Source organism: Syngnathus scovelli, chromosome 2, assembly GCF_024217435.2.
Source record: "Syngnathus scovelli strain Florida chromosome 2, RoL_Ssco_1.2, whole genome shotgun sequence".
NCBI lineage: Eukaryota > Metazoa > Chordata > Actinopteri > Syngnathiformes > Syngnathidae > Syngnathus > Syngnathus scovelli.
Window position 1 is genome coordinate 27,863,858 of NC_090848.1, and position 288,358 is coordinate 28,152,215.

Below are 288,358 nucleotides of genomic sequence, written 5' to 3' on the forward strand. Positions count from 1 at the left end.
TGATCTTGAATCTTAATACAGTGGCAGAGTATGCACCAGACAAGACGCTGGTGGTGACAGACACACTGTCCAGGAGTCCGACAAGCGGCAAACCAGAGAGTGACACAGAAGCTGATGTTTGCTGCTACATAAATGCCATCTTGGAGGCACTCCCGGCGTCAAAGAATAAGATGGAGGAGATAAGGGAGGCCACATAGTCCGACACTGGTCTGCAAGCAGTGGCGAGGCTGGTGAGAGATGGATGGCCAGACCACATTGGCCAGATACCCATCGCTGCGAGAGATTATTACAGCAACAGGGCAGAGCTCTCGGTAAGCGATCGGAAGTCGCACAGTTCAAAAGTCAAAGTCAAAAGTCAAAGTCAGCTTTATTGTCAATTTCTCCACATGCCAAAGACACACAAAGAAACTGAAATTTCGTTCCCCCCTATCCCACGGTGACAAGACATGGCTCACAACAGACAAACAAGTAACAAGTATAACAAAAGCGTGCTGAATAAATAATGAATAAATAACACAACAATAAATAAATAAATAAGAGGAGCAGAAAAAAAAATGAGCAAGTGCGCGTACAGCAGACATTCCCGAAAATAGCGCAACAGTGCCACACGCTACGCAGAAGGGGGTAGCGAGTTCAGGGCCCTAACGGCCTGGGGAAAGAAGCTGTTGGCAAGTCTGGTGGTGCGGGAGCGCAGGCTCCTGTACCTCTTCCCAGAGGGCAGAAGGTCAAACAAAGAGTGAGCCGGGTGACTCACATCTCTGGCAATCGAGGTTGCTTTGCGGGCGAGATGGGAGGTGTAAATGTCCTTCAGGGAGGGGAGCGAAGCACCAATAATCTTACCAGCCGTATTCACTATGCGCTGCAGGGCCTTCAAGTTCTGTTCAGTGCAGTTACCACCCCAGACAGCGATGCAACTGGTGATGACGCTCTCAATAGTGCCACGGTAGAATGTAGACAGGACTGCCTGAGGAGCACATGCACGCCTGAGCTTCCGCAGGAAGTACAGGCGGCGCTGAGCTTTCTTTGCCAGTGACGAGGTGTTTGCGGACCAGGAGAGGTCCTCACTGATGTGCACCCCCAGGAACTTGGTGCAGCTCACCCTCTCCACCACAGCACCATCGATGATCAGCGGCAGGTGTGTTGTGTGACCCTTCCGGAAGTCAACAATGATTTCCTTGGTCTTATTAACGTTCAGCAGGAGGTTGTTGTCCCTGCACCACGTGGTCAGAAGGTCAACCTCCGACCTGTACCGAGTCTCGTCGCCCTTTGTGATGAGACCCACCAGAGTCGTGTCGTCAGCAAACTTCACTATGCGGTTGTCGCTGTAGGTCGCAGTGCAGTCATGCGTCAGCAGGGTGAAGAGTAATGGACTGAGCACGCAGCCCTGGGGGGCCCCCGTGCTCAGCGTGATGCTGGCGGAGATTTTGTCGCCAACTCGCACCACCTGAGGCCTCTGACAGAGGAAGTCCAGTATCCAGTTGCAGAGGGAGGTACTGAGGCCCAGCTCGTCGAGTTTGCAGATGAGTCGCTGCGGCACAATGGTGTTGAAGGCAGAGCTGAAGTCCACAAACAGCAACCTCACATATGAGTCCTTTCTCTCCAGATGGGTGAGGGCCGAGTGGAGGGCAGAGCAGATGGCATCCTCAGAGGACCGCTTGGCACGGTACGCAAACTGGAAAGGGTCAATAGTGGGGGGGAGAACGGACTTGATGTGCTCCATGACCAGCCGCTCAAAGCACTTCATGATGATGGGCGTCAGTGCCACAGGGCGGTAGTCATTGAAGCAGGACGGTGCAGGTTTCTTCGGCACAGGAACGATGGTGGCAGCCTTGAAACACGAGGGGACGATGGCCTGCTGCAGGGAAACGTTAAAGATGTCCGTGAAGACACCCGACAGCTCCCCAGCGCAGTCCTTCAGCGCTCGACCCGGGATGTTGTCAGGGCCCGCCGCCTTACGGGTGTCAATAGCGGCAAGCGCCCTCCTCACACCGTCGGCAGAGAGGCGCAGGGGCTGCTCGTGTGGGGGGAGAGTGGTCTTCAGCGGGCAAGTGCTGTTCTGGGCGTCGAAGCGAGCAAAGAAGCGGTTCAGATCGTTCAGCAGACGGACGTCGCCCTCACAGCTCCTCGGCGCGGGCTTGTAGTCCGTGATGGTCTGAATGCCCCGCCAAAGGCTACGTGCGTCCTTGCTGTCCTTGAAGTGGGTGGAGACCTTGCACGAGAACGCCTTCTTCGCTTCTTTGATGCCTCGGGACAGGTCGGCCCTCGCTGTCCTCAAGCCAGCCTCATCCCCCGCTCTGAAAGCCTTGTCTCTGGCCCTCAACAGTCTGAGGACAGCCCCCGTCAGCCACGGCTTCCAGTTCGCGCGAGTGACGACGGATTTCGAGCAAGTCACATCATCGATGCACTTCGTGATGTAAGAGGTAACAGAGTCAGTATACTCCTCTATGTCCGTCCAATCGTTGTAGGTGGCTGCCTGCTTAAACAAGTCCCAGTCAGTGGTGTCGAAGCAGTCACGAAGTGCATCGAAGGCACCCTCAGGCCACACTCGAACCTGCCTCCGAACCGGCCTGGATGCCTTTACCAATTGTCTGTATGCGGGCAAAAGCAAAACGGTGAGATGGTCAGAAAGCCCCAGATGGGGGAGGGGGGTGGCTTTGAAAGCTCCCTTTTGCGCCGAGTAGACTAGGTCCAGGAAGCTGTCGCCACGTGTCGGAAAAGGAACATGCTGGTGAAGCCTCGGGAAAACAGACTTCAGGTTGGCATGATTGAAGTCTCCAGCGAAGATGGTGAAACCGTCAGGGTGCGCTGTTTGCTGTTCACTGACAGCCTGGTACAGTTCACCAAGCGCCGCGATCCTGTCTCCTTCGATGTTGGAAGGCGGGATGTATACCGCGACTAGCAGAATCGCGGTAAATTCCCTCGGCAGATAATCCTCCTGAGATGCGTGAGGAGATTCTGGACAAGATTCATGAGGGACACCAGGGCCTCACAAAATGCAGAGAGCGTGCACAAGGATCGGTGTGGTGGCCGGGGCCGTCCACCGATCTGAAAGAGAAGTTCGAGAGATGTGGGTTTTGCTTGGAAAATAAGAGGGCACAAAGGAAAGAACCACTCAATCCAACACCTCTACTTGACAGACCCTGGCAGAGATTAGGGATGGATTTGTGCGAGCAAAAAGGAAAAAAATATCTTGTAGTTTCGGATTACTATTCCCGTTACCTGGAGATACTAGAACTATCGGCAGCTACAGCAGATCAAGTTGTTGCGAAGCTAAAAGCAACTTTTGCATGATACGGAATTTCTGAAATAGTATGATCAGATAACGGACTGAAGTTAGCATGCGAGACTTTCAGAATATTCAGTGAGGAGTATGATTTTGAACATCTCACTTCAAACCCGCTGTGAGTGTCAGTTTCAGTTTAGTTTAAATTTCAAAGGTTAGCTGTTGTATAGTTCTTGTCACACGCTTATCTTAAAACACTGTGTACAGCTGTTGCTCATACCCTTTTGAAGATGGAGGTAGAATGTCCAAAATGGAAGCAAGCAGGCATATAGGCAGAGGAAGAGAGGCAATGGCAGGCAGGCAAGGGTGGTAGGCCAGGCAAGGGAAGGGGGGAGAGGGAATGGCAGGCAGGCAAGCAGGTGGCACACGTTTCAGTGCTTCCCGTAGCTCCTTTTCAGCAGAGATCGAATTAGTTCCATTGTCTGGCCTTAATTCTTTTACTCTGCCTCTTCTGGCTATGAAGCGCCTAAACGCATTCACGCAAGAATCTGTATCCATTGAGTGTGCTACTTCCAAATGGACTGCTCTAATAGTCAGGCAACTAAATAGCACACCGCTTTGCCATGCCACACCTTCTTCTCACCTCTATTGGTCCAAAGTAATCCACTCCAACATGTGAGAATAGATGGAGGTCAGGAGTCAAACAATCAATTGACAGATCGGCCATCTTTTGTTCACCTGCACGTGCAAATGTTCACAATTTCCCTTGAAAGAGAATTTGCACAAGGAATCCAATATTTTTGGGTCCAGTCTGAAGATGGAGCTTTTCCGGTTGACATTCCTTCCATTGTGCAAGCATGCCATCTCCTGTGGAATTCCTTGATTTTGGCAGAACTTAACAATGGCTTCTTCTGCCTCTTTCAGGTCTTGAACAGAGAGTGTCTTAGGGCCAGCCATGTCTGCCTTTAAGGCCCCCTTTCTTTTGAGAAAACATTGAGTGAGCAAACTCTTCAGCTTCAGGAACCAGGCAACGGCTCTTCTGAGCTTATTCCAAGTGGAGACGTAATTCAGTAGCACACGAGTTGGATCATGTTGACTGGCTAAAGAGGCTTGTACTTGAACTTCTCTCCTCAACTCTGAGTCATCTGGAGGAATAGCAAGGTCGACAGGTAAGTTGGGCCAGTGTTGGGGTAAGTCTTTCAGGAATTTGGGACCGTTGATCCAGTTGTTGCTTTTCAGAAATTCTGCAGTGTTCAATCCGCGTGACGGACAGTCTGCTGGGTTAAATTTTCCAGGAATGTGTTTGCCCCTCTGTGAGTCGTCACCGTACCGTGGTGGAGGGGTTTGCGTGTCCCAATGATCCTAGGAGCCATGTTGTCTGGGGCTTCATGCCCCTGGTAGGGTCACACATGGCAAAAGGGTCCTAGGTGAGGGGCCAGACAATGCACGGCTCAGAAGACCCCTTACGATGAATAAAATATATGGAGCTAGTTTTCTCTCGCCCGGACGCGGGTCACCGGGGCCCCCCTCTGGAGCCAGGCCTGGAGGTGGGGCTCAAAGGCGAGCGCCTGGTGGTCGGGCCTTTGCCCATGGGGCCTGGCCGGACACAGCCCAAAAGGAAACGTGGGTCCCCCTTTCCATGGGCTCACCACCTGTGGGAGGAACCAAAGGGGTTGGGTGCATTGTGAGCTGGGCGGCGACCAAAGGCAGGGACCTTGGCGGTCCAATCCCCGGCTGCAGAAGCTGGCTCTTGGGACATGGAATGTCACCTCTCTGGCTGGAAAGGAGCCCGAGCTGTTGTGCGAGGCAGAAAAGTTCCGACTAGATATAGTCGGACTTGCCTCCACACACAGTTTGGGTTCCGATACAAGCCCTCTCGAGAGGGGCTGGACTCTCTTCCACTCTGGAATTGCCCACGGTGAGAGGCGTCGAGCAGGTGTGGGTATACTTATTGCCCCCCAGCTGGACGCCTGCACATTGGGGTTCACCCCGGCGAATGAGAGGGTCGCTTCCCTCTGCCTTCGGGTGGGGGGACGGGTCATCAAAGTCAAAGTCAGCTTTATTGTCAATTTCTCCACATGCCAAAGACACACAAAGAAACCGAAATTTCGTTCCCCCCTATCCCACGGTGACAAGACATGGCTCACAACAGACAAACAAGTAAACAAGTATAACAAAAGCGTGCTGAATAAATAATGAATAAATAACACAACAATAAATAAATGAATAAATAAGAGGAGCAGAAAAAAAGGAGCAAGTGCGCGTACAGCAGACATTCCCGAAAATAGCGCAACAGTGCCGCACGCTACGCAGAAGGGGGTAGCGAGTTCAGGGCCCTAACAGCCTGGAGAAAGAAGCTGTTGGCGAGTATGGTGGTGCGGGAGCGCAGGCTCCTGTACCTCTTCCCAGAGGGCAGAAGGTCAAACAAAGAGTGAGCCGGGTGACTCACATCTCTGGCAATCGAGGTTGCCTTGCGGGCGAGATGGGAGGTGTAAATGTCCTTCAGGGAGGGGAGCGAAGCACCAATAATCTTACCAGCCGTATTCACTATGCGCTGCAGGGCCTTCAAGTTCTGTTCAGTGCAGTTACCACCCCAGACAGCGATGCAACTGGTGATGACGCTCTCAATAGTGCCACGGTAGAATGTAGACAGGACTGCCTGAGGAGCACATGCACGCCTGAGCTTCCGCAGGAAGTACAAGTGGCACTGAGCTTTCTTTGCCAGTGACGAGGTGTTTGCGGACCAGGAGAGGTCCTCACTGATGTGCACCCCCAGGAACTTGATGCAGCTCACCTTCTCCACCACAGCACCGTCGATGATCAGCGGCAGGTGTGTTGTGTGACCCTTCCGGAAGTCAACAATGATTTCCTTGGTCTTATTGACGTTCAGCAGGAGGTTGTTGTCCCTGCACCACGTGGTCAGAAGGTCAACTTCCGACCTGTACCGAGTCTCGTCGCCCTTTGTGATGAGACCCACCAGAGTCGTGTCGTCAGCAAACTTCACTATGCGGTTGTCGCTGTAGGTCGCAGTGCAGTCATGCGCCAGCAGGGTGAAGAGCAATGGACTGAGCACGCAGCCCTGGGGGGCCCCCGTGCTCAGCGTGATGCTGGCGGAGATTTTGTCGCCAACACGCACCATCTGAGGCCTCTGACAGAGGAAGTCCAGTATCCAGTTGCAGAGGGAGGTACTGAGGCCCAGGTCGTCGAGTTTGCAGATGAGTCGCTGCGGCACAATGGTGTTGAAGGCAGAGCTGAAGTCCACAAACAGCAACCTCACATATGAGTCCTTTCTCTCCAGGTGGGTGAGGGCCGAGTGGAGGGCAGAGCAGATGGCATCCTCAGAGGACCGCTTGGCACGGTACGCAAACTGGAAAGGGTCAATGGTGGGGGGGAGAATGGACTTGATGTGCTCCATGACCAGCCGCTCAAAGCACTTCATGATGATGGGCGTCAGTGCTACAGGGCTGTAGTCATTGAAGCAGGACGGTGCAGGTTTCTTCGGCACAGGAACGATGGTGGCAGCCTTGAAACACGAGGGGACGATGGCCTGCTGCAGGGAAACGTTAAAGATGTCCGTGAAGACACCCGACAGCTCCCCAGCGCAGTCCTTCAGCGCTCGACCCGGGATGTTGTCAGGGCCCGCCGCCTTACGGGTGTCAATAGCGGCAAGCACCCTCCTCACACCGTCGGCAGAGAGGCGCAGGGGCTGCTCGTGTGTGTGTGTGGGGGGGGGTTCTGGGCGTCGAAGCGAACAAAGAAGCGGTTCAAATCGTTCAGCAGACGGACGTCGCCCTCACAGCTCCTCGGCGCGGGCTTGTAGTCCGTGATGGTCTGAATGCCCCGCCAAAGGCTACGTGCGTCCTTGCTGTCCTTGAAGTGGGTGGAGACCTTGCACTAGAATGCCTTCTTCGCTTCTTTGATGCCTCGGGACAGGTCGGCCCTCGCTGTCCTCAAGCCAGCCTCATTCCCCGCTCTGAAAGCCTTGTCCCTGGCCCTCAAGAGTCTGAGGACAGCCCCCGTCAGCCACGGCTTCCAGTTCGCGCAAGTGACGACGGATTTCGAGCAAGTCACATCATCGATGCACTTCGTGATGTAAGAGGTAACAGAGTCAGTATACTCCTCTATGTCCGTCCAATCGTTGTAGGTGGCTGCCTGCTTAAACAAGTCCCAGTCAGTGGTGTCGAAGCAGTCACGAAGTGCATCGGAGGCACCCTCAGGCCACACTCGAACCTGCCTCCGAACCGGCCTGGATGCCTTTACCAATTGTCTGTATGCGGGCAAAAGCAAAACGGCGAGATGGTCAGAAAGCCCCAGATGGGGGAGGGGGGTGGCTTTGAAAGCTCCCTTTTGCGCCGAGTAGACTAGGTCCAGGAAGCTGTCTCCACGTGTCGGAAAAGGAACATGCTGGTGAAGCCTCGGGAAAACAGACTTCAGGTTGGCATGATTGAAGTCTCCAGCGAAGATGGTGAAACCGTCAGGGTGCGCTGTTTGCTGTTCACTGACAGCCTGGTACAGTTCACCAAGCGCCGCGTTCCTGTCTCCTTCGATGTTGGAAGGCGGGATGTATACCGCGACTAGCAGAATCGCGGTAAATTCCCTCGGCAGATAAAAAGGTCGGCACTTAATGATCACAAACTCCACAAGCGGCGAGCAGTGCTTACATACCACCACAGAGTCCCGGCACCATTCTTCTCGGATGTAGACGCATTGTTAGGTTCAAAATCAGCAAAAGGATCAGCAGACAAAACCAGTGAGGCAGAATATTGAGTCTTTTCTCGCGAGGAGTGCATTCAGACTTACAGCAATCCGACTACACTAAAAATCTGTTTTACACTCCTCGCTCTTTTTATTTGGAATGCCCTACCCACAGTGTGAGACGATTAGCCCTTAAGGGGGGGGGGGGGAAGAGATTGTGGCTTCGTCTCGTAAGAAAAGAAACAAAAAGTAACGCACAAAGTGTTAAAGTACTCACCAAATGACTCTCTAATGCTCATGTTTTTGGATCTCCTCAGAGTCAACACCCTGAGCTTCCGGTTGGTGTCTTGGAAATTGGCTTCTGCTAGCTTTCGTGTCAACCCTGGATCTTGGCACCAGGATCAGGCACTATTACCAGACTTTGCTCACCTTCCGTACTTAGGTTGGGTCTGCGGAGATCACCTTTTTACAATAAGATAAATGCAGAAAACAAATAAATGCAGAAAAAACAATATTCTTTCCCTTCACATTTATGTAATTGGATATAAACCATATGTATTGTCTGAAGCGGATACAATGGAGTCGGGAACTTTCCTCTCTGAGGTCTTAAATTGCCTCGTGAAAAAGCTGCAAAACATTAATGAGTTATTGTAAGTCCAAGACAAAAGCCATGGTACGCAAGTTGGAATGCGGACGGTTTCTGGTGTACAAACAACATGATCAAAAGGGGATTTTGTGTTGCGCTTATGCCTAGCAATTTTTCCCCATGAGCCATATTGATTAGAATCAGCGTTGGTAGTTGCCCGAGAGAAGAATGTTCGAGGCTCATGGTACTCCATCCCTCCAAATAAAATAACCCCCGAAAAAAAATACAATGGTAACACAAACCAGCAAAAGCAACCAAAAACACATGGCAGACTTTGCGCAGGCCACAGCCGGATTAAAGTACTCACCAAATGACTCTCTAATGCTCATGTTTTTGGATCTCCTCAGAGTCAACACCCTGAGCTTCGGGTTGGTGTCTTGGAAATTGGCTTCTGCTAGCTTTCGTGTCAACCCTGGATCTTGGCACCAGGATCAGGCACTATTACCAGACTTTGCTCACCTTCCGTACTTAGGTTGGGTCTGCGGAGATCACCTTTTTACAATAAGATAAATGCAGAAAACAAATAAATGCAGAAAAAACAATATTCTTTCCCTTCACATTTATGTAATTGGATATAAACCATATGTATTGTCTGAAGCGGATACAATGGAGTCGGGAACTTTCCTCTCTGAGGTCTTAAATTGCCTCGTGAAAAAGCTGCAAAACCGTATGTCGTATAAATAGCTTCAACTTGTTTCACCATACCCCCCGTCGAGACATGGGTGACCCCATGACTCGAAATAGCAGCCCATTTGAACAAGTTACGAGGCAAGACAGGTTTGCCCAAAGGTCGCACAAAAAGACCATCAGTGTTTTTAGTTGCACCCCATTTTTCCCAAGAGAGTCGTTCCTGGGAGGGGCTCTGAGACTGCATGTCAAGCAACACATCAGGGGAGATGTGTGACATCGAATCATGATCAGTGAGAGACGAGAGGACATGGAGCAGGCCTTCTGCAGCGGCCTTAGCGGATTTGTGAGCAAAAGCATTACCAAGAGAAACAGGATCAGATCTTGCAGTGTGAGCAGCACATTTGCAAACCGCCACCTTTAAAGGTAGCTGGACAGCGTCCAAAAGTTGAGTTAGTAATGTGGAATGGGTCATCAGTCCAGATAGTGACGGACTTGTTTGCAAACAATTTGCAGGCCCCAGTCAAAGCAATGAGCTCAGCGGCCTGTGCTGACATATAGGATGGCAGTTTAGTAGCCTCCAAGACTTCGTCGGCAGTAACAATGGCATACCTAGTAAGGGTCACACCAGATTCATTTTTCTTAGAAGACCCATCAACAAAACCCACATGACCATCTGGCAGAGGCGTATCTTCCAAATCAGGCCGAGCCTTTGCAATCTGTTAGGCAGCATTGACACAATCATGGAATCCGCCGTCGTCAGGAAGGGGAATGAGAGTGGCAGGATTGAGTGTTGTGCATCTTTCAACGGTCAGATGCAGCTGAGACAGCAACGTAGCCATGCAAGAAAGATGACGTGCAGGCGACAGAAAAGTCACTCACTCACTCACTCACTCACTCACTCACTCGCTCACTCACTCACTCACTCACTCACTCACTCACTCACTCACTCACTCACTCACTCACTCACTCACTCACTCACTCACTCACTCACTCACTCACTCACTCAATCAATCAATCAATCACACGGGTGTTAACTAATTTGTAAGTATATTGCAAGCAATTCCTAATCCTACTTTACCTTTGTATAAGGCACAGGTGTCAAATTGTGCTTCATATTCATGTCATTACTCGAATTGCAAATTATCTTCCCTCTTAATAATGTTGTAAGTTTAAATATTAGACCAGTTTGTATTTGTCTGATTTGAAAGCGAGTTACTCGTCAGCTTGTTTTGCAACTCCCACAATATGAGGCGCTCACACATCTACTCGGGTATGACAGTCATACCGGCCCTCCAAAGGAAGCCATGACTACACCGCGGCCCTTGAACAAATGAGTTTGACACCCCTGGCACAAGGGATAGCCTTCTCATTGATCAATCGCGTATCTTAAATCATGCTTTTCCTCCTTTGAAGCGACTATGTACTTCAAACCCAAACGGCACCATTTTATAGGGAAAAAATTGTCGAATTTATTCGTTGTCGACATAATACTGGTCGCAGATTTGCATGTAGAGCATTTTTGAGTTGTTGATCATAGACATCAGTTGAACACTCTTTCTGGTCTGTGTCTAAAGTCTTCAAACAACTTATCTTGTTTTTGTTTAGTTCGGCCAATGTCTGTGTAATTTGCTCTACGTTGGAATTTTATTTTTATCCTGCCCAATAGTTGGTCAATTTGTATTTGTAATGGCACCCTGTTATATTCCAATGGACGGCCCTGGAGATCAAAATGACTCCAGGTGCCTTTAACGCTTGCCCAATGTTTGGTTAAGGATGCCATGAAAACCTGTTGTACTTCATCACCTCTCAAATTATAGGAAGCAATGAGTTGTTTAATTTGGGGTACAAAGACGGAAAGGATGGTTCGCTTTGCCGTGCCACAACATCTGTCTTTGTAATTTGATCATTTTTCTCATCTTCATTCATCACATTCTTAGCTGCGATTCTTAAGCGAGCTCGCGCTGACACTGTGTCATCATCTTCCTGTCTGTGCAACAGCAAGTTCTTTTTTATCTTTTCTTCGTCTTCCTTATCTTTCAATTTTCCTCTCATCTGGGAAAATGAGAATGTAATTTTGCTTTTTAATTTTTAATTTTAAGTCTTGCAAAATTGCTATATCCTTACTGCACCGAGATAAACTGTTAAACATATCTTTAAACAAAAACAATCTATGCTCCTGCAGAGACTCTTCAAAATGGGACCCAAATGTCAGATTACAAATCAAACCTCCTCCTTCACTCTCACATTTTTTGATAGAACAGTCTACTTAGCTAGACACTGTCATATCATACTAAATAATGGCCTGCAAATTAAATATAATGTTGTTGCTGTGGTCCCTCAAAACATGTGACTAGAATTTGGACAATTACTAACCCCCATCAATTGATAAATTATCTCCTCACTAAAGTCCTAGCCTGTTAACCTATCTGCATCAAGAAGACATTTGCAATGCAGGGGATTAGAGAATAATAATAACACCATTGATTTCTAATCATTAACCTAATTTTATCCAGTTCTACAATGTATGTTTTCTCTTACTCTCACATTTTTATGAGGGTTGGGCACTCTCCTCGTCGGATGAGTTTCTGCCCACAACCGTCATATTATTCTATAATTTCAAATTTTTACATTTAACAATGCAAATCTGATAAACCATTGTCTAGCACACCGTTTTCGTGCACCAATTTAGCGTAATTCCAACCTTTATAACGAACTGATACACAAAGACAAACATACACAGAAACAAACACACGGGCCCACAACATAGACATGACAATCTTCGCAGCTGATAACAAGGGTGGGGGGAGCAACTGAAGTGCGGAGAGCCTCGCCACCGCCACGTCGCATAATGCAACCACCTCTGTCCAAAATATGCATTTGTCAAGATATTTTATATTTTCGGTGTCGACCCCATGCATTTTAATTCATGTCGGGGTAGCGGCTTTTGTTTGCTATTTGATTTTCCCATGGTTTATTTCTCTAAATTTCGGAGTTGGCAATTCGAATGGCACCTACAGTGTCCTAAAGCCAATTTAATTCACAGGACAGTGGTAAAATATTCAGTGGTAAGTCTCCTTTCCTCTGCTTCCACACAAAGCCACTGTCTACAATCCTGTTTTATATAAAGGAGAGCTCAAATGAGATCGCTCTCAGTCAAACCATACACACACACACACAATGCGCACTCTTATCGTCTCACAGGCAAGCAGGGGAGTCCGCCCTCCCGTGGATTTTAACAAACTCTTTAACCTTCCTATTGTGTAAGAAAAAAACTTATTTTTGCCTTATTCTTAAAGTAGATATAAAACCTATCTTTTCATGGATAAAGAAGCCAAACCAGCTAAACAAGAGTTAAGAAAAACACCACAGATGGCAGCAGAAAGCTAACACATTAGGAAGGTTAAGTTAGGAGGCCCCACGACACCTCAGCGGAATTTAACTGCTCCAAATTACCTGTACTTCTTTGGAAAACAGATGGGTCCGCTCTCCCATGGAATTTAACTGACTTATCAGTCAGGGGACTCCATCATCCCAGCGGAATTTACTGTTTCTAATTGCACTTGATAGGGTCTAGAATTGTCAAGATTTTAAGTGACCTCTTGTCACTGCACTTTCATTACTTTCAACAGAATCAAGATTTGTACTCACAGTCTGCTGGGCCTTCTCCTCGGATGATCTCGTCAACCTCTCCGGCGTCCAGCTGACTGGGTTATAAAAGGGTTTCCTCTATATGCCTTGGCCAAGGACTTGTCCTGGGTCGAAAAGTCAGCTGGAATCCCGAAATAGGTCTATTGAGACCACGGAACGAGCCCCCAAAAATCTGTTAGGTTCAAAATCAGCAAAAGGATCAGCAGACAAAACCAGTGAGGCAGAATATTGAGTCTTTTCTCGCGAGGAGTGCATTCAGACTTACAGCAATCCGACTACACTAAAAATCTGTTTTACACTCCTCGCTCTTTTTATTTGGAATGCCCTACCCACAGTGTGAGACGATTAGCCCTTAAGGGGGTGGGGGGGTGGGGTGGGAGTGGGGGGGGGGAAGAGATTGTGGCTTCGTCTCGTAAGAAAAGAAACAAAAAGTAACGCACAAGTGTTGCGTGCAGATATGGCTATATCAGCAAAACAGTTTAAGCAATATTCCGAGAGATAAAAAGAGAAAGTGACGTTCTTTAAGGAAGATCAGAAGGTTCATGACGCATCGTTTGACGTGTTGTTTTCACGATCTGTTCTGGTGGACGCTGAGCTGTCAGCAGCATCTTGTTTGACACAACCGTCATCTCGCCCCTGACCCAGCCGTAATCCTTCTGTTCCGTTGTACAAGATAAGAATAAGCAAGGCAAAGCAGCAAGCATACTGAACAGTAACATTATGAATAAGTACTCATTAGAGAACGCATGATAACATATATATACAATTTTTCTAACACGCATATTCCACCTCCTCGCGACTTTCCCCCTTGTACAATGGCACGGTCCGCCCGATAGCACGCTAGCCGCTCCAGATGCACTGCAGAGTCCGGAATGTTGTCACTCAACCAGGTCTCGGTGAACACGAGCACACAGCAGTTCCGCACCGTCCGGTTCGTAGACCTCAGCAGGCGAACGTAATCCATTTTGTTGTCCAGCGATCGAACATTCGCCAGAAGAATGGAGGGCACCGCCGGTCGCGCTGGGTTGGCCGCCAGCCTGGCCCGGACGCCTCCGCGCTTGCCCCTCTTCTGCCTCCACGCACACCGTTTCCGACGGCTCCCAACCGGGGGAGGAATAGCGGGTGAGGTCAGCGACGTTTCAGGACGTAGCAGTCCGAGCGCCTTTAATGTCGACACTTCAAAGTCCAGAACGCCGCAAAACCCACTTCTGCCGATGTCAAGCAGAACCTGCCTGCTGTACTTGTAGCACGGACGAGACGAACACACAAGACTGTCGGACGAACACTCATTAGACGAACAAATCACCGTACTGACGGGACAGAGAGTGGCCGCTGCGTGTGCATGCGCCACCATCTTGAGAAAAGGACTGTTGTTTGTGTCTATGCACCAGACGGCAGCTTAGAGTACCCACCCTTCTTGGAGTTCCTGGAGGAAGTGCTGGAGAGCGCTCCTTCTGGGGACTCCATTGTTCTACTGGGTGGCTTCAATGCTCACGTGGGCAATAACAGTGAGACTTGGAAGGGTGTGATTGGGAGGAACGAACCACCCGATCTGAACCAGAGCGGTGTTCTATTATTGGAATTCTGTGCTCGACACACCTTTTCAATAATGAACACCATGTTCAAGCATAAGGGTGTCCATGTGTGCACTTGGCACCTGGACACCCTAGGCTGCAGTTCGATGATCAACTTTGTAGTCGTGTCATTGGATTTGCGGTCGCATGTTCTGGACACTCGGGTGAAGAGAGGGGCGGAGCTGTCAACTGATCACCACAAGGTGGTGGGTTGGCTCCGATGGTGAGAGAAGATGCCGGTCCGACCTGGCAGACCCAAACGCTCTGTGAGGATCTGCTAGGAATGTCTGGCACAATCCCCTGTCAGGAAGAGCTTCAACTCCCACCTCCAGGAGAGCTTTTCCCACGTCCCGGGGGAGGCGGGGAACATTGAGTCCAAGTGGACCATGTTCCGCCCCTCCATTGTTGAGGCAGCCGACCAGAGCTGTGGCCGTCAGGTCATTGGTGCTTGTCGTGGCGGCAATCCCCGAACCCGTTGGTGGACACCGGCGGTAAGGGATGCCGTCAAGTTGAAGAAGGAGTCCTATCGGGCCATTTTGGCCTGCGGGACTCCGGAGGCAGCTGAGAGGTATCGGATGGCCAAGCGGAACGCGGCTTCGGCGGTTGCTGAGGCAAAAACCCGGGCGTGGGAGGAGTCTGGCGAGGCCATGGACAATGACTTCCGGACAGCTTCGAGGAAATTCTGGTCCACCATCCGGCGTCTCAGGAGGGGGAAGCAGTGCACCGTCAACACTGTTTACAGTGGAGATGGCGTGCTGCTGACCTCGACTTGGGACGTCGTGAGTCGGTGGGGAGAATACTTCGAAGACCTCCTCAATTCCACCGACACGCCTTCCATTGTGGAAGCAGGGCCTGGAGACTCTGAGGCGGACTCTCCAATCTCTGGGGTCGAAGTCACTGAGGTAGTTAAAAAACTCGTCGGTGGCAAGGCCCCGGGGTGGGAGTTAAAAAACTCCTCGGTGGCAAGGCCCCGGGGGTGGATGAGATCCACCCGGAGTTCTTAAAGGCTCTGGATGTTATGGGGCTGTCATGGCTGACACGCCTCTACAGCATTGCGTGGACATCGGGGACGGTGCCTCTGGATTGGCAGACTGGGGTGGTGGTTTCCCTCTTTAAGAAGGGGGACCGGAGGGTGTGTTCCAATTAAAGGGGAATCACACTCCTCAGCCTCCCTGGTAAGGTCTATTCACGGTCGCTGGAGAGGAGGGTCCATCGGGAGATCGAACCTCGGATTCAGGAGGAGGAGTGTGGCTTTCGTCCTGGCCGTGGAATAGTGGACCAGCTCTATACCCTCGGCTGGATCCTCGAGGGGGCATGGGAGTTCGCTCAACCAGTCCACATGTGTTTTGTGGACTTGGAGAAGGTGTTCGACCGTTTCCCTCGGGAGGTTCTGTGGAGGGTGCTTCGGGAGTACGGGGTGCCGAGCCAACTGATAAGGGCGGTTCGGTCCCTTTATCACCGATGCCAGAGTTTGGTCAGCATTTCCGGCAGTAAATCGGATTCGTTCCCAGTGAAGGTTGGACTCCGCCAAGGCTGCTCTTTGTCACCGATTCTGTTCATAATTTTGATGGACAGAATTTCTACGCGCAGCCGAGGCGTTGAGGGTGTCCGGTTTGGAGACCTCAGCATCGCGTCTCTGCATTTTGCAGACGACGTGGCGCTGTTGGCTTCTTCAAGCTGTGATCTCCAGCTCTCACTGGAGCGTTTTGCAGCCGAGTGTGACGCGGTCGGGATGAAGGTCATCACTTCCAAATCCGAGTCCATGGTCCTCGGTCGGAAAAGGGTGGAATGCTCTCTCCGAATCGGGGATGAGATCCTGCCCCAAATGGAGGAGTTCAAGTATCTTGGGGTCTTGTTCACGAGTGAGGGGAGGATGGAGCACGAGATCGACAGGCGGATCGGTGCAGCGTCGACAGTAATGCGGACTCTGTACCGGTCCATCGTGGTAAAAAGAGAGCTGAGCCAAAAGGCAAAGCTCTCAATTTACTGGTCGATTTACACTCCTACCCTCACCGATAGACCCATAGCTCGTGACCGAAAGAACGAGATCCCCGATACAAGCGGCCGAAATGAGTTTCCTCCGCAGGATGTCCGGGCTGTCTCTTAGAGATAGGGTGAGAAGCTCGGTCATCCGGGAGAGACTCGGAGTAGAGTCACTGCTCCTCCACGTTGAGAGGAGCCAGATGAGGTGGCTCGGGCATCTCATCAAGGTTGCCTCCTGGATGCCTCCCTGCTGAGGTGTTCCGGGCATGTGGATGACCCAGGACGCGCTGGAGAGACTGTGTCACAGCTGGCCTGGGAACGTCTTGGGATCCCCCGGGATGAGCTGGATGAAGTGGCTGGGGAGAGGGAAGTCTGGGAGTCCCTCCTAAAGCTGCTGCCCCCACAACAGGACCCCGGATAAGCGGAAGAAGATGGATGGATGGATGGATGGATGGATGGATGGATGGATGGATGGATGGATGGATGGATGGATGGATGGATGGATGGATGGATGGAATGTTTCCACTGTGATACATAGGACATGCTTCTGATTGCATTTACATGATTCTCAACGAATGTGTGAAATCGTCTATTGTCATTCTTTATGTACTTCAACACAGTCGTACTGTCTGTCCAAAACATGGATGGTTCCAGGTCCATTTTCATTTCATCTGCGAGCATCTGTTCTATACGAACAGATTAGGCAACGGACAAGCTGAGAGAGCGGTTCAGACGGCTAAGAGAATCCTAAAGCAGGAGGACCCCGTGCTAGCGCTTCTCAACTTCAGAGCTACACCCACGTCAACCACAGGTGTGAGTCCGGCAGAGCTCCTGATGGGCAGAAAGAGCTGCACTAGGCTCACAACTCTGGAAGGCAACCTGAAGCCCAGATGGCCCAACTTATCCATTGTCCGACGGAAGGATACGGTGGAGAAGGAGCAGCAGAGATATTATTTCAACCGCAGACACGGTGTGCGGGCGCTACCCATCCTGCAGCCCGGCAGCAGGTTGCTCATGTGATTGGATTCTGAAAAACAGTGGACTTGTCAAGCTGTGGTGCAGAAGGAGAGCTCCATGCCCCGTTCATATGAGGTCCAAACACCATCGGGAGGGGTGAAAAGACGGAACCGAAGACATCTGCAGGCCCTTCCTCCAGAGAGTGGGGCTCCCGCGGCAGCGCGACAGGAGCCTACCCCGCATGCAGCAATAGTTAACGGAGAGTCGGAATCGAGACAGTCGAGCTCACCGGCTTTAGATGGAATGACCGTAACTAGATCGGGTAGAGTCAGTAGGCCAGCGGAACGGCTAAATCTATAGATAGAATTTGAGCTGCGTCTTAGTTAAAAAGAGAATATTTTGGGGATATTAAACCATATGTTAAGTAAAGGAAGATAATTAATTTAAGTTATTGTTGTAAACACTCTTTTGAGTAGGCACTACTTTAAATAGGGGGAGGTGTTATGGATGTATATTTGTTTAGTAGTGTTGTACAGTTGTTGCACCGTTATTGAGTGTGACGTAGCGGGAGGGTCACGGGAACCGGAAGGCAAGAGACGCGCTGAGATAGACACACGTTCATAGAGAGCTTGAGGCTGGAATAAAGTACCCCGTGTTAAACACAAAGAGTCTTCCCTCCTTTCATGACAGTGTCCACCTTTCTTTTCCTTGGGCCACTCATTTTAATGGAAGGACTCCAGGGGAAGGTTTGTGGGTGGCTTTAACATAAAACTGTATCTGAAAGCTCAGCGCGCGAATTACGAGAATGCTGACGTCACAGCCCACACTCGAAATTCGGCACTGATAGAAATGGAGCGCGGACTGCGCCGGGTCCGTAGTACTGAGTATGTACACGGTAGTGATGGGTCGATGAGGCGTCGCGAAGCGTTTCGACACATTGCCAAACTGTATTGATACTGTGTCGATACTGTCACTGAGTGCTGACACTTGCTGGACCTTAAACATACTACAGGCAACCTCGTTTACAGACTCAACTGACACTGATTTGATGACCCAGTATATACATTAATTAATTTAAGTAATTATATTTTATATTGTATTCTTTCAAAGTCCGGCGGCTCGGTGGGGCACTGGGTAGCACGTCCGCCTCACAGTTAGGAGGGTGCGGGTTCGATTCCACCTCCGGCCCTCCCTGTGTGGAGTTTGCATGTTCTCCCCGGGCCCGCGTGGGTTTTCTCCGGGCACTCCGGTTTCCTCCCACATTCCAAAAACATGCTTGGTAGGCCGATTGAAGACTCCAAATTGTCCCTAGGTGTGAGTGTGAGTGCGATCTGTCTCTGTGTGCCCTGCGATTGGCTGGCAACCAGTTCAGGGTGTCCCCCACCTACTGCCCGATGACGGCTGGGATAGGCTCCAGCACGCCCGCGACCCCCGTGGGGACTAAGCGGTTCAGAAAATGGATGGATGGATGGATGGATTCTTTCAAAGTCAAAGTCTGCTTTATTGTCAATTTCCTACTATCCCACGGTGGAGACAAGACATACTACACCCAATTGGTCCACAGACAAACAAAACATTCAAGTAAACAATACAAAAAGTAAAGATACGAAGGCACATACAATTAATAAATAAGAGCAACTTGGTTGAAATGGTGCAATTGTGCATACAGCAGACAGTCAGTATAATAGCGCAAAAGTACAAGTGGAGTAGTGCAAGTGGAGTAGTGCAAGGCAGCCATCGTGGCCCAAAAGGCCAGGATGTTATCCAGCCGAGGTTGGAGGGGGGAGAGAGTTCAGGATCCTAACAGCCTGGTGCATGAAGCTGTTGGTGAGTCTGGTGGTGCGGGAGCGCAGGCTTCTGTACCTCTTCCCAGAGGGCAGTTGATCAAACAAACTGTGAGCGGGGTGACTCACATCACTCACAATTGTAGTCGCCTTGCGGGTGAGGTGGGCGATGTAAACGTCCTTCAGGGAGGGGAGTACAGCACCAATAATCCTTCCAGCTGTGTTCACTATGCGTTGTAGGGCTTTCCTGCTGTATTCAGTGCAGCTTCCACCCCACACAGCTATACAGCTGGAGAGGATGCTCTCAATGATGCCTCGGTAGAATCTGGTCATGATGGCTGGTGGAGCACTTGCTCACCTGAGTTTCCGCAGGAAGTACAGGCGGCGCTGAGCTTTCTTCGCCAGTGATGCAGTGTTGGTGGTCGAGGAGAGGTCTTCACTGATGTGCACTCCCAGGAATCCGGTGCTGCTCACTCTCTCCACCACAGCACCATCGATGGTCAATGGCAGGTGTTGGGTGTGAGCCTTCCGGAAGTCAACAACAATCTCCTTGGTCTTGCTGACGTTCAGCAGGAGGTTGTTGTCCCTGCACCACGTGGTCAGAAGGTCGACCTCCAACCTGTATTGAGTCTCGTCGCCCTTGGTGATGAGACCCACCAGAGTCGTGTCGTCAGGAAATTTCACTATGCGGTTGTTGCTGTAGGTTGCAGTGCAGTCATGCGTCAGCAGGGTGAAGAGCAGCGGACTGAGCACGCAGCCTTGGGGGGCCCCTTGTGTTCAGCGTGATGCTGCTTGAGATATTGTTATTGTTAGATATTGTATAAATTCACATATTCATTTAAATTTAAAATATCTTTTTGTTTTTTAGTTACAGTCAATCAATTATGTGAACATGACACACAAATGAAGAATGCTCCAAGCCTTGATGATTCATATGCAAATGAGTTAGGGGTCATAACATTTTATGACCTTTTTATGACTTGTTATGGTATCATAAATCACCCCCTTTTGGATTGGGGAGGGGTTGGGGGCATCAAGATGGCGCCAGTCGTGATGGCGCCATCTTTGACTGTCGCCATTTTGGATTGCTGGCGCCATTTTTAGATGTGGATAGTATGTATGGGCATGTATTTTTATGAATCAAAACAGATGCAGCATCTGAGCTAGCTTTGCTACCAGCCAGTATGTGTGGCCGTTTTGTTGAGAAGGCGAAGGGGAGGGGTGTTTGTGTCAGTGTGGGGGGTCGTGAGAGTCTCAGCATGTTCCCAAAGTTATCTGAAAGAGAGTCGCATGTAATTTGACAAACAATAGTTTAGCCAAAGTTACCTGAAAGAGAGTCGCATGTAATTTGACAAACAATAGTTTAGAGGATCAAGGGGGTTTTGTTGAGAAAATCATTGAAGTGTCGTCAGCATGGTCCCAAAGTTATCTGAAAGAGAAAAAATCAAGGTGTTGTCGCATGTAATTTGACAAACAATAGTGGAGTCGGCATTATTGGTGCCAAAGATATCTGATGAGGTAGAGCCTGCTGGAATCGTTTAATTTTGGAGGGAGATAGATGAAGGCCTCTGTTTTTATGAAAGTTGTTAAGTTTAAAACATATCCTGATTTAAAAAAACAAAAAAAATCACGTGATACACAGAGGTGTGTTTTGAGAGAAGGGCTGGACCTGTTGTTGGTATATTACAGTATTGTGCTGCTAGTTCACAGAAAAGAGCTAAGCTAAAGCTGTGGTGTTAAACTGCAAACCTGAAGCTCAAATCATGATAGCAGAAACGCCAGTCAGTATCCATCTTTGCCGTAAAGGTCCTGATGGCTTGTTAGATGCCCCTAGGAAGAAACAAATGTATCTAAAGCGTATGCAACAGAGGCCTACAGAAAAACTTGAGCGGAGCTGGCATCTAACACCGGAGACTCTATGGGGATTTAAATTTTTTTACGAGACTGGTGAGTTGTCTTTCTTTATGAGAAATCGAGAGAGCTCTGGATCAAACAACAACAACAGCAATATGCGTATGGTACGTTGAACTCAAATGACTGGGGTGTTTTAAATCAACTCCTGCCTGAGGTTTTGACTGAATTTCTCAATGAATACGGGTTAGAAGGTGAGCTGAATGTAACTTGGATTTCAAGAATCACAGCCAGCGGAAGATGTTTTTTCCGGCTTAAAGTTTCTCCTCAAACTGTTGATGGGACAGAAGATGGAGAACTAATTGATCTAATGTATCTAACGCTAGAAGTGTTTAATAGCGAATGTGGAGTTTTCCAGACAATACTGAATATACCATTGACAGCGTGGTATGAAAGGATGCAAGCATTTGGTGAGAGTATTACGGGACTTTTCATATCAAGCCGTGTCTGGACAAACGTCGTCGGAGTGAAACGTAAACTGACTTTAGATTAACCCTTACTAAAAAATTAACTTTAAACTACCCCCTGGCCCTCCTCAGCACAATAGCCTACGCTCCTCCTTGCCCCCCTCTTTTTCTCACCTGCAGTCACAGAAAGGTGGGGTTATAGTCATTAGCATAACTATCTAAAATGTATAAGAGTGGACTTGCAGACGCCTCTTTCACACACACACACACACAACAGAGAAAGAAGATGGCTCAAAAAATCCTAGCCAGACGACTTTTACCAAGTTTTGTACCTATGGAACATGGGCCTGGCATCACATTCTGATCCAGCCCTGACAACTCTGATGCCGAGACAGATGATGCGGACACGGCCTTCATAGCGGCACCACGGCCAAGCACGGCGGCTGAAAAACCGGGACCAACGCCAGCGACAGGGGTGGAAAGGTTTGAGATTCTTCCATTGCCTACTCCCGACCCGAGCGAACGCATGTCAGATCTGCCTCGGCGACCTGCAACCCGATTCTCTCTACGGAGCTTTGTCATCAACCTTTGACGTGTTTGAAACCCCTGAAACCTCGGGGTACAACCTAGCAAGCACGATGGAGCAGCAACAGCAGCAGCAACAGCATGAACCGTGGTCCTCGTCACGAGCCATCGAGCTGTTTGACAACGCATGCGCACGCTATCCTGAAAATGGCATGGATTTGCCCTGCTTGTCTGCTGCTGACATAAGAGTCATGCTCAGACAGACAGAGACAGAAGTGCCCGGTGATTTTGAGGAGGCGGACGACACGATCGTTACCAATTACCCCCCGCTGGACCTTGAGTTTGGTATCGTTCCTACGGTGACGTCGACACCTGTGAGAATCAACACACAACAGGACGCAGAATATCATATAACGGTAGAGCCTCTTAAATGGCTGGTGATTGAAGATTACATACGCCTGAAACGGATGGTCGCTCATCTTTTGTATGATGCCTTAATGAAGCATGCGAAAATGACATGTGACGGATGTGCTCTTGACGACCTTAGCCAGATGCATCATACATGTTTGTTTATTGAGGATCGAAGCTTTTATTTCTACGCGAATTATGAAGCAGTGACGGCTGAGTTGTGCAATGCTGACTTCCTCCATACGTTGTCGACAATGCTTTTCTATTTTAAAACCTCAGCATCTCTTATAAACATTCGCAATACTGTTTCTGCCATTCTACACGACCTAGCTCACAAGTGCAAGATCTTTGCGCGGTTCCGTATGATAAAACAAGAAGCTCGTGACACTGTGTTGAGTAACAACGAAGTAGCGCTATTATTTAGAACGTTTGGAAAGACACAATGGGAAATATTGTGAAAAAAATGTGGGCCCAACTGGTGACTATCCTAACAGTGTTTCTAGATATAACCGGGGAGCAGCTAAAGAAGTTTAAAACTCTAATAGGGTCCAAAGTAACATCTTCATTCATGCGTTATGTTAAACCTTAGGAGTTGTAGAAAAAACATTTTTTTACCATTTTTTTTACCATGTTTTTATTTTTACTATGTTTTATACCTGTTTCTGCTTATTAGTAATGTTTTTAAGAACTCGATTTTTTTTCCGTAATAAACTATTGTGACCAGAAAAGCAATTGTTTCTCTGTGTTCATTCAATTAAAAATCACAAGACGTCATACCTGTTTGTTTTATTAACAGCGTCACACTCTGATATCCAGCAGAACTTACCTAACAATGGGTGGCGAGAGATGTCTTCAAAAACTCTATTATTGTGCTAAGAATCCAGCTAGTTTTGGTGGAGAGACGCGCCTACACAGAACAGCGGCTGTTAGCTGTAAAAACACTAACATTAAAAAAGTGAAAGCTTTTTTATCCGATCAAGATGCTTACACTTTACACAAACCAGCCAGAATAACTTTTCCTAGAAATAAAGTTTTTGTTCGAGGTCCTATGAGACAATTCCAAGCAGATTTATGCGATATGCAATCACTAGCACGCTACAACGATGGATATAAATATTTACTAACCGTAATCGATATTTTCTCGAAACGTGCATATGTACGCGTTTTGAAAGCTAAAACAGGTACGCAGGTCACCAAAGCATTTGAAAATATCCTATCAGTTAACGGTTCGCCATTACGCGTTCAAACAGATAAAGGGGCGGAGTTTTTTAACAAACATTTCCAGAAATTAATGGGAAAGTACAATATTACACATTTTGCAACATCTTCCGATACAAAAGCGCAAACCGTTGAACGATTCAACAAAACGTTGAAAACGCGCATGTGGAGGTATTTCACAGCTAAGAACACGCAACGCTACATTGATGTAATTCAGGATTTTATTGTCAGTTATAATGACAGTTTTCACAGTAGTATAAAAATGACACCAAATGCCGTAAACGAGGATAATAAAGATATTGTTTTTACCAACCTGTATACAAACAACCCTTTTCAACGCGGGGACAAGTTCCGATTCACTCCAGGTGAAACTGTGCGGCTTTCAAAGCTGAGAGGGGCTTTTGAGAAAGGTTATTTACAGAGTTATACAGATGAAATATTCAGAATAACAAAACGTCTTCATCGCGTTCCTCCCGTCTATAAAATATCGGACTTGGATGGTATGCCTATAGAAGGCAGCTTTTACGAAGCGGAATTACAAAAAGTAAAAATTAAAAAAAATAAAATTTTTCGCATACAGAAAATTCTTAAGTCACGCACCGTGTCAGGCAAACGCAAATCCCTCGTCCACTGGGTTGGGTGGCCAGCCAAATTCGACAGTTGGGTACCCGCAAAGAATATTAAAAACATTTGACGTTCGATAAAACGGCCATTCTGTGAAAATTACAAGATGGGTGAAGGCCAGAGAGAATTCTACGTAACATCAGCGTCAAATGCTAGTATGCATCTTTTTAGCGAGAACAGCCTCACAGAATTAAAAACCGAACTAGCGCAACATATCGATTTAAAAGGTTCGTGGGAGCTCCGTTTATGTGAGATTTCATACATCAACTCAATTCCTAACGTTCCTGAGAAAAAACAGAATTTCTATCTGAAACAGCCTAAGCTTCCGGTTCATAGAGGGGACGTGTTCCAAGATGAATCAGAAGTGCGGACCATGCTTAAAACGCGAGGTCTATAAAGATCATGAGTTGTTAGCTTTGGACATTCAAACTCTATTAGTAACAAAAAGATTGATGTCCAATTTGATCAACATAAACAGAGGTTCTTGTTTTCGGGCGAAGAAGGGTTGAGAATTATGTTCAAGAGCCCCCTAGCGTACATTGTTGGAATGAACCCTGAACATTGGCTCTCACTCAAGCCGGAAGGCATACACGCACAACATCCTGCCGACAGACGAGCCGGATCATATTTCATGTTCATCTACACTGACGTCATACATCATCATACAGTTGGTGACGCCTACGCTCCAATGCTTAGGACCCTACCTATTGAGGGTAGTTACGGCGACGTTGTAAACAAAACTTTTAATCCTGTTTACTATTTAGATGTGTGCAGAAGCCATATTGAAACCATTTCGGTTTACCTGCGAACAGACCAGAACAATCCGACAGATTTTGAATACGGGAAAGTCATTCTCATTCTGCATTTTAGATCGAAATAATAAAAAATAATGATGACATCAACAACGCATCCCGACCTGTATCGTTTTGTCGATTATTATGAAACACAAGTCGGGGGGTCATTTCAAGGATTTTCTGGTGCCCCAATTCAATATGGGCGTGGTCTGGGGTCTATTTTTGCTAAACTATTCCGCTTCGTGATGCCTATGTTCAAAAACGGGTTCAACTTGGCGAAGCCGCATCTTCAAGCCGCTGCTAAAAACATAGCAACGGATGTAGCAGGGCGCGTCATTCGAAGAATCCACCGGAAACAAGACACCGATCAACAAGGTTCCGGTCTAGCTGTATTGTCACGTGGGAGACTCCATCCTGGTGGGCGGATAAAAAGGAGCGTTAAAAGAAAAAGGCGCTCGACCGGTCAAGAAAAAGCGGAGGAGACGCAAGACAGATATTTTCTCTTAAAAAATAGCCCTTCTACATTTTAAATCAGTCGAGGCAACGCTATCAAGTCTCGATTTGTTTGGCCCGCCCTTGACGCAACTCTCCATAGAAGATAGTTCATATGTCGAATTTCAACCTTTGTCCGCAATTGTGGACCAGGGCCCCATACAATTTTTTATACCCGGGGACGGCTCAAAATATTTAGATTTATCCGACACTTTACTACATCTCCGTTTAAAGGTGACGCGTAGGGATGGGACAAATATTCCACCGCAAGAACAAGTTGGCATCGTGAATTTCCCTATAAACACAATTTTTAGTCAATTAGATATTTCGCTGGGCGGGCGGCTAATCTCACAATCTAGTGCCACACACGCCTACCGGTCCATCATCGAGTTACTGTTAAACTTTTCAAACGATTCTTTGCAGTCACAATTCACAGCAGGAATATTCGCAAAAGACACTAGGGGACGGATGGACTCCATCGCGGTCGAGGGAGCTAAAATTAATCTCGGGTTTTTGCGTCGCGCGCAGCAGATTGCAGGTTCACGTGAATTCCACCTAACGGGACCGCTTCATGGAGATATTTTCTTTTCTGAACGTCATCCATTGAATAATGTGGATCTGTGTCTAAAGTTAACTAGAGCTTCTGATGATTTCTGTCTCATGAGCGCTCCAGACAGCGACTCGTGTCTCAAAATACTAGGAGCATCCCTATTTGTGAAAAAAGTAACAGTCTCACCGGCCGTAGCAATAGGCCATGCCGCCGCTTTACAGAAAGGTAATGCGTTGTATCCGTTAACCAGAATAAATATGAAGACTTTCTCCATTCCTCAAAACTCAAGAATCTGCCATCAGGATAATCTCTTCCTCGGACATATCCCTAAACAAATTGTAATAGCCCTAGTACACCACAACAGTTTAATGGGACGGAGAGATTTAAACCCGTTTAATTTTTTTGCATTACAACATAGAGTACTTGGCTCTTAGTCACGAAGGTCGACAAATACCTGCCAAAGCTTTTCAGCCCAATTTCGAAGCTGGGATATGTACACGTGAATTTCATAATTTATACACAACAACAGGGCGTTTTTTGAAACATCTACCTCTTTGTATCGATCAACAGGATTTTAGTCAAGGCTACTCACTTTTTGTTTTCAATTTAAGTCAGACAGATGATTCTGGGGCTTTAACACCGATAAAAAACGGGGTTTTAAGACTAGATTTGCCTTTCCGTATGCCGCTGCCGCACACAGCAACACTTATTGTATACGCTGCATACAATTCCCTGATTGAGATTAACACTAAGAGGGAAAAGTCAAAGTCAAAGTCAAAGTCTCCTTTATTGTCAATTCCTCCGCATGTCAAGACACACAAAGAGATCGAAATTACGTTTCTCACTATCCCAGGGTGACGAGACAGAGTTCACAACGCACATACAAGTAAACAACATAGGAAAAATAACACAAGAAGTCACCATCAATGAACAATAAGCGTGATAGCACGCTAGCCGCTCCCGATGCACAGCAGAGTCCGGTAAGATGACAGTCAACCAGGCCACTGTGAACACGAGCACACAGCAGGCACGCACTGTCCGGTTCGTGGATCCTATCAGGCGAACGCAACCCATCTTGTCGTCCCGCGAACGAACGTACGCCAGGAGAATGGAAGGCACGGCTGAGCGAGCTGGGTTGGCCGCAAGCCTGGCCCGACGTCTCCGCGGTGGCCCCTCTTCCGCTGCCTCGCAGACCCACTGCCGACGCATCCCAACAATGCTCCAGTCCGAGCTCAGCACGACGTATCACACGAGACGAATACACACAAAACTGCCTGACAAACACTCACAAAATCTTGAACCATATTGATGGACTATTATTATTATTGTTAGAAAAATTGTATATATATGTTATCATGCGTTCTCTAATGAGTACTTATTCATAATGTTACTGCTCAGTATGCTTGCTGCTTTGCCTTGCTTATTCTTATCTTGTGCAACAGAACAGAAGGATTACGGCTGGGTCAGGGGCGAGATGACGGTTGTGTCAAACAAGATACTGCTGACATCTCAGCGTCCACCAGAACAGATTGTGAAAACAACACGTCAAACGATGCGTCATGAACCTTCCGATCTTCCTTAAAGAACGTCACTTTCTCTTTTTATCTCTCGAATATTGTTTAAACTGTTTTGCTGATATAGCCATATCTGCACGCAACACTTTGTGCATTACTTTTTGTTTCTTTTCTTACAAGACGAGGCCCGCAATCTTTTTTCCCCCTTACCCTCAGGGGCTAATCGTCTCACACTGTGGGTAGGGCATTCCAAATAAAAAGAGCGAGGAGTGTAAACAGATATTTACTGTAGTCAGATTGTAGAAAGCAATCTGTATCTCACTCCTCGCGAGAAAACTCAATATTCTGCCTCACTTGTGTTTGTCTGCTGATCCTTTTCTTTTATACAGATATTCAGTTAGCACTTTGAACCTGACAATTATTAACGCTATGAACGGTCGTGAATTGGACTTGATTATGACTCGGATGCAGAGAACCTTATTTGGAGGTGTTTTCCCATCGGATGAGTTAGCTGACGTCAGAGACCCGCCTCCAAAATATTACATTGTCAACACCCATCCAAGACATCTACCCGGAGAGCACTAGCTCGCTTTGACTTTAGAATCGGACGGTTCGGCCACATTCTTTGGGGATTCTTTTGGTCTGCCACCGGATAGTCCATATTACCCGTCAAGTATATACAGATTTTTGAAGAAGCATTCTAAACGGGTCGAATATCAGAATGGCCAGCTGCAACACGAGCTGACAGACACCTGCGGTCAACACTGCGTGTATTATTTAAGCCAGTGTTTCCCAACCTTTTTTCATTCATGGCACACCTTTTCATTGGAAAAAATCTCGCGGCACACCGCCAACAAAAATCTGTTAAGCTCCTATATTAAAATCAGTTATATTACAACGAAACACGTAGAGTCCTATTCCTATATATGTATGGAGAGTCGAATAATTTAATAGAAATAAATACTAAATATTCTTTAAATTGTATTCCTTTTTTTAAATAAAAGTGACAGTTTTTTAAAAAGGTTTTAGACGGTGTAAGAAATAAACTATTTAAAGTGATTGTGATTAAAATAAAAGAATCAACGTGATTTTGTTTACTGTTTTGGACTAGGTCTATAAATATTGCAACAATAAGAACAAAGTCACTTTTAAAGACGCTCTGCTGTTCTGACAGCAGCTGAGTGGCTATCACAGTCGAGAAGTCTCGACTTGACTGCTTATTTTACGTATGTGAAAAATAACCAATCCAGGTTCTCCGGGTTGAACTGCATTCTCTGATTTCCATCGGACCACAAACGCACCACAACCGTCATAGTGTCTGTCACTGTTAGCAAAAGCACACAGCAACACACACATAAACTGAATATGTGCCGATGCAATACAATCATATCGACACAATATGAAATCTCAAGATTCTCCGATTCTCCACACATGCACGATTAGCAAGTGGCTGACCAGGCCTTGCGCGAACTGACCAGTGGTTTGGCGATCCTGTTTACAATGCACTCCGTAATTAATATTGGACAATCCCACGGCACAGCTGAACGTCTCTCACGGCACACCAGTGTGCCGCGGCACAGTGGTTGGGAAACACTGATTTAAGCCAACGTGGGTGGGGGCTCACCTATCATGAGGTGATGACTCATTACAATTCCGATCCTCTCCATAACGACGCCATGGTTAGTGAGTTTGTCAAAAAATGTTGAAGGCCAGACCAGATGTGCGGCGGGCAAACATCATGTTCATTGCATAAATTTAAAAAATGTCATTGTCTGAAACCGTTTTAATGTTTTATAAAAATCTCTTTTATTCAATAAACATTGTTAAAGAGAGTTACAGAGTCATGTGGGTTTTTTTTTCACTAACAACAATAGAGTATCATCTAATAACTAACCCATTTTACTACCGGCGATATCCTCTTTCTTTTTCTTTTATTCATCACGCTTACATCTTCGACATAAGAAACATCCTCATCTTCACCCCTAGCTTATTTTAAACGTTTAAAATCTGCGCGAGCCAAGGAGTTGGAGATGCTTGTTTCCGGTAAATTTAATCGGGCTAGCGTCCGGAGAAATTCACTCCATCCTACCGGTTGCTCGTTGATTTTTTTCCCACTCACACACAAATGTCTCAACAAATCGCTCATATGGGAGCCTTTGACAGTTTTTCCTCTAAAAATAAATTCACTTAACGGCGTCCAGCTTACATCTTCTGCCGACAGTCTTTTCAGCACATAGTTGGCGTTGCGTCGGAAACGTGGACCTATGGCGTCCAAAATATCCTCATAGCGTTCACCTGTCATCTCAATCGTCTTTCTTTCACCCCCCTCATTGGCTTCGTTGCGAATCGTAATTTGCTCTGATTCTTTTTGTTTGACCAACCCCATGTAACGCTGCATTAAGGTTTGATAAATTCATATTGATTTAATTTTTTATTACCCAAAACCTGTTTCATCTCTTCATCCAAAGAATACTCTGCTGTATCACGGATGGTCGGAGCGGGTCGATTCAGCCTCTCGAGCTGATAAGGTGAAATCAGGAATATCTTCTGAGCCGTTTTCAAACTCATTTTATGATTTGTTCATAAAGCCACTAATGACACTTCCGAGAACAGGTGCGAAAGCGGCCAGTAACGGCAATATAAAACCACCTTTCTGAACTAACACAGCTCTTTTCTTCTTCAAAGTATTTTTCTTATTAGCCAAAAAGCGGATATTTTTCTTTTGCTTTTTAAGTCTCTTGTAAAGTTTTGATTTTAAGGGTACATGTCCTTTAAGAAGATTAAGAGCAATCTCACATAATGCTTTCACTAAACTACTGGGACCTCCATCCATCCATCCATCTTCTTCCGCTTATCCGGGGTCGGGTCGCGGGGGCAACAGCTTCAGGAGGGACTCCCAGACTTCCCTCTCCCCAGCCACTTCATCCAGCTCATCCCGGGGGATCCCAAGGCGTTCCCAGGCCAGCTGAGAGACATAGTCTCTCCAGCGCGTCCTGGGTCGTCCCTGGGGTCTCCTACCGGTGGGACATGCCCGGAACACCTCCCCAGGGAGGCGTCCAGGAGGCATCCTGATAAGATGCCCGAGCCACCTCATCTGGCTCCTCTCAACGTGGAGGAGTAGCGACTCTACTCCGAGTCTCTCCCGGATGACCGAGCTTCTCACCCTATCTCTAAGGGAGAGCCCGGACATCCTGCGGAGAAAACTCATTTCGGCCGCTTGTATCCGAGATCTCGTTCTTTCGGTCACGACCCATAGCTCGTGACCATAGGTGAGGGTAGGAGCGTAAATCGACCGGTAAATTGAGAGCTTTGCCTTTTGGCTCAGCTCTCTCTTCACCACAACGGACCGGTACAGGGTCCGCATTACTGCCGACGCTGCACCGATCCGCCTGTCGATCTCACGCTCCATCCTCCCCTCACTCGTGAACAAGACTCCAAGATACTTGAACTCCTCCACTTGGGGCAGGATCTCATCCCCGATCCGGAGAGGGCATTCCACCCTTTTCCGATCGAGGACCATGGACTCGGATTTGGAGGTGCTGACCCTCATCCCGACCGCTTCACACTCGGCTGCGAACCGTTCCAGCGAGAGCTGGAGATCACGGCCTGAAGAAGCCAACAGCACCACGTCATCTGCAAAAAGCAGAGACGCGATGCTGAGGTCCCCAAACCGGACCCCCTCAACGCCTCGGCTGCGCCTAGAAATTCTGTCCATAAAAATTATGAACAGAATCGGTGACAAAGGGCAGCCTTGGCGGAGTCCAACCCTCACTGGGAACGAATCCGACTTACTGCCGGAAATGCGGACCAGACTCTGGCATCGGTGATACAGGGACCGAACCGCCCTTATCAGTTGGCTCGGCACCCCGTACTCCCGAAGCACCCTCCACAGAACCTCCCGAGGGACACGGTCGAACGCCTTCTCCAAGTCCACAAAACACATGTGGACTGGTTGGGCAAACTCCCACGCACCCTCGAGGATCCTGCCGAGGGTGTAGAGCTGGTCCACTGTTCCACGGCCAGGACGAAAGCCACACTGCTCCTCCTGAATCCGAGGTTCGACCTCCCGACGGACCCTCCTCTCCAGCACCCCTGAATAGACCTTACCAGGGAGGCTGAGGAGTGTGATTCCCCTGTAATTGGAACACACCCTCCGGTCCCCCTTCTTAAAGAGGGGAACCACCACCCCAGTCTGCCAATCCAGAGGCACTGTCCCCGATGTCCACGCAACGTTGTAGAGGCGTGTCAGCCATGACAGCCCCACAACATCCAGAGCCTTTAAGAACTCTGGGCGGATCTCATCCACCCCCGGGGCCTTGCCACCGAGGAGTTTTTTAACTACCTCAGTGACTTCGACCCCAGAGATTGGAGAATCCGCCTCAGAGTCTCTAGGCCCTGCTTCCTCAATGGAAGGCGTGTAGGTGGAATTGAGGAGGTCTTCGAAGTATTCTCCCCACCGACTCACGACGTCCCGAGTCGAGGTCAGCAGCACGCCATCCCCACTGTAAACAGTGTTGACGTTGCACTGCTTCCCCCTCCTGAGACGCCGGATGGTGGACCAGAATTTCCTCGAAGCCGTCCGAAAGTCATTCTCCATGGCCTCACCGAACTCCTCCCACGCCCGGGTTTTTGCCTCAGCAACCGCCGAAGCCGCGTTCCGCTTGGCCATCCGGTACCTGTCAGCTGCCTCCGGAGTCCCGCAGGCCAAAACGGCCCGATAGGACTCCTTCTTCAGCTTGACGGCATCCCTTACCGCCGGTGTCCACCAGCGGGTTCGGGGGTTGCCGCCACGACAGGCACCAACGACCTTACGGCCACAGCTCCGGTCGGCCGCCTCAACAATGGAGGCGCGGAACATGGTCCACTCGGACTCAATGTCCCCCGCCTCCCCCGGGACGTGGGAAAAGCTCTGCCGGAGGTGGGAGTTGAAGCTCTTCCTGACAGGAGATTCTGCCAGACGTTCCCAGCAGACCCTCACAGAGCGTTTGGGTCTGCCAGGTCGGACCGGCATCTTCCCCCACCATCGGAGCCAACCCACCACCAGGTGGTGATCAGTTGACAGCTCCGCCCCTCTCTTCACCCGAGTGTCCAAAACATGCGGCCGCAAATCCGATGACACGACTACAAAGTCGATCATCGAACTGCGGCCTAGGGTGTCCTGGTGCCAAGTGCACACATGGACACCCTTATGTTTGAACATGGTGTTCATTATTGAAAATCCGTGTCGAGCACAGAAGTCCAACAATAGAACACCGCTCGGGTTCAGATCAGGGGGGCCGTTCCTCCCAATCACGCCCTTCCAGGTCTCACTGTCATTGCCCACGTGAGCATTGAAGTCACCCAGTAGAACGATAGAGTCCCCAGAAGGAGCGCTCTCCAGCACTTCTTCCAGGGACCCCAAGAAGGGTGGGTACTCTGAGCTGCTGTTTGGTGCATAGACACAAACAACAGTCAGGACCCGTCCCCCCACCCGAAGGCGGAGGGAGGCTACCCTCTCGTTCACCGGGGTGAACCCCAATGTGCAGGCGCCCAGCCGGGGGGCAATAAGTATACCCACACCTGCTCGACGCCTCTCACCGTGGGCAACTCCAGAGTGGAAGAGAGTCCAGCCCCTCTCGAGAGGGCTTGTACCGGAACCCAAACTGTGTGTGGAGGCTAGTCCGACTATATCTAGTCGGAATCTTTCTGCCTCGCACACCAGCTCGGGCTCCTTTCCAGCCAGAGAGGTGACTGGGACCTCTGAGTAGCAAATGCTTACGTTTGGCCGGTTTGGATGTAAACAGAGATTTGAGTAACGGAGCATTTGTTTTTAAAAGCTTCGTCATCGTTTTATTGTTTGGGGATATAAACGACAGGCCACTGGTTATGTAGTACACCTGTACGTAGTCTATATTGTTCTGCGCATGAAGGTCTCAAATCTACCAGTAAATACCCATGCGGCTCTCTTGTAGCATCTTCAAAGCATTCCAGGAAAAACTTCCGGTTGCTGGGAGAAATTTGATTCGCCAGGACATTCACCTGCAGTTTATCGCGGGGGTTTTTGAACAAAATCAAATAATTACTGTTTAAACTAATAGTACGGCTGAATTTGCCCTGATGGAATACATTCTGCGTTAGCATTATAACGCTTAAATTTTTATGATGTCTATATTGGGTGAATATCCGGACCACTTCCGGATTATCCGAAGCTTGAAAGATGATGTCATCCAAAATCAGTAGATGCTGTTGCTGTGGCGGGAACAGCTTCTCGTCATCAAAAGATTCAGGCAGCCCCTTGATAAAAAGAATGTCTTTATTAAGGTTTTTGAGCTCATCGTACATTGGGTGAGATGAAGTATAAACCCAGACAATATTATCAGGTTTTTTTCTCATAACATGTTCAGGATTTTCCAATACATTTTTTACAAAGAAAGTCTTGCCACAACCTGAAGGCCCTGCTACTAGAGATGAAAAAGGAAGTTCTAATCTAGGGTCAAATTCACGTATGGATAGCTAGATAGAAATATCAGTAGCCAAACGGTTCAGTGGTGCCTCGCTCTAGCAGCCTTCTTTTATCGTACACCACACGAAGCCGCTTGGAAAATGACATGTTTCTGAGATGAAACCCTCTCTTATCGCAAAAGATATTATGTTGAGGAGCGTATAGCACAGGTATGGGCAAACTACGGCCCGCGGGCCACATCCGGCCCGCGGGACCGTTTAATCCGGCCCGCCAACCCTAAACAAATTGTATTATTAAACTTTTTTTTTTCGGTCATTTTGCCTGCAATGACTGCGTTTCCCCAGTAGATGGGGAACCACTCGCCTGCGCATTTACTACCGGAAGCCGTGTCAGAAAGTGCGTGTACGTACTCAGTAGTACGGAAATGGCGCACTCGCGCTCTATTTGTAGCAGTGCCAAATTTGGAGCGTTCTTGTAATTTGCGCGCCGAGTTTTCGGATACAGTTTTACGCTAAAGCCACCCACAAACCTTCCCCTGGAATCCTTCCATTAAAATGAGTCGCCCAAGGAAAAGCAAGGTGGACACTGAGTGACGAGTGTTTAAAAAGAGTGGCCAATTTGGCTGGACGTACGCGACGTGACGTTCAGCCACATGAACATCAACATCAAATGAACACTGAAAATGAAGGGGAGGCTTTCAAGTTTGTTGTAAAAAATGCATTTTGAATATGATCTGTACAAATAGCAGGGATTGAAACTAGCGACCATTCTCATTTTCAAACAATGCAGGATGCTCAAGGACATTGATGCACCACCTGTTTGTGACTAATCTTAACCTTTAAAGTTCTTAAGGCTTACTTTAAGGAAGTGTTTTCCGTTTCCTCACTTCTGTTACCAGGTGTTTGTGAGTTAAAACTCTGCTCTGATTTTCAGATACCCCTCACCGTGTTGCCGTTTTGATTGCTTTATTTGGATGTATGCTTTCACCGATTCTTCAAGATGATGGTCAGAATGTTTGCCGTTTGATGTGATCTCATAAGATAAACATACATCTTTCATTAATCTCACCTGCAGGCACTGAAGTGATGGAGACTGTTATTCATAATAACAGTGTCATATTTTATGAGAATCACTGATAGCAGTTTTTTTAGGGATGTTTTTTTTTAATGCTGTTAATAAATGCATTTGTTTTCAAAAAACTTTTTTTGAATATCCATGCTTTACTACCTACTAAAGGCCAAAACCTTTTACGCAATGACCTTTACAGGTCGTTTATATTACTTCACACAAACACTACATCCATCTGCTCCTGGTTCGGCCCCCCGGTCAAAATTTAGAACCCAATTCGGCCCGCAAGTCAAAAAGTTTGCCCACCCCTGGTATAGCACATCTGAGGTTGCACCTGCTGTTAGGGTTTTTCAAATTATCCTTATCGTATGATTATGTTGGAATGCAACCGGTAATAAATAACCTACCTTGTCTCATCCTACACAAGGTCGTAAAACATCCCCTGATATGTTTTGACTAGAGCACAAGGGCTTCCTATTCAGTCTACTCTTACCCCCACTCTTTCTCTTAATAAATATGTCCTTGCAGTTGGGAGAGCCCGACTTCATTCTGGAGCGAGTGAACTCTCCACCTGCAGGTGTCTAAAAGAACTTGCCTGTCTCCCGTGTGGTTCTTGCAAAATAAGTTGGAGTGAGCAAATCTCTAACATTTTGGTGCCGAAACCCGGGACCTCTCATACCCATCATCTGGCTGACGGAGGACGACACGCTGTACACCGTCGACGGGCCAGCGTACACTAGCCGGACCTGGTAAAGAAAGACCTGGGAAGGAAATTCTTCGCTGGGCCAGCATCTTAGGTCTGCCTTCGTCTGACAGAGGTGGATTGACGGGACCCGGCAGTGCAACGAACCAGGGGACAAGTAAGTTAAAGGCCTGAAGTTGTGTGATTGTGTTTGTGAAACGGGTAAAAAACCACAGGTGCACGAGAGATACGGCTTTAGTTTGTCCGAGCTATGAGATACGGCTTTGGTTTGTCCGAGCTATGAGATACGGCTTTGGTTTGTCCGAGCTATGAGATACGGCTTTGGTTTGTCCGAGCCATGAGAAAAATAAAAAGCGCTTGAGTTTGTGTGGTTGAGACTGTGACTGGTAGGATAAATTGACTAAATAGCAGTTCTAGCATTGATCCACGGCAATAATACAGGCTAGTAATTTGTTGAAAGGTCGATTTAAACCTGCATTGAGGATCCTCAAAGAGTCAAAGAAATAAATAAGTAATAATAATAATAATAATAATAATATTTTTGAGAAAAAGAAATTGTATAACCTAAAATTACTAGAATAATATGGGGAATAAAAACGGTAAATCTCTACCTCTTGACGGAGATGAGAAGTACATGGCGAGTAGATTTCTTAATTGTATGCAATATATGCCGAAGTGGAAGAAAAAGTATGGAGTAGAAGGGAAGTTGAGAGTTGAAGTGTGGAAGATAGTAGTTGATGTTTTAGAAGAGAGTCTGGATAAAAAGAAAAATGGACTGAAAAAGAAAAGAAAAGAAAAGAGAGAGAATTGGATTGTGCTAAAATGTGGTTGAAAGCTTCACAAGAGAGAAAAGAACAAATCCAAAAGACAAAAGATAGAAAGATGAAAGGTGATGAGGCTGAGACTATGTTTGTCAGGCCGGAAGACAATGAGGCCACAGTGCGCAGGCGCACTGCCGCGGCCATGGCTCCAGCCGAAACTGAAGGCGCAGCTCAAGCAGAGGAGCAAGAGGGGCCTTCCGCTCGTACGCAAAACTTGTATCCAAGCTTAACAAACCTTCAGCCCCCCCCCCATATAACAGCAAAAGAAGTCAGGGTCACATTATTAGAAGTCCTGTACAAACAAGAAGTTTGACCACTGCTGCTAAATTTTCTCAAAATGTAGACAATGTTGATGTGTGCCCAATGATACAGGTGCCAAACCCTATTGTAGGCGAAGGCCAACCCCCACATACATATGTTTTCCGGCCATGGACTCTGGAAGAGGCAAGAAAAGCAGTTGAAGGCGTTACCCCTGTTGCTGAAGACCCAGATATATGGGCAGAGGACATGGCTGGAATTATACATTCCTATAGACTGAATGGACATGAGGCAGGAGAGGCTGCAATGTCCTCCTTGGGAAAAGACTGGGCAAAGGTTAGAGGAAATTATACAGGTAGAAATAATCAAGGGCCTTTTCCCTATCCCGTTGAGGGGAATCAATTGGGAGGGGAGTATGCAGCACAATGGAATGGTCTTGTGCAAAGAGTGCGAACTATATTTCAAAGACGAGCGAATTATGGTCATTTGGCAGGAATAAAGTGCCCTTCTGCGTAGCGTGCGGCACTGTTGCGCTACTTTCGGGAATGTCTGCTGTACGCGCACTTGCTCCTTTTTTTTCTGCTCCTCCTATTTATTTATTTATTTATTGTTGTTTATTATTGTTGTTGTTGTGTTATTTATTCATTATTTATTCAGCACGCTTTTGTTATACTTGTTTACTTGTTTGTCTGTTGTGAGCCATGTCTTGTCACCGTGGGATAGGGGGGAACGAAATTTCGGTTTCTTTGTGTGTCTTTGGCATGTGGAGAAATTGACAATAAAGCTGACTTTGACTTTGACTTTGACTTTGATAAAACAGAAGCCTGGCGAAGATACTGATGATTTTCGTTTGAGATTTGAAAAAGAATTCAGGGTGCATAGTGGCATCCCATTCAATGATACAGCTGAGAGTGCTTATCAACAACAGCTTAAAAATGCGCTCCTCACTAATTTCCGCCCTGAAATAGGCAACTGGGTGAGGAAACATTTGGTGGAAGTGGATGTTGCAAGTGTGACAACAACTATGCAATGGGCCAGACATGCTGAAAAAGTGATCAAAAAAGGCAAACGTTCTGATGTATTTCATTTAGATAATGATGATGAACTAGATGAAGATACAACAGTCTTCTTCCAAGGGTCCCAGCAAGGCAGAGGAGGAGGTAGAGGCCAACAAGGTCGCAGGCCGCCATATAATTCAAAACCCCCACGAGATTCTGACAACTGTTGGAACTGTGGGAAACGAGGACACTTTGCAAGAGTGTGTCGTTCTGCAAAACAATATCAATCAAAGGGTGCAGGAAGGGGCAGAGGAAAGGCCAAATTCTCAGCATGACTAGATTCCCCCCCTTTGACCTCTGATGCTCCTATAGAGGAAGAAATAGTAGATGTCCATACAGCATGGGACATTCTGAGTGCATTAAAAGAAAAACCATATGTTACTCTAAACATTGGAGGCAGTGATGTCGAGTTTTTGTGTGATACCGGGGCTTGTAAAACCGTGATAAAAGCTAAAGTCCCAAATCTAAAGGCCTCCCAAAATACTATTTGGGTGAAATCTGCTGATGGGCAGATACACAAGGAGAGTATCTCTAATCCAGTTGAAGTGAGAGATAAGGAAACTGGAAGCATGGCTTCAGTTTCGATTGTCCTATCCCCAAAATGTCCCATAAACCTGTTGGGACGAGATCTGATGACTCGGTTGGGAATTGCAATAATTCCAGTAAAGGATGGCATGCGAGCATGTAGAGTGAGAGATGTGGACTCATATGCTGCACAAGCAGGTGAACAGATTTGCTGCTCCTATGCCATCCCTCCTGAACGAAATCCTAAACTCCCAAGCAGATTGCTGAGTGAAGCTCGAAAACAATTGTGTCACGTCTCGTCCCCAACTGCTCCACTATGTGTCTGTTGTCTTGGTTTCTGTCTGTGTGCTCGCCCCTCCCCTCCTGTGTGCCCATGATCAGTGTGATTGTTCCCACCTGCCTCTCGTTATCTGTCGTGTATAAAAGTCCTGTCTGCCCCTCAGTCCCGGTTCGGATTATTGGTTTTGGTATTGGTTGCTGCTGGTTTTGGTTGCTGTCGTGTCGTCTTCATGTCCTTTTGGTTCCTGTCGGTTTTAAGTATGTTTTGGTTGGGAAGTCATGTTGTGTTGTTAAGTCATGTCAGTTTGCCTTTTGAGTTCACCAATAAACCCTGGTCCAAGCCGCACTTCGTCGTCCTGCTCCATGCTCCACCCGACCGTGACAAATTGTCCCAACCTGAATCAGAAATGACTTGTACTTAATTACATGTCACCATGAATATTCTCACTGATCCACAAGATGACTATATTGGAAGTTTTCTCAGCGACACAGAAGTAACTTTAACAATCACTGCTCTGTACACTGATCGCAGGTCATTTGCAGCTGCTCCTGTGCTCTTGCCCGTTCCTCAGAAAGACAGATACAAATTGTCGGTTGTACCCCACATCTCATTGTTTAAACCTCACAGTATAACGTGGGCAGATGTGGGTTCCCGAATTAAACTTGCTGGATCTGAGACTGATTATGAGGACAAAGGTGATGGGTGGAGCTACAGTACCAGTTGTGACGTGTGGAAGCAAACAGTGTGTGAAGTAGCTGTAGGCAGAGCAGGCGCTTGTGCGCTTCCCTGACTAGTTGACATTTGTTTGAATGAAAAGGAGGAGGGGCAATTGGCTGGGCTTCCTGAAAAACTGTGGACCAAGGGCCCATCTGATGTAGGACTTTTACAATCCATTTCCCCAGTACAGATCAAACCAAGATCAGAGTGGCGTCCAAGGCTTAAGCAATATCCTTTAAAACAGGAGGCAATAAATGGGATTGCCCCTGTTATAAATTATCTTTTGACAGGAGGAATCATTAGGGAGTTCTCGGATTCTCCTTGCAACACTCCCATTTTTCCAGTCCAAAAGGCCGACAAAATTAATTGGCGAATGATACAAGATTTACGAGCAGTGAATGATGCAGTGCAAACAAGAGCACCCAATGTGCCTGACCCACACACACTTCTGAACACTTTGAAACCTAATCAGAAGTTTTTCACAGTAATTGATCTCAGCAATGCATTTTTCTCAGTGCCAATTCACCCAGACTCACAGTTTTGGTTCGCTTTTACCTTTAAAGGACAAAGCTATACATACACCAGATTGCCACAAGGATTTGCTGATACTCCAACTATTTTCGTTCAAGCTATTATGGCCTGTTTGGCTGATTTTCAGATGTCAAACAAAAGCCAACTTCTAGTTTATGTAGATGATCTCCTGGTAGCCTCTGAAACTGAAGCTGCTTGCAAGGCAGACTCCTTAGCATTGTTACACTATCTCTACAAAACAGGAAATAAAGTGAGCAAAAATAAGTTACAATGGGTTAGACGGGAAGTGAACTATTTAGGTCACACTTTGTCGGCTTCTGGAAGACAGATACAAAGAACCAGAAAGCAGATTATTTCAGATGCACCGAAACCTGATACAAAAAAAACAAATGATGTCATTTTTGGGGCTCTGCAATTACTGCAGAGCATAGATCCCACATTATGCAGAAAAAACACAACCGCTGCTGGATATTGTGCATGGAATTCCCATGACAATGACAGAAAAAATCATGTGGGCACCAGTAGCGGATGATGCCTTTGTAGTGCTGAAACAGGCTCTGATAGAGACCACGACTCTTATCTTGCCAGACTACAATAAAACCTTTGTGCAAACAGCAGACTGCAGGAATGGTTTTATGACCTCAGTGTTACTGCAGAGTCATGGCAGCAAACTAAAACCAATTGCATTTTATTCAAAAAAACTGGATCCAGTGGCTCTGTCTTTGCCAGACTGTGTCCAAGCAGTATGCGCGGCGACGCTTGCAGTGAGACAATCTGCAGATGTGGTGCTCTTTCACAAAATGGAGCTGCTGGTTCCACATGCTGTAGATGTGTTGCTGCTGCAAAGCAAAATGAACTTTTTGTCACCAGCCAGACATCTGTCCTACACTGCTATACTTCTGTCACAACCACACATCGTGATAAAGAGGTGCACAATCCTTAACCCAGCAACATTGATCCCGTTGCCAGGGGATGGACACCACATAACTGTTTGGATGCTACAGAACATCTACAGCTGCCCATAGAAGATTTAAGTGACACGCCACTTGACAAGGGGGAAAAGTGGTTTGTGGATGGATCATGTTCAAAGGATCCTAAAGGAAACAATCAAAGTGGTTATGCAATTGTGAAATTGCCAAACCAGATTATTGAAGCAGAGAAGCTTCCATACACCAGGTCAGCACAGGCTGCTGAGCTGATTGCTCTAACAAGAGCTTGTCAATTAGCAGAAGATAAGGAAGTCACTGTATACACAGATAGTCAGTATGCGTTTTCTACTCTGTTCTATTTTGCGAAACAATGGGAGCGCAGAGGGATGACAACATCAACCGGTAAGCCGGTTACGCATGCCTCCTTGTTAAAAGAATTGTTGCAGGCCATTCTTTTACCTGCTAAACTAGCTGTGTGTAAATGTGCTGCTCACACCACTGGCAGAGATGAAGTCTCAAATGGAAACAGATTAGCAGACAAAATTGCAAAAGAAGCAGCTGCAGGGAGACATGGCCATGAATTTTTTTTAATGGGTTCAGAGGACACACAACTCATAGATAAGACTGTACTGACAGATATGCAGGGCAATGCTCCAATGGTGGAAAAACGAATGTGGACGACAAAAGGTGCAATAGTGGATACAGATAATATCCACCGCATCAATTGTTAGGGTTTTCAGGTTAGTTTGATCCTATGATTATGTTGGAATGTAGACTGTAATGATTAAATCAATCCTGTCTTGCCCTCACAATGTAATGATTAAATCAATCACGTCTGGCCCTCACAATGTAATAATTAAATCAATCACGTCTGGCCCTCACAATGCAGAGTCTGTTTCCCACAATAGTGTAAAACACCCCCTACTCTGATCTTATCAGAGGCCGGGGGTTCACCAAACCTGTCCACTCCCACCCCCACTCTGTTCTTCCTAATAAATATGCCCTTGCAGGGAGGAGACTTTTAGACTTCATTCGATAATCGCTGTTCAGACAGCGACGAATGGACTCTCCACCTGCAGGTGTCTAAAAGAACTTGCTTGTCTCTTGTTTGGTTCTTGCAAAATAAGTTGGAGTGAGCAAATCTCTAACATCAATGACAAACCTGTTTTACCAAAATCACTTTTTAAGGCAGCAGCGCTTGCGACACATGGGCCTTGCCATGTGTCGACAGGAGGGATGAAGTCCATCATAGATCAACAATTCACTACCTTTGGTTTAGATGCTTACTTAAAAAAATTTTGTAAAGCATGTCCTGTTTGTGTGAAACATAATCCACAAGGAAACATGAGACCTAAGAGAGGCTCATTTCCAAAACCCTCTTAATCATTTCAAAGCATGCATATGGATTTTATTGAACTCACACAAAGTGGACCTCACAAACACTGCCTAGTGATGATTGATGCATTTTCCAAATGGGTGGAAATAGTTCCATCTAACACGCAGATGCCTTAACAGTGGCAAAAGCCATCTGCAAAACCATCATACCAACTCATGGCATCCCCCAAACCATTTACAGTGACAATGGTCCACACTTTGTGAACCAAGTTGTGCAGAACATGGCTGTACACCTTGGAATAACGTTAAAAAACCACTGTGCTTGGCTTCCTTCGAGCGCAGGCCTGGTTGAACGGGCAAACTTTACTATCAAAAGCAGGTTGAAAAAATGCATGGAAACAACAGGCAGACCTTGGCCAGAGTGCCTCGACTTAGTGAAGGTCTATATGAGAATTACTCCCACTTCCGAAGGACTAACACCTTTTGAAATCATACATGTGAGACCATACAGACTACCAGTGTTCCCTGCAGATTTGCAAAAAGCAGATGAAGAACAGACCTTGGCAGATTATCTAATCAGGACGCTCAAACTGAAAGATGTGTCAAATGCAAATTTACTGCCGCCTGATCTCTCCCCCTCACAGGTGGACAACACCATCAATCCAGGAGACTGGGTCTACATCAAGGTCATCAAAAGAAAGAACTGGGCTAGCCCACGGTGGGAGGGACCGTTTCAAGTTTTGCTTGCTACCCCCACGGTGGTTAAGATTTCTCAACGGCCCAGTTGGATTCACCTCAGCCACTGCAAGTTGCAGAGAGTGCTGGACCCCTAATTCGGAGTGGTGGGGAAGGCTAACTACAAAGGAGCCCCATCGTTTAGGGTGAGGCGTCTCAATGTTGGTGAAGAATTCATCGATCCCCACTCCGCTAGGCGAGGGGATGTCCCGGTGTCTCTGCCATCCTAGTAGCAACGGGGCTCCATATGCCAGATGGATCCTCTGCTGCGTTGTGGTTGGAGCGTGCTATGGTCTATTGACTCATCTGAACAGACCAAATGACAATGTTGCCCGTGGAAAACGATGGTCGCATGATGAGAACTTTGAGGACTGGTCATGGGACCCCAGAAACCCATACGAAACCAACACTTGGTACCGGTATGTCAAGTTCACTGTGAGAGCTCACACACAGGAGGGGTGTTATGTGTGTTCGAAACTCCCCCCTTCCTCCACGCAAGTTCGCTTGGAGGCCAGAGCAATGAATGTCACTGAAGCAAAATGTATGGCATCCATGGGAGGAGTTGGATATCAGCACCGTGCTGTCACAGTCAGTGATACCGACCCTTACCGCCCTGGACTTGTTGACGGTGCCTGTGATCAGCTATTCTGGACAAATCTCAATGTGACTGTTAGAGGACGAACAATACCACAAGTGGCCTACACAGAGAGACCAGCTGGAGTGAATTACACATGTTACATCCAAGGTAACAGGACCCACGTCTGCATTAACGACGACTGCTCTCCAGGAGGAAACTGGATGGGAGCTTTGGACATCACCGATGAGTGTCAAGATAAGAGAGCCATTTCAGGTGGTGAGGGCTCTCCAACTAACATGGCTACACCATCGAACGGAACATACTTCATACAGAATGGCTGGTGGCTTTGTGGTCACAAGGTTTATCCGATGCTGCCCGCCAACTGGACAGGAGTGTGTGCACCAGTGTGGGTGACGGACCACACCTACAGGATACAACATCATCAGCTGACAGCAGCACACAACTCTTCTGGACGTCGACGCAGGGCAGTCGCAACCTTCGACCCTCATGACCCTGTCTGGGGTGCAAACGTTCCAGACGACCATAAAGTATGGTCCGTCGGAGACAAAGTTGTCCTTGCGCTCTTTCCTCAGATTGGTGTTGGGAAACTATCGCTCTTCATCGAGACACTGAACTATCGTTTTCAATCCTTTGTGAATCTCTCACTGCAAGTCAACGATGGACAAAATAAAGAGATTCAGGCTATTAGACTGATGGTCTTGCAAAACAGGATGGTTCTGGACTTGTTGACGGCAGCACAAGGTGGTGTGTGCCACATCATTGGGACTTCCTGTTGCACATACATACCAGGAGAAAATGACACCCACATCAACGACGCCAAGAATTCACTGAAGAACTTACAGCAGGCCATGTCTAATGACAAGGTCCCACATCAGTTTGATTTCTTTTCGTGGCTATTCTCTGGCAACTGGTGGCAACTGCTTTTGAAATTGCTGTCTCCTGTGCTTGTTGTGCTGGTGGTGTTGTGCTTGTTTACGTCCTGCGTTATCCCATGTTTGAAGTCTGCTGTGTCGAAGTTTGTGTCCTCTACTGTAGCCCAAGTTCATATACAACTTCTTAGAGATGACGGATGTGATGACGATAATGACACGTGGATTGCGTAGATGCTGTTCTGTTGAGCATGTTTTACAGAAACTTGATGATTTGACCATCGAAAATGCTTCGCAAGTGATGGATACAATGATGTACTGTTATCTGTGTTTTTGTTTTTTATTGATAGCATTCTGGTCGTCTTAGGCAAAGGGACCGTGTAAGAATTTTCCTGCTAATAACATCTGGCCGGCAGGTTTTTCGCTTACACAATAAGTTTGATCTGGGGGTATTAAGGTAATGCCTCTTCTTCACTGGAAAGTGTTGCTATCATTGTTTTTTTTTTTTTTTTTACTATTCTTCTTTCTTCATTATACATATATATGTGTGTGTTTTTTTTTTTTTTGACTTGTCTTTGTTGTTTGCGGTGGCATAATCATATGATAAAACAGGAGGGAGATGTTAGGGTTTTTCAAATTATCCTTATCGTATGATTATTTTGGAATGCAACCGGTAATAAATAACCTACCTTGTCTCATCCTACACAAGGTCGTAAAACATCCCCTGATATGTTTTGACTAGAGCACAAGGGCTTCCTATTCAGTCTACTCTTACCCCCACTCTTTCTCTTAATAAATATGTCCTTGCAGTTGGGAGAGCCAGACTTCATTCTGGAGCGAGTGAACTCTCCACCTGCAGGTGTCTAAAAGAACTTGCCTGTCTCCCGTGTGGTTCTTGCAAAATGCCCACTACTTAATACTTTACTTGGTGTTCTTTTGATAAAAAGTGCCCCCCTTGCAATGTCGTTTTTATTTGTTGTTTTTAACTCTAAGTGATTCAAATCTTTGACTTATCCTTACATGTGTCCTTGTATAGTCTTATCAATAATTCCTCCTAAATTTAAAATCTGCAATCATAATTTAATTTTATCCAATTCTACAATGTATGTTCTCTCTTACTCTCACATTTTTATGAGGGCTGGGCACTCTCCTCGTTGGACGAGTTTCTGACCACAACCCTCAGATTATTCTATCATTTCTAATATTTACATTTAACAATGCAAATCTGATAAACCATTGTTTAGCACACCGTTTCCGTGCACCAATTTAACGCAATTCCATCCTTTATAACGGACTGATACACAAAGACAAACATACACATGAACAAACACACGGGCCCACAACATAGACATGACAATCTTCCCAGCTGATAACAAGGGTGGGGGGGGGGGGGGGGGGGGGGGGGGTCGGAGGCAACTGAAGTGCGGAGAGCCTCGCCACCAATGTAACCCCCCACCTCTGTCCAAAATATGCATTTGTGCCCACCTGACCGTTTGGCCCAAACTTTAGAGCCGCAGCCTTTTGAAAACAAAAATGGTTACAGTTTAACCCCACCACACAATGGGATATAACCTTCATGCTAATTAAATATACATTCTTTATCAAATTCTTGTTAAGCCATTTTTCTGACTCCAACTCTCATGCAAAATCAAAATAAAATCAACAATTTTATACAAATCAACTTATTGTTCTTCATGAACCACAAATCATCACTTCCATCCCATGAACAGCACCACAACTAATCACTCACTTCTTCAGCTGCGCCGCTGTCCCATTTGACAGCCAAGCCTGCTTTCCACACAATATCATCGTAGACACACTTCAACAATTATGTAGCGACCTGGTTAACCCAGTTACCCTTCGCCCTAGACAACAATATAAGTCTCTAAGGTCGCACTATTGAGGTCGCCAGGCATCCGTCCTGCTATATCAGCGATGCCTTCACCATTTTTTTTTCTTTTTTTTTTTTTCACGAGTCCCCGACTCGTATTGGTGGCCTGGCCGATCCAATCCACCCCGACCTTAGGCAACAGTATATGTTCCTAAGTGTCTACTATTGAGGCCACTCAGGTGCCCATATGCTAGTCACTGGCATCCCACAAGTTCCAGCGGTGTGAGCGCCCTTTGCTGATCAGACAAATTCCTCACCACCTTTCTCTTAATTCACCACGACTCGGACATCCCAGATGTCCCTCGCCTTAGACAGCCCTATAATGTTCTAAGGTCACACTATTGGAGTCGCTCGGCATCCGTACTGCTATATCAGCGACACCTTCACCTGTTTTTGTATTTTAAATTTTTTCCACAAATCACTTTTACCAAGTTCCACACAAACACACACTTCTATACAACCACCATTCCTGAACACAGAGCTGAAATTATTAATTTTTGTATTCCGCTTTCACTCCACAATATTGCTGAACTGGGAGAGAGAAAAAAAGTTTCCCCCTTACCTTTTGTGCCGATCGGACTGCAATACTGTTGAGCAAGAGCGGAGAACGAAGAATCCTTTGTGGAGCATGCACTTTCCCTTCTGAAGAAATCACGTCGGATGGTCACCATTTGTTGGATTCTGTCCACAATTTAGGGAGCGCGTTATCTGCGCCTCACGGCAAAAGCCTTTGCCAATCACCTGTTATCCAATTTACTCACTGCGTGCTCGTTTGATTTCTTCAGATTTAGGAAAATGCAAAGACACTGAAGCAGAAATTAGACTTAGACAGATTGGTTGAGTTCAATCACAATTCTTGTTCAAAAAGCTCTGTTTTCAGGAAAGTACAATACAGCGCTGGGCCCTTCAAGAGCGGAAAGTCTCCATTCAGAAAAGGCCAAGTCCAAGGTTGTTAGATCAGTTTTATATTCAGTAGCACATTGTGGGCCGGGATTGATGGGCGATGAGTCTTCGGGGTGGGGCAAGTTCGAAGGAGAGTCTGCTTCCACGGGAGTGGTGCTGGTTATGGGCGATTCGGTGTGTTGGTGGGGGGCTGTTGGTGTGTGTGTGTGTGTGGAGGGGGCTGTTGTCTTCCATCCCGTCTCTCGGCCTTGGCGATCATCTTTGGCCGAGTTCTCGGGTGGCTCCTTCTGGCACCCACTGGTTTTATCTCCACGTGACCTTCCTGTGAACATTCTTCTCCAATCTTGGACATACACTGTCGTACCGCATTCAACCGTATCTTTTCTTTGTTAGGCAAACTATTTCCCTCTGTGCAGAGCGTTCAGTAGTAATCAAAAACTGGCGTCTAGCATTAGTCAAAACATAAGATACAATCAAGTACTATACGGGCAAGACGACTCTGGCCGTGTCCATGATTCAGAGAAAAAACATCAGGCATGCATTCCACAGTTCCTTAAGGGTCATTAAGCTATTTAGGCAATATATCAAAAGTCATTTGTTATTTCAAAGTCCTCAGAAATATATATATCAGATCATAAAGTTATAAAAACCTTTCTCATCACCACTTATCAAAAATGTCTAGTTATGTCTTCTTTATTGATTTGGTGTGTAGGTATAATTATATGCTTCAAATGTTTCTTTTATTTATTTAATATGTGAATATACTTGTCTGCTTATGTACTTTATTCAATGAGGTTTGAGCATATCTTGTCACGCTGTCATGTGTCGTCCGGATCACTTCCTGTTTTATTGTGTAATTTTCCTCTCGTTCCAGTCGGTGTGTCCTTCCCCTGTGCGTCCGGTCACGTGAACCCCTGATTCCAAGTGTGTGCACCAGCGCCAATGACCAACTGTCTTCACCTGTGTTCCCCTCCTGTGTCCATATAACCCGCGTCTTTCCCCGTATCCAGTGCCAGTGCGTCTTGCCTTGTCAGAACACTAGCGATCACGAAACCCTCGAGTTCCACGTAGAAGCCTTGTTTGAGCAACTTTGATCACAAGTTCAAGTTCAAGTTCAAGTTTACTTTATTGTCAAAGATCTCTGTAACAGGGTTACCACAGAAGTTTGAAATTGCGTTTTACCAGTCTCCAATGTGCAGATTAACTAAAAACATGCTGATAAACATGTGCAGTACTATACAATAAAATACTCTCTCTCACATTCACACGCACGCACACACACACACACGGTGTGTAATAAGAGTATTGACAATACAGACCCACACACACACACATACATACACAGCAGCAGAAGTACAATCAGTGGTCATAGAAGTAAAGTGAAAAAGTGTATAACTGTATATAAGGTGCAAGAGTAAAGTGCCAAGTGGCATGGTGACTAGGAATGTTCAAGTGGTTTTCCTCAGTGTGTTCATGAGTCTGATGGCTTGAGGAAAGAAGCTGTTACTCAGTCTGCTTGTGCGGGACCGCAGGTTGCGGTACCGCTTCCCTGATGGTAGAAGGGAGAACAGTCTGTGTGCAGGATGAGTAGTGTCTTTGATGATGTTCATTGCCCTCTTGGTACAGTGTGAAGTGTACAGTTCCTGAATGGCTGGAAGGGGTGACCTGATGATCTTTTCTGCTGTCCTCACCACCCTCTGCAGCGCCTTTTTGTCTGCAGCTAGGCAGCTGCCATGCCAAACAGAGACGCTGCTGGTCAGGATGCTCTCAATAGCACCTCTGTAGAAGGTGGTGAGAGCAGAGGTGGGGAGGTCGGCTCTTCTCATCCGTCTCAGGAAGTGGAGTCGTGCCTGCGCCTTCTTGACCAGCGCAGTGGTGTTGGTAGTCCATGAGAGGTCATCAGTGATGTGCACTCCCAGGAACTTTGTGCTTTTCACAGACTCTACTGCACTGCCGTTGATGATGAGTGGGATGTGTGTTGGTTGTTTCTTTCTGAAGTCCACAGTGATTTCTTTTGTTTTGTTTACGTTGAGAAGCAGATTGTTCCTATCACACCAGGTGATGAGTTGCTGTACCTCCTCTCTGTATGCTGAGTCATCGTTGTCTTTGATGAGGCCCACCACTGTTGTGTCATCTGCAAATTTGATGATGTGATTCGTTTCAAATCTGGCAGAGCAGTCGTGGGTCATCAGCGTGAACAGCAGGGGGGATAGCACACATCCTTGCGGCACCCCGGTGTTTATGACGGTGGTCGCTGAGGAGTTGTTTCCGACTCTGACTGTCTGCGGTCTGTTCGTTAGAAAGTCCAGCAGCCAGTTGCACAGTGGAGTGCTGACGCCTATTGTACTCAGCTTGTTCACCAGATGTTGGGGGATGACTGTGTTGAACGCAGAGCTGAAGTCAATGAACAGCATCCGCGCGTGACTGTTTTTGTTCTCCAGATGAGCCAGGCAGAGGTGGAGTGCTGTTGCTATGGCGTCATCAGTGGAGCGCTTGGGGCGGTAGGCAAATTGGTATGGGTCCAGAGTAGTGGGGAGGGTGGATGTTAAGTGGGTCTTCACCAGTCTCTCAAAGCACTTCATCATGATGGAAGTGAGTGCTATGGGTCTGTAGTCATTCAGTGATGATGCCGGTGACTTCTTGGGTAGTGGTACGATGGTGGTAGCTTTGAAAATTGCTGGTATGATGGCTTGGTTCAGAGAGGTGTTGTAGATGTCTGTGAGGACGTCAGTGAGTGAGTCTGCACAGTCTCTGAGCACGCGCCCGGGTATGTTGTCTGGACCTGCAGCTTTCCTGGGGTTCACCTTGAGTAGGGTCCTCTTCACGTCCGCTGGGTCCAGTTGAAGTGTTGTCCTGTCTGGGTGTACTGGGGTTTTTGTGGGTGTTGTGGTGTTGTTTTCTTCAAACCGGCTGAAGAAGGTGTTGAGAGAGTTGAGGAAGTCTATGTTGTCCTCACACGGTGGGGGGGATGGTTTGTAGTCTGTGACTGACTGGATGCCTTGCCACAGGCGTCTTGGGTCTTTTGTGTCAGTGAAGTGTGAGTTGATTTTTTGACCGTATGCACGCTTGGCTACTCTCACGCCCCGGTGCAAGTTGGCCCTAGCAGTCTTGAGGGCCTCCTTGTCCCCAGACTTGAAAGCAGCGTTGCGTGCCCTCAGGAGCTCACGTACCTCCCTGGTGAACCAGGGTTTTTCGTTTGCTCTCACTGTAATGTCTTTGGTGACGGTTACATCTTCCATGCACTTTGTTATGTATCCAGTTACAGAGTCTGTGTATTCGGTGAGGTTGACGTCCTGGTTGGTGGTGGCCGCCTCCCTGAAGACAGACCAGTCTGTGCGTTCAAAACAGTCCTGTAGAGCTGCTGTGGAGCCCTCTGGCCAGGCCCTGATCTGCTTCACAGTTGGTTTGCTTCTCGTCAACAGAGGTCTGTAGGCTGGAATTAGCATAACAGAGAGATGGTCTGATGAACCCAGGTGGGGGTGGGGAACCGCTCTGAAGGCCTGTCTGATGTTTGTGTAGACCTGGTCAAGTGTGTTTTCTCCCCTTGTTGCAAAGTTCACACACTTGTGGAAGTGTGGCATTACTGTTTTCAATTTGGCCTGGTTGAAATCGCCAGCGATTATGCAGACCAAGTCCGGGTGTGTGTTCTGTAGTGTACTCACAGACTTGTATAGTATGGAGAGTGCGTCCTTTGTGTTAGCGCTGGGGGGGACGTAAACAGCTGTGATGTTGACGGTATTGAATTCACGTGGTAGGTAGAATGGACGGCAGTTGAGGGTTAAAAACTCAATGTTCTCTGAGCAGTGACTTGTAGTAACGACAGCGTTTGTACACCAGTTGTTGTTAATGTAAATGCACACACCACCTCCTCGAGATTTACCCGTGCTGGCGTGGTTTCTGTCCGCGCGGAAAGTTGTAAACCCATCCAGTTTAATGGCGCTGTCCGGAACGTTGTTGTGAAGCCACGTCTCTGTGAGGATGACCGCGTTGCATTCTCTCACCTTTCGTTCTGTAGTTAAGTCCAGCTTGAGATAGTCCATTTTATTTTCCAACGACCGCACGTTTGAAAGGAGAATAGATGGAAGTGCTGTTTTGTGAGGGTTTCTCTTTAGTCGGTGTGTGATGCCGGCTCGGGAACCTCGCCTTCTCCTCCGGCGTGTGCTCAGACTCCACCGCCGCTTCAGCTGCTTCCAGTGTCGGCTGGTGGGGGAGGGGGAGCCCGCTGCCTCGGAGGTTCCTTTGTCTCGGGACATTATTCCAAGACCGCGAAGAGTTTCGCGATCCATGGCAAAGTTAACTCCGGATATATCCTTTGTGCAGTTGTTGCTTCTAAGTCCCAATAGTGTACTTCTGTCGTATGCGATTCTCGGAGACGATTTGGACGGTACATTTAACACAAAACACACATTTTTATCGGGAGCCGGCTTGGCCGCAGCCTCACAGGGCGCCGCCATCTTGAAAAAAAAGATGTTACAGATGTTAACTTGGTTACATCGCTACCTTGTTTTTGTATTTCCCTCGGTTCGAGGCGCTTTGATTTCCCCTTTTTCTCCCTCGGTTCGAGGCGCCTTTGTTTTCCCTTTTTTCCCTCCTAGTGAGGCGTTTTTTGTTCGACTGTCAGTGGAGACAATAAAAGCCTTTTTGGACATTGAACTCTCTGCATTCGAGTCCTCTCCCTGCTCTGCGCCTGACATTACGCACTGGCCAGACATGGACTCGGCAGAGACAGCGCAGCTGCTGGCCCAAGTACGCTCCCAGACTGCGCAACTGGGCCAACAGCAGAAGCAGGTAGACGCTCTGAGTGTTGGCGTTCAGGAACTGGTAAAGAACCAGGAAGGCTTCAGAGAGGCGGTGGCCGCCCAGGTGGATTCGCTGAGTCGTCAGATGCAAGACGTCCTCGCTCTGCTGACCACGGGGCGAGCTGCGACGCCCTGTTCCACAGCGGCGCCCCCTGTGGACCACCCGGCGCCCGCGCCTCTGGCGAGGGGGATCAGACTGGCTTCCCCAGAACGATAGGCAGGTGAACCCGGGCTGAGTCGAGCCTTTATAACGAATTGCGAGATGCAGTTCGAGCGAGCTCCCGGCGACTTCCCAACGGAACGCTCCCGGGTGGCATACACGATCTCCTATTTGACGGGAAGAGCCCGGACGTGGGCGACCGCAGAATGGGCCAGGAATTCCGCTACCTGTCACTCGTTTTCCGGATTCATCGAGGCCCTTCGCATGGTGTTCGATCCAGTTCCCATGGACCGAGAGAAGGCACGAGAGCTGTCCCATATCACCCAGGGTCGAGAGACAGTCAGCGACTACGCGATCCGCTTCCGCACTCTGGCCGCGGAAAGCGGATGGAACTCGACGGCTCTGTACGATGCTTTTCTCCAGGGTCTTTCCGGGACCATCCAGGACCAACTCATTTCCCTTGATCTTCCTGTGGAGCTCGACGCTCTCATCGCGTTGGCCGTCCGAACTGACAACCGACTAAAGGAGTGGAGGAAGCAGCGCGCAAGCCGGGGTGCGATGGTTACTCCTTCCGCATCATTGGGCGGGCGGTCATCCCACGAGACGCACCACCAAAGATCGATCCCAGCCGGGCCACTTGAGGGGACGGAACCCATGCAGCTCGGCCGGGCCAAATTGAGCGAAGAGGAAAGACAGCGTCGACGCCAGGAGGGCAGATGCTACTACTGCGGGGCGCTTGGTCATCTCCTTCTCTCCTGCCCGGAGGGGAGTGCGCTGAGGGTAAGCACATTCTCTGTGGTCCGGCAGAAGAATAGGGTTCTACCCGTCGGGACGCTAACCTGCCAAGGCAAGGAACTCGAGCTCGGGGTGTTGATTGACTCAGGGGCCGACGAGAATCTGATTGACTGGGCTTTTGCTCGCAGCATAGGTGTAAAGACCGAACCCTTGAACACAACCATAAAGGCTAAGGCACTTAACGGACAAGCCCTTTTTGACGTATCTTATATAACCAAACCCCTCTCATTGTCGTTTGGCACTCATCATGAACTAGTAAGACTGCATGAATCCGCTTATCCTCGGTTATCCGTGGCTAAAACACCACAACCCTGCAATAAACTGGGAGTCAGGGGAGATAAAGGGGTGGGCATCCCAGTGCCAAGTATCGTGTGTCAAACCAAACCCTTCGATTGAGTCCACCTGCACTTCTCCCTCGGACCTTGCGTCTCCTGAACCAGATTTCAGAGCTCCAGATCTAAACCAAGTACCCAAATGCTACCATCAACTTGCGGAGGTATTTAGCAAAGCCAAGGCGAGCTCCTTACCACCCCACCGTCCCTACGACTGCGCCATAGACCTATTGTCCGGTGCTTCGATCCCCAAGGGTAGACTTTATTCCCTTTCGGGCCCCGAAAAGAAGGCCTTAAATGACTATATTGACGCGTCACTTAAAGCAGGTCTGATCAGGCCGTCATCATCACCTGCAGGGGCCGGATTTTTCTTTGTGGGGAAGAAAGACGGAACCCTGCGCCCCTGCATAGATTACAGTCCCCTCAACCAGATCACTATAAAGAATCGGTACCCCCTCCCACTCATGTCGGCCGTGTTTGATCAGTTGCAGCAGGCTCGGGTATTCACCAAGTTAGATTTACGTAACGCGTATCACCTCGTGCGCATTCGGGAAGGTGATGAGTGGAAGACGGGCTTCAACACCCCCCGGGGACACTTTGAATACCGGGTAATGCCGTTCGGCCTCACCAATGCCCCCGCGGTCTTCCAAGCCATGATCAATGACGTTCTGAGTGATTTCTTAGACCACTTTGTTTTCGTTTACTTGGATGACATCTTAATTTATTCACCAGATTTGAGGACCCATGAGAGTCATGTTAAGTCGGTCCTGCAACGGCTCCTGGACCATCGACTTTATGTCAAGGCCGAAAAGAGCGAGTTCCATGCAGAAACGATATCGTTCCTTGGCTTCATCATAGCCCCAGGAAAGGTCCAGATAGACCCAGCCAAAGTAAGCGCGGTGACCCAATGGCCGGTACCAGATAGCCGCAAAAGAGTGCAGCAATTTCTAGGATTTGCTAACTTTTATAGACGATTCATACGAGGCTTCAGCGCCACCGCGGCTCCCCTGCACGCTCTCACCTCCCCGACAGTTCCGTTTCGCTGGACGGCGGAGGCTGAAGCCGCCTTCCAGGAGCTGAAGAGGCGGTTCACCACCGCTCCAATTCTTACCTTGCCTGACCCATCTCGTCAGTTCGTGGTGGAGGTTGATGCCTCCAGCCAGGGAATCGGCGCCATCCTGTCTCAGAGATCCCAGGTCGACAACAAGCTCCATCCACGATGATCCACCCCCTAGGGGAAGTCCCGAGAATAGACTGTTTGTTCCGCCCCAACTACGATCCCAAGTGATCCACTGGGCGCACACCTCCCGGCTCACGTGTCACCCGGGCGTGCGAAGAACCCTGCACGTCCTCCAACAAAGATTCTGGTGGCCCTCCATGGGGGCGGACGTCCGGGAGTATGTTGCAGCCTGTTCCATCTGTGCGCGAAGTAAGAACACTCCGGGCCGCCGTGTGGGGTTGCTGCAGCCTCTCTCCATTCCCTCTCGACCATGGGCCGACATCTCTGTGGATTTTGTCACGGGACTGCCGGTGTCTAGCGGTAAGACGACGATACTCACCGTCGTGGATAGGTTCTCCAAGATGGCCCACTTCATTGCCCTGCCCAAATTACCTTCGGCCAAACGTACGGCAGTAGTTCTCATGGACCACGTCTTCAGGATCCATGGATTTCCTCGGGACGTCGTGTCAGATAGGGGCCCCCAGTTCGTGTCCCGCTTTTGGAGGGCCTTCTGCAAGCTTATAGGGGCCACCGTGAGCCTCACTTCGGGCTACCACCCGGAAGCGAACGGCCAAGCAGATCGCATTAACCAACAGCTGGAAACGGGCCTCCGCTGTCTGGTAACCCAGAACCCCTCGTTGTGGAGTCAAAACTTGACCTGGGTAGAGTACGCCCATAACTCCCTTCCCACCACGGCGACCGGGATGTCCCCCTTCATGTGCGTCTTTGGATACCAGCCCCCGCTCTTCTCCGCCTCCGCGGACGGTGGGGGGTGGGCCTGCCTACACAGTTAAGAAGTTGCTGGACGTGCGCCGGAAGGGCCGAGGCTGGCAATTCCTGGTGGACTGGGAGGGTTACGGGCCAGAGGAGCGGCAATGGGTGCCGCGTAGCTATATCCTGGATCCCGGGCTATTAGATGACTTTTATGCGGCTCACCCCGATGCTCCGGGTCCGTCTGGGATCCGGCCCTAGAGGGGGGGGTTATGTCATGCTGTCATGTGACGTCCGGATCACTTCCTGTTTTATTGTGTAATTTTCCTCTCGTTCCAGTCGGTGTGTCCTTCCCCTGTGCGTCCGGTCACGTGAACCCCTGATTCCAAGTGTGTGCACCTGCGCCAATGACCAACTGTCTTCACCTGTGTTCCCCTCCTGTGTCCATATAACCCGCGTCTTTCCCCGTATCCAGTGCCAGTGCGTCTTGCCTTGTCAGAACACTAGCAATCACGAAACCCTCGAGTTCCACGTAGAAGCCTTGTTTGAGCAACTTTGATCACCGATGTTAACTTGGTTACATCGCTACCTTGTTTTTGTATTTCCCTCGGTTCGAGGCGCTTTGATTTCCCCTTTTTCTCCCTCGGTTCGAGGCGTCTTTGTTTTCCCTTTTTCCCTCCTAGTGAGGCGTTTTTTTGTTCGACTGTCAGTGGAGACAATAAAAGCCTTTTTGGACATTGAACTCTCTGCATTCCAGTCCTCTCCCTGCTCTGCGCCTGACATATCTGTTTTTGTAGCGAGGCAGGACTTTTTGTATTTCGACCTCATTCCTTCACTCCAAAATGTCCACTTAAAAACATACTACATACTGACAACAAATTTCAAGTTGCAGGTTAGCAAGCTTATTGTAAAGAGATTTATTTTCCAGGGGGCACTCAGGAGACAATTTTTAGACTTGTGAATTAAAAACAAACAAACAAAAATCCATCATTTTTCTTGAGTCTATTAATCAATCACACCATTAATTTATATATTATGTGTGTGTGTTCTGCTGAGTAGGTAAGGGGCCAGCCTGGGGTCTTGTTTGAGCCTCTGGTCCAGTGCACGATACCTCTGAGCTGCTGATCTCTTGTGCCTGCAAACACCCATTGTGTCATTCATATAGCTTTGTGTGCGTGTGCTTGCGTGCGTGCGTGCGTGAGTGCGTGCGTGCATGCGTGCATGCGTGCATGCCTGTGTGTGCGTGACATACATGCTGAGTCGTTTCTGGGCGATGTGTATCTGAGAGGTGTGCTGGGCGCAGTGGGCTTGATACTCCTTCTCCTCCTGGTGGCTCATGTTCTGCTGGTCCTCCTGATAATGTTCTTGTATTTTCTGTAGCGCCTGTGTTGCCTGCACGCATGCACACACACACAAATATAGCACACAGGTTGACATTTGACTGACTGCCAAAGAAGTTATCATGAATGTCACGGACTTCCTAATAATGTGACCCCCTCATGCCACCAAACTATAAGGTAACGAAAATAAGAAACAGCTATTATTTTGATGTGTCATAGGTTAAGATTGTTTACTTAATTTGGGCCCTTTTTTGTTATTGACGTAAAACATGCAAGTGCTCAATGTCCTTCTTTTGGAAGAGCCTGACCAAAGCCCTTTTTAAAATAACATGAACAGACAGACACACGAACAATTGAAATATTATCTAAAAATGCTAAAGCTGAAAAGAAAAGACATTTTTGGTATTCTTTCTAATGTCAGTTACCTGTTTGTGATGTTCCTGGATAAGTCGTGCCTGTGCGACCATACGCTCCTTAAATTCTGTCAAACAATCATTGTATAAACGCTGTGCGTCATCAGCCCGCACAATTTCGATGTCACATAGTCGGTTGAGAAAGGGAGCCAGGAAGTCATTTTCGTTCTCCTGTAACCACCGCTGTTCCTCTGTTGCCACACGTTCCTAAGCGACACAGACATGCACACACATTAAAATGTAAAATGAAGAGTGGGGAGCTGCAGGCTGTGAGAGGAGCGTTCAACGAAGGAGTACAATGGAGCATTGGCTAATAAGTAATAAGTAAAATGGCTTACCATAACTAAATTTCAGACAACCGTACAATCCTGGTGGATTAAACCCTTGTTGTTGTGCATTACAAACATTAGTGTCTGTGAATCATGCTCCTCGCTGCTGCTTCTTTTTCATCTTCTTTGTCATCTTCTTCTTCTCTCTTCTTTTAAAAGACGAAGAATCACTGACGCCCGAAGTAGCCATAGCAGCTTACGTTTGCTTTCTGTCACGCCTTAGCCCCAGCTGTTCCACTAAGTGTCGGTTGTCTTGGTTTCTGTCTGTGTGCTCACCCCTTCCTGTGTGCCCATGATGAGTTTGATTATTCCCACCTGCCTCTTGTTACCTGTCGTGTATATAAGTCCTGTCTGCCCCTCACTCCCGGTCGGATCATTGTGTGTTCATATCATGATGTCTTTTTGGTTCCTGTTCCGGTCATTGGTAATGTCACCCTGTCTTTTTGTTTCACGTCTTTTTGGTCAGTCTCGTTGTTAGGTTTTGTTAAGTCATGTCAGTTGCTGAGTCTGTATTTTGAGTTCCGCCAATAAACCCTGGTCCAAGCTGCACTTGGTCGTCCTGCTCCATTTCCATCCGTTACTGACAGAATGATCTGACCACTACAGCGACCAGCGCTTGGACCCCTCTCCTCCATCAGATCCTGCTGTGATGCCCAATCCACGACCGCCAATCCGTGCATGTTCCAGCGCCATGGGCTTCGCGGCAGCGTTGGGACTCTGCTGCCGCAACGCTGGACCCGTGGCCACCATCGGACTTTGTTCCGGCGACGCCGGACCCGCGGCCGCCATCGAAGTGCTTCTGGCGCCAGCTGCTTTGCGGCCGCGATCGGACTCTGCTGCCGCGACGCTGGACCCGCGGCCGCCATTGGAGTGCCTCCTGGCGTCATCAGACTCACGGCCGTCATCGGGCTCCACCCCAGCGTCGCAGGACCCGCGGACGTCAGCAGACATACAAGCCAGCTGCGGCGGACCTGCGATCGTCCCTGGCTCCTCTCCCACTACTGTGGTGTGTGATGGCTCTTGCCGCTGCGCGCAGCCCCGCCTTCCGAATGCCGCCGATTGCGGTACGGACTTCCAGAGTTGCCGCCGATTGCGGTACAGGTTCCCCAAGTTGCTGCCGATTGCAGTTTATGTCCCCAAGTACCCGCCCGAGTGCGTTACAGGTTCCCCAAGTACCCGCCCGAGTGCGGTTCAGGTTCCCCCAAGTACCCACGAGTGTGCGGTTCAGGTTCCCCAAGTACCCGCCAGAGTGCGGTTCAGGTTCCCCAAGTACCTGCCAGAGTGCGGTTCAGGTTCCCCAAGTACCCGCCCGAGTGCGGTTCAGGTTCCCCAAGTACCCGCCCGAGTGCGGTTCAGGTTCCCCAAGTACCCGCCCGAGTGTGGTTCAGGTTCCCCAAGTACCCGCCCGAGTGCGGTTCAGGTTCCCCGAGTTGCTGCCGATTGCGGTTCAGGTCCCCAGTGTGTGCTGCGAGTGTGGCCCTGGGCCCCTGAAAGCCGCCGAGTGCGGTTCTGTTCCCCTAGTTGCTGCAGATTGCGGTTCAGGTCCCCAGTGTGTGGCCCTGGGCCCCTGAACGCCGCCGAGCGCAGTTCTGTTCCCCAAGTTGCTGCCGATTGCAGTTTAGGACCCCAGTGTGTGCCGCCGATTGCGGTGTAGGGTGGGGGTGGGGGTGTAACTTGTTGTTAGGTTTTGTTAAGTCATGTCAGTTGCCGAGTCTGTTAGTTTGCGTTCTTCAATAAACCCTGGTCCAAGCTGCACTTGGTCGTCCTGCTCCATTTCCATCCGATCCTGACAGCTTTCAACAATAAGGAACAATAACAATAAGCTTTCAACAAGGACTAAATATATACTATCTATCTATCTATCTATCTATCTATCTATCTATCTATCTATCTATCTATCTATCTATCTATCTATCTATCTATCTATCTAGATATCGTTATATATAGATAGTTATATCTAACGTAAATTAAGTTCTACAACATTTTTATTTCGATCCCCTCCCACCTCATCCAGCGGCCCTGTTTGGCTTGTGACACAACTTTGGCGTTTCTAGCTGCTTCTTCGTGTCGCCGCACCTCCTCCACCACCAAGGTGCTACGCTCAGTTGTAGAAGCCTTCTGCCAGAGAGGTGTCATGGCTCCGAGGCCAAATCCTTCTCTTCCTTGGGTGCAGATGGGTGGATCTGGCCTATGTCACTGCTGTGGCAGGTGTCCACTTCCTTCCAGTTGCTTGGGCAGGAGCGGCACCTCTTAACCATGGGTCCCGGGATTCAGCTAGGGACATGTCCAGCCTAACCTTGGTGCACTTGAAGTCTTCCACCTCTTTTGCTGTATAATCCGACACTGCTGATGCACCTTGGAAGATCAAGCCACTTCCTCACATACGTGTTCACCAGTCTTTCCAAATGATTGGCATGGCTAAGTGAAACCTCGTACATGGCCAAAGGCCACAGCAGTCTGGGTAGCAGCCCATACTGGTAACACCACAACTTCAGCTTCCCTGGCAGTGCAGTGTTGTTAATTTGCTTAAGGCCGTTAGTCAAATCCTGCTCGAGTAGCTGAAGCTGTTGCGTGTCTTTGAGATCTGCGTTATAACACTGACCAAGGCTCTTGATGGGCTTCTCAAGGACTGTTGGAATTGGTTCACCTCTTAAGTGGCCTTCAATGATGGAGATGCTGCGTGATTTGCTTGGTTTGATTTCCATTCTTGCCCAATGGATGTTTTCTTGTAGTTTCTAAAGCAGTCGTCTGGTGCAAGGTTTTGTTGTTGAAATGATGGTCATGTCATCCATGTAGGCTCAAAAACTCAATTTGTCAAGAGAGCAAGCGTCATCTTCCTGAACTCCTTCTTAACCATGAGTGATGCATTGAATCTAAGAAAAAGCTGAGTTGACTAACACCGTTGATTAGGCAGATCTTTATCTGCATGCAGCCTTACCTTGATGGCTCAAGAGGCTTCTGCAATGAAGCATTACAGTGGTCAATTTCAACAAAACGAGTCAACTTCAATGGATCGAAACCAAGTATTTTCACTTATTATTGTCTAAAACACAACCAGACTTTACTGTATATACCAGCAACCACTACACCATACAGCTGCCGCAAATTGAAGGTGTTTTGCAACACTTCTCAGACATGAGACACAATAAATGTTCTCAAGCTATTTCACCACTTTGATTGATATTTATATTGAATTATATTGATATTGTTATAAAATAATATTGTCTTTACCCTGTGAGGTAAATAAACTAAATGAAAGCAAGTCAGTCATTAAATAAGAGATTATTGGGCCTCCAATATGCCATTTGTATGTGCAGAATGCCATGCACAACACTACAACAAACCATTTCCTCTCTGAGATTGCGGGCCTTGGCAGCGCCAGTCGTGGTCCACGGTGAGAAATGAAGAAGAATGTCTGTCTCCTCCTGCTCCCGGCAGACCATAATGTCTTGCACCTGTGCACACATTAGCTACATTACTGCATATCATCACAGCGCCCAGAAACCAGGCAAAATAACCCCCCCTGAGGCAGTAAGCATCCTGTATGATATCAGAACAGTCTGACTGGATGCTATCAAATAAGACTGTATGATTCTCAAAAAGTTCATTCTGGAGGTGGGACAGAGGCATATGGGAGCTTTAAGACCCCCCAACATTGTGAAGATCATCTTTTTTCCCCAAAAAAATGATTTGTTTTAGTTTAGTTTGTATTACTTTAGTATCTTTTTTTCTAGATCAGTCTGATGGTGCCACAGAGATCATCTTGTTTTCTATATAAAACTTCCCCGTTTGCTTTCTTCAGGCAGTTGTTTTTTCCAATAAAGTGCAAAAAATCTCTTACTTCGCTGTCAGTCAACATGGAAGAAGCAATAAACATGCATTTAAAATAAATAGACAAAAGGTAATTCAACACATAAAAACAAGGAAGAACAATCATGCCATATGAATGAAAAATGGGTATGCAAATGGTCAAAATGCAAAAAAGGTGTGTTTTCAAGAGGTCTGAGGTTCACCATTACGGCCAAAACAACACACTCTGGTTGGCTGATTGCCCAGATCTCTAATGCCGTATGAGGCATTCTGAAACCATTCGAACTTTCACAAAGTAACATCACAAAATATCAAACATAAAGCAATGTCACTCACAATGTCACTCACACGTATTTTCAGCAGATAAAGGACGGACACATACCACCATCAAATGAAAACCATGAAGTAGAATTAGGTGCTCCCACCTCTTTCTTAGAACTCATAATTTGGAGCGCTACGTCCTTCTCAGCTTTGACAAGGTCTGAGAGAAGGTCATACAGAGCCAGAGTGTGGAGCGGCTTCTTGGCAGGATCCACCTAAATGAACAAAATACAATGTCACTGTGCTGCACTTGTCCACTGACAAACACACAAGAAAGGGTATGCATACATGGAAGCCAGAAACCATGTCAGGCCTGAAGTCCTCAGCCTTGTGTTGATGGTCACTTGAGTCTCGCGGCTTGATGAAGGTCCTCATGCACGGGACGAAGCGGTGCTCCTCCAGATGATATTTCACCTCGATCCTCCTCTGCGAAGCCACAAACACTCGCTCGGCCACATCGTCGTTGGCATCCTTGTTTGGATTTCTGTGGAAGCGCTCCAACACTTTCTACGCTCACTCGCGCGCGCGCGCGCACGCACGCACACAAACACACACACACACACACACACACACACACACACACACACACACACACACACACACACACACACACACACACACACACACACACACACACACACACACACACACACACACACACACGCAATCCAACAAGATTCAGCAATGAAAACGTATCATAAATTCGGATTCTTGATGGCATTACTGCATCTGTCACACACAGAAAGCTTGTTTTGTACCAATTAATTACATACATGCAAACTTAGGCAAGAGACTCCCAATTTTCAACACTGTCTCCCACCTGCCCCCTGATCTGTCTTTTCTCGCGCTAATCTCCCGATTTTACAGTGAAGTAAGTTTACATTATGGGCAATGTGACGTAACACCGCTCCTCCTTGCTGCGCAGCCAACCAAAGTGTTTCCCTTTGCTGTCAAATGCTAAAATTGATACCAAACTAAATTTTTCTGTCTGCTTGGTGTATTCAAATCGGTACTCATTTTTTTAACTGATAAAAATATATATCCTCTGGAATTATCTGTTCGAGGCTAAATGCTACATTGCGCAAAATATTAACATGAAGCATTGACGTTGTTACTGCAAACTGCTGTTCATTATTCTATTCAGATCTCAGTGTTATTCAGGTCATTGGCAGTTGTGCACTTACTACATGAAACTTACGTACACTTATTGTACTTACATCGTGATATAAAATCAATATGTGGCCCCCTGGCATTGTCGCAGGGACCTGCGCACCCGGACCGAGCCACGGAAATGAAATGCGTACGAACGGGAACGCACACATGATTGGGTGCGAGTGCATTCTCCCCCGTCCCCTCCGAGTATTTAAGTCCTGTCTGCCCCTCACTCCCCATCGGATCATTGTTGTCATCATGTCTTGATGTCTTCACGTCTGTAGTCTTCTTGTCTCACGTCCCGGTCAGTCAGTCCAGTTATTGTTTTGTTAAATTGTGTCAGTTTGCCTTTTGAGTTTGCTCAATAAACCCTGGTCCAAGCTGCATTTGGTCGCCCTGCTCCATCCGTTCCATGACACAACCGACTACTGGTGAGAACTCACTAAAAACTCTACAAACACTACTGCGTGTGCGCAAACAGTGATTGCAAACAACAAAAAGACTATGGATTATTATTTTGTGATTATGAAATATTTTGTTGTGTATGAAGTTAAATTACAGAAGATAAAACAAAGAATGATTTAATTTGGATTAAAAATCTGACACAACCTGGCCTCTTTACTGCAGTCGCAACACTAATATCACCCTTAATACAACAATAACAATACAAACTCAATACATCCATCCATCCATTTTCTCAACCGCTTCGTCCCCACGGGGGTCGCGGGCGTGCTGGAGCCTATCCCAGCCGTCAACGGGCAGTAGGCGGGGGACACCCTGAACCGGTTGCCAGCCAATCGCAGGGCACACAGAGACAAACAACCATCCGCACTCGCACTCACACCAAGGGACAATTTGGAGTGCTCAATCGGCCTACCAAGCATGTTTTTGGGATGTGGGAGGAAACCGGAGTGCCCGGAGAAAACCCACGCGGGCCCGGGGAGAACATGCAAACCCCACACAGGGATGGCCGGAGGTGGAATCGAACCCGCACCCTCCTAACTGTGAGGCGGACGTTGTTAGGGTTTTTCAAATTATCCTTATCGTATGATTATGTTGGAATGCAACCGGTTATAAATAACCTACCTTGTCTCATCCTACACAAGGTCGTAAAACATCCCCTGATATGTTTTGAGTAGAGCACAAGGGCTTCCTATTCAGTCTACTCTTACCCCCACTCTTTCTCTTAATAAATATGCCCTTGCAGTTGGGAGAGTCTCCAGACTTCATTCCTGTAGCGAGTGAACTCTCCACCTGCAGGTGTCTAAAAGAACTTGCTTGTCTCCCGTGTGGTTCTTGCAAAATAATCTGTTGAAGAACAGATTGAGTTCATCCGCCCAATCCTTGTCCCCATCAGCTGGTTTCCAATCAGCCCCTTTACCATGGCCCGAGATGGACTGCAGACACCTCCAGACATCCCTGGCGTTGTTAAGCCCCATCTGCTTCTCCAGCCTCCTCCCGTAGTTCTCCTTCCCCTGCCTGATCTTCAGCCGGAGGTCCTTCTGGATTCTACGCAGCTCCACCACATCACCCGAACCAAAGGCTCTCTTCTTCCCATTAAGCAGAGCCTTTATCTCGGACAACACGCAGCTGTACCTCAAGTTCACGCCTTCCACGCTCCCTCTGACACTCTCTCCCGCCGCAATTCCTGCCTGAAGGAGATAGAGCCATGGGTAAGACAGAACTTCCTGCAGTGAATGGCTCGAAAAGAGAAGCCATTAAAATCGGTACTTCTAACCAACTCTACTCCTCACCCATTACTTCTATTTTATTCTTTGGTCACAGCCAGGGGTCGGCAACCTGCGGCTCTTTAGCCCCCCCGCCTAGCGGCTCCCTGGAACTTTTGCAAAAATGCGTGAAAATGGAAAAACTTGTTGGTTTTTTTTAAATATGGTTTTTAGATGTTAATCATGACACAAACATTCTTATGCTGTAAAAATGTATGTAGTTGTAAATATATCAAAATGCCGAATTTCAGAATGGCGTCAAATAGCTAAATTGCGTCATAGCCTGCGACACAGCACAGGCGAGTTGTTAACAAACAGGGGTGTGAGAGAGTGATGGGCCATGGATTCAAAAGTCAAACAGAGAAAGATTGCTGATGAGAACAGAGGGTTTAAGAACGACCGGACTGAACCATTTGCTTTCATTGCCAATGCCGAAGGATTGCCTGCATGTTTGATTTGCAAATGAGAAGATGTCATATCACAAGAGGAGCAATTTGGAGCAACATTTTCAGCTAAAGTATGCTAAATTTGCTGCCGATCACCCAGTTGGAACTGAAAGGAGAGGTGCCTAAAAACCAGTTTCAAGAAGTGGATGGCATCTCCAAACTCTACTACGGCTGCAAGTTTTGTTGCAGCCTGGGAGATAATAAAGTTCAGAAAACCATTCGCCGATGGTGAGTACATGAAGGATTCATTCATTAAACTACCAGAGTGCCTATTTTCAGACTTCAAAAACAAAACCGAGATCATTCAGAAAATTAAAGACATGCCTCTCCCCCCAAAAACAGTGAAGAAAAGGGCAATTAAAACGGCAAACAATATCAGCAAGGGCAATATATATAAATAAAAAAAAAACTACTCCTCACCCCCCGTGGGTGGTCTCTTTTTCCCTTCAAGCTCGGGTCCTCTACCAGAGGCCTGGGAGCTTGAGGGTTCTACACAGTATCTTTGCTGTTCCTAGTACTGCACTTTTCTGGACTGAGATGTCAAATGTTTTTCCTGGGATCTGTTTCTGTGACTCCTCCAGTTTGGGGGTTACTGCCCCTTAGTGCACCAATGACCACAGGTACCACTGAAGTCTTCACTCTCCAGGTCTTCTCCAGCTCTTCTCTGAGCCCTTGATATTTCTCAAGTTTCTCATGTTCCTTTTTCCTAATCTTACCATCATTTGGGATGGCTATGTCAACCACAACGACTTTCCTCTACTCTTTGTCCACCACCACAATGTCCGGTTGGTTCGCCATTACCATTCTGTCTGTCTGGATCTGGAAGTCCCAGAGGATCTTGGCTTGGTCATTCTCTACCACCTTTGGAGGTGTTTCCCACTTGGATCTTGGGACTTCCAGTCCATACTCTGCACAGATGTTCCTGTACACTATTCCAGCTACTTGGTTATGGCGCTCCATGTATGCTTTACCTGCCAGCATCTTACACCCTGCAGTTATGTGCTGGATTGTCTCAGGACCTTCTTTGCACAATCTGCACCTGGGGTCTTGTCTGGTGTGGTAGATTTGGGCCTCTATTGCTCTGGTGCTCAAGGCCTGTTCTTGTGCAGCCAGGATCAGTGCCTCTGTGCTGTCCTTCAGACCAGCTCTTTCTAGCCATTGGTAGGATTTCTGGATATCAGCCACTTCAGCTATGTTTCGGTGGTACATCCCATGTAGTGGCTTGTCCTCCCATGATGGTCCCTCCAGCACCTCATCTTCCTTTGATGCCCATTGTCTGAGACATTCACTGAGCACGTGATCCGTTGGGGCCTTATCCCTGATGTACTTATGGATCTCGGATGTTTCATCTTGGATAGTGGCTCTCACGCTCGCTAGTCCTCGGCCTCCTTCTTTACGGCTAGTGTACAGTCTCAGGGTGCTGGACTTGGGATGGAACCCTCCATGCATGGTTAGGAGCTTCCGTGTCTTGATATCTGTGGTCTGTATATCCTCCTTTGGCCACCGTATGATTCCTGCAGGGTATCTGATTACTGGTAGGGCGTAGCTGTTAATGGCTAGGGACTTGTTCTTGCCGTTGAGCTGACTTCTTAGGACTTGCCTTACTCGATGGAGGTATTTGGCTGTGGCTGCTTTCCTTGTTTCCTCGTCAAGGTTGCCATTTGCCTGTGGAATTCCAAGGTATTTGTAGCTGTCCTCAATGTCTGCTATTGTTCCTTCTGGGAGTGAGACCCCCTCTGTGTGGATTACCTTTCCTCTTTTAGTCACCATGCGGCCACATTTCTCAAGTCCGAATGACATTCCCATGTCAGAGCTGTAGATCCTGGTAGTGTGGATCAGGCAGTCAATGTCCCGCTCGTTCTTAGCGTACACCTTTATGTCATCCATGTAGAGGAGGTGGCTGATGGTGGCCCTATTCCCGAGTTGGTATCCATAGCCCGTCTTGTTGATTATTTGGCTGAGGGGGTTCAGTCCTATACAGAACAGCATTGGGGACAGAGCGTCTCCTTGGTATATACCACATTTGATGGTCACGTGTGCAAGTGGCTTGCCATTAGCTTCAAGTGTGGTTTTCCACTGTTTCATCGAGTTGGCGATGAAGGTTCTCAGAGTCCCATTGATGTTGTACAGCCTCAAGCATTCAGTGATCCAAGTATGTGGCATTGAGTCATATGCTTTCTTGTAATCAATCCAGGCAGTGCTCAGGTTGGTACGTCTGGTTCTGCAGTCTTGGGCGACTGTTCTATCCACCAGGAGTTGATGTTTTGCTCCTCTGGTATTTTTACCAATCCCTTTCTGAGCAGTGCTCATGTATTGATCCATGTGCCCGCTGATCTTATCTGATATTATGCCCGACATCAGCTTCCATGTTGTGGAGAGGCAGGTGATTGGCCGGTAGTTGAATGGGACTGTATCCTTTGAAGGATCCTTCTGCATCAGGATCGTACGCCCTTGGGTTAGCCATTCAGGGTGAGTCTCATCCCTTAGCAGCTGGTTCATTTGTGCTGCCAGGCACTCATGGAGAGTTGTAAGTTTGAGCCAGTAGCTGTGGATCATGTCAGGGCCTGGTGCTGTCCAGTTTTTCATTCCTGAGACTCTTCTCTGGATGTCTGCCACTGTGATGGTTACTGGGATCTGTTCAGGGTGCTTGCTGTGGTCCTTTCTCAGAGCCACCAGCCACTGTGCATCCTTCTTATGTGATGCCTCCCGCTCCCATATATCCTTCCAGTACTGTTCAGTTTCCAGCCTTGGTGGGTCTGCTCTGCTATTATTCCCCTGCCACTGAGCGTACACTTTCGCTGGTTGTGTTGTGAACAACCTGTTTATTCTTGATTCTCTCTTGTGTACCTCTTTAGGCGGCTGGCCAAGGCTTGGAGTCTTTGGCAGTTTCGAGTGCTTCAGGTATGGCCATCTGGCTGTATTTCTTGGGAACTTGCTTTTTCATTGCACCTTTCTGGGCCTCTGTCATTTGGCTCACTTCTCTCCGTGCTATCTTGATTTTGGCCTCCAGCCTTCTCTTCCATGGTGGGCACTGTTGTGGTCGCATATGGTCATTCTTCTTGTAGCCAAGCATTTCTAGGATCACTGCTGCTGATGTGTATATCATCTCATTGGTTTCAGTGATGGTAGCCGTAGGAATTGTTGTCAGTGCTGCATTCACATCTTCTAGGAGACTTTCTGAGGGTACTTCACTTAGCCTCTGCAGTGTGTATCTAGGTTCCCGAGCATTCATTCTCGCCGTGATCTTGTTCTTCAGGTCAGTTGCTGCCTTGTTCAGCTTGATTGTGCTTATTGGGGTTTCGTACCCAACCTCTGGACTTGTACATGGATTTAACTCGTCTCTGACCTGATGCTCTGGTTGACCTTCGCTATGACATTTGTGTTGTATCTCATCAATCTCGAGCTGTGATAGCAGGTGCCGTATATGGATATTGGAACATTGAGCTACTAGTTGCTTGGCTGACAGTGTTGACTGTGGGTATCGAAGTTGCCATGGTTCCCACATTCTCCGCATGTAACCTCTCTCGCTCGGGTTGCTGGAGTAGTAGGATTCCAACAGATCCTTATTCTCGCATCTCGCCCATTTGTGTCTTGTTCCAGTAGCCCATTTTTCATCAGGGTGTTCTGGTTGCCCAGCACCTGACGCAGACCTTGTTTGTCCGGGCGACGTCTGAGCCGGCATGTCTTTCGTTTCTTGTACTCTCATTATCTCTGAGGTAGGCGGTATCGTTAAAGGACTTGCCTAAGGACCCACACTGACTGTTGGTAAGGTAATCGCTCATTGCTCATATTGTTCCCCTGCCGGGAATCGAACCTGGGTCTCCCGTTTGTAAGTCATGTGACTTACTGATTGAGCTAGTCAGCCGTATATATATATATATATATATATATATATATATATATATATATATATATATATATATATATATATATATATATATATATTATAATATATATATCCATCCATCCATCCATCCATCCATCCATCCATCCATCCATCCATCCATCTTCTTCCGCTTATCCGGGGTCGGGTTGCGGGGGCAGCAGCTTCAGGAGGGACTCCCAGATTTCCCTCTCCCCAGCCACTTCATCCAGCTCATCCCGGGGGATCCCAAGGCGTTCCCAGGCCAGCTGAGAGACATAGTCTCTCCAGCGCGTCCTGGGTCGTCCCCGGGGTCTCCTACTGGTGGGAAATGCCCGGCGTCCAGGAGGCATCCTGATGAGATGCCCGAGCCACCTCATCTGGCTCCTTTCAACGTGGAGGAGTAGCCAGCGGGTTCGGGGATTGCCGCCACGACAAGCACCAACAACCTTACGTCCACAGCTCCGGTCGGCCGCCTCAACAATGGAGGCGCGGAACATGGTCCACTCGGACTCAATGTCCCCCGCCTCCCCCGGGACGGGGGAAAAGCTCTGCCGGAGGTGGGAGTTGAAGCTCTTCCTGACAGGGGATTCTGCCAGACGTTCCCAGCAGACCCTCACAGAGCGTTTGGGTCTGCCAGGTCGGACTTCCCTCACCATCGGAGCAAACCCACCATCAGGTGGTGATCAGTTGACAGCTCCGCCCCTCTCTTCACCCGAGTGTCCAAAACATGCGGCTGCAAATCCGATGACACAACTACAAAGTCGATCATCGAACTGCGGCCTAGGGTGTCCTGGTTACAAGTGCACACATGGACACCCTTATGTTTGAACATGGTGTTCATTATAGAAAATCCGTGTCGAGCACAGGTCCAATAATAAAACACCGCTCGGGTTCAGATCGGGGGGGCCGTTCCTCCCAATCACGCCCTTCCAGGTCTCACTGTCATTGCCCACGTGAGCATTGAAGTCACCCAGTAGGACGATGGAGTCAAGTCAAGTCAAGTTTATTTGTATAGCCCTAAATCACAAACAGTCTCAAAGGGCTTCACATAGCCAAAATTGACAATTATTCTCAAAGCATCCCCTGATCATAAGCTCCCAAAAGGGCAAGGAAAAACTAAAAAAAAACCTACCAGGGGAAAATGAGAAACCTTGAGAAGGGACCACAGATGGAAGGATCCCCCTTTCAGGATCACCAGGTTATAATGGATGCAGAGAGTACACAAGTAATACATAATATGAAAATCAATGAAAAAAAATGGATGTCGGAGGTGTCCTCGATTGTCCTGGCAGTGTCCTCAAGGGGGCCGAGCCGCAGCTCCCCCATCCCGAACTGGTCCCCGAGAATCCAGCCAGCCGCTATCCGCTTTTGAGCCACCTAACCCCCTCCCCAGCCGGGGAGGAGGTGGGCAGAGAGAACAGAACAAACTCCGGCCAAATCAGCCATCACAAGTTAGTTAAAGGCCATCTCATAGAAATGTGTCTTTAAACGTGTCTTAAATGTTTCTACTGAGGTAGTAGTTCTAATATCCATTGGTAGGGCATTCCAAAGCTCTGGAGCCCGAATAGAGAATGCTCTAGACCCTGCAGACATTTTCTTGGCCCTCTCTTGGCTCTTTTGCGAACGAAGGTTACGAGACGGAACATAAGGAACGACTAGGTCGACGAGATATGAAGGCGCTAAGCCATGCAGTGCTTTATAGGTTAGTAGAAGAACCTTGAAGTCACATCTTAAATGGACCAGGAGCCAATGTAATTCGGCTAATATTGGGGTAATGTGATCAAATTTTCTTGACCGTGAGAGCAGCCAACTGTAGACTTTTAATACTGGATTTAGGAAGACCAGAGAATAATACATTACAGTAGTCCAGGCGCGACGTGACGAACGCATGTATAATAGTTTCCGCATCCCCGGTCGAGAGGATAGGACGAATCTTAGCAATATTACGAAGGTGAAAAAACACAATCCTGGTTATATTCTTAATGTGTTTTTGAAAGGAGAGCGTTTGGTCAAATATTACCCCGAGATTAGTTACCGTATCACTCTGAGTGATAGTACGGTTATCTATAGTTATAGTGGTTTCCTTAAATAAATGTTGATAACGAGTAGGACCAATTATCAACATCTCAGTTTTATCCGGGTTAAGACGAAGGAAGTTGAGAGACATCCATTGTTTAATCTCCGCAAGGCACGCCTCGAGATTACAGCAGTCCTGTGGATCTGTCATCGATAACGGCATATATAATTGGGTGTCATCCGCGTAGCATTGAAAACTAATATTATATTTACGTATTATGCCCCCAAGCGGAATCATATAAATATTAAATAAAATCGGTCCGAGTACCGATCCCTGTGGGACACCACAAGTAACATTATAAAGCTCAGAGGACGTATTACCATGGACCACTCGGTGCGTCCTGCCTGATAGATAGGAATTGAACCAGCTTAGTGCTGACCCTGAGATACCAACACAACTTTTAAGACGCCCTAATAAAATATCGAAGTCTACAGTGTCAAAGGCAGCACTAAGATCAAGTAGTAACAATACAGACGACGTATTTGAATCCATAGCTATGAGGAGATCATTAGTCACTTTAGCAAGTGCTGTCTCTGTAGAATGATTGGCTCTAAAACCAGACTGAAAAGAGTCATATCGATTATTATCGACCATGTAATCAATAAGCTGCTGTGCTACTACTTTTTCGAGAAGTTTTGCTATGAATGGGAGGTTTGAAACTGGCCTATAATTACTGAGACAGTCCGGGTCAAGATTTGCTCGCTTAAGTAGTGGTTTAATAATAGCGGTTTTAAAGGCCATTGGCACTATCCCAGAGGAAACAGACAGATTGATTATATTTAAGATGGACGGTCCTAAAATTGGAAATAATTCTTTAAGTAGTTTGGCTGGAAGCGGGTCGAGTAAACATGTTGTTTGTTTAGCCGTACTAACCAATTTTGTAAGCATTTCAAGGGACACGCTTTTAAAATTTGAGAGGGTTATTGCATGATCCCCAGCGCTAGTAACCGGCGGAGCGATTGGCATGGTATTCTTGATCTCGTCCCTAATGGACTCAATCTTTTGAGCAAAAAATTTCATAAACTCGTCAGCTGAGTGGAAGGAGCTATCGGGGGTCGGTTGGCGCAGAGTTAGCTTTGCCACTGTATCAAATAAGTATTTAGGATTATTTTTATTAAGATTAATGACTTGCGAAAAATAACGAGTTTTTGCTAAAATAAGCGCATCTTTATATTTCAGGAGGCTGTCCTTCCATGCCTGATGGAAAACCTCAAGTTTGGTTAAACGCCATCTGCGCTCATGCTTTCTACATAATTGTTTAAACGTACGTGTTTCATCTGTGAACCACGGAGTTGGCCATCTACGGCGAGTTTTCAGACGTAGCGGTGCCACAGAGTCGATGGCTTTTAATAATGTCGCATTGAATTCATTTGTAAGATTATCGATAGAGCCACTGTACGCGGGAAACATGGCGGTTGCCGGCGACAGTAACTCAGATAGCGCAGTTGCAGTCATGGAGTTAAAATTACGGCTGCTATAATTCTGATTGCTCTCTTGTCTTTGACAAGGAACTAAAATTTCAAATTTTATTAAAAAATGATCAGACAGAACAGTAGTGTATGGCAGTACTGTTATATTTGAGGTTGCTAGTCCTCGGGATAATACCAGATCTAAGGTATTTCCATTCTTATGCGTTGCTGCCTGTACAGCTTGCGTAAAACCAAACGTATCGATTAAAGTCAGTGGCTCCGACGGTGAATTCATGTGGATATTGAAATCACCCATGATAACTATATTATCTGCATTTGTCACTAGATCAGCCACAACTTCTGAAAATTCATCCAGGAAGCCAGAGTAAGCCCCGGGTGGGCGGTAAATAACAACAAGATAGAATGACGGTAACGCAGTGGATCGCACAATGAGAACTTCAAATGTTTTAAATACGTGAATTGAGCGAGGCCTAAATCTAAGCTCAGAATTTGAGATGAGGGCGACACCCCCACCCTTTTATCGAGGACGATCCACATGCGAGCTCACAAAATTTGGAGGCGTGGCCTCGTTAAGTGGCAGCAGTTCATTAGGTTTTAACCAGGTCTCGCAAAGACCAAAAACATTTAGATTATGTTCCGTGATAAGGTCATTAACGAGAACTGCTTTCGTATGAAGTGATCTAATATTCATAAAACCGAATTTAAGTGTAATTGGTTGATCAGGGTGCGTATCTATCGAAGGATTTTTAAACGGGATGCGAGTAAAATTGTGTTCTCTAGGCCTAATATCACCTCTCAAAAGTTTATTAGGGCGGTGGGATGAAACGACCGTGGGAATTTGATGATGAGTATTTGTTACACAGGTGAAGTTATCTAAAACAGGCACCGTTTCATCAGCAAGACCGGTCGGGACGGAGTGATTGGATTTGTCTACTACCCCAGTAGAAAGTGTGTTTATGTGTACTGCAGCACTATTTAAACTGTCGCGCTCTAGTCTACACGAGGAGCTATGTGTATGCTGAAAGTCTAGCCTAGCGCGAGTTAACTTTAACTTAACAGACTCCAAACCCAGGTGGTCTAATCACCTGTGCCCTGGCCTGCTCTAAAGTGACCTGTCATGAGTGGCTCAAACAGTAATCTATATTCCTAGAAAGAGTGAAGGCGCCTTCACGGTTAGGGTGAAGGCCGTCCTTCCTCAGCAGGTCGGGGCGGCCCCAGAAGGAGGACCAGTTATCTATAAAATACAGTCCCTGCTTTTTACAGAACCCAGCCATCCATCGATTAAGGGAGACTAATCTACTAAACCTCTCATCAGTGCCTCTCCCAGGCAGGGGGCCAGAGACAAATACTCGATGCCGACTCATCTTTCTGGCAAGATCACAAGTCCTCGCTATGTTTTTCTTTGTGATCTCTGACTGTCTCATCCTAACATCATTGGAGCCGACGTGTATCACTATGTCCGAGTAGCTAGTGTTGTTGGAACTACGCTGTTGACTAGGCCTATTGCGAGTCAGCTCCCTAAGATTAGCTTCTATGTCGGGTGCTCTGCCCCCAGGAATACACATTACCGTGGCTGGATTTTTAAGCGTAATGTTGCGGGTAATGGAGTCGCCTATGACCAAAGTGCGAGGGCCAGCAGACCGAGATGTCTTTGGACGGCTATGCGTCTTACCTGGCTCATCGCGATTAGCAAGCCGCTTGGGGCTAATGCTAACCGGGCTAGCGGGCTGACTACAGCCCGCGTCTGTGTCCGCCGCAACTACTGTTATCGCACTATTCTGCTCTAACTGGCGGACACATCCCTCTAGCAGAGACAACCTCTCTAAGAGAAGGGTGCAGTTGGTGCACGAAGCCGTACATACCTCTTGGTCCGCTGCCATACTTTGTGTCCGAAGAGCGACGATCTGTCAGAACAACCCGGGATATGGGGATTTCTATATCCTCCTGTGACTCACAGCTGCCCCAATCTCATATTTCCTCAGTTTCCAGGCCTGTAGGTACTAGGATGCTCTTCAAACTGGACCTAAGACTGAGGCAGTTCACTCCTCCAACAGCATTTAGCCAGCTAATAATGATTTAACGGACAGGTTTTGACAAAGATAAACAGTAGCCTCAGAAGGAGCGCTCTACAGCACTTCCTCCAGGGACTCCAAGAAGGGTGGGTACTCTGAGCTGCCGTTTGGTGCATAGACACAAACAACAGTCAGGAAGGCGGAGGGAGGCTACCCTCTCGTTCACCGGGGTGAACCCCAATGTGCAGGCGCCCAGCCGGGGGGCAATAAGTATACCCACACCTGCTCGACGCCTCTCACCGTGGGCAACTCCAGAGTGGAAGAGAGTTCAGCCACTCTCGAGAGGGCTTGTACCGGAACCCAAACTGTGCGTGGAGGCAAGTCCGACTATGTCTAGTCGAAACTTTTCTGCCTCGCAAACCAGCTCGGGCTCCTTTCCAGCCAGAGAGGTGACATTCCATGTCCCAAGAGCCAGCTTCTGCAGCCGGGGATCAGACCGCCAAGGTCCCTGCCTTTGTCCGCCGCCCAGCTTACACTGCACCCGACCACTTTGGCCCCTCCCACAGGTGGTGAGCCCATGGGAAGGGGGACCCACGTTTCCTTTTCGGGCTGTGCCCGGTCGGGCCCCATGGGTGAAGGCCTGGCCACCAGATGCTCGCCTTCGAGCCCCGCCTCCAGGCCTGGCTCCAGAGGGGGGCCCCGGTAACCCGCATCCGGGTGAGGGAAAACGCAATCCATTTATATTATTCATCATAAGGGGCTTGTGAGCCGTGCTTTGTCTGGCCCCTCACCTAGGACCCGTTTGCCATGGGTGACCCTACCAGGGGCATGAAGCCCCAGACAACATGGCTCCTAGGATCATAGGGGCACGCAAACCCCTCCACCACGATAAGGTGACGATATATATATATTGGGCTACTGGAACAAGACACAAATGGGCGAGATGCGAGAATAAGGATCTGTTTGAATGCTACTACTCCAGCAACCCGAGCGAGAGGGGTTACATGCGGAGAATGCGGGAACAATGGCAACTTTGATACCCACAGTCGACACTATCGGCCAAGCAACTAGTAGTATATAATATATATATATATACGGCTGACTAGCTCAATCAGTAAGTCACATGACTTACAAAAGGGAGACCCAGGTTCGATTCCCGGCAGGGGAACAATATGAGCAATGAGCGATTACCTTACCAACAGTCAGTGTGGGTCCTTAGGCAAGTCCTTTAACGATACCGCCTACCTCAGAGATAATGAGAGTACAAGAAACGAAAGACATGCCGGCTCAGACGTCGCCCGGACAAACAAGGTCTGCGTCAGGTGCTGGGGAACCAGAACACCCTGATGAAAAATGGGCTACTGGAACAAGACACAAATGGGCGAGATGCGAGAATAAGGATCTGTTGGAATCCTACTACTCCAGCAACCCGAGCGAGAGAGGTTACATGCGGAGAATGTGGGAACCATGGCAACTTCGATACACACAGTCAACACTGTCAGCCAAGCAACTTGTAGCTCAATGTTCCAATATCCATAAACGGCACCTGCTATCACAGCTCGAGATTGATGAGATACAACACAAATGCCATAGCGAAGGTCAACCAGAGCACCAGGTCAGAGACGAGTTAAATCCATGTACAAGTCCAGAGGTTGGGTACGAAACCCCAATAAGCACAATCAAGCTGAACAAGGCAGCAACTGACCTGAAGAACAAGATCACGGCGAGAATGAATGCTCGGGAACCTAGATACACACTGCAGAGGCTAAGTGAAGTACCCTCAGAAAGTCTCCTAGAAGATGTGAATGCAGCACTGACAACAATTCCTACGGCTATCATCACTGAAACCAATGAGATGATATACACATCAGCAGCAGTGATCCTAGAAATGCTTGGCTACAAGAAGAATGACCATATGCGACCACAACAGTGCCCACCATGGAAGAGAAGGCTGGAGGCCAAAATCAAGATAGCACGGAGAGAAGTGAGCCAAATGACAGAGGCCCAGAAAGGTGCAATGAAAAAGCAAGTTCCCAAGAAATACAGCCAGATGGCCATACCTGAAGCACTCGAAACTGCCAAAGACTCCAAGCCTTGGCCAGCCGCCTAAAGAGGTACACAAGAGAGAATCAAGCCAGACGAATAAACAGGTTGTTCACAACACAACCAGTGAAAGTGTACGCTCAGTGGCAGGGGAATAATAGCAGAGCAGACCCACCAAGGCTGGAAACTGAACAGTACTGGAAGGATATATGGGAGCGGGAGGCATCACATAAGAAGGATGCACAGTGGCTGGTGGCTCTGAGAAAGGACCACAGCAAGCACCCTGAACAGATCCCAGTAACCATCACAGTGGCAGACATCCAGAGAAGAGTCTCAGGAATGAAAAACTGGACAGCACCAGGCCCTGACATGATCCACAGCTACTGGCTCAAACTTACAACTCTCCATGAGCGCCTGGCAGCACAAATGAACCAGCTGCTAAGGGATGGGACTCACCCTGAATAGCTAACCCAAGGGCGTACGATCCTGATCCAGAAGGATCCTTCAAAGGGTACAGTCCCATTCAACTACCGGCCAATCACCTGCCTCTCCACAACATGGAAGCTGATGTCGGGCATAATATCAGATAAGATCAGCGGGCACATGGATCAATACATGAGCACTGCTCAGAAAGGGATTGGTAAAAATACCAGAGGAGCAAAACATCAACTCCTGGTGGATAGAACAGTCACCCAAGACTGCAGAACCAGACGTACCAACCTGAGCACTGCCTGGATTGATTACAAGAAAGCATATGACTCAATGCCACATACTTGGATCACTGAATGCTTGAGGCTGTACAACATCAATGGGACTCTGAGAACCTTCATCGCCAACTCGATGAAACAGTGGAAAACCACACTTGAAGCTAATGGCAAGCCACTTGCACACGTGACCATCAAATGTGGTATATACCAAGGAGACGCTCTGTCCCCAATGCTGTTCTGTATAGGACTGAACCCCCTCAGCCAAATAATCAACAAGACGGGCTATGGATACCAACTCGGGAATAGGGCCACCATCAGCCACCTCCTCTACATGGATGACATAAAGCTGTACGCTAAGAACGAGCGGGACATTGACTCCCTGATCCACACTACCAGGATCTACAGCTCTGACATGGGAATGTCATTCGGACTTGAGAAATGTGGCCGCATGGTGACTAAAAGAGGAAAGGTAATCCACACAGAGGGGGTCTCACTCCCAGAAGGAACAATAGCAGACATTGAGGACAGCTACAAATACCTTGGAATTCCACAGGCAAATGGCAACCTTGACGAGGAAACAAGGAAAGCAGCCACAGCCAAATACCTCCATCGAGTAAGGCAAGTCCTAAGAAGTCAGCTCAACGGCAAGAACAAGTCCCTAGCCATTAACAGCTACGCCCTACCAGTAATCAGATACCCTGCAGGAATCATACGGTGGCCAAAGGAGGATATACAGACCACAGATATCAAGACACGGAAGCTCCTAACCATGCATGGAGGGTTCCATCCCAAGTCCAGCACCCTGAGACTGTACACTAGCCGTAAAGAAGGAGGCCGAGGACTAGCGAGCGTGAGAGCCACTATCCAAGATGAAACATCCGAGATCCATAAGTACATCAGGGATAAGGCCCCAACGGATCACGTGCTCAGTGAATGTCTCAGACAATGGGCATCAAAGGAAGATGAGGTGCTGGAGGGACCATCATGGGAGGACAAGCCACTACATGGGATGTACCACCGAAACATAGCTGAAGTGGCTGATATCCAGAAATCCTACCAATGGCTAGAAAGAGCTGGTCTGAAGGACAGCACAGAGGCACTGATCCTGGCTGCACAAGAACAGGCCTTGAGCACCAGAGCAATAGAGGCCCAAATCTACCACACCAGACAAGACCCCAGGTGCAGATTGTGCAAAGAAGGTCCTGAGACAATCCAGCACATAACTGCAGGGTGTAAGATGCTGGCAGGTAAAGCATACATGGAGCGCCATAACCAAGTAGCTGGAATAGTGTACAGGAACATCTGTGCAGAGTATGGACTGGAAGTCCCAAGATCCAAGTGGGAAACACCTCCAAAGGTGGTAGAGAATGACCAAGCCAAGATCCTCTGGGACTTCCAGATCCAGACAGACAGAATGGTAATGGCGAACCAACCGGACATTGTGGTGGTGGACAAAGAGTAGAGGAAAGTCGTTGTGGTTGACATAGCCATCCCAAATGATGGTAAGATTAGGAAAAAGGAACATGAGAAACTTGAGAAATATCAAGGGCTCAGAGAAGAGCTGGAGAAGACCTGGAGAGTGAAGACTTCAGTGGTACCTGTGGTCATTGGAGCACTAGGGGCAAACCCCCAAACTGGAGGAGTGGCTGAAACAGATCCCAGGAAAAACATCTGACATCTCAGTCCAGAAAAGTGCAGTACTAGGAACAGCAAAGAGACTGCGTAGAACCCTCAAGTTCCCAGGCCTCTGGTAGAGGACCCGAGCTTGAAGGGAAAAAGAGACCACCCACGGGGGGTGAGGAAAAAGGTTTATATATATATATATATATATATATATATATATATATATATATATATATATATATATATATATATATACAATAAAATATCAAGGGCATCAATTCAGCTCCAGTTTTATCTTCTTCTTCTGTCGTGTGTCTTCAGATTTGCATCGCCGTTGAGGCGAGTCCATGTCAATCAGGCCTTGTTCGCCATTCGGTGGCCAGTGTTTGGGGCAACTGCTGATTATGTGCTCTACTGTCCGGACTGGGTCCCCAGACTCTTAGGAGTTTTCTATTTTCTCAATGGCCTGTGACGAGTCTTGTGACGTGACCGATGTTGAACAGACAGCTCTGCTATGCAGCGATGCAGGTACGTGAACTTCAATGGGCCGCAACAAAACACAAAACATTAATATTGTAATGGAGGTTCGGCTAAACTTGAAGTAGCAATAGGCCTATCGTACATCACTAGTCACGTGGTGCGTAATTCTCTCCAGGATGCGCTGCAGGGAAAATAAATATTTAATCGTGAATTTTCATTTTGTATTTGTAGCCTCCTTAATTATTTTAATAGTTGGCATGCATACAGCTTATGTATTGACAGTCTATGTTGCTTTTAGATTTTTGCGGCTCCAGACAGGTATGGGTTTTTTTTTTTGGGCCAATATGGCTATTTGAACATTTTGGGTTGCCAACCCCTGGTCACAGCATTCCTCTCTCTTCCTCTGTTACCAACCTTTGTGTCGTTTGACCCCCACCTCTCTTTTGACAATCAAGCCAACCACATTTACAAAACTTCCTTTTGACACCTCCGTAACATTTCCAAACTTCGCTCTTTACTCTTCCGGCTGCAGAGAAGCTTGTCCATGCCTTTGTCTCCTTCAGGTTGGACTACCGTAATGCACTCTTCATCGGAATCCCTGGCAAGAGCATTCAAAAGCTCCAGTATGTCCAAAATAGCGCTGCCGGGGTCCTGATGAGGGTGTGGAAACACAAGCACATCATCCCCATCCTTCACACCCTCCACTGGCTCCCCCTTCACCTCGGTATAGTATACAAGATTCTCCTGCACACCCACCACTGTCTCCACGGTGATGGCCCCACTAACCTCATCACACCACACACCTCTGGCAGAACCCAATCAGGCCAACAGCACTGTCTGCTCCCGCCCAGGACACGACTCAAGATAATGGGGGACCAGACCTTCGAAGCCGCTGCTTCCCGTCTGTGGAACGCCCTCCCAGGCCATCTTAGGGCCCCACAGACAATGGAAGCTTTTAAGAAAGGTCTAAAAACCTATTTATTCCAGAAAGCATACCCTTGCTAGTTTTTAATGATATTTTATCAGTGTTATTACTTTTTTTTAATTGCTTTAATTTTACCTAATTTTACCTGTCCTGTGTTCTGTAGCACTTTGATATTTGCTTTCAAAGTGCAATCTAAATAAAATCCATTATTACTATTATTGATGTATTCTGCCAACCCGTGGAGGAACGCGCCCACCAGGGTACACATCACACCGTGATGCAGTATGCTAGGACGCACTAGGTGGATGTTCAGTGGGTCGCCAGCAGCTGCTTCTTAATATGGTTTTTCCTGAGCACTCTCAGGAAGTGGAGTCACTGTTGTGCTTTCAAGACTACCACTTTGTTGACAGTCCAGTAGAGGACCTCCTCAATTCCACAGAGGAAGCAGAGCCTGTAGAATATGAGGTGAACTCTCTTATCTCTGGGTTTGAAGTCACTGAGGTAAATGTGCTTTGTGGATTTGGAGAAGACGTTCGACCATATCCCTTGGGGAACTCTGTGATGGGTGCTTTGGGAGTACAGGGTACCAAACCCACTGATCAGAGTGGTTCAGTCCCTGTATCACGATGCCAAAGTTTGGTCCGCGTTGTCGGCAGTTAGTTGGATTCATTTCTGTTGGGACAGAATTTCTAGGCGCAAGCCGAGGCCTTGAGGGTGTCCAGTTTGGTGACCGCAATATCGCCTCTGATGTGGTACTGTTGGCTTCTTCAAATCGTGATCTCCGGTTCTCACTGGAGCTGTTGCCAGCCGAATGTGAAGCACCTACAAATCTGAGACCATGGTCCTCAGTCGGAAAAGAGAGGGTCGAATGCCCTCCCTGGGTCGGGGATAAGAATTAGTAGAGTTCAAGTATCTTGAGGTCTTGTTCTCAAGTGAGGGTAGGATGGAGCGGGACATCGACAGCTGCATCAGTGCAGCGTCTGCTGTGATGCAGACTCTGTCCCGTCTGTCGTGGTGAAGGAGCTGAGCCGAAAGGCGAAACCCACAACTTACTGGTCGATCTATGTTCCTACCCTCACATATGGTCATGAGCTATGGGTCATGACCGAATGAACAAGATCCTGGATTCAAGCAGCCAAAATAAGTTTCCTCTGCTGGGTGTCGGGGCTGTCCTTTATACAGGGTCCGGCAAAATGATCTGACACATTTGTAGGTTTAATAAAATGCAAATAAATTAAATGAATAAAAAAGTTTATTTTTTTATTTTCAAAAAGTACATATAATGCCATTTTGTTTTGTTTTGTTTCGTTTCATTTCATTTTCATTTAGTTTTCGAATAATGTTATTTTGTTAAGTTTAAGTTGCTAACATGAATTGGACCGGTGAGCATCGCGCTTTCATTGTGGAAACGTTTATCAAGAACAAATCTATAACTGCAACACGAGTGTCCCGTTTGCGCTTCAGACTTGGTAGACATGATCCTGTACCTGCTCGAAACACGATCTTGTTATGGGTTACTAACTTCAAAGCAAGTGGATCAGCATTGAAACGAAAATCAACCGGCCGACCTCTCACCGCCAGAACTCCAGAAAATGTGGCAGCGGTAAGACCAAAATAACATTATTCGGAAACGAAACGAAAATGAAATGAAACGAAACGGAACGAAACGAAACGAAATGGCATTATATGTACTTTTTGAAAATAAAAAAAAAACTGTTTTGTTTCTTTAATTTATTTGCATTTTATTAAACCTACAAATATGTCAGATCATTTTGCCGGACCCTATAGAAGCTCTGTCCCCTGCAAAGGTGTCGGAGTTGAGCCTTTGCTCCTCTGTGTTGAGAGGAGCCAGACGAAGTGGTTCAGACGTCTAATATAGATGCCTCCTGGATGCCTCCCTGGTGAGGTGTTCCAGGCATGTCCCTTGGTGGGAGGTCCCAGGGTTGACCCAGGACACGCTGGAGAGACTTCCTCTTGGCTGGCTTGGGAATGCCTTGGGATCCACCGGGATGAGTTGGTTGAAGTGGCTGGGGAGAGGGGAATCGGGGCTTCTTTGGAAAAGCTCCAGCCCCCCACGACCTGACTCAGGATAAGCATTGGAAAATTGATGGATAAACGGACGCACAGATGGATTGAGTGGGTGGATGTATGTATGTATGTATGTATGTATGTATGGATGGATGGATGGATGGATGGATGGATGGATGGATGGATGGATGGATGGATGGATGGATGGATGGATGGATGGATGGATGGATGGATGGATGGATGGATGGATGGATGGATGGATGGATGGATGGATGGATGGATGGATGGATGGATGGATGGATGTACGTATGGATGGATGGATGGATGGATGGATGGATGGATGGATGGATGGATGGATGGATGGATGGATGGATGGATGGATGGATGGATGGGATGGATGGATGGATGGATGGATGGATGGATGGATGGATGGATGGATGGATGGATGGATGGATGGATGGATGGATGGATGGATGGATGGATGGATGGATGGATGGATGGACTGCCTTGATGCCCAAATGCGCCTGAGTCTTCCATTCACCCAGTCATTAACTCTCTAACAGTTGGGACTGCCTTGATGCCCAAATGTGCCTGAGTCCTCCGTTCATCCAGTCATTAACTCTCTAACAGTTGATCGACCAGCTAACCAACTCACTCATTGACTGACAAACTGATGACGGCGGGTGCTCTAAATAAAAAAGACATATTACTGTCTACTGCAGGCATGTCAAACTCAGTTTGGCTCTGGGGCCGGATCCAGACTTTCTGTTCTCAGGTGGATCAGTAAAAGAATGTCAACTCCAAATATTTTGCTTTGTTTTTCAGTACTATGCTTTATCATTCAGCCTACATTTGTAGCCTACCCTACATATTATAATCACGGATGACAAGGAATCTTTTCTAAGCACAACGCATTTTTTTCACAAACAATGAAAAAAAATGATTTCATGGTTCACTGGTTTATTTTAACAATGAAGTGAATGCAGTCAAGTGGGAGCTATGAAAAAAATATTCTCGCCTTAATTGTCGTACTGCTTTGAAATAAATAGAAAAAGAAATACAAAATAAAAGTTATAGCAGTGCATGCTTATACTACATCCGATCAAACTACTAGGCTGGGCCTACTGAAGCTGAGAATATACTGCACAATATTAACTGTCTTTAATATGAAACCAGATTAATCTTATTTTTAATGATCTGTATTAATGAGTGCAAACAAATTTTGTGTCATCACACTTTTTTTCTCTTTCACTGCACTCCTGCAGTCTACTTGCTGCTGCTGGCTCCTGAAACTTGGGATCTTTTTGCCTTCACAAGTGTATCAATATTGGGTGTCAAATCCTGAGTAGCAGCACATTTAACAATATCATTCAAGTGTTTATTTGTTAACCTTGAGCGCTGCTTTGTTTTATTATTGTTCATTACGGAGAAAACCTGTTCACAAAGATAAGTAGTCAACATGGATAGAACATTTGCAGCCATGGCTGTTAATTTGGGGTAACCTGGCACGAGATATTGATAAAACGTATCCAATCCCACGGACCCAAATTTATCCTTCATAGCGGAATCGCACTGCAAGTCAATAAACTCGAGTTGAATGTCAGCTGGCATATCAGAAGGCTTCACTGTAAATGGCAAGCGAAAAAAGCCAAATTTGTTCTCAAGTTCACTGAATACCTGAAACCTCTGCTCAAACTCTCGCAGAAAATCTGTTATGTTCTCTTTATATTTTTTCAAATCATTATCGGGACGGTCCGGTGGCTCTGGACGAACAGCTGTGAGACAAGAGAAATGCGCAGAGTAACTTCTGTGAATGCTCAGTCCATTTTTCCTTGAAAACTCTGCACTCCGTGTCCACTTTTTTTTTTTTTTTTTTTTTTGACAGTGCCATTTTGGGAAGGGTGTGTTGACCGATAACTTGTGGTGAATTGTGAAGCAAGATTGACGGTTTGGTTTTAGTACTAACTCGTGTCAATGCTGCTGGACGTGAGCTCTTTTACACATTTACTGCCCTCCCGTGGCCGGAGGGAGCACTTGGTTTGTATTTATTTAAAAAAATCATAACTTTTGATAGAAATGATCTAGAGACTCGCTTCTTTTTTTGACATACTCAGAAATTTATGCCGGGCCGGATTAAATGATCCAATGGGCTGGATCCGGCCCGCGGGCCATATGTTTGACATGCCTGCTCCACTGTATATATTTGCTCTCAGAAGTGATTTACCAGCAAAGGTCGCTCTTCTGGCACTGCTTCCTTTGGCAACTGTACATTGCTATCGAAGATGACTTGTCTGTAGTAGAGGAAGTCCTCACGGCCCTCGAAGCTCTCTGTCATTTCCCCTGGTGTGTCTACACGCCGTACTAGGCCATCCACACGTGCACCACTAAATTCCATGTCATGCTCATTGCCATCTGTTTGAGCTGACGTGAATTTGTGAACTGAAAATAAAGTTAGTAATGGGTTAAAACCTTTGCCAATTGAATGTATTTTAAAGAAAATGTACAAACAATTGTGGAGAAAGAAGAGAGGCAGACTGGGGAGAGCATGAAGAGACTTTTTACTTTTTTTTTTATCTTTTCACACTTTTAGACTACGCTTGGGCATTGTTTAAAGAACGATTCCGTTTTGGATTCTGGGCCCTCATTGTGATTCCAGTTCCAAACGACACTTGATTCTGATTCTTAAAGTGGGCATGGTCAAAAAAAAGTTTGCATTGTTTAAATCAGGCCCTGGGAGTTATCAGGGGTCTCCAAATTACAACCATGTTGTTTTTGTGTGGCCCGCAGCATACACTGAAATGAAAACTTCACATGGTCCATGTCATTTGTCTCCATTTTACAATAGTAATTATTTTCCAAGATTGTTCTCAAGTTTCACTACTTTGTTTTCAAACAATAACCCATTCATCCATCCATTTTCTGTACCGCTTAGTCCCCACGGGGGTCACGGGTGTGCTGGAGCCTATCCCAGCTGTCATCAGGCAGTAGGCAGGGGACGCCCTGAACCGGTTGCCAGCCAATCGCAGGGCACACAGACACAAACAACCATTCGCACTTGCACTCACACCTAGGGACAATTTGGAGTGCTCAATAGGCCTACCAAGCATGTTTTTGGGATGTGGGAGGAAACCGGAGTGCCCGGAGAAAACCCACGCGGGCCCGTGGAGAACATGCGAACTCCACACAGGGAGGGCTGGAGGTGGAATCGAACCCGCACCCTCCTAACTGTGAGGCGGATGTGCTACCCAGTGCTCTACCGCCGCCCATAACCCAATCTTCATTGATATTTTGCTTTATTACCAAACTCACCATTTTTCTCAGTAAATAATTTTTTTCTCAGTAAGTTTATTTCTAAAGGTGGCATTGAAATAACATTTTCATCAAATGTCAGTAACAACTCATGCAACCCACACACACAAACCATAGATGTCTAAGAATTAAGTGTAATAATGTGAAATGGCACAGGGAAATATTACTGAACACATGACTAAAGGGAGGAACAAAAAGGCACAGAAAGCCAAGACACCAGCTAAAATCTCAAAGTAAATAGAAAGTAATCCTGCACCTTAATAATAATGTGCAAATTACCGTATTGGCCCGAGTATAAGACGGTATTTTTTGCATTAAAATAAGACTGAAAAAGTGGGGGTCGTCTTACATTCGGGGTCTAGACATTATATCCATTCACAACGCTAGATGGCGCGAGATATCTTTAAAGCGAATGCTGAACTTAACTCCCCAGGCCAAAGCAAACCCCTGTCACGAAGAAGAACAGTAAAAATGGCGGTAGCACGAAGAAGAAAAATAAAAAATAGCGGTAAGAAAGAAAAGAGAAGAAAATAAGAGAAGAGATAACAGAAAGGTCCCTAGGTGTGAGTGTGAGTGCGATTGGTTGTCTGTCTCTGTGTGCCCTGCGATTGGCTGGCAACCAGTTCAGGGTGTCCCCCGCCTACTGCCCGATGACGGCTGGGATAGGCTCCAGCACGCCCGCGACCCCCGTGGGGACTAAGCGGTTCAGAAAATGCATGGATGGATAACAGAAAATGGAGAAACCTAGCGACAGTCTGGAGAAAAGTGGGTTGAAGATTGATCGGCCAGGTTAACCGGCAGCTGAGAAGTTATGATGCAAACTTCAAGATGATGGTGATAAATGAGGCAGAGTCTCCAAACAATTGCAAAGCAGCAGTGAAATATGGTGTCACAGAGTGTATTGTACGGAGATGGAAAGCTCAAAAAGATCGCCTAAAAAATGGTCACAATCAGAGAAAAAATTTCTGTGGTCCTCAGATAGGCCACTTTTAAGAGTTCGACAGGAGGATGTGCGCGTACGTGGACAGTGACACTGAGCACAGCGAGGCAGAGGATGTTTGTGAGGAGTAATGTTCTGACATGACAGATCTCAGCTGCTCTCACCTTTAAACCAGTTTGCATTATTTTATTGCAATGTTTTTCCTTATTCAGATTTGTTTCAAGACTACAGTTACAGTTAGACTTCACTTTGATGGTCACAGTACAAACCAGATTCGGTTGAAGTTGGGAAATTGTGTAAAATGTAAATAAAAGCAAAATATAATAATTTGAAAATCCTTATCAACCTATATTCAATTGAATACACTACAAAGACAACATATTTAATGCTCAAACTCATACAATTAATTTTATTTTTCAAAGAATAATTAACTTAGAATTGCAGTAGAAGTTGGGAAAGGGCATGTTTATCACTTTGTTACATCACCTTTCCTTTTAATAACACGCAATACGTTTGGAAGAGAGGAGACTAATTCTCTTAGCTTCTCATGTGGAATTCTTTCCCATTCTTTCTTGATGAACCGCTTCACTTATTCAACAGTCTGGGGTCTTCCCTGTCGTATTTTACGGTTCAATTCCACGCTATGCTGAAATTGCTAAGCCACTAACAGGAGTGGCTCATGGACAGCCGTTAGCAGTCAAAAATAGATTCGCGTGGACACCAAAAGTAGAAGAAGGATTGACAAGATTGAAAATGATATTAGTTCAAACAACAAAGGGTGTGATAATGGATAAGGTGTTATTGACGATGTCAATAACAAAACTGTTTTGCCAAAATGACTTTTAAGGCAACGCCTGTTGTGTCACTTATGTGACAACAGGGGGGAGATGAGTTACTAGTTACCTATTAGGTACCTTTGGTTTAGATTCTTGAAAAAAAAAAATTAAGCATGTCCATTACCCTCCCTGAAGGACATTTACACCTCCCATGTCGCCCGCAAGGCAACCTCGATTGCCAGAGATGTGAGTCACCCGGCTCACTCTTTGTTTGACCTTCTGCCCTCTGGGAAGAGGTACAGGAGCCTGCGCTCCCGCACCACCAGACTCGCCAACAGCTTCTTTCTCCAGGCTGTTAGGGCCCTGAACTCGCTACCCCCTTCTACGTAGCGTGCGGCACTGTTGCACTATTTTCGGGAATGTCTGCTGTACGCGCACTTGCTCCTTTTTTTTCTGCTCCTCCTATTTATTTATTTATTTATTTATTTATTGTTGTGTTATTTATTCATTATTTATTCAGCACGCTTTTGTTATACTTGTTTACTTGTTTGTCTGTTGTGAGCCATGTCTTGTCACCGTGGGATAGGGGGGAACGAAATTTCGGTTTCTTTGTGTGTCTTTGGCATGTGGAGAAATTGACAATAAAGCTGACTTTGACTTTGACTTTGACTTTGACTTTGACTGTTTGTGTGAAACATGATCCACATAGGAACCTAAAAGAAACTCTATATGAAAATCACATCCTAGATTCGAATAGTGGAGCCTAACAGGAAATTAATAAATTATAAATTCAGGACAGTTCAGTAATATCTGTAAAGTGAGCATAACACCATTAATACTGAGGTCAAAATAGAGATGATACTAGGCAAAATTTGGAAACTTTATCAGAAATTGAAGGCTCAAATCAGGAAAGGTGGAAAAGTAATAGAGAGAATGGCATAAAATAAAAATTAGGAAAACAAAAGATAGATAGTAGCTTGAAAATAGGAGTAGCTTCTGGAAATTACAGTATAATTGAGAGAAATCACAGTTAAGACTTGCAATTTAAGTTTAGGGTAATCTGTCAATTTAAAATGATTCAAATGAGGTCCACCACAATACATCCGAGCGCTCATGAAGGAAAAGTGCTGTCCTTCTCAAGTAGATTAGATTATTGATATTAGAATTTGAAGTTTGATTAACAGAAGGCACTATGAAATGTATGTCAAATTGGAAGATGATATTTAAGTTTGGTATCCCAGTCTGTCTTTTCAGTATCCATCAGTGACTCTGAAACTCGATCCCGAGACTCCACCGACAGCTGAGAACATCAAGAAAAATGGTGCATGGCTCTAAGGCACCTTTGACCTTTGCAAGAGCAAAGAAGGACTATATTTGTGCTTGGGGGGAGCACAACGCCCTGGAGGAGAACGACATCCTCGGAGGCGAAGTACAAAGAACGAAGGAACTCACAAGATGAGAATGGACTCAGTTGAAAATGGACTCATCCAAGAGTGAGGGATGAGTTGACTCTGAGACTATAACCAAAGATAACAACCTGACAATGAGGTGCGGCGAAAGACACACGAGATCTGAAAGATGCATCAAGCTGCTGAGACGTTATCAAACTTGGTGGAGCTTGGGTCAGAGTGGATGGAAGCTTGCTTGGGCACTGAGTTTGACACAACTGAGGAGTCTTGCTAAAAGATAAATAAATAAATAAGGAACAAATTGTGTAGTGTTACAAAGAAAGGAAAAGTATCATAATCAGAGGATAAATTTGGATAAAACAGATAGGCTAAAATTGCAAGAAATAAGAGTAGAATCACATTTAGCCCATCCACCTTAACAATTAGACATTTAGTCATTGACAGTTTGGAGAAGGGAAAATAGGGCATTAGGATCTACTAGGATGCAGTCAAAAGGTGATTAGATTGTTCAATGGAGGTAATTAATAAAGTAGAAGTTAATCACACCTCACAGGGAAATTCTGGTGTTAAAACAAAAAGTCTGATAAGATCAAGGAATAACAGCCATGAAAACTTTTGACAGTCAAGAATAACACTGCATAAGACTCACACCAAGTGACAGTGAACGCGATGACAAATGTGATAAGACTCGGAAAACAAATGCCTTAACATGGCAAAGTGAAAATAATGTAGTAGAGTAGACTGTTGGAGGAAGACTTTTGAGTATCTCTACCCAGGTGCTCGATCAGAACGATGGATTAGGACAAGATTATTTAAGGACCTGCTGAGGCTGCTTCTTTCCCCATGCTCATCCATGAACATGCTCAGCAGAACAAATGACTGAATTTTTAGGCATTTAATTGGCAATTTTACAGTAAAGGTCCGGTACGAATGTACAAAATATTCACTTGGGAAGAACATCCAGAAATGAAGGGTTTACCGTTAATATTCGCTGATTGCCTGTTCACGTACACATACTAAATTTGTTTGTTGTTGTATGAGTGATAGATGCAAATGGATGGCGCTTGTGTGGTTACGAATATGTGTGTGTGTGTGTGTGTTGAGGGCAGTATGAAAGGCCAAAGTATTTTGTAGTTGGTATGAAAGGGTCACAGTTGAGGGTAAGATTCCTCTCACCTGAGACGGGAACACCCAAGCGTGATGACTAACAGCCGATGGTTAATCAAAGGCACCATGAACAACAAAAATAGTTCATGGAGAAGGCCGAATTCAGCAACACGGATGGACAAGACAGGACTGATATCGAACACTAGGACGATGGACATATGACATGACGAACCTGGACTCACCCGACAAGGTGACAGACTATGTAGATGACAACCATACATCTGGAACTTAAGCTTGCTTGTGGCAAGTGCGAGCTTTGCTTTGTTTCTGTGTGTCACTTGACTTATTGCAGCGTCAACCGCCAGCCGAGGAGCAGATTGCTGGTTGTTTTATAACTTGTATTACTTTTGCAGGCTGTCGATTGCAGTCTTGGAAAGTTTATGTTGAATTCACGTGAAAATGTTAACCCTAACCCTTTTGATTTTTATGATGATTGATGATATTCAGGACGGAATCCTCGGGCACCATGATTCATTGTGTGTCTATTTTCATTTAGTAGATACTCGATGCCTGTGTAGTTTTGTGAGCACAAGTGTCCGTTGTTGGTATTGCCGAGTGTGAGGTGCACAGTCAATTTTCAGGAACTTGGGGATGACGATCCTGGATGACTGCAAGGTTCGACAGGACTGGCTGCAAGACGTGATGATGTGGTAGGACGTTTGCCGTTCCTTTTTAAATGCCTAATGACACATTGGGCGAATGTGTCAAAGGGGGGTGGGGTTACGTTTGAATGAGTAAGTAGATACATATAAAATTTAATTGTGACATTCAATGCTTTTTCGGATTCACTTGTTTTGGAGGCTTTAACAGGACGTGTCAGAATTCAACAGGCAACAGTCACAGGAGAAATCGTGCGAGACTGACAGCACGATGAGAAATAAGGAAGATAATTCATAACTCCTGGGGTGAGTGTTGTTGTTTGCTTGTTTGTTTTAGGTTCACGCGGGCCTCTGGATCATAGGAGTAGATACAGGGACGCTCGGAGGTTCTATTGAACACTCCGATGAGACGACGACCACCAATCATCCCCGTGCCCCGGACAACCCCAAAGGAGAAGAATTGTTTGCTGACGACTGGTTATGGAGATGTCGATTACAAGGGAACTCCTGGACGCTGACCGGGGCCTGGGAAGAGACTCTGAGGACGGTGAAGTGGACATAAAGATCTTGGATGGACAGCAGGCCCTGGGCAGTGATCCCAAAGCAATTCACTACTGAACATTCAGTGGACTGGACTTTGCATCGACAGACACACATATGCAAGGGGGGCAAAACTAAGAGCATTTCAACTTTGCAGTATGCTGTGATATTGTGTCAATATTATGTCCTTCATTACTTTATCAAATGACCACATGCGGCATTATCTTAATTTGTCACATGACTAAAAGGTTGACATCAGCGTCTGCTGTCCAGAATATCATGTTGGCCCAGTGTGAACAAGATGAGTGGGACCGCCTTGCGTAAATCGCCTACCTGTCTATTGTTTCTTGACGATCCAGAACAAAATACATTTCATTATAACGAACATAGCCAAAGCCGGATGAAGGGCTGTAGTTCTGATAAACTCTGGAATGTAAACGTTCATGCTTTTTGATGGTACTATACTATATTGTGTAAGCATATACTCATTTATACAAATATGTAGTTATTAGTTGATGTTTTGTTTTCCCATGAATTCCAATGTTAAACAGGGGGGGATGTTGGAAATAATATACTTTTTATCATTGGATTCTATGTAACTACTTTTGTGTGCAAGATTCTCCGCAGTATGTGACCAATCTGGCCTCGTGAAAATGACTTGGGGGCATATGGCAGTCATTAGCCGCGCTATACAATAAGCCCCACAGTTAGCTAGACATGATCAGATCATGAGATGGTCATGGGATGGCTGAAGCAGACACACTAAAGACTATGCCTTTGTTAAGCTAATGGTCATGAGACGTCCATACTGCTCCGACCATAAGAGTATCTCCTTCGTTCTGTGGTAATGAGATAATAATTATGTCCTTCCTGTTTGGAAACCAACTCGATCATGTACACTCGCCCCTTTGTTTCTCTCTCAATAAATGGCACGGCTAAACTCAGAGCAGACTACGGGTCTCAGCCACACTTGCTGTGTGTCTGGGATGCGTCCTTCTGCGCAGAAGAAAACGCTAAGCCAAAAAGACCTACCGCCTCTGAGATTGATTTCTAATAAATGTTGTCAACCCAACACATATGTTTGTCTCTGTGTCCTTCTTTGTCTAGATCACAGGTGTCAAACTCTGGTAATTATTTTTGGCCCGTGAAGCAATACCAAATGATTATTAGAGCTGGGCCGCCAGTATGTAGCGCACGCACCAATAAAACTACAAATCCCAGAATGCTCTGCTAGTGTTTTAGCGCAAACACCCTCTCCTCTGTTGACCATTGTCATTGCGACCTTATGCTAATACTGATGCCGTTCTTGGATTCCCCTCAAAAAATGGCGAAAAGAAAGGCAGAAAACAGGAACTTTCTGGACAGGTGGGAAGAAGAATATGTTTATATGTGTAAAAGACAAACCTCTTTGTCTTGTATGCAGAGTCAATGTGTCTATAATGGAGTATAACATTCGACGACATTATGAAACGAAACATCATGACAAGTACAATGACCTTGACATGACTCAAAGGCTCCAGAAAGTAGAGGTAATGAAAAGAAGCTTGGTTTCACAACAGACAATGTTCAAAAAAGCCACATCACAAACGGAAGCTGCTATAAAGGCTAGTTTTATTGTGGCGACAGAGATCGCAAAATCAACCCGGTCCTTCAACGAGGGAGAGTTCATGAAAAAGTGCATGATGACCTCGTGTGCCCAGAAAAAAAGCAACGATTTTTAAATGTTAGCCTGAGCAGAAATACAGTAGCTGCTCGCACATGTGATCTTGCCACCAATCTATATGACCACTTGACGGAAAAGGCTAAAGATTTTATTTTATTCTCCCTTGCTGTGGATGAGAGTAGAGACGCAGAGACGTCAGTCTTCATCTGTGGAGTGGACTCAAATCTGCGTATTACTGAGAAACTTTTGGGATTAATATCAATGCATGGAACAACCACAGGAAAGGAAACCTTTGAAGAAGTTTACAAATGTGTAAATGAAATGAAGCTGCCGTTGGATAAACTCGTGAGATTAACGACAGACGGTGCACCAGCGATGTGCGGTCGAAAGAGTGGACTGGTGGCCAGAGTGCGGGAGATGATGCGGGAAGAGAACTGTGCAGGTGAGCTAACTGTTTACCACTGCATTATACATCAATAATCACTGTGTGGCAAAGCCCTAAAGATGGAACATGTTATGAACACAGTAACACGAGTAGTAAATTTCATCAGAGCAAAAGGTCTCAGTCACCGCCAGTTCAAGTCCTTTTTGGAGGAGTGTGGTGCAGAACACGCAGACGTGCCGTATCACACAGAGGTGAGGTGGTTAAGCCGTGGAAAAGGAATGTTTTGAGCTGCATGATGAAATATGTCAGTTTGTGGAAAGCAAAGGGAAAGACACAGCAGAGTTCCGGGATGAAAAGTTTCAGTGTGAGCTAGCCTTTCTGTGTGACATCACGAGCCATCTCAATGCGCTGAACCTGCAGCTTCAGGGTCGAGGGTTTATCATTACAGACATGTACGCTGCAGTGAAGGCTTTCAGAACCAAACTGTGCCTGTGAAAGAATCAGATGCTGCAAGGAAACCTGGGTCATTTTTCCTGCTGCCAAACCCTGAAGATGCAGATTTCTACCACCGCGTTCCCCAGTCAAGCGTTTGCTCAAAAACTCGGCATACTAGGTGATGAGTTTACCCGGCGATTTGCCGACTTTGATGGCCAAAAATGTTGCTTTGAACTGCTCAGTAATTTGTTTGCAGTTGACGTGAAAAACGCACCAACCAACCTCCAAATGGAGCTGATTGAACTCCAGTGTAGTGACACACTTAAGTCCAAGTATGATGCTGTGGGCGCCGCACAGTTTCCACATTTCATCCCTGACACGATGCCTCACCTCTGCACTCAAGTTGCTCAGATGCTCTCCATGTTTGGCAGCACTTATTGAGCAACTATTCTCTTCAATGAAGACGACCAAAACATCTCACAGGAGACGTTTGACTGATGAGCAACTTTGTGCAATCCTGAGGATTTCCTCAGCTCTTGAGCCTGAGCCCAGACATTGATGAACTAATATCTAAGAAGAGATGCCAGGTATCTGGCTTGGACACATCTGAGTAGATCAGTGTGTAGCAAACTGACCTATAAATAAGATTTCTTTATGCACTTTTTCTTGCTACTCCAAGGTATGGACTTGAATGTCTGCACTTTGACAGAGGAATGTTATTTGTTAGTTTATTATTGTTATTTTATTTTTAAATATATTATTAGCCTTTGGGAGAATGTTACTGTTGAAGTTTCACTCAGAAGGCTGCACATAAAAATAGAGGCACATGGTTTTTATTTAAATTTTAATTAAGAAATGGATGTGTTTTTTATTTGAAATTCAATTTTGCATGTTTGCAATATTTAGTTATATATTGAACAAAATTAAGCTTTTCTTGTTCCATACTTGATAAGCAAAACTAATTTGGGTCGATATGAAAAGGTTCATTATTACAGTATTTCCCAACCTTTTTTCATTCACGGCAAACCTTTTCATTGGTAAAAATCTTGAGGCACACCACCAACAAAAATCTGTTAAGTGTTACACTAGCTTCTATATTAAAAGCAGTTATATTACAACGAAAGACGTAAAGTCCTATTCCTATATATGTATGAAGAGTCGAATAATTGAATAAAACTAAATACTAAATACTCTTTTAATTGTATTTCTTTTTTAAATAAAAATGAGTTTTTTAAAAAATGTTTTCGACCAGGGGTCACCAACACGGTGACCGCGGGCACCAGGTCGCCCGTGAGGACAGCATAAGTTGCCCGCAGGACTGTTCTAAAATTAGCTCAAATAGTGGCACTTGTCAATGAGCTGCATCTATTTATTTTACAGTCAAACCTCGGTTTTCCAACGTCCCGGTTCTCGAACGAATCGGAATTCGAACAAAAAATTTGATGTTTTTTTTGCTTCAGTTGTCGAACAAAATTCTGAGGTCAAACCTCGCGAGATGAGCCGGGAGGACCCGAGAAAACCCGACCGTGCGGCCCAGATGCCGACTGACTCCGTTGTTATTGTATTTTCGTTACTTCGAGGATTGTATTAACCCCTAATCATGCCTCCAAAGAAAGCAAGTGGGAGAAGTAAAGCCATCCTAAAACACAAAGACGCTCTTGAAGCAATGCGACAGTGAGCGCCCGGTGCGCTGCGGTTGCGTGATCGGACCAAATTAAGCTCCCTGCGCACTGAGGTCCACTTAAATTTTGGAAAGTATATCAGGACTTTAAAAATATTTTCTAAATTTTAGCGACGGCTCTGTCACAATAATGCGCGGTGGGCGACGCGCTACGGTTGCGCGTTCGGCGGCGCGCTGCAGTTGCGCGACCGGACAAATGTGCGCAAATGAAAAAATGCTTAAAAAAGGCAGGGTTTTTTTCTTAAAACGGATTAAAACATTTTCCATTATTTGTAATGGGAAAAATAGATTCGGAATTCGACCAATTCGCTTCTGGAACGGATTGTGGTCAAACACCAAGGTTTGACTGTATTTTTGCTATTCTTGTGAAAATCACACTTACATGTGAACTGGAAATGACAATAATAACCCAGTGTAAGCCAAATTGAGCAAATTGGCTATTTTAGAAGTGTGTGTCAAACTGGTTGCCCTTTGCCTTAATCGGTACCCAGGAAGTAGCTTTCGGTTTAAGAAAGGTTGGTGAACCCTGTTGTAGATAAATTGAAAGAAAAAGGTTGGAATAAGACTTTTGAATGCATGCTGATGTCACTATTTACTTAATCGTTTGAGTTGTCAAGGCAATTATAATTGCCTTGAAGGGGGGGATTATGAGGTATAGTTTCATATACACATGTATTCAACATTGCGAATAGGTAGTTCAACTTACAACTTAAAGTTCCAGTATAATTAACTGCTAGAACTATTGGCGCCTTGCAAAAAGAGAAGACAGAGTGTCATGCCCTCACCTTGTTTATGGTTGCTTGAAGGTGTTATTGGTTCCTGGCTGGAGATTAAGGTAAACCATTGTGACCATTCGCCTTAAGGGGAACAGGCATTTGCGAGCAGTTAATTTGGATATTCAAGCCGGACCCAAAAAAGAGAGGGTCGCAGGGCAGAAGGGAGAGACTCGAGGAAGTATGCTCGCACAGACAGAGGCGTGCGAACGCAAAGTAACGAGGAGACATCAGTATGAGCAGGAATAAAATATTTTTCTAACTAAGATGCCTGTGTCCTGAGGAGTCATTTTCCCATCACCACCCATCCAGAGACGGACCCACGCCTCTTAGAAAATACACAACAAGAATAAGAATGTGAAGGAGAAGATGACGGAGAAGGAGGAGAAGAAGTAGGATATGGAGATGGAGAGGAAGGAAGAGGAGGAGAATAATAGTGAGTGGGCGGCACTGTGGATCACTTGTTAGCACATCCACCTTGCATTTTAGAGGTGCAGCGTTCAATTACAGCTCCTGCTTTGATCAAATAAGAAGTTATCTAAATCAATGTGTCATTAATTAATTAAAATTTCAATAATTATAGGGAAATACATATCTACATAATTATTCCTCTATTTCTTTAAAATTTTCATGGTACATGTTGCAGTGTGCCACGAATTTATTTTAACTGTCAAACTCTCCCATCAAAGTTTGGTGGGCATGTCCTGATTGTCTGGCCTGCTCATCAAGTCAAGGCAAATCAATTCCAGAATAATGCATTGATGCAGAATGAGACAACCATATCATGCTATAACTGCGAATCAGTGCTTTCACCATTATCCTCACTAGAGCCCAGCAATGGCCCCACAACATTAAGTGTTGACACGTGACACGTTGACCCAGCAGGTGAAAATCCAAAGTCGCGACCCGCACGCTAAACTTGCTTCATCAGTGTGGAGCGCTGCTTGTTCTCAACTTGAGGGCGAAGAAAGACGGTTGAAAACTACTCGGAATTCTCCGCGCACCATGCATGCATTGGCACTCTCCGCTGCACCTGCCGACTGAATCCCTGCACGGGACACCGGGAACTGCTGCACGCCAGGCCGCTCCACCGGCCGCACCCTGGAGTGAGCTCGCCACGAGCCGGTACGCCGCGAGCCGGCACGCCGCGAGCCGGCACATCGCGAGCCGGCACGCCGCGAGCCGGCACGGCTCACGCCGCGAGCCGGCACGCCGCGAGCCGGCCGTTCCGCAGCATGGCAGTTGGGAAGCGGCACTACCAACTTTAGCCAAGCTAATTAGCAGCTAGATGCCTCCCTTCTCCAATGATGACTACTGCAAACTTCTTCAGACAATAACAGTTCTGGAAATGAAAATTCAGTGGCTCGAATTGAACTTGGAGGTAAATGGTCAATATGGAAATGAAACCACTTTACCGATGAACCAAATCAGTGGACAGGAGAAGGCTAACAGTTAGCTACTTAGCACCACCAAGAAACAGGAGGCTGGTGTTCATAGCAGTAAATCAACCAGCAGTCTTCCCTGGAACTCTCTTGGTGTAAAGCCAAAGCATAAAACATATGAAGATAAACCGCTTCCCTCAGACATGGGAAGACGGTTAACAGGCAGAATCCAACACCCAGGGAGTCTTGATGAAACTGAGTGGCCTGCACTGCCATTCATTGCACAGGAGTGTCTCTTCAACCCCAGTAGTGAGAAGAAGACAGCAGTGGACTGTGGCTACTACAAAAAGTAAGAGCAAACCGCCCCAAGACACTGGGATTCTACTAGAGAACAGATTTGCTCCGCTGTCACAAGACCCGTACTCCCCAAAAGAAGGCTCATCTACCAGCACCAGAGAAAGGTATGAAACTAACTCATACAACAAAAGGCTGCAGAAAGAGCTAATCACTGCGCCTCAAACTCTGACAGTGGGTGATGGAGCTGTGAATGAGATAAAACGCTTTTGCAGCAAGAAAAGCACCAAAGTTCTCTGTTTTACCAATGACATGGTGTCTGATGTCGCAGATAAAATTCCGAGGATCACTGCTGAGCATCCGACAGTGAAATCTCTCGTCCTACACACAGGAGGTCTTGATGTTGTCAAGCAACAATCAGAGGTTTTGAAACAGGACTTTGTGGATCTGCTGAACAAAGTTAAAACTCTGAATCCTAAGGTATTCAACAGTGGACCTCTACCAATATTTCGACAAGGAGATGAGAGATTCAGCAGGTTGATGATGCTCAACCGATGGCTCAAAAATGCATGTGCCGCTCAATCTGTGAATTCTATTGACAATTTCAACATTTTTTGGGAACGCATACACCTCTTTAAGGCAAGTCAGGAGTACAGCTGTTGAGCTCCAACATTTTTTATTTTGTGCGTCAGACACCAGCAGACGTGCAAATCCTGCTATCGCCTGAGATAAGGACCAACCCTGAAAGATAGCAGACCCAGAAAGAGGCTACGTCATCATCCTCACCCGAACATGAGGAGTCTACCCAACTCCTACAACCCCACAACCCCTCCAAACTTCAGTTTTATGAGTGAAACTCGAGTGGGAAAGAAAGGGGGTGGAGTTGCCATACTGTTTAATGTCTCCCTCAAATGCAAAAAGATCTTACACGTATATGGTCATTTTAATTTATTTGAATATGTTGCTCTTCAGTTAAATTCCTCTTCCCGGGCAGTTTTCCTGAATATCTACAGGCCACCTATATTCTGTGCAAACATTTTTGATGACTTTTCTGAACTACTGTCTATAATTTACATTGAATTTGACTGTGTTATTATTGTTGGTGATTTTAATATTCATGTGGACAATGCTCAGGACAGAAGCGCTGAACTGTGTTGTGTCCTTGAAAATCATGGATTAATTCAACATGTAACAGAACCAACCCATATCAAAGATCACACTTTGGATTTAATTATCTCTAAAGGTTTAAACATTTCTAAGGTTGAGGTGACTGACTTTGTCTGTGACCATTCCTGTGTGTTCTTTAAAAGCACTTTCTCTGTACATAGAAGTGTTCAAACGGAGGTAATCGCAAAACGGTACATCACTGATGACACTAGAGAAATGTTTATCCAGACTTTCTCTCCAACACCCGCTCTCTCCTGCATTACAGTTAATGAACTTGTGAACAATCTTAACACTTAAGTTACAAATTTTATTGATGCCATTGCACCGGTGAAGGTGATCTCTGGCAAGAAGAAGTCTCCATGGAGAAATGACACCCTGGTTAGAATCGGTAAAAGAAGATGCCGAAAAGCTGAACGCAGGTGGCGAAAAACAAATCTTCATGTTCATTATGGCACCTATAAAGAGAAACTTCACATTTATAATCTGGAATTGAGAAATGCAAGGCAGTCCTTTTTCTCTGACATTATATCCAAAAACAATAATTTACGTGCCCTGTTTGCTACTGTCACCAGGCCGACAAACCATCCTGTGTCAGTAGCCCCTGAACTTCTATCCACTAGGGCCTGCAATGAATTTGCCTCCTTCACTGACAAAATTCAGAAAATTAGAAAAACGGTCACTACCTGCATTCCAGGTACAGGACATGTGTCGGCCCAGTGTGAACCTAAAATCACTTGTGATGGCATGACACAATTTGATCCAATCAACCATAAAAACCTGGAGGACGTAATACAACATCCTCTTCCTGCTGTTTGGATATTCTGCCAACAAGATTTTTGAAAACAGTTTCTACATCCGAGAAAAATGGTGCCGGGACTCTGTGGTGGTATGTAAGCACTGTTCGCCGCTTGTGGAGTTTGTGATCATTAAGTGCCATCCTTTTTATCTGCCGAGGGAATTTACCGCGATTCTGCTAGTCGCGGTATACATCCCGCCTTCCAACATCGAAGGAGACAGGATCGCGGCGCTTGGTGAACTGTACCAGGCTGTCAGTGAACAGCAAACAGCACACCCTGACGGTTTCACCATCTTCGCTGGAGACTTCAATCATGCCAACCTGAAGTCTGTTTTCCCGAGGCTTCACCAGCATGTTCCTTTTCCGACACGTGGAGACAGCTTCCTGGACCTAGTCTACTCGGCGCAAAAGGGAGCTTTCAAAGCCACCCCCCTCCCCCATCTGGGGCTTTCTGACCATCTCACCGTTTTGCTTTTGCCCGCATACAGACAATTGGTAAAGGCATCCAGGCCGGTTCGGAGGCAGGTTCGAGTGTGGACTGAGGGTGCCTCTGATGCACTTCGTGACTGCTTCGACACCACTGACTGGGACTTGTTTAAGCAGGCAGCCACCTACAACGATTGGACGGACATAGAGGAGTATACTGACTCTGTTACCTCTTACATCACGAAGTGCATCGATGATATGACTTGCTCGAAATCCGTCGTCACTCGCGCGAACTGGAAGCCGTGGCTGACGGGGGCTGTCCTCAGACTGTTGAGGGCCAGGGACAAGGCTTTCAGAGCGGGGGATGAGGCTGGCTTGAGGACAGCGAGGGCCGACCTGTCCCGAGGCATCAAAGAAGCGAAGAAGGCGTTCTCGTGCAAGGTCTCCACCCACTTCAAGGACAGCAAGGACGCACGTAGCCTTTGGCGGGGCATTCAGACCATCACGGACTACAAGCCCGCGCCGAGGAGCTGTGAGGGCGACGTCCGTCTGCTAAACGATCTGAACCGCTTCTTTGCTCGCTTCGACGCCCAGAACAGCACTTGCCCGCTGAAGACCACTCCCCCCCCACACGAGCAACCCCTGCGCCTCTCTGCCGACGGTGTGAGGAGGGCGCTTGCCGCTATTGACGCCCGTAAGGCGGCGGGCCCTGACAACATCCCGGGTCGAGCGCTGAAGGACTGCGCTGGGGAGCTGTCGGGTGACTTCACGGACATCTTTAACGTTTCCCTGCAGCAGGCCATCGTCCCCTCGTGTTTCAAAGCTGCCACCATCGTTCCTGTGCCGAAGAAACCTGCTTCAATGACTACCGCCCTGTGGCACTGACGCCCATCATCATGAAGTGCTTTGAGCGGCTGGTCATGGAGCACATCAAGTCCGTTCTCCCCCCCACCATTGACCCTTTCCAGTTTGCGTACCGTGCCAAGCGGTCCTCTGAGGATGCCATCTGCTCTGCCCTCCACTCGGCCCTCACCCACCTGGAGAGAAAGGACTCATATGTGAGGTTGCTGTTTGTGGACTTCAGCTCTGCCTTCAACACCATTGTGCCGCAGTGACTCATCTGCAAACTCGACGAGCTGGGCCTCAGTACCTCCCTCTGCAACTGGATACTAGACTTCCTCTGTCAGAGGCCTCAGGTGGTGCGTGTTGGCGACAAAATCTCCGCCAGCATCACGCTGAGCACGGGGGCCCCCCAGGGCTGCGTGCTAAGTCCATTGCTCTTCACCCTGCTGACGCATGACTGCACTGCGACCTACAGCTGACGACACGACTCTGGTGGGTCTCATCACGAAGGGCGACGAGACTCGGTACAGGTCGGAAGTTGACCTTCTGACCACGTGGTGCAGGGACAACAACCTCCTGCTGAACGTCAATAAGACCAAGGAAATCATTGTTGACTTCCGAAAGGGTCACACAACACACCTGCCGCTGATCATCGACGGTGCTGTGGTGGAGAGGGTGAGCTGCACCAAGTTCCTGGGGGTGCACATCAGTGAGGACCTCTCCTGGTCCGCAAACACCTCGTCACTGGCAAAGAAAGCTCAGCGCCGCCTGTACTTCCTGCGGAAGCTCAGGCGTGCATGTGCTCCTCAGGCAGTCCTGTCTACATTCTACCATGGCACCATTGAGAGCGTCCTCACCAGTTGCATCGCTGTCTGGGGTGGTAACTGCACTGAACAGAACTTGAAGGCCCTGCAGCGCATAGTGAATACGGCTGGTAAGATTATTGGTGCTTCGCTCCCCTCCCTGAAGGACATTTACACCTCCCATCTCGCCCGCAAGGCAACCTCGATTGCCAGAGATGTGACTCACCCGGCTCACTCTTTGTTTGACCTTCTGCCCTCTGGGAAGAGGTACAGGAGCCTGCGCTCCCGCACCACCAGACTCGCCAACAGCTTATTTCTCCAGGCTGTTAGGGCCCTGAACTCGCTACCCCCTTTTGCGTAGCATGCGGCACTGTTGCGCTATTTTCGGGAATGTCTGCTGTACGCGCACTTGCTCCTTTTTTTTCTGCTCCTCTTATTTATTTATTTATTGTTGTGTTATTTATTCATTATTTATTCAGCACGCTTTTGTTATACTTGTTAACTTGTTTGTCTGTTGTGAGCCATGTTAGGGTTTTCCAGGTTATCTTTATCGTAGGATTATGTTGGAATGTAGACTATAATGATTAAATCAATCTTGTCTTGCCCTCACAATGCAGAGTAAGATGAAGTGGTTGCTTCCTCTGCTTGATTGACCGCGATCAAAAGTTGTTCTGTTTCCCACAACAGTGTAAAACACCCCCTGCTCTGATCTTATCAGAGGCCGGGGGTTCACCAAACCTGTCCACTCTCACCCCCACTCTGTTCTTCCTAATAAATATGCCCTTGCAGGGAGGAGACTTTTAGACTTCATTCCTGTAGCGAGTGAACTCTCCACCTGCAGGTGTCTAAAAGAACTTGCCTGTCTCCCGTGTGGTTCTTGCAAAATAAGTTGGAGTGAGCAAATCTCTAACATTTTGGTGCCGAAACCCGGGATCCCTCATACCCATCATCTGGCTGACGGAGGACGACGCGCTGTACACCGTCGACGGGCCAGCGTCCATTAGCCGGACCTGGTAAAGAAAGACCTGGGAAGGAAATTCTTCGCTGGGCCAGCATCTTAGGTCTGCCTTCGTCTGACGGAGGTGGATTGACGGGACCCGGCAGTGCAACGAACCAGGGGACAAGTAAGTTAAAGGCCTGAAGTTGTGTGATTGTGTTGTTGTGAAACGCGTATAAAAAAAAACAAAAAAAAAAAACACAGGTGCACATGAGATACGGCTTTGGTTTGTCCGAGCTATGAGATTCGGCTTTGGTTTGTCCGAGCTATGAGATTCGGCTTTGGTTTGTCCAAGCTATGAGATTCGGCTTTGGTTTGTCCGAGCTATGAGATTCGGCTTTGGTTTGTCCGAGCTATGAGATTCGGCTTTGGTTTGTCCGAGCTATGAGATTCGGCTTTGGTTTGTCCGAGCTATGAGATTCGGCTTTGGTTTGTCCGAGCTATGAGATACGGCTTTGGTTTGTCCGAGCCATGAGAAAAATACAAAGCGCTTGAGTTTGTGTGGTTGGGAGTGTGACTGGTAGGATAAATTGACTAAATAGCAGTTCTAGCATTGATCCACGGCAAAGGCTAGTAAGTTGTTGAAAGGTCAATTTAAACCTGCATTGAGGATCCTCAAAGACATAGTTAAATAAATAAATAAGTAATAATAGTAATAATAATAATAATAATATTTTTGAGAAAAAGAAATTGTATAACCTAAAATTACTAGAATTAAGATGGGAAATAAAAACTGTAAATCTCTACCTCTTGACGGAGATGAGAAGTACATGGCGAGTAGATTTTTTAATTGTATGCAATATATGCCGAAGTGAAAGAAAAAGTATGGAGTAGAAGGGAAGTTGAGAGTTGAAGTGTGGAAGATAGTAGTTGATGTTTTGGAAGAGAGTGTGGACAAAAAGAAAAATGGACTGAAAAAGAAAAGAAAAGAGAGAGAATTGGATTGTGCTAAAATGTGGTTGAAAGCTTCACAAGAGAGAAAAGAACAAATCCAAAAGACAAAAGATAGAAAGATGAAAGGTGATGAGGCTGAGACTATGTTTGTCAGGCCGGAAGACAATGAGGCCGCAGTGCGCAGGCGCACTGCCGCGGCCATGGCTCCAGCCGAAACTGAAGGCGCAGCTCAAGCAGAGGAGCAAGAGGGGCCGTCCGCTCGTACACAAAACTTGTATCCGAGCTTAACAAACCTGCAGCCCCCCCCATATAACAGCAAAAGAAGTCAGGGTCACATTACTAGAAGTCCTGTACAAACAAGAAGTTTGACCACTGCTGCTAGATTTTCTCAAAATTTAGACAAGGTTGATGTGTGCCCAATGATACAGGTGCCAAACCCTAATGTAGGGGAAGGCCAACTCCCACATACATATGTTTTCCGGCCATGGACTTTGGAAGAGGCAAGAAAAGCAGTTGAAGGGGTTACCCCTGTTGCTGAAGACCCAGCTATATGGGCAGAGGACATGGCTGGAATTATACATTCCTATAGACTGAATGGACATGAGGCAGGAGAAGCTGCAATGTCCTCCTTGGGAAAAGACTGGGCAAAGGTTAGAGGGAATTATACAGGTAGAAATAATCAAGGGCCTTTTCCCTATCCCGTTGAAGGAAATCAATTGGGAGGGGAGTATGCAGCACAATGGATTGGTCTTGTGCAAAGAGTGCGAACTATATTTCAAAGACGAGCGAATTATGGTCATTTGGCAGGAATAAAACAGAAGCCTGGCGAAGATACTGATGATTTTCGTTTGAGATTTGAAAAAGAATTCAGGGTGCATAGTGGCATCCCATTCAATGATACAGCTGAGAGTGCTTATCAACAACAGCTTAAAAATGCGCTCCTCACTAATTTCCGCCCTGAAATAGGCAACTGGGTGAGGAAACATTTGGTAGAAGTGGATGTTGCAAGTGTGACAACAACTATGCAATGGGCCAGACATGCTGAAAAAGTGATTAAAAAAGGCAAAAGTTCTGATGTATTTCATCTAGATAATGATGATGATGAACTAGATGAAGATACAACAGTCTTCTTCCAAAGGTCCCAGCAAGGCAGAGGAAGAGGTAGAGGCCAACAAGGTCGCAGGCCGCCATATAATTCAAAACCCCCACGAGATTCTGACAACTGTTGGAACTGTGGGAAACGAGGACACTTTGCACGAGAGTGTCGTTTTGCAAAACAATACCAATCAAAGGGTGGAGGAAGGAGCAGAGGAAAAGCCAAATTTTTAGCATGACAAGCTTCCTCCTCTTTGACCGCTTATGCTCATACAGAGAAAGAAAGAATAGATGCCCATATGACAGCAAAACATGTCATTGTCAGATTATTAGAATTTTTTTTAGATTATTAGAAGTCCTGTCCATCCAAGAAGTATGACAATGCTGTTTGTATGCCCAAATTACAAATGACTAGAGCTCAAATTTGTGTTACACTAAAGTTAAAATATGCAAATCAAGTGGTAAAGAAATGCAACTTGCTTCTAGAAGATAAATAAATAAAATTAGAATGTGCTGTCCTCGTGTGCATGGGAGGGACCAGCTCATGATCGACCACAGGAAATGGCCAGCCTGTGACGAATCATTGGTGCTGGGAACTACCTTTAGCGTGCGAGAGCTGTGCATGTGTGTGCGTATATGTTAAAATGATGAACATTGGCTAAAGTTTTAGTATAAAAAAAAATTTGCTAGACTGCGGTCTATCCAATTTGCACCGCAGAACAGAAATTGTTTTGAAAGATAAAAATGAGAGGAAAAAGAGAGAAATCTGTTTGCGAGCAGAAACTAATCCACACTAGTGCATGTTAAGTGTCGAGCCCACATGAGAAATTCGAAGAAAAAAAAAAATGACAGAACATGCTTTCAGGAATTGGAAGAAGCTAAATTGTGAATTTAAGATTTTGCAATGCTACATTTAATAGGAATAATTGATTGGTTGTGTTATAAGATTATACAAAATTCTAAATGCAAGCTAAATCTGAGAGATTGAGTTCTTCAAATTTAAAAATTTGCCAATTGTTTGTTTTAGTTAAGTTTTTTTTTTGAATTGGTGGATTGTTCTACCAGGAAACCTGAGTTGAAAATGATATATGAATGTTGTGTGGTGAGCTTGGATGAATTGGGACCAATGTGATAGAAAGACTCCTTTTTGGAGACTGTGTGTGAGATGCAAATGAACATTGATGAATGATAGCCTGAATGAAAAGACATTACAGGTTGAATGGTTGAAGTCGTTGGCGACTACTATGGAAAATTAGTAGAGCGACTTTGATGAAAGAGTGATTTTGAGCAGGTTGAATGTTAGAAAGAAACAGGTAGCTTTTGGGTAGATCATTAACTACAAAAAAAAACTGGAGAACCAGTAACACATGTAGAAGATGTGTGAACTGAGAAATTGAGAAGCGTTTTGGAAAGAAAGTCAAATTAAATGATGATGGAATCGTATGTAGTAAAGAACGCATTCTCCCAAAAAATTTGTCAAGGTGTGAGGCATGGGTGTTGCCAAGCCTCAAAAGGAGGGAGTGAGTATGACAGAAGATAGTAATAATCCAACACTTTATGACAATGAATTTGAATACATTTGGTGTTATACTGTGGTAAATTTTTTATTCTGGTGTAGATAGGTTAGCAACACGAGAGATTTAGAGGTTCAAAAGAAAGACAGTTAAAAGAAAACATTTTTGATTTGGACAATTGCAGGCTAACAGGAACATAAGAACGATAAGAACTACGAGAGTTGCAAACAACAGATGAAGAGCAGTCCTTGGCAGATTATATGATCAGGACGCTCAAACTGTGTCAAAGACAAATTTACTGCCGCCTGATCTCTCCCCCTCACAGGTGGACAACACCATCAATCCAGGAGACTGGGTCTACATCAAGGTCATCAAAAGAAAGAACTGGGCCAGCCCGCGGTGGGAGGGACCGTTCCAAGTTTTGCTTGCTGCTCCCACGGCGGTAAAAATTTCTCAACGGCCCAGCTGGATTCACCTCAGCCACTGCAAGTTGCAGAGAGTGCTGGACCCCTAATTCGGAGTGGTGGGGAAGGCTGACCACAAAGGGGCCCCATCGTTTAGGGTGAGGCGTCTCAATGTTGGTGAAGAATTCATCGATCCCCACTCCGCTAGGCGAGGGGATGTCCCGGTGTCTCTGCCATCCTAGTAGCAACGGGGCTCCATATGCCAGATGGATCCTCTGCTGCGTTGTGGTTGGAGCGTGCTATGGTCTATTGACTCATCTGAACAGACCAAATGACAATGTTGCCCGTGGTAAACGATGGTCACATGATGAGAACTTTGAAGACTGGTCATGGGACCCCAGAAACCCATACGAAACCAACACTTGGCACCGGTATGTCAGGTTCACCGTGAGAGCTCACACACAGGAGGCGTGCTATGTGTGTTCGAAACTCCCCCCTTCCTCCACGCAAGTTCGCTTGAAGGCCAGAGCAATGAATGTCACTGAAGCGAAACGTATGGCATCCATGGGAGGAGTTGGATATCAACGCCGAGCAGTCACAATCAGTGATGCCGACCCATCCCACTCTGGACTTGCAGACGGTGCCTATGATGAACACTTCTGGGCAAATCTCAATGTGACTGTTAGAGGATGAACAATACCACAAGTGGCCTACACGGAGAGACCAGCTGGAGTGAATTACACATGTTACATCCAAGGTAACAAGACCCACGTCTGCATTAACGACGACTGCTCTCCAGGAGGAAACTGGATGGGAGCTTTGGACATCACCGATGAGTGTCAAGATAAGAGAGCCATTTCAGGTGGTGAGGGCTCTCCAACCAACATGGCTACACCATCGAACGGAACATACTTCATACAGAATGGCTGGTGGCTTTGTGGTCACAAGGTTTATCCAATGCTGCCCGCCAACTGGACAGGAGTGTGTGCACCAGTGTGGGTGACAGACCACACCTATAGGATACGACATCATCTGCTAACAGGAGCACACAACTCTTCTGGACGTCGACGCAGAGCAGTTGCAACCTTTGACCCTGTCTGGGGTGCGAACGTTCCAGAGGACCATAAAGTATGGTCTGCCGGAGACAAAGTTGTCCTTGCGCTCTTCCCTCAGATTGGGGTTGGGAAACTATCGCTCTTCATCGAGACACTGAACTATCGTTTTCAATCCTTTGTGAATCTCTCGCTGCAAGTCAACGATGGACAAAATAGAGAGATTCAGGCTATTAGACTGATGGTCTTGCAAAACAGGATGGTTCTGGACTTGTTGACGGCAGCACAAGGTGGTGTGTGCCACATCATTGGGACTTCCTGTTGCACATACATACCAGCAGAAAATGACACCCACATAAATGACGCCATGAATTCGCTGAAGAACTTACAGCAGGCCATGTCTAAAAACAAGGTCCCACATCAGTTTGATTTCTTTTCATGGCTATTCTCTGGCAACTGGTGGCAACTGCTGTTGAAATTGCTGTCTCCTGTGCTTGTTGTGCTGGTGGTGTTGTGCTTGTTTACGACCTGCGTTATCCCATGTTTGAAGTCTGCTGTGTCGAAGTTTGTGTCCTCTAATGTAGCCCAAGTTCATAAACAACTTCTTAGAGATGACGGATGTGATGACGATAATGACACGTGGATTGCGTAGATGCTGTTCTGTTGAGCATGTTTTACAGAAACTTGATGATTTGACCATCGAAAATGCTTCGCAAGTGATGGATACAATGATGTACTGTTTCTGTGTTTTTCTTCTTATTTTTTATTATTCATAGCATTCTGGTCGCCTGTGGCAACGGGGCCGTGTAAGAATTTTCCTGCTAATGACATCTGGCCAGCAGGTTTTTCGCTTAAACAATAAGTTTGATCTGGGGTATTGAGGTAATGCCTCATCTTCACTGGAAAGTGTTGCTATCATTGTTTGTTGTTTTTATTTTTACCATTCTACTTTCTTCATTATACGTATATATGTGTTTTTTTTTTCTTCTTGCTTGTCTTTGTTGTTTGGGGTGACATAATCATATGATAAAACAGGAGGGAGATGTTAGGGTTTTCCAGGTTATCTTTATCGTAGGATTATGTTGGAATGTAGACTATAATGATTAAATCAATCTTGTCTTGCCCTCACAATGCAGAGTAAGATGAAGTGGTTGCTTCCTCTGCTTGATTGACCAGCTGCAGGGGAAGCAATCAAAAGTTGTTCTGTTTCCCACAACAGTGTAAAACACCCCCTGCTCTGATCTTATCAGAGGCCGGGGGTTCACCAAACCTGTCCACTCTCACCCCCACTCTGTTCTTCCTAATAAATATGCCCTTGCAGGGAGGAGACTTTTAGACTTCATTCCTGTAGCGAGTGAACTCTCCACCTGCAGGTGTCTAAAAGAACTTGCCTGTCTCCCGTGTGGTTCTTGCAAAATAAGTTGGAGTGAGCAAATCTCTAACAAGCCATGTCTTGTCACCGTGGGATAGGGGGGAACGAAATTTCGGTTTCTTTGTGTGTCTTTGGCATGTGGAGAAATTGACAATAAAGCTGACTTTGACTTTGAAAAAAAAAAATAACTGCATGGCATCAGATCTCCTGCACATTGTAAACACATCACTTGTCACAGGTGTGTTCCCATAGGCCCTGAAAACTGCGGTCATCAAGCCACTCCTAAAAAAGAACAATTTAGACCAGTGGTTCTTAACCTTTTTGGAGGTACCGAACCCCATCAGGTTCACATGTGCATTCACCGAACCCCTCTTAGGGGGGTGGGGGTACCAGTGTGTTCGGCCATCCGCGGATGACGGGGGGGTGCTACCGGTGTGCTCGGCCATCCGCGGACGACGAGGGGGTGCTACCGGTGTGTTCGGCCATCCGTGGACGGGAGTGGGGGGGGGGGGGTGCTACCGGTGTATTCGGCCATCCGCGGACGAAGGGGAGGGGTGCTACCGGTGTATTCGACCATCCGCGGACAGGGGCGCGGGGGCGGGGCATTGACATACCAGCTCTGCTGAAGCCGACCCACCGAACCCCTAGGGTTCGATCGAACCCAGGTTCAGAACCACTGATTTAGACAATTCAGTGATGAATAACTACAGGCTCATATCAAACCTACCGTTCTTAAGCAAAGTAATTAAAAAAGCTGTATTTAAGCAGCTGACTAATTAATTATATGTCACTAAACAACTGTTTTGATGTCTTTCAGTCAGGTTTCCAACCATACCACAGCACTGAGACGGCTCTCGTTAAGGTCTTCAACAATATTCATTTAAACACAGACAGTAGCAAAATTTTAGTCTTAGTATTACTGGATCTCAGTGCGGCATTTGACACAGTTGACCACAATATATTACCAGAGTGTCTGGAAAACTGAGTGGGACTTTCTGGCATAGCACTAAAATGATTTGAATACTACTTCAAGGACAGAGACTACTTTGTGTCTATAGGTAACTACATATCTGAACATACACAAACATAACCTGTGGGGTCCCCAAAGCCTCTACTATTTAACATGTACATGCTACCACTAGCTAATGTTATGGAAGAAAACTAAATATGTTACTATAATTATGCGGATGACACACAAATTTATATCACCATATCACCAGGAGATTATACATACAAACACTGAGTAAATGCATTGAACAAATCAATGACTGGATGTGGCAGAACTTTCTCCAATTAAACAAAGATAAAACTGAAGTAATTGTTTTTGGAGCCAAAGAGGAACGATTAAAAGTCAGCGCTCAGCTTCAATCAAAGATGTTAAAGCCCACAAATCAAGCTAGAAATGTTGGTGTAGTTATGGACTCAGACCTGGATATCAACAGTCACATCAAAACCACCCCTCCGTGAGTTGTCACCTTACCGTGGTGGAGGGGTTTGTGTGTCCCAATGATCCTAGGAGCCATGTTGTCTGGGGCTTCATGCCCCTGGTAGGGTCACCCATGGCAAAAGGGTCCGAGGTGAGGGGCCAGACAAAGCACGGCTCAAAAAGCCCCTTATGAAGAAAAACATATATGGACTCAGATTTCCCTCGCCCGGACGCGGGTCACTGGGGCCCCCCTCTGGAGCCAGGCCTGGAGGTGGGGCTCAAAGGCGAGTGTCTGGTGGCCGGGCCTTCGCCCATGGGGCCTGGCCGGGCACAGCCCGAAAAGGAAACGTGGGTCCCCCTTTCCATGGGCTCACCACCTGTGGGAGGGGCCAAAGGGGTCGGGTGCATTGTGAGCTGGGCAGCGGCCAAAGGCAGGGACCTTGCCGGTCTGATCCCCGGCTACAGAAGCTGGCTCTTGGGACATCGAATGTCACCTCTCTGGCTGGAAAGGAGCCCAAACTGGTGTGCGAAGCAGAAAAGTTCCTCCACACAAAGTTTGGGTTCCAGTACAAGCCCTCTCGAGAGGGGCTGGACTCTCTTCCACTCTGGAGTTGCCCACGGTGAGAGGCGTCGAGAGGGTGTGGGTATACTTATTGCCCCCCAGCTGGGCGCCTGCACATTGGGGTTCACCCCGGTGAACGAGAGGGTAGCCTCCCTCCGCCTTCGGGTGGAGGGACGGGTCCTAACTGTTGTTTGTGTGTATGCACCAAACAGCAGCTCAGAGTACCCACCCTTCTTGGGGTCCCTGGAGGAAGTGCTGGAGAGCGCTACTTCTGGGGACTCCATTGTTCTACTGGGTGACTTCAATGCTCACGTGGGCAATGACAGTGAGACCTGGCAGGGCGTGATTGGGAGGAACGCCCCCCCCCCCCAGATCTGAACCCGAGTGGTGTTCTATTATTGGACTTCTGTGTTCGACATGGATTTTCTACAATGAACACCATCTTCAAACACAAGGGTGTCCATGTGTGCACTTGGCACCAGGACACCCTCGGCCGCAGTTCGATGATCGACTTTGTAGTCGTGTCATCGGATTTGCAGCCGCATGTTTTGAACACTGGGTAAAGAAAGGGGCGGAGCTGTCAACTGATCACCACCTGGTGGTGGGTTGGCTCCGATGGTGGGGAAGATGCCGGTCCGACCTGGCAGACCCAAATGCCCTGTGAGGGTCTGCTGGGAAAGTCTGGCAGAATCCCCTGTCAGGAAGAGCTTCAACTCCCACCTCCGGCAGAGCTTTTCCCACGTCCCGGGGGAGGCGGGGGACATTGAGTCAGAGTGGACCATGTTCCGCGCCTCCATTGTTAAGGCAGCTGACCGGAGCTGAGGCCGTACGGTCGCTTGTGCCTGTCGTGGTGGCAATCCCCAAACCCACTGGTGGTCACCGGAGGTAAGGGATGCCGTCAAGCTGAAGAAGGAGTTCTATCGGGCCGTTTTGGCCGGCGGAACGCCGGAGGCAGCTGACAGGTACCAGATGGCCAAGCGGAACGTGGCTTCGGTGGTTGCTGAGGCAAAAACTCGGGCTTGGGAGGAGTTTGGTGAGGCCATGGAGAATGACTTCCGGACGGCTTCGAGGAAATTCTGGTCCACCATCCGATGTCTCAGGAGGGGGAAGCAGTGCAACGTCAACACTTTACAGTGGGGATGGCGTGCTGCTGACCTCCACTCGGGACGTCGTGAGTCGGTATGGAGAATACTTCGAAGACCTCCTCAATTCCACCTGCACGCCTTCCATTGTGGAAGCAGGGCCTGGAGACTCTGAGGCGGACTCTCCAATCTCTGGGGTTGAAGTCACTGAGGTAGTTAAAAAACTCCTCGGTGGCAAGGCCCCAGGGGTGGATGAGATCCACCCGGAGTTCTTAAAGGCTCTGGATGTTATGGGGCTGTCATGGGTGACACGCCTCTACAACATTGTGTGGACATCGGGGACAGTGCCTCTGAATTGGCAGACTGGGGTGGTGGTTCCCCTCTTTAAGAAGGGGGACCGGAGGGTGTGTTCCAATTACAGGGGAATCACACTCCTCAGCCTCCCTGGTAAGGTCTATTCAGGGGTGCTGGAGAGGAGGGTCCGTCGGGAGGTTGAACCTCGGATTCAGGAGGAGCAGTGTGGCTTTCGTCCTTGCCGTGGAACAGTGGACCAGCTCTACACCCTCGGCAGGATCCTCAAGGGTGCATGGGAGTTCGTCCAACCAGTCCACATGTGTTTTGTGGACTTGGAGAAGGCGTTCGACCGTGTCCCTCGGGAGGTTCTGTGGAGGGTGCTTTGGGAGTACGGGGAGCTGAGCTAACTGATAAGGGCGGTTCGGTCCCTTTATCACCGATGCCAGAGTTTGGTCTGCATTTCCGGCAGTAAGTCGGATTCGTTCCCAGTGAGGGTTGGACTCCGCCAAGGCTGCCCTATGTCACCGATTATGTTCATAATTTTTATGGACAGAATTTTTAGATGCAGCCGAGGTGTTGAGGGGATCCGGTTTTGGGACCTCAGCATCGCGTCTCTGCTTTTTGCAGACGACGTGGTGCTGTTGGCTTCTTCAGGCCGTGATCTCCAGCTCTCACTGGAGCGGTTTGCAGCCGAGAGTGAAGCGGTCGGGATGAGGGTCAGCACCTCCAAATCCGAGTCCATGGTCCTCGATCGGAAAAGGGTGGAATGCCCTCTCCGGATCGGGGATGAGATCCTGCCCCAAGTGGAGGAGTTTAAGTATCTTGGGGTCTTGTTCACGAGTGAGCGGAGGATGGAGCGCGAGATCGACAGGCGGATCGGTGCAGCGTTGGCAGTAATGCAGACTCTGTACCAGTCCATCATGGTAAAGAGAGAGGTGAGCCAAAAGGCAAAGCTCTCGATTTACCGGTCAATTTACGCTCCTACCCTCACCTATGGTCATGAGCTATGGGTCGTGCCCGAAAGAATGAATTCCCGGATACAAGCAGCCGAAATGAGTTTTCTCCGCAGGATGTCCGGGCTCTCCCTTAGATACAGGGTGAGAAACTCAGTCATCGGGGAGAGACTCGGAGTAGAGTCGCTACTCCTCCATGTTGAGAGGAGCCAGATGAGGTGGCTCGGGAATCTCATTAGGATGCCTCCTGGACGCCTCCCTGGGGAGGTATTCCGGGCATATCCCACCGGTAGGACACCCCGGGGATGACCCAGGACGCGCTGGAGAGACTATGTCTCTCAGCTAGCCTGGGAACGCCTTGGGATCCCCCGGGATGAGCTGGATGAAGTGGCTGGGGAGAGGGAAGTCTGGGAGTCCCTCCTAAAGCTGCTGCCCCCGCGACCCAACCCCGGATAAGCGGAAGAAGATGGATGGATGGATGGATGGATGGATGGATGGATGGATGGATGGATGGATGGATGGATGGATGGATGGATGGATGGATGGATGGATGGATGGATGGATGGATGGATGGATGGATGGATGGATGGATGGATGGATGGATGGATGGATGGATGGATGGATGGATGGATGGATGGATGGATGGATGGATGGATGGATGGATGGACATCAAAACCATTACAATGTCAGCCTACTATCACCTGAAGGACATATCATGGATTAAAGGCCTTATGTCTCAGCAAGATTTAGAAAAGCTTGCCCATGCTTTTGTTTTCAGTAGACTTGACTATTGTAACGGGGTTTTTACAGGCCTTTCTAAAAAGTCAGACAGCTGCAGCTGATTCAAAATGCTGCCGCTTGAGTTCTCACTAAAATCAAAAAATAGATCATATCACTCCAGTTTTGCGGTCCTTACACTGGCTTTCTGTCTGCCAAAGAATTAACTTTAAAATACTTTTACTGGTTTATAACGCTCTGAATTGTCTAGGGCAGTGGTCCCCAACATTTTTTGCACCACGGACCGGTTACGTGTCAGAAATATTTTCGCGGACCGGCCTATATATATATATATATATATATATATATATATATATATATATATATATATATATATATAAATAAATAATGTATTTAGATCAATAAATAATACATTTATAATAAATATATAAATACCACGAAATAAAATGATACGACTGGCATAAAAACAAGTATAAAGGACATACATTTATAATATATAAATACCATGAAATAAAATGATACGACTGGCATAAAAACAAGTATAAAGGACCTAAAAATAAAAAAAAAAAAATAAAAACTGACGCTTACGTTGAATTAGTGGGAGCACTGAGCTTGTTTCTGAGAAACGAGCAGGTCCCATCTAGGCGTAATCGGACACAATGACGGCTCGGTACCAAGTGACCGGTGCCCGGTGGTTGGAGACCGCTGGTCTAGGGCAGACATGGGCAAACTATGGCCCACGGGCCACATCCGGCCCACGGGGCCGTTTAATCCGGCCTACCAACCCTTAACAAATTGTATTATTAATCATTTTTTTTGGGTCATTTTCCCTGCAATGACTGCGTTTCACCAGTAGATGGGGAACCGCCTGCGCATTTATTACCGGAAGCCGTGTCAGAAACCTCGGTGCATGTACTCAGTAGTACGGACACGCTGCACTCTGTGCTCTATTTCTATCAGTGCCGAATTGTGGGCTGTGATATCAGCATTGTCGTAATTTGCGTGCTGAGCTTTCACATACAGTTTTACGCTAAAGCCACCCACAAACCTTCCCCTGGAATCCTTCCATTAAAATGAGTGGCTTAAGGAAAAAAAGGCGGACACTGAGTGCCGAGTGTTTAAAAAAAGAGTGTACAATTTCGCTCGACCTATGCGACGTGACGAACATCAACATCAACCCGTCACTGATCTACGTTAACGGACCAACACCTCGGCTCTATCGTAAGAATTGCCACGACAAATTTTACTCCAGACTATGATGAACTAGCAAAAAAAGTGAGACCAACAACACTGTTCTCACTGAAAATGAAAGGGATTTTATCAAGTTTGTTGTAAAAAAAAAAAAAAAAAGCATTTTGAATATATGTTGTACAAATAGCAGGGATTGAAACTAGCGACCATTCTCATTTTCAAACAATGCAGGATGCTCAAGGACATTGATGCACCACCTGTTTGCGACTAATCTTAACTTTTAATAATTGTACTAAGTTCATTTTGTTTTTCCTTTTTTAATTACTTCACTGGTTTCTTTTATATCAAACAAATTGTTTTAGGTTCTTTACCTGACATGTTCCGGCGGTTTCGTCCGCCTTCATCAGAGTGTCACACTTACTGTTCTCAACTGTTAATTTTGTTTGCTGTCATGCCCAACTATTTGACTAGAGGGCAACTATTTAATGAAATTTAATTACCATTATTATAAAAATGCTACTGTAGTAATAATTGGGTGCCTTGCCTCTAAAATACATGAATAAACTTGTCTGTCACTGTTTGAAATCGCACAGTGGTAAAAGATCACATGATGATCGTCATGTGACATCATTGTGTGTGTGCATGCGGGCGTTTGTGCATGCGGGCGTTTGTGCCTGCGTGCATGTGAGACGTAAGAACTTACACAAAAGGTGAAAGTGTCGCCCCGGGGTGAAGCGCTCAGTGGTGATGCCTGTTAATTTATCTAACACTCGTTCCTTCAGGTGGTCGTTTCTGTCCTTGTACCAGTCCTTCACTGTCACCACCTCTGTACCTGCAACACACACACACACGCATTAGACACAAACATGATAGCATCATCATCACATGTGCTCTTTGCGTGTATGCTCACAGTCCATGTCCTTGTAGATGTTCAGTCGCGTCACTAGACCATCCATTCGCAGGTAGGGTGCAAACCTTTCCAGTTCTGCTTTTTTGTAGCGAGTCAATTTCTTGCCTCCTGGCCAACGAGTCTCCAAGTCTGAACACAACACAAAATATTACAACATAATGGCACTTCACTGTGGCACGCCATGATTGACCATTATCACATGAAAATAAAAACAAAACAGGCCTGCACCCAAAAAGCAACTCACTTTAAAGTATTAGAGATGATCTTATTCAGACTTTATTTTGTACTATTTCTCAAATTTCTCCCCACATACCACTGACAGACTGTTAAATATGTCATCTTACAAGATATTGATATAAATAAACCATGCACTCTGTGGGACCAGAAAAACCTTAAGCAATCATTGTCGGCGTGAACAGTGGCAACATTTGTCAGTTAACTTGTCAATCAATCTGTTTTGTGTTTTATTTCCTTGTTGATATCCATGCTCGCTTATGTCAATGTGCCAAGTACTGTGCATGCGTGTAACGTGATTAAAACTTAGCAGATTTTGGACACTCTAGCTTTATTGTAGCGTTCCCTGCTTGACTTCTGAGTAAAATTGGCTGATGAACGTCATGATGGTTAAAGTTCTTGCAAAAGAAAGCCTGTTTTTGACAACTTTGAGAAGTCAACTTCAAATGTGGCGCTCGTGCATGTGAGTGTGGAGGTGTTTCCTAAAAACAAAAGGGAAGGTTGGGGAGGGGGGACCTGCGCATGCACTGTAATAAAAAATGGACGCACCGGTTCCAGTAAGCCTGACTCCCCGATTCCTTGTGATTCGGTCCCTGATGTGTCTGTCTTGTCCGACCTTTTCAGTCAGCAGTTATCCTCCTCAGAATCCTTCTATCTGCAGTCCGTCCACGCCAGTGAGAAGCCCAGTCGAGCACTCCATCCCCTGGCTTGCCATCCGGCCATCGACGCCAGACGAGCTCAGCCTTGCCCGTTCGCCGCTCCAACCCTCCACTGATCCCTTTCCCCTTCACAATAAAATCTGTGTCACGTCCGATTCGATACAGATGTTTTTTGCTTTGTTTGCTTTTTTGCTCTGAGAATTTAAGTAATAGTGTGACGTAGAATGACGATATTGTGGATCTATTCATTATTCACGATACCATTATTGCCAATGCCTATAATGCTAGATAAAACCTGGCCAGTTATTTGTGCTTGGGAGAATGTTGATTTCATTTTCATGTAAGATGGAGCTCCTTTTTTGTTTTTGTTATTCATAAATTAGTCTCCCTTCTGTGTAGAAAATTTATTGGATCTGCAGAGAAAAAAATCTTTGTTCTGTAGAAAGCAATTTGATTTGCTGCAAGCATTGAAAATTACCTAAAATTACCTAAAATGACCTAACATTACTGTTGGATTTATGTGAATATACTTGTCTGCTTATGCACTTTATTTAATGAGGTTTGAGCACATCTGTTTTTGTAGCTAGGCAGGACTTTTTGTATTTTGACCCCATTCTTTCATTACCTAAAATGACAAGTTATATAGCAAATTTGCATTATAATGAAGGCAGAATTGTTTTAATTATTGTTGTCAGTATATAGTTATTTCCTTTCTGTTCAGTCTTTTTTGGGTCATAATCCTATGGCCTAAGTGCTATGCTATGCTATGCTATGCTATGTTATGCTATGCTATGCTATGCTATGCTATGCTATGCTACGCTACGCTATGTTACTTATCTGGCAATGTTTCCACCAGACATGAAAATACCCAGGTAGATAATTCTGCCGAACTGTTTGATGCCATAAAGCAACTCTCCAACAATGTACGTATGTGCTCTGAAACCACAAGTTGCTACACAAGTGCATAATGTGACCCATCCCAGACAGGATCGTGGTCCCCACAGTGATATTCTTAATGATAGTATTCCCAAACGTAGTTAGAACCATCCAGACACTAGTGCCCACAGCAGAGGGAAATACCAATGCTCACCATGCATGGCTCCAGTCCGAGATGCCCGTTCCTATTCACCCACCTATCACCCAGCCGTGGTTCCCATGTTGACAGCTCCTTTAAATTGCAATGCTATCATTGTGACATCATTCCTTGGCGTGCCTGTTGTTGGCAGTTTATTGGTGTGATGGGTCTGCCCAGGGTTTGTTGGCCACTCGCACTCTGGCTTCAATTCAGGTTGGCTTGACTTACGTTAGAATCATGAATTCAACTACCTCAGACTTTCAAGTGGCCTGTGACACAAAACTTGGTGATTTTTATCCCATGGGCCAAGACAGTGACAATGACTACTGCATAGTTGAACCAAATGTAGATGCAGTCACTGCCCAAATTGAATCCACTAAGCAGTTAGTGCCAGATACTAATCTAGAGCAGTGGTCCCTGTTGGAAATAATATACTTTTTATCATTGGATTCTATGTAACTACTTTTGTGTGCAAGATTCTCCGCAGTATGTGACCATCTGGCCTCGTGAAAATGACTTGGGGGCATATGGCCGGCTAATGACTGGAGTCATTAGCCGCGCTATACAATAAGCCCCACAGTTAGCTAGACATGTTCAGATCATGAGATTGTCATGGGATGACTGAAGCAGACAAAGGTCTTATTTAAGTTGAAGTCATGAGTACGGCACAGCGATGTATTCCCAGGGCCACTAAGACTACGTCTTTGTTAAGCTAATGGTCATGAGACGTCCATACTGCCCCGTCCATAAGAGTACCCCCTTTGTTCTGTGGTAATGAGATATAACTATGGAATGTACTTCCTGTCTGGGAACCTACCCGATCATGTACACTTGCCCAATTGTTTCTTTCTCAATAAAAGGCACGGCTAAACTCGAGAAGAGCGCGGATCTCAGCCACACTTGCTGGGTGTGTCTGGGGTGCGTCCTTCTGCGCAGAAGAAAACGCTAAGCCAAAAAGACCTACCGTCTCTGAGATTGATTTCAGATAAATGTTGTCAACCCAACATTTTTGGGGGCTCGTCCGGGATTTCCTGAAAATCTGCTCGCTGATCCGAGGAGTGTTGAAGACGCCAAATCCGTGCACGGCAGGGATCAAAAGACGCCTGAAGAAAGTCCTGGGGAGCGACGTTCATCCACCAGGCCGACGAAGTCCAGTTCAGCACCTCTCGGCGGTGACGATTGACGGAATCTTCAAAAGGAATCTCTCGGAGACTCGGTGAGATCTCTTCGTTGGCCGCGTGGTTGGGGTATTTCAGTCCCCAGAAAAAGGGTGCCCGGGTAAGGGCGGCGGAGTCCTTGTTGTGAATTCCAAATAATAGGAATTCGGTCTACAGATGTACTTGTAGACGTAAATACACCTCGTTGTGTTAAGAAAATTCCGTGGTGTGAATGGTAGCACGTATCACTCGGTATTGTGCTGCATGTAACATAGTGGGAAGAAATAACAAATTTCTGTGGAAGCACAGGCAAGAATTCCTCACCAGTAAACTGGTCGAAGCAGGAATTACCACAGAAGGTCGTTATCCCACTAAAGAAACATTCCAACTTTAGAAATCCCTAGGATTTCTAAAGTTGGACCAAATTGATTAAAATGGGGTGCCGTCAAAGTGTTACTGACAAGGTATCAGGAGAAGAAAAGTATATGTTAAATAAGTTTCCAGACAGTATCGAATGGTTGACAAAATGGAACAAAAAGTATGGTGTGACTGCTCACCTTAAAGTAGATCAGTGGAAAAATGTAGTTGCCAAACTTGAGGCTAGTGTGATTATCAAAAAAGGAAAGAAAAAAGAAGAAAAGGAAAAAGAATTGGGATGTGCAAAGTTATGGTTAAAAGAGGCTGAAAAACGACGCATAGCTGGACTAAAAGCTAGAGAGGACCGAAAAGCACAGCAAAATAAAATGACTGGTACAATTTGTTTTGTCAAACCAGAGGACAATGAAGGACAAGGACGACAAAGACAGAGACAAAATGACGTGGCACCACAAGGACTTGACGGAGTGAATGGAGAAGCAGTTCAAGCACAACCTGAGCATTCCAGTCTATATCCCACGAGGGAATTACAGGCCGCAGCTAGAGCTGAAGCCAGTGTGCCCCCACCCTATTCTCCGGTTTCTCAGCACACTAGACAAAAGACAAGACGAATGACAGTCCAGCCGCAGGCTGTCCCAGACAAAATGACTGAACTAACACGAGACAAATACTCAGACGAGGAAGGTGACGACCCGATAATGGGCAATTATCCCATGATTCAGGTCCCTAATCCAAATGCCGACGGACCAAATAATCAACACATGTACGTGTTTCGACCTTGGTCAAACAGAGAGTGCAGAGAAGCTGTTGAGGGAATCCCTGATCCACAAGAGGATGTAGAATCCTGGATCAGAGACATGGAAGGAGTAATACACTCATATAGATTAAATGGTAGGGAGGCAGGAGAAGCTTTCCAATGCTCCATCCCTCGTTTATGGGGAAGAGTGAGGGGAGATTACACAGGTAGAACTAATCAAGGGGAAGTTTTCCAATACCCAAATGATGGACAATTAAGAGGTCCATATTTGGCTCAATTAAACGCTTTATGGGACCGATGTAGAACAACATTTAGGAGAAGAGCTGATTATGGACGTTTGGCAGGGATAAAACAAAAATTGGGTGAGGATGTTGATGACTTTAGGGTGAGATTTGAAAAAGAATTTAGAGTTCACAGTGGAATTCCCGCAGACGACCAAGACGCAGGCCCCTACCAACAACAATTAAAAAATGCCCTTTTAAATGGAATGGAATCCAAAATCAGTGAATGGATTCGGAAACACAATGTAGAGGTAGACACAGCTAGTGTTTCCACTGTAATGCAATGGGCTAGACATGCTGCTAAAATTGTAAAGAAACCTAAAACTCCAACAGGGTCAGCTGGAGTTTTTTGGGCAGACTCGGACTGCGTGGAAGAATCAGAATTCTTCTATCAGAACCACCTGCCCTATCGAGGCCGAGGTGGACGCAGAGGAAATTTCAGGGGGAGAGGTAGAGGATCAGCATCCAAAAATCCTCCCCGCTGGTCTGGCGACCCCAATGCCTGCTGGCATTGTGGAGAAAAAGGCCACTGGGCCAAAGAATGTCCTAAAAAGAAAAAAGGACCGCGGCCAGAACAGAGCGCATGACTAAATGTTGAAGACAGGCATGATCTCTTGGATGTTTTTACAGCAGTCGAATCATTGAGTCACTTAAAAGAAAAAACATTAATAGAGTTAATTGTTAATGAACAAAAAGTAACCTTTTTGTGTGATTCTGGCGCCTGTACATCAGTTTTAAGACACAAAGTTAAGGGCCTGACCACTGGAAAACAGTCAATTTGGGTCAAAACAGCTAATGGTCAGACATACTTGGAACACATGACCCTACCACTAAAGGTTAAAGATCCAGAAACAGGCAGCGTGATTTCAGCAGTTGTCTATTCACCACACTGTCCTGTAAATCTCCTGGGAAGGGACTTAATGTCAGCCCTGGGCATAGCTGTGTTCCCACTAAAAGATGGGATGACAGCAGCCAGAGTGCCACACCTCTTACTCACAGAGGATGATGAAGCCGTTTACTATTCACTTGATTTCCCACACTCCCTCTGTGACCGAGAAACTGCAGATCTGATCAAATTTGTTTTTTTTTTTTTTTTTCAATGGTTCAAGATGGCGGCGCGTGCACACGCAGCGGCCACTCTCTGTCCCGTTCGGTGTTTTGTGAGTGTTTACTGAGTGTTTGTCCGGCAGTTTTGTGTGTATTCGTCTCGTGTGATACGTCGTGCTACTAGTGCGGCGGGCATGTTCTGCTCAACATCGGCGGAAGTGGGTTTTATGGCGTTCTGGACTTTGGTGCAGAGAGATTAAGGGCGCTCGGACTGCTTCGTCATGGAGCGACGCCGGACTGGCCTGCTCTTCCTCCCCCGGTTGGACTGCGTCCTGAGCTCGGACTGCTCCGTCCTGGAGCATTGTTGGGATGCGTCGGCAGCGGGTCTGCGAGGCAGCGGGAGAGGGGCCAGCGCGGAGACGTCGGGCCAGGCTTGCGGCCAACCCAGCTCGCTCAGCCGTGCCTTCCATTCTCCTGGTGTACGTTCGTTCGCGGGACAAGATGGGTTGCGTTCGCCTGATAGGATCCACGAACCGGACAGTGTGTGCCTGCTGTGTGCTTGTGTTCACAGTGGCCTGGTTGACTGTCATCTTACCGGAGTCTGCCGTGCATCGGGAGCGGCTAGCGTGCTATCACGCTTATTGTTCATTGATGTTGACTTCTTGTGTTATTTTTCCTGTGTTGTTTACTTGTATGTGCGTTGTGAACTCTGTCTTGTCACCCTGGGATAGTGAGAAACGTAATTTCGATCTCTTTGTGTGTCTTGACATGCGGAGGAATTGACAGTAAAGGAGACTTTGACTTTGACTTTGATTTGCAAAAACCACCATTTCTGATTTACAAGATGAAATACAGTACACCAAATTACATGTCACAATGAAAGTTTCACCATGTACAGATAGTGAATATAGTGAGGAGTTCCTAAACCAGCCCTCCGTTCCAGTGTCCATTGACTATATATATTCTGATCACAGATCATTTGCAGGTGCCACAGTAATCTTACCTACAAATCTAAAAAACATGTATAGAGGAGGGTCAATGCCCCACGTGTCACTTTTGAAACCAGAACATATTCAGTGGAAAGACACAGGTCCGAAGCTAAAAATAGCTGTCACAGCAACTGATTAAAAGCCTTGTGAAATGGGATGGGAAGCTCCAAGTTGCGAGTACAGCCCAAGCTGTGACATGTATAGACATAAATTTCGCATGTTATTCACAGCTACCCCAAAAATCCATGCCCTAGAATGACAGACAGCAACAATTGCATTTTCAGAAGAGGATGAAAAAGATTTGAAGAATGTAGATCCTGTTGTGTGGGCCACGGGGCCGACGGATGTTGGTCTGATTACAGCCATTCCACCTGTGAAAATTAAACCGATATCTTCTTACAGACCCAGAGTAAAACAGTATCCTCTGAAGCCTGAAGCTTCTATAGGCATTGAACCAGTCATTAAAGACCTATTAAAAGCAGGAATAATTAGGAAATGTAATGACTCTCCATGTAATACACCTATATTCCCAGTTCAAAAAGCAGAGGCATCAAAGTGGAGAATGATCCAGGATTTGAGAGCTGTAAATGATGCAGTGCAGACCAGAGCACCAAATGTTCCTGATCCGCACACATTACTAAATTTATTACAGCCAAATAGGACTCATTTTACAGTGATTGATTTAAGTAATGCATTTTTCTCTATTCCTGTTGCTGATGATTCTCAATATTGGTTCGCATTCACCTATAAGGGTTAGGGGTACACCTATACTAGATTACCACAAGGTTTTACCGATAGCCCAACCATTTTCACACAGGCTATCATGAACTGTATGGCTGGTTTCACACCTTCATCTGAGAGCCAAGTACTGGTCTACGTTGATGATATTTTAATTGCTTCAGAAACTAAGGAAGCATGCAGACAGGATTCCCTCCGCCTTCTCCAACACCGAGGCCAGACAGGAAATAAAGTCAGCAAACAGAAGTTACAATGGGTAAAACCAGAAGTGAATTATCTTGGTCATACACTCTCAGCAAAGGGAAGAGCAGTACAACAGGGCAGGAAACAAGCTATATTAGACACACCACGACCTGTCACAAAGAAACAACTTATGTCTTTCTTAGGACTATGTAATTACTGCAGAGGATGGGTTCCATTCTATGCTGAAATGGCTCAACCACTGATAGAGGTAGCTCATGGACAGCTATTAACACTCAAAGATAAAATCACATGGACACCAGAAGCAGAAGAAGCATTCACAAAATTGAAAATGGCATTGGTTCAAACAACAAATTTGATCCTACCTGACTACAGCAAAAGGTTTATGCAAACAGTGGACTGTAAAGATGGGTTTATGACATCAGTGCTGACACAACAACACGGTATGAAATGGCTACCAATAGCTTTCTATTCCAAAAGACTTGACCCTGTAGCTAGAGCTTTGCCACCATGTGTTCAGGCTATATGTGCCGCCGCAATGGCAGTAGAATCGTCAGCAGATGTTATCTTGTTCCATCCCACAGACCTGTTTGTACGACATGCTGTTGATGTGTTGCTACTTCAAAGTAAAATGAACATGCTGTCTCCAGCCAGGCATTTGTCCTATGCAGCTCTGTTGCTGTCACAGCCACACATAACCATTAAACGCTGCACTATATTAAATCCAGCTACTTTACTCCCTACATATACCAAATGATGGTATACCTCATAATTGTGTAGAGGAAACTGAACAACTGCAGCTACCCAGAGCAGATCTGTCAGACACACCACTCACCTCAGGTAAAACGTGGTTTGTAGATGGATCTTGCTCAAGAACACCAATAGGAAAAACGCAGACAGGTTATGCTGTAGTGGAAAACCCAGATACAGTGATAGAAGCGGCAACGCTTCCTTCGCATTTCTCAGCCCAAGCAGCTGAAATCATTGCACTGACCAGAGCATGCACTCTAGCAGATGGACAAGACCTGACTGTATACACAGACAGCCAGTATGCGTTTTCAACAGTTTTTTTTTTATTTTGCAAAACAATGGGAAAGGTGTGGAATGATAACTTCAACAGGAAAACAAATAACACATGCACAACTTCTAATCCAGCTCCTCCAGGCAGTAATGTTGCCCACAAAGCTTGCAATTTGCAAATGCGAGCCACACACACGGAGGAAAGACTTGGTATCACTGGGCAATGCTCTAGCAGATAAAACAGCAAAGGAAGCTGCTACAGGCAAGCATGGAACCTCAGATCTATTTCTGAGATTGCCGTCAGATAAGGAGGAACTAATAAATACACAGATTCTGCATGATATGCAACATTTAGCCCCTAAACAGGAACAGAAAATGTGGATAGCTAAAGGTGCACAACTGACAGACAAAGACATATACGTTGTAAATGATAAGCCTGTTCTCCCTAAATCCCTTTTTAAAGCAGCTGCGATTTCGACACATGGAAGTACTCATGTGTCGACAGGAGCTAATATCACAACACTTTACAACATATGGTTTCAATTTGTACTCAAAACTTTTTTGTAGAGCATGTGAAGTATGCATAAGAAATAATCCACAAGGGAACATAAGGCCAAAAAGAGGAAAATTCCTGGAACCAACATACCCGTTTCAAATGTTGCATATGGACTTCATAGAACTAAACAGGTGTGGACTGTACAAATACTGTTTAGTCCTAATCGATTCCTTTTCAAGGTGGACAGAAATAATCCCAGCAAAAAATGCAGATGCTATAACAGTAGCAAAGGCTATCTGCAAGACCATCATTCCCAACTATGGCATCCAAGAGACCATTTACAGCGACAATGGGCCACATTTTGTCAATTCAGTCATTAACAAAATGGCTGAACATTTGCAGATTACATCCATCGAGCGCTGGCCTTGTTGAAAGGACCAATGGAACAATTAAAAATAGACTAACCAAATGCATGGCAGAAACAGGAAGACCATGGCCCGAATGTCTAGATTTGGTAAAACTCTATATGAGGATTACGCCCTGTAGCAAGGGTTTAACCCCTTATGAGATCATTCATGGCAGAGCATACAGGCTCCCTCTGTTCTCACATGATCTAGACATAGCCACGGAAGAGCTAACTTTAGCTGACTACATGATCAAAACCATGCAAATGAAAGAAGTCTCAAATGCAAATTTACTGCCCTCCACTCCTTTATCCCCACAGGATGACTCTGCAAAACCAGGCGACTGGGTCTTCATCAAAGTAATCAAGAGAAAGACGTGGTCTTCACCCCGGTGGGAGGGACCATTCCAAGTCCTACTCGCCACACCCACCGCTGTCAAGATTGCAGAAAGACCCAGCTGGATACATCTCAGCCACTGTAAGCTACAGAGAGTGCTTGGCCCCTAGGCCCCGGTCAGGACGAAGTCTGGCTACAAAGGGGGCGTCAATTATAGTTTGGCATCAGTCTCAAACCGGTGAAGATCTAAGAATCCTGACCATTTAGCTCCCTGGGGGTTCAGGTGGCTCTGTGGAACTGAACGGAAAATGGCACTCAGAGGAGTGCTTGTCTGTGCTGTGGCTGTAGCATGCTTGCCGATGACATGGAGTGTCCAGGGTCCCCAAGGGGAAAGGGGAACTCCCACCCGAATCAAGAGAATGACGACCGAACTGTTGACAAAGTATATAACGATAAACCCAGATATACCACATGCAGACAACATGTGGTACCAGTATGTGTCAATGTTGGCCAAAGCATCCAACCAAACTGAATGTTACGTATGTTCCATAATGCCACGATCAAGTCAACAGCCCGTCCTACATGCCCGACCGATGCCAGAGAAAAATGGATGGTGTTTCGCGTTACTAAGGGCTTTTGGGTTTAATCCCCTCGAAGGACTGAAACAGTCAGGAATTAGCGATGCACAACTGGCCACCCATCCCTGTTACAACATCTCCAGGCCATTCACAATAGTGGCAAAAAGTTCTGTTGTCACACCCGCTCCAGTGACTCTCGAAGTGAGCAAAGCCATCTCACATCCCTTGTGCTTCCGACGAAGACGTGTTGATGGAATAAAGGTGGGAGATACAAAGCGCTGCATCACCACCGCACTTCTAGAAGGTACCAGCGAGACCTCGATGAATACCACAGTAGCAATCAGACAAATCCTAGCAGGAGGCGAAAATCCCCATTCTATCATCGAAGGGGGATGGTGGCTCTGTGGTCGCCGAGGCTATGCAGTCCTTCCCGGACGATGGGATGGCACATGTGCCCCCGTATATGTGCCAGATCACACTGTGTTCCTCAGTCTGACACATTTTCAAGAACATCACCAACGAAAGACCCGTGCAGCTGTGGCTCCCACCTTCCATCCCTACGACAGTGTCTGGGGCTCAGACGTACCAGATGAATACAAGCTTTGGAGCACAGGACAAAAGGTGGCGCTCGCACTCTTTCCACAGGCGGGTGTGGCTAAAACTATTCTCAGAATAGAAACCATGGACTACAGGTTGAAGAGCTTTGCCAATTTTACTCTTGAAGCCCTTACAGGTTACCAGACATAGCTGCAGGCTCTGAGACTAAAGGCACTACAGTCCCGAATGGTTTTGGACCTCCTGACTGCCGAAAAAGGAGGTGTGTGTGAAATAGTTGGTACTTCCTGTTGTACCTACATCCCAGGCGAAAATGACACCCACATCGAATATGCGCTACAAGGACTTCGGAACCTCCGTAACGCTATGTCCCAAGATGAAGCTCCAGCCAAGGATGCCCATCCCTTTTGGTGGCTGTTTTACGGTGATTGGAGGCAAATTCTCTTGAAGGTTGCAATTGTTTTAGTTGCCATACTGTTATTTCTCTGTATTTTTACATCGTGCATCATACCTTGTATTCGTCACGTGATGACTAAAATGTTGACATCAGCGTTTGCTGTCCAGAATATCATGTTGGTCCAGCATGAACAAGATGAGTGGGACCACCTTGCGTAAATCACCTACCTGTCTATTTTTCTTCCTATTGATGATCCAAAAGAAAAAAAGGGAAAAAACATTCCATTATGACGAACTCAGCCAAAGCCGAATGGAGAGCTGTAGTTCCGATAAACTCTAGAATGTAAACTTTCATGCTTTTTGATGGTACTATACTATATTGTGTAAGCATATACTCATTTATGCAGATATGTAGTTATTAGTTGATGTTTTGTTTTCCCATGAATTCCAATGTTAAAACAGGGGGGAATGTTGGAAATAATATACTTTTTATCATTGGATTCTATGTAACTACTTTTGTGTGCAAGATTCTCCGCAGTATGTGACCATCTGGCCTCGTGAAAATGACTTGGGGGCATATGGCCGGCTAATGACTGGAGTCATTAGCCGCGCTATACAATAAGCCCCACAGTTAGCTAGACATGTTCAGATCATGAGATTGTCATGGGATGACTGAAGCAGACAAAGGTCTTATTTAAGTTGAAGTCATGAGTACGGCACAGCGATGTATTCCCAGGGCCACTAAGACTACGTCTTTGTTAAGCTAATGGTCATGAGACGTCCATACTGCCCCGTCCATAAGAGTATCCCCTTTGTTCTGTGGTAATAAGATATAACTATTGAATGTACTTCCTGTCTGGGAACCTACCAGATCATGTACACTTGTGCAATTGTTTCTTTCTCAATAAAAGGCACGGCTAAACTCGAGAAGAGCGCGGATCTCAGCCACACTTGCTGGGTGTGTCTGGGGTGCGTCCTTCTGCGCAGAAGAAAATGCTAAGCCAAAAAGACTTACCATCTCTGAGATTGATTTCAGATAAATGTTGTCAACCCAACAGTCCCCAATCACCGGGCCGCGGACTGGTATCGGTTCATATATATATATATATATATATATATATATATATATATATTTTTTTTTTTTTTTTTTTTTTATCGACGATCAATTTATTCAGGTCAAGACGCTCGTCCCGGTCACGTGACGTGTTTCACCAGTCGAGCCCGCGAAGCAAGCAAAACAGAGATGTTTAGAAAGCTTCTTCAGAAAGGGAAAAAAGCCCTATGAGGCGACAGAAGAAGAAGAGGCTATGACTTCTAAGAAAAGGAAAGCTGCATTTAAAAGAAAATTTCTGCAGTACTACTTAAAATATGGATTTATCGCCACAGGTGATTCTGATGTGCCAAGCCCACTCTGGATAATACAGGGTGTCCCAAAAATATGTATACACATTCTAAATAATTAATAACCAGGTGTTTATTATTACTTCAATTTTCAACATGTAAAAGAATTTACAAACATCCTTCTATCGTTTTGTCACTGCCGGTTGTAAACCGATGTCCGTTCAGGTCCAGACTGCAAAGAAAAGCTAGCTAACGAGGCAATGAAGCCTTCAAAAGTGCTTCGGCACATGGAGACCAAGCATCCTGCATTAAAAGACAAACCTTTAGACATTTTTGAAAGAAAAAAAGTGAACAAGGACAGAAGCAATGACTGAAGTTTCTGAGAAACAAGCTCAGTGCTCCCACTAATTCAACGTAATGGTCAGTTTTATTTTTTTGTGGTTTATATTAGGTTTTATGCCAGTCGTATCATTTTATTTCATCGTATTTATATATTTTTTATAAATGTATTATCTATTTATATATAAATGTATTATTTATTTATATAAAGGCCGGTCCGTGAAAATATTTCTGACATGTAACCGGTCCGTGATGCAAAACAGGTTGGGGACCACTGATCTAGAGGATTCCACTTTAACTACTGATGAATTCTTGAGCTGGATGTCTATGGTTATTCTATCACACATCTGCAATGTAAGCAACATGCAAATGCGATGCCAGCACAGAAAGACTTGACCCAACCAAGTCATGTGTTTAGGTAGCTGTCACTGACAGAGACTGATAGGGACACCAACACTCGGGGCCATTTCTCCCAAGACTCAGAACAGCTGAAGAAACAATAACAAAGCGATGAATGCCTATGTACAGTAATTTCATGGGTAAAAGACAGTAGTAATGTGTAAAGACAAGCTTGGTAAACTGAGGAATTCCTCCCCTGCATTGTGAAAGGAGTCGCATGTTTCCGAACATTACTATTAGACATAGGTTTCTCTGCAAGTAGTCAAAACAAAGCCCTCAGTCTCCTGTGAACCTTCAGTTTGAAAGACCAACTTGCTAAGTTCATAGAACAATCTGGTGGTGAATGGGATAAGTTCCTCCCACAAGTTGAACTTGCGTACAACTTTGGTGTACATGCCAGCACAAGTTTTTCTCCATTCTTTCTTGTGCATGGCAGGGAGTCGAATTTGCCACTGGACATCGTATTGGATTGTATTCTAAGTGTGAGATCGCCTACACCAGGTACACCTGCTGTTTATGCCTCTCACTTGGTGTCTCGTTTGTCAGATGCGTTTGCTGCTCATAACTAGACAGTGAATTGCATGAAAAGTCTCAATACAACAAGAAGGTTGCGTTGCACCCACACAAGCCAGGGGATCTTGATCAAAATGAATAAACTAGCTCCCCAAAAGAAAAGGCTGTTTTTCATTTGAAAGCAGATGGCACAAGATGGAGAGCTTGGTGTGACCTATGAGATCACTGATCCAAGGAAAACACATTCACGGACTTGGATTGTGCATCACGATAGACTCAGAGCTTTCAAAGGTGCGTTGCAATCTATTGAGGGTAGGGATAAGACAATTTCACATGGGCTGGACACTGTTCCATCTCTTTTTCCCCTTACTGCTTTGTCAGGGACTCTACCTTATTGTCTTTCTACACAGGGTTGGACAGTCTAGTGCTGCATCTGCAGCCTCTCCCGTTGCCCATCCTTTTGTGTCTCGCACTGGTCGCAGGATTTGTAGTCTACGGAGGTTCAGGAATTTTGTTACTTGATATGTTCTTGCTAATGGCTCCATGCTGCGTTTTGTTACTGTTTGCATGTTGCTCCGCTACTTTCTTTTTTTACTTTCTCTGACATCGATGCTAATTATCTTCTTTGTCACAAGGCTAATTGCAGATGTTATGCAAGTTGATTCACGCATTATACTTTTATGGTTGTGTTTTATTTGAAAAGTGGACATTACATTTGATAACAGGGGAAGACTGTAACACATGATTTGGAAGCCAATTGGTATTTTGATTTTTGTATATTAATTGTGGGATTACAAATTATTTTGTATTAGTATTATTTTCTAAGATGTAATAATGTACAGATTTATGTTTTATCCTGCTTGCAATTTTTGTTTGTGAATTGCTCTGCTACGCCCTTTTTGTATTGGATAAATAATTATTGGATAAATAAAGATAAACGGAGGGAACGTGAGCGCCCAGTTGTTTGTAAAGAAAGAATAAAGATGCAGCAAATCATACTACTGCTGTCTTGGTAATCTTTCACAAGGAAGGCACCAGAAAGATACTACATCCCTGAGTCCAAATTGCAATCCACCAATTGCCCCTAGGACAAAGTACAACAACATTCCAGGATTACAGTAACAACGGAAATAATGCAAGATTAAATCTTAAAATGGTAAATCAAGATAACCACTATGCCACCACGTGCTGCGAAGGACTTGTTGTTGTTGTTGGCTTCCGTCAGTCTCGAGAGACTATGGATTATGTGCCTTGGTGGTCATTGGTTGCTGGACCTGCAGTTCCTTCTGTGACTGAAGAGTCCAATTCTGGAGCCGCATGCCCTGTTGCAGATGTCACAGCTAAAGTCAGTAGAGTTTCGGGGTAGCTGAGCATCTCTTCTGTGTCTTTGAGCCCTTTTCTCTTCCATTTTCTTCTCTCTGTTCTCTTCCGTTTTCTTGATGACTGATTTGGTAACGGCTTTCCATCCTGAGCGATCTGCGGCCAGTGTCTCAAATTGTGCTGGTGCGATGTTGCCCTCCTTCAAGCTCCGTTTACAAACATCTTTGAAGCGGAGAAGTGGTCTTCCGAGTGGTCTAGAGCCAGAGGCGAGCTCACCATACAAAATGTCTTTGGGAAGTCGACCATCTATGCTTCAAGATGGCGGCGCGTGCACACGCAGCGGCCACTCTCTGTCCCGTTCGGTGTTTTGTGAGTGTTTACTGAGTGTTTGTCTGGCAGTTTTGTGTGTATTCGTCTCGTGTGATACGTCGTGCTACTAGTGTGGCGGGCATGTTCTGCTCAACATCGGCGGAAGTGGGTTTTATGGCGTTCTGGACTTTGGTGCGGAGAGATTGAGGGCGCTCGGACTGCTTCGTCATGGAGCGACGCCGGACTGGCCTGCTCTTCCTCCCCCGGTTGGACTGCGTCCTGAGCTCGGACTGCTCCGTCCTGGAGCAGTGTTGGGATGCATCGGCAGCGGGTCTGCGAGGTAGCGGAAGAGGGGCCAGCGCGGAGACGTCGGGCCAGGCTTGCGGCCAACCCAGCTCGCTCAGCCGTGCCTTCCATTCTCCTGGCGTACGTTCGTTCGCGGGACGACAAGATGTGTTGCGTTCGCCTGATAGGATCCACGAACCGGACAGTGCGTGCCTGCTGTGTGCTCGTGTTCACAGTGGCCTGGTTGACTGTCATCTTACCGGACTCTGCTGTGCATCGGGAGCGGCTAGCGTGCTATCACGCTTATTGTTCATTAATGTTGACTTCTTGTGTTATTTTTCCTGTGTTGTTTACTTGTATGTGCGTTGTGAACTCTGTCTTGTCACCCTGGGATAGTGAGAAACGTAATTTCGATCTCTTTGTGTGTCTTGACATGCGGAGGAATTGACAATAAAGGAAACTTTGACTTTGACTGATCTTGCATACGGGATACATGGCCAATCCACCGCAGACGTCTGTTCGTAAGGATGGCAAACATGCTGGAAATTCCTGCTCTGGTCAAGACCTCTTTGCGAAGGACTACTTCAACTTAAAGGCTTACTAAGGCAGTTTTTGACATTTGGCTGCTTGCTCAACTCCACTGTCTTTTATTTTTAATTAACCCTAACCCTAAATTTATTTTCAAAACAAAGGTTGTCCATTTTGTAATAGTCCAACATACACTGCTCAAAAAAATTAAAGGAACACTTTGAAAACACATCAGATTTCAATGGTGAATTTTTTGGGGGGGATATCTATACTGATATGGACAGTTTAATGTCTCAGGAACAAAAGGATGCCACATCTTTTGATGGGAATAAAAGTTTTCAGCCTACAGAGGGCTCAGTATATAGACACCCCAAAAATCAAAATGAAAAAATGATATGGCAGGCTTGTCTATTTTGCCTAAATTCAATTTCTGCAACTCAAAATTATTTTCAATATCTTGTGTGGCCCCCACGAGCTTGTATGCATGCTTGACAGCGTCGCGGCATGCGCCTAATGAGATGACGGATGGTGTCTTGTGAGATGTCCTCCCAGATCTGTCTAAGGGCATCAGTAAGCTCCTGTAAAGTCTAGGAGCAACCTGGACCGAAACATTATGCCCCAGAGGCGTTCTATCGGGTTTAGATCAGATGATCGTGAGGACCATTCAATTGTGTCAATTCCTTCATCCTCCAGATACTGTCTGCATACTCTTGCCACAATAGGTCAGGCGTTGTTGTGGATCAGGAGGAACCCAGGACCTACTGCACCAGCGTAGGTTCTGACAATGGGTGCAAGGATCTCATCCCGATACCTGATGGCAGTCAGACTGCCGTTCTCTAGCCTGTAGAGGTCTGTTCGTCCCTCCATGGAAATGCCTCCTTGGCTTCTCCAGACCCTTTCACGTCTATCACAGGTGCTCAGGGTAAACCTGCTCTCATCTGTGAACAGCACAGGGTGCCAGTGGCGGACTTGCCAATTCTGGTGTTCTATGGCAAATGCCAATCGAGCTCCTCGGTGCTGAACAATGAGCACAGGGCACGCTACAGGACGTCGTGGCCTGAGGCCACCCTCGTGAAGTCTGTTTCTGACTGTTTGGGCATAGACATTCACACCAGTAGCCTGCTGGAGGTCATTCTGTAGGGCTCAGGCAGTGCTCAACCTGTTCCTCCTTGCACAAAGCAGCAGATATCGGTCCTGCTGATGGAATGAGGACCGTCTACGGCCCTGCCCAGCTCTCCTAGAGTAACTGCCTGTCTCCTGGAATCTCCTCCATGCTCTGGAGATTGTACTGGGAGACATATCAAATCATCTTGCAAGCACGGATGTTCCATCCTGGAGTAGTTCTGTGCAACTTCAGGAGGGTTAAGAAATCGCCTCATGCTCCCAGTCGTGATAATGACTCTAGCTAAAGCCAACACTTGTGGAAAAACAGTTAAAAAAGATCAAGAGGGAGGAACTTGAAATGGCCTCCACCTGCAAAACCAGTCCTGTTTTGGGGATCATCTCGTTGTTGCCCCTCTAGTGCACCTGTTGTTAATTCCATCAACACCAATGCAGCTGGTGGGATAGGGGGGAACGAAATTTCGGTTTCTTTGTGTGTCTTTGGCATGTGGAGAAATTGACAATAAAGCTGACTTTGACTTTGACTGAAACTGATTAACAACACCCTCTGCCACGTACCTGACCAAAACCTTATCAGAAAAGTCTAATTTAATTCATGCAATACCCTGATAAAAAAACTGTTCCTTTAATTTTTTTGAGCAGTGTATTTGTATGTCTCGATCTTGATGTTTTCAGGTGCAGGCAGTAATAAAAAAATAGTTGGTAATGCTTGTGCACCATAGCTCAAACACAAGCCATCGACTAATCGATAACAAACCGATGATCAAATTAATTAATTAATAAGGATTTTGGTAATTGGTTAATAATCCAGAAGTCCAAATCCTCAGAATTTCAGCCTCACCACAGTAAATATTCTCAGGTTTCAAACATCTCTACTTTTTCCAAAATGCTGCAACTTGCCTCCTAACTGGAAGACAAATTAATAAAGTAATGAATTCGTGCATTATATTGTATTGTACTAAGGAAAACAATGATAACTTTTTGGTCCATTTTCTGACATGTTAGGGATCAAAGCACTCACCATATCTTAGTGTGAGCAATTTTATGCACTATTCATTTGAAATAATGACCTGTTTTTAAATAAAGGGATGGAAATAAATCTGATTAATGCATTCACAAAATAATCAACAAATTAATCTATTAATAAAAGAATAATTAACATACTGTATGCAAGACATCATAGGGGATATGCACGTGATGTCACAGACCGGCTGACGGTTTGTTTGGGTGGCAAAAAGCGGCGGATGCTAATAGGGCCAAGGCTGAATTGAACTTTAGAAATACGTGTAGTGGGGCATTTTTTATCATTTTATCGGTGGCTGATCGTGGCAGAGTTGTTACGGTGCAACTTTGACCATGGTGAAGAGTTGCTGTGCCATAGGATGGGCCTATCGCTTCCAAGAAGACGACACCAAGAAGCTGTATCGGTTCCCTGCGGACCAGACCAGAAAGGATAGCTGGGTGGCGGTGCTTCGTCGGGCGGAACATGGCCACAACAGCTCCAAGCTTTGGAAGCCAACTATCCATTCTTACATCTACTCAAATCACTTCGTGAGAAGTACGTAATTTTGTTTTACTGACGTCAACATTCATCTGTGAGGTATACTGGATGTAGTGCTACAAGGTACACATCCACCATCAGAGGACGCTGGCATGAGTACCTCTCATAACATTTGAAATGTACTCTTTATTTTAATATATGCGTTTGTTTTTTACCCTGTGGGCCAAGAGCCTGTAATGAAGTTTATTATTATTGCTCAGATATTCCCTTTTTCTTGCTGCTACTCGGCCATAACCTAAGGTATGCATAATTACACAGCTTCATTACAGTATGTTTGTCCAATTGCTAGTTTCTAATAATTAAATTGTTCACATATCTACAATTATAATATAGTATTATTATGTTATGTACTGCTATGGCTGGCATCTTCTCCGTTTCACTCCACTGGCTGTGACTCAACGAAATGGACATAAACAGCAGTCAGGTAGCGATATCGCTTGTAGGCTCTGAGGTCTTCCTTGGTATATGGACTTGAACAATCTCTCAAATAGTTGTAAATGCCTGGATATGTTACTGGCGGAAAAGTCGCCTTATCAGAGGACCAAACGCTTGCTGTCCCAGCTCAAGTTCAAGTTCAAGTTTACTTTATTGTCAAAAATCCTATGTAACAGGGTTAGCACAGAAGTTTGAAATTGCGTTTGACCAGTCTCCAATGTGCAGTTTAACTAAAAACATTTAAATAAGACATTGACATAAATCTCTTTCTTTCTCACACACACATACACACAACACACAACACACACACACACACAGCTAACTTACTCATACTGAATTTACAATTCTTTCTCTGACATATTCATTCACAACATAAACACAGACAATGCACACTTACACATTGCAGTCATTCAAACACTAACATGCTGATAAAACATGTGCAATACTATACAATAAAGTACTCTCTCTCACATTCACACACACGCACACACACACACACACGGTGTGTAATAAGAGTATTGGCATAATACAGACATAACACACAACCCCCCCCCCGACACACACACACACACACACATACATACACAGCAGCAGAAGTACAATCAGTGGTCATAGAAGTAAAGTGAAAAAGTGTAAATCTGTATATAAGGTGCAAGGGTAAAGTGCCAAGTGGCATGGTGACTTTGGAATGTTCAAGTGGTTTTCCTCAGTGTGTTCATGAGTCTGATGGCTTGAGGAAAGAAGCTGTTACTCAGTCTGCTTGTGCGGGACCGCAGGTTGCGGTACCGCTTCCCTGATGGTAGAAGGGAGAACAGTCTGTGTGCAGGATGAGTAGTGTCTTTGATGATGTTCATTGCCCTCTTGGAACAGTGTGAAGTGTACAGTTCCTGAATGGCTGGAAGGGGTGACCTGATGATCTTTTCTGCTGTCCTCACCACCCTCTGCAGCGCCTTTTTGTCTACAGCTAGGCAGCTGCCATGCCAAACAGAGACGCTGCTGGTCAGGATGCTCTCAATAGCACCTCTGTAGAAGGTGGTGAGTGCAGAGGTGGGGAGGTCGGCTCTTCTCATCCTTCTCAGGAAGTGGAGTCGTGTCTGCGCCTTCTTGACCAGCGCAGTGATGTTGGTAGTCCATGAGAGGTCATCAGTGATGTGCACTCCCAGGAACTTTGTGCTTTTCACAGACTCTACTGCACTGCCGTTGATGATGAGTGGGATGTGTGTTGGTTGTTTCTTTCTGAAGTCCACAGTGCTCCTGCTACGTTTGAGCTGCTGGCGTTCTTACGTACTTGGTTTCCACAGCGGATCAACACAAATGTTATATTTTTTTCAACTTTTCAATTTATCTCTTGCAGCTTTCTTGGTCCAACTGGACGAAATAATCACTCACGACACCCACCCAGGCCGCCATCCTCACGAGTCTAGTGGCAGCGGACAAGGCTTTTTGCCACCCAAACAATAATGGCCGCCCCGATCTGTGACGTTAGTGCATATCCTCTGTTACTATGCAAAAATGAAGACTATAAGTATATACAACAAGAAGTCCCAGACAAATTGGACTATCTCCAGGACCTTGCTAGGCACCATGTACAGGAAGTGAGTGGATGATGACATGGATGAGCTTCTTGGCAAAAGAGCCAATGAGGGATGAGTGGAGTCCGAAAATGTTTTTAAGGTGAAAGGCTGACTTGTTGGAGAATTGATAAGGGATTGGGTTGATGGGTTTCAATTCAGAATCATCCCCATGTTGCTGACTGCTGCACGAAGCACCCTTCATTGTAAATGGAGATATCTCGTGTCATCGTGGTATAAAAGCTAAACACACGTCAAAATTGTCAAACAGTATAATGTGTAAGGGAGAGAGCAGTTGAATCAGGCACTGGGTACCTTGTTGGGAAATGCTGATTGAAGAGACCCAGGATCTTGGCATCTCAAAGACACGGTCCTCCTCTTCTTCTTCGTCCTCCTTCAGACAAAAACGTTCACAATGTCTCTCTGACTCTCCATCTACTTCATGTTATCCTTTGAAAATCTTGTCTCTGTGTTTTGTTGTTTTTGAGTGTCACATTCAGACGTCTGTCTTTGCTCACGCATGCATGCTGAAGGAATTGTACTTTTTTTTTTTTACATTTAAAGGATTTACCTTTATGTTTGCTATACAGTTGCCATTTAAGATAAATAAAAATAACCAAAGTAACAGTGTAGTGGTGTTTGCTATAATCACTTTCATTTAATGCTAAGGGCTGAGGTGTCGGTGAGGGTTTAAAGTGCGAATATGACTGCAGAGTGACTGCAGGTGGTGGGTGCTTGCAAAAGATAGTGTGAGTGAACACACTGCGCCCGACAGACGTAGGAGGATGTGACCGCACAACCGAAAGCAAAATCTTCACCCAGATGGCCCCACGGAGATGAGACAACTTTTTATTTAGCAATGCAGCTGGTCCTTCTCGCAAATCAGCCTCACACACAAATCAGCCATGTCTAGAACAGCCATACACGAATGAGGCACAACCTTTTGCCGAATTTTCCGCACAAGGCGCTTCGGGTTGAAAGGTGCAGACTCAATTGCGGGGGCTTTTCTGTACTTAATCCACACACAGGGCACACCGCATTATTGGCCGCTTGCATACATAACTTACTGTAAACAGAAAAAAAACGTCATGGAAGCAAGACTATGCGTTCGATTGTATGAGTTCAGTTGTAGCTTATTCTAATATTAAACACACAGGGCACACCGCATTATTGGCCGCTTGCATACATAACTTACTGTGAACAGAAAAAAAACGTCATGGAAGCAAGACTGCGTTCGGTTGTATGAGTTCAGTTCTAGCTTATTCTAATATTTAACCATGTACTATACTGTACTCACATTATTGTTGATCGATATTCATACGCAAATCTACCAAAGTCCTCACCTTTGCCATTAAACATGCCAAGTTCCCGCTCGTCATTGTCTGTGTCAAACTCGTCACGTTGCTCTTCAGCAGTAATCCCGGCTTTCCGGAAAGCTTGAATTGTGCCTCGTAAGCATGTCTCTTTGTCGATGCCAATTTAGAGATTTTATTTATTAATGGCGGCGGAGGGACGTACAGTCCTCTGATTGGTTTACCGCCCTGATCAACGTAAAATGTAATGCCTTCTGATTAGTTCATCGGGTCCACATATTATGCCCACATATTGTGTGGTGGCAGCCACAAAACTATATATATATGTAGACACACAACAATATATATATAGATATTGGAATTCAGTCCACACAAAAGGCGCACTTTATTAAAAGGCGCACCTCCAGTTTTTGAGAAAATTAAAGTATTAAGTGAACCTTATGGGGCGAAAAATACGGGACTTGAATTAATGAGCATGGTTTGGAATTTAATTAGATCCAGGGCTTGATTGCCAATATAGGGGACTCTTGTGCAAGTGGAGCTTTCCCTGGTCAAAGTGGTCATAGTGCTAATGTTTACATGCGGTCATAAAATAAAAAGGTTTGTCTTTGAAAAATAAAGTCAAATGTTAAAAAAAGCCTTATTTATTTACTGAATATAGTTTGAGAGGAACTGAGTTAATGATGGGCTATGTATTTATGAATGTAACCATATTTGAAGACAAAATCAATCTTGTATGGGAAAAAGCATTGAAAACAACAATAACCAAAGAATTGCTTGTTAACTGTCAGAGACAGCTGTGTGAGATTACATGATATACGTGATGATGATGATGATGATATACGTGTTCATTTATGAGCCACACACACACACGCATACACACGCATGCATGCACGCACGCACGCACGCGCACACACACACACAAACACACATACATACCCAAGTCATGCCCATCATTTTCATCTCTTTCCTCTTGAGGAGGTTGATGCTCAGTTGTCTTTTACTGGTGACACCAAACAAGATGGGCTCCCACAATTTGATGTCATGCAGGTCATACACCAGCTCCTGAACAAACACACGTGCACACACACTTTTTAATGTAAATGTTAATTTGTGCTGAACACTGGATAAGCCCACACCTCTGTTCAAATTAATTTTTAATGATTTTAGAATACAGTAGAAACCTCTGACTTCAACAGTCTCCAAGTTCTAACAAATCGGAGTTCGAACCAAAAATTCGAAGTTTTTGAACGCCCGAAATCAAACAAAACACTGGACTCTGAACAGCCTTCCGAGCCAGGTCGAGGGTAGCCGACAGCGTCTTCCCGAGGCAACGTTCAGTTCGACTCAACTGCTTAAAGTGCTTAAAACTCCGGAGAAGACATGACCCGCAACAAAAATACTGAAAAGGGTGATGCAACCAGATGTCATCAACAATAGCCCAGTGCCCGCTAGTGGCCAGAAGAAACTTCTACAGTGAATGCAGCACCTCCATTTTCTTCGTTAAGAGCCAAATCGACTTAACTTAAAAACAGCATCATATGCATTTCTTTTGTCCCCCATAATGAGGGGTTGTGAATAAAAGCTTCCTTTCTCCATTAATGTACATCTTGATGTCGGTCTGTCTCTTGTTCATGTCAAACTATCTGCCTAGCATACTGACATGCAATCAACACACCACTCTTCTCCCCAGTGACCACACCTGGACTGACCATAGGGAGAACCGGGAGTATTCCCGAAGCGCCGGCCTAAGTCTCTCTGTTTTTCCAAGATATTTATAGGTCTGCACTACCTCCACACAGACTCCATTCATAGTCACTGGCTCAGTACAAGGTCTGGGCCTCCTGAAATCCACCAGCATTTCCCTGGACTTGGCGGCCCTCTCTTCCACCAAAACACTCAACACGGGGTGTGCACTGATTCCGCTTCTCTACACCTCCAACTACAGACCGGCCCACAACATCTTTGTGAAGTTTGCCGACTACTTGACAGTGTTGGGGTTGATCTCAGGGGGAGGTGAGTCAGCCTACAGGAACGTGGTCCTGCAGCTGTCTGAGTCTGCAGTGCACTAAAACAAAGGAGATCATTCTGGACTTCGGGTGGTCCAAAACACTCCCCTCCCCCTCACCATCAATGGCGACTCAGTAGAGAGAGTTACATCCTCCACCTTCATGGGCACCACCATTTCTGCTGACCTATACTGGTCGGCCAACACCAAGGCTGTCCTCAAGAAGGTGTTTGGTTCAGTGTGTGGGTCGTATGGTACATGTGTCCATGATACCAGACTTTTTCACGGTGGCCTTCAGGTCTTTGGATGTTTGATGTGTTTTTTCAACCATTTGTACCTAACTTCAAAGACTTCAGTCTTGTATTTGCAAATTATCGTACTTCAAAGCAAGCTTAGCACACTCTCCTCGGGCAGTGGTCCAGTGGCCCATCTTTTTTTTCTTTTTTTTTTTTTTTTTTGCACCACAGACCGTTGGAGCAACATGAAGATAACCATTTCATTGGTGGCTCTAGTGAAGCGTTTGGCCATCGTGAAGCGAATATAGACTTGGTACTGGTAGCACCGGAGTCAGTTGAATCAAATCAGACACCCACCACAACGGTGATTCATATGGTCCACAACGCTCTGTGTGGTTCAACTTCAAAATAAAAGCGCAAAATGGAGGACTATTTATGGTTACCAATGCCTCGCTTATCTTATCTCGTTACATTTAGGAAATTAAATGTGTTTCCACAGTCTCAATGGGAGACAAAGCACATAGCTGCCATACTCAACAGGCTCTTACGTGTATGTCATAAATATAAATTGAAGCCCCTTTCTATAGCTATGCCTCTTTCTAAGGTTACACCCCTTTCTTGCAGTCTCCACACAGATTTTTGGTGTGACATATTTAAGTGGTATTCAGTGGTATGGCTTTATGTTTGAACCCAAACTAGAAGATGTACTATTTAGGGTCTCTTTTTTCCAAGTTACAATGTCTCCATGCAGTCTCCAAGTTATGTATGGAATTGTATTTGGAGACAATATTAAGACTGTGGAAGCCAGACACTGTGACCTAGACAGCTGAATTTACTGGCATACTACACCTAGAGAAAGTGCGATACTATGGTATGATCAGAGACTGCAATGGGGGAGGCATACTCACCAAATTGCCAAGGGCTCCAAGCTGCAAGGAGCGCCCAGAATAGTGGTGACATTGGCCCTTTTGTCAATGACAAAATGACTGAACTTTTAGACATGCAACATCAATTCATTGGAGAAAAAAAATAGGGCATTTTTTAACAGCATTAAAAAAATATTTAATAATATCGTTTATATTGTTTCACACAAACACTACATCCATCTGCTCCTGGTTTGGCACCCCGGTCAAAATTTAGAACCCAATTCGGCCCGCAAGTAAAAAAGTTTGCCCACCCCTGGTCTAGAGTAAAATTTGTTGTGGCAATTCCTAAGCTAGAGCCGAGGTGCTGGTCCGTTAGCCTTTGTTGACGTTCATGTGGCTGAACGTCTGCTCACACACATAGGTTGAGTCAAATTGTCCACTCTTTTTTAACACTCGGCACCCAGTGTCCACCTTTCTTTTGCTTGGGCCACTCATTTTAATGGAAGGATTCCAGGGGAGGGCGGCTCGGTGGTGCACTGGTTAGCACGTCCGCCTCACAGTTAGGAGAGTGTGGGTTCGATTCCACCTCCGGCCCTCCCTGTGTGGAGTTTGCATGTTCTCCCCGTGCCCTCATGAATTTGTCCGGGCACTGCGGTTTCCTCCCACATCCCAGAAAACATGTATGGTAGGCTGATTGAGCACTCCAAATTGCCCCGAGGTGTGACGGTGAGTGCGGATGTTTGTTTGTTTCTGTGTGCCCTGCGATTGGCTGGCAACCGGTTCAGGGTGTCCCCTGCCTACTGCCCGATGACGGTTGGGATAAGCTCCAGCACACCCGCGACCCCCTTGGGGACAAAGCGGGACAGAAAATGGATGGATAGATGGATGGATTCCAGAGGAAGGTTTGTGGGTGGCTTTGGCGTAAAACTGTATCTGAAAGCTCAGCGCGCGAATTTCGAGAATGCTGACATCACAGCCCACACATTCATTTATCGCGGCTTCAGTACATCGCGGATTTCTCCCCCCCCCAAAAAAAAATTCCAAAATCCAAAATAAAAATTCTAAATTGAGGAATTATGGCATGAAAACTGCCCGCACGCCAGCAGAAGGCAGGGAGTGCCCACACAATTGCAGTACGTACACTTGTACCTTGTTATAAAAAAAGTTGTTATAATCTTAAGAGTTCTAAAAACATATTTACAGTATTGTACCTTGTTATATTTTTTTTAACAATAATAATAATAATAAAAGAGTTCTAAAAACATATTTACAGTATGTACACTTGTAGCTTGTTATAAAAAAAGTTGTTATAATAATAGAGTTCTAAAAATGTATTTGTGTATACTTTAGCTACATCAACATATGCTACACGCGCGCACGCACGCACGCGCGCGCGCGCGCACACACACAGACACACACACACACACACACACACACACACACACACACACACACACACACACACACACACACACACACACACACACACACACAGCCAACCTCCACAGGGAATATAATTGCTACAGCTTCTCGGTGCTCGGCTACTAGGTCAGTGTATTTTTCCCTCTTTCTTTCAGAGACATCCTCCAGTCCTCCCTCCCAGGGGACAGTTAGCTCTGCCAGGATTGCAGTCTTAACTGCAGGGGACCACAGGATGACTTCTGGCCTCAGAGAGGTGGTGACAATCTCTGGTGGGAACTTGAGCTGCCAATCAAGATCCACCCTTAAGTTCCAGCTGCATCCGGGTGTTAGCAGGGGTGATCTTGTCAGGCAGGGAACAAGGCGGAGGACTCGGATGCAGAGTCTTTCTTTTCTCTGGTTTATTCCAACACACGATGATCAAAAAATACAACTCAAGGCGCCTCTTGCGAGGGAAACACTCGGCAAAAAGTCCAAACAAAAAGCGTCGCACTCGGGCGAGACAAAAAGGGCTAGGGGGAACAAGGCACTAACAAAAGGCGTCGCTCTGTGGCGAGACAAAAAGGGCTATGGGGAACAAGGCACTAACAAAAGGCGTCGCTCTGTGGCGAGACAAAAAGGAGGAATCTTACTGGGTGTTCGGACGTCAAGGAATCGCTGGTGGTCGGGACGAGGCAAGACACACTGGCACAAGACAAGGGGAAGACACGGACTAAATACACACAAAAGGGCTGGGACGCAGGTGCTGACAATTAGCGCCAACCACGCAGGTGCACACAATCGGGATCAGGGAATACAAGACAACCGAAAACAGAGGAAGGAACCACGAACTGAAACGGAAGGGATGACAAAATAAAACAAGAAGTGAAGTTACGACACCGACAAGACAGAATCCGGAAAAATAAACGTGACCGCATGACAGATCTCTTTCTCTGGCTGAAGGTCTGAGCCTCTTGACCAACAAAGTGGATGAATGTGCGTGTCTTGAAAGGAGGGTGTTTGGCTCCATCTATTCTCTGCACTTCAAGGACTTCTACCAGACCATGCCTGTCATGAACAAGTGGAGCAGGGCGACCAAATGCAGCTTGGACCAGGGTTTATTGAAGGGAAGGGAAGTGGGCAAACACAGACACAGGCGGGATAGAGACTCACGAGCAGGACAGGAACACTAGGCGCAGACACAGACGGGAGACAACAGTAGACACCGACGACGAGAAACACTCGGGCAGGGTTTAAATACATCAGATAACAAGAGGGAGCAGGTGACAGACATTACGATAACGAAGGGGTGTGGTGAGGGAAGTTGCCGGCCGAGCGTGCTCTGGCACGGACATAACAATGCCGCCACCTATACAGAAATCCCTCGCTTGATGGTGATTCATTTATCGCGGTTTCAATACATCGCAGATGTTTTTCCACAAAAAACAATCCAAATTTTAAAATAAAAATTCTAAACTGAGGAATTACGGCACGAAAGTTACCCGCACGCCAACAGAAGGCAAGGAGCGCCCACACAATTGCAGTACATACACTTGTACCTTGTTATAAAAAAGTTGGTATAATAATGAGTTCTAAAAACGTATTTACAGTATTGTATCTTGTTATAATTCAACAGTTCTAAAAACATATTTACAGTATGCACACTTGTATCTTGTTATAAAAAAGTTGTTGTAATAAAAGAGTTCTAAAAACATATTTACAGTATGTATACTTTAGCTACATCTACGTGTGTCACACACACACACACACACACACACACACACACACACACACACACACACGCACGCACGCACGCACACACACGCACGCACACACACACACACACGCACGCACGCACACACACGCACACACACAGACGTGTATCATATTTATATTATTTATACATTATTTTCTGTATGTCATTTATACTATTAATATAGTATTTACAGCGGCTCGGTGGGGCACTGGGTAGCACGTCCGTCTCACAGTTGGGAGGGTGCGGGTTCGATTCCACCTCCGGCCCTCCCTGTGTGGGGTTTGCATGTTCTCCCCGGGCCCGCGTGGGTTTTCTCCGGGCACTCCGGTTTCCTCCCACATCCCAAAAACATGCTTGGTAGGCCGATTGAGCACTCCAAATTGTTCCTAGGTGTGAGTGCGAGTGCAAATAGTTGTTTGTCTCTGTGTGCCCTGCGATTGGCTGGCAACCGGTTCAGGGTGATCCCCCGCCTACTGCCCATTGACGGCTGGGATAGGCTCCAGCACACCCGTGACCCGTGAAGATATAGTATTTACATGTTTGAAACTATTATTTAATGTTCTAATGATAACATAAGCATTTACATAGTTTAATATACATTTACTGATACACAAAAATGTATGTATGTTAAAAATGAGAGGGTGACACTACTTCGTGGATTTTCACCTATTGCGGGTAGTCTTGGAACCAATTATCCGCGATAAACAAGGGTTTAATGTGTTGTTTCACTGATTCTTCATGATGACGTACGTATTTGGTCAGAATGTTTGCCGTTTGATGTGATTTCACCTGATAAAATAAACATATTTTATTAAATCTGACCTCCAGGCATTGAAGTGATGGAAACTGTTATTCATAATAATAGTGTCGTATTTAGTAAGAATCACTAATACTAGTTTTTGGGTGAAATATATCTTTTAATACTGTTAATAATTTGTTTTCAAAAAAGGTTTTTTGAATATCCATGGTTTACTACCTACTAAAGGCCAAAACCTTTTATGCAATGACCTTCACATGTCGTTCATATTACTTCACTCAAACACTACAAACAGCTGCTCCTGGTTCGGCCCCCCGGTCAAAATTTAGAACCCAATTCGGCCCGCAAGTCAACATGTTTGCTCACCCCCACTTTAGGCATTCCCCTACCCACAAGGCAGTGAGGCTCGCTCGCAGGTAGTATCACCTGTCACCGTCACTATCACCTGGTAGCAGAGAAGCTCTGAGCTGACTGTCAAAGTCAGCTGGGATAGCTTCTTGTTTAGCCATCATTGTACAAGTGCTACAGAACATGCTTGGAAGGATGAAAACAAACACATTTTATGGCTTTTGCTTGATTGTGGCACTTTTCCAGTGCTTTCCAGTAAAAAAATAATATTCAAAATGATGGAGTCTTGAAAACTATTTTGGACTTTGTAACCCATTCAAAATTATTGAATTGCAGTCATAAAGGTTTTTGACACTCACAGCACAGCCGTCCTTGCAGTCCTGCATGTTGACGTAGTAGTTAAGGTTGTTCCACACACTCTCTACACCCAGAAAATGCTCATACGTGGTGCTGTAGCTTCTTCCTGTCATTGGGTCAACAAAGAAATTGTCCTCGACGCTGCGGCACCCAGCCAACACCAGGACCCAACAGTGAACCCGCAAACCCTGCAGGGGGTCATCAGGTGGCTGCAGAACCTCCTACTTGGGTCAAACATTGTTAGCACACAAGCTAAGTGACACTGAAATCTGTTTTTATTTTACCTCTTGTTTCTTGGCTTTGGCGTCTGTCTCTTCCTGTTTCTTCTTGGCCTGTTGTGTCAAGAAACGACTCTTTGGCTCACGCTGAAATCTCACTGCAGGCTCACTATCAACCGGCAAGTCAGAAGCTGCGGCCTGCACCACACCAACAAGAACTTGTATGATTATGCAAACACTGATTGGCCAACTTTCCTACCTTTTCCTGGGTGTCCAACAAAGGGCACTCTTGCAGTCTTTGGTCGAGCAGACACATCTCTTTGCTAGCGTAGCCACTAACACAGTAAGCGTCATAGTTGGCACCCAGGAGCAGACTGCACAGTACGGAGGCATACTCGAAACATGTTGCTGTCTGACTTCGCAACACTGAAGTGGCAGAGAACAAGAATCTGGGCTGCACAGACACACACAATTTTACAATGAAAGGGTTCAACATCCAGTTTTCCAGGGAAATGTTCTCAACGCGGCTGCTTTTTCCTGATGAGAGGTCTTAACGCTCACACGTTTCACGATGAAAGGGGCTGAACACATATTTTCCTTGCTGAGTTTAACAACCAAACTTCCCAGTCCGAGTTGAAAATCGATACATTAAACTCACGGTGTCGTAGAGGGTCGACGCTACAATAATTAATCGGGCCATACGGTCACAAAGGCATGTGCACATTTGGCAAACATTTGTAAAATGCCAACAGGGAATTTTGAGTAAAATGTTTAGGGAGTTTAGCAAGAGATATTTAAATTATTATTATTATTATTATTTATAATTATTAAATATTTTTAGTGCATAGTTTGATAGGGCCTACCCGAGGAAAGGAGCGGTGAGAGATCAGAGAGAATTTTGACTTGGTTCTTGCAGCATGAAAGTCATCAAGAGTGGGTAGGGGAAACAGTTCCATCTTTTTTGGCAATCTTAACTCTCAATTGCAGTCAAATTTGGTCTCAGCCAGAATGTGATGTATGAACACAGGACTGACTCAATGACCGCTATTGGCGATGTAAAGAACCTTCTCAAAAGCTATTGCGATTGGCCACGCTTCCTCGCCAATTATAGGTCATACATCAATTGCTGGTCCTTTTTCATGATTGAGTTCATGTTAAGGCCGAGATAGACCAAACTACCGTTGGCCAAATGTGACCGATCCCTACCCCCTGTGGTGTTGGACCAACATTTGGCACATCGCAATGGACAAAACGTTTTGTCACAAATGAGGCAGGACAACCAAATGCAACACAGGCTCACACAAAGTTTAAAGAAGACGAGGATGGTAGGACTGCCAGTAGTGTCACGACTCGTCCCTGGACGTCCTACTATGTGTCTATGTTGTCTTGGTTTCTGTCCGTGTCTGTGTATTCACCCCTCCCCTCCTTTGTCTGCCCACAATCAGTGTAATCCCAGTCACCTGCCTGTCGTTACCTGTCGCGTATTTAAGTCCTGTCTGCCTCTCACTCCCGTCGGATTGTTCTCGTCTCTTGTCTCTTTGTCTTTTCTGTTTATTTGTCTCTCAGTTTCAGTTAGTTTAGTCTATGTGTCTGCAAGTCATATCAGGTTGCCCGTTCCTGTTGGTTTGTTCCCGTCATCCTCCCTCCCAACTCCCTTTTCCCTCAATAAACCCTGGTCCAAGCTGCATTTGGTCGCCCTGCTCCATTTCCGCACGTGACAGAACAATCCGACCACTTCAGCGACCAGCGCCTGGACCAACCCTCGCCACCAGCTTCCGTAGACGTGATGCCAGACCCACGTGCGCCATCGGGATCCACCCCAGCCTCGCCGGACCCGCGGCCGTCGCCGGACCTCGTTCCAGCTGCGCCGGACTCGTGGTCGCCGTCGGACCTCGTCCCAGCGGCGCCGGACCCGTGGCCGCCGTCGGACCTCGTCCCAGCGGTGCCAGACCTGTGGCCTCTGTTGGAGTGTGTCCCAGCGCCATCAGGCTCGTGGCTGCCATCGGGCCCCACCCCAGCGTCGCCGGACCCGCGGTGTCGCCGGACTTCTTGCCAGGAGTGCCGAACCCGCAATCATCACCCGACCCCGCTCTCACAGCTGCAACATGCTCGACTCCTCCCATTGCGCGCGGCTCCGTCTTCCTGTATGCCGCCGTGTGTGCGGCTCTGACTCTTGCCACTGCACGCGGCTTGCACTTCCGAGTTTCCGCCGAGCACGGTTCTGTTCCTAAGTTTCCGCCGAGCGCGGTTCTGTTCCCGAGTTTCCGCCGAAGGCGGCTCTGTTCCCGAGTTTCCGCTGAGGGCGGCTCTGTTCCCGAGTTTCCGCCGAGCGGGGTTCTGTTCCCGAGTTTCCACCGAGCGCGGTTCTGTTTCTCCTTTTTTTGCTGCGGCACACGCTTTACAGTTGGACGTTTTCCTTTTTGTTGCTGCCAGCTGGGACTCCGCTACTCAGTTTGACTTCAAAATGTTTACAAAAGTGTTTAAAAATACAAAAAAAGCCTTTAAAAATACAATAAAGTTTTTAAAAATACAATAAAGGTACATAAAAGTCTTGTGTGGCTATTGTAACAATATATTTTCTCTACATCGTGGATTTTCACCCATCGCGGGTGGTCTTGGAACCTATTATTCACGATAAACGAAGGATCACTGTACCAAAGATAGGACTGTGATTTATACTTAACTACTTTTGGTTCAAATTAATGTTATTTCAATGGAGCAGCGTGGAATTAGGTCCCCCCCCAAGACCCCCAGCAACACTTCAACAGTCAGTTGTAAAACACCAGTCCGACATTGCTTGCTCATTTCTCTGTTTTTGCATTATTTTTAATTTTTCCATGAACCTTTCCTGCCAACTCCTTCCATTTTGGTTTGGCAAACTGACTGCAGAGCCACCCCAGAACCGCATCCATCAAAAACGACAATCAGTGAGTGCAAATTATCCGGGTACAAATTATTGGTGCTTAAATTGAGTTACAGGCGTAACTTTTCAAAACAAACCCCCCCCAAAAAATGTCTCCCTTGAGTGTACTGCAGGCAGTAGAATTCCACCACCATTGACTAAATAATTTTATACTTAATTAATTGATAATTTATTACTTAATTATTTTTAACATAATGACCCCCATATTCGCTACAACATTAAAAATGTTGTCCTTCGAGCCAGTTAGCAGCGCTAAAGCATTATGGTCGCCGCAGCAGCTATGGAAAAGACATTCAGCAGTACTAACAAAGAATATTATCACCACCCTCATCTAATGGACTGTTATTCAGTTAACAGGTCGCGGCCTGCAATCATTTATTCCCGCTCCAGCAGCAGACTCAGAAGTACTTTGAAGAGATCCCACAGCGATGTAACATACTCCGGTTCTCATTCAAGGAGACATACAGCCTACTCTGTTGGTCACTACCCACACGATGGACTGCCTCCCATCCAAGCTGCAATTCTGGAAGAAAATGCAAAACAACTTCAATTTATTAATATTCAGAGACAGATGATAGATGTAGAGGCTGAACCACCGAAGCGTCCATAGCCTCGGAAACCCAGCCTTCTGCCACTGCTCACAGTGAGAACATTTTGTTGTTACCTTTTCTCAATAATTGTTTGTTTGTACTTTAAGAACTCTCCCTTATGGAGTACCTTTAGTTTTAACTTTTGCAGCGCCTGTTTCTCCCCCTGTCCATTAGTGCCTTGCTAGACTTTTGTTTTATTTAAATTAAATGATATTTGATCGAACCATAGCCCCACTTCCTTGCTTCCCTGCATTTGGGTCCTCAATCCTGCGCCATGTGACAAGCCATATGTTAAAAGGAATCAACGAAATGAACTCTGAATTATGCTTTAACACCATATAATTAAAGATTCTCATTAGAAGTTAACTTAACCAGCTACAGTACGGCTGCAAATTTTGCAGTTTTCCTTTAAATTGTAGAAATCATTATTAGTTAAATTAATCCCACATTTAGCACTGCTTTTGGGGGCTACACAAGCTGGCTCTTGGGACATGGTGAGAGAGGTGAGAGAGGTGAGAGAGGTGACCTCTGGCAGGAAAGGAGCCCGAGCTGGTGTGCGAGGCAGAAAAGTTCAGACTAGACATAGTCGGACTTGCCTCCACACACAGCTTGGGTTCTGGTACAAGTCCCCTTGAGAAGGACTGGACTCTCTTCCATTCTGGAGTTGCCCACGATGAGAGGCACCGAGCAGGTGTGGGCATACTTATTCCCCCCCAGGTAGGCACCTGCACATTTGGGTTTACCCTGGTGAACGAGAGGGTAGCCTCCCTCCGCCTTCAGATGGGGGGACAGGTCCTGACTGTTGTTTGTATCCATCCATCCATCCATCCATCCATCCATCCATCCATCCATCCATCCATCCATCCATCCATCCATCCATCTTTTTCTGCTTATCCGGGGTCGGGTCGCAGGGGCAGCAGCTTTAGGAGGGACTCCCAGACTTTCCTCTCCCCAGCCACTTCGTCCAGCTCATCCCAGGGGATCCCAAGGCGTTCCCAGGCCAGCGCGTCCTGGGTCGTCCTGCCAGTGGGACATTCCCAGAACACCTCCCCAGGGAGGCGTCCAGGAGGCATCCTGGTGAGATGCCCGAGCCACCTCATCTGGCTCCTCTCAATGTGGAGGAGCAGTGGCTCTACTCCGATTCTCTCCCGGATGACCGAGCTTCTCACCCTTGTAATTTGTATCTATGCACCAAATGGCAGCTCAGAGTACCCACCCTTTTTGGAGTCCTTGGAAAAAGTGCTGGAGAGCCCTCCCTCTGGGCACTCATCATTCTGCCGGGTGACTTCAATGCTCACGTGGGCAATGACAGTGAGACCTGGAAAGGCGTGAATGGGAGGAACGCAAACCCCCCCACCCCCGATCAGAGCTTGAGTGGTGCTCTATTACTGGACTTCTGTGCTCGACATGGATTGTCCATAATGAACACCATGTTCAAGCATAAGGGTGTCCATGTGTGCACCTGACACTAGGACACCCAAGGCCGCAGTTCGATGATCGACTTTGTAGTGGTGTCATCGGATTTTCAGCTTCATGTTTTGGACACTCGGGTGGAGAGAGGGGCGGAGCTGTCAACTGATCACCACCTGGTGGTGGGTTGGCTCCGATGGTGAGGGAAGATGCTAGTCCGACCTGGCAGACCCAAACATACTGTGAGGGTCTGCTGGGAATGTCTGGCAAAATCCCCTGTCAGAAAGAGCTTCAACTCCCACGCCTGGCAGAGCTTTTCCCACATCCCGGGGGAGGCAGGGGACATTGAGTTTGAGTGGACCATGCTCCGTGCCTCCATTGTTGAGGTGGCCGACTGGAGCTGTGGCCGTACGGTGGTCGGTGCCTGTTGTGGCAGCCACCCACGAACCCGCTGGTGGACACCGGCGATAAGGGACGCAGTCAAGCTGAAGGAGACTTATCGGGCCGTTTTGGCCTGTGGGACTCCGGAGGCAGCTGAACAAGTTGCTGAGGCAAAAACCCGGGTGTGGGAGGAGTTCGCGAGGCAATGGAGAATGACCTCAGGACGGCTTCGAGGAAATTCTGGTCCACCATCCGGCGTCCCAGGAGGGGGAACCTCCCGTTGGGAGGTCGAATCTCAGATACAGGAGGAGCAATGTGGTTTTCGGCCAGCCGTGGAACAGTGGACCAGCTCTATATACCCTCGGCAGGATCCTCGAGTTCGCTCAACCAGTCTGCATGTGTTTTGTGGACCTGGAGAATGCCTTCAATCGTGTGCCTCGGGGAGTTCTGTGGAAGGTGCTTCGGGAGTACGGGGTGCCGAACCATTTCGGTCCCTGTATCACCGATGCCAGAGTTTAGTCCGCATTCCCGGCCATAAGACGGATTCATTTCCCGTTGTCACCCATTCTGTTCATAACTTTTATGGACAGAATTTCTAGGCACAACCGAGGCGTTGAGGGTGTCCGGTTTGGTGACCTCAGCATCGCATCACTGGTTTTTGGAGACGATCTGGTGCTGTTGGCTTCTTCAAGCCATGATCTCTAGATCTCGCTGGAGCGGTTCACAGCCAAGTGTGAAGCGGTTGGGCTGAAAGTCAGCACCTCCAAATCTGAGACCACGGTGCTCTATCAGAAACAGGTAGAATGCCCTCTCCGGGTCGGGGATGAGAGCCTGCCCCAAGCGGAGGCATTCAAGTATGTTGGAGTCACGAGCAAGGGCAGAAATGAGCGTGAGATCGACAGGCAGATTGGTGTGGCGTCTGCTGTGATGCGGACTCTGTACCGGTCCGTTGTGGTGAAGATTTTTCGATTTACCGGTCGAGCTACGCTCCTACCCTCACCTGTGGTCACGAGCTATGGGTCATGACCGAAAGAAAAAGATCCCAGATACAAGCGGCCGATATGAGTTTCCCCCGTTGTCCAGGATCTCCCTTAGAAGGGTGAGAAGCTCGGTCATCCGTGAGGGACTCGGAGTCGAGCCACTGCTCCTCCATGTTGAGGGAAGCCAGATAAAGTGGCTTGGGCATCTCATTAGGATACCGCCTGGACGCCTCCCCAGGGAGGTGTTCCGGGCATGTCCCACCGGCTGGAGATGCAGAGGACGACCCAGGACACGCTGGAGAGACTATGTTTCTCGGCTGGCCTGGGAACGCCTTGGGATCCCCAGGGATGAGCTGTACCAAGTGGCTAGGGAGAGGGAAGTCTGTGTTTCCCTCCTAAAGCTGCTGCCCCCTCGATGGATGGATGGATGGATGGATGGATGGATGGATGGATGGATGGATGGATGGATGGATGGATGGATGGATGGATGGATGGATGGATGGATGGATGGATGGATGGATGGATGGATGGATGGATGGATGGATGGATGGATGGATGGATGGATGGATGGATGGATGGATGGATGGATGGATGGATGGATGGATGGATGGATGGATGGATGGATGGATGGATGGATGGATGGATGGATGGATGGATGGATGGATGGATGGATGGATGGATGGATGGATGGATGGATGGATGGATGGATAGATAGATAGATAGATATATGGATGGATGGATGGATGGATGGATGGATGATCCCACATTTAAAAATGCATCTGAAAAGAAAAATGAAGTAGTATTTCAATGAAAAAGTGTTATCTGTCCGTACGAAAACGCGTAATGAAACCGAACCAAAAGCCATGGCGCAAATACAAGGTACAGACCGCACTGTGGGTTATCTATACCAGTGGTCCCCGACCTTTTTAGCACTACCGACCAGATTACTGTCAGACAATATTTTCACAGACTGGTGTTTGATGACATCATAATTTTTGCGAAGAAGTACATACAATCCCATTTCTGCAAAACAGATCAACCACAATCCTTAACGTCATCATACTGTCTTTCCAGCCAATCATATAGCAGAACAACAACAGAAGTGCATTACCACATAAACACCACCATCTCAACTCAGCCTTCAATCCTGAGTTCCATGGGGGGTATAATGTATGCAAACACCACAGTATAATATAATAATAAACGTGAATCCACTGTGTATTCTATGCAACTTTACTTGCAGCATCCTCATAACATTGTGCCAACAACATAACATGATTAATGTTATTACACGTCACCGAGTTGTAAAATAATGAAAGTTATTTATTCTTTCTTTTGCGGCCCGGTACCAAATGATCCATGGATCGGTACCGGTCTGCAGCCCAGGGGTTGCAGACCACTGATCTATACATTGCACGCCTAGTGCTAACCAGTGCTACACTGCGCCGCCTTGATATAAAACAATGCCTAGACTGCAGGGGGGTATAGGGGGCTCTGGAGAGAGATAGTACCTTTGATGGCTGACTGCTGATTCCCTTGGGATTGTCAGGCTCACCGGTTCTCCTCCATCTCCTAATCTCTCACACGTGGCTCCAAGCGCCATACCCCGGTCACTCGCTTCAGCAAGCATGCCAAACCGTGTGAGGGGGTGATGTTAACACAACATCACTGGGCGAATCCCCCTAGCGGGGGCGAACGGCCAAGGCGGAAGAGGATCCAGGAGGAATCCAACGGCTATGTGTTCGGGACCAGGGCGAGCCTCCGAGTGGGAGGACATCGGCTGTGGTCTGGCGTGGAGAGGGATGGGCTCCGCCACGCGACAATGCCCAAGACACACCGCAAGAGAGAACGACAGTTACAAAAAATTCCATACCGGCTCGGTCGTCGCCCGGGTTAAAAAGGACCGCCTCTTCCGTCGAGGGCTGTCAGGGCGGGAGTGGAAAATATGCTACTGATGGATCAAATAAGATCATCCGTGCCAGGACCAACATTGTCATCGGCACATGGAATGTGCGGACCCTCAGGGGTATTGGGAAGTTGGAACAACTGGACCATGAAATGAAACGATACAGATGGAACATCTTAGGTCTATGCGAAGTGCGCTACAAGAATTTTGGAGAAAGAACCACACCAGAGAATCATAAACTCTATTTTAGTGGCAGAGAAGACCGCCATGAACATGGAGTAGGGTTCCTTGTTAACAAAGAGGTCACAGGGGCAGTAATTGCATGCCAACCCATCAACAGCCGGATCATAACCATACGATTGAAATCACTGCCTTTCAACCTCACCATAATACAAGCGTATGCACCAACAACAGACCACCCAGATGAAGAAGTCGAAGACTTTTACCATCAACTACAAAAAGTAATTGACGAAACACCAAAAAAAGACATATTAGTCGTGCAGGGTGACTGGAATGGAAAGATAGGAAAGGATGCCTTCAACGACTGGAAAAGTACATGTGGACCCTACTGTAATGACATCTCAAATGACAGAGGGCTGCGGCTTCTTGAATTTGCCAGCTTGAATGAACTTAAAATCATGAACACTCTGGGGCCACACAAGAAATCAAGAAGAATGACCTGGCTCAGCCCAGGAGGACTTTACCAAAGCCAAATTGACTATATCATGATCCAACAACGCTTCAAATCTAGTGTAAACATCGCAAGGACAAGAACATTCCCAGGAGCAGATATTGGAAGTGACCACAGCCTCGTAATGATAACCTTTTCCCTACGTCTGAAAAAGATCCAGAAAGCTGCGGGCACCAGACTAAAATTCAACCTAGAAAAGCTGAAAGATCCTACCATTTTGGAATCCTTCAAGGCCAACATCGGAGGAAAATTTGCACCACTACTCGCATTGAATGAAGATGTAGATGTAGAATCTTTAACACACTCCTTTACCTCAGCCATCACTGAAACAGCTAGCGACATTATCGGAAAACACCGCCCGAAGAAGAAACCATGGATAACTGACGAAATATTGGAGCTATGTGATAAACGCAGAGAGCTGAGATGGAAAAAGAACACAACAGAGGGCCTGACACAATACAGAAAGACCAACCTACGAGTTAAAAAAGAAATAAACCAAGCGAGAGAAGCGTGGATTGGAGATCAGTGCAAAGATATTGAAGACAGCCTACTCAAAAACAACAGTAAAAAGGCCTTCCAGACAATCAAAGACCTCACCTCCACAAAGCGATCAAGGACCACAATAATACAAGACTCCAAAGGGAATTGCTTAACTGAAGAAGCACAAGTGAGAAAGAGATGGACAGAATACTGCTCCGAACTATACACACATAAAATAAAAGGCAACCCAAAAGTCCTTACTGCCCCTGCAGCAACAAACAATCACAAGGACCCTATACTGCGAGAAGAAATAGTTTCAGCAGTACAGTCACTAAAACCAGGAAAATCACCAGGCGTGGATAACATCACAGCGGAACTGATCAAGGCGGGGGGTGACCCGATCATAGATGCACTTTTACTTATCTGCAACAAAATCTGGACAACAGGCGAGTGGCCAACATCATGGACACAATCACTTATTATCACCCTTCTCAAAAAAGGCAACGTCCAGCTCTGCCAAAACTACCGCACTATCAGCCTCATCAGCCATCCCAGTAAGGTAATGCTAAAAGTTATATTAAGAAGACTAATGCCCCAAGCCGAAAAGATAATAGCAGAAGAACAGGCTGGATTAGACCAGGTCGCAGCACCACAGAACAAATATTCAATCTTCGGATACTGTGCGAAAAGTACCAGCAACACCAACAGGATCTCTACCACGTATTCATCGACTTTAAGAAGGCATTCGACCGCGTGTGGCATGAAGCGCTTTGGGCAACCATGAAACTCTATAACATCAATGAGAATATAATTGCAGTCATTGAGAACTTATACAAGACAGCCACAAGTGCGGTATACCTACAAAACAACATAGGAGAGTGGTTTAGGACAACAATAGGAGTGCGTCAAGGTTGCTTGCTATCCCCCATGCTCTTCAACATCTTCCTTGAAAGAATAATGTCAGAGGCCCTTGAACAACATGAAGGCTCAGTAAGCATTGGAGGCAGAAAGATCACCAATCTCCGCTTTGCGGATGATATTGATGGTCTTGCCGGCGACGAACAAGAACTAGTCGACCTGATCCACCGATTAGAAGAGACAGCCACAGACTATGGCATGGAGATAAGTGCAGAAAAAACAAAACTAATGACCAACAACCCCAACGGATTCACCGGAGACATCAAGATTAACCACCAGACCCTAGAGGTAGTCAACAACTTTAAATACCTAGGTGCTGTGGTCTCAGATGAAGGATCTAAACCTGAAATACTTGCCAGGATTGCCCAAACTACAAATGCAATGACCAAGCTGAAGACCATCTGGAACAACAAAAATATCTCTACCAGCTCGAAGATCAGACTAATGTGCTCCCTAGTAATCTCAATCTTTCTATATGCTTGTGAATCCTGGACCCTAACAGCAGACACTGAAAAGCGAATCAAGGCACTGGAAATGCGATGCTACAGAAGACTCTTTGGAATATCTTACAAAGATCACATCACAAACGAAGAGGTAAAATCACGTGTAAAGAGTGCAATCGGACCATACGTCGACCTACTAACGACAGTCAAAAGGCGGAAACTGGAATGGTACGGCCATGTCACAAGATCAACAGGACTTGCCAAGGAGATCCTGCAAGGCACAGTGAACGGAGGCAGAAAGAGAGGGAGACAGAAAAAGAGATGGGAGGACAACATAAAGGATTGGACAGGCCTAAAAACATACGAGTTATTGAGAACAGCGGAGAACAGAGAGGAATGGAGAAAACTGACTGTCAAATCCTCAGCGGTGCCCCAACGGACAAAGGTCTAAGGGATTGGAAGTGGAAGTGGAAGTGGAAGACTGCAGGAAAATGAATGATCTAGCTTTTTAACTTGTGTGTGCAGACCTTCTGCACGTACAACAACAAACCGTGGTTTAAACCAAACCTCAGGATGCTGCGCAAAGCCAAGGAGGAGGCCTACAGGAGTGGGGACCGGGACCTGCACAGGCAGACCAGGAACACACTGAACCGAGAGATCAGGAAAGCCAAGAGATGCTATGGGGAGAGCCTGGAGAGACACCTCTCTGCCAATCCTGATCCCTCAACAGTGTGGAAAGGCCTGCAGAGCAAAACGGGCTTCAAGAAACCCCCGTCCTGTGGAGAACCCAGGCTTGCAAACCAGCTAAACAAGTTTTACTGCAGGTTTGAACGGTCCACCCACACAACAGAACCTCCTGCATCACAATCAACATACACACCTCCCCCCACACACCCCCTGTTCACACCTCCATTGTCATTATCACCTACTCCAGGGGTCGGGAACCTATGGCTCGCGAGCTAGATATGGCTCTTTTGGTGACTGCGTCTGGCTCGCGGACAAATCTGACATTTGTTTACACAATTGAAGTCATAGTTTTGTTATATAATCAAAGTAAAAAATAGATCTACTGAAATCAAAATGTTAAATTAGCTTTCAAAATATAAAATATGATCACGTTTGCAATCCATCCCATCTGTTTTCTACCGCTGAAATCCACGGTTGCGTCATATCAGCCAATCCCAGCTGCCCTTCGGTGTACAGAAGGGTGACGCCAGGTCGGACAAAAAAAAGCCCGATTTTTATTGGTCAATACGGGGTCGTGAGAGGTAAAATTCTATCTGCTTTATTTAAAATTTCAGCTAGCTAGTTGGTGTGTGCTAGGCAAGTAAGAAAGATGGCGAAGAGAAAAAAAAATGACGATCACCAAACATTTCAGAGTGAGTGGACCAAAGAATTCCCATTTGTGGAGAGAGGAGGCTCTGCTATGTGCCTCATATGCAATGACAAAATTGCATCCATGAAACGCTCCAATATAAAGCGCCACTTTGAGACACGACATGCTACATTTGCAACCAAATACCTAGCTGGGGACAGCAGAAAGAAAGCACGTGAAGAGCTCCAGAGGAAGGTCCAAGCTAGTCAACAGTAACTCCGTGTATGGACCAGACAAGGTGACTTTAATCCAGCTAGTTTTGCTGGCGCATTAACAATTGTGAGGAACGGAAAGCCATTCACTGATGGCGAGTATTTCAACATTTACGCTTGATGTGGCTGTCATGTCTTTCATGTCTTTGTAGTCTGTGATCAGTGTTAAGTTAGAGTAGGTCACGTGACTAGAATCAGGAAGTAAGGGCATGTTTCAGCACAGTGTTTAAAGAGAACGCTGCTTGTTCTATTCTCTCCTGCAGTTCGGCAAATCTACTACCTACATTTTGTGTTATACAACGCATCGTTGGTATGTATCTTTAAGTTATTATGGATCGAATTAGATCTTTTGAGTTCTGAAATTATAGTTTTCTGTGATGTTAGACAATAGGATAAAAGCATGATTGAGATTTCATATCGATTTAATTCATTTGGTTCGTATGACTGATTATACAATGTGGTTTGTATTCTCCCAGTTTCACCCTTTCCCTTGTTATTAAACCTGGAGTCAACCTTCAATCTGGTCTTCATTGTCTTGATGAGTGAAAGTGGTTGAGCTTACTGTCTTCGGATATTCAACATATTTAGAGGGCAGGATAGTGAAACAACGTCTTCATCGCAGAAGGTAACAAAGTTAAACGCCAAACTCAGACTATGGATGGACAAAAAGAATAGTCACTGAAGTCTAGATCTTACAAATCATGTTCTACAAAAGCGTCCTCTGGCAATGCTGCTGCCATGGCCCGCGCCGAAGCCGAGGCAGAAAAAGTACTCCTTTCCTTCACAGATAAAGAAATCATTCTGAAAACGGAAAAGGCACAATTAGAGGCACACATGGAGATGGAAAAGGCACAATTAGTGGCACGCATGGAGAAGCTCTCATTAGAGAAAAATGTGGCAGTGGCTGAGGCCAAAGCAGAGGCTCTAGAAGCAGCGGCTAGCATCAAAGGTAGTGAGCGAGGTAGCAGGACGATTCAACTCGATGAGAATCCCTTTAACCCACTGGAACGGACCAGAGAATATGTCGCTCAGCAGTCCAAGGAGCATTTAGCCGCCGCGCGGGAAGAATACGCTCCTACCGAAACTGACCCGCTAAACATATTATCCAACCCGCCTCCGAAACCTTCTCACTCAGGATGACACTAACCAGCTATACACAGAGCCCCAGCGCCGCCACGTGTACTCTCCCAGGATGAGCCTGTTCAGCTACGTACTCAGCTAACCTTGGCATCACAACCATTTTCTCAAGACGACCCTGGACAGCGATTCACAGGGCCAACAATGGCATGGCACCACATCAACACTCTCACGACGAGGCAAGATGGCTACACGTAGAGTCTGCATCAGAACCTTATCTTCCCCCGCAAGGTGACGATTCATATCTACATTCAAATACCGTGCCAGGTAACTCTATTACAGCTCCATGGCCCATATCAGAGAATGGTCCGGCCGATGCCAACCTCACCTATACCCCAGCGAACAGACTACCATCTCATTGGCCACAACAACATGCCACTATCATATCTCTTATTCCAAGAGATACACAGGGCCATCAAGGCACACACATATACAGCTACACCCAGTTACCGGGGTCCATCACGTCCTACCGTGCCCAACTACGCACCCCAAAGCAACCAGCACGACCAATCAGGTATCAACGACATTGTCAGATATTTCGCCCGTCGGGAGCTGGTCACTACAAGTATGACTCAATTCAACGACAAGCCTGCAAGCTACAGAGTTGGGCAACTGTCCTTTCAAAACGCAGTGAGAGGACTCAATCTCACTCCCAGCGAGGAGATGGATCTACTGGTCAAGTGGCTCGGGAAAGAGTCGGGAGAACATACAAAGCGTATCAGGGATGTCAATGCCAATCACCCCCAATGAGGACTCCAGATGACATGGGACAGACTGGATGCATGCTACGGAGCCCCTGAAGTAGTCGAAGAGGCTCTCTTCCAACGCATCAACAATTTCCCGAAAATCACCAACAAAGACTGTGCAAAGCTCCATGAGCTCAGTGACCTCTTGATGGAATCTTCCAGGCATAAGTCCCCTGGTTCAAAGGGTGCCCTTTAGCCTGCAAGAGAAGTGGCGGACTAATGGATTTAGCTACAAACAACGTTATGGAGGTTTATTCCCCCCCTTTGGAATTTTCGTGGACTTCATCTTCCATCAGGCTAAAATCATGAATGACCCGAGCTTCAAGGCCATTAGCCAAACGGACATTCCTGAACCAAGCAAGAACACGAAAATGCACAGACAAACGGAGATCTCAGTCCACAAGACGGACGTCGGTGCTGCGGAGCGCAGCGCTGGAGCCGAGAGCCCAGATCGCCAGTGCCCTATTCACAAAAAGGCCCACCTGTTAAGGAAATGGCGGGCTTTCCGGGAGAAACCCATAGAGGAGAGGAGAGCGTTCCCGAAAGAGAATCTGCTTTAAATGTTGCACGTCCACTAAGCACATGGCCCAGGACTGCAAGTATACAGCCACATGTATTGAATGCGGGAGTGAGAAACATAACTCTGCACTTCACCCTGGACCAGTATCGCAAACCAAGGAGCCAGCCCCAACTACAGAGCATGGCGGGGAGCTAGCACCTACAGCTCCTTCGGAGGTCACAAACAATTGCACCGATGTCTGCGGTGGCGATCAGAGCAACAGATCATGCTCTAAAATCTGCCTTGTCAGGATCTACCCTGTCAACCATCGTGAGAAAGCGACAAAGGTCTACGCAATCATCGATGAACACAGCAACACATCCTTGGCTCGTTCCGAGTTCTTCGACACCTTCAATGTCCAAGGACCCCCTTCTCCATATTCTCTCCGCACATGCTCTGGAGCAGGGATCACCAACCTTTCTTAAACCGAGAGCTACTTCCTGGGTATTGATTAAGGCAAAGGGCTACCAGTTTGACACACACTTCTCAAATAGCCAATTTGCTCAATTTGGCTTTCACTGTGTTATTATTGTCATTTCCAGTTCACATGTAAGTGTAATTTTAACAAGAATAGCAAAAATACAGTCAAACCTTGGTTTTTAACCACAATCCATTCCAGAAGGCGGTTCGAGAAGCGAATTGGTCGAATTCCGAATCTATTTTCCCATTACAAATAATGGAAAATGTTTTAATCCGTTTCAAGACAAAAAAAATCCCGCCTTTTTTAAGCATTTTTTTCATTTGCGCACATTTGTCTGATCGCGCAACTGCAGCGCACCGCCGAACGCGCAACCGTAGCGCGTCGCCCACCGTGCAACTGCACCGCGCTGGTCGCATTATTGTGACAGAGCCGTCACTGAAATGTAGAAAATATCTTTAAAGTCCTGATGTACTTTCCAAAATTTAAGTGGACCTAAGTACGCAGGGAGCTTAATTTTGTCCGATCGCGCAACTGCAGCGCACCGCTGAACGCGCAACAGTAGCGCGTCGCCGACCGCGCAACTGCACCGCGCTGGTCGCATTATTGTGACAGAGCCGTCCCTAAAATTTAGAAAATATTTTTAAAGTCCTGATGTACTTTCCAAAATTTAAGTGGACCTTAGTGCGCAGGGAGCTTAATTTGGTCCGATCGCGCAACCGCAGCGCACCGGGCGCTCACTGTCGCATTGCTATAAGAGCGTCTTTTCGTTTTAGGATGGCTTTACTTCTCCCACTTGCTTTCTTTGGAGGCATGATTAGGGGTTAATACAATCCTCGAAGTAACGAACATACAATAACAATGGAGTCTGTTGGCATCCAGGCCGCATGGTCGGGTTTTCTCAGGTCCTCCCGGCTCATCTCGCGAGGTTCGACCTCCGAATTTTGTTTGACAACCGAAGCAAAAAAATCTTGAATTTTTTGTTCGAATTCCGATTTGTTCGAGAACCGGGACGTTTGAAAACCGAGGTTTGACTGTAAAATAAATAGATGCAGCTCACTGACAAGTGCCGCTAGTTGAGCTAATTTTAGAACAGTCCTGCGGGCGACTTATGCGGTCCTCACGGACGACCTGGTGCCCGCGGGCACCGTGTTGGTGGCCCCTGCTCTGGGGTGACAGAAACCATGGGGAGAAGAGCTCCGGGCTACCAAATCAAATCCATGGACGGCAAAGTTAGGCTTCTCCTACCAAGTCTGGTAGAATGCAACGACATCCTAAACAACAGATCCAAGATACCAACTCTGAATGCTGCATCCAACCACTCTCACCTGAAATCAATCGCTCATCTCATCCCAGAACTTAAACAGAGCACTCCCATAATGCTTCTCCTTGGGCGAGACATCATCACAGCCCATAAAGTCCGCAACCAGGTGAACGGTGCAAGAGCTGCTCCATTCGCCCAGAAACTCAACCTTGGATGGGTGATCATCGGAAATGTGTGTTTGGGAGGGGTTCACAAGCCTGACACCATAAATGCCCTGTATACCAGGACTACAGAGCAGAAACGCCCCTCCATCTTTGAACCCTGCCCGAACGTCTTTCAGGTGAAAGAGAGGTACAGTCAATTCCAAGGCACCAATCATCCAAAACTACAGTCGACAGAGAAACTTATCTGCAACGGAGAAACCGACCAGCTGGGTTCTACAGTGTTTCAACAAACAAAGGATGATAATAAGGTGGCTCCCTCCACTGACGACCTCTCATTCCTGAACATCATGAAAAGGAAACCAGCGATGAAACAGCATTTCCTCACCTTCATGGAGAAGGTCTTTCGGAACAAACACGCAGAAGTGGCCCCTCCTCTGAAGGAGGACGAAGAGCAGTGGCAGCACGTGTCTCCAGAACTGAATCCTGCAGATATCGCCACGGGGTCCGTTACTGCTGCACGTCTCTCAGACTCCAACTGGCTGTCTGGACACGCGTTCCTGAAGCAGCCCCTTAAGGTCCAGACTGAAGAAGACTCCTTCGACCTGGTGAATCCTTCATCAGATCAAGACATCCGTCCCCTCGTGTCGACTATGAGCACAACCATGTCGAGCAAACAACTCGGGTCCCAGCTCAGTTGGACATCGTTGACCCACGCCATAGCACGCTTGTTGCTTGTTGTTTCCAGAAGAATTCTACAACCGAAGCCAGTGGCTGCAAAGGTTGGCATCACTGCCACGCAACAATCTCAATCGACGAACTCTCTCAGTCAAAAAGAACCATCATCCGGGCAGTTCAAGAGGAGATCTACCCTCACGAGTACACCTGTCTGCGAAAGAAGGAGAAACTTTCTAAAGACAGCCCTCTCAAAACCTTAGATTCCTTCGTCGACGCTGATGGTCTACTGAGGGTCGGAGGTCGTGTCAGAAAAGCGCAGCTCCAGCAAGAGGAGAAAACCCGTCTCATCATGCCTGGCAAACATCACATAGCAACGCTCTTGGTTCGACACCACCATGAGAAGACCAAACATCAGGGACGACTGTTCACTGAGGATGCTGTGTGGGCCGACTGTTCACTGAGGATGCTGTGTGGGCCACCGGTTCCTGGATAATTGGCAGCAAAAGGCGTGTGAGCAGCCTGATCCACGGGCGTGTCACATGTCGCAAACTGCATGGCACCCCCCAAACACAGAACATGGCCGACCTTCCGGCAGACCGCCTCTCTACAGAACCTCCATTCACGAACGTGGGCATCGATCTGTTCGGACCATAGACCGTATCATCACGCCGTACGAGAGGTGGTCTCGCTCACAGTAAGTGGTGGGCAGTGTTATTTACGTGCATGAGTGTACGAGCCGTCCACATCGAAGTCATTGAGTCCTTAGACACCTCTAGCTTCATCAACGCCCTCCGGCGTTTCCTTGCCGTCAGGGGCCCTGTGAAGCTCATCCGTTCCGATCGAGGAACCAACTTTGTCGGCGCTTGTAAGGAGTTGAAGATCCCCTCAAACGTCGACAACGCTGCGGTCGAGAAGTTCCTCCTGGACCAAGGTGTATGGAAGTTCAACGTTCCACACGCCTCTCACATGGGCGGTTCGTGGGAGAGGATTATTGGAGTAGCACGAAAGATCCTGGACTCAATGTTCCTCCAGCTTGGAACTTCGAGACTCAGCCACAAAGCACTCTCCACACTGATGGCGGAGGTTGCTGCGATCATCAACGGCAGACCTCTGATTCCAGTGTCTACTGACCCGGACGATCCTTTCATTCTTACTCCAGCAACCTTCCTCACCCAGAAGGTGAGTGTACCTTCAGCTCCAGTCGGTGACTGGATCAAAGACCTCCACAATTCCCAGTGGCGCCAAGTCCAACATCTGGCCCAAACGTTCTGGGATAGATGGAAGAAACAATACCTCGCATCACTTCAGCCGCGACAGAAGTGGCAGGCTCCCAACCCAGACATCCAGCCTGGGAGCACTGTCCTTCTCAAAGACAATCAGCTCGTGAGAAACGAGTGGCCTCTGGGACCGATTACTCAGGTCTTCCCCAGCAACGATGGCATGGTGCGTAAAGTCGAGGTCAAGGTCTCCAAGACAGGCGGGAAGAAACTGTACCAGCGTCCCATCTCCAAGACGGTCCTCCTTCTTGCCCCTGATAAGAAACAGTAAGAACTGTCGTTCATGTCTTTGTAGTCAGTGATCAGTGCTAAGGTAGAGTAGGTCACATGACTAGAATCAGGAAGTAAGGGCATGTTTCAGCACAGTGTTTAAAGAGAACGCTGCTTGTTCAATTCTCGCCTGCAGTTCAGCAAATCTACTAACTACATGTTGTGGTATTTGTTGGTATGTATCTTTGTTTAAGTTATTATGGATCAAAATAGATCTTTTGAGTTCTGAAATTATAGTTTTCTGTGATGTTAGACGATAGGATAAAAGCATGATTGAGATTTCATATCGATTTAATTCATTTGGTTCGTATGACTGATTATACAATGTGGTTTGTATTCTCCCAGTTTCACCCTTTCCCTTGTTATTAAACCTGGAGTCAACCTTTAACCTGACATTCAGAGTCTTGATGAGTGAAGGTGGTTGAGCTTACTGTCTTCGGATATTCAACATATTCGGAGGGTAGGATAGTGGCTAATGAACTTTTTGACGACTTCACGGATAAAGAAAAGATACTCAAATGGACAAAAGACATGCCTCTGTCAGCAAGAACCGTTCACGATCGGGCCATTATGACTGATGAGAGTCTCAACGCCTGCTCAACCTCACCACATATCAACCGGATTAAAAAGCCATCGGCAAAAGGATGCAGCCCCAGAAGTCTCTTTAATTGTGTTTTTTTTTTTTCTAGGCTTCAATATGAAAATATTATTAAATAGAATACATTAATGCACATTAAAAAAGTCGTTGGTCTTAATTAAAATACATGCATTTAATTGTATTTAGCCTATCGTCTTTTTAAAATGGTATGGCTCTCACGGGAAATTATTTTTTTAAAATGGGCATTTATGGCTCTGTCCGCCAAAAAGGTTCCCGACCCCTGACCACCTCTCTCTCTTTCAGAGCCGCGCCCACACTTCAGATACGTGAGGAGGAGGTGTGTCAGATGTTCCGGAGACAAAAGGTCAGGAATGCACCAGGCCCAGACGGTGTGTCCCCCTCCTGCCTGAGTCTGAGCTGAACAACTGGCACCCACCTTTGCACGGATCTTCAACCGTTCCCTGGAGCTGTATGAGGTGCACTTGTGCTTCAAAAGCTCCACCATCGTACCGGTGGCTAAAAAGCCCACCATCACAGGTTCGAATGATTATAGACCTGTCGCTCTGACATCTGTGGTCATGAAAACCTTTGAGAGGTTAGTAATGAACCACCTGAAGGACATCACGGGCCCCCTACTCGACCCCCTGCAGTTTGTCTACCGGGCAAATAGGTCGGTGGACGATGCGGTCAACATGGGACTGCACTACATCCTGCACCACCTGGACACCCCAGGGACGTACGCCAGGATCCTGTTTGTCCATCTATCCAAGACTTGTACCTGTCCAGGACCAGGAAACGTGCAAGTAACATCTCTACAGACCCTTCTCACATAGGGTCACAGTCTGTTTGAACTACTCCCCTCCGGACGGCGTTACAGAGCTCTGTACGCCAAAACCAGCAGACACAGACACCGCTTCTTTCCCCAGGCTGTCGCATTGATGAACTAACACCACTCATAGAGTCTCAGAGACATCACTGGGCAATAATATCCTGTTCTTGCTACTTAAATGTTGTCAATCACCTGAATGTTGTTAGTCACTTAAATGTTGTACAGAGGCTGAAATCAACCGAAGTCAAATTCCTTGTTTGACATGCACAAACTTGGCCAATAAAGCTGATTCCGATTGTGATTAAAGTGCAAATGTGAACATAAACAGGGGAGTCACTTTTGTTTTCTTAGCATAGAGCAATGGTAGCAGCTTTGAGAGGACCCATGATTCTCACTGGATCTTCAATAACCAATAGTTGGTTTTCCATCCAAAATGGTTTGAATTTCCATGCAATTTTAGTGAAAATATACAAAATTAACATGCAACTTATCCCCGTTTCCATGTGTGATTATTTTAGACTATATGACTATATCTATACATTTATATAGGGATGTTTCGTTCCAAGATCTGGGAAATACAATCTTTTAAATATTGTGAACTATTATAAAGATACCTTGTTCGTATAAAGTTTCCACAAAAAAATCTTGCTGTTCTTTAGCAATTCGACTATATTAGTGGAGTTATTTCGTTTGATCGCTGAACCATTAATGCTAATGTGACATAGTTCTTCTTGGTTCTGCCCAATCAGCGCATCGTTTTTATGGCAATGACGCGGTTTCAGCGCAAACAAAGATGATGTCGCCCTCCATGACGACGTTCTTTGTTGCTTGATTCCGCTCACAATCTAGCGTGTGCATTTGAAATAATGCAGCGAGAACACATTATAACTAAATTAAGGAGGGACACATCCAGGAAGATCACCAAAGTGTGGATAGCGCTGAATGGGAGAGAATGTCCTCCTGCTGACATTTATGAGTGCCAAACTTTTCTCCGCTACCATGGTTCTTCTTACAAGCTCATCACAGACCGTCAGTTGTTTTATGCCAAGCAAAGACTCCTTTAAACGGAAAGATCTACCACCTTTACGTCGGCGTGGTGTTTACATTCATGAGTTGTTAATAGCTCATTCAGTACATCACTCACAAGCTCTCCAGGTGGCTCCAAGGGATTCAGAGACAGGAAGTCAGCCACAAACGAAGCACATCCTTCCCAATTGAGCAGCTCGGGATGGCTTGTCATGGTGGGGCGCAGAGTAGTCGACACAAACTTCTAAAAACACACACGCGCGCACACACACACACACACACACACACACACACACACACACACACACACACACACACACACACACACACGGAGGAATCAGGCAGAGCTACAGATTTACAATCAGGATTATGGGTGGTGTCTGAGAATTGTCGCCATGGTTATGTTAGGGTTGTGGCAGGCTTGAGGACCCAAATCCAGGACGGAAGGTGAATCAAGGCAGGAGTAGAGGGCTGACTGAATAAAATTCATATCCAAAAACTATAGTTCCTCGGGTGAGATCAAAATACAAAATTGAGACAAAAAAAAAATCCAAACTCAAAGCAACAAAGAAACACTGGGAAACAACACTCAACCCTACAAGAAACAACAACTGGACAAATGTATGTTATTTGGAATGCACACACAAGTAGCTAAAGGATGTGGTTGGAAGACACAAGGGGCCTGCCAGGCTGAAGAGAACAGGTGGACACAATAGACAATTAGACAGACATGGAAAATAGTGATGGGCAAAATGAAGCCCTCTGAAACACTGGTATATTGTTTCAGCTAACGCAGGGGTGTCAAACTCTGGTCCGCAGTGTAATTACTATATTTGGCCCACAAAGACAAATTGTGCATCGACTTTGTGACAATACTACAATTGCAAATTATCTTCACTTTTAAAATTTAGAGATTTTTGTAGCAATTCTTATTACCATTCATCTTTTAGAAATTTGAACAGTTTGTACTCATGATATTTCAAAACTAGTTAGTCATCAGTTTGTTGTGTAGCCTATACTATATATAACAGGGGTGTCAAACCTATTTTTGTTGCGGGCCATATTGTAGTTAGGTTTACCTCGTGGGGCTATTAATGGCGTAACCTTGAGACCCAGCAATTTATTTCTGTCCTCTGTAGAAGACGTATGATTTTGGTCCGTATCTCCTACTTTTGTTCAAGTAATGATTGCACACTTTCTGTAAATACTATAAACTTCATTTCACTAACTGAACAACTGATATATTTGCTGATCCGAACAACCAATGGAAATAAGGAAAATCATGAAAATGATCAGGGGTGCCCAAACTTTTCCATACGACTAAACATGCCACAAATGTGAGTTTCACATTTGCCATAACCGTGCTGACATCCTCTCCAAAAGACATGTTGTGAAAAATAAATAAAAGCATGTTTTGACATTTTTCTATTGTAGTAATGTTTCTTTACCCCAAAGAACTATGTGGTGTAAAAAAAAAAAAAAAAAAAAAAAAAAAAAAATTAATACCGTAATTTCCGGTGTACAAGCCGCACCGGTGTATAAGCCGCACCAGCTAAAATTCGGCGATATTTTAGTTTTTCTTACATAAGACGCACCGGACTATAAGCCGCACATGCACACGAGTTATTTTTTACAAAGAAAGACAGTACACAGAAAGCCTTTTTGAAGTTTGAATAACATGCTTTAACATGTCTTTCTAAACATTGCCTGTGACGCAGCAGTAGTACCGCAAAAAAGTAAAAGTAAAAAAAAGAGCTTCATCGTCTTCATCTTCCTCCTGTGCACTGACACCGTCGAAGTCTTCCTCCTCAATTCCCGATTGGAATAGCGTTAGATATCTTTCGCCACACACTTTCTCAGTATCTCTTTCGTCGTCGTTTTTATCCATTTCTTCTAGCATTTTCCATGATGAGGGTCTGTTCATGCTAATCTTATTCATGCACGAAGCTCATTAAACTAGCGAGCGACACGTATAGCTCCAGAGTAGACGGGACCACGAAATAAAGAAAAGGGTGCCGCAACACAAGGGTGTCATCAACATCGACTGCCTTTAGCTTAAAAGCGGCATCATATGCATTTCTTTTGTCCCCCATAATGACAGTTTGTGTATAAAAGCTTCCTTTCAGTAATGTCCGTCTTGATCGCGTTCTGCGTGATGCGCGAAATGTTGTAAACACAAACTAGCACGTCTTCTTCGGCGCATTATCTCTCCTTCGCCTGTCTCGCTCTTGCTTCCTGCTAGAGCGCCCCCTAAGGCTAAGGCTCAGGGTTCAAAGTAACCTTCTGAATAAAATGCATTAAAAGTTCACATTCATTACAACTAGTTTTTGGTGAGCAAAATGTCAGAAGAATTGAATTTAAATGCTGATTGATTGGATTTTAATACAATGCAGATGGTCCAAACAGCGCCACTGCTTTGTGTAATCTCTGAGTCACATGGCAGAGTAAGAGAAAGGGTTTAGAGCACAGGTGTCAAACTCAAGGCCCGGGGGGCAGATACGGCCCGCCACATCATTCTATGTGGCCCACGAAGACAAATTGTGCATCAAATTCGTGTGTCATTACTAGAATTGCAAATTGTCTTCACTTTTAATATCTTTTTAAAAAAATATTTGACCAGTTTTTACTCATCTGATTTGAAAACGAGTTATTTGTCAGTTTGTTTTGTAGCTTTTACTGTATATAATAGTGTTAAGAGTAAAAGTGATCAAGTCATCACAAAAATCACGAAAAAAAAATCTTATATAAGCCGCACCTGACTATAAGCCGCAGTGTTCAAAATTTTGGAAAAAAGTCACGGCTTATACACCGGAAATTACGGTAATAAATTCAAAAAAGTTTTTTTTCCCCTGGGTCTCAGGAGGTTATTATACTTATTATGACATATCGCATACACAACAGAATTCAGTAAAAAAAAGTTTAATAATTTTGTAATTTATTGTGAAAGTGGGGGTTTAACAAAAAAAGTATTGCTACATCTCACTTAAAAGGGAAGAAAATCTAAAGTTTTGGTATCTTAACAAGAAACATTGAGTTGACACATGAGTTGCTTTTGCGGGCCACATAAAATGATGTGATGGGCCTGATCCAGCACCCGGGCCTTGAGTTTGACACCTGTGGTACATAATATGAGACATTCATACATTTATTTGGGTTGAAAGTCATAATGGCCCTCCAAAGGAAACTATGACTACGATACGCCACACTGCATAAATTAGTTTGACACCACTAAGTTGAAGGTTCATTTCTCTTGCATCACGTTAGCGTTCTCCTGTCACCGGCTGTACAGTGGCAAATATAGCAGATGAAATCTTTCATGCTTATAATGAAAGAATGTAACAGTAAGCCAATCAACCTTCGTGAATCAATGAGGCTTCCCACCCAACTGGTTTGCACATAGTTTTAGGTCATCTTGCTGTATTCGCTCTAAGTCATACATGTACAGTGGTACCTCTACTTACGAACTTAATTCATTCCACAAATGGGTTTGTAGTTTGTGAGTAGAAACGTGAAAGCAAATAATGCGTGCCGGATTATCCCAAAAGTCACACTTTTTGCCCTATTACTTTGAGTAAAACAGAAAACAAAAAGCGTTTTATTTTTACCTTTTCAAACCTTTACAGTAATCCCTTGTTTATCGCGGAAGATGAATTCCAGAACCACCCGCAAAAAAACAAAAATCCGCAAAGTAGAAACAGTGTATTACTTAGAAATTTTAATACAGTGTATTACCCTTCCGTGAGTTGTCACCTTATTGTGGTGGAGGGGTTAGCGTGTCCCAATGATCCTAGGAGCCATGTTGTCTGGGGCTTCATGCCCCTGGTACGGTCACCCATGACAAAAGGGTCCTAGGTGAGGGGCCAGACAAAGAACGTCTCAAAAGAACCCCTTATGAAGAAAACAATATATGGACTTAGTTTTCGCTCGCGCGGATGCGGGTCACCGGGGCCCCCCTCTGGAGCCAGGCATGGAGGTGGGGTTCGAAGGCGAGCGTCTGGTGGCCCATGAAGCCCGGCTGGGCACAGGCCGAAAGAAAAGGTGGGTCCCCTTTCCCTTGGGCTCACCACCTGTGGGAGGGGCCAAAGGGGTCGGGTGCTTGGTGAACTGGGCGGCGGGTACCTTGGCGGTCCGATCCCCGGCTGCAGAGGCTGGCTCTTGGGACATGGAATGTCACCTCTCTGGCTGGAATGGACCCCGAGCTGGTGTGCGAGGCAGAAAAGTTCCGACTGGACATAGTCGGACGTGCCTCCACACACAGTTTGGGTTCTGGTACAAGCCCTCATGAGAGGGGCTGGACTCTCTTCCACTCTGGAGTTGCCCACAGTGACAGGCGTCGAGCAGGTGTGAGTATACTTATTTCCCCTCTGGCTGGGCGCCTTCCCATTGGGGTTCACCCCAGTGAACGAGAGGGTAGCCTCCCTCCGCCTTCGGGTGGGGAGAAAGGTCCTGAATGTTGTTTGTGTCTGTGCACCAAATGGCAGCTCAGAGTACCCACCCTTTTTGGAGTCCTTGGAAGAAGTGCTGGAGAGCGCTCCTTCTGGGGACTCCATCGTTCTACTGGGTGACTTCAATGCTCACGTGGGCAATAACAGTGAGACCTGGAAGGGAGTGATTGGGAGGAACGACCCCCCTGTTCTGAACCCGAGCGGTGTTCTATTATTGGACTTCTGTGCTCAATACGGATTGTCAATAATGAACACCGTGTTCAAACATAAGGGTGTCCATGTGTGAACTTGGCACCAGGACACCCTAGGCCGCAGTTCGATGATCGACTTTGTAGTCGTGTCATCGGATCTGCGGCCACATGTTTTGGACACTCGGGTGACGAGAGGGGCAGAGCTGTCAACTGATCACCAACTGGTGGTGAATTGGCTCCGATGGTGGGGGAAGATGCCGGTCCGACCTGGCAGACCAAAACGTACAGTGAGTGTCTGCTTGGAACGACTGCCAGAATCCACTGTCAGGAAGAGCTTCAACTCCCACCTCCGGCAGAGCTTTTCCCATGTCCCGGAGGAGGCGGAGGACATTGAGTCCGAGTGGACCATGTTCCCTGCCTCCATTGTTGAGGCAGCCGACTGGGGCTGTGGCCGTAAGGTGTTTGCTGCCTGTCGTGGAGGCAATCCCCGAACCCGCTGGTGGACACCGGCGGTAAGGGATGCCATCAAGCTGAAGGAGTCCTATTGGGCCGTTTTGGCCTGTGGGACTCTGGTGGCAGCCGACGGGTACCAGATGGCCAAGTGGAACGCAGCTTCGGCAGTTGCTGCCATGGGAGGAGTTTGGCGAGGTCATGGAAAATGACAGTGGAGATGGCGTGCTGCTGAGCTCGACTCGGGACGTCGTGAGTCGGTGGGGAGAATACTTCGAAGACCTCCTCAATTCCACCGACACGCCTTCCATTGTGGAAGCAGTGCCTTGAGATTCTAACGTGGACTCTCCAATCTCTGGGGTCGAAGTCACAGAGGCAGTTAAAAAACTCCTCGGAGGCAAGGCCCCAGGGGTGGATGAGTTTTTAAAGGTTCTGGATGTTGTGGGGCTGTCCTGGCTGACACGCCTCTACAACATTGCGTGGACATCGGGGACGGTGCCTTTGGATTGGCAGACTGGGATGGTGGTTCCCCTCTTAAAGAAAGGGAACCGGAGGGTGTGTTCCAACTACAGAGGAATCACACTCCTCAGTAAGGTCTATTCAGGGGTGCTGGAGAGGGGGGTCCGTCAGGAGGTCGAATTTCGGATTCAGGAGGAGCAGTGTGGTTTTCGTCCTGGCCATGGAACAGTGGACCAGCTCTATACCCTCGGCAGAATTCTCTAGGGTGCGTGGGTGTTCGCTCAACCATTCCACATGTGTTTTGTGGACTTGAAGAAGGCGTTCGACCGTGTCCCTCGGGACGTTCTGTAGAGGGTGCTTCGGGAGTATGGGATGTCGAATCAACTGATAAAGGCGGTTCGGTCCCTGTATCGTCGATGCCAGAGTTTGGTCCCCATTTCCAGCAGTAAATCGGATTTGTTTCCAGTGAGGGTTGGACTCCGCCAAGGCTGCCCTTTGTCACAGATTCTGTTCATAACTTTTATGAACAGAATTTCTAGGCGCAGCCGAGGTGTTGAGGGTGTCCGGTTTGGGGACCTCGGCATTGCATCTCTGCTTTTTGCAGACAACGTGGTGCTGTTGGCTTCTTCAAGCCGTGATCTCCAACTCTCACTGGAGCGGTTCGCAGTTGAATGTGAAGCGGTCAGGATGAGGATCAGCACCTCCAAATCGGAGTCCATGGTCCTCAGTCAGAAAAGGGTGAAATGCCCTCTCCAGATCGGGGATGAGGTCCTGCCCCAAGTGGAGGAGGTTAAGTATCTTAGGGTCTTGTTCACGAGCAAGGGCAGGATGGAGCATGAGATCGACAGGCGGATTGGTGCAGCGTCGGCTGTAATGTGGACTCTGTACCGGTCCGTCGTGGTGAAGAAAGATCTGAGCCAAAAGGCAAAGCTCTCAATTTACCAATCGATCTACGCTACTACCCTCACCTATGGTCACGAGCTATGGGTCGTGACCGAAAGAACAAGATCCCGGATACAAGCGGCCAAAATTTGTTTCCTCCGCAAGGTGTCCGGGCTCTCCCTTAGAGATAGGGTGAGAACTTTGGTCATCCGGGAGTGACTCGGAGTAGAGCCGCTGCTCCTCCACGTTGAGAGGAGCCAGATGAGGTGGCTCGGGCACCTCACCAGGATGCCTCCTGGACGCCTTCCGAGGATGTCCTGTAATAGATAGACCCTGAGGATGTCCCAGGACGCGCAGGAGAGATTATGTCTCTCAGCTGGCCTGAGAACGCCTTGGGATCCCCCAAGATAAGCTGGACGAAATGGCTGGGGAGAGGAAAGTCTGGGAGTCCCTCTAAAGCTGCTGGCCCCGCGACCCGACCCCGGATAAGCGGAAGAAGATGGATGGATAGATGGAATACAGTGTATTAAAAATTTCAATGTGTAGTGTTTCTAGTTGGCCGCAAGGGGGGCATGGGTGTAATGCAAATCAAATAGAAGGGTGGTTTTCCTTACCAAGCAATGCAAAGTGTCCATTTGTAGAAATACCACATTACGTTAACCCGGGGGACATCATACATAGCGAAACCAAAGTGAGTCACGTTGCGTATGAATCTCGTGTTGCATTGTGGTCTAGTACACAATATTAAAGCTTTTTCAAACCTCCCCAATACTTTTACCCTAAGTTAACCTTTCCCATTCCCTTAATAACCACTTTTCTGTGCATTTACAGTAAATTAAAGAACAAACGTGATATTGTCACTCAGATGCCCCCTCCTGCGGTTGAACTCAAGTCACGTCTACAGTAACGCACACTGCTCAGAGGCTCAGCGCTCATGGTCGCTGTCTCGATTCCTGGACGGTCCTCAGTGAAACACATTGCTCAGACGCACACGCTATGAGCACTCATTGTCGCTGTCCTGACTCTTTCTGCACAGTGGTGCATTTTTCCTTCATGCGTGGCTGTGTCACGTCTCTGCTCTTGCCCTGCTGGCCGGTTGACGTGCCCTCTGTGCTAGACCTCGGGGGAGCGCATCGCCCATACGGAATTGCACATGTCAATCGGCGCTGATCGCCACCACCTGTCCCGTGTTACCCGCTGATTAGGACATGTTCGCCGGTCAGTTCTCGCCGTTTCGTCTGCTTTGACAAACGCACGCTTGCCATCTGATTCCCGTTAGCCTGATCCGCTGTGTCGCGCTACGCCTGGCTGGTTATCTACCTTGACACGTGCACGCCTACCACTGGATTCCTGTTTGCCTGATCTGCTGTGTAATGAGATGCCTCCATGACGCAGGATGCGAGCTCGCTGACCGGCTCTTCAGTTGCCTCGTGCACCACCTGCTCTGCTGGCCTCCCTTTTTCCCGTTTCCTCTTTTCACATTTCCTAAATAAACGGTCCGTGTTGCACATGGTTGTCCTGCCTCGTTCATGACAGGCTGGCTGCCGCGCTTCCCGCGCTTGTCTGCAGTGACGCACATTGCAGGCACACCCCGCGCTATCAGTGTGTATTTAAATACAGTTCTCCCATCACTTATAGTAAATCCGCAAAGTTGCGCATTCGCGAAAAGTGAAGCATGAAGTGGCGAGGGATCACTGTATAGCAAAAAATAAATGTCATTTTATTCTTAACCTCGTAACTTTGTTTGGGGAGGGGGGAGCCTGTTCTAATTTTCTACACTTACTAAAAATACCCCAGAGAAGACACAAAAAGTCGAGCTCAATAATTATTGGAGCTGGGGCTCCGGTTCAGAAGTTAAAATTTGATTCAGAAGTGATGCAAAAACATCGTGAGGCACCAGTTCGTATCTCGAAAAGTTCGTAAGTACATGAGTTCATAACAAGACAAGGGAAACATGACAGCTACAAACCTAACATCAATCAACAAAAAAACAGACCATGAGATATTACCTGGACACCACATTCGTTGATGGGGCAGAGCAGCAGAGATTTGCGTTCGGGACACAAAAGGCTATACTGACGCTGGAAGTTGTCAGCAATGGCCAGCAGGCGGACTTCCTCCACGGAATTGCATCTATATGACTCAGGAAGGGGTGGACTAGACCTGTGAGACACTTGCAACTCAAATTACAGGTCACACACACAATCAAATATGTGCTGCATAAACACCATAGTCAGCAAGAATGTTATTGCGTGTGTGTGTGTGTTTGTATTTGTGTGCACGCATGCGTGGCATGACAAAGAGCAGAGACGGTGCCTACACAAGGGAAGGTGGTGCAATACCCCCCCCCCCCACCCCCGTCAGAAGTGGAAACTTCACTGAACAGAACTTGAAGGCCCTGCAGCGCATAGTGAATACGGCTGGTAAGATTATTGGTGCTTCGCTCCCCTCCCTGAAGGACATTTACACCTCCCATCTCGCCCGCAAGGCAACCTCGATTGCCAGAGATGTGAGTCACCCGGCTCACTCTTTGTTTGACCTTCTGCCTTCTGGGAAGAGGTACAGGAGCCTGCGCTCCCGCACCACCAGACTCGCCAACAGCTTCTTTCTCCAGGCTGTTAGGGCCCTGAACTCGCTACCCCCTTCTGCGTAGCGTGCGGCACTGTTGCGCTATTTTCGGGAATGTCTGCTGTACGCGCACTTGCTCCTTTTTTTTCTGCTCCTCTTATTTATTTATTTATTGTTGTGTTATTTATTCATTATTTATTCAGCACGCTTTTGTTATACTTGTTTACTTGTTTGTCTGTTGTGAGCCATGTCTTGTCACCGTGGGATAGGGGGGAACGAAATTTCGGTTTCTTTGTGTGTCTTTGGCATGTGGAGAAATTGACAATAAAGCTGACTTTGACTTTGAAAAAAAAAAAAAAAAAAATTGTTCAAAAGTCACCCATAGAATTTAGTATTTTCCATGAAAATTAACAAGGATTTTCAAGGGTTTTCTTATCATTGTATGTGCCTTCTTATTTTTACATGTTGTATTGTTTACTTGAATGTGTAATATGTCTTGTCACCGTGGGATAGTAGGAAACGCAATTTCGATCTCTTTGTATGTCTTGACGTGAAGAAATTGACAATAAAGCAGATTTTGACTTTGATCATCCATTAGCCTTCTAACACTATTGGCAAACACAATGGCCCATTAGAACACTGGAGGAATGGTTACTGGAAATGGGGCTTAATACACCTATATTGCATTAAAAAACAGATGTTTGCAGCTAGAATAGTCACTTGCCACATTAAAAATGTATACAAAATGTTCCTGATTTGTTTAATGTTAACCTCATTGAAAAAAATATATATATTTTATATAAAAAGTAAGGCTATTTCTAAGTGACCCCAAACTTTTAAACACTAGTATATAGACAAACAACCATTCACACTCACAGGCAATTTGGCGTGGTCAATCGGCCTATTGAACGTGATTTTGGAATGTGAGAGGAAACCCATGCAGGCACAGCTAGAACATGCAAATGACACAGGAAGGCCAAAGCCAGAATCGAACCCACGACCTCTGCACTGCGAGGCGGACATGCTTAACCAGTGCTTCACCGTGCCTCCCACATTTTATTTCATATAGTAAAATTGATAAAATTGGTCAGGCCCTGTTTTGGCCTGGGAGGTGAAAAATCTGTACCTGTACCTGACAGGACGTGAGTGGTCACTTACAGGAAATCACACACAGCCAAGACATCATCAGCTTCTCCCGCCTGCTCAACTTCATTTTCTGCTTGCTCCTCATTACTGGACTCCACCAGTGTCTCCATCACTTCAAAGTGTGTGGTTATGTCTATTGGGGCTTGACTTGTTTTCCCTTCGAGAGCGTCACCAAAATGGCCGCCTTGCCCAAACTCTGTTGACGTTTATCTACATTAGCTGTCTGCCTCGTGAAGCCAAAATATTAGTTTGTAATAGTTCAGAACCTTAACCCAGTGTTTCCCAACCACTGTGCTGTGGCACGCCGTGAGAGATATTCGGCTGTGCCGTGGGAAATTGTCCAATATTAATTACGGAGCACATTGTAAATAGGATTGCCAAACCACTGGTCAGTTAGCGCAAGGCCCGGTCATCTACTTGCTAATCGCGCATGCGTGGCTAACACAAATGCGTGTTGTGTTGGTCGGCACATATTTAGTTTGCTGCTGTGTGCTTTTGATAACAGTGACGCTCTGACGACCGTGGTGCGTTTGCTTACTGATGGAAATCCCAGTATGTAGTTCAACCGGAGAACCTGGATTGTTCATTTTCACCAACATAAAATACACAGTCAAGTCGTGACACCGTGACTGTGATCACCACTCAGCTGCCATGCCAGAATAGCAGTGTCTTTAAACGTGACTTTGTTCCTAATGTTGCAATATTTATAAAGCTACTCTAAAACAGTTAACAAAGTAAAGTTGATTATTTTGGATTTTATTTTAATTTTCTTTAAAAGTGACTTTGTTCCTAATGTTGCAATATTTATAAAGCTACTCTAAAACAGTTTTACTTTGTTAACTGTTTTAGAGTAGCTTTATAAATTTACAAAGTAAAGTTGATTATTTTGGATTTAAATCACAATCACTTTCAATAGTTTATTCCTTACACTGTCTAAAACCTTCTTTTGAATAAACTGTCACTTTTATTTATATATATATATATATATATATATATATATATATATATATATATATATATATATATATATATATATATATATATATATAATAGGACTTTATTTATGTAACATGTTCACAATGTCTCTCGTAATATATCTAATTTTAATATACAGGACTGTCTCAGAAGATTTGAATATTGTGATAAAGTTCTTTATTTTCTGAAATGCAATTAAAAAAAACAAAAATGTCATATATTCTGGATTCATTACAACTCAACTGAGATATTGCAAGCCTTTTATTATTTTAATATTGCTGATTATGGCATAGAGCTTAAGAAAACTCAAATATCCTATCTCAAAATATTAGAATATCATGAAAAAGCATACTAGTAGGGTATTCAACTAATCACTTGAATCATCTAATTAACTCCTGAGCCTTGAAAAATACTCAGCTTGGTTCAGTAAACTAAATCACAAGTATGGGGAAGACTGCTGATCTGACTGCTGTCCAGAGGACCATCACTGACACTCTCCATCAGGAGGGTAAGACACAAAAAGAAATTTCTCAAAGAGCAAGCTGTTCACAGAGTGCAGTTTCAAAACACATCCACAAAAAGTCTGTTGGAAGGGGGAAATGTGGTGGGAAACGCCGCACAACCAAGAGAGATGACCGCAGCCTTAACAGCATTGTGAAGAAGAGTCCCTTCCAGAATTTGGGGGAGCTTCAAAGACAGTGGACTGAAGCTGGAGTCCAGGTATCAAAAGCCACTGTTCACAAACGTGTCCGGTAAATGGGCTACAATAGCCATATTCCCATGGTCAAGCCACTTCTGAACTCAAGACAACGGAAGAAGCGTCTGACTTGGGCTATGGAAAAGAAGCACTGAACAGTTGCAGAGTGGTCCAAAGTCCTCTTTTCAAACGAACGCAAATTTTGTATTTCCTTTGGAAGTCAAGGCACCAGCGTCTGGAGAAAGACTGGAGAGGAGTAAAATCCAAGTTGCTTCAAATCCAGTGTGAAGTTCCCACAGTCAGCGATGGTTTGGGGAGCCATGTCAGCTGCTGGTGTTGGTCCACTGTGTTTCATCAAGTCCAGAGTAAATGCAGCTGTGTACCAAGACATTGAAGGAATGAGGTCGAAATACAAAAAGTCCTGCCTCGCTACAAAAACAGATATGCTCAAACCTCATTGAATAAAGTACATAAGCAGACAAGTATATTCACATATTAAATAAATAAAAGAAACATTTGAAGCATATAATTATACCTACACACCAAATCAATAAAGAAGACATAACTAGACATTTTTGATAAGTGGTGATGAGAAAGGTTTTTATAACTTTATGATCTGATATATATATTTCTGAGGACTTTGAAATAACAAATGACTTTTGATATATTGCCTAAATAGCTTAATGACCCTTAAGGAACTGTGGAATGCATGCCTGATGTTTTTTCTCTGAATCATGGACACGGCCAGAGTCGTCTTGACCGTTCAGTACTTGATTGTATCTTATGTTTTGACTAATGCTAGACGCCAGTTTTTGATTACTACTGAACGCTCTGCACAGAGGGAAATAGTTTGCCTAACAAAGAAAAGATACGGTTGAATGCGGTACGACAGTGTATGTCCAAGATTGGAGAAGAATGTTCACAGGAAGGTCACGTGGAGATAAAACCAGTGGGTGCCAGAAGGAGCCACCCGAGAACTCGGCCAAAGATGATCGCCAAGGCCGAGAGACGGGATGGAAGACAACAGCCCCCTCCACACACACACACACACACACACACACCAACAGCCCCCCACCAACACACCGAGTCGCCCATAACCAGCACCACTCCCATGGAAGCAGACTCTCCTTCGAACTTGCCCCACCCCGAAGACTCATCGCCCATCAATCCCAGCCCACAATGTGCTACTGAATATAAAACTGATCTAACAACCTTGGACTTTGCCTTTTCTGAATGGAGACTTTCCGCTCTTGAAGGGCCCAGCGCTGTATTGTACTTTCCTGAAAACAGAGCTTTTTGAACAATAATTGTGATTGAACTCAACCAATCTGTCTAAGTCTAATTTCTGCTTCAGTGTCTTTGCATTTTCCTAAATCTGAAGAAATCAAACGAGCACGCAGTGAGTAAATTGGATAACAGGTGATTGGCAAAGGCTTTTGCCGTGAGGCGCAGATAACGCGCTCCCTAAATTGTGGACAAAATCCAACAACATTTTAGAGCACTACATGCTTCCGAAAGCTGAAAAGCTCTATGGAGATGATGAGTTCATTTTCCAGCATGATCTGGCACCTGCCCACAGTGCCAAAATCACCAGTAAATGGTGTACTGACCATGGCATTACTGTCCTCAATTGGCCTGCCAATTCCCCTGACCTCAACCTCATAGAGAATTTGTGGGGTATTGTGAAGAAGAAGCTGAAAGACACCAGACCCAACGATGCAAATGAGCTAAAGGCCGCTATTGAAGCATCCTGGGCATCCATAACACCTCAGCAATGCCACAGGCTGATTGCCTCCATGCCACGCCGCATTGATGCAGTAATCCGTGCAAAAGGATTCCCAACCAAATACTGAGTGCATTAAGGGACATTTTCAAATGTTTGATTTTGTTTTGCTGTTGTAAATCTTTTTTTACTTGGTCTGAGGAAATATTCAAATATTTTGAGATAGGAGTTTTGAGTTTTCTTAAGCTGTAAGCCATAATCAGCAATATTAAAGTAATAAAAGGCTTGTAATATTTCAGTTGATTTGTAATGAGTCCAGAATGTATAACATTTTTGTTTTTTTAATTGCATTTCAGAAAATAAAAAACTTTATCACAATATTCAAATTTTCTGGGACAGTCCTGTAGTCCTGGTGTAACACCTAACAGATTTTTGTTGGTAGTGTGCCTCGAGATTTTTTCCAATGAAAAGGTGTGCCGTGGATGAAAGAAGGTTGGGAAACACTGCCTGAACCCGTGCAAAATAATAAAAGAAACAATAGTGCCAGTCAAAATTGACTTTGATATTTTATCTTTATATACATGCAGAATCTAATACTGGCTGTCATTTGACAGGATGCCTCATGATATACAATATTTACACCCCAAAACTGTTCTAAAAACTATTTTTACGGTGATATGACTGGCTGTCAGAACTTTAAAATACTTTATTAAACGCTCCAAAACATACAATTATCTATATTACGATACAACAATTGAAAATGTACACACACACATACATGAACTAAAACTTACCGTCGTGTCTCTTCCTTGATTTGTTTAGCTGCTTTCAATAGACTTTCTTTGTTGACATCGCGTTGCCTGACGACCGCAGTGGGGCACTACGTGACGCAATGCTCTTCTCTTTTTTAAGCTTAATACGTCCTTGCGCTTTCCATTAGCGCCTTTCACACTACGTGCATCAAAGTACCATGAGAGTCCGTGTGTTCTAAGAGGTATAGCGCGCTCCGCTCCTATAATTTTCCAACGCAGCCCATTGGACTGTTTTCATGCCTGACCGGTGATGCACCTCAAGCACCCACCGGCGCTTATTCACGTGCTCTGAATTAGCAAACAAACGGCACGTTTGAAAAACGCTCCAACTTTCATTTCAGTCTGAGGATGAGAACAACAGAGGGAGAGGCAAATGTGTTTGGAAAAATGAGACGAGCATTCCTCGGTGACGCTTTATTTTTAATTGAGAAAATATAAGAATGCCCAGTCTCCAAAACAAGTATAAGAAGGTTTGGTGAAAAATGAAAGGAATGTGCAGGCTCCTAAATAAATATACAGACTTCTGCCTGCCTGCCTGCCTGCCTGCCTGCCTGCCTGCCTGCCTGCCTGCCCCCGCCCGCTCGCCTACCTGCCGTCAGCGACATCCTCCGTGACATGTTGAATGTTTTTGTATTTGTCTATCTGGACGACATTCTGAATTTTTACCCTGCCTGACCCTATCTGAACATATTACCCATGTCCAGTCTGTTCTGCACCGCCTCCAGAAGAACTCCCTCTATGTCAAGGCTGAGAAATGCAAGTTCCATGCCGGCACGGTTTCCTTCCTGGGCTACATTATCGCCAAAGGCTGCATCAGCATGGACCCTGGCAAGGTGGTGGCCGTCACGACCTGGCCCACGCCAGACAGCCGCAAGAAACTGCAACTTTTAGCGCAAGTTCATCCAAGACTACAGTATGGTGGCAGCCTCTCTCACCGCCTTCACCAGTGCCTCCGCTTCATTCATCTGGAACCCTGAGGTGGACAAGGCCTTCTCCACCTTGAAGGTACACTTCACCTCTGCCCCCAATCTCCAGATGCCCGACCCAGAACAACAGTTCGTGGTTGAGGTGGAGGCCTCTGGCGTGGCGGTGGGGGCGGTCCTCTCTCAACGAGCAGTGAGGCACGAGAGACCCCGCCTGTGCGCCTTCTTCTCGGACGCCTGTCTCTTGCTGAAAGGAACTATGACATTAGAATTGGCATTACATTGGGTTGGTGGCATTGGATCGAGGGGACCACCACCCTGGTGTTAACTGATCATAACAACTTGGAGTATCTTTTTCTTTTGTTATCCATAAAAAACAATAGTGACATCCCAGATTGTATACAGCAGCAGCAATACATAGTATGTTGAAGTGTCTGTGATCAGAATTTTGAGAGTAATTGAGAGTCTTTTTCCAGTGTTCGAATGTTCAGGTTTTGAGAGATAATTATTATTATTATTATTTTAAGAGTCTTTGTGAGTCGCGGCCTACAGGAATCCTGGACACAAGAGAATGGGCACAGGACGGCCACCAGACCCCAACATACGATTTAGTATTTTCCATGAAAACTAACATATTTGCACAAGGGTTTTCATGGATTTTCCAATCATTTATTAGCCTTCTAACAAAATAGCAAACGCATTGGACCATTACAATATTGGAGGTATGGTTGCTGACAATGGCCCTTTATGCAACTATGTAGCTATTGCATTAAAAAACAGACGTTTTCAGCTAGAATACTCATTTAAATTCAGGATTCAAGATTCAAAGCATTTATTGTCATGTGTACAAAAGGAAAGCACTTTTTCTTTGTACAATGAAATTCTTTCGCTGTACGTTAAAGTGCCAGACAAGGTAAGGAAGATTAAAAGAAGATTAAAAGAAGAAAAAACACACAATATAAAAAACACAATATATACACAGTATATACAACTACTAAGGTGAGGGATGTGCAATATAGGCTAGTGCAAAAATGGCATTGTGCAACCGTTGAGAGTTATAGTGAATGTACTGTTAAAACGGGAGAATGCAGTGCAAAACAAGTGAGAGTTATAGTGAATGTACTGTTAAACAGGGGAGAAGGCAGTGCAAAACAGTGTAAACAATGTACAGTATAAAGTGCAGATTAGTGACTGAGGTAGTGATCTGGTCAGCTGTTTAAGAGTCGAATGGCCGTGGGGAAGAAAGAGTTCTTGAAACGGGAGGTTTTACATTCTACACTTCTGTACCTCCGGCCTGAGGGGAGAAGTGTGAACAGTCCATGTTGGGGGTGGGTGGGGTCTTTAAGGATGGACGCCGCTCTCCTGTGGACCCTACGGTGGTGGATACTCTCCAGAGAGGGCAGCGGAGTCCGGGTGATTTTCCCTGCCGCCCTCACCACTCTCTGCAGTCGCTTGCGGTCCGCAGCAGTACCGCTGCCATACCACACGGAGATGCAGCTGGTCATGATGCTCTGGATGCAGCAGCTGTAGAAGTTGCTGAGGATCTTGGAGGACATTCCAAACTTCCTCAGCCTCCTCAGGTAATACAGCCGCTGTTGAGCCTTTTTGACCAGTTGTGTGGTGTCAAGCTGTCGAATGAAAAGTGGCTGGTGAGGCCCCTTTTCTTCCTCACGTCCATTATCATCTCCTTCGTTTTGTCCGAGTTGAGGGTGAGGTTGTTTTCTTCACACCATGACACTTAGGCTGTCCACCTCCCTCCTGTAGCCCGCCTCGTCTCCACCAGTGATGCGTCCAATCACTGCGGTGTCGTCTGCGAACTTCAGGATGATGTTGCCTTTGTGGGAGGCAACGCAGTCATGGGTGAACAGGGTGTAGAGGATGGGGCTGAGCGCGCATCCCTGTGGGGTACCAATGTTGGTGATGATACTGGCTGAAGTCCTGTTTCCAATCCTGATAGACTGAGGCCTGCCAGTCAGAAAATCCAGGAACCAGTCACAGAGGTTGGGGTGAAGACCGTGTGGACAGTTTATGGATGAGTTTGTGGGGGATGACCATGTTGAAAGCAGAACTGGAGTCAACAAAGAGCATCCTGACATACGCATCCTTATTTTCAAGGTGGGCGTGACAGTAATGAAGAGCAGCAGCAATGGCGTCTTAGGTGGACCTTTTGGGCCAATAGGCATACTGCAGGGGGTCCGGGGAGTCCGGTATGCTGCTCTGGATGAGAGCCAGCACCGTTCTTCCAAAGCGCTTCATGATGACAATTGTTAGATAAATTGTATATATATGTTATCATGCGTTCCCTAATGAGTACTTATTAATAAAGTCATTGCACAGAATGCTTGCTGTTTCGCCTTGCAGACATCACCCAGTCCACAACAAGTCAAACGATGCTGTCTGGAGCTTCCTGACCTTCTACACCTCTGGGAATCCAAGAAAGCTGTTGATAGCTCAAACTATTTTGTTGATGTCTGCACATGGCATTTCGTCTATGCACTCTTCATGTTTCTCATGGCATCCTGTCTGCGACTTCTAGTTTCACATAGAATCTCGTTTCTTCTCTCATGAGACAAAGCCCACGCTTTCCCCCCCACCTATCAGGGGATAGTCTCACATTGTCTGTAGGGCATTCCTGAATAAAAAGAGTGAGGAGTGTAAACAGACCTTTAGTGTATTTCGGGACTGCTGTAAGTCTGATTGCACTCCTCGCGAGAAAAGACTCAACATTCTGCCTCACTGGTTTTGTCTGCTGATCCTTTTGCTGATTTTGAACCTAAGTGCTACTGGCCTGTAGTCATCCAGATAGGTGGGCGGGCTCTTTTTGGGGAGGGGGACGATGGTTGTGGATTTTAAACAGGTGGGGACGATGCTCTGGCTGAGTGAAAGGTTGAAGATGGAGGTGAGAACATCTGCCAGCTCGTTGGCGCATGCTCTGAGGGCCCGCCCAGGGATGTTGTCTGGTCCTGCTGCTTTGCGGGGGTTGATCTTCCTCAGGGTTCTTCATACCTGGCCTGATGAAACTGTTGGTGGGGGGAGGTCTGGGCTCGGGTGGGCCGGGTGTGTGTGTGCCTCTCTGTGTTGGGGTTGGAGGTCTCAAAGCGGGTGTAGAAGTTGTTGAGGTCATCCGGTAGGCTGTGTGGCCGATGGTGCTGGTGGAGGTCCTGTAGTCTGTGATGTGCTGGAAGCCCTGCCACATCCGCCCGGGGTCAGCAGTGGAATAGAAGCCATCCAGCTTATCTCTGCACTGCTTGGCAGCTGTGATGGCCTTTCTCAGTCCGTACTTCGCAGTTTTGTACTCTGCCTCATCGCCTGATCTGAATGTGAGAGAAGGAGCACGCAACATGTGACGTACCCGGCTGTTTATCCAGGGCTTCTGGTTGGGGAACTTCCTCACCTAAAAAGTGGGCACGATGTTATCAACATGTGCTAATGTACCTGGTCACGTAGTCAGAATAGTCCTGGATGCTGACTGAGGAGTCCTCCATTGTGGCAGAAGCTTTAAACACATCCCAGTCTGTTTGAGCAAAGTAGTCCTGCAGGATGCACTCAGCCTCTGGTGTCCATAGTTTGATTTGTGTGGTGGTGGGGTTTGTTTGTTTTAGTTTCTGTCGGTATGCTGGGTACAGAAACAGTGAGATGTGGTCAGATTGTCCAAAGTGGGGTCTTGGTGCCGCCGCGTATGTTAATGTACACGTGATCCAGGGTGTTCTTCTCACGGGTGGGGATGTTGATGTGCTGGTGATATTTGGGGAGTACAGTCCGTAGGTTGCACTGATTGAAGTCTCCAGCAGCGATAAAAACAGCATCAGGATGAGCAGTCTCTAGCGCGCTGATGACATCATATAGTTTGCCAAGCGCTGCTGTGGAGTTGGCTCTCGGGGGGTTGTAGACAGCGGCTAAAAACACAGCAGTGAATTCCCTCGGTAGATAATAGGGACGGCATTGCAGCATTAAAAACTCCACGTCTGGTGAGCAGTGTCTATAAACAGTCCGTGTATCTCCACACCACGAGTTGTTTACAAACACGCACACACACCCTCCTTTCATCTTGCCGGAGGCTGCAGTCCAGTCCCCTCTGTGCACGGAGTACGTCTGTAGTTGGATGGTGCACGCTGGAATTTACCACATTAACATTGTATAGGATGTATTCCTGATTAATCTATTGTTATCCTCATTGAAAAATAGCCATTCTTATTACTTATAAATATTAATACTATTGAACGGTAGTGTAAGTGAAGATAAACTATCAATTGTATGTCAGAAAAAATAGTTGTGCAGAAATGTAAGCTGCAATGTTGGTAATCACTCGACATTATGTTATTAAATGCACTAAGTTACTTCTATTGATAATTTGGTACTAATATTTTTACGTTTTACTGTTGATCAAACATAATCTACATAGTAGGCTATAACGTTACTGATATGAAATAGCGCTCGCAGAGTTCAAGTGCATTCAAATTATCAAATTATACTCGTGCACTTGGCACAAAAGTGACCCTATTTATAGAATCAAATAGCAGTGTTATGCTTAAAAAAACATACCTAAAGATAAGTCAGGTAAGATATATCAGGTCAAGTCAAGTTTATTTATATAGCACTAAATCACAAGCAAGTCTCAAAAGGCTTCAAATGTACATAAATAGACAATTATTCTCAAAAATCCTCTGATCTAAAACTCTCAGAAGGGCAAAGAAAAACTCAACAAACCCCTACTGGGGGAAAAATGAGAAACCTTGAGAAGAGACCACAGATGGGAGGATCCCCCTTCCAAGATGACCAGGCTACAATGGATGCAGAGAGGGCACATAGAACACATAATATAAAACAATCCAAAGAAAAAGTGGATGTCCAATTCAAACTGAAGAGCTGCAGGAGGTGCCCTCAATTGTCCTGGCAGTGTATTTGAGGGTGGTAATCCGCCACAGTTCCCTCATCCTGATTGGTCCACAAGAAATCCAGACATCTGTTATCAGTTTGGGTGTCACCAAACCACCTCCCCAGCTGGGGAGAGGGATAAAAACACAATTTCCAGCCAAATTGGCCACCGCAGGTTAATTAAAGGCCATGTCATTAAAATGTGTCTTTAATCGTGTCTTAAATTTTTCTACTGAGGTAGCAGTTCTAATATCTATTGGTCGGGCATTCTAAAGCTCTGGAGCTAGAAAATGCTCTAGACCCTGCAGACTTCTTTTTGGCCATCGGGGTCACTAAAAGACAAACGTTTTGTGAACGGAGGTTACGGGACGGAACGTAAGGAACAACGAGGTCGACGAGATATGAAGGCGCTAAGCCATGCAGTGATGTATAGGTTGATAGAAGAACTTTGAAGTCATATCTTAAATGGACCGGGAGCCAATGTAAGTGGGCTAATATCGGGGTAATGTGATCAAATGTTCTCGTCCGTGTGAGCAGTCTCGCCGCAGCATTTTGTACTAACTGTAGACCAGATATGGGCAAACTATGGCCCGCGGGCCACAACCGGCCCATGGGGCCGTTTAATCCGGCCCGCCAATCCTGAATAAATTGTATTATTAAACTTTTTTGTTTTTAGTCATTTTCCCTGCAATGACTAATAGATGGGGAAGCGCCCGCCCGCGCATTTACTCCCGGAATCGGTGTCAGGCTCGCAGACTATATGAAGGACGGGATGGTGGCATACGATCGCCCTCAAACCCTGGAGGAGGCGATGGACCTCGCAGCCCGAATTGATCGGCGGATCCAAACACTCGCGACGTGAGCGTGAGCAGAGAGCGTCGCGTGAAACACGCCGCCATTTCCCTTCGTCAGGGTCAGAGCCACCGACCTCACCACCAGCTAAGCCAAAGGAGCTGGGGCAGGTCCGCTTTCCCGTGGAGGAATGCACTCGACGCCTCATGCTGGGTTTATGCTTGTATTGTGGGAAGGAGGGTCATCGGGCGATTCAATGTCCGTTAAAAGACCAAGAGCTCACGCGGCATCAGGGAATCCGCGTGGGTTAGACCAGTGCTCACTCTCCCGGAGCCAGCGCAATCAAGCGGCCGAAATGAGTTTCCTCCGCAGGATGTCCGGGCTCTCCCTTAAAGATAGGGTGAGAAGCTCGGTCATCCGGGAGAGACTCGGAGTCGAGTCGCTACTCCTCCACGTTGAGAGGAGCCAGATGAGGAGGCTCGGGCATCTCATCAGAATGCCTCCTGATCGCCTCCCTGGGGAGGTGTTCCGGGCATGTCCCACCGATAGGAGACCCCGGGGACGACCCAGGACGCGCTGGAGAGACTATGTCTCTCAGATGGCCTGGGAACGCCTTGGAATCCCCTGGGATGAGCTGGATTAAGTGGCTGGGGAGAGGGAAGTCTGGGAGTCCCTCCTAAAGCTGCTTCAAAAGTTTTATTTTGATTTTTACTTTTTTTTTTAATTTGGAAAAAAAAACGCAATGTAGTGAAACCGCGATAAACTAACCACGATGTAGCGAGGGATTACTGTACTGCTTTGTTGTGAAGTGATCTAATATTCATAAAACCGAGTTTGAGTCTAATCGGTTGATCAGAGTTCATATCTATTGGAGGATTTTTAGACGAAATACGAGTAAGATTGTATTGTCTCGGCCCGGCATTACCTCCAAAATGTTTATTAGCATGGCGGGAAGATATGACCCTAGGAATTTTAAAGTTAATATTTGACAAACACCTACTATTATCCGGAACAGGCACCGTGCCATCAAGATTCAAGATTCAAGAGTTTTTATTCGCCATGTTTGAGCGTGCCAAACAAGGAATTTGACTTTGGTACATCACAACCTCTGTACAACATTTAGGTGACTAACAACACTCAGGATGTGTGAAGAATGACAAATATTCTTAAACATCCCCTGATCTTAAACTCCCAGGAGGGCAAGGAAAAACTCAAAACTCCAACTAGGGGAAATGAGAAACCTTGAGAAGAGACCAGAGATGGGAGGGTCCCTCTTCCAGGATGACCAGGCTGCAATGGATGCAGAGAGGACACATAGTACAAACAGTGTAGACAATTCAAAAAAAGGTGTGGAGAGCAGGATTTTATTGCACAGCAATGACTCTGAGACTCTATGAGTGGTGTGAGCTCATAAGAGCAACAGCCGGGGGGGAAGAAGCTGTCTCTGTGTCTGCTGGTTTTGGCATACAGAGCTCTATAACGCCGTTCGGAGGGGAGTAGTTCAAACAGACTGCAACCTGGGTGAGAAGGGTCTGTAGAGATGTTACTTGCACGCTTCCTGGTCCTGGACAGGTACAAGTCTTGGATAGATGGGAGTTTGATTCCAATTATCTTTTCTGCAGTCCTGATTGTCCGTTGCAGTCTGTGCTTGTCTTGTTTGCAGGCCGATCCAAACCAGACAGTGATGGAGGTGCAGAGGACAGACTGGATGATGGCAGTGTCGAAGGTCTTCAGCAGCTCCCGCGGCAGGTTTAACTTCTTGAGCTGTCTCAGGAAGTACAGCCTCTGCTGGGCCTTCTTCCGGACAGAGTCTATGTGGCCGGTCCATTTCAGATCCCGAGAGATTGTGGTTCTCAGGAGAGAATAGTATTACTGCGGATAGTGAGGGGTGAAAGTGGTGAAGGGTCTCGCCTGAAGTGCACTGTCATCTCCACGGTCTTGAGCAGGTTCAGCTCCAGGTGGTTTTGGCTGCACCAGTGGACCAGCCGCTCCACCTCCTGTCTGTACACAGTCTCATCACCGTTCCGGATCAGTCCGATGAGAGTAGTGTCGTTGAGGGCCGCCAGTATATGTGGTCCGGGTGTCAGATGTGATGTCCCCAGCCTCACACGCTGTCTCCTGTTGGTCAGGAAGCTGGTGATCCACTGACAGGTGGAGGCAGGCACTGCGAGCTGGATGAGCTTCTGTTGGAGGATGTCAGGAGCGATGGTGTTGAACGCCGAGCTGAAGTCCACAAACAGGATCCTGGCATACGTTCCTGGGGTGTCCAGGTGGTGCAGAATGTAGTGCAGTCCCATGTTGACCGCATCATCCACCGACCTGTTTGCCCGGTAGGCAAACTGGAGGGTGTGAAGCAGAGGGCCTGTGACATCCTTCAGATGGTTCAGCACTAACCTCTCGAAAGATTTCATGACCACAGATGTCAGAGCGACAGGTCTATAGTCATTCAAACCTGTGATGGCGGGCTTCTTGGCCACTGGAACGATGGTGGAGCTATTGAAGCACGAGGGCAACTTACCCAGCTCCAGGGAATGGTTGAAGATCCATGCAAAGGTGGGTGCCAGCTGCTCAGCACAGACTTTCAAGCAGGAAGATGACACGCCGTCTGGGCCCGGTGTTTTCTTGATCTTTTGTCTCCGGAACATCTGGCGCACTTCCTCCTCGCGGATCTGGAGTGCGGGCGTGGCCTCTGCAAGAGAGAGAGTAGGTGACAACGGTGATGGAGGTGTGGACAGAGCGGTTGTAGGGGGAGGTGAGTATGTTGATTGTGCTGCAGGAGGTCCTGTTGTGTGGGAGGAGCGATCAAACCTGCAGTAGAACCTGTTTAGCTGGTTTGCAAGCCTTGGGCTCGCCACAGGACAGGGGGGAGGGGGGTAGTTTATTGAAGCCCGTGATGCTTTGCAGACCTTTCCACACTGTTGAGGGATCAGGATTGGCAGAGAGGTGTCTCTCCAGGCTCTTCCCGTAACACCTCCTGGCTTTCCAGACCTCTCGGTTCAGTGTGTTTCTGGTCTGCTTGAACAGATCCCGGTCGCTGCTCCTGTAGGCTTCCTCCTTGACCTTGCGCAGCCTCCTGAGGTTCGGTATAAACCAAGGTTTGTCGTTGTTGTACGTGCAGAAGGTCTTAGTCTGCACACACAGATCCTCACAAAAACTGATGTATGATGTGACAGTGTCAGCGAGTTCATGCAGGTCTGAAGTTGCAGCTTCAAAAACTCCCCAATTGTTGCAGTCAAAGCAGTCTTGGCGGTACTGCCTTGACTCCACTGTCCACTTCCTCACAGTCCTCACCACAGGCTTAGAAGTTTTTAGTTTCTGCCTGTAGGCCGGGATCAGATAAACTAGACAGTGGTCCGAGAGTCCTGAAGCTGCACGAGTGGTATGCATCCTTTATTACGGTGTAGCAGTGGTCCAGTGTCTGGGCCCCTCTGGTGGGACACGTTATGTGCTGTCTGTATCTGGCGAGTTCGTGTGCGAGGTTCACCCTGTTAAGATCACTCAGAACAATGATTAGTGAATTTGGTCGAAGTTTCTCCTTGTCTTTCACCTGGTCAGCCAGCATCTGCGTGGCTTCACTCACACGTGGAATATAAACAGCCGCCATGACGATCGAGGTGAATAGAACAGCCGGCAGTTTATGAAAAGTGTTTCTAGGAGAGGGCTGCAAGACTCTTTCAACACCGTGACATCAGTACACCAACGTTCAATAATGTAGAAACAGGGACAACCTCCCTTTGATTTTCCGGTGAGCTCCGCGCTGCGATCTGCACACATTAGCCGAAATCCAGTTAATTCCACAGCGTGGTGGGGAGTGCGTCCGTTAAGCCACGTTTCAACAAAAGACAGTGCAGCGGATCTGCTGAAGTCCGTGTTCCTTGAAGTGAGGAGCAGCAGTTCGTCCATCTTGTTCGCCAGGGAGCGGACATTCGCCAGATGAATTGATAGGGCAGAAAGGAAACCCTCTCTGCCTCAGTTTTACGAGGGCTCTGGCTCATTTTCCACGTCGTTGTCGTGCTAGCTTGTATAGCACCGCCGCTCCGGCTAAAATCTCCGTCAAACAGTCTGAATCAGAGAGAACAGGAGAGAAAATACCAGAAGAAGACTGTCCGATGTTTAACAGCGCTTCTCTGGTAAAAGTGATCCGGGATGGACAGCAGAAGACACAGAAAACACACAAAATAAGACAAAAAAACAGAGAGCGACTCACCATGGCGGCTATCCGCGGCGCCATCATGACGTTATTCGTCAGTGAGATCGGTCAGGGCGGAGTAATTGGACTTGTCTACTACCTCAGTAGAAATTGTGTCAATGTATGCTGAGCACTATTCAAACTGTGACGCTCTATCCTACACAAGGAGCTATGTGCATGATGGGAGTCTAGCCTAGCGCTAGTCAACATTAACTTGACAGACTCCAAACCCTGGCCACCTGTGACTCGGCCTGCTCTAAATGAATGGCTCAAATAGTAATCTATGTTCCTCGAAAGAGTGAAGGCGCCTTCACGGTGAGGATGAAGGCTGTCATTCCTTAGCAGGTCAGGGCGGCCCCATAAGGAGGACCAGTTATCTATAAAATGCAGTCCCTGATTCTTACAGAAACCAGCCATCCATCGATTGAGGAAGAATAATCTACTAAACCTCTCATCAGTGCCTCTCCCAGTCAAGGGGCCAAAGACAAATACTCGATGCCGACTCATCTTTCTGGCGAGATCACAAGCCCTTGCTAGATTTTTCTTTGTTATCTCTGATTGCCTCATCCTAAAATCATTGGAGCCAACGTGTATCACTATATCCGAGTAACTAGTGTTGTTGGACCTACGCTGTTGACTAGACCTACTGCGACCCTAAGATTAGCTTCTATGTCGGGTAAGCGTGATGTTTCGGGTAATGAAATCAAAGCGCAAGAGCCAGTAGACCGAGATGACTTGGGACGGCTATGTGTCTTAACTGGCTCATCGCAGTTAGTGAGCCGCTTAGGGCCAATGATAACTGGGCCCGCATCTATGTCTGCCATGTCTACCTACGGTTATCGGGCTGCTCTGCTATAGCTGGCAGACACGTCCCTCTAGTAGGGGCAACCACTCTAATAGAAGGGTGCACATATTTACGTGTCCAATGATCGACGGTAGACAGACAGCCACAAAGCCTCCGATGAGGGCCGAACAGTGACGTGGTCGAAATGGCAAGGATTGACGGTCCACGACTTACAACAATAGTAAACTCCCAAAAGTGGAGTAAAAAACGTAAAAAGCGAGTGAGGGAAAAACTAGAAAATAATTGAAGAGGGTAAAACAGCAACATGTACATCTGTCCATCCATCCATCTTCTTCCACTTATCCGGGGTCAGGTCGCGAGGGCAGCAGCTTGAGGAGGGACTCCCAGACTTCCCTCTCCCCAGCCACTTCATCCAGCTCATCCCGTGGGATTACAAGGTGTTCCCAGGCTAGCTGAGAGACATGGTCTCTCCAGCGCGTCCTGGGTTGTCCCCGGGGTCTCCTACCGGTGGGACATGCCAGGAACACCTGCCCAGGGAGGCGTCCAGGAGGCATCCTGATGAGATGCCGGAGCCACCTCATCTGGCTCCTCTCAACGTGGAGGAGTAGTGACTCGACTCCGAGTCTCTCCCGGATGACCGAGCTTCTCACCCTATCTCTAAGGGAGAGCCCGGACATCCGGGATCTCGTTCTTTCGGTCACGACCCATAGCTCGTGACCATAGGTGAGGGTAGGAGCGTAAACCGACCGGTAAATTGAGAGCTTTGCCTTTTGGCTCAGCTGTCTCTTTACCACGACGAACCGGTACAGAGTCCGCATTACCACCGGTGTCCACCAGTGGGTTCGGGGATTGCCGCCACGAGAGGCACCAGCGACCGTACGGCCACAGTTTCGGTCGGCCGCCTCAACAATGGAGGCGGGGAACATGGTCCACTCTGACTCAATGTCCCCCGCCTCCCCCGGGACGTGGGAAAAGCTCTGCCGGAGGTGGGAGTTGAAGCTCTTCCTGACAGGGGATTCTGCCACACATTCCCAGTAGACCCTCACAGAGCGTTTGGGTCTGCCAGGTCGGACCGGCATCTTCCCTCACCATCGGAGCTAACCCACCACCAGGTGGTGATAAGTTGACAGCTCCACCCCTCTCTTCGCCCAAGTGTCCAAAACATGCGGCCGCAAATCCGATGACACGACTACAAAGTCGATCATCGAACTGCGGCCTCGGGTGTCCTGGTGCTAAGTGCACACATGGAAACCCTTATGTTTGAACATGGTGGTCATTATAGAAAATCCGTGTGGAGCAGAGAAGTCCAATAATTGAACACCACTCGGGTTCAGATCGGGGGGGGGGGCGTTCCTCCCAACCACGCCCTTCTAGGTCTCACTGTCATTGCCCAAATGAGCATTGAAGTCACCCAGTAGAACAATGGAGTCCCCAGAAGGAGCGCTCTCCAGCACTTCCTTCAGGGACACCAAGAAGGGTGTGTACTCTGAGCTGCTGTTTGGTGCATAGACACAAACAAAGGTCAGGACCCGTCCCCCCACCCGAAGGCGGAGGGAGGCTACCCTCTCGTTCACCGGGGTGAGACCCTATGTGCAGGCGCCCAGCTGGGAGGCAATAAGTATACGCACACCTGCTCGACGCCTCTCAAGGTGGGAAACTCCAGAGTGAAAGAGAATCCAGCCCCTCTTGAGAGGGCTAGTGCCGGAACCCAAACTGTGTGTGGAGGCAAGTCCGACTATGTCTAGTCGGAGCTTTTCTGCCTCGCACACCAGTTCGGACTCCTTTCCAGCCAGAGAAGTGACATTCCATGTCCCAAGAGCCAGCTTCTGCAGCCGGGAATCGGACCGCCAAGGTCCCTGCCTTTGGCTGCCGCCCAGCTCATAATGCACCCGACTCCTTTGGCCCCTCCCATAGGTGGTGAGCCCATGGAAAAGGGGACCCACGTTTCCTTTTCGGGCTGTGCCCGGCCGGGCCCCATGGGCGAAGGCCCGGCCACCAGACACTCGCCTTCGAGCCCCACCTCTGGGCCTGGCTCTAGAGGGGGGCCCCGGTGACCCGCGTCCGGGCGAGGGAAATCTGAGTCCATATATGTATGTACAACATGGCTCCTAGGATTATTGGGACACGCAAACCCCTCCACCACGGTAAGGTGACGACACACGGAGGGGCAACGTGCACATATTTTGTTAAGTTAGACAAACCCATATACTTTTTCATGTTCATATGTGTGCAAATCAAAGTCAAAGTCAAAGTCAACATGGCGCAGACACCGCCCTCCTTTGAGAGTAGCATGTCAAGGGCCATTCGATTCTGGAAAGCCATGAGGGAAGTAGCGGCCAGTTGGGAGTGGACCGCCTTGAAACCCGCCTCGGACCAGTTTCCAAGCCTCCGCACGTTGTAATGGACGTAGTTAATCCTGTCAACATTTTTGTTAATAGTACACCACCAAAACAGGGCGGATTCAAAACCAGCTGCTATCTGATTCACCAGCTTATACTCATCCGGTACTCCTCTTGGAACACCAATGGCGTCTATGTAAGGTGGATTAGCTGCGCCCCGCCATTCGGCGCTTTGTTTCATACTCAGCCAGAATACTGGCACTACGGACTTAGCAAAAGATGTTAGATCATAAGAGGACATTGGTATCAAATGAACAGGAAGCAATAGGGTTACCAAAGCGCAAATTCCAGAGCTGTTTAAAGGCAACCTATCATAAAGTTTGTTACCATTACACCAAAACCAAATATCACTACGAGCAATGGGCAAAAAAGGGGTAGTGACATTGGTCATGGACCCACACCATGGAGTAGGTAGGGCGCCGAGCTTCTCACCGGTACCAGGTAATCTAATGCATGTAAAATTACCCTTAGCTACATCGGACGAAAAAAGGGGTTTATATTTTGTCATAGAGGCAACAGGGTAAACCTTATCCCAGTTAAAACAATCATGAGTGGGTGAAATGGATGAGTGTAACATTAAAACAACAGCACACTTAGGAACTATATTTGCAGGTATGATTTTCAAAAGAGGTCTTGGACCCATGCATGCAATGCAACTGGTGTTAGCCATCTTTGCGGCTTGCTCAGCCATAAGAAGCCAGTTGTTGGTTTGACCGCTTTATTCCCGTGGAGGCTACAAAATTGCTGTCTACATCAGTGAGGAGCATACTTGTGATTTTTGCTCCTGCTGACAGGGTGTAATTATTTGTAACGGGACGGTCTGCGATCGACGTTGTTTTATTAAGGCAAATAGCAATAGGAAAATGAGGATCGATTCCAGAGGACCAAGCCCACAGTTGAAAACCCCAACAAGAAGTGTTAAACAAGGTGGCATTTGGAGGACGAATTTGACCATCAGGGAGTGTAAGAGTCAAAAGGAGGCTTGTGCCCTGATTTTTCAAAGTCACTCGTTTAGCAAAGAACACAGCCTCTTCACTGGAACCAGAGGGCCAATACTCTCGCATTTGTGTGGTGACAAGGGTGCCCCAGCCGGTGCTAACCGGGTGGCCAGTTAAATACCACCAATATCCAAGCTATTTATCCCCAGTAGTGGGGTGACCATTTTCATAGGTAAAATAATAGAAGAAGATGTATTAGGAGCCACAGTAAACATTAATGAGTTATTGTAAGTCCAAGACAAAAGCCATGGCACGCAAGTATAGGTTTCTGGAATACAAACAACATGATCAAAAGGGGATTTTGTGTTGCGCTTATGTCTAGCAATTTTTCCCCATGAGCCATATTGATTAGAATCAGCGTCGGTAGTTGCCTGAGAGAAGAATGTTCGAGGCTCATGGTACATACAAATAAAATAACCCCCGAAAAAAATATAATGATAACACAAACCAGCAAAAGCAACCAAAAACACATGGTAGACTTTGCGCAGGCTACAGCCCGATTAAAGTACTCACCAAATGACTCTCTAATGCTCATGTGTTTGGATCTCCTCAGAGTCAACACCCTGAGCTTCGGGTTGGTGTCTTGGAAATTGGCTTCTGCTAGCTTCCGTGTCAACCCTGGATCTTGGCACCAGGATCAGGCACTATTACCAGACTTTGCTCACCTTCCATACTTAGGTTGGGTCTGCGGAGATCACCTTTTTACAATAAGATAAATGCAGAAAACAAATAAATGCAGAAAAAACAATATTCTTTCCCTTCACATTTATGTAATTGGATATAAACCATATGTATTGTCTGAAACAGATACAATGGAGTCGGGAATTTCCCTCTCTGAGGTCTTAAATTGCCTTGTGGGTTATGTTTAGCACAGATCAAACACGCTCTGCAAAATTGTTGTGAAAAAGCTGCAAAGCCGTATGTTGTATAAATAGCTTCAACTTGTTTCACCATACCCCCCGTCGAGACATGGGTGACCCCATGACTCGAAATAGCAGCCCATTTGAACAAGTTACGAGGCAAGACAGGTTTGCCCAAAGGTCACACAAAAAGACCAACAGTGTTTTTAGTTGCACCCCGTTTTTCCCAAGAGAGCCGTTCCTGGGAGGGGCTCTGAGACTGCATGTCAAGCAACAAATCAGGGGAGATGTGTGACATCGAATCATGAGCTGTGAGAGACGAGAGGACATGGAGCAGGCCCTCTGCAGCGGCTTTCGCGGATTTGTCAGCAAAAGCATTACCGAGAGAAACAGGATCAGAGCTCGCAGTGTGAGCAGCACACTTGCAAACCGCTATCTTCAAAGGCAGCTGGACAGCGTCCAAAAGTTGAGTCAGTAATGTGGAATGGGTGACGGGCTTCCCTGCAGAAGTTATCATGCCACGGTTGCTCCACTGCTGAGCAAACACGTGCACTGTAGCAAAAGCATACTGACTATCAGTCCAGATAGTGACGGACTTGTTTGCAAACAATTTGCAGGCCCCAGCCAAAGCAATGAGCTCAGCGGCCTGTGCCGACATATTGGATGGCAGTTTAGCAGTCTCCAAAACCTCGTCGGCAGTAAGTCAAAGTCAAAGTCAGCTTTATTGTCAATTTCTCCACATGCCAAAGACATACAAAGAAACCGAAACCAGGAACTTGGTGCAGCTCACCCTCTCCACCACAGCACCATCGATGATCAGCGGCAGGTGTGTTGTGTGACCCTTCCGGAAGTCAACAATGATTTCCTTGGTCTTATTTACGTTCAGCAGGAGGTTGTTGTCCCTGACCATTTTTCTCATCTTCATTCATCACATTCTCAGCTGCGGTTCTTAAGCGATCTCGCGCTGACACTGTGTCATCATCTTCCTGTCTGTGCAACAGCAAGTCCTTTTTTATCTTTTCTTCATCTTCCTTATCTTTCAATTTCCCTCACATCTGGGAAAATGAGAATGTAATTTTGCTTTTTAATTTTTAATTTTAAGTCTTGCAAAATTGCTATATCCTTACTGCACCGAGATAAACTGTTAAATATATCTTTAAAAATAAACAAACAAAAACAATCTATGCTCTTCAAAATGGGACCCAAATGTCAGATTGCAAATCAAACCTCCTCCTTCACTCTCACATTTTTTTGATAGAACAGTCTACTTAGCTAGACACTGTCATATTATACTAAATAATGGCCTGCAAATTAAATATAATGTTGTTGCTGTGGTCCCTCAAAACATGTGACTAGAACTTGGACAATTACTAACCCCCATCAATTGATAAATTATCTCCTCACTAAAGTCCTAGCTTGTTAACCTATCTGCATCAAGAAGACATTTGCAATGCAGGGAATAATAGAATAATAATAACACCATTGATTTCTAATCATTAACCTAATTTTATCCAGTTCTACAATGTATGTTTTCTCTTACTCTCACATTTTTATGAGGGTTGGGCACTCTCCTCGTCGGACAAGTTTCTGCCCACAGCCCTCATATTATTCTATAATTTCTAATTTTTACATTTAAAAATGCAAATCTGATAAACCATTGTCTAGCACGCCGTTTTCGTGCACCAATTTAACGCAATTCCAACCTTTATAACGAACTGATACACAAAGACAAACATACACAGAAACAAACACACGGGCCCACACCATAGACATGACAATCTTCCCAGCTGATAACAAGGGTGGGGGGAGCAACTGAAGTGCGGAGAGCCTCGCCACCGCCACGTCGCATAATGCAACCACCTCTGTCCAACATATGCATTTGTCAAGATATTTTATATTTTCGGTGTCGACCCCTTGCATTTTAACTCATGTCGGGGTAGCGGCTTTTGTTTGCTATTTGATTTTCCCAAGGTTTATTTTTCTAAATTTCGGAGTTGGCAATTCGAATGGCACCTACAGTGTCCTAACGCCAACTTTATTCACAGGACAGTGGTTAAATGTCCGATGTGTGGTGAGTCTCTGGAGGAAACGGAGAATCCTTGCTTTTGTCCACACAAAGCCACTGTTTACAATCCTGCGTGTCCTCAAATGAGGTTACTCTCAGTCAAACCATACACACACACACACAATGCGCACTCTTATCGTCCCACAGGCAAGCAGGGGAGTCCGCCCTCCCGTGGATCTTAACAAACTCTAAACTCTTTAACCTTCCTATTGTGTAAGAAAAACTTATTTTTGCCTTTTTCTTAAAGTAGATATAAAACCTATCTTTTCATGGATAAAGAAGCCAAACCAGCTAAACAAGAGTTAAGAAAAAACACCACAAATGGCAGCAGAAAGCTAACACATTAGGAAGGTTAATTAGGAGGCCCCACGACACCTCAGCGGAATTTAACTGCTCCAAATTACCTGTACTTCTTTAGAAAACAGAGGAGTCTGCCCTCCCATGGAATTTAACTGATTTATAAGTCAGGGGACTCCATCATCCCAGCGGAATTTAACTGTTTCTAATTGCACTTGATAGGGTCTAGATTTGTCAAGGTTTTAAGCGACCTCTTGTCACTGCACTTTCATTACTTTCAACAGAATCAAGATCCGTACTCACAGTCCGCTGGGCTTTCTCCTCGGATGATCTCGTCAACCACTCCGGCGTCCAACCGACTGATCGAGGCAGCCCCGTGAAAAGGGTTTCTCTATCTATATGCCTTGGCCAAGGACTCGTCCTGCGTCGAAAAGTCAGCTGGAGCCCCGAAATAGGTCTATTGAGATCCTGGACGAGCCCCCAAAAATCTGTTAGGTTCAAAATCAGCAAAAGGATCAGCAGACAAAACCAGTGAGGCAGAATATTGAGTCTTTTCTCACGAGGAGTGCATCCAGACCTACAGCAATCCGAATACACTAAAGGTCTGTTTACACTCCTCACTCTTTTTATTTAGGAATGCCCTACCCACAATGTGAGACTAGCCCCTGAGGTGGGGGGAAGCGTGGGCTTTGTCTCATGAGAGAAGAAACGAGATTCTTGATCCTTCAATCCTGAAGTCACCGGCCATCCATTCGAAACTTCAATGAAAGACGGATCATTTTACCGTGATGAACTTTTCTGGGCAAAGAAGGATTTGAAGGATTTCAATCTCGTGTGAGCAGATCATTTTGGCAGACATCTGGACCGATGTTGGCAATTGTATGATCGCCACGGCGAAGAGCAAAAGCGGAGCAAAAGCGGGGCACATTCCTGTTTGCAAACAATTGTTTCCTCTCAAACAAGGTCCAGTGGAACTTTGAACGTGGAGGAGTTCAAGAAGATCTTTTTTTTTGTCACTTTTGTCACTTTTTTTGCCACAGACAATCCATTCCTGTGCAGTTTCTGTTGTTAATTTGTTGCCACAGACGAACCATCCCTGTGCTGTTTAGTGAAAGGAAATACAAGTAAGCGTAACCGATCTAAGCAGATCGCGAACCCGCGAGTCTGTTAGCGGACTGCTAACAGCTGATTTACCAGGGAACAGCTGATTGAGCTGTCAAAGAAATAGCTGCGACCAACGTGAGCAATACGGGGCCGAAAAAAAACCTAACCATGTCCACGGAGGAGGTTGAGGACATAAAAAGGTCACTTGACTTCCTTTCGGAAGAAGTTTCTGCTGTAAGGATGCAGCAGAAAAACATCTTGGCACTGGTGGAAGAGGTAAAGATGCTCCGTAGGCTCAATGCTGAGAAGGACAAGCGGCTTGCCTACCTTGAAAGTCGGGTAGCGGACATTGAGCAATATACAAGAATAAATGACATTGTCATCACGGAAATAGCAATTGAACCTATATCTTATGCAAGGTCAGTGACGGCAGGTAACGATGGCTGTGAGCAACATGCAAGCTCAGCCGAGCAACAGGTAGCTGAGTTCCTGCAAACTAAAGGAATAACTATGGACTCCAACCAGGTTGAAGCATGTCATCCACTGCCCAGAAGAAACAGTAATGACAAGCCAGCAGTCATTCTGAAATTTGTCAACAGGAAGCACAAAGTTGCACTTCTAAAGCAGGGTAAGTTGCTCAAAGGCACAGACATCTACATCAATGAACATTTGACAATGTCACGTCTCGCCCCCAACTGCTCCACTATGTGTCTGTTGTCTTGGTTTCTGTCTGTGTGCTCGCCCCTCCCCTCCTGTGTGCCCATGACCAGTGTGATTGTTCCCACCTGCCTCTCGTTACCTGTCGTGTATAAAAGTCCTGTCTGCCCCTCTCTCCCGGTCGGATCATTGGTTTTGGTTTTGGTATTGGTTTTGGTTTTGGTTTTGGTTGCTGTCGTTCGGTGTTGTCGTCCTGTCTTGGGGCCATCATGTCCTGCTGTCTTCTTGTTCCACGTCCCGGTCAGTCAGTCAAGTTATTGTTTAAGTCATGTCAGTTTACCGAGTCTGTATTTTGAGTTGCTTCAATAAACCCTGGTCCAAGCTGCACTTGGTCGTCCTGCTCCATGCTCCACAACCGATCCGTGACAGAATGATCCGACCATCACGACGACCAGCGCTTGGACCCCCCTCCACCACCAGCTCCCGCTGCGACGCCCGATCGTCATCCGAGCATGTTCCAGCGCCATGGGCTTGCTGCCGCCATCGGATCTTGCTCCAGCGACGCCGGACTCACGGCCGCCATCGGAATTCCCCCCCGGCGCCATCAGCTCCGCGACCGTCATCGGACTTCGCTCCCGCGACGCCGGACCCGCGGCCGCCATCGGAGTTCCTCCCGGCACCATCGCCTCTGCGACCGTCGTCGGACTTCGCTGCCGCGACGCCGGACCCGCGGCCGCTATCGGAGTGCCCCCCCGGCGCCATCGGACTCGCGGCCACCACCGGGCTCCATCCCAGCGTTGCAGGACCTGCGGGCGTCGCCAGACATCCAAGCCAGCTGCGTCGGACCCGCGATCGTCCCTGACTCCACTCCCACTGCTGCGGCGCGTGATGGCTCTTAACGCCGCGCAGAGCCCCGCCTTCCGAATGTCGCCGATCACTGTACGGACTTTGAGTGGCCGCCGATCGCGGTACAGACTTCCCAAGTCGCCGCCCCAGTGCGGTTGTGTTTCCCCGAGTTTCCGCGGAGTGCGGTTCTGTTTCCCCAAGTCGCCGCCCGTGTGCTGTTGTGTTCCCCAAGTCGCCGCCCGAGCGCGGTTCTGTTCCCGAAGTCACCGCCAGAGTGCGGCTCTGTCCCCTAGGTCACCGCCAGAGTGCGGCTCTGTCCCCTAGGTCACCGCCAGAGTGCGGCTCTGTCCCCTAGGTCACCGCCCGAGTGCGGCTCTGTCCCCGCAGTCACCGCCCGAGTGCGGCTCTGTCCCCGCAGTCGCCGCCAGAGTGCGGCTCTGTCCCCGCAGTCGCCGCCAGAGTGCGGATCTGTCCCCGCAGTCGCCGCCAGAGTGCGGATCTGTCCCCGCAGTCGCCGCCAGAGTGCGGATCTGTCCCCGCAGTCGCCGCCAGAGTGCGGATCTGTCCCCGCAGTCGCCGCCAGAGTGCGGATCTGTCCCCGCAGTCGCCGCCAGAGTGCGGATCTGTCCCCGCAGTCGCCGCCAGAGTGCGGATCTGTCCCCCGAAGTCACCGCCAGAGTGCGGTTCGGTTCCCCCAAGTCGCCGCCAGAGTGCGGTTCGGTTCCCCCAAGTCGCCGCCCGAGTGCGGTGCGGTTCGGTTCCCCAAGTCGCCGCCCGAGTGCGGTGCGGTTCGGTTCCCCAAGTCGCCGCCCGAGTGCGGCGCGGTTCGGTTCCCCAAGTCGCCGCCCGAGTGCGGCGCGGTTCGGTTCCCCAAGTCGCCGCCCGAGTGCGGCGCGGTTCGGTTCCCCAAGTCGCCGCCCGAGTGCGGCGCGGTTCGGTTCCCCTAGTTTTTTTTTGGGGACGTCGGGAGACGTCCCTTGTGGGGGGGGTTCTGTCACGTCTCGCCCCCAACTGCTCCACTATGTGTCTGTTGTCTTGGTTTCTGTCTGTGTGCTCGCCCCTCCCCTCCTGTGTGCCCATGATCAGTGTGATTGTTCCCACCTGCCTCTCGTTACCTGTCGTGTATAAAAGTCCTGTCTGCCCCTCTCTCCCGGTCGGATCATTGGTTTTGGTTTTGGTATTGGTTTTGGTTTTGGTTTTGGTTTTGGTTGCTGTCGTTCGGTGTTGTCGTCCTGTCTTGGTGCCATCATGTCCTGCTGTCTTCTTGTTCCACGTCCCGGTCAGTCAGTCAAGTTATTGTTTAAGTCATGTCAGTTTACCGAGTCTGTATTTTGAGTTGCTTCAATAAACCCTGGTCCAAGCTGCACTTGGTCGTCCTGCTCCATGCTCCACAACCGATCCGTGACAGACAAAGACCAATGCGGATATTGCAAAGAAAGCACGTCACTTGAGAAGAATGAAAAAAATACAGAGTACATGGACCAGAAATTGCAAGATATACATCAAGCATAAAGGGCTAGAGACATCCCTTTTTTTTTTCAATTAGAACGGAATTTGATAGAATGTATAAAGTGAACACATTTGCCGCATTGGAAATTAAAAATGGACACCGATTACTAAGAATAAAGCTGAAATGAAATGCCAGTTTATCGATCGTGTCCCGCACGAAGCCAAACTGGCGGCGCCATTACTGTGACGTCACAAGTTGTACATCTGGATGTCAACAAACCCAAACAACATGGCAGATGATAGCGACAGCTCCGTTTCTAGCGGCAATATTAGCATCATTTTATCCGATTCAGAAACCTCTTTTGACGCAGAATATGATGAATCTAGCAGTTCACTTGGGCTGAGCTGAGCACATTTTCTGAATTGTGCCCCTCCCGTCACTCTGGTTAGGTTGGCATAGTAAAAAGTGCTCTTGGGGGCTTTAGAGTGCCGAGTTGATCTCGGCACATGAAGACATGACCACCTGCAACGTTTGGTTTAGGTTTTATAAGCATTTTTAATTTTATTGCTTAAATCGCATTTTCTGGACGAGCTGAGCACGTTTTCTGAATTGTGCCTCTCCCGTCACTGTGGTTAGGTTGGCATAGTAAAAAGAGTAGAGTGCCGAGTTGACCACTGCGAATGAAGAAATGAACATCTGCAGCGTTTGGTTTAGGTTTTAGGCGCATTTTTAATTTTATTTCTTAAATCGCATTTTTTCGACGAGCTGAGCACGTTTTCTGAATTGTGCCCCTCCCGTCACGCTTCGACATACTTTTCAAAGTCAAAGTCTCAAAGTCTCCTTTATTGTCAATTCCTCCGCATGTCAAGACACACAAAGAGATCGAAATTACGTTTCTCACTATCCCAGGGTGACAAGACAGCGTTCACAACGCACATACAAGTAAACAACACAGGAAAAATAAAATGAAATAAAAAGAAGATGAACAATAAGAGTGATAGCACGCTAGCAGCTCCCGATGCACAGCAGAGTCCGGAAAGATAAGACAGAGTTCACAACGCACATACAAGTAAACAACACAGGAAAAATAAAACAAGAAGATGAACAATAAGAGTGATAGCACGCGAGCCGCTCCCGATGCACAGCAGAGTCCGGAAAGATGACAGTCAACCAGGCCACTGTGAACACGAGCACACAGCAGGCACGCACTGTCCGGTTCGTGGATCCTATCAGGCGAACTCAACCCATCTTGTCGTCCCGCGAACGAACTGAAGCTAAACGCGTACAACTTGAGACGTCATGAGACGTCACTTCCGGCTGGCGGCTCGGTGCAGTCAAACTCGTCTGTGCGGCAAATTTAAATTACATTTTTCAGAGCAACAGCTTCCTTTTCGTTGTTTCGAGCGTCAATTTATAGTTATAAGCCCATAAGCTAACTAAAACCGATTTATACATATACCGGTGTCTCTAGCCCTTTAATGGATCACCAGAAGAGGCCAAGATACTGATGGTGAGGAGTATTGAGGAACTGGAAAAGCTCGAATAAGTATCCTCAATAGAAAATCAACTGGAGTGGACTTGGAACTGAATGGAGGTAACAACACAAAACACAAACATAATGCTCAGGGACACTACTCAACCTACATCAAGTCAAAGTAAAAGTCAAAGTCAGCTTTATTGTCAATTTCTCCACATGCCAAAGACACACAAAGAAACCGAAATTTCGTTCCCCCCTATCCCACGGTGACAAGACATGGCTCACAACAGACAAACAAGTAAACAAGTATAACAAAAGCGTGCTGAATAAATAATGAATAAATAACACAACAATAAATAAATAAATAAGAGGAGCAGAAAAAAAAGGAGCAAGTGCGCGTACAGCAGACATTCCCGAAAATAGCGCAACAGTGCCGCACGCTACGCAGAAGGGGGTAGCGAGTTCAGGGCCCTAACAGCCTGGAGAAAGAAGCTGTTGGCGAGTTTGGTGGTGCGGGAGCGCAGGCTCCTGTACCTCTTCCCAGAGGGCAGAAGGTCAAACAAAGAGTGAGCCGGGTGACTCACATCTCTGGCAATCGAGGTTGCCTTGCGGGCGAGATAGGTGGTGTAAATGTCCTTCAGGGAGGGGAGCGAAGCACCAATAATCTTACCAGCCGTATTCACTATGCGCTGCAGGGCCTTCAAGTTCTGTTCAGTGCAGTTACCACCCCAGACAGCGATGCAACTGGTGAGGACGCTCTCAATGGTGGCATGGTAGAATGTAGACAGGACTGCCTGAGGAGCACATGCACGCCTGAGCTTCCGCAGGAAGTACAGGCGGCGCTGAGCTTTCTTTGCCAGTGACGAGGTGTTTGCGGACCAGGAGAGGTCCTCACTGATGTGCACCCCCAGGAACTTGGTGCAGCTCACCCTCTCCACCACAGCACCGTCGATGATCAGCGGCAGGTGTGTTGTGTGACCCTACCGGAAGTCAACAATGATTTCCTTGGTCTTATTGACGTTCAGCAGGAGGTTGTTGTCCCTGCACCACGTGGTCAGAAGGTCAACTTCCGACCTGTACCGAGTCTCGTCGCCCTTCGTGATGAGACCCACCAGAGTCGTGTCGTCAGCAAACTTCACTATGCGGTTGTTGCTGTAGGTCGCAGTGCAGTCATGCGTCAGCAGGGTGAAGAGCAATGGACTGAGCACGCAGCCCTGGGGGGCCCCCGTGCTCAGCGTGATGCTGGCGGAGATTTTGTCGCCAACACGCACCACCTGAGGCCTCTGACAGAGGAAGTCTAGTATCCAGTTGCAGAGGGAGGTACTGAGGCCCAGCTCGTCGAGTTTGCAGATGAGTCGCTGCGGCACAATGGTGTTGAAGGCAGAGCTGAAGTCCACAAACAGCAACCTCACATGAGTCCTTTCTCTCCAGGTGGGTGAGGGCCGAGTGGAGGGCAGAGCAGATGGCATCCTCAGAGGACCGCTTGGCACGGTACGCAAACTGGAAAGGGTCAATGGTGGCGGGGAGAACGGACTTGATGTGCTCCATGACCAGCCGCTCAAAGCACTTCATGATGATGGGCGTCAGTGCCACAGGGCGGTAGTCATTGAAGCAGGACGGTGCAGGTTTCTTCGGCACAGGAACGATGGTGGCAGCTTTAAACACGAGGGGACGATGGCCTGCTGCAGGGAAACGTTAAAGATGTCCGTGAAGTCACCCGACAGCTCCCCAGCGCAGTCCTTCAGCGCTCGACCCGGGATGTTGTCAGGGCCCGCCGCCTTACGGGCGTCAATAGCGGCAAGCGCCCTCCTCACACCGTCGGCAGAGAGGCGCAGGGGTTGCTCGTGTGGGGGGGGAGTGGTCTTCAGCGGGCAAGTGCTGTTCTGGGCGTCGAAGCGAGCAAAGAAGCGGTTCAGATCGTTTAGCAGACGGACGTCGCCCTCACAGCTCCTCGGCGCGGGCTTGTAGTCCGTGATGGTCTGAATGCCCCGCCAAAGGCTACGTGCGTCCTTGCTGTCCTTGAAGTGGGTGGAGACCTTGCACGAGAACGCCTTCTTCGCTTCTTTGATGCCTCGGGACAGGTCGGCCCTCGCTGTCCTCAAGCCAGCCTCATCCCCCGCTCTGAAAGCCTTGTCCCTGGCCCTCAACAGTCTGAGGACAGCCCCCGTCAGCCACGGCTTCCAGTTCGCGCGAGTGACGACGGAGCAACAATGGACATGTAACACAGTGGATACAAGAACATGAACAACTTCAACTAATGTTTGATTACAGTGAAAGCAGCACTCTGGTCATAGATCAGGACATCGACCCAGACAATAATTTCTTCTCCACCACAAACAACACATGTTATTATTACAGCAATGATCAGTACAATATGGACATCTTAACAAAAGATAAGCTATCTATTATCCATTTCAATAGCCGGAGTCTATATAAAAATTTTAGTAGCATTCGGGCTTACTTAAACACATTCAAACAACCATTTAAAATAATAACTATTTCTGAGACCTGGATTACGACTGAGAAGGGAATGCACTTTGAGATGGAAGGCTATGAATTCATAAGTAAAGGTGGGGGTGGTGTTGCAATCTATGTTGATTTGAATATGAAATTTAAGATTGTAGAGGCTATGACACAGGTAGTGGACAATCTTCTTGAATGTCTCACGATACAGATTTGTGTTGAAAAGAAAAAAGACATTATTATAAGCTGTGTCTATAGAGCTCCTGGTTCTCGCATTGAGACATTCACAGAATGGATAGAAAGTGTGATTATACAAAAAGGCAACAAAAATATTTTTATTTGCGGGGATTATAACATTGATTTATTAAATCCAAATAAGCAACAAAATATTGATGATTTTTTTAAATTTAATGCATAGCCTGAGTCTCTTTCCTACAATCACTAGACCCACGAGAGTAACATCACAGAGTGCTACTCTGATAGATAACATATTCACCAATATAATAGAAAACAGGACAACAAGCGGGTTATTAATTACTGATATTACTGACCACCTTCCAGTGTTCACAGTATATGACAATAACTTCAAATCTGAAATTGGGGTGTATAAACAACAAAGAAGAATTAGGACAGATGAGACAATTGCTACTCTAAAACATGAATTAATGGAACAGAACTGGGATGCAATATATAAAGAAAAAGATGTAAATAATGCATACCATAAATTGATGACTATATTCACTTCATTATATAATAAGCACTGTCCAATCAAGGAATATAATAAAAAAACTAAATATAAGAACAGTCCATGGTTGACGAAAGGCTTAAGAAATGCCTGTAAAAAGAAAAATTTACTCTATAGGAATTTCATAAAACAGAGAACAGAAGGCGCTGAAGATAAATATAAGAGATATAAGAATAAATTAACCAATATTATAAGATTAAGTAAGAAAGAATATTATAAGCATAAATTAGAGGATAACAAAAATAATATTAAGGGGATATGGACTCTCCTAAACCACATTATTAGAGAAGGTACCGAACAACACAAATTACCAAAATATTTTGTTATAAATGATACTGAAAATTATAATATGGAAGAAGTAGCAACCAGTTTTAATCAGTTCTTTGTAAATGTTGGGCCTCAAATAGCAAAAAACATACCAATTCCAGCGCCAGATGTAGGCAACAGAGATAAATTAATAGAAAGGAATCCTCACTCAATGTTTTTGAAGGCAGTTGATGAAAATGAAATCATTAACATTGTAAAGCAATGCAAAAATAAAACATCTACCGACTGCAATGGGATTGATATGATGTTAGTTAAACAAATCATTGAGGGGATTTCAAAGCCACTTGTGTACATCTGTAACTTGTCATTTTTAACTGGTACATTCCCAAAGAAGATGAAAATTGCTAAGGTCATTCCTCTTTATAAAACTGGGAGCAAACACATTTTTACAAACTACAGACCTATCTCAATATTGCCACAATTCTCAAAAATATTGGAAAAGCTTTTTAACAGTAGAATGGATGGATTTTTGGAAAAACATAAATTATTTGCTGAGAACCAATATGGTTTTAGAGTAAACAGATCAACAGCACAGGCATTAATGGAATCAATCGAGGAAATCACAGATGCAATAGATAACAAACGACATGCAGTGGGAATTTTCATTGACCTCAAAAAAGCTTTTGACACAATTAATCATAATATACCATTCAATAAATTTGAAAAATATGGGATAAGGGGAATTGTATTAGACTGGATAAAGGATTATCTGCGAGAACGGCAACAGTATGTAAAGTTGGGTAATCACTGCTCTGGATATTTGGACATAGCTTGTGGTGTTCCACAAGGGTCAGTTTTAGGCCCTAAATTATTTATTTTGTATATAAATGACATGTGCAAAGTCTCTAAAGAACTAAAACTCATCAATTTTGCAGATGATACAAATATCTTTTGTTCAGGTGATAACATCCAACAAGTGGAATCAGTGTTGAATGAGGAAATGAAAAAAATAAAAATGTGGTTCGACTGGAACAAATTATCATTAAATGTAAGTAAGACCAATTTTATGGTATTTGGCAAAGCGAACATAAAGATACGAATAGAAATAGATGGGACTGAAATTGAAAGAGTGCAGGAAAATAAATTTCTTCAAGATTCAAGAGATTCAAGAGTTTTTTATTCGCCATGTTTGAGCGTGCTAAACAAGGAATTTGACTTCGGTAAATCACAGCCTCTGTTCAACATTTAGGTGACTAACAACAACACTCAGGACATGTGAAGAACGAAAGATATTCTCAAACACCCGCTGATCTTAAACTCCCAAGAGGGCAAGGAAAAACTCAAAACTCCAGCTAGGGGAAATGAGAAACCTTGAGAAGAGACCACAGATGGGAGGGTCCCTCTTCTAGGATGACCAGGCTGCAATGGATGCAGAGAGGACACATAGTACAAACAGTGTAGACAAAAAAGGTGTGGCAAGCGGGATGTTATTGCACAATAATGACTCTGAGACTCTAAGAGTGGTGTGAGTTCATCAGAGCAACAGCCTGGGGGAAGAAGCTGTCTCTGTGTCTGCTGGTTTTAGTGTACAGTGTACAGAGCTCTATAACGGCGTCCTTTTCGGCTCTATAGTTCTTGGGAATTATAATAGATGACAGGCTGAGTTGGAAGCCACACATCAAAAACGTAAAGTCTAAAATTTCAAGAAGCATGGCAGTCATATACAAAGCAAAATAATTACTGGATTATCATTCACTTCGTACACTTTATTGTTCTCTTGTCTTGCCCTGTGCTGAGGTTTGGGGGAATACTTATAAAACTTCACTACAGCCACTTATCATTCTGCAGAAAAGAGCAATAAGGACTATTCATAAACTCAACTACTTGGAACACACAAATCCACTTTTCATACAATCCAAACTATTGAAATCCACTGACATAGTATCTTACCAAACAGCAATCATCATGTATAGCAAGTAAGCAAAACAACTACCAGAAAATATCCAAAACTTATTTAGGAATCGGGAGGGAGGTTATAAGTTAAGGGGGAATCACAACTTCAAAATCTTAAACATAAGAACAACCTTGAAAAGTTTCTGCATCACTATAACTGGGGTCAAACTATGGAACAATCTAAGTGAGGAACTCAAGCAAAGTCCAAATATCCACCAGTTTAAAAGAATGTACAAAAATATGTTGTTTAGCGGGTACAAAGGCTAAAAGTGCCAAAGGGCTACACACAAGTTAAAATGAAACAGAAAAATAAGTGTGAAAGTGTATCTACTTGTGTTCTGTTGTAGAATTACAGTATATGTTGAATCATTGGTTTAATGGATAAAGTGAGAAAGAGGTAGGAATCTAAAAAGCTATGCTTCTTCCTACTCCTTTTCGAGCATTCTTTATTGATTTATTTACTTATGTATTATTATTATTATTATTATTTATTTATGTATTTTTTTCTGTTTGTTGGTTTATATTTTGTTTGTTTGTTGTATGGACTTATATGTGGTACTTTAGAGCACATATGTCAGAGTTACGGCCCGCGGGCCAGATCCGGCCCGCGAATTGATTATCTATGGCCCCCTGGATGATATTGAATTACTATTAGAACCAGCCCGTAGGCCACAGCCGCCCGCTGGTGTTTTGCACGCACCAACACTACATTTCCCACAATGCAACGGTAGCCCGCGATGTCCCTGCAGCTCGCACAAGCGGCTTCATTATTCATCAGTAGTCAGAGCAGAGTTCAACTTTCTGATACCCCCCTCCTCAAAAATGGCTAAACGTAAGGTGGACGCTGAGAACAGGGGGTTTCAGGCCAGGTGGGAGACAGAGTACATGTTTACGGAGGTAAGAGGCAAACCTGAGTGTCTTCTGTGTGGAGAAAATGCGGCTGTAATGAAAGAATTAAATTTAAGAAGGCACTATCAAACGTCTAAGAAACACACAGACCAAGACAAGAATATGGAATATGAACAAAAGCTACAGAAGGTGGAAGAATTAAAACGTCGTCTTAAGTCCAGACAGGCTATGTTCACGTATGCTAAATCACAAAGCGAGGCTGCTGCCAAGGCTAGCTTTATTGTGGCAAAAGAGATCGCCAAATCAGCCCGGCCCTTTGCAGAAGGAGAGTTGATCAAAAACGGGTTTTGAGCCTCAGAGCCTAACCCCGAACATTGATGAACTTGTACAAACAATGAGACACCTCTAAGTATCAGGCTCAGCCTCAGACAAGTGAGCATCACAGAACAGTAACGTGTTTTCCGTTTTTTAATTCGGTTACATTTTTACATTTGTTTCTACAAGACGTGATTTTTCTTTGAAGAAAGTATTGTTTTGTCTGTGTGCCGTAAATTTTTGAATTTTATTTATTTATATTTATTTTTCAGTTGAATGGACCAAGGGAAAATTGCAGATAAGAGCCATGAGAGAGAATACAACTGATTTGATTATTTTTTTATTTTACGATTTGAAAGCAATGATCGGTAGATCATAGAGCAGCACAATAATACATTTTCAGTTTATAATGCATGCACTTTTACTTATGCATTTATGTTGATATTAAGAAACACATTGAATTTTTTGCTGTTTGGCTGTTGAAAATGTTTTCCCTTGAAGTTACTGACAGAGCCATAACAAAATATTGCCATATTCATTTAATCATTAAATAATGTACACTGTGTTAGGTCTTAGTTCAAAAGGCTATGTGCAATCATTCCGATATATTTTAATAAACATTGAACCAGTCCGGCCCTCGGCTTGTAGCAAATTAGTTTTTTTGGCCCTCGGTGTGTTTGACTTTGACATCCCTGCTTTAGAGTGTGATTTGTTTTGTTTTGTTTCTTTTTTGTTTTGGATGTTCGAAATAAAGATATCAATCAATCAATCAATCAATCAATCAATCAATCAATCAATTCTATGTGAAAAAAGAAGTCACAGACAAGATGTCATGACAATCGAAAAGAGTGCAAGGACAAAATGCTATGTGAAATAAGAAGTCACAGAAGAGACACCATGAGAAAAGAGTGCAAGGACAAAATGCTATGTGAAATAAGAAGTCACAGACATCAACAAAATAGTTTGAGCTATCAACAGCTTTCTTGGATTCCCAGAGATGTAGAAGGTCAGTGTTAGGGTTTTCAGGTTAGTTTGATCCTATGATTATGTTGGAATGTAGAATGTAATAATTAAATCAATCACGTCTGGCCCTCACAATGCAGAGTCTGTTTCCCACAATAGTGTAAAACACCCCCTGCTCTGATCTTATCAGAGGCCGGGGGTTCACCAAACCTGTCCACTCCCACCCCCACTCTGTTCCTCCTAATAAATATGCCCTTGCAGGGAGGAGACTTTTAGACTTCATTCGATAATCGCTGTTCAGACAGCGACGAATGGACTCTCCACCTGCAGGTGTCTAAAAGAACTTGCTTGTCTCCTGTTTGGTTCTTGCAAAATAAGTTGGAGTGAGCAAATCTCTAACATTTTGGTGCCGAAACCCGGGAGGCTCATACCCACCATCTGACCGGCGAAGGAGGACGTGCTGCATTGTCGACAGGCCAGCGTCCATTAGGAGGACCTGGAAAAGAAAGTCCTGGGAAGAGAATTCTTCGCTGGGCCAGCATCTTAGGTCTGCCTTCGTCTGACAGAGGTGGATTGACGGGATCCGGCGGTGCAACGAACCAGGGGACAAGTAAGTTAAAGCGCTAAAGATACGGCTTTGGTTTGTCCGAGCTATGAGATACGGCTTTGGTTTGTCCGAGCTATGAGATTCGGCTTTGGTTTGTCCGAGCTATGAGATTCGGCTTTGGTTTGTCCGAGCTATGAGATTCGGCTTTGGTTTGTCCGAGCTATGAGATTCGGCTTTGGTTTATCCGAGCTATGAGATACGGCTTTGGTTTGTCCGAGCCATGAGGCCTAAAAAAGCGCTGGAGTTAGTGTGATTGAGTGTGTGACTGGTAGGATAAATTGACTAAGAAGCAGTTCTAGCGTTGATCCATGGCAAAAAAACAGGCTAGTAATTTGTTGAAAGGTCAATTTAAACCTGCATTGAGGATCCTCAAAGAAATAAATAAGTAATAATAGTAATAATAATAATAATAATAATATTTTTGAGACAGAGATTGTAAAACCTAAAACTACTAGAATTAAGATGGGAAATAAAAACGGTAAATCTCTACCTCTTGACGGAGATGAGAAGTACATGGCGAGTAGATTTCTTAATTGTATGCAATACATGCCAAAGTGGAAGAAAAAGTATGGTGTAGAAGGGAAGTTGAAAGTTGAAGTGTGGAAGATAGTGGTTGAAGTTTTGGAGGACAGTGTGGCTAGGAAGATAGGACTGAAAAAGAAAAGAAAAGAGAGTGAATTGGATTGTGCTAAAATGTGGTTGAAAGCTTCACAAGAAAGAAGAGAACAAATCCAAAAGACAAAAGATAGAAAGTTGAAAAGTGATGAGGCCGCCATTCAATTGAGATTTGAAAAAGAATTCAGGGTGCATAGTGGCATCCCATTCAATGATACAGCTGAGAGTGCTTATCAACAACAGCTTAAAAATGCGCTCCTCACTAATTTCCGCCCTGAAATAGGCAACTGGGTGAGGAAACATTTGGTGGAAGTGGATGTTGCAAGTGTGACAACAACTATGCAATGGGCCAGACATGCTGAAAAGGTGATCAAAAAAGGCAAAAGTTCTGATGTATTTCATCTAGATAATGATGATGATGAACTAGATGAAGATACAACAGTCTTCTTCCAAGGGTCCCAGCTAGGCAGAGGGAGAGGTAGAGGCCAACAAGGTCGCAGGCCGCCATATAATTCAAAACCCCCACGAGATTCTGACAACTGTTGGAACTGTGGGAGACGAGGACACTTCACACGAGAGTGTCGTTTTGCAAAACAATATCAATCAAAGGGTGGAGGAAAGAGCAGAGGAGAAGCCAAATTTTTAGCATGACAAGCTTCCTCCTCTTTGACCGCTTATGCTCATACAGAGAAAGAAAGAATAGATGCCCATATGACAGCAAAACATGTCATTGTCAGATTATTAGAATTTTTTTTAGATTATTAGAAGTCCTGTCCATCCAAGAAGTATGACAATGCTGTTTGTATGCCCAAATTACAAATGACTAGAGCTCAAATTGTGTTACACTGAAGTTAAAATATGCAAATCAAGTGGTAAAGAAATGCAACTTGCTTCTAGAAGATAAATAAATAAAATTAGAATGTGCTGTCCTCGTGTGCATGGGAGGGACCAGCTCATGATCGACCACAGGAAATGGCCAGCCTGTGACGAATCATTGTGGCTGAGACCTACCTTTTGCATGCGAGAGCTGTGCATGTGTGTGCGTATATGTTAAAATGATGAACATTGGCTAAAGTTTTAGTATAAAAAAAATTGCTAGACTGTGGTCTATCCAATTTGCACCGCAGAACAGAAATGATTTTGAAAGATAAAAATGAGAGGAAAAAGAGAGAAATCTGTTTGCAAGCAGAAACTAATCCACATTAGTGCATGTTAAGTGTCGAGCCCACATGAGAAATTCGAAAAAAAAAAATGACAGAACATGCTTTCAGGAATTGGAAGAAGCTAAATTGTGAATTTAAGATTTTGCAATGCTACATTTAATAGGAATAATTGATTGGTTGTGTTATAAGATTATGCAAAATTCTAATTGCAAGCTAAATCTGAGCGATTGAGTTCTTCAAATTTAAAAACAAAGAAAAATTCAGATTAATTTGCCAATTGTTTGTTTTAGTTGAGTTTTTTTTTTTTTGAAGTGGTGGATTGTTCTACCAGGAAACCTGAGTTGAAAGTGATATATGAGTGTTGTGTGGTGAGCTTGGATGAATTGGGACCAATGTGATAGGAAGACTCCTTTTTTGGAGACTGTGTGAGATACATATGATGAGCATTGATGAATGGTTGCCTGAATGAAAGGTTGAATGGTTGAAGTCCTTGGCGACTACTATGGAAAATTAGTAGAGCGACTTTGATGAAAGAATGATTTTGAGCAGGTTGAATGTTAGAAAGAAACACGTAACTTTTGGATTGATAATTAACTAGAAAAAAAATGGAGAACCAGTAACACATGTAGAAGATGTGTGAACTGAGAAATTAAGAAGCGTTTTGGAAAGAAAGTCAAACTAAATGATGATGAAATCATATGTAGTACTACAAAACTTTACTACATATGGATTCTCTAAATCATACAATTGAGTAAAATAAAACATACGTTTTGATTTGTATTCAAATTTCTAAGATTCTTGTGATAAACAATGAGAAAACGATTGAAAAGTAACTAAAGAAACTACAACAAAGTGAAAATGTCTAATCATTTGCTAGCTGAGTCGCTCCCCATTCGGGGAGGCCATCCATTTACTTGCTAAGCTAGTTGTCAAAACAGGGGCAAGATTAGAGAATGGCATCTATAAATGACCTACCCTACCAAAGAACCTATGCAAATGGGCTGCAATATTGAGCCATGGTGCGCGTCACATGGCTCAAGAGGAGGGATAGTGGGGCAGGTCAGTCAGCTTTATACAACATATGGATTTGATTCATATTCAAAATATTTTCAAAACAAAACAAACATTTTTTTTTTTGTAGAGCTTGTTTCAAAAAAAAAAAAAAAAAAAAAAAAAAAATCCTGTTTGCCAGTTAAATGGGCACTACAATTGACTACGAGAGTTGCAAGCAACAGATGAAGAGCAGTCCTGGGCAGATTATCTAATCAGGACGCTCAAACTGAAAGATGTGTCCAATGCAAATTTACTGCCGCCTGATCTCTCCCCCTCACAGGTGGACAACCCTCAGGTTCACTGTGAGAGCTCACACACAGGAGGCGTGCTATGTGTGTTCGAAACTCCCGCCTTCCTCCACGCAAGTTCGCTTGGAGGCCAGAGCAATGAATGTCACTGAAGCGAAACACGGTGCCTATGATGAACACTTCTGGGCAAATCTCAATGTGACTGTTAAAGGACGAACAATACCACAAGTGGCCTACACAGAGAGACCAGCTGGAGTGAATTACACATGTTACATCCAAGGTAACAAGACCCACGTCTGCATTAACGACGACTGCTCTCCAGGAGGAAACTGGATGGGAGCTCTGGACATCACCGATGAGTGTCAAGATAAGAGAGCCATTTCAGGTGGGGAGGGCTCTCCAACCAACATGGCTACACCATCGAACGGAACATACTTCATACAGAATGGCTGGTGGCTTTGTGGTCACAAGGTTTATCCGATGCTGCCCGCCAACTGGACAGGAGTGTGTGCACCAGTGTGGGTGACAGACCACACCTACAGGATACGACACCATTTGTTGACAGGAGCACGTAACTCTACTGGACGTCGACGCAGAGCAGTTACAACCTTTGACCCTCATGACCCTGTCTGGGGTGTGAACGTTCCAGAGGACCATAAAGTATGGTCTGCCGGAGACAAAGTTGTCCTTGCGCTCTTCCCTCAGATTGGGGTTGGGAAACTATCGCTCTTCATCGAGACACTGAACTATCGTTTTCAATCCTTTGTGAATCTCTCGCTGCAAGTCAACGATGGACAAAATAGAGAGATTCAGGCTATCAGACTGATGGTCTTGCGAAACAGGATGGTTCTGGACTTGTTGACGGCAGCACAAGGTGGTGTGTGCCACATCATTGGGACTTCCTGTTGCACATACATACCAGGAGAAAATGACACCCACATCAACGACGCCATGAATTCACTGAAGAACTTACAGCAGGCCATGTCTAATGACAAGGTCCCACATCAGTTTGATTTCTTTTCGTGGTTTTTCTCTGGCAACTGGTGGCAACTGCTTTTGAAATTGCTGTCTCCTGTGCTTGTTGTGCTGGTGGTGTTGTGCTCGTTTACGACCTGCGTTATCCCATGTTTGAAGTCTGCTGTGTCGAAGTTTGTGTCCTCTACTGTAGCCCAGGTTCATATACAACTCCTTAGAAATGACGGATGTGATGACGATGATGAAACATGGATTGCGTAGATGCTGTTCTGTTGAGCATGTTTTACAGAAACTTGATGATTTGACCATCGAAAATGCTTCGCAAGTGATGGATACAATGATGTACTGTTTCTGTGTTTTTCTTTTTATTTTTTGTTATTCATAGCATTCTGGCCGCCTGTGGCAACGGGGCCGTGTAAGAATTTTCCTGCTAATAACATCTGGCCAGCAGGTTTTTCGCTTACACAATAAGTTTGATCTGGGGTGTTGAGGTAATGCCTCATCTTCACTGGAAAGTGTTGCTATCATTGTTTGTTGTTTTTATTTTTACCATTCTACTTTCTTCATTATACGTATATATGTTTTTTTTCTTGCTTATCGTTGTTGTTTGGGGTGGCATAATCATATGATAAATCAGGAGGGAGATGTTAGGGTTTTCAGGTTAGTTTGATCCTATGATTATGTTGGAATGTAGAATGTAATAATTAAATCAATCACGTCTGGCCCTCACAATGCAGAGTCTGTTTCCCACAATAGTGTAAAACACCCCCTGCTCTGATCTTATCAGAGGCCGGGGGTTCACCAAACCTGTCCACTCCCACCCCCACTCTGTTCCTCCTAATAAATATGCCCTTGCAGGGAGGAGACTTTTAGACTTCATTCGATAATCGCTGTTCAGACAGCGACGAATGGACTCTCCACCTGCAGGTGTCTAAAAGAACTTGCTTGTCTCCTGTTTGGTTCTTGCAAAATAAGTTGGAGTGAGCAAATCTCTAACAGTCAGGAAGCTCCAGACAGCATCGTTTGACTTGTTATGGACTGGTGGGCGTCTGCAAGGCGAAACAGCAAGCATTCTGTTCAATAACTTTATTAATAAGTACTCATTAGGGAACCCATGATAACATATATATACAATTTATCTAACAGTCAGCTTTATTGTCAATTTCTCCACATGCCAAAGACACACAAAGAAACCGAAATTTCGTTCCCCCCTATCCCACGGTGACAAGACATGGCCCACAACAGACAAACAAGTAAACAAGTATAACAACAGCGTGCTGAATAAATAATGAATAAATAACACAACAAATAAATAAATAAGAGGAGCAAAAACAAAAAAAAGGAGCAAGTGAGCGTACAGCAGACATACCAGAAAATAGCACAACAGTGCCGCACGCTACGCAGAAGGGGGTAGCGAGTTCAGGGTCCTAACAGCCTGGAGAAAGAAGCTGTTGGCGAGTCTGGTGGTGCGGGAGCGCAGGCCCCTGTACCTCTTCCCAGAGCCGGGTGACTCACATCTCTCGCAATCGAGGTTGCCTTGCGGGCGAGATGGGAGGTGTAAATGTCCTTCAGGTAGGGGAGCGAAGCACCAATAATCTTACCAGCCATATTCACTATGCGCTGCAGGGCCTTCAAGTTCTGTTCAGTGCAGTTACCACCCCAGACAGCGATGCAACTGGTGAGGACGCTCTCAATGGTGCCACGGTAGAATGTAGACAGGACTGCCTAAGGAGCACATGCACGCCTGAGCTTCCGCAGGAAGTACAGGCGGCGCTGAGCTTTCTTTGCCAGTGATGAGGTGTTTGCGGACCAGGAGAGGTCCTCACTGATGTGCACCCCCAGGAACTTGGTGCAGCTCACCCTCTCCACCACAGCACCGTCGATGATCAGCGGCAGGTGTTTTGTGTGACCCTTCCGGAAGTCAACAACGATTTCCTTGGTCTTGTCGACGTTCAGCAGGAGGTTGTTGTCCCTGCACCACGTGGTCAGAAGGTCAACTTCCGACCTGTACCGAGTCTCGTCGCCCTTCGTGATGAAACCCACCAGAGTCGTGTCCTCAGCAAACTTCACTATGCGGTTGTCGCTGTAGGTCGCAGTGCAGTCATGCGTCAGCAGGGTGAAGAGCAATGGACTGAGCACGCAGCCCTGGGGGGGCCCCGTGCTCAGCGTGATGCTGGCGGAGATTTTGTCGCCAACACGCATCACCTTATTATTATTATTTTATATAAACATAACTGCTCAATCAGAAACATGGATACAAAACCAAGAACTTTGTGGCCACATGTGCACAGACGGCGGACACAACACACACGCACGCACACACACACACACACATACACACACACACACACACACACACACACACACACACACACACACACACACACACACACACGTGTGCGCGCGCGCATAGGGATAGAGAGAAATGTCAATAGCAAAACGGTTCAGTGGTGCCTCGCAGCCTTCTCTTCTCATACACCACACAAAGCCGCTTGGAAAATGACGTGTTTCTGAGATGAAGCCCTCTCTTATCGCGAACAATGCTGTGTGGGGGGTGGATAGCACGTCTGAGTGTGCACCTGCTGTGTCGATGTACCCTTGAACCAAACCGACCATGCTATCGAGATTGATGCTCTGCTCTCGTGAGTTTTCGTGATCTCCTTCACCTTCATTACTGTTGCCCTGCTGAGACAAATTCTAAAATGCTGTCATTCGAAAGCTCATCTGTCAAATCACCCAGATAATCTCCTAGAGGGAGAACACTTTCGCCCGGTTTCACCGTGTACACGAGGCTGTCTGTGTCGGTGTAAAAAACTCTCCTCTGTAAAATTTCTAAATAGCTGTACATTTTCAGGCGTGCATAGGCTGTTGTGAAACACGCGGCAGCCACATTTGATCTTTTTGACGCAGGTATCTCATTGTTTGTGTTGAAACAATACTGTACAATTGAATGCTTTTCGCTAATGAAGTGAAAGAATTTCACATCGTACAGACCTGAAAACAGAAGTTCAAAAAATTCCTCAGATTCTGTTACAATTTTTGTGTTTGTCATGTTCTGCGCGAGTTTCCCCCATAGATTGTTAAGACAGAGTGTTAGGGTTTTCCAGGTTATCTTTATCATAGGATTATGTTGGAATGCAACAGGTAATAAATACCTTACCTTGTCTTCCTTATCACAAGATCGTAAAACATCCCCTGAGATGTTTAGACTAGAGGACAAGGGCTTTCTATTCAGCCCACTCATACCCCCACTCTGTTCCTCCTAATAAATATGCCCTTGCAGGAAGGAGACCTTTCAGACTTCATTCGATAATCGCTGTTCAGACAGCGACGAATGGACTCTCAACCTGCAGGTGTCTAAAAGAACTTGCCTTGTCTCTGTGTGGTTCTTGCAAAATAAGTTGGAGTGAGCAAATCTCTAACATTTTGGTGCCGAAACCCGGGACCCTCATACCCATCATCTGGCTGACGGAGGACGACGCGCTGTACACCGTCGACGGGCCAGCGTCCATTAGCCGGACCTGGTAAAGAAAGACCTGGGAAGGAAATTCTTCGCTGGGCCAGCATCTTAGGTCTGCCTTCGTCTGACAGAGGTGGATTGACGGGACCCGGCAGTGCAACGAACCAGGGGACAAGTAAGTTAAAGGCTTGAAATTGTGTTGTGTTGTTAAACGCGTAACACATAGAGGTGCACGGGAGATAGCTTGGGTTCAAGTCCCAGTGGAAGAAACAGGCTAAGAAAGGCAGAGCTTCTTTTTCGTTCATCGAAGAAGTGTGTAGACTCTTCTTTGTCTGTTTTTCCGAGCTGAGGGATCTGGCTTGGGTTAAAGTCCCAGTGGAAGGAACGTGCTAAGAAACACGGAGCTTCTTTTTTGTTAATCAAAGAAGGGCGTAGATTTTTCTTTGTATGTTTTTCCAAGCCAAAGAATAGCTTGGGTTCAAGTCCCAGTGGAAGAAACGGGCTAAGAAAAACAGAGCTTCTTTTTCTTAATTGAAGAAGGGCGTAGATTTTTTCTTTTGTCCGTTTTTCCAAAGCTGTTTGGGAGGGTTTTACACCCATCCCTGGATAGGCCTAAAAAAAAGCGCTGGAGTTTGTGTGATTGAGTGTGTGACTGGTAGGATAAATTGACTAAGAAGCAGTTCTAGCGTTGATCCATGGCAATAAAACAGGCTAGTAATTTGTTGAAAGGTCAATTTAAACCTGCATTGAGGATCCTCAAAGAAAAAAAAAATGAAAAAAATTGTAAAACCTTAAGCTACTAAAATTAAGATGGGAAATAAGAACGGTAAATCTCTTGCTCTGCTCTTCTTTAAAACGAGAAGTTCATGGCAAGTAGATTTCTTAATTGTATGCAATACATGCTGAAGTGGAAGAAAATGTATGGAGTACAAGGAAATTTGAAATGTGGAAGAAGTGGTAGAAGTGCTAGAGTGTGGTTGAAAGCTTCACAAGAAAGAAGAGAACAAATCCAAAAGACAAAAGATAGAAAGTTGAAAAGTGATGAGGCCGCCATTCAATTGAGATTTGAAAAAGAATTCAGGGTGCATAGTGGCATCCCATTCAATGATACAGCTGAGAGTGCTTATCAACAACAGCTTAAAAATGCGCTCCTCATTAATTTCCACCCTGAAATAGGCAACTGGGTGAGGAAACATTTGGTGGAAGTGGATGTTGCAAGTGTGACAACAACTATGCAATGGGCCAGACATGCTGAAAAAGTGATAAAAAAAAAAAAAGGCAAAAGTTCTGATGTATTTCATCTAGATAATGATGATGATGAACTAGATGAAGATACAACAGTCTTCTTCCAAGGGTCCCAGCTAGGCAGAGGGAGAGGTAGAGGCCAACAAGGTCGCAGGCCGCCATATAATTCAAAACCCCCACGAGATTCTGACAACTGTTGGAACTGTGGGAGACGAGGACACTTCGCACGAGAGTGTCGTTTTGCAAAACAATATCAATCAAAGGGTGGAGGAAAGAGCAGAGGAGAAGCCAAATTTTTAGCATGACAAGCTTCCTCCTCTTTGACCGCTTATGCTCATACAGAGAAAGAAAGAATAGATGCCCATATGACAGCAAAACATGTCACTGTCAGATTATTAGAATTTTTTTTAGATTTTTAGAAGTCCTGTCCATCCAAGAAGTATGACAATGCTGTTTGTATGGCCAAATTACAAATGACTAGAGCTCAAATTGTGTTACACTGAAGTTAAAATATGCAAATCAAGTGGTAAAGGAATGCAACTTGCTTCTAGAAGATAAATAAATAAAATTAGAATGTGCTGTCCTCGTGTGCATGGGAGGGACCAGCTCATGATCGACCACAGGAAATGGCCAGCCTGTGACGAATCATTGGTGCTGGAAACTACCTTTTGCATGCGAGAGCTGTGCATGTGTGTGCGTATATGTTAAAATGATGAACATTGGCTAAAGTTTTAGTATAAAAAAAATTTGCTAGACTGTGGTCTATCCAATTTGCACCGCAGAACAGAAATGATTTTGAAAGATAAAAATGAGAGGAAAAAGAGAGAAATCTGTTTGCAAGCAGAAACTAATCCACACTAGTGCATGTTAAGTGTCGAGCCCACATGAGAAATTCGAAGAAAAAAAATGACAGAACATGCTTTCAGGAATTGGAAGAAACTAAATTGTGAATTTAAGATTTTGCAATGCTACATTTAATAGGAATAAGTGATTGGTTGTGTTATAAGAATATGCAAAATTCTAAATGCAAGCTAAATCTGAGAGATTGAGTTCTTCAAATTTAAAAACAAAGAAAAAAATTCAGATTAATTTGCCAGTTGTTTGGTTTAGTTAAGTTTTTTTGAATTGGTGGATTGTTCTACCAGGAAACCTGAGTTGAAAATGATATATGAATGTTGTGTGGTGAGCTTGGATGAATTGGGACCAATGTGATAGAAAGACTCCTTTTTGGAGACTGCGTGTGAGATGCAAATGAACATTGATGAATGATAGCCTGAATGAAAAGAAATTACAGGTTGAATGGTTGAAGTTGTTGGCGACTACTATAGAAAATTAGTAGAGCGACTTTGATGAAAGAGTGATTTTGAGCAGGTTGAATGTTAGAAAGAAACACGTAGCTTTTGAATTGATAATTAACTACAAAAAAAACTGGAGTACCAGTAACACATGTAGAAGATGTGTGAACTGAGAAATTGAGAAGCGTTTTGGAAAGAAAGTCAAATTAAATGATGATGGAATCGTATGTAGTAAAGAACGCATTCTCCCAAAAAGTTTGTCAAGGTGTGAGGCATGGGCGTTGCCAAGCCTCAAAAGGGGGGGAGTGAGTAGGACAGATAGTGGAAGATAGTAATAATACAACACTTTATGACAATGAATTTTCGAATACATTTGGTGTTATATTGTGGTAAATTTTTTGTTCTGGTGTAGATAGGTTAGCAACACGAGAGATTTAGAGGTTCAAAAGAAAGACAGTTAAAAGAAAACATTTTTGATTTGGACAATTGCAGGCTAACAGGAACATAAGAACGATAAGAACTACGAGGTGGGATCCAATTTCATTGGGGAGATTGAGAATTCACAGCACCATACTCTAAGTCACATTTTTGAGCAAGCATGACAATAACATGTGATAGGTCAAGACATACAGATCAGGGCTTGATGTGGAAAGCAGACCTCGATGAGTTGATTTTCAATAATGATACTGAAGACAACATACTGTCCGATTAAATTGGAACTATAGATAGATAAAATGTAGCTCAAAAATAGGATGAGTTGCAGGATTTACGATATAAAAACGAGACCGCTGTTATTAGAAGAATTTGAAGTTTGGTAAACAAACATTACCAGCAAATTGATGGAAGCAGCTACATTTGGAGATAGTCTTACAAGTGTTCAAACCAGCCTGTCATTCTCAGTGTCAGGGCCCCTGAAACCCAATCCGAGTCTTCGCCTGCAGCCGTGAACAACCACAAAATGGTGCCTGGCTCTGAAGCACCTTTGACCTTTGGCGAAGGACAAGAAAAGACTGCTGTTGTGCTTGGAGGAGGACAAGTACACTCCGGAGGAAATACAACATCCTCGGGGACGGAAAAGACAGTGAAAAGCGGAGGAACTCACAATGATGAAAATTGACTCATTTGAACAATGGACTCATTCAAGAGTGATGGATGGGGTCACTCTGAAGCAACAACAAAAGAACACCAACTTGATAGGGTGAAGTGCGGCAAAAAGATATGGACTTGGAGTGTCTGACAACCAAATCGCACTCCTTGCTACGGCGTTCCCAAATTTGGTGGAGCTTGGTTCAAAGTGGAAGGGAGGTTCATTGTGCACTGAGTTTGACAGAACTGAGGAGATTTGATAAATAAATAAATACAAATTTGAAAAATACATAGGGCTACAGATTATAATCAGAGATTGAACGGATTTGGATAAAACAAATAGGCTAAAACGGTAGGAAACAAGAGCAAGATCTTTTATTTTGGCTCATCAAGCTTAAGACGTAGAGGTCGAGTTATATAAATTTTAGAACAGGACATTTGGCAGTCAGGAGGAAGCTAGGTTGCTCAATGTACCTACTCAATACAATAGTAAGTTTTTTTTGCACCACAGTGGAGGTTGGATGGTCAGAAAGTTAGGTACGTTCAATTTTTGACATTCACACAATCATGCATAGGAGTCACAAGGCAACAGTTAACAAGACAATGACTGCAATAGGGGCCACCTACGACTGCACCGACATGGAAAAGTAGAAGTGAGAGAGCAGAGTATGGGATTATATGCTAAAACGTCTGCTATACAGTTACCAACAGGAGATTTTCTATCAAGAGAAGCTACATGAGAGATGGATTAGAATCTCTTTGTCTGCGTGGGTGCGTGTGTGTGTGTGTGTGTGTGTGTGTGTGTACACCCTGTGTGGGTGCGAGCGTGTGAGGACAAAGAAGGCATGGATAAGACAATCTCTTTTAAACCAGGAGGCAATAAATGGGAACGCCCCTGTCATAAATAGTTTTTGGTTAAAGGGAATCATTAGGAAGTGTTCAAACTCTTCCCGCAAACATTCCTATTTGCCAGTTAAATGGGCACTACAATTGACTACGAGAGTTGCAAGCAACAGATGAAGAGCAGTCCTTGGCAGATTATATGATCAGGACGCTCAAACTGTGTCAAAGACAAATTTACTGCCGCTTGATCTTTCCTCCTCACAGGTCGACAACCCCATCAATCCAGGAGACTGGGTCTACATCGAGGTCATCAAAGGAAGGAACTGGGCCAGCCACGACGGGAGGGACCATTCCAAGTCTTGCTGACTACACATGTTGCACCCAAGGTTGCAGGACCCACAAATGCATTAACGATGACTGCTCTCCAGGAGGAAACTGGATGGGAGCTTTGAACATCACCGCTGTGTGCCAGGATGAGAGAGCCGTTTTCAAGGTGTAAGGGCTCTACTACAAACATGGCTGCACCATCGGACGGGACCTACTTCATTCAGAAGTTCAGAGGCACTGCCTCACCTGCATCCTATGAGTGCACGTGCCTGTTCAGTACGGATCATGGTTTTGTGGTCACAGGAGTTGTCCGATGCTGCCTGCCAACTGGACACGAGTGTGTGCGCCGGTGTGTGTGACAGACCTCACCTACAGACTAGAACATCATCAGCTGACGAAAACACGGGCACATATACAACTTCTTAGACGTTACAGATGTGATAATGATAATGAGACGTGGATTGCGTAGATGCTGTTCTGTTGAGCATGTTTTACAGAAACTTGATGATTTGACCACCGAAGATGCTTCACAAGTGATGGATACAATGATGTACTGTTTCTGTGTTTTTGTTTTTTATTGATAGCATTCTGGTCGCCTTAAGGCAAAGGGACCGTGTAAGAATTTTCCTGCTAATAACATCTGGCCAGCAGGTTTTTCGCTTACACAATAAATTTGATCTGGGGTATTAAGGTAATGCCTCATCTTCACTGGAAAGTGTTGCTATCATTGTTTGTTGTTTTTATTTTTCCTATTCTTCTTTCTTCATTATACATATATATGTGTTTTTTTCTTACTTGTCTTTGTTGTTTGGGGTAGCATAATCATATGATAAAACAGGAGGGAGATGTTAGGGTTTTCCAGGTTATCTTTATCATAGGATTATGTTGGAATGCAACAGGTAATAAATACCTTACCTTGTCCTCCTTATCACAAGATCGTAAAACATCCCCTGAGATGTTTAGACTAGAGGACAAGGGCTTTCTATTCAGCCCACTCATACCCCCACTCTGTTCCTCCTAATAAATATGCCCTTGCAGGAAGGAGACCTTTCAGACTTCATTCGATAATCGCTGTTCAGACAGCGACGAATGGACTCTCCACCTGCAGGTGTCTAAAAGAACTTGCCTTGTCTCTGTGTGGTTCTTGCAAAATAAGTTGGAGTGAGCAAATCTCTAACACAGAGTTTTGAAACTTGTCTTTCTCCGGGTTTACAGCAATTTTGGAAGGGTCTCGTTGGATACCCTGATGAATTGCATACCCTTCTATGTATCTTTCTCTATCAGCCTGATAACCTGAAGATTCCTGTTTACCTTTTAGAAATGTTCGCATGTAATCACGGAAAATTGTGTCGCTCGCTCTTGTGTAATGCCATACTTCTGTAATATCTGCAACCGTGGAGCCGAGGTCAAGTGCCTTAGCAAATTCAGGGGTTGTCCAAACACCTGTTAATGATCTTTGATCATCATTATGTGTACACGCTGTCTGCTGGTTGTTATGCTCAGTGAATGTACGGCACAGTGTGAAGACGACTTTACCTTTAGCTGTTTTGAAGGGTAAAACAGGAAAATACAAACCACGGGGTGGGTTGACTGTGGCGCTGATGAAACCGAAATACGACCTGGGATCTTTAAAATGACCGTGGATAATCGTTGGATGACCGATGGGGTAGATGCCTGTGCTATTGATGAAAGGGTATAATGACGTCACATCAACATACAGCACATGCTTGTCAGGTTATACTGTGTATCTTAAAACTCATGCGTTTGTTCGACCCCCAAAGAGGGCCTGCCTTGGCTTGATTGTTGTAGGAAATTTGGCTTTTTTCAGGAATTCCTTCACCTCTATGCTCACCTTTTTCATTTGCAACCATTCGTGGTCCCACATAATTACAAGGTGCACATCCTGTTTAAGATGTAGTTCCTGAATTTTCTTTTGGGTGTTATCAAACCTCTCCTGAAAGGGGCGTTTTGTTGTCGGACATATTTTAGAGAGGTCGTAGCATTCTGCGCAGCAATGGTGATAACAACCCAAATACTCAAACACTATTTTTACACCCCCAATTTCAGCATATCCGTCTACAGTGTAGTTATCTATCTTGATCTCACCTCCGTTTAATGCATGCCTAATGTGAATATTTTGGCTATGCATGATCCATTGTAGGCATTGAATAGCGTCATGCGAAAAAGCTTTGTACTGACGCATATAGTTGTCTGAAGGTGTAATGGCTAGTGTTTGAGGGTTTAGGTAATTAACGCGAAATACTTTCATGCACACAGAGGCTATTGTCACAGCATTGAATGGGTCTGTTCCAGTGGCCTAAAAAAACTCACTCCTGAATTTCTCACACACCTGCATTATCAGGTCAATGTCATTCTCGCAGTAGGCTATCGCCTGTTTAGCAAAATCGAACACACCACTAGCTTCTTTGCCATACCATTCATCGAACTTAGCTCGTTGAGAGGGTGACATTCGTTCGATGTTGTATTCCTCAGGGTCAGGGTGACACCCCACGTAGTTTAGGTGTTCTAAAGAGCTGAATTTGTGTGGAAAATAACCCTTTGATTTATCTTCAAACTCCAGGGCCTTAGGCATCGCACTTAGAGGCATCGTCAGGAATGGGAGCGATTTTGTGTCTAAATCGACAAATGACAGAACTTTACTCCCCGGCATCAGAATGTCAAGTTTGATACCTAGTTCAAGCATTCTCCTTATCAAGATGTATGAATCAAAACCTCTCGCATTATGTGCAACAAATGTCGTTTGTTTAAACCGTGGCTTTCGAAAAAATCTGAGAAATTCGTCAACACAATCTGTGCCAAACCACTGTTTCTCCAGTCTATTTGATTTACAGCAGATAAGAAAATGTTTGTGTAAACCATCTGTATCTACATAGGTTTCAAAATCGTAGTAGACTACATTTTTGCAAGGTGGTTGAGGCTTGATGGGCTGAATGTAGCACATGTGGGGGTTCAACAGCGCGTCATCTTGATTTAAGATTTCATCACACACCGCGCATTTTTTAACAGGGCAACGATGCTTAGCACCGGTACCATCAGCTTTCACATAATATTGCCGACCACATTGCAAGCATTTTTTGTATGAGGTGCAGTTGCTCACACGATTCGTCACACGAAACTCTTTATGTTTGGCAAAGCATTCCTCATTACGGCAAGTTTTGTTCCATGTTTAAACCGCCGTTGTTTACAACGCGGATCGAGACAAATGTTACAGTGTCCTTCACAATGGTGTTGTTGCCAGTTTTGATGCCCCTTGTACCAAGGTCTGCAAAAGAACGCGTGACCAACGAATGCCTCTATAGCTTTCACGCCGTAGTAATGTCCCTCGAGGTGTAAGACAAAGTGTCTTCGTCTGTTTTGGGGTATTGCGTGTTGAAAAAAGTCAAGGGGCGACAGTCCTCTTTTCGGTACATCATAGTTATTCTCCGTTTGAGGACTTTTTCAAATTTATGGACATCCCCCAGACTCACAGGTGTTTGACAATTCAACCCTACACTCTCATGTAAAAGCCGTGCCTGTTGTGTGGCCTGTTTCGTTGTTAGTGTGTCATTTAGCAGATTAGTGAGAGAGCAAAGCACAGATTGTTGTCTTTGTGACGAGGTATGTGTAAGTGTCGTTTTTTTCAACCTCAAAATTTCTTTGTTGGTACTGTTTACCAGCCTGCGACGCATTCCACCACCCAATGGAGTGACTATTTGTACAATAAGCACTAATCTCTCATCGGCCAGAAGCTCTGTATTTGATTGGGCTAAATGCTCAAGCATGTCTGTTACACTATCTCTGATAGAGTTTATGTCACTCATTTGCTGGTAGATATGAGCCCTCTCGTTACCACCCACTAACTCAACCTGAATCACATCACCTGGCTGTGCTAGCCTATCCACCTCTTGCATAACATCATCTATTTTATCTTCAATCTGGAGGTATAAGGTTGCAAAATCATTGATGTTCGCTTGCGATGGTATATTTAACTGGCTCCTTACCTCGACATTATTGAAATGCGGTCTATTGACTACAACAGAACCACCCTGCTGATCAGTTATTATAGAACTGTTGTCAGGTTGAAACGCTGGTGTGCTGTCATCAGTAACATCTATTTCATGATCAATTACAACAGAGCAGTTGTTAGGCTGAGGAATGTGCTGAAACGTTGGTGCAATGTCATCAGTTTTTACAGAGCCGTTGTTAGAATGGTGAGGCATGTGTTGAAATGTTGGTGTGCTGTCATCAATAACATCTATTTCATGATCAATTACAACAGAGCAGTTGTTAGGCTGTTGACGGATGTGCTGAAACGCTGGTGCAATGTCATCAGTTATTACGGAGCCGTTGTTAGGCTGGTAAGGCATGTGTTGAAATGCTGGTGTGTCGGCATCGGTAACAACTGGTATGGTATAGACTGGTCAACCAAAGGCTGCGTATTTAGATTTTTGATCATGGCTAGAAATTGAACAGGAATACCAGGACTGATACGTCCGCTGCTATCATTAGCTTGGTTATTTAATTCCGCTATCATGTCTAGCAATCGTGACGGGATCGGTGTAGGACCTTCATTCAGACTTTGATTGTTCAGATGATATATGACAACTTGTAAATGGATAAGAATATCAGGACTGAGGGGATTTTCTCCCCCCGACACAGCAGCGTTCACATTGTTTTGAACCATGAGCAGATCTGATATTTGACCCCTAGACGCACCGGTTGATAGCAAATCAATATCAATGTCAAGACCAGGAAACGTGCAAGTAACATCTCTACAGACCCTTCTCACCCAGGTTGAACTACTCCCCTCCGGACGGCGTTATAGAGCTCTCTGTACACCAAAACCAGCAGACACAGAGACAGCTTCTTCCCCCAGGCTGTTGCTCTGATGAATTCACACAACTCTTAGAGTCCCAGAGTCATTGCTGTGCAATAGCATCTCCACACCTTTTTTGAATTGTCTACACTGTTTATACTATGTGTCCTCTCTGCATCCATTGCAGCCTGGTCATCCTGGAAGAGGGACCCTCCCATCTGTGGTCTCTTCTCAAGACTTCTCATTTCCCCTAGTTGGAGTTTTGAGTTTTTCCTTGCCCTCCTGGGAGTTTAAGATCAGGGGATGTTTGAGAATATTTGTCATTTTTCACACGTCCTGAGTGTTGTTAGTCACCTAAATGTTGAACAGAGGCTGTGATGTACCGAAGTCAAATTCCTTGTTTGGCACGCTCAAACATGGCGAATAAAAACTCTTGAATCTTGAATCTTATTAATGTTCAACAAATCTAGCTCTGGTGTATCACGTCTTTGTTTTCTAACCGTTTCACAAAATGTTTGCAAATCTATTTCATCAATGTTTGTTAGGAAATCTGACTCCGCTGAGGAGAGCTTATAATAATCCATTATATTTCTTTTTTTTAAACAACAAAACAGAAGCTGTTAGGGTTTTCCAGGTTATCTTTATCGTAGGATTATGTTGGAATGTAGACTATAATGATTAACCAATCTTTTCTTGCTCTCACAATGCAGTAAAATGAAGTGGTTGCTTCCTCTGCTTGAGTGACCAGCTGCAGAGGAAGCAATCAAAGTTGCTCTGTTTCCCACAACAGTGTAAAACACCCCCTGCTCTGATCTTATCAGAGGCCGGGGGTTCACCAAACCTGTCCACTCTCACCCCACTCTGTTCCTCCTAATAAATATGCCCTTGCAGGAAGGAGACTTTCAGATTTCATTCCTTGAGCGAGTGAACTCTCCACCTGCAGGTGTCTAAAAGGACTTGCTTGTCTCCCGTGTGGTTCTTGCAAAATAAGTTGGAGTGAGCAAATCTCTAACAGAAGCAACACTGAATAGTAAAAAAAACAAAAACAAAAAAAACAGACCTATCTTGATTCAGCCAGATTTGTCAGGATGCGTATGACCCTACAACATTCTTGTAATCGACTTTTGTAGATGCAATTACCACCGCACTTTACTGGACGCCTCTTATTCTTATGACGATGACCCTCGCATGCCGGCTCAAGCCCCCTGGTGGTTGGATGGCTCGTGTTGTATACGGCTGCCCTCCTCCTCCTCCTTCCTCTTTGAATCCCTTGCCCCGTGTAACAATGCTTAACTGGAAGTAGATTTTTAAAATCAGTTAAATCGTTATATTACCAAAAATAGCTAGTCGAATGATAACATAGAAAGAGAAAAATTAGAAGGGAATACCTCTAACTTTGTTTGCCGACTCGTAAGGGTGGTTCACGCCTTCGTATGCAGATAAAGCATGCCTCAATTCTGTGTCCGTGAATGCTTCCGGCTCCGCCTCTATGAAAATGAAATAAATCCTTTCTAAAATGAAAATTGACTGACGCAAACGTGTGTCCTTCATATTTTTTATTGAAAACAACATAGTGCTGACGCTGTACGACGCCGTACGGCATCGGTTTTTCGCTTTCCAAACAAGGCGTGCGAGCTCCCGCGGCAGGGGAAACAAATCCTCACGGGGGAACCAAATCGAGCACAACACCTGTACGAGCGTCTTGACCAGAATTAATTGATCGTCGATAAATGTGCATACAGTCAAACCTCGGTTTTCGACCACAATCTGTTCCAGAAGGCGGTTCGAGAAGCGAATCGGTCGAATTCCGAATGTTCCCCATTACAAATAATGGAAAAAATTTAATCCGTTCCAAGACAAAAAAAAAAAAAAAACGCCTTTTTTAAGCATTTTTTCATTTGCGCATTTTTGTCCGATCGCGCAACTGCAGCGCACCGCCGAACGTGCAACTGTAGCACGTCGCCGACCGCGCAACTGCACCGCACTGTTCGCATTATTGTGACAGAGCCATCGCTTAAATGTAGAAAATATTTTTAAAGTCCTGATGTACTTTCCAAAATTTAAGTGGACCTAAATGCGCAGGGAGCTTAATTTTGTCCGATCGCGCAACTGCAGCGCACCGCCGAACGCGCAACCGTAGCGCGTCGCTGACCACGCAACTGCACCGCACTGGTCGCATTATTGTGACAGAGCCGTCGCTGAAATTTAGAAAAATATTCTTAAAGTCCTGATGTACTTTCCAAAATTTGAGTGGACCTCAGTGCGCAGGTAGCTTAATTTGGTCCGATCGCGCAATCGCAGCGCGCCGGGCGCTCACTATCGCGTTGCTTTAAGAGTGTCTTTGTGTTTTAGTATGGGTTTACTGCTCCCACTTGCTTTCTTTGAAGGAATGATTAGGGGTTAATACAATCCTCAAAGTAACAAAAATACAATAACGGAGTCAGTCGGCATCCGGGCCGCGCAGTCAGGTTTTTTTGGCTCATCTCACGATGTTCGACCTCCGAATTTTGTTCGACAACTGAAGCAAAAAAACTCGAATTTTTTGTTCGAATTCCGATTTGTTCGAGAACCGGGACGTTCGAAAACCGAGGTTTGACCTTTTTTTTTTTTTTTTTTAGAGGGGGACCCCTGGGTCCCCAACAGTATCACTGGGTGATAGTACATTTATCCATATTTACTGTGGTTTACTTAAATAGGTGGTAATAACGAGCAGGACCAATTATCAACATCTCAGTTTTATCTGGGTTAAGTCATATGAAATTGAGAGACATCCATGTTTGATCTCAGCAAGGCACACCCCAAGATTACAACAATCCCGTGGATTTGTCATCGATAATGGCATTGATAACATTGAAAACCAATGTTGTATTTACAAATTATGTCCCCAAGCGGAAGCATATAATTACTAAATAGTATTGGTCCGAGTACCAATACTCGTTACCAATGTAACGGGACACCACACGTAACGTTAGTGAGCTCAGAGGTCGGGTTCCCATGGACGACGTGATGGGTCCTGTCAGATAGATAGGAATTAAACCAGCAAAGTTCTGACCCTGAAATACCAACGCATGTTTTAAGGCTCTCTAATGAAATATTGAAATCTACAGTGTTGAAGGCAGCACTAAGATCGAGTAATAATAGTACTGATGAGGTGTTTGAACCCATGGGTCACTTTAGCAAGTGCTGTCTCAGTGAGTGGTTTGCTCTAAAACCAGACTGAAACGATTCAAATTGATTATTAACAACCATGTACTACTTTTTCAAGAATTTTTGCTATGAAAGGGAGATTTGAAACTGGGCTATAATTACTGAAACAGTCCAGGTTGAGGTTTAGTCGCTTAAGTAGCGGTTCAATAATAACGGTTTTAAAGGCTGTTGGCACGATACCAGAGGAGACAGACAGAGTAATTATATTTAAGACGGATGGTGCTAAAATCTGAAATAATTCTTTGACAGTTTGCCTGGAAGCAAGTCGAGTAAACACGTTGTTTAACCAATTTTGTGAGCCTTTCAAGGGACACGCTTTTAAAATTTGAGAGGGATATCACATGATCGTCAGCTCCCGTAATCGGTCTTGACTGAGTGATTGGAACGGTCACCGTGATCTCATCCCTTATGGATTGAATCTCCATCCATCCATCCATCCATCTTCTTCCGCTTATCCGGGGTCGGGTCGCGGGGGCAGCAGCTTTAGGAGGGACTCCCAGACTTCCCTCTCCCCAGCCACTTCATCCAGCTCATCCCGGGGGATCCCAAGGCGTTCCCAGGCCAGCTGAGAGACATAGTCTCTCCAGCGCGTCCTGGGTCGTCCCCGGGGTCTCCTACCGGTGGGACATGCCCGGAACACCTCCCCAGGGAGGCGTCCAGGAGGCATCCTGATAAGATGCCCGAGCCACCTCATCTGGCTCCTCTCAACGTGGAGGAGTAGCGACTCTACTCCGAGTCTCTCCCGGATGACCGAGCTTCTCACCCTATCTCTAAGGGAGAGCCCGGACATCCTGCGGAGAAAACTCATTTCGGCCGCTTGTATCCGAGATCTCGTTCTTTCGGTCACGACCCATAGCTCGTGACCATAGGTGAGGGTAGGAGCGTAAATCGACCGGTAAATTGAGAGCTTTGCCTTTTGGCTCAGCTCTCTCTTCACCACAACGGACCGGTACAGGGTCCGCATTACTGCCGACGCTGCACCGATCCGCCTGTCGATCTCACGCTCCATCCTCCCCTCACTCGTGAACAAGACTCCAAGATACTTGAACTCCTCCACTTGGGGCAGGATCTCATCCCCGATCCGGAGAGGGCATTCCACCCTTTTCCGATCGAGGACCATGGACTCGGATTTGGAGGTGCTGACCCTCATCCCGACCGCTTCACACTCGGCTGCGAACCGTTCCAGCGAGAGATGGAGATCACGGCCTGAAGAAGCCAACAGCACCACGTCATCTGCAAAAAGCAGAGACGCGATGCTGAGGTCCCCAAACCGGACCCCCTCAACGCCTCGGCTGCGCCTAGAAATTCTGTCCATAAAAATTATGAACAGAATCGGTGACAAAGGGCAGCCTTGGTGGAGTCCAACCCTCACTGGGAACGAATCCGACTTACTGCCGGAAATGCGGACCAGACTCTGGCATCGGTGATACAGGGACCGAACCGCCCTTATCAGTTGGCTCGGCACCCCGTACTCCCGAAGCACCCTCCACAGAACCTCCCGAGGGACACGGTCGAACGCCTTCTCCAAGTCCACAAAACACATGTGGACTGGTTGGGCGAACTCCCATGCACCCTCGAGGATCCTGCCGAGGGTGTAGAGCTGGTCCACTGTTCCACGGCCAGGACGAAAGCCACACTGCTCCTCCTGAATCCGAGGTTCGACCTCCCGACGGACCCTCCTCTCCAGCACCCCTGAATAGACCTTACCAGGGAGGCTGAGGAGTGTGATTCCCCTGTAATTGGAAACCATCCTCCGGTCCCCCTTCTTAAAGAGGGGAACCACCACCCCAGTCTGCCAATCCAGAGGCACTGTCCCCGATGTCCACGCAACGTTGTAGAGACGTGTCAGCCATGACAGCCCCACAACATCCAGAGCCTTTAAGAACTCCGGGCGGATCTCATCCACCCCCGGGGCCTTGCCACCGAGGAGTTTTTTAACTACCTCAGTGACTTCGACCCCAGAGATTGGAGAATCCGCCTCAGAGTCTCCAGGCCCTGCTTCCTCAATGGAAGGCGTGTAGGTGGAATTGAGGAGGTCTTCGAAGTATTCTCCCAACCGACTCACGACGTCCCGAGTCGAGGTCAGCAGCACGCCATCCCCACTGTAAACAGTGTTGACGTTGCACTGCTTCCCCCTCCTGAGACGCCGGATGGTGGACTAGAATTTCCTCGAAGCCGTCCGAAAGTCATTCTCCATGGCCTCACCGAACTCCTCCCACGCCCGGGTTTTTGCCTCAGCAACCGCCGAAGCCGCGTTCCGCTTGGCCATCCGGTACCTGCCTCCGGAGTCCCGCAGGCCAAAACGGCCCGATAGGACTCCTTCTTCAGCTTGACGGCATCCCTTACCACCGGTGTCCACCAGCGGGTTCGGGGATTGCCGCCACGACAGGCACCAACGACCTTACGGCCACAGCTCCGGTCGGCCGCCTCAACAATGGAGGCGCGGAACATGGTCCACTCAGACTCAATGTCCCCCGCCTCCCCCGGGACGTGGGAAAAGCTCTGCCGGAGGTGGGAGTTGAAGCTCTTCCTGACAGGAGATTCTGCCAGACGTTCCCAGCAGACCCTCACAGAGCGTTTGGGTCTGCCAGGTCGGACCGGCATCTTCCCCCACCATCGGAGCCAACCCACCACCAGGTAGTGATCAGTTGACAGCTCCGCCCCTCTCTTCACCCGAGTGTCCAAAACATGCGGCCGCAAATCCGATGACATGACTACAAAGTCGATCATCGAACTGCGGCCTAGGGTGTCCTGGTGCCAAGTGCACACATGGACACCCTTATGTTTGAACATGGTGTTCATTATTGAAAATCCGTGTCGAGCACAGAAGTCCAACAATAGAACACCGCTCGGGTTCAGATCAGGGGGGCCGTTCCTCCCAATCACGCCCTTCCAGGTCTCACTGTCATTGCCCACGTGAGCATTGAAGTCACCCAGTAGAACGTTATAATAATAGAGTTCTGAAAACATATTTAGAGTCTGTATACTTTAGCTACATCTACATATGTCACACACACACACGCGCACAGACACATATATTTATATTATTTATACATTATTTTCTGTATGTCATTTATACTATTATTATGGTATTTACATGTTTGAAGCTATTATTTAATGTGATAACATATGCACTTATATTCAAGATTCAAGAATTTTTATCCGCCATGAGCGTGCCAAACAAGGAATTTGACTTCAGTATATCCCAGCCTCTGTTCAACATTTAGGTGACTAACAACACTCAGGACATGTGCGAAAATTGACAAATTTTCTCAAACATCCCCTGATCTTAAACTTATTTGGTTTAATATACATTTCTTAATACACAAAAAATGTACCATGTATGTTAAAAAGGGTGACACTATTTCGCGGATTTTCACTTATTGCGGGTGGTCTTAGAACCGGTATGGGCAAACTACGGCCCGCGGGCCACATCCGGCCCGCGGGACCGTTTAATCCGGCCCGCCAACCCTAAATAAATTGTATTATTAAACTTTTTTTTTTTTCGGTCATTTTACCTGCAATGACTGCGTTTCCCCAGTAGATGGGGAACCACTCGCCTGCGCATTTACTACCGGAAGCCGTGTCAGAAAGGTCGGTGCACACTCACAAGTGCGTGTACGTACTCAGTAGTACGGAAATGGCGCACTCGCGCTCTATTTGTAGCAGTCCCGAATTTAGAGTGTGGGCTGTGACGACAGCATTCTTGTAATTTGCGCGCCGAGTTTTCGGATACAGTTTTACGCTAAAGCCACCCACAAACCTTCCCCTGGAATCCTTCCATTAAAATGAGTCGTCCAAGGAAAAGCAAGGTGGACACTGAGTGCCGAGTGTTTAAAAAGAGTGGCCAATTTGGCTCGACGTACGCGACGTGACGTTCAGCCACATGAACATCAACATCAAATGAACACTGAAAATGAAGGGGAGGCTTTCAAGTTTGTTGTAAAAAAATGCATTTTGAATATGAGCTGTACAAATACCAGGGATTGAAACTAGCGACCATTCTCATTTTCAAACAATGCAGGATGCTCAAGGACATTGATGCACCACCTGTTTGTGACTAATCTTAACCTTTAAAGTTCTTAAGGCTTACTTTAAGGAAGTGTTTTCCGTTTCCTCACTTCTGTTACCAGGTGTTTGTGAGTTAAAACTCTGCTCTGATTTTCAGATACCCCTCACCGTGTTGCCGTTTTGATTACTTTATTTGGATGTATGCTTTCACCGATTCTTCAGGATGATATATTTGGTCAAAATGTTTGCCGTTTGATGTGATCTCATAAGATAAACATACATCTTTCATTAATCTGACCTGCAGGCACTGAAGTGATGGAGACTGTTATTCATAATAACAGTGTCATATTTTATGAGAATCACTGATAGCAGTTTTTTAGGGATGTTTTTTTTTTTTTAATGCTGTTAATAAATGCATTTGTTTTCAAAAAACCTTTTTTGAATATCCATGCTTTACTACCTACTAAAGGCCAAAAGCTTTTATGCAATGACCTTTACAGGTCGTTTATATTACTTCACACAAACACTACATCCATCTGCTCCTGGTTCGGCCCCCCGGTCAAAATTTAGAACCCAATTCGGCCCGCAAGTCAAAAAGTTTGCCCACCCCTGTCTTAGAACCAATTATCCGCAATAAATGAGGGATTACTGTACCCGCCCTGTGCCAGTGCCATCTTGCAACTTGACAGGATATGTTGCAGAGCTGGCAGCTTTCCTCTGAGCCATACCACTGGCTCAGATTGCTTGGGCTGGGGAGAATGAGGAAAGTCAGCCTTGCTTGAGGCATCTTCCACAAGACAGACCACTTGATGGTCCTGTTAATCACTTCTTCCCAATTTGTCCATTGTCCTAACTGTGGCTGGCTGAGTGGCTTGATCTTATATTGCTCTTCCTTATGCCTCCCCACCTCCTCAATCACCAGCTCTTATGCTCTCCCTTTTTGTAGCATTGGAAAAAACCTGTGGGCTCTTCCCCATCCCTAGCCTGTTCTCCCTGACTGTGACCTGCCCACCACCTCATCGTGCATCAACAGCCTCCTCTGCTTTCCACTTGCGTCCTGTTTGCACTGGTGTCTTGATGTTTCTTACAAACGGGTTAGTAGAGTCTCATAATTCTAGAACAAGTCTCACCTTCTCTTGTCTGTACACTAGGTTGATAGACTTTCATGGCAGCTGCAATGTGGTCTTCCCAAACAGGCCAAATTGGAGAGGCTTCGGGGTAGCCCAAGCATATGAAGCTGTTGGCTTTGGCATTCATCTTCATAACTGTGGATGAAGTGATCTCACACAGCTTTAGGGGCCACATGAGGTGCTGATAAAGGGTGAATTGGTAACACCAGACTTTAAGCTTCCCTGGGAGGTGGCACTTGTCAATCCTCTCAAGCCAGTCTGTAAACTGCTGCATGATGGTAGCAGGCATATGCGTGTCAGACAGCTCCGCCAGATACTGCCTTCCGTAGGGTCCTTTGCTCGTTGGTGATATTCGTTCCAGTTCGTACCATGTTATCTGTCCAGTCTTAATAGATATTGATGGTATTTACAAACCGGATTCGGTTGAAGTTGGGAAATTGTGTAAAATGTAAATAAAAACAAAATACAATGATTTGAAAATCCTTTTCAGCCTATATTCAATTGAATACACTACAAAGACAACATATTGTCAGGCTGGGAACAAGGCGGAGGACTCGGATGCAGAGTCGTTTCTTTCTCTGATTTATTCCAGCACACACACTGATCAAAAGTACAACTCAAAACGCCTCTTGCGAGGGAAAACACGTGGCAAAAAGTTCAAACAAAAGCGTCGCACTGGGGCGAGACAAAAAGGCTATGGGGATCACGGCACTAACAAAAAGCGTCGCTCGGTGGCGAGACAAAAAGGCTATGGGGATCAAGGCACTAACAAAAAGCGTCGCTCTGTGGCGAGACAAAAAGGAGGAGTCTTACTGAGAGCTCGGACGTCAAAGAATCGCTGGTGGTCGGGACGAGGCAAGACACACTGGCACAAGACAAGGGGAAGACACGGACTAAATACACACAAAAGGGTGGGGACACAGGTGCTGACAATTAGTGTCAACTACACAGGTGCACACAATCGGGATCAGGGAAGACAAGACAACCAAACACCGAGGAAGGAAACACGAACTGAAACGGAAGGGATGACAAAATAAAACAGGAAGTAAAGTTACGACACCGACGAGACAGAAAACCGGAAAAATAAACGCGACCGCATGACACATATTTAATGCTCAAACTCAAAGTTTATCTGATTTTTCAAATAATAATTAACTTAGAATTTCATGGCTGCAACACGTGCAGTAGAAGTTGGGAAAGGGCATGTTTGCCACTTCGTTACATCACCTTTCCTTAAAATCACAGTCAATAAACGTTTTGGAAGAGAGGAGACATTCTCTTAGCTTCTCATGTGGAATTCTTTTCAATTCTTGCTTGATGAACCGCTTCAGTTGTTTAACAGTCCGGGGTCTTCCCTGTCGTATTTTACGCTTCATAATGCGCCACACATTTTCAATGGGAGACAGGTCTGGACTGCAAGCGGGCCAGGGGAGAACCTGGACTCTTTTACTTCGAAGCCACGCTGTTGTAACACGTGCAGAATGTGGTTTGGCATTATCTTGCTGAAATAAGCAAGCGGCGTCCATGAAAAAGACGTCGCTTGGATGGCAGCATATGTTGCTCCAAAATCTGTATGTACTTTTCAGCATTTATGTTGCTTTCACAGAAATGTAAGTCACCCATGCCATGGGAACTAATGCACCCCCATACCATCACAGATGCTGGCTTTTGAACTTTGCATTGATAACAGTCCGGATGGTCCGCTTCCGCTTTGGTCCGGAGGACACGACGTCCAGTGTTTCCAAAAACAATTTGAAAAGTGGACTCATCAGACCACAGAACACTTTTCCATTGTGCATCAGTCCATTTTACATGACCTCGGGCCCAGAGAACCCGGCGGCATTTCTGGATGTTGTTCATAAACGGCTTTTGCTTTGCATGGTAGAGTTTTAACCCGCACTTACTGATGTAGTGACGAACTGTATTTACTGACAGTGGTTTTCTGAGGTTTTCCTGAGCCCATTTGGTGATATCCTTTACACACTCACGTTGATTTTTAAGGCAGTCTGACAACAACAGTGGCTAGAGACAATTCATCAAAGCTATAAAGACAGCATGACATCACAAATGACAAACATCACCCCACCCCTAAATGTAGGCCTGCTGGGTGAGAGGCCTGGAACTGCCCACCACACCTTTACATTTTACCATGATTTTTTACCAAACACAGAAGACGCGGCGGAAATATTGTCTTTCTGGGTTATGTTAGGTTCGTTCCCAGTTCTTTATCTTTAATGCTCGATATGCTAACAGTAATTACCAAGAGACAGCCTTCACAGTTTAACTATTTAATGTATGCCAGAATGATCGATGCACAGCTGCGGAGCCCTTTCTGCAAGATGCGGAAGAAGGTCTAAATCCCAGCGCCAAGGTTCCTGCTCTTATACTACTCTGGGCCGCCTTCCTGCAAGGAGGCGACTCTGCCTAGCTTGTGTGATAATGTGTGACCTTGTAGTCTTAACTGAGAGCGACGTCTACATATGTGCAAAGAGTGTCATAGAGAAGAGAAAGCCAATAAAGCAAGAGAAGCGTTACAGCGATATAACGGCATAGCTCAAGCTACCTAGCTAATCACATGTGCCAAAGAGGCCTATTCTAAGAGTTAGCTGTACCCATTCAAACTGTGAAAGTGTCACCCAGTGAGTTATAACGCGTATATCGTTTTTTATGCAGGTGACTTAAGTGCTCCTTCCTCATCTGTCAACTCTCCTCCCATTTCAAGTCGACAAAACTTCTCTTTCGATTGTGTGTGTGGAGTACGCATAGATGGAAAGCAAACAGAGAAAATTTTAAATACCACAGATGCTCAGGAAATCATAGTAATTTAAACAAGTCAAATTGTGTCTCGGGAATTCTGGGAAAACTGGGTTGCAATCTTAACTGTACGTTCAAACGTACTCTAAAACCAGTGCTGGGCAAATTACTTCCAAAATGTAATTAGTTACAGTTACTAGTTACATTTCCAGAAAAGTAATTGAATTACTAATTGAATTACTCCATCATAAATGTAACTACCTACTAGGAAAAGTAATTATTGCATTACCATTTGAAAACACTCAATTATCTAAAATGTTTGAGCAAGTGTCAATACAGTTGCATAGAGTAGAACATAGACCAGTACTCCATTTAACTTAATATTTATTGAACAACAATGCATACAATAAATAATTGTCACACAACCTCCAGACAATTGTTTATATCGGCCGGATGTGCAAAAAGCACTTTCCCATTTTGTTACGGCAAAGCTCCTCTGATGAGGAAAAAAAAGTTACAGCATGGAGTGGCCAACAATTCACTATATGTTCAGTGTTCCCTCTAGGCTGCGCAATTGCACACTGGTCACGCAGTCTCTGCGCACAAGAAACTCCATGGTGCACACAAAATAAAATTCAGCATAAACAGATTGATTAATATCTAATGTTAGACGTAACCTAATCTAATTAAGTGGACGAATGATTTCCTTTCTGTGCCTTTTTGTTGTGTAAATCAGTAATAGACAGGTGTCCAGCCAATGATATGATATGGTTCACTTACGCTACATAGTTTTTATTCATACGACTACTTGGTTTCCTGTTTCCTGTCTGGCTGCTGAAAAGTTTGGCTCCTGGCACTTCCACCTGTTTTTTAACTATAACTCTATACTACGGGAAAGCCATGAAGGCCATGAAGCTGGACCATCTGGAGTGGTGGCAGAGATGCTAAAGGCAGCGGGAGACGTCGGTGTGCAGTGGATGACTGACCTGTGTAACAGTGTCATCGCTGAGGGACACATTCTGGAGGACTGGACAAGAAGCGTCCTGGTGCCGCTATTCAAAGGGAAGGGGGACCCACTTCCATGCGGGTCATATAGGGCCATAAAGCTGCTGGAGCATGGAATGAAGTTGTTAGAGAGGGTGTTGGAAAGGAGGGTGAGGTCACGGCTAGAGGTGGACAAGATGCAGTATGGCTTCATGCCTGGTAAAGGTACAACAGACGCAATTTTTGTCATCCGACAGATACAGGAGAAACACCAGGAGAAGAGGAAGAGGTTGTACTTTGCTTTTGTTGACCAGGAAAATGCATTCGACAGGGTGCCTAGGGAAGTGGTGAGATGGGCCCTAAGGAAGTCGGGCGTGGAAGAGGGACTGGTTAAGGCTGTGATGACTCTCTACTGCAGAGCATGCACAGCTGTTAGAACAGGAGTTGGCGGCAGTAATGGGTTTGAAGTAAGGGTAGGGGTGCACCAGGGATCGGTGCTCAGCCCATTATTGTTTGCTATCGTGATGGATGTGGTATCGAGGGATGTGAGGGGTGGACTACCATGGGAGCTGCTCTACGCGGATGACCTGGTATTGATGGCTCACAGTCGAGAAGACCTAGCTAGGAAGCTAGCAGCCTGGAAGACCTGCCTGGAAGTGAAAGGAATGAAGGTGAATGCGGCAAAATCAAAGGTCATGGTCGGTGGTGCTGGCCTGGGAGGGGTACCACAGTCAGGAGCATGGCCATGTGGAGTTTAGCTCCAAGTGAGACCTTTAAATGCAAGCGGTGCAGGGGAGAAGTCGCCCAAGCAGACCCAGCTGAGCAAGAGGGGCTCATAGTAGATGGGGAGATGTACGAGGTGGTGGACAGCTTCTGCTACCTTGGAGACATGCTTAACGCTAATGGGGGGGGGGGGGTGGGGTGGACCTAGCAGTGACCATAAGGGTGAGAAGCGGGTGGAAGAAATTCAGGGAACTCATGCCCTTCTTAACATCTAAGGCCCCATCCCTGAAGATGAGAGGCCAAGTGTACTCAGCCTGCGTCAGAAGTAGTATGACGTACGGAAGTGAGGCATGGGCCCTGAAAACAGAACACAAAGAAAAACTAAACAGAGCAGAAATGAGGATGATCAGATGGATGTGTGGTGTGTCAATGAGGGAGAAAAAAACCAGTGCAGAGCTGAGAAAGAAGATGGGAGTGGAGGCCATAGTGGATGTGGTGAGGAGAGGCAGACTGCGATGGTACGGACATGTAGTGAGGAAGGACGAGAACGACTGGGTGAAGAAAGTTATGTCGTATAACGTAGAGGGAACAAGACCCAGTGGCCGACCTAAAAAGACATGGCAGACGACCGTGTCAGCCGACATGAAGGCACTCGGCATCAACCACGAGATGGCCATGGACCGTTCCCAAGAACCCAGTCCAAACCAGCGGCGCCTGGAAAACAGACTTTAAACCGATGATGATGATGATGAACTCTATACTACGGATTTTAATAGTTTAAAGGACTATTCAACAATTCAGTAACTAGCAAAGAGCATATGCAAACAACGTTGGTGGATGATTTCTGTGATTCCTGATATTTGGTGGATTCACTCTTCCTCAGCCTACACACCTGTGCTGAACCAGCCTGAACCAGAGACAAAGGCAGTCTGGCTGAGAATACCTAAGGATCCCACTGCACTAAGTTCATCTCATCCCGAACCAGCGGATAAACATGTCCCGGGGCAAGAGAAAAAACATCAGTAGTGATGGAGATTTTGTCACCACGGAGGCATTGAAAGAGATGATGGATCAGCAGAAGGAGTTCTATGTGGAAATGCTCAACAGACAAGAAGCAACCTTCATGAACTTCACCAAGATGATCATGGAATCTACAACTACTAGAATCGACTGACTCATGAAAGAGCTTCAGGAGGTAAAATCTAGTCTTCAGTTTTCTCAAGGCCAAACTGATGACCTGAGAGAGATTGAAAAGAAAGTTGGCTCTCTTAAAACACAGCTGCAGGCTCTGCCTTCTCAGTCTACAGACTATGAAAACAATGACATAATTTCCAAAATTGACTACTATATAGAAAATCAGAGTCGACGAAACAATGTCATTATTGATGGTCTACACTATGAGTCCTGGGCAGACAGTGAGCAGAAGGTCAGAGAACTCTCTGACCTTCTGCACCAAACTGAAAATTGACTCTAAATCTATTGAAATTGAAAGAGCCCACCATACTTGATCTGTGAAACAGAACACTGGGAAACCAAGGTCAATGGTTGTGAAATTCTTAAGATACAAAGACAAAGAACTCATCATGACCAAAGTGAGAGCCCATCTTAAGAACACTTCAATTTACGTAAATGAGGACTTCTCTGATCTGTTAAGGAAGAAGAGAGCTGACCTCATTCCCGCAATGAAGCAAGCCAGGGAAAATGGGAACTATGCTGTCATCAATTATGACCGGCTGGTAATCAAACCACAGGAGCCACAGCAGGACTGAATCTATGTATCCAAATATCGATGATTTATTTTTTAACTTATTTTTTCTCCCTAACAGGTTAACATGACATCAAACATTTTACATAATACTGACCCAGACAAAAATTGTTTTTCCCAGCTTAAACAAGGTTCTATTGGTATATCTGACTACTATTCTGAGAATGAATTTAAATCCGCTGTCACCCACCAAAATATGAATAGTGATTATTCCATCAGGGGCGGCTCGGTGGCGCACTGGGTAGCACGTCCGCCTCACAGTTAGGAGGGTGCGGGTTCGATTCCACCTCCGGCCCTCCCTGTGTGGAGTTTGCATGTTCTCCCCGAGCCCGCGTGGGTTTTCTCCGGGCACTCCGGTTTCCTCCCACATCCCAAAAACATGCTTGGTAGGCCGATTGATCACTCCAAATTGTCCCTAGGTGTGAGTGCGAGTGCGAATGGTTGTTTGTCTCTGTGTGCCCTGCGATTGGCTGGCAACCGGTTCAGGGTTGCCCGATGACGGCTGGGATAGGCTCCAGCACGCCCGCGACCCCCGTGGGGACTAAGCGGTTCAGAAAATGGATGGATGGATTATTCCATCATTCACTTTAATCTTCGCAGCCCGAAGGCAAATTATGGCACTTTAGCTCAATGTTTGACTAGTCTTGAATTCTCTTTCAAAGTAATTGGATTAACTGAAACTTGATTGAATGATGACACTTCTGGATTGTATGAATTGAGTAACTATAGCCATATTTATAGATACAGAAATGACCAAGCGGGGAGAGGCGTCTCCTTATATCTTAACTCTAACATGGTATATAAAGAAAGATCTGACATTGAAAACTAATTTGTGTCTTCTGCTGAAGCTGTCTTTGTTGAAACTGACCAGTCCATTATTGCATGTATCTACAGACCACCTAGCTCTAGCCTGTCTGATTTCAATAGTGACTTAGCTAAGGTTCTTGACACTATTTCTAAAGAAGGGATAAAATGTTATTTAATGGGTGATTTAAATATCAACATTATAGACCACATGAAGAATAATACAACTAAGGAATTTATTGATACAGTGTATTCATATTATTTTCATCCTATGATATCAGTTCCAACCAGAGTGACAGAGACGTCTGCCACTCTGATAGACAATATTTTTATGAATGAGTTGGGTGTAAACTGTAAGTCAGGGGTTCTGTGCATGGAGGTTGCTGATCACTGTCCAATTTGCTTAATAATATCCAAGAAACACATTGAGCTAACATCAAAATCTTCTGAATATAAGAGAACAGTTAATGTAACAAACACAGCTACATTTAAGTCAGTGATCAGCAACCATCCATGGACCGATATCCTTCATTCTGTAGACCCACAAAAATCGTACACTCTGTTTTCACAATGTATCTCTCAAGCTTATGACCTGTGTTTTCCCCTTAGATTGGTATCATCATCAAATCTGTAAATACTAAACATAGATTGTACAAAAAATATCTTCTTAGTCCAACACCATTTAATCATGCTTAATTGAAAAACTATAGAAACAAATTAAATCATATTACTAGAAGAGCTAAAAAACATTATTACAACGAAGAGCTTTCTAAACATAAAAATGACATGACTAAAGGAGGGCTCATTTCTGACCCTCAAGTAATTGCAAACAATTTCAATACATTTTTCTCAGAAGTTGGTCCTAATATGGCCTCCAAGATCCCACATAGTAACCATAATCCCCTCGATTTCATGAATTCACCTATCCTAGATCATATGAATTTCTCAGCTGTTTCTGAAGATGAGGTTCGGAAGACACTAGAGGGTCTGAAAGATTCTTCTCCAGGTTGTGAGAATATTGACAGTAAATGATTGAAAACCATCCAGGAACATATTGTACAGCCTTTAACTCATATTTTCAACCTTTCATTAGACCAAGGAACAGTTCCTTCTGAACTAAAAATAGCCAAAAGTATCCCAATTCATAAAGATGATGACCCAGCCATTTTCAATCATTATAGACCTATTTCTGTTTTGCCTGCTATATCAAAAATACTTGAAAAACGTCTTTACCATAGATTAATTGAACATCTCAACAAATATAATATTTTATATACACACCAGTATGGGTTCAGGAAAAAACATTCGATTTACATGGCCCTCTTACATTTAGTAAATGAAATATATAGTGCGAGGAATAGAAAGGAAAACACAGTAGGTATTTTTCTGGACTTATCTAAGGCATTTGACACGGTCAATCACCATATTCTATTGCAAAAACTGCAAAAAATATTGGAGTAAAAAATAATGCGCTTCTCTGGTTCTAGAGTTATCTACAAGAATGACAACATTTTGTATCCTACAATGGAACCAATTCTACCTTACTTAATATGCAATCCAGAGTACCTCAAGGATCAATTCTTAGGCCTTTGTTACCTTTGATATACATTAATGACCTGTCAAATGTCTCAGATAAACTGTCCAAAATTTTATTTGCAGACGACACAAGTGTCCTGTACTCTCACAAAGATCCCAACACCATTATAAGGGTCTTAAATGAATTACTTGGTAAACAGTCCATTTGGTTTCGGTGCAACAAATTATCACTTAATATTGAAAAAAACAAACTTCATATATTTAACAAATCACCAGCAATATATATTGATAACATCCCTATAACTAACGTGTGTTCTACACGATTCCTTGGCATTATGATTGATGGATCATTGTCCTGGAAATCTCGTATCATGACTATTTCCACATAAATGGCCAAGAGCATTGGTATTGTACGTAAAACCCGTCATCTAATCAGCTCCGAGGTAGCCACTATGCTATACTATTCAATGATCTATCCGTATATTAACTACTGTAATATCGCTTGGGCTAGTACTCACCAGACCAAACTTGAGCCTATATATCGTCTGCAGAAACGAGCTCTAAGAGTAATATGTTGCGTACATCCGAAACATTCATCTCAGCCTCTTTTTACTCGGCTAGGTATCCTCACTGTTTTTCAAGTCGATTATCTTCAAATTTGTCTTTTTGTTCATGGCTCATTGGGGAGAACCCGTCCCCTATTTTTTCATAACTTATTTAGACATACCGTATTTATTCTAATTATCGCCCATATTCTAATAATTGCCCAGTGTGTGTTAGCGATGACATAAATAAAAATCAGTGATACCTCTAATTATCGCCCATGCTGCTAAAATTGCTGTGATTGGCCATTGCGCGCGGTTGTTGCGCGAAACAACTCCGATCGGCCATTGCAGTTTCAACCGAGAGGAAGTGTGCGGCTTTGGAGCGGCCGTTGCGCGTGGCCGTTGCGATCGGCCATTGCGAGTGGCTGTTCTGATCGGACATTGCGCGAAGTCGTTGCGCGTTTGAAGTATGCGTTCCTTAAGAACACCAGCATACTACATAAGGAAACTATACATATTATCACCCATTTCAGTGCCCCTTGGCGATCGGACAAAAAGTGTTCTCTATTAATCGCCCACTCCCCTGTTGGACATAAACCTTCTCTAATGATCGCCCTGGGCGATCATTGGAATAAATACGGTAATTCTGAGGTCCATAATTACCCCACATGCAGCTCAAATGACCTCAGACCACCATAGTTTTTGTATGTGAAAATAAACAAACAAAAAAAGTAGGATTGACAGTGCCTGAACATGTGTCCTGCCCATCTGTGCCACGTAGGTTCTAGCTAACGACAGTGCGGCGGAGTCAAGCAATGCAAATGCTAAATTAGCTAATCATGACAAAACGAATGAGCAGCGACACATCCACTCGCCAAGCCAAAATAAATAAGAGATGCGGCCGTTCTATTTAAGATTGAATTGAGTGTCAGCAACGACAAGAGGAAACAGTGAAACTGAGTGACATTTTCTCTTTTTCAAGTCAAGTCAAGTCAAGTCAAGTTTATTTGTATAGCCCTAAATCACAAACAGTCTCAAAGGGCTTCACATAGCCAAAATTGACAATTATTCTCAAAGCATCCCCTGATCTTAAGCTCCCAAAAGGGCAAGGAAAAACTCAAAAAACCCCTGCCAGGGGAAAATGAGAAACCTTGAGAAGGGACCACAGATGGAAGGATCCCCCTTTCAGGATCACCAGGTTTTGAATGAGAAAGGTCTCCTCTGCAAAACATGCAGTGAAGGCAAAGTGGCGGGCGAGTTTACGGAGGGAGAAATATGGAAGGAACGGAAGTTGGACTACCTCAAGCGTCACATTCAGCAGAAATGTCATTTGAAAGCTGTTGGAATTGTACAAAGACTCAAGATGGCACATTACTTTATTGCTTTATTGCGAGAGAGCGCAAAAGACAGACAGAAAAGGAACGAGCTGTCACACAAAACAAAACCCGACCCCGAGCAAGTTAAAGTTCTCATTGACAATCCAGTCAAAACTCGGTTTTCGACCACAATCCGTTCCAGAAGGCGGTTCGAGAAGTGAATCGGTCGAATCCCGAATCTATTTTTCCCATTACAAATAATGGAAAAAAAAATAATCTGTTCCAAGACTAAAAAAACCCCGCCCTTTTTAAGCATTTTTTTCATTTGCGCATTTTTGTCCGATCGCGCAACTGCAGCGCAACCATAGCGCGCCGCCGACCACGCAACTGCACCGCGCTGGTCGCAATATTGTGACAGAGCCGTCGCTGAAATCTATAAAATATTTGATGTAGTTTCCAAAATTTAAGTGGACCTCAGTGTGCAGGGATCTTAATTTGGTCCGATCGCGCAATCGCAGCGCGCCGGGCGCTCACTGTCGCATTGCTTTAAGACCGTCTTTGTGTTTTAGGATGGCTTTACTTCTCCCACTTGTTTTCTTTGGAGGCATGATTAGGGGTGAATACAATCCTCAAAGTAACTAAAATACAATAGCGAACGGAGTCAGTCGGCATCCAGGCCGCGCAGTCGGGTTTTCTCGGGTCCTTTCAGCTTATCTCGCGAGGTTCGACCTACGAATTTTGTTTGACAACCGAAGCAAAAAAATCTCGAATTTTTTGTTCGAATTCCAATTTGTTCGAGAACCGGGACGTTCGAAAGAGGTTTGACTGTATTTTATTTATTTATTTAACCTGGTGTTGCATACAGTGGTCCACAGTGTGCACAGGGAGCTTGTGTTTGCACAGACACTTGAAAAATTAGAGCGAACACTGATGGTCATGTAAACAATGTTGGGTCTTCGTACAGTCCAACAGCAGAAAAACGAACTAAGCAAAAAGTAAAAACATACCAAGGATGCCAAGTTTCTCACTCAAAAGTCCTGCAAGCCCACTCCGGTTGTGTTTTATCCCAGTATAGATACAGACAAGCATTACACAGCTAGGGATGAGGACGGACGGCGATGATGATCATTTTCTCGATTTCATTTTTTTCCCCAAATCAAAGGCTTGGCATTCCATTGCACATAATGTTACGACACATTCCCGAAGCTATTTGGCTGACATGAGGCGTAGAGGAGTGTTTCCCAACCTTTTTTCATTCACGGCACACCTTTTCATTGGAAAAAATCTCGCGGCACACCGCCAACAAAAATCTGTTAAGCGCCTACATTAAAATCAGTTATATTACAACGATAGACGTGAAGTCCTATTCCTATATATGTATGGAGAGTCGAATAACTTAATAGAAATAAATACTAAGTATTCTTTAAATTGTATTCCTTTTTTAAAATAAAAGTGACAGTTTTTTTTAAAAAGGTTTTAGACGGTGTAAGAAATAAACTATTTAAAGTGATTGTGATTAAAATAAAAGAATCAACGTGATTTTGTTTACCGTTTTATACTAGGTCTATAAATATTGCAACAATAAGAAAAAAGTCACTTGCTGTTCTGACAGCAGCTCAGTGGCTATCACAGTCGAGGTGTCTCAACTTGACTGTTTATTTTATGTATGTGAAAAATAACCAATCCAGGTTCTCCGGATGAACTGTGTGCTCTGATTTCCATTGGACCACAAACGCACCACAACCGTCATAGTTGTCTGTCACTGTCAGCAAAAGCACACATCATAAACTGAATATGTGCTGATGCAATACAATCAGACCGAGACGATATGAAATCTCAAGATTCTCCGATTCTCGATTAGCAAGTGGCTGACACCAGGCCTTGCGCGAACTGACGAGTGGTTTGGCGATCCTGTTTACAATGCGCTCCGTAATTAATATTGGACAATCCCACGGCACAGCTGAACGTCTCTCACGGCACACCAGTGTGCCGCGGCACAGTGGTTGGGAAACACTGGCGTAGAGAATCAAAAGTTAATTTGAAGAGAAGCGTAAGCCTTTTTACATTGCGTGTTGACGAGTCCCAAGCAGATAAGTAACGCGCCACATTTCATGTTTAGAAACGGTAACGGCGTTATAACAATTACTAGATTGAGATTATCCGGCACTGGAAAAGTATAATGGCGTCATAAACGTTGTTACCTCTCACGGCGTTAGTCCTAACACTTGTCTAAAACACGTTCAAACGTATTTGCGAGTACGCTCAAACTTGGACTTCCCATAATGCCTCATTGCATTGTGCATGCGTGAGTAAAAAGCTACTTTAAGCATTTTACATACCATTACCGTAATTTCCGGTATATAAACCACACCGGTGTATAAGCCGCACCAGCTAAAATTCGGGGATATTTTAGTTTTTTTCTTACATAAGCCGCACCGGACTATAAGCCACACGTGCACATGAGTTTTTTACAAAGAAAGACAGTACACAGAAAGCCGTTTAAATGTTTGAATAACATGCTTTAATATGTCTTTCTAAACATTGCCTGTGACGCAGCAGTAGTACCGCAGCAACACGTAAGTGTGCACGCGAGTTATTAACAAAGAAATACTGGACACAGAAAGCTTTTTTAAAGTTTTAATAACATACCTTAACATTTCTTTCCAAACACTGCCTGTGATGCGGCAGTAATACCGCAGCAACACGGAAGTAACACAGCACTAATAGGGTTTGATTAAATCAAACATACCGGTAAAAGTCACTGAGACGCGGCGGTAACATAGCAGCAACACGATAGCACAGCACTCACAGGGCTGGTTAAAGTAAAAAAAAGAGCTTCATCGTCTTCATCTTCCTCCTGTGCACTGAAACCATCAAAGTCTTCCTCCTTAATTTCCGATTGGAATAGCGTTAGCTATCCTTCGCCACACACTTTCTCAGTATCTCTTTCATCGTCGTTTTTATCCATTTCTTCTAGCATTTTCCATGATGAGGGTCTGTTCATGCTAATCTTATATTCATGCACGAAGCGCTAAATTACATTAAACTAGCGAGCGACACGTATAGCTCCAGAGTAGACGGGACCACGAAATAAAGAAAAGGGTGCCGCAACACAATGTCATCAACATCGACTGCCTTTAGCTTAAAAGCGGCATCATATGCATTTCTTTTGTCCCCCATAATGACGGTTTGTGTATAAAAGCTTCCTTTCAGTAATGTCCGTCTGGATCGCGTTCTGCGTGATGCGCGGAATGTTGTAAACACAAACTAGCAAGTGTTCTTCGGCGCATTATCTCTTCTTCATCTGTCTCGCTCTTGCTTCCTGCTAGAGCGCCCCCTGGACGCCGGAGGCCGTAAAACTCCATAAGTACGCCGCGCCGCCATTTAAGCCTCAGGGTTCAAAGTAACCTTCTGAATAGAATGCATTAAAAGTTCACATTCATTACAACTTGTTTTTGATGAGCAAAATATCATAAGAATTGAATTTAAATGCTGATTGATTAGGTTTTAATACAATGCAGATGGTCCAAACAGCGCCACTGCTTTGTGTAATCTCTGAGTCACATGGCAGAGTAAGAGAAAGAGTTTAGAGCACAGGTGTCAAACTCAAGGCCCGGGGGCCAGATACGGCCCGCCACATCGTTCTATGTGGCCCGCGAAGACAAATTGTGCATCAAATTCATGTGTCATTACTAGAATTGCAAATTGTCTTCACTTTTAATATCTTTTCAAAAAAATATTTGACCAGTTTTTACTCGTCTGATTTGAAAACGACTTATTTGTCAGTTTGTTTTGTAGCTTTTACTGTATATAATAGTGTTAAGAGTAAAAGTGATCAAGTCATCACAAAAATCACGAAAAAAATCTTATATACCGTATTTTCCGGACTATAAGTCGCTCCGGAGTATAAGTCGCACCAGCCATAAAATGCCCCAAAAAGTGAAAAAAAAGATATATAAGTCGCTCCGGAGTATAAGTCGCATTTTGGGGGCAATTTATTCGACTAAATCCCACACCAAAAACAGTCATGAACGAGCAACAACAGGCTAAACGATAGCAACAACAGGCTAAACGATAGGTATGCTAACGTGACAAACACAAACAAAGAGCTGAGAACGGGCCTGACGTAACATATAGAGTGATTAAGGACAACTATTACATAAATAACATGTTTATAAAACCATCAGTGTCACTCCAATTCATTAAATAGCAACAACAGGCTAAACGATAGGTATGCTAACATGACAAACTCAAACAAAGAGCTGAGAACGGGCCTGACGTAACATATAGAGTGATTAAGGACAACTATTACATGAATAACATGTTTATAAAACCATCGGTGTCACTCCAATTCATTAAATAGCAACAACAGGCTAAACGATAGCTATGCTAACGTGACAAACACAAACAAAGAGCTGAGAACGGGCCTGACGTAACATATAGAGTGATTAAGGACGACTATTACATGAATAACATGATTATAAAACCATCGGTGTCACTTCAATTCATTAAATCCATCGATCGTTCTTTGTCAACAATGGGTGCGCACGGCTGAGGGCGCTTGCATTTCAAAATATTCCACAGGCTCATATAACGATAGATAAACTATATTTCAAATAACTATAATACAAGCCAATAATATTATCAAACCATCCGTGCATTTTAATTCCATTAAATCCATCGATCAAATTCCTCGTCCTTTGTCAACATCGCCGCGCGTGCGCCCTGACGTCAGCCTCGTCTTCATTCCACAGATCTACTATATAACTATATTGTAGCGTTAACAAAGTACAAGGATAGACGTGGGTTTGGTAAACGGCTCTTTATTAAACAAAACAAACTTCCAAGCGTGTGGCGGCGTGGACTTCCAGACAGACCGGGCGTGCGTAATGGCCATGTCCGAGCCCCGCGCACCGTTCGCGGACAACCACTCGGCCGAGCACCGGCCCCCGACTCAGTAGAGTAGGACCGGGCGTGCGTAAAAGCCATAAAAGTTTTTCAAACCTTCTATGTCACTCCAAATCCTTAATTCCTTCAAACTCTTTGTCCTCCGTGTCACTTAGAAATGATCACCGCGAATGATGCCGGTAGTCCTTGTGTGGGCACGTTTGTATGTAAACAACCGCCGCGCCGCGCTACTGACGTCACTTGAAATAGTAATCCATTGGTACATCACGGTTCTCCAAACTTTCTTTCTGCTGCTCGATTACTGTTTTCAGCTGCATATTTTACAACTTGAAGTTTGAACCTGCAAAATATGAGTTTCTTTTTGGTGCCATTTTTCTTAAGCCCACCCAGTTGATGAGTCACGGCCAACGGTGAAATTTAGAGCGCCCTCATCCAGTTTCGTCTGAAAATATAATTTTTTTTGGTTGTTTTATCAAAGTCAAAGTCTGCTTTATCGTTGATTTTTTTTTTTTTTTATATACTAAGACACGCAAAGAGATTGAAATTACGTTTCCACTATCCCTTGGTGAGATAGTACACATATGCATACAAGCAACACAAAAAAAAAAAAACCAAGAAGGCACAAACAATGAATAAATAAGAGTGTTGAATAAATGATAAATAAACAAATAATAATAAATAATAATAAATATAATAGGAGCAAAAGTTGAGCAAGTGTACATACAGCAGACAGTGGACTTGGATATGGTGCTTTAAAGTGTTAATTGCTTTATTTAATGTTTTCTCTATTTTTTATGTTTTGACTATGTTCAAGATAAAGATATAAAAGTATGTGAAGTGATCAACTATACTAAAAATAACATGGGAAGTGGTCAACTATACTTGTTAGTGATGTCTTAATGATCAAGTAAAAATTTGTGAAAAAAAAACATATATAAGTCGCTCCTGAGTATAAGTCGCCCCCCCCCCACCCAAACTGTGAAAAAAAACGCGACTTATAGTCCGGAAATTACGGTAAGACACACCTGACTATAAGCCGCTGGGTTCAAAATTTTGGAAAAAAGTCGCGGCTTATACACTGGAAATTACGGTATGTACTACAATTAACCCAGTAAAACTTTTTATTTGGCAGCATGGTGGAGCACTGGTTAGCATGTTTGCCTTACAATGCAAAGGTTGTGGGTCCGATTTCGGCTACGGACTTTCTGAGTGGAGCTCGCATGTTCTCCACATGCCTGCCTGGGTTTCCTCCTGGTATTCCAATGTTCTCCAATGTTGAATAGACGTGCATGGTAGGCCGACTGACGACTATAAATTGTCCGTAGGTTTGAGTGTTAATGGTTATTCGTCTATGTGTGTCCCGCGATTTGGTGACAACCAGTTCAGGGTGTCCATGACTACTGCCCAGAGTGCAAGGATGTGCTCCAGCAAAGTAGCACTACTCTGAGTAGGCATGTTCAGAGAGCAAGAGTGCGCTCCACTCCTATTAAAGGGTAACTCAACCCAACATTTTCTTTAAAATATGTTATATATGCCCACAGGAGCCGAAATACATCATTCTGATTAATATTGCCTCCGTGGAATGAGATAAGTAACAAAATTCACTCGTTCTTATCCATCACAGGGGGGCAACCATGTTGCCACTCGCTGCCGACTAAAAATGACATCACAGTTGCCAGGTCTCAAGTCAAAAACAATTGCAGTTCAGCTTTAGAAAACTGGTGAGCAAAATAGCCACCCGTTCAGATGGTGAAAAACAGGTGGATTTTAACTGTTACGTTCATATTCAACAAGTGAAAAAACATCCCTGCGTTTCGACTACTTGGGCAGCTGAGTCACGCCGAAAGTTACGTCATGCATCCTAAAAAACGGCCTTCGGAGAACGCACCCTGTGAATTTGGACACAGCTCCCGACTCCCAGCTGGCCTGGGAACTACTTGGGATACATCGGGAAGAGCTAGAAGAAGTGGCTGGAGATAAGGAAGTCTGGGCTTTCTTGCTGAAAATGCTGCCTCTACGGCCCAACCTCCAGATAATATGTACGGATGACAGGACAAAAATTCAGTATTTTTACTGGGATAATTATTCACTTTGTAATTGTAATCTAATGGACTTTAAAAAACAAACAAAACAAATGTGCTCTATGCGCTAAAAAAAAAAAAAAAAAAAAAAAAGAAAAAACAGGACCAATAAAGCATTTGGATGTTGTTACATTTTATTTTAAAGATATCACTCAGATGTTCCTATGGAGAGAAAAATGCACATTATAACACAAGATACGTGCTGATGACATAAAAATGTCATCTTACTTGGCAACAACACCATCATTCTTTGCCAGCCTGAGGATGGAATCATCAGACTCCCCCTGTTTTGCATTTAGGAGAGAACACGCACATGTAAAAAACCACAAGCATTTGAACCATTGAACACAATCCAGGATCACTCACCATTCTGCGGATGGCGCCACAGATGGCGTAGGTCTTGAACTGACCGTTGAAACGACCCGTGACCTTGTCCACCTGTAGCAGACATAGTTGAATGAATGACTTTATTTCATACATAGAAATACGTCCACATTACATATAATACAGAACGTACATAGAGCTTGAAAAAGGACAAACTATATACAGTGTCTGACAGAAGTTCTGTCGCTTGTCCATGTTGTAGAAACAATGGCTTATAACCTGACTTTGACTCACCCAAATGAGGTGTAATGTATGAAAATAAATTTGCTTCACTGCCGAAATATTGATCTTTTAATGAACACAGAAAGGTCAGAGTTTGGCAAAACAAAAGTTTTGTCGTCTTGTCATACAATACACCCAATCCTAGCAAAACCTTTGCAAGTTAGAAGGCAATATCAACATACTAAAATGTCAAAAATATTAGCTACCTCTTCCCAATTGTTAGGGTTTTTCAGATTATCCTTATCGTATGATAATGTTGGAATGCAACCGGTAATAAATAACCTACCTTGTCTCATCCTACACAAGGTCGTAAAAGTTCCCCCTGATATGTTTTGGGCTTCCTATTCAGTCTACACCAGCCCCCACTCTTTCTCTTAATAAATATGTCCTTGCAGTTGGGAGGGTTTTCAGACTTCATTCCTGAGCGAGTGAACTCTCCACCTGCAGGTGTCTAAAAGAACTTGCTTGTCTCCCGTGTGGTTCTTGCAAAATAAGTTGGAGTGAGCAAATCTCTAACACCAATCATAAAAGGTGTTAGAGTTGTGCTCACTCTAACTTATTTTGCAAGAACCACACGGGAGACAAACAAGTGCTTTTAGACACCTGCAGGTGGAGATTTCACACGTTGAAGGAATGAAGTCTGAACCCTCCTTCCTGCAAGGGCATATTTATTAAGAGAAACAGAGTGGGGGTATGAGTAGGCTGAATAAAACGCCCTTGTTCTAGATCAAGGTGCTCCAGTACTGGCCAGCCCAGTCACCAGACACGAACATCATTGAGCATGTTTGGGGTAGAATGATGGCGGACGCTTGGAAGACAAAACCAAAAAATCTTGAACTCTTGAGAGGCACGCAAGACTGCATTCTTTCCTGATGATTTCATCAATATGAATCATTGTCGAACCGCATGGATGCAGTCTTTCAAGCTCATGGAAGTCACATTAAATTATGGCTCTAATAGTACAACTTAAGTCACCAATGTCATGAAACATTTTATTTGAAGAAAACAGTAAATTCTGTGGGCGACAAATCTTGTCTCGCCGAAATCTGACCTTTCTGTGTTCATTAAATACAATTTCATACATTACACCTCATTCAGGAGATTTTAGCTTTCATACGAGTCTTTTCTAAAACCAATGGATGAATTACAGTCAGGTTATAAACTTTTGTCTCTACAACACGGATAAGCTCTCTGTCATGGACTGTAGACATGAACACTCGTGGGGCCAGTCTAGATGCAAACATGACAGAGCTGTGTCTAAGGGGTATAGGAAAGTCCTGTGCTAGAGAGCTGCTGTCCTGCGTGTCTAAAAAGTTTCCCTCACACGCCTGATTCGAATGGTGATGAGCTGATTATTTGAATCAGGTGTGCTGGAGCAGGGAGAACTGAAAAATGGGCATGACAGCAGCACCCTAGGACCAGACCTGCCTATCCATTGTGTAGGATTTCATAGAGTTGTGATGTCAATTTTATACAGGTCTATTCTGCAAATAAATTTCAAAGTGAGATTTCGTTGCACAGTCAGACCTCAACAGGTACCTCAACTTGGGATGTTCCAATCAGTGTTTTGTGCTACTGATTTCTCAATTATTTAATCTGATTTTAAAAGACAATTGTTTAATTTCTATGCCTTTATTTCTCAAGAACAGGACAAGGCTTCAAATAGAGTGCAGAAAACGCCCCAATAAATTATGATTCGGTTACTGTGTTGATCTGTAACATGTCAGAAAATTTACGGTAATGCGGCTTATTTTCCCCCAGTAAAAGCACCTGTTTGCAAATGTCAGATGTGGATTAAACAAGATAATCACCAGTCAGGTTTAGAGAGAGCCTAGTATTCCAATTAGAATGAAACCAATTTACCAAAGGATACAACAATGGGCTCAACTTTCTTTTTTCCAACCTCATGTTCCAGCATATATTGATGCGAGGACTAGAGTACTTGTTAGCGGTGCCCCCAAGTGGTAAAGCAATGCTGGTTTTGAATGCAGAATGCAGCCAATTTCAATAGTCATCACAGGGGAAATCTGAATGGAATTTGATTTGTATTCAAAGGGAGCATATTCCTGTTCCTCCTGTTGGAATATGCATATGACAGTAATAATTGAATCATTAATGTCATTTAGTATGATACAAAGTTCTAGAAGGAAAATAACAGTGGTCCAAGTAATGTTTGGTTTGTTACTGTTTAACCTGTTTTCAACTGTAGTTTTCCTATTTCACTACGTAACGATGATGCCTTATGTACAAATATGTGAGGACTGATTATTGAGCATACTGCAGCAGTCAAACTTGGATGTCAACACAATTCCAGACAGCAACCTCCGGCCATTGTGAAACTAAGGCCATCAAAGGTGCCTAACTGCCTAGCTGAGTGCAACAAAGCGGCAATTACTTTTTTTTTTTTTTACATGCGGCAATGTTCCCATAGCAAATTCATGTGCCGCAGCAAATTAATGTGTTTTAAGAATAAGCCTTATGTGCACACCAAACACGGGGTGAACGTAACGCTAGCGTTTCACTACAAGCAGACACACTGTACGCTATGGGTACACGAAACACTGGGGGTGCAGCAGTTAGCTACGCACTTGCTCCCTCTTAAAGAGGGGGTAAACCGAGGATGGTTCATTTTTCACCAACTATCTCAGTTTATCTATTTTTTTCAATCAGGAAAATGAAAAAAGCTATCATCTTTTAATTTATCCATTCATTGTGGAAAAACGCACCAATGAATGCCTTTAAAAATGCCCACTTTTAATACACGCCCGCACACGGCAAATACATCGACTGTGATTGAATCACATCGCCAGAAACCCTGACTTGGTCCCCCATAATGCATTGCATGGCGCAATACATTTAATTTCGAGTTAAGACGTTAATCCATGTTATGTGTATTTGTGTTGCTAGTATTTTCACCACCATAATTCGTTCTTAAAAGTCTTTAATGTTCTCAAAAAAAAACAAAAAAAACCAACAAAGGTGCGCCTTTCAATAAGGTGCGCCTTTGAGTGGACCAAATTCCAAAATCCGTAAAGTTGTTTTGTGTGGCTTCCGTCACATACAGACGTAATATACAGGCGTAATATGTAAACCCGGTGAACCAATCACAGGACATTACGTTTTACGTAGATCGGTGTGGTAAACCAAACAGAGGACTGCACGTAACACGTAGAGCAGGGGTGCCTAATACGTCGATCGCGATTGACCGGTCGATCGCCTAGCCACAAATGTCGATCGCGTGACAAAATGTTTTTGGGTTTTTTTCGCACTTGACGCGTGCGCAAACAACGGCGCTAACAACAACACTAACGCTCGCGAGTTCCCTCCAATTGTCAGATATCAGATCCCTGTTTTTTCTCTTAAACTTAAGAAAGAGTATAAAAGGGCAGCTGGACATAGTAAAAATATTTTTTAAAAAGTATCACTTTCATAGCACCCCCCCTTGCGGCTCCCTGGAATTTTTGAAAAAATGCGTGAAAATGGAAAAATGTTTTTTTTATTGTTGTTTTTTAAATGTTTTTTAGATGGTAATCGCGACACAACCATACTTATGCTATAAAAATGTATGTAGTTGTAAATATATTAAAAATACCGAATTTAAGAATGACGCCAAATAGCAAAATTGCGTCATAGCCTGCGACACAGCACAGGTGAGTTATAAACAGGTGTGTGAGTGATGAGCCATAGATTCAAAAGGCAAAAAGAGAAACATTGCTGATGAGAACAGAGGCTTTAAGAAAGAATGGACTGAACTATTTGCTTTCATTGCCAATGCTGAAGCATGGCCTGCATATTTGATTTGCAATGAGAAGTTGTCAAATAAGAGCAATTTGGAGCGACATTTTCAGCTAAAGCATGCTAAATTTGCTGCCAATCTCCCAGTTGGAACTGAGAGGAAAGGTGCAATTGCAGAGCTGGTGGAGAAACTTGAGGACCGAAAAAACAGTTTCAAGAAGTGGATTGCATCTCCAAACTCTACTACAGCTGCAAGTTTTGTTGCAGCCACGGAGATAATAAAGCACGGAAAACCATTCACCGATGGCGAGTACATGAAGGATTCATTCATTAAAATATCAGTGCCTATTTTCGAACTTCAAAAACAAAACCGAGATCATTCAGAAATTAAAGACATGCCTTTCCGCACAAATAATATCACCGATCAGCAGATCAAGGACATCAATTCAGCTCCAGCTTTTTCAATTGCCTGTGATGGGTGAGTCGAGTGACGTGACCGATATCGAACAGACACCGCTGCTATGCAGGTACGTGAACTCTAATGGGCCGCAAGAAGAAGTGATCAAATTGACACCACTATTTTTCTTTAGATTATTTTAATAGTAGGCATACAATTTATGTATTGACACTCTATGTTGCATTATAAAAGGCTTTTAGATTTTTAAGGCTCCAGACAGGTATGTTTTTTGTTTTTGTTGGGCCAATATGGCCCTTTGAACATTTTGGGTTGCCGAACCCTGGCATAGACAAAGAGACGTGCTTACGAGCAGTGTTCCCTCTAAGCTGCGCAATTGCGCACTGGTCGCGCAGTCTTGGCGCACATGAAATTACATGCTGCGCACAAAATACAATTCAGCATAAACTGATTGATTAAGATCTACTGTTAGACGTACTCTAATCTAATTAAGTGGATGAATGATTTTCTTTCTGTGCCTTTTTGTAGTGTAAATCAGTAATTGACAGTTGTCCAGCCAATGATATGTTTCACTTAGGCTACATAGTATATGTATGACACATATGTGTCCTGCCTATCCATGCAGTGCGGCAGAGTCAAGCGATGCAAATGCTAAATTAGCTAATCATGGCGAAACGAATGAGCAGCGACACATCCACTCGCCAAGCCAAAATAAATAAGAGATGCTTCTTTTAAGTTTGGATGGCTGTCGGAGTGTGTGCAACTACAAGAGGAAACAGTGAAACTGGGTGAGATTTTCTCTTTTTGAATGAAAAAGGTCTCCTCTGCAAAACATGCAGTGAAGCCAAAGTGCCGGGCGAGTTTACGGAGGGAAAAATACGGAAGAAATGGAAGTTGGACTACGTCGCGCGTCACATTCAGCAGAAATGTCATTTGAAAGCTGTTGGAATTGTACAAAGACTCAAGATGGGAGAGCGGATCGGTACGTTATTGCAAAGAACGCAAAAGATCGACAGAAAAGGAACGAGCTGTCACACAAAACAAAATCCGACCCCGAGCAAGTTAAAGTTCTCATTGACAATATTTATTTATTTATTTATTTATTCATTCATTCATTCATTCATTCATTCATTCATTCATTCATTCATTCAGGTGTTGCACACAGTGGTCCACAGTGTACACAGGGAGCTTGTGTGTTTGCACAGTCACTTGAAAAATTAGAGGGAACACTGCTTACAAGGCACAATTAGAGCTTTCTGGAAAGCCAGGATCATTGCAGAAGAGCAACGTGACGACAAGACAATATGGAACTTGGCATGTTTCATGGCAAACTTGCCCAATTGTTTAATTTGGATACAGAAGTCATGGACTTGGACGGATTTGCATATAAATATCTATTAACAATAATGTGAGTACATAGAGTACAAGGTTAAACAGTAGAATAAAGTACAACCAATCTCAGTGTCTTGGTCCTATAACTTTTTACCATAAGTCATGCCATAAATAGGCCCGATAATGCACTCTATGTGCGGATTAAATACAAAACAGACCCTGCAATTGTGCCTTTTAACCCCAAGTGCCTTATTGTGCCCAAAATACGGTAAGTTGGAAAAAGATTACCTCTGCTATGTTGATCTGTACGGAAGCGTGGTCCTTGGCTCCGATGATCCGGTTGCTCGCAGAGCTTTAAAAACAAAATAAAAATAATAATTTAAAAAAGTGTTTCCATTGATTAATAAAAATACAGTCAAACCTCGGTTTTCAACCACAATCCGTTTCAGAAGGTGGTTCGAGAAGTTAATCGGTCGAATTCCGAATCTATTTTTCCCATTACAAATAATGGAAAAAAAATGTATCCGTTCCAAGACTAAAAAAAACTTCTTTCCGCGGTCTTTTCTAAGCATTTTTTCATTTGCGCATTTTTGTCCGAACACGCAACTGCAGCGCACTGCCGAACGCGCAACCGTAGCGCGCCGCCAACCGCACCGCGCAACTGCACCGCGCTGGTCGCATTATTGTGACAGAGCCGTCGCTGAAATTTAGAAAATATTTATACTGTCCTGATGTACTTTCCAAAATTTAAGTTGACCTCGGTGCGCAGGGAGCTTAATTTGGTCCGATCGCGCAACCTCAGCGCGCCGGGCGCTCACTGTCGCATTGCTTTAAGAGCGTCTGTGTTTTAGGATGGCTTTACTGCTCCCACTTGCTTTCTTTGGAGGCATGATTAGGGCTTAATACAATCTTCAAAGTAACGAAAATACAATAGTGAACGGAGTCAGTCGGCATCGGGGTCGCGCGGTCGGGTTTTCTCGGGTTCTTTTGGCTCATCTCGCGAGGTTTGGCCTCCGAATTTTTACAAATTGACCAACTAAAAGTGTTGAAAATGTCATGCTTTCATGGACAATTAAATTTTAATGGCTCAACAAACATGCCTTTTTAGGGGTTGGAGGGTTCAGAAGTGATGTTTGTTTGGTTTTTTTTTTACGTAAGATTTCCACCAAGCATAACCACCCCAGAACCTCAACCTAAAAGGACAGTCTACTAGGAAATTTTCTAAATCAATATGTTCTATGTGGCCACACTAGTCTAAACACGGTATTCTGAGTACCGTATTTTCCGGACTATAAATTGTAGTTTTTTTTTCATAGTTTGGCCGGGTGTGCGACTTATAATCAGGAGCAAATAATACACATTACTTACTGACTATAGTATAGTTGATCACTTCACATTATTTTCACTTTTAACCGCATGAGGGCACACTCGGCCTGTGGAATAATTGGAGCCGCAACTGACAATGAGTCTTACGTCAGCGCCACATGTACTTCCAGAGTCAGCAGCAACGTTGTTTATAAGTGACACGGAGGACGAAGAATTCGATGGATTTAATGATTTGGAGTGACACGGATGGTTTGATACAATTTTTATTTATGTTAGTTATTTGATATATAGTTTATATATAGTTATATAGGCCTGTGGAATAACTGGAACCGCAACTGACAAGTCTGACGCCAGCGCTGCATGTACTTCCGGAGTCAGCAGCTGCGTTGTTTAGAAGTGAACACAAAGGACGAAGATTTCGATGGATTTAATGATTTGGAGTGACACGGATGGTGAAGGAATGGGGTCAAAATACAAAAAGTCCTGCCTAGCTACAGAAACAGATGTGCTCAAACCTCATTGAATAAAGTACATAAGCAGACAAGTATATTCACATATTAAATCAATAAAAGAAACATTTTAAGCATATAATTATACCTACACACCAAATCAATAAAGAAGACATAACTAGACATTTTTAATAAGTGGTAATGAGAAAGGTTTTTATAAACTTTATGATCTGATATATATTTCTGAGCACTTTGAAATAACAAATGTCTTTTGATATATTGCCTAAATAGCTTAATGACCCTTAAGGAACTGTGTAATGCATGCCTGATGTTTTACTCTAAATCATGGACACGGCCAGAGTCGTCTTAACCGTTCAGTACTTGATTGTATCTTATGTTTTGACTAATGCTAGACGCCAGTTTTTTATTACTACTGAACGCTCTGCACAGAGGGAAATATTTTGCCTAACAAAGAAAGAATGAGGTACGACAGTGTATGTCCAAGATTGGAGAAGAATGTTCACAGGAAAGTCACGTGGAGATAAAACCAGCAGGTGCCAGAGGGAGCCAGCCAAGGACTCAGCCAAAGATGATCGCCAAGGCTGAAAGACGGGACGGAAGACAACAGCCCCCACACACACCGAATCGCCCATAACCAGCACCCACTCCCATGGCGAACTTGCCCCACCCCAAAGACTCATCACCCATTAATCTCGGCCTACAATGTGCAACTGAATATAAGCTGATCAAAGAACCTTAAACATTGCCTTTTCCGAATGGAGACTTTCTGCTCTTGAAGGGCCCAGCGCTGTATTGTACTTTCCTGAAAACAGAGCTCTTTGAACAAGAATTGTGATTGAGCTCAACCAACCTGTGTAAGTCTAATTTGTGCTTCAGTGTCTTAGCATTTTCCTAAATCTGAAGAAATCAAACGAGCATGCAGTGAGTAAATTGGATAACAGGTGATTGGCAATGGCTTTAGCCGGGAGGCGCAGATAACGCGCTCCCTAAATTGTGGACAAAATCCAACAATGGTTTGATAAACGTGTTATTTATTTTATACTTATTTGAATAACTTAATATGTTACGCCAGGCTTATTCTCAGCTCATTTGTGTTCATGTAACGTTAGCATAGCGTATTTAGCCTGTTGTTGCCTATTCATGTCTGTACTCCCAAAAATGCGACTTGTACTCCGGTGCGACATGTTTTTGCTTCTTCTTTATTATGCATTTTACAGCTGGTGCAACCTGTACTCCAGAGCGACTTGTAGTCTGGAAAATACGGTAATATTGCAGCACACACTAGGCTTGTGACAAGAACCAATAACGTGTTAATAAATAAACGTGTTATTTATTTTATACTTACTTAAATAACTGTTAATATCAGGGATGAGAACGGAAAATGTGAAAAAACACTGAAAAGTAGCCAGTGTCTGAGGGCCGTATGCCCCCATTAGGGGGCCGCAGGGGGCCAGGGGCAGCGCCCCGGAGGGGGCCCAGGGGGGCAAAGCTCCTGGATTTTGGCAGTATAGCAACCCCAAAACCATTAATTTTATCACTCAATTTCAACAGTTTTGTTAAAAAAATATTCCTGCTTGGTTGGCTACCAAGGTGAATATAATACATCAAAATGGCACAATCAATTCTGGAGTTTTTCCTTTTAATGAAAACTGTTCATTTTTTGCATCATACATCGACAACCACATAGCTTATCAAACGGGGATGAGAATGCCAAATGTGAAAAAACACTGAAAAGTAGCCGGTCTGGGGCGGGCCGATGATATGTATATTCCTAGATCTATCTAACTAAATAACTCGTCTACAAAAGATGAAAACCCAATCGCAAGTTCACATTGAGGCGGTGTAAAAACACTTAGTTCTCCGCGTAAGTTAACAAATAGAAATGATGTGACGAAAGTAGCGCCAAAATGCTGCCAAAAATAAGGCGGATGTTGTCGCATACTGCTGCCAGTTAGGTTTACAGAGGAAAGCCGATTTCCGTAAGATGCCGTCGCGAGTCGCCGAGGCTAACGTTGCCTGGCCGCATCTAATCCGCCCCCATATATAAACAACATTTTCCCAACGGATTTCACGATTCACTTAAACGATTACTTACTTTCGACGGAAAAAAACACGGAAATCTGCGGATCCGCGGAAAATTCTCATCCCTGTAATATGTTACGGCAGGCTTGTTCTCAGCTCCTCATTTGTATTTATGTAACGTTAGCATAGCGTGTATTATTTAGCCTGTCTGTTCTTGGTGTTGGATTTTGTCCAAAAATGTGACTTGTACTCCGGTGCGACACTTTTTTTTCCCTTCTACTTTATTATGCATTTTACAGCCGGTGCAACTTGTACTCCAGACCGACTTGTAGTCTGGAAAATATGGTAATATTGCGGCACACACTAGGCTTGTCACAAGAACCAATACTTCCGGTACCAATTTGGTACCAACACGCAAAAAATACGTCGATACCTGCTTTTTGTGGTACCGTCAGAACTGAATATTTAACTTTTCACTCTGCAAGTTGTGGATTCTTGCCGGAACTGAAAAGGACAGTATACGCACGCGAGCAGCAGTCAGCGGCGCTGAAAAGAAGAAAACTTTCGGTCTTTCATAATAATGGCTTCAGCAAGTGGCAGTGGAAGTCCAACATGGCGGGTCGTTGAGAAGCCAGGTCGCTCAAAGAGTCGTGTGTGGAAATTTTTTTCATTCAAGGCGGATGCAACCGGAGCAATTATAGATTCGTCCGTTTACCATCACTGTTGTGCCATGTTACGTTATAAATACGTTAACCCAAATATGCCTAAATGCCGTCATTTTGGCATGAGTCAGCTGGGGTGATTTGGTTGCCAAATGTAGTTAATGTCAAACACATAGACAAAGTGCGCATACAAAGGCTCAAATATGCAAAATTACGTTTGGGCACATGTTGAAGGTATGTGCGCAAGTCTTCCTGGCTATAGCAGATGGATTAGTGATTTTAAAAGTAAGTCGATTCTGTTTTTTACCATGATACCAAATTAGTATAGAGAATTGTGGAAAATCACAGGTATTGGTACCGACGACTGAAATTCTGGTATCGTGACAACCCTGGCACACACACATAAATATGTCAACGGGGCAAATTGCTAGTCCGTGGGGGTTGACAGTGTGCCAATTGTGTGAAGGCAGTCTTTCCACCCTGGCCTCCAAATATCTCAACCATTGTCCCCTTCAAGGATTGACGTTCGACAAGCGCATTTTAAGTACCACAACCATTACATTTGCTCACCATTTACGAGGGACGTAGAGGTCCACAAATTCACCAGCGTCATTCTGCATGTTGATTAGCAGGTCGTCTGCAAAGCAAAGCTGCAGAGAATATTTTATGTCAACAATTTCACTACACACTCCAATACTTCCATTCATCCATCCATCTTGATGTACACATTCAAAATAGCCACAGCAGTGCGTTTTAATGTAATTGGCTCACATGACCTGGGAGCTATTGAGCAAAAACGCTATTAACAGTATTAATTCATTGAAAAGAATTTAAGCATTCATCACATAGAGCCTATTTGGAACTATCATCCTTCACAGTTTGGGGTCAAAAAGTCACATGACCTGGAGCTATTGAGCTAAAGCGCTAACATTTATAGTCATAAATTCACAAAAAATATTTGAAGCATTCGAATGATATTATGAGGTGTATCTCAACCAGCCTATGTGGACTATCATCCTGCACAGTTGGGGGTTAATAGGTCACATGACCTGAGAGCTATTGAGCTACACCGCTAATATTTACAGTCATGAATTCACTCAAAATATTCGTAGCATTGGAATGAAATTCCAAGAGGTGCATCTCAACCAGACCATGCCTATGTTTGAAGTCAATAGGTCACATGACCTGGGAGCTATTCAGCCTCTTAGAATTTCATTCCAATGGTTCAAATATTTTTAATGAATTTATTACTGTAAATATTAGAATTTTAGCTCAATAGCTTCCAGGTCATGTTACCTATTGACCCAAAACAGTGGAGGACGATAGTCCCAAATGGGCTGGTTGAGATACACCTCCTAGAATTTCATTTGAATGCCTGCTTGTTTTAAAATTGAATTTATTACTGGAAATAGAATTTTAGCTCAATAGCTCCCAGATCATGTGACCTATTGACCCCAAACTGTTGGATGATAGTCCCACATGGGCTGGTTGTGATACACCACTTAGAACTTTATTCCAATGCTTCAAATATTTTAAATGAATTTATAACTGTAAATATTTGCATTTTTCCTCAATAGCTCCTGAGTCATGTGACCTAATGGCCCGTGACATTGCAGGATGGTCGTCCCATATGGCCTGGTTGAGATATACATATATTTCAGTTGAATGCTTATTATTTTATCCGATTTATTACTGTAAATGAGCATTTTAACTCAATAGCTCACAGGTCATGTAACATTTTGACCGCAAACATTGCAGGATGATAGTCCCATGTTTAATGCTCCTCAGATTTTTTTAAGAATTTGTTAATTTGATATACACTGATGAGATTTACACATTTATCATTTGGAAAAAAACCGGACGCGTTTACATGTTATCACACTATGCTTTCCCTTCGATCTCTTTAACGGCATTTACATGCTATCGTAATGCAATGCTTTCCCTTCGCTCTCTATACCGGCGCTTACATACTATAGCACTGCCCTGCTTTTCCTTCGCTCTCTTTTAACGTAAAGCCTATAATATGGGCACGCTTCCCGTGCGACTGGCTTGATCGCAGTGTTACCTGGAAGCGAGTCGAACCGTTAAAGCCAGAATTAAACCCAGAATGTCTGCACTGCGAGACGGACGCGCTAACTAGTGCGTCACCGTGCCACCCCAACCGCTTTCTCGGCTAAATCGCAATATCGTAGAATGCAATGTGCCAATGCGTGGGGGGTGTAAAACTGAGCAGAAGACTAGCAACTAACATGTGGAACGTCCACGCGTACCGGCGTGGAAACTGGCAATTAAACTGCATTTTAACTTTTTGTCCTCTAAACAAACACACACAGTAACGCTATCTGTTTAACGACGATAAACGTCGGTAAAATACACGGTAATATCACCGCATGTGCTCGTTTAAGGCGGTTCCAGAAAGAGAGCAAAGCAGAGACTCACCGTAACCGACAAAAGGACGACGGAAAGGACAGGCCACCCCTTCTTCTTCTCTGATGGTATGACGGTTGACGGCAGTTAGCATCCGTTGCGGCGCTTTACCGCCACCTGTTGTTTCCGTTGCGCTCTATTAATTCCCGAGCTACGTTTCTGTTATCAAATTACTGACTAAAGTCAAGTTCTTTTTAAATATTTATTACACTACACTCACATTATACCACGGTCCAATAAAAGAAACTGGTGAAGTGGACGATTATGATAAAAGTGTAGATATTATATCATACTTGTCCACATTCGTTCAATTATTTTTTTGTCCTTTCCTTAATAAATTTCAGAACATATGCACGTTCCGCTGATTCTTTTTCTTGGCGCCCGTCACACGACTCCGTCGGAGGTGCATTAACATATGTTAAGTGGAATGTAATAATAGTATATAGCCGCAAGCCGCTCCAGAGCCGAATGTGGCTCTTTAGCACGCCCCTAGCGGCTCCCTGGAATTTTTGCCAAAATGCGTGAAAATGGAAAAATATGTTGTTGTTTTTTATTGTTGTTGTTGTTGTTGTTGTTTTTTAGATGGTAATCACGACACTACCATCCTTATGCTGTAAAAATGTATGTAGTTGTAAATATATTAAAAATACCGAATTTAAGAACGACGCCAAATAGCAAAATTGCGTCATAGTCTGCGACACAGCACAGCTGAGTTATAAACAAACAGGTGTCTGAGTGATGAGCCATGGATTCAAAAGGCAAAAAAAGAAAGATTGCTGATGAGAACAGAGGCTTCAAGAAACAATGGACTGAACTATTTGCTTTCATTGCCAATGCTGAAGCATTGCCTGCATATTTGGTTTGCAATGAGAAGTCAAATAACAAGAGCAATTTGGAGCGACATTTTCAGCTAAAGCATGCTAAATTTGCTGCCGATCACCCAGTTGGAACTGAAAGGAAAGGTGCAATTGCAGTGCTGGTGGAGAAACTTGAGGACCGAAAAAAACAGTTTCAAGAAGTGGATTGCATCTCCAAACTCTACTACTGCTGCAAGTTTTGTTGCAGCCCCGGAGATAATAAAGCGCGGAAAACCATTCACCGATGGCGAGTACATGAAGGATTTATTCATTAAAATATCAGCGTCTATTTTCGGACTTCAAAAACAAAACCGAGATCATTCAGAAAATTAAAGACATGCCTTTCCGCACAAATAATATCACCGATCAGCAGATCCATCCATCCATCCATTTTCTGAACCGCTTAGTCCCCACGGGGGTCGCGGGCGTGCTGGAGCCTATCCCAGCCGTCATCGGGCAGTAGGCGGGGGACACCCTGAACTGGTTGCCAGCCAATCGCAGGGCACACAGAGACAGACAACCAATCGCACTCACACTCACACCTAGGGACAATTTGGAGTCTTCAATCGGCCTACCAAGCATGTTTTTGGAATGTGGGAGGAAACCGGAGTGCCCGGAGAAAACCCACGCGGGCCCGGGGAGAACATGCAAACTCCACACAGGGAGGGCCGGAGGTGGAATCGAACCCGCACCCTCCTAACTGTGAGGCGGACGTGCTACCCAGTGCGCCACCGAGCCGCCCGATCAGCAGATCAAGGACATCAATTCAGCTCCAGCTTTTTCAATTGCCTGTGATGGATGAGTCGTGTGACGTGACCGATACCGAACAGACAGCACTGCTATACAGGTACGTGAACTCTAATGGGCCGCAAGAAGAAATGATCAAATTGACACCACTATTTGTTTTTAAATTATTTTAATAGTAGGCATACAACTTATGTATTGACAGTCTATGTTGCATTATAAAAGGCTTTTAGATTTTTGCGGCTCCAGACAGGTATGTTTTTGTTTTTTTTTGGGCCAATATGGCTCTTTGAACTTTTTGGGTTGCTGAACCCTGGTATATACCATTACATTCCACTTGCTCATGAAATAAAATAAAATAACACTATATAGATTTATAAGCAAATGGGAATGGCCCTTGCAACGATGGGGTACTGGCACATAGAGATACATTGGAATTGGATTTTTTTTTTTTTTTAAATAAAGTACAGCTCCAGAAGCTTTTTGTAGGCTATTACACATATGTCTCCAATTTTTGGTATATCTTGGTGAAGCAAGGGCTGTTTTGTTCAATCACCTGTAAAAGATGCAACCAATCAATTTTTTAAAGGTCCAGTAAACTCATAAAGTAATAATTAATTTTCTAAGTGTGATGTGGTTCATGTTTTCATGATTGTTAAAACCATCAAAATTTGCCTTTTTTGTAGCAAACAGCGTTTTTCCACGCCAACAGTGTTGGACAAAATAAAAAAGCATTTTTTAAATCACTTTCTTATCATGACCATCTTTAGATGAAATGAAGGAATTTAACTATAGTACTTTTTGCCAGTTGTGTAACTTCAATTAAGTGAAAGATAAAGGAGCAAACTCCTGGTCTCTCCTGGATTTGAGAGCAGAAAAAGTGCAAAATGAGGGCTGCACTTTCAGAACAAGCAATTGTAAACCTCAACTAACAGTTGTCAAAAATTTCAAGTGATTTTTCTAAACATGAACGGAAGTAACCGATGAAACAAGGACCTGGCAACCATGGCTGTACTTTGGCCCCGCCTACAGTTACAACAGCACGAGAGCGTGAGTGCTGGCCGGAGCACAACAACGATCCTTCACGGACATTTACATATACAGTGGCCTGTAAATGCATCCATCCATCCATCCATTTTCTGAACCGCTTAGTCCCCACGGGGGTCGCGGGCGTGCTGGAGCCTATCCCAGCCGCCATCGGGCAGTAGGCGGGGGACACCCTGAACCGGTTGCCAGCCAATCGCAAGGCACACAGAGACAAACAACCATTCGCACTCGCACTCACACCTAGGGACAATTTGGAGTGATCAATCGGCCTACCAAGCATGCTTTTGGGATGTGGGAGGAAACCGGAGTGCCCGGAGAAAACCCACGCGGGCTCGGGGAGAACATGCTAACTCCGCACAGGGAGGGCCGGAGGTGGAATTGAACCCGCACCCTCCTAACTGCCTGTAAATGCATCTGTGTAAAATTATATTTGGTCCTTATTGATTCCGGTTGCAGTTTGGATTGGACGGTTCGGCGGCCTGGCTGCCAGTTGATGAACCCTGTTGTAGAGGGTTAACTACATCTATAGCACCTCCTAATTGCTCAGAAGACTGTTTGGGCTTTCATGATGTTCAAAAATTTTTTGTTAGTTTTCATGGAACATGGTTAAGGTGACAATGTGTCGTTTGTAACGAAAAGAATGGCCCTTTTCAATGTCTAAATAAGCAGAAAAACAAAATATATATATATTTTAGAAATTTAATTTTATAATAATCCATCCATTTATTACACTGCTTATCCCCACAGAGGTCGCGGGCGTGCTGGTGCCTATCCCACCAGTCCTTAGGCAGTAGGTTGCCAGGGCACACAGAGATGAACAACCATTTGCACTTGCACTCACACCTAGGGACTATTTGGAGTGCTCAATTGGCCTACCAAGCATGTTTTTGGGATGTGGGAGGAAACCCACTCTCCTAACTGTGAGGCAGACGTGCTAACCGAGCCGCCAATTGTATAATAATAATAATAATAATAATAATAATAAAATTAATATGATTATAATTAACTAGAAAATGCAATTTCTGGAGAAATTGCGTGTGAAGGCAAAGACTATAAATGGGAATTTAAAAAAAAATTGCGCCAAAATTTTTTGAAATGGGAACAAAATGAAAACTACAGGTTCAAGAGGTTCACCTTGGAGTTCAAAAGTTGAAACGGGTTGAATCGGACAAAAATTGTAAAAGTTAGAGCAAATGTTTTATTTAGGTCACTTCTGGTTTTATTTAGGGCACTTCTTGTTGAAATAAGGTCAGTTCCGGTTTATTTGGTGCACTTCCGGTTTAATTTAAGTCACTTCCGGTTTAGCAGAGGTCACTTCCGGTTTATTTGGGGTCACTTCCGGTTTAAAAAGGTCACTTGCGGTTTATTTGGGGCACTTCCGGTTTGATTAGGGGCACTTTCGGTTTACCTGAGGTCACTTCCGGTTTATTTGGGGTCACTTCCGGTTTACCTGAGGTCACTTTAGGTTTATTTGGGGTCACTTCCGGTTTACCTGAGGTCACTTCCGTTTTATTAGGGTCACTTCCGGTTTGATTTGGAGCAATCTGGGATCCAGTAATTTTGGAAGTGACATTATATTGAAGCTCTGTAATAGTATGTACAGCTTTTTCTTATAATCTTTAATAAAATGCTCTCCGAGCTCTCTAGCTATAGGATTAATGCCCCTCTTGGTCACTTCTTGGACCATCTTCTCTATTATTTTCAGGAGAGGAATAACCTTTGAGCCAGACACTTTTCTGCTACGAAAGCTCCACAGTTGCTTCATGAAACGGAGCTAAAATTGGCAGACACCCAGTGATATGTGCATAGTCTTCTGATTTTAGGATGGGGATATCTCTGTCCAAGCCACTCAACGGAGTGGTTGTTTCCAGCTGTGACATCTGCTTTGAACAGGAATGACTGGGCAGCAGTGAGAAGGAGGTGCTTTTCCCATTGTACCCTACTATCATTGAGCGTTTGCATTCCAACATGTCCTCCCCCTCAAGTAATTGCTGCCTCCCCTCCTTTCTCTGAAGCCTTGCAGGGATGAGTGAGCTAACCTGTCTGTGAAATGCAGCCACTCAAGTTTACAGCTTCCGTGCCTGCGGTGTGGACCACCAGAGCATGTTGGAGCATGCCCACTGGTGAGTACGAACAACATACACTAACCCTGCCTTGTGCTATACTTCAGGACAAAGACCTTTCTGTATCACCTGGTTCATTATCTTTGTTTAGCTTCTTCCTGACTACAGAAGAAGTGAGGGGATAAGTAAGTACATATATAGGCAAGCATCTTTTGTGTACATCAAATCACAGCTCAGCCTTAGTCCGCAAGGACAGAATGACACTTTCTTTCTTTTTGTTTGTTTGTTTGTTTGTTTGTTTGTTTCTTTCTTTCTTTCTTTCTTTCTTTCTTTCTTTCTTTCTTTCTTTCTTTCTTTCTTTCTTTCTTTCTTTCTTTCAGAAACTGTACATCAACACATGTGCACCTTAGAAACCAATAAGACCCTGCCATCGCCTATTTAAGCATGACTGTCACCACATCCTTTCCGGTTCACCAAGATTGCCTCACAGCTTCATGCACCTCGGTAACAAGTCTCCATACGAGCCTCCTCTCACCTACAAAAGTCAAGTCAGGCTGGCAGCTTCCTGTTGCGAGATTGAGCTTGTGATCATGCCGTGGAGGAGCTCCTGCCGTGGAGTCCCTGCTCGACATCCTGCTCCCATCAGTCAATCTAACAAAATCACTCCGTTGTTTCATCATTTTAATGTCTTTATTTGTCATTTAAAGCAGTGGTCCCTAACCTTTTTTGCGCCACGGACTGGTTACGTGTCAGAAATATTTTCGCGGACCAGCCTTTATACATATAAATAATACATTTACGTATATAAATAAATAATACATTTATAATAAATATATAAATACAATGAAATAAAATGATACGACTGGCATAAAAACAAGTATAAACGACATAAAAATAAAACTCACCATTACGTTGAATTAGTGGGAGCACTGAGCTTGTTTCTCAGAAACGAGCCGGTCCCATCTTGGCATAATCGGAGACAATGACACCTGAAGTGGTTAAGGTTTGTCTTTTAATACAGGATGCTTGGTCTCCATGTGCCGAAGCAGTTTTGAAGGCTTCATTGCCTCGTTAGCTAGGCTGTCGCCACATATTATGCAGAGTGGGCTTGGCGCGTCAGAGTCACCTGTGGCGATAAATCCATATTTTAAGTAGGACTCCAGAAAATTTCTTTTAAAAGCAGCTTCCCTTTTCTTAGAAGTCGTGGCCTCCTCTTCTTCCGTCTCCTCATTGGGCTTTTTTCCCTTTCCGAAGAAGCTTTCGTAACATCTCTGCTTCTTGCTCATATTTGCTTGCTTCGCGGGCTCGACTGGGGAAACGTGTCACGTGACCGGGACGAGCGTCTTGACCTGAATTAATTGATCATCGATGAGAATTTTTTTTTTTTTTTTCTGTGCGGCTTGGCAGCCCGGTACCAAGTGACCAACGGACCAGTACTGGTCCGCGGACCGGGGGTTGGGGACCCCTTATTTAAAGAATTCAACATTGGTATTTCTTCACACAATTGATACTACAAATCACTGATGATGATTTAATAATACACTCGCCTGAATTGTGTACCCACCACAGTCTCATAATGCCGCTTACTCACTAAGCACGCCTAACTCCAATACCTTGATTGCTCTGCGACATTTTCACATTATTTGCTGTCTCTACTGCATAAACGTTATAATTTATGTGGCACAGGAATGAACCAATATGGCTGGGAATATGCATAACATGCACAGTTCATTTGATGATGAATTTTCTCTCATCTAGTAATAGAATCAGGATAGGTCATTGTGCCTATTAGTGTTGTACGTAGTAAAATCTTGTTGCTGGCTGGGATCAGCTGCATTATGTACCTTGCATCCTGTAGATAATTTAGTTAGCTGGGGAGCTGATTTTTTCAGGGGAAACTCCATTCGTTTGTTGCTACTCCCTAGAGAGGCTGGCAGCAAACTAACGACAGATGTTGAGGTGTTGTTGTGTTTTGTTGGCTCCCATGTTGTTGAAGATGTTAGTCTACCCTGGCAGACCCAAATATATTGTGAGGGCCTCCTGTGAACATCTAGAAGAATCCCCTGTCTGAAGGAGTTTCAACTCCCATCTCCGGACACCTTCACCCACGTCACAAGGAAGGCTGGAAACATTTAGTCCAGGTGAACCATGTTCCCCTCCGTTGTCACGGCGGCTGACCGGTTGTAACATGGAATCTGCCTCGATTGGAAGCAATTCCCTGAACCTGTGGGTGGACTCCAGCGGTAAGCGATGCCGTTAAGAAGAAGAAGGGGACCTGTCGGGCCTTTTTGGCTTGTGAGACCCCGAAGGCAGCTGGTGGTACTGGCAGACCAAGCAGAATTTAGCTTTGGTGGTCGCCAAGGCAGAAAACTAGGGCATGGGAGGAGCTCGGTGAGGCCATGAAAAACAACTTTTAGACGGCTTTCATTAAATTCTCTTCCACCATACGACGTCTCAGAAGGGGCATCATTAACCTTGTGTAGAGATGGAATGCTGCTGACCCTAACTTGGGATGTTGTGAGTTGGTGGGTAGAATACTTCCTCAAATCCACAGACGCTCCTCTTGAAGCAGCAGAGTCTTCAACACTTTATTTATTACTTCACAGTTATTATTTATTATTATTGTTATTATTTATTTCATACTCAACACTTTATTGCTCTGCGCTTTATTTATTACTCTCCTCTTTATTTGTTACTCATGGACAATATTCTCTTTTGTACTATTTCTGTGTAAGCTACTGGAACCAGAATTTCCTTGGGGAGCAGTCCTAAGGGATAAATAAAGTTGAGTCTATGTCTACAAATCACTTAATCGTCAAGCCATCTCTTATCTCTCTCTCAGCTAATCATCCCTACTGTCCTTGCTGTACCCTTCACTCACAAGATGCTGGCGTCCTCCCTTTTGCTCAAACTCATAAACAATAGCAGGCAGCAGGGGGTTCTCTTTCTGTGCACTTCTGGAATCAATTACCAAGTGTTTGAAATGATCTGCCTATACAGATGTTTAAAACCGAACTTCAAACTCATTTCTTTACAAAATATGTTGACTTTGAAAGTTAGAATGAGAGAAACCAAAAATAGATGACAAAAATTCTGCTCTCAGGATGTATGATCTCAAGTTTTAAAGCAGTCATGGTTTCAAATGTGGGTTTGACTTCCACACAGGGTTCAAAGTTCAATGTGTGACCCACTGAGCCATGAGACAACTCTGGTTCATAATCAATGAAGGTTTCAATCGAGCGTTAAGGTTGCAAAAGCATTTTTTCTCCAGGTTATCATGAGTCGAAAAATTCAGCTGTGCAATGTGTGATCTTGGGTTGTAAAGCAATTCAGGTTTTATAGAAGGGTTGGGCTTTCACATAGAGTTCTGATTTTTAATCGTGATTCAAAAAAATGAGTACAAAAAATGTAAATGTCAGGATGTGTGACTTAGGGTTTGAAAAAAGAAAGTTTTGAAGGAGGGTTTAAAACAGGGGTGTCCGGCCCACTTGACATCTACCGAGGCCATATGTGGCCCCCAATGTGAAATGAGACATTGGGGGCCACATATGGCCTCGGTAGATGTCAAGTGGGCCGGACCATTAAAATTATACCGTACTCTGCTATAAATAACCAAAATATCATGTCTTTCCTTTTTTGTGTGTGTGTGTAAAGATGCACAAGAACATTAGGAAAATGCTGAAATTTAATTAACATTCCTTTTACAAAACATTAATAGCATTTCATTAACATTAACATAACTTAAAACATTAACAGTAATGCACTTTAAGATTAAACGAGATTTATAAAGAAAGGAATTTTTAAACCATTTACACGTGTGCATATAAAATCTAAATTTACTCCCTGCCTACACCTTACAAACTAAGAAGAGTGCTATTAAGTGTGTAAAGAAGAAAGTATTCACATGTCCTGTAAATGTGGAAACTTCATACATGAAACACACATACACATACAATACATATTGAACATTCGTGGAGTTGCATGAACAGTAGAAATCCACCATACGTTTTTGTAGTGAAGTTGCTGACTAACATTGAACTGCACACTTTTTTAATCACCACAGTAAGGATTCATCTTCACAGAGCTGTATTTTTTCAACGCATACAGTATCTAAGGCAGCATATCTAAGGTAGCATTTTAAAGGCATTAGACGAGTTGGACTTGTTTTTGTTCCAGATACTTGGCATCTTTTGGCCTGTACAAGTGCATCAATACCAGGTGCCATGTTCTGACTAGCTGTCACTTTCAGAATGTCATTTAAGTGCTTGTTTGTGAGCCTTGAACGCATTTTTGTTTTATTGATATTCATTACTGAGAAAATTTGTTCACAAAGGTAGGCTGTCCCAAACATGCACACACCTTTAGCAGCCAGGGCTGTTAATTTGGGGTACCCTGGTAATAGATACTGATCAAATTTGTCCAGACCTACAAAGGCAAATTTGCCCTTAAAATCTGCATGTCTTCGGCTGTTGTGGTGTTCATCATTGGCACCAACTCAAGAAACTCTTCAGTAACAGTCAAGGTCTCATCAACTCCACAAATAATGGAGGCCAGTTGTGCCACGTCTGTGATGTCGGTGCTCTCGTCAATTGCAACAGGAAATGCAATAAATGACTTGACTCTCTGTTTCAATTGGCTGTCTAAATCTGCGGATTGGTCTGAAATCCTCTCTAGTATAGTATTCCTTGTCAGGCTAGTGTAATTAGCAAAAGCTTGTCGCTTCTCGGGACGTACAAGTTCAGCCGCCTTCATCATGCATCGTTTAACAAAGTCACCATCGTAATACGGCTTTGATGCTAATGCTACTATTTCGCTGGCAATCAGGTAGCTGGCTTTTACTGCTCTTTCACTGACTTGTCGGCTCTGGATGAAAGTTGACTGCTGTTTCCTCAGACCTGCCTGCAATTCGTTGATCTTATCTCTTCTCAGATGTCCTTGCAAGCCGTCATATTTTTTGCTGTGACTAGTCTCGTAGTGGCGTCGAATATTATATTCCTTCACTACCAAACTTGTTGCAAACACACCAACCACAAAGGTTTTCCGTGCTTATCTATAAATAAATAGGACGTGGTCCATTTTTCATTGAAAATTCTACACTCCGTATCTACTTTTCTCCGTTTGGATAATGACGTTTTGGCGAATGAGGGTGTGTGTGTGTGTGTGTGTGTGTGTGTGTGTGTGTGTGTGTGTGTGTGTGTGTGTGTGTGTGTGTGTGTGTGTGTGTGTGTGTGTGTGTGTGTGTGTGTGTGTGTGTGTGTGTGTGTGTGTGTGTGTGCGTGTGTGCATGTGTGCGTGTGTGCATGTGTGCGTGTGTGTGTGGAGTGGGGGGTGGGTGTAGAGACCAGGGTAGAAACAACATCGTAGCAAGCAGAAATGGGCGCATTGTTACCGTCTGCTGTGTTGGGTCTGTCTTCTCTGATCAAAACAATGTTGTCTTCTCACGTCACTGATTTCTATTATATCAAAAAAAATATTTTAGGTTCATTACCTAACCTATTTCGGCGGTTTCAAGGCGGAAGAAACCGCCGAAACATGTCAGGTAATGAACCTAAAATAATTTGTTTGATATAAAAGAAACCAGTGAAGTGATTAAGAAAAAAAGAAAAAACAAGATGAACTTAGTACAACTAATGTTGTCTTCTACTCTAATCAAAACAGTGTCCCCCATAGTGGATAATCCATGAATTGCATATTATTAAAAATATTAATTCCGTGTATTTCATGCATTTTTTCACTTTTAAATTATCCCGCGGGCCTGATCGAACGCGGGCCTGATCGAACCTCCTTGCGGGCCGGTTCCGGCCCGTGGGCCGTATATTTGACACCGCTGGTTTAAAAGGTGAGTTTGGCTTCCAAGCAGTATTTCCATGTTTGACAGTGATTACAACTTGGAGATGAAAACTTCAGGGTTGTGAAAGTCTCAGCACAGAAAAAAAACAAGATCCAAAGTCACGGGGGCAACCCACTGTGCCACTTAGTTTACATGCATCAGCATACTTGTAATGGTTTATTAACATGTCTCCAATCATGCAGCCTGTTTTGCAACCTCCTAGCTGCTTAGACAAGCCATCCATGTATAAGTTAAAGAGGGCAGGTGATAGAATTCGGATTTGTTCCCAGTGAGGGTTGGACTACACAAAGGTTGCCCTTTGTCACCAATTCTGTTCATAATTTTTATGGACATAATTTCTAGGCGCAGCCGAGGCATTGAGGGGGTCCGGTTTGGGGACCTCAGCATCGCGTCTCTGCTTTTTGCAGACGACGTGGTGCTGTTGGCTTCTTCAGGCTGTGATCTCCAGCTCTCACTGGAGCGGTTCCCAGCCGAGTATGAAGCGGTCGGGGTGAGGGTCAGCACCTCCAAATCCGAGTCCATGGTCCTCGGTCGGAAAAGGGTGGAATGCCCTCTCCGGATCGGGGATGAGATCCTGCCCTTAGTGGAGGAGTTCAAGTATCTTGGGGTCTTGTTCACGAGTGAGGGGAGGATGGAGCGCGAGATCGACAGGTGGCTCGGTGCAGCGTCGGCAGTAATGCGGACTCTGTACCGGTCCGTCGGATTCGTTCCCAGTGAGAGTTGGACTCCGCCAAGGCAGTCACCGATTCTGTTCATAACTTTTATGGACAGAATTCCTAGGTGCAGCCGAGGTGTTGAGGGTGTCCGGTTTGGGGACCTCAGCATTGCGTCTCTGCTTTTTGCAGACAGCGTGGTGCTGTTGGCTTCTTCAAGCCGTGATCTCCAGCTCTCACTGGAGCGGTTTGCAGCCAAGTGTGAAGCAGTCGGGATGAGGATCAGCACCTCCAAATCTGAGTCCATGATCCTCAGTCGGAAAAGGGTGGAATACCCTCTCCGGATCGGGGATGAGATCCTGCCCCAAGTGGAGGAGTTCAAGTATCTTGGGGTCTTGTTCACGAGCGAGGGCAGGATGGAGCGTGAGATCACCAGGCGGATCGGTACAGTGTTGGCTGTGATGCGGACTCTGTACCCGTTCGTCGTGGTAAAGAGCTGAGCCAAAAGGCAAAGCTCTCAATTTACCGGTCGATCTACGCTCCTACCCTTACCTATGGTCACAAGCTATGGGTCGTGAACGAAAGAACGAGATCCCGGATACAAGCGGCCGAAATGAATTTTCTCCGCAGGATGTCCGGGCTCTCCCTTAGAGATAGGGTAAGAAGCTCGGTCATCCGGGAGAGACTCGGAGTAGAGTCGCTACTCCTCCGCGTTGAGAGGAGCCAGATGAGGTGGCTCGGGCATGTCATCAGGATGCCTCCTGGATGCCTCCTTGGGGAGGTGTTCGGGGCATGTCCCACCGGTAGGAGATGCTGGGGACGACCCAGGACGCGCTGGAGAGACTATGTCTCTCAGCTGGCCTGGGAATGCCTTGGAATCCCCCGGGATGAGCTGGATGAAGTGGCTGGGGAAAGGGAACTCTGGGAGTCCCTCCTAAAGCTGCTGCCCCCGTGACCCGACCCCGGATAAGCGTAAGAAGATGGATGGATGGATGGATGGATGGATGGATGGATGGATGGATGGATGGATGGATGGATGGATGGATGGATGGATGGATGGATGGATGGATGGATGGATGTTCTTAGCCTTCCTAGGGTGGGAGAATATATAGTATATTAGAGTATACAGACTGTGTAACCTCTTACATCACAAAGTGCAATGATGATGTGACCCACACGAAATACATCATCACTCGGGCTAACTGGAAGCCATGGCTGACAGGGGCTGTCCTCAGGCTGCTGAGGGCCAGAGATGAAGCCTACAGAGCTGGGGATGAAGCTGGCATGCAAACAGCGAGGGCCAACCTGTCCCGTGGCATCAAGGAAGCAAAAAAGCCTATGGCATTCGGACCATCACGGACTACAAGCCCGCGTTGCAGAGCTGTGAGGGCAACGCCCCTCTGCTCAAAGATCTGAACCGCATATTTGCTCGCTTTGACGCTCAGAACAGCACTTGCCCGCTGAAGACCCCTCCCCCTCCTTACGAGCAGCCCTTGTGCCTCTCTGCCGATAGCGTGAGGAGGATACTTACTGCTATCAACACCCGTAAGGCGGCATGCCCAGACAACATCCCAGGTCGAGCGCTGAAGGACTGCGCTGAGGAGCTTAAGGGTGTCTTCATAGACATCTTTAACACTTCCCTGCAGCAAGCCATCGTCCCATCATGTTTCAAGGCTGCCACCATCATACCTGTGCTGAAGAAAACTGCTCCATCCTGCTTCAATGACTACCACCCGGTGGCACTGACACCCATTATCATGAAGTGCTTTGAGCGGCTTGTCATGACGCACATCAGATCCATTCTCCTCCCCACCCTTGACCCTTTTCAGTTTCCATACCGAGCCAAACGGTCCTCTGAGGATGCAATCTGCTCTGCCCTCCACTCAGCCCTGACCCACCTGGAAAAAAGAGACTCGTATGTGAGATTGCTGTTTGTGGACTTCAGTTCTGCATTCAACACCACTGTACCACAGCGACTCATCTGCAAACTCGACGAACTGGGACTCAGTACCTAACTCTGCAACTGGCTACTGGACTTCCTCTGTCGGAGGCCTCAAGTAGTACTTGTTGGCGACAATATCTCAAGCAGCATCACGCTGAGCACGGGGGCCCCCCAAGGCTGCGTGCTCAGTCTGCTGCTCTTCACCCTGCTGACGCATGACTGCACTGCAACCTACAGCAACAACCACGTAGTGAAATTTGCTGACGACACGACTCTGGTTGGTCTTATCACCAAGGGCGACGAGACTCAATACAGGTCGAAGGTTGACCTTCTGACCACATGGTGTAGGAACAACAACCTCCTGCTGAATGTCAGTAAGACCAAGGAGATTGTTGTTCCGGAAGGGTCACACCCAACACCTGCCACTGACCATCGACGGTGCTGTGGTGAAGAGAGTGAGCAGCACCAGATTCCTGGGGGTGCACGTCAGTGAAGACCTCTCCTGGACCACCAACACTGCATCACTGGCGAAGAAAGCTCAGCGCCACCTGTACTTCCTGTGGAAACTCAGGCGAGCAAGTGCTCCACCAGCCATCATGACCACATTCTACCATGGCACCATTGAGAGCATCTTCTCCAGTTGTATCACTGTGTGGGGTGGAAGCTGCACTGAACACAACATGAAGGCCCTGGAGCGCATAGTGAACACGGCTGGTAAGATTATTGGTGCTTCACTCCCCTCCCTGAAGGACATAAACACCTCCCTTCTCACCAGCAAGGCGACCACGATTGTGAGTGATGTGAGTCACCCCGCTCACACTTTGTTTGATCTACTGTTAGAAAAATTGTATATATATGTTATCATGCGTTCTCTAATGAGTACTTATTCATAATGTTACTGTTCAGTATGCTTGCTGCTTTGCCTTGCTTATTCTTATATTGTACAACAGAACAGAAGGATTACGGCTGGGTCAGGGGCGAGATGACGGTTGTGTCAAACAAGATACTGCTGACATCTCAGCATCCACGAGACGAAGCCACAATCTCTCCCGAACAGGAACAATATCTGAGGACATCTTCATTAGACAGTTTGGTCCAATTTATTTTAACCTATTGGCTTTCTTCATTCTTAGTAAGCGTATCTACCTTTAATACCATGGCAATGGGGGATGTGGTCAGTTGTGGCTAAATCATACTAAATCGTCATACTATCTATCGAGGCATGAGCATCAACAGTGGATACCACGTGATCCAGCCATGACGAGGTATTCCATGCCTCACTGACATAAGTGAAACTTGTGTCAGGCAAGAGCATTTTACTTGATATTACCAAATTGGCATCTTTTGTGAAACTCTCCATATTTTTAGCAAATAGAGATGAACTTTCAGACAGATCTGCATTATAGTCCCCTAAGACATAGATGCATGACGTAATATTATCCTCAATAAAGGATTGAATGAAAGCAAGCCTGCTAACATACTTATCAAAATGATCATAGGATTCATATGGTGTGTAGATATTTAGAATAATAAAACATTTACCATTAAAATTAAACTCAAGCCCAATAGCTCAGCCAGCATTTAAATGCACAATTTTAACCATGGGGTCATATTTAATGTTCCATAAGATAGCGACACTTCTAGCACTCCTACCTTGGTGTATTCTTGTGCTAAGGTCCATGGTGGACTCACCCGCACCGTTGAAGTGTGGGTGCAGTGTGTTGAGTTTGTCCAAGTCTTGCTTTGCCATCCAAGACTCTTGTATACACAAGACGTCACAGTCATCCAGCAGTGTGTCCACCACCAGCCGCCTCGCTTTGTCGGCAGCTGTATGTCCTACTCGTAGGCCACGAGAATTGTAGGACACAACACGCATTATGAACCCATGATATTCCCATCAGGGCCGCTGGTCTCCCCGCTGTCCCGCGTCACCTCCACCGCAGCAACCGCGGCGGCGGCTGTCGACGCTCCGTCTCCGGGGCGCCTCCTCCCCTTGCTCTGCGGGGAAGGGATCCTTTCTGGGAGCCTCACCCCGCCTGCTGCTCCTCTTGGGCGGCGAGGTTCAAAGTACTGTCTGACGACTGACCCGGCTGGCCAGAACTAAGGGTCATACATCTCCTTCCAGTCGTTCCATTCAGCGGTAATACAAAAGGAACTGAATCTGCTGTATGGCGTCTTGATTTTCCTGCATTTCACATCGCGGTTCATTGTCCCTTGCAGAAATTCACGAAGAGTATCAGCGTCAAGGTCCAGCGTGAATTTCGTAGCGAACACGCTGACTAACTTAGTTTTCACCGTGGAAAGTTTATCGTTGTGTGTTACTGCCGTCCTTGAAATGCTGGCCTTTTTCCGTGGATGTTTGGCTGCGCGGTGAGCAGAGCTCTCTGGGGCTGCCGCTTGTTTTTTCCTACGTTTCACCACAGTACTCCAGCTGTTGGCCTTGGACTTTCCCGGGACAATTTCAAACCCCTGAGAGGTCTCTCCAAGCGGCTCAGATGTCAACCACCCTCTGCCTCGCACCGAAGTTTTTCGGGCAGACTCAGGAAAAAGGTGCGCGCCGCTCTTCCGCATTCTCCTCTTCCATTGCCATGCTGCGGCTCAGTTCAGACCCGTTGCTCGAGGAGCCTTCTTCCGCAGGCTGAGAAGTAGCCACCGCCAGGTGAGCAGCCAAGGAGGACTCGCACCCCCCAACAACAGTTGCCGTATTTTCCACCGCCACCAGTCGCTGGTTAAAGGAGCCCGAGAGCTCCAACAACTTCTCACATGCAGTCATCAGTTCAATGTCGGAGTTGATCTGCTGCATTCTTCCAAGTAGCGCAGAGATGTCAACATGTTTGAATGAGATGGGAGGTAGTTCATCAAGATAATGTGACACAAATCTTGGTCCCATCTGCCTTTTCTCCTTGAACACAGCCAAGCACATTTTCTTTTCTCCTCTGTGAGTTGACCAGCGTTTGTCGTCAGGAAACAGCTCTGCCATCGTGTCTTTGGCAGCCTCAATCCGTTGCGAACTAAAGCTAGTCTTGACTATTTTGATAATGTTGTCTTGGTCAAGCGTTCTCGACTTTATCAGTAGAAAGTTCAATAGTTCATCTTCCACTATTGGTCCTCCATCCATTGTATGATAGATCACAGGTTTAATGCGGGCAAACGTTTCCACATCACACCGACGCTGCCATCTTTTCCGGTCCGGCTTATATAGGTTTTTTCCCATGATTTTTCTCATGACTAATACACTTATACACTCATAAAAAGGCTGTGGACCACTGTTGCGCTGTTATGTTAATAAACGTGATGCGGCCCTAAATAATTTCCCTGAAGGAGTAATCCCAAGGGATTAATAAAGTTGAGTCTAAGTCTAAGTCTAATCATCACTTTCCTGACAATCATCTTTGTGTATATTCTCTTACAAATGGACCTTACGCGATCATGCGGCGACTTTACATGCATATTCCAATCGGACACTGAGAAGGAAGATTTTGCTGGTTTCAGTGGACAGGAGGAAGACAAAGACGGCCCTCAGTGACTTTGTTGACTGGTATGTGTTTTTTTTTACCCGCCTAGTTAGCGCTGTTACTTCCGTGTTTACAACAAAATGTTAATGTTATTAAAACTTTAGCCCAGCTAGTGCTGTTACTTCCGTGTTTACAACGAAATGTTAATGCTATTAAAACTTAAGCCCAGCTAGTGCTGTTACTTCCGTGTTTACAACGAAATGTTAATGTGATTAAAACTTTAAAAAGGCTTTCTGTGTACTGTCTTTCTTTGTAAATAACCCGTGCGCACGTGCGGCTTATAGTCCGGTGCAGCTTATATAAGTATAAAAAAATCATGAATTTTAGCTGGTGCGGCTTATAGCCCGAAATTTACGATATATTTCTGGGGATTTCAATATTGATTCTTTAAAAGCAAATGAACATAAACCCACCTATGATTTTCTAAACACCATGTATTGTTTACACTTGCACCCTAAAATTACAAGACCTACCAGAATAACATCTGGAAGTGCTACATTGATTGATAATATATTTACAAATGATGTAGCCAGTAACTCTGTTGGTGGACTTCTAGTCTAGTGATCATTTGCCAATATTTACCACTTTTAATACAGAATCTAATCTGCTAGAGATCAACAAGAATACAATTTGGAAAAGAGTCAAGTCGCCAGAGACTCTGAATGCTAAAAAATGACTTAATTGAGCAGAATTGGAATGAGGTTTATTGCAGTAATGATGTCGATACAGCTTATAGTATATTCTTTAACTTATTTAAAATGCTATTCAACAAACACTGTCCCTTAAAACCACTGAAAATAAATTGTAAGCATAGTATTCGTGGATTACTGGAGGGATTAGAAATGCATGTAAAAAAAAACTTTATAGAGACTTCATTAAAACGAACATCTGAAGCTGAAAGCACAAAAAAAAAATCTACTATCACACGGACTGCTAAGAAAGATTACTATCATAGATTACTAAAAGATAACAGGAACAATGTACGAGGCATGTGGAACATCCTCAGCTCCATAATTAAAAATCAAAATACTTCACAAAAAACGTACCCCTCTTACTTTACTGAGAATAAAGAAACACTTGACAACATGAATGAAATTGCTAATAAGTTTAACAAGTACTTTGTGGACATTGGTCAAAAATTTGCTGGAGAAATCACTGGTACTGAAAGTCCTGATTATTCTTTAATAGATAGGAAAAGAAACTCTGTTTCTTTTAGATGTAAATTAGAGGGAAGTTATCAACATTGTTTCCAAAATGTAAGCCAAAACTGTCTACAGATTGTGATGAAATTGATATGAAAACTGTAAAATGGGTTATTGACGGTATTGCCAAGCTTTTAACATACATCTTTAATTTATCATTTATGTCTGGCAAATTCCCAGAGATAAAAAAAAGCGAAAGTAATTCCACTTTACAAAAACTCCGATTTGCACATTTTCACAAACTACCGACCCATCTCTATCATGTCACAATTTTCAAAAAATACTAGAAAAATTATTTGATGCCAGACTTGAGTCATTCATACAAAAATACAACATGTTAACAGATAGCCAATATGGTTTCAGGAAAAAACATTCACAATAGAGGAGATAATAAACTCCATTGACAGTAACAAACACACTGCCGGAATATTCATTGACTTAAATATAGCTTTTGATACCATAGATCCCAACATTTTGGCCAATAAACTGGAACATTATGGTATTAGAGCAGTGGTTCTTAACCTTATTGGAGGTACCGAACCCCACCAGTTTCATGTGCGCATTCACCGAACCCCTCTTGAGTGAAAAACTTTTTTTTCTAATTCAAGACATTAATGTTTCTTACTGTTACACAAAATGAGCCATGCATGAACATCACCTTGTTCAAAGAACATAAGCAACACAACTCAAAACAAATTACATACCTGCAAATCAGTGTGACTTCTGCTGTTGCCTTTGCGAGACCAGTTCAGATATGCGTCAGTGGAGGCTCTACCGAACCCCTGAGACGGACTCACCAAACCCCTAGGGTTCGATCGAACCCAGGTTAAGAACCACTGTATTAGAGGAATTGCTCTGAACTGGATCAAAAGTTACATAAGTAACAGACAGCAGTTTGTGAAAGTGGGTTGAAGAGAGAGCAACAGCAATGTCTAAATAC

At 45.5% G+C, this 288,358-nt stretch overlaps 2 protein-coding genes and 2 long non-coding RNA genes across 9 annotated transcripts; 2 read left to right on the top strand and 2 right to left on the bottom strand.

Annotated features, from left to right (window-relative positions):
• The first annotated feature begins 34,426 nt into the window (after nt 1-34,426).
• LOC137840112 (uncharacterized) lies at nt 34,427-204,214 on the top strand. Its single transcript, XR_011086556.1, has 2 exons — nt 34,427-34,933; nt 204,078-204,214. It is a non-coding gene; the product is annotated as an uncharacterized lncRNA (long non-coding RNA).
• Nucleotides 56,165-184,906, bottom strand: ccdc135 (coiled-coil domain containing 135). Of its 4 annotated transcripts, XM_049753602.2 has the most exons (18): nt 181,743-184,906; nt 177,566-177,749; nt 175,849-176,002; nt 167,531-167,656; nt 146,400-146,594; nt 146,207-146,338; nt 145,925-146,143; nt 139,136-139,261; nt 137,199-137,277; nt 115,863-115,991; nt 115,656-115,784; nt 84,215-84,429; nt 61,764-61,982; nt 61,580-61,690; nt 60,689-60,799; nt 57,028-57,222; nt 56,515-56,654; nt 56,165-56,397 (listed from the first exon to the last, which is right to left on the bottom strand). In XM_049753602.2, exons 2-18 carry the CDS (start codon nt 177,661-177,663, stop codon nt 56,289-56,291), a joined length of 2,487 nt encoding a protein of 828 aa, XP_049609559.1. In that variant the 5' UTR covers nt 177,664-177,749; nt 181,743-184,906; the 3' UTR covers nt 56,165-56,288. The 4 variants fall into 4 exon arrangements, with proteins under 4 accessions (XP_049609559.1, XP_049609561.1, XP_049609560.1 ...); XM_049753604.2 differs by lacking the exon at nt 177,566-177,749; XM_049753603.2 differs by lacking the exon at nt 145,925-146,143.
• Nucleotides 204,215-256,665: 52,451 nt separating the features above from the next.
• LOC125988425 (small ribosomal subunit protein eS21) lies at nt 256,666-269,717 on the bottom strand. Its single transcript, XM_049753655.2, has 6 exons — nt 269,557-269,717; nt 267,688-267,767; nt 262,926-262,989; nt 256,916-256,987; nt 256,778-256,833; nt 256,666-256,711 (listed from the first exon to the last, which is right to left on the bottom strand). The coding sequence occupies exons 2-6, from the start codon at nt 267,735-267,737 to the stop codon at nt 256,702-256,704; spliced, it is 252 nt and encodes an 83-aa protein (XP_049609612.1). The 5' UTR covers nt 267,738-267,767; nt 269,557-269,717; the 3' UTR covers nt 256,666-256,701.
• Nucleotides 269,718-270,174: 457 nt separating this feature from the next.
• LOC125988430 (uncharacterized) lies at nt 270,175-286,446 on the top strand. Of its 3 annotated transcripts, XR_007488368.2 has the most exons (5): nt 270,181-271,248; nt 274,016-274,112; nt 274,208-274,315; nt 274,407-274,440; nt 274,636-286,446. It is a non-coding gene; the product is annotated as an uncharacterized lncRNA (long non-coding RNA). The 3 variants fall into 3 exon arrangements; XR_007488369.2 differs by having other exon boundaries at nt 270,175-271,248; nt 274,002-274,112; nt 274,208-274,440; XR_007488367.2 differs by having other exon boundaries at nt 270,180-271,248; nt 274,208-274,440.
• Nucleotides 286,447-288,358: the final 1,912 nt, after the last annotated feature.

Bases quoted from the DNA above. Each gene is read 5' to 3' on its own strand.
- ccdc135 (XM_049753602.2), bottom strand. From the start codon at position 177,663: ATGGAGACACTGGTGGAGTCCAGTAATGAGGAGCAAGCAGAAAATGAA. The intron at 146,144-146,206 runs GTAAAATAAAAA...TGACCCAAGTAG, and splicing joins CCAAAGCCAAGAAACAAGAG to GAGGTTCTGCAGCCACCTGA. The intron at 61,983-84,214 runs GTAAATCACTTC...GAGTGAGCGTAG, and splicing joins CAGAAGAGCGACCTTTGCTG to AAAGTGTTGGAGCGCTTCCA.
- LOC125988425 (XM_049753655.2), bottom strand. From the start codon at position 267,737: ATGCAGAATGACGCTGGTGAATTTGTGGACCTCTACGTCCCTCGTAAA. The intron at 256,988-262,925 runs GTAATCTTTTTC...TGTCTGCTACAG, and splicing joins TACAGATCAACATAGCAGAG to GTGGACAAGGTCACGGGTCG. The intron at 256,834-256,915 runs GTGAGTGATCCT...AATGCAAAACAG, and splicing joins GTGGCGCCATCCGCAGAATG to GGGGAGTCTGATGATTCCAT.